The sequence below is a fragment of the Schistocerca americana genome, chromosome 4 (assembly GCF_021461395.2).
Source record: "Schistocerca americana isolate TAMUIC-IGC-003095 chromosome 4, iqSchAmer2.1, whole genome shotgun sequence".
Lineage (NCBI taxonomy): Eukaryota > Metazoa > Arthropoda > Insecta > Orthoptera > Acrididae > Schistocerca > Schistocerca americana.
Window position 1 is genome coordinate 666,299,906 of NC_060122.1, and position 288,358 is coordinate 666,588,263.

At 41.1% G+C, this 288,358-nt stretch overlaps 1 protein-coding gene across 1 annotated transcript; it reads right to left on the minus strand.

Annotated features, from left to right (window-relative positions):
- Positions 1-92,159: 92,159 nt before the first annotated feature.
- LOC124613863 (solute carrier family 25 member 44) lies at positions 92,160-228,417 on the minus strand. The gene is made up of 6 exons (XM_047142589.1): positions 228,185-228,417; positions 227,780-228,064; positions 152,786-153,069; positions 147,642-147,828; positions 127,996-128,123; positions 92,160-92,596 (listed from the first exon to the last, which is right to left on the minus strand). Exons 2-6 carry the CDS (start codon positions 227,973-227,975, stop codon positions 92,405-92,407), a joined length of 987 nt encoding a protein of 328 aa, XP_046998545.1. The 5' UTR covers positions 227,976-228,064; positions 228,185-228,417; the 3' UTR covers positions 92,160-92,404.
- Between the last annotated feature and the right edge of the window lie 59,941 nt (positions 228,418-288,358).

Sequence of the window (288,358 nt, forward strand, 5' to 3'; positions counted from 1 at the left end):
TTTCGCAATCGGAGGAAAGACGGCATTTGAGATATCATACCTACTGAACTGGTCAACTGAGATATTTACTGTTTCAGAGGTGCAAAGAACGAATACTAGAACTTATATCTTTAAGGATAGTAAAGGTGAAGAAATTGCAGGTTGCTGTTGCACCGAGGAGCTGCAGAAAAGCTCAGACCCGGATGTGTTTCTCATGGCGAGAGTCATATCAGGGAAATAGAGCACTAGTCAAATGGTCAGCTTTTCCTGCAGCACAAAACAGTAGAATTGATGCTAACGATTTACTACATAATAGGATGCACAGTTCATAAACACAGCAGTAGCATAACATGCATGCTAGGAGACGCATTTGAGGAGGTGGTGCTATTCTAGGCAAACTGCCAGTGGAATTACAGATTCTACGATTACACAAATGCTTGGCACGAGGTGATAGGGAGGTTAATTTGCTCGACGAAGTGTGTATGGAAGATGACATTGCATGCACTGCAAATAAAGATCTCTCAGATCGTCTCATTGCAGATAGGATTTTAGCTGACAAGGCTAAGGCGATATGCAGAAGAATGGGTATTGGTATACATCAATGCATTGCAGCATTTAAAGTTGATAAAAACACGTGTGGAATAATTAAGTTGGATTTAGGAGTGATGAATTTCTAGCGAGTTATGAATGCTGCATGTTGTGCACTAAACAAGAAGAAGGAGAATGGTGGGAAGCAGAACCATTTGAAGAACTGTATCCTGTTAGTGATGTATGCAGCTGCAGGTGACGGAAGGTTTCTTTGGGAATGGCAGCCCATTCTTCATGGAGTGCTGCACTGAAGAGAGGTATCGATGTCCATCGGTGAGGCCTGGCATGACATCAGCGTTCCAATACATCCCAAGGTATTCTATAGGATTCAGGTGAGGACTCTGTGCAGTCCAGTCCATTACAGGGATGTTATTGTAGTGTAACCACTCTGCCACAGGCCATGCATTGTGAACAGGTGCTCGATTGTGTTGAAAGATGCAATCGCCATCCCCGAATTGCTCTTCAACAGTGGGAAGCAAGAAGGTGGTTAAAACATCAATGTAGGCCTGTGCTGTGATAGTGACACGCAAAACAAGTGGTGCAAGCCCCCTCCATGAAAAATACGACCACACCATAACACCGCCACCTCCGAATGTTACTCTTGGCCTACACACGCTGGCAGTCCACATTCAGCAGGCATTCGCCATTCCCACACCCTGCCATTGGATTGTTGAATTGTGTACCATGATTTGTCACTCCACACAACGTTTATCCACTGTTCAATCGTCCAATGTTTACACTCCTTACACCAAGCAAGGTGTCGTTTGGCATTTACTGGCGTGATATGTGGCTTATGAGCAGCTGCTCGACCATGAAATCCAAGTTTTTCTTAAACCCCCACCCCCAACTGTCATAGCACTTGCAGTGGATCATGATGCAGTTTGGAATTCCTGTATGATGGTGTTGATAGATGTATGCTTATTATACATTACGACCCTCTTCAACTGTCAGCAGTCTCTGTCAGTGGACAGATGAGGTCGGCCTGTATGCTTTTGTAATGTACATGTCCCTTAACGTTTCCACTTCACTATCCCATCGGAAACAGTGGACCTAGGGATGTTTAGGGGTGTGGAAATCTCCTGTACAGACATATGACACAAGTGACACCCAATTACCTTACCATGTTCAAAGTCAGTGAGTTCCGCAGCACACACCATTCTGCTCTCTCACGATGTCTGATGACTAGTGACGTCTCTGATATGGAGTACCTGCCAGTAGGTGGCAGTACAATGCACCTAATATGAAAAAGTATGTTTTTGGGGATGTCTGGATACTTCTGTTCACATAGTGTATGTCAGGAATACTTCTCTCATAAACCTTATGCTTCAACTACATTTAAGGAGAATGACGAAATTAGGATTGTCATCCAGCACCAAAACGCACTGATACTTCCATGCAAGAGTTTCGTATATTTGGAGGGGTCATTCAAGAAAACCGACAGCAATGATACAGTGGGATCCAAACTTACATGTAATGCTTCAGCATTCCTGTGTCGAGAGATTTGGTATGAAAACAATGGGTTTGGGATCGACCATACACGCAATGTCAGCATAACATCAACCATTAAAACATACATCTCTGCATCATCCATGAGTTTGAATGGTTTAGAAAGTGCGGGATAGTTCATAGACGATCTGGAGGCTAGAACAGTTGCAGAGTACAGCCGATTTACTGCATGCACAGCTCTAAAAATGCTTATGGGCTACTTTAAGGACATGAGGCAGATTTTTATGAATGCTAAACAGGAACTCATTCTGGTACAGAGTGCAATGTGTAGTAACTCATACATTTAAGGAGCTCAAGAGGAGAATATGATCACGATCAGCAAATTAATATGGAAAATGCCTCACATCAGAGTATCAGATGAGGAGCATTTGAAGCTTTTAAAAGTCCTGAATTCCGGTATATTTCTGTCACTAACATTTTGCTCACGGGAGGTCTTCGAGTACACAGTGGTACCGACTGCAATCAGACAAATTTAGGCTATTAAAACCTCTTTGCAGTAAGACACACCTAGATTTATCATACTTGTGTTTCAGACTGATAGAAGAGGTAATATATCAAATGATTCTATTGTGTTCGACAACTGCAAGTTAACTAAAGCCAAAATCTACCTGAATTCAGAATTCTACCCATATGACAGTTTACACCTGCAATGGGATGAAAACGGATACAGTCTAGCAAATGACATGTATGCAAGGTTTTGTGCTTACTATGACAGTGCTGCAGAAGAAGGAAAAGGGTGTCTGCTCTGTCCACGGAAGTCCAAGGAGCTATCACTGATCATCGTACTGCTCAAAACAGAACGAGATAATTCTGTCTGGATGTATAGATGTGCAAATTGAATTTGAAAATTCGACAAGTTTCCCAGAACACACTGCCACGCATGCTCTAGTTCTGCATGATCATGCGATCAACTACTGCCTGCTCACTGGTGTTGTGCAACGAGCTGTAGAAATGAATAGGTGCTGCGCTATACCTAGAGCATTCAACAATGGCATCTCAATGTGTGAACATCATTGCAGACGCTCAGGATTTCTATGATGGTGAGCGTAGACAGCTCATATTCAAACATGCTGCATTCATAGTGTACACAGAAGATGCAGGAATAATAGAGATATTTTCAGCAAACATTTCATCATTGCGGTCTTTCGAGTATGAGAAGTGTGCTAAGACACAGAAAAGTGCAAAGTGGTTGACACACTTTTACCATGGAATTCACTGGGATGATCGTGGCTTAGTCTATAAAGATATGGTGACTTCACTTCCATTATTTGACCACACGAATATTATCATTTACATGAACGGGGAGGAGAAGATCTCATGGATGCATCGAATCTTCCAGTTTGGTGCTATTCAAGACCTGGAATTCTATGGGTGTCCTGCTCTCCATTGACTCAAGAAGAACAAGAAGCTGTGTGAAAATAGTGTTGATGTGTCTGCTTATGAAAATGGGTGAGAAATAAATGAATTTTTACGTCACAACCTCTGTGTTCTTTTTCACAGCCCTGTTCCCGCTTTGTCAGTGTCCAGTTTTCACCAGATGCTACCTCTGTGGCATTTTCAAGCACAGGAGATATAACTTTAGGCACGTCTGCTGCCTATCTTTGGAAGAGGACACTGTCACGTGCCTCCTGCTCCCATAACCCAATTTGTGCTGCATGATAAGCGTAATTCCATGCAACCATTCTACATATTTTATTGTCTTCCATCTTAAACTTCACCTTGATAATGGCACTCATCTTCAGCAAAACTAATGTCATTTGTGACCTGTGTGTGTGTGTCTGTGTGCAATAGAGGATAGGTTTTTTTATAAATAACAAGAACTAAGATGTAAGGTGATGCATATTTTTTCTTCGTTTATTCAGTTCACACAAATACAATATAGTTCTTGAGATAAAATACAATTCTTGAAGTACAATGTAGTTTTTGAGGTACAATAAGCCTTATAGGTATATATACACTTAAAAACTACTCTGACTTGGATGGTTAGCAGCAGGTGAAAAACTTAAGAACTATTCTATTTACAAGACGCACATGTTGCATAGATATATATATATTTACAGGCTACACATACATTGCGTATGAACAAATAAATAGATATACAATCTTTTTCTGTTTATGTTTTTTAATATTTTTTGATTGTGCTTTTTAAACCACTTTTTCACATACATGGTGTGCATGTATAGACTTTTTTCTTTTTCTTATCCTGTTTTCCCACACATATTCTTATGTGTATACATATATATATAGTACACACAGATATTTACATGACACACACACACACACACAATTACTTACACTATGATAAAAGAGTCGTACTACTACTCTGCAGACACACTCTCTCTCCCCCTCTCTCTCTCATTCTCTCACTCTCACTCAATCAGAGTCCCCCACCCATTCTGTCCCATCAGTACAAATATCACTTTTATCATTACGAAGCGACAGGCGATTTTAGGCTGCAGCACAGTGTACACCTCGTGTCTTCTCAATTGAATAACCATATGTGGTGGCTGCAGTGCACCACTGCAAACACTGCTGAACAGGCACCACAAATAGTTTTGGATAGAGAGGGCTCTCAATGCCACACAATGCACACCCTTAGGCCGACTCCTCTAGGTGGCACCTTCCAATATGCGATGCACATACATTTTTGGTGGCAGACCTACAAACTCCACAATTAGAAATTCATTCGCCTTATCCGTCGTAAGACCAATAACCTTCTTGTTCTGTGGAACAATACCATAAGGATTATTGGCCGTGTATGAGCATGTGTTGGAGTCATTAATGTGGTACCTCATTACTTCAAACTTTTTGCAAACTCATAATGATAGTGGCACATGTGGAGTTTGGATAGGTCTACTATCCACATCCCCACATAAATAGGTTTCATAAACTCTACTGCAGTCTTAGCCATCTCGACAGCAACAAAGTTCTTATTGAATATGGTGATCAACTTAATAATTGGTCTGGAAATATAGTTTCTTATGCCATAATGCCCATCTGTTGGGTTCTAATCAAAATTTCACGTCCTTTCCTCAAATTCTCCATTGTTTTCCCAAAAATTGAATGATTCAATAATTTGTAAAAATCTTTCACAAAGACACACTTCGTGTAAGCTCTCTGTCTTGTATTCAAATCAATACACTCCTTCAACCAGGGGGACTGCTTGAAGGATATAGCATGGGAGATTCTAACCAGCTCCATACCCAAGCTGAGACACTGCTGGAGATTATGATAATGAGTAATGTATCTCCACTTATTCCCCAGCACTGTCATCAGTTTCAGCATGGAGCCTCCTTGCAGAACTAGTTGCTCTGGACACAGTGGCAAATCGGTGTGCGTATTACACAAACTAATGGGTATGTGAGTTCTGCCTCCACCACATACCCTACATCAGAGTCAACTGCAATGCCCCCCATGATTTTTCCACCTAATCCCTTGCATTCATCTTTGGGCACAATCGAAACTCACCAATTGGAGTGATTGGTGCATGGCATGCCCATATAAGTTATTTACATCCAGGTACGTTATGCAACTCGAATCAAAGGATGCATTGAACCAGTCACCCATCCATGGGTTACTTGCCTTCATGTGTCTGTGGGCACATTGGCAAAGTCCCCCAGGGATCTCTCACTCAAAGGAAAGAAGCATGTCAGTGTCAGTCAATAATTTAATGTTGCACATTGTTTTCTTGGGCGTTGTGTCCCAAGACAACCCAGAAGCCATGTAATAAAAGGTGGGATCCAAAGAATATGTGGCCATGCAAAGACTGGAATTTCTCAAAAACATGCACAAGCAAGTGCACATCTGTGTCCATGTAAAGCCGTGTGAACTCTCCTAAAGTGGAAATGTTGAATTCCCACCAGACATTCAAGGCATGCTTATACTCTGTATCCATTATGGCATCACCTTTAAGATTGCTGGAGAATGCAATTATGTTGGGTAGCCTGGTTTCATTGAGTTTTGCCATACTATCCACATACTCATTTGGGAAAATCCCCTTCCTAGTCACAAATTGAAACTTCTCGTCATCGGGAAATGCAGCTCGAGTGATATGCCTATCCTCCCGAGTTTGTGTTTCAACGAGTTTCTGGAGTGGTGCCTGCATAAAACGTAGAATATCAAGGAAGCAGAATGTAATTCTTGGAGTCATTCGTTTAGAGAATGGAATGTATTTCTCACGCTCTCAGGTAGGACACTGACCTGATCTTTCTTCCAACTGAAATCAGCCAAGTGCTCAACTAGATAGTGAGCACCATACCTACTTAAATTATGAAAGAAAACGGGTATGTGCCTTGGTAGCTGGTACTTCAAATGGCACATATTGTGAGCTGCGCCGTGGACCTTCCTCGTGAGATGACAGTGGTTCCTATGAGGACTTTCTGCTTTGCTGTCTAGTGGCAGCCCACAACTATGTCATTCAACTGTGTTATTGTACAAATCTTCATTCTCCTTTGATTTGGTCCTGGAAATGTTGTCCCTGTAACGCTTATCAACTTTCCATGAAAGTCTTTCGAACTCAATGAGAAGCCAAACCATAGGATTATCCCCAACATAAGATTTCTAGCAGTTAAGACTGTAATCATGGGACAATACAATTTGGTATGCTGTCGCATATGATACATGTTTATCTGTAAAGTTGGTATGTTATGCCACGGGATCACCTTCACAGCGGATCACTGAAGCAAGAAAGTATTCAGGTCGACATACACTACAAACAGACATTGCTCCTGGTGGTGAGCATTCTCAAACTTTATGAATCTGTTTTCCTAAGTAGGCATAATAACACATGCCGGATCATTGGAAGTGCAGTTTTCTAGATGCATCACTAGCAAATTGTCTGAGGAGAAATAACTCCAGCACCTTAAGCAAATATGCTTTACACAATTATTAGTTGATAGTTGGGAGGAAAAGAGTCAGGATATGTCTTTGATCCAAACATAGTGATAATTATCACCCTCAGAGAAGAGCAGCAGGTTTACATGCAACTCACGCTCACCAACAAATTTTGAGAAATGGAAGGTGCTGACGACAATATGCTTGTGTTGCTCATCTGACTTGCTTTTCTTCTCCAGGCTATAAACGTGAACCGATATTCTGGTATGTCCTGGACCTTGATGGGGAGCTCGATGCCATCAAAGTTATAACACCCACGAATATTATCACCTATATGGTATGTACTGGGACGCTCAGGATGATCCCTACGATCGTAATTTCTCTTGCAACCCAAAATTGACCATGCAAAACAAGCTTGATCTATTTTCGACATTAATGCACGCATGCTTTTAGCTATATCTTTAGGGAGCTTGATATAGCTAGACCCTCGATTTACCAGATCATAGACATGTGTATGGATGTCCAGGTCTAGTATTTGGCTGAGTGCTTTAGCTGACCCTCGGACCTGCATCTCAGTAAACAGGGCCACTATAGCACTCAAGGTGGATTTAGGAAACCACTCGGCGATTGACGTGCTCAGTGTTATCACGCCATCTTCCCCCCAAAGACAATGAAGAGATGTCTCTTCAACACCAGAATCAGCTTTGGGGGGTGCAATAGTTCGATGCAGAGCACCACACAACTTTTAATGGCGGGATACCACAGATCATTGACTACTTAGAGAAGCTCCGTTTCAAAGACAGGTAGGTACACCCTTAGAAGACCAACAGGGTTGTGGTACCCTCCTGCTGGGTTCTCGATCCTCATGAACAAGATTCACTCCTCAAAGGCATCTGCAATCACCGAATATTTTAATTGCAGTATGGTATCACTGACCTGGTGTCCTTCACTAAAAGAACAGGAGAGAGAACTGCCACTAGCTGCAGGATCTTCTCCATTACTGTTAATGCTATTCTCCGTCCACCCTGTTGATGATGGTGCAGGGGAGGGGCAAATTGGTATGCACTGAGGCACACATACCTTGCGTTTACGCTGATTCTGATGAGGCTGATATGATGATGATGATGATGATGATTATGACAGAGGAGGATGCTGTGGTGCTACTGGGTCACACCCATGGGAACGGCTAGGCTGCGGTGATGGTTCCTGGTGCTGTTGTTGTTGATGCTGCTGTTGCGTCAGACCTGGCCCAGTAACTTGAGGGGTGGTATCTCATGCCTCGGCCCTTAGAAACCAGAGCAGCAGTGACGGCGGCTGCTGCTTGACACGCAGCGACTAGCAGCGCCCTCAGAGGTGAAGTGTGCCTTACCAAGCACCACTTTGGTAAAGAAAAAGGTTTAGCCACCACTGGTATGCACACTACACTGTGTTGCAGCTCCATTGACGTGAACACTGTAGAAGAAGAGAGATAGTTCAGTACATTGCTTAGCGCAGTTGGCGCAGTGAAAGAAGGAATACTGACGATTACAAGGTTACAAGCAGAGTGAGTAATTACTTTTTTCACTCTGGCTCCAAGGCATTAACACTTCATAGAGCAACTCCATCATATCCTCAAAGAAGTCATCATCATCATCATCATCATCATCATCATCATCATAATCATCAAACAGGGTCAGATCATGGTGACTTTCCTCCTCCGCTCTCTCAATAGCCCTTTGTCTGATCCATGCAGGCATATCATTGTGCTCGTCAGAATCGGCATCTCGCAACTGGTCTGTCTCACCTACAACAACAACAACAAACAAGATACATAAACCGAAAAAAAACAAGTATGAAGTAAGAAAATTTCGAATTGCTACTATACAAGAACCAGCTACAATGAAAATTATACTCACAAGGCAAACCTGGCTGTGAACCCACCACAGAAAGCTGCTCTCTGAGAGTCTACCATGGTCCAGCCCCCTCCCATCTCTCCTCACACTCCAAGATAAGATCCTAGAGTTGTACTATAACAAGGAGACGGAGTTAATAAGGCGAATTTAACATACACACAAAATTTACACTCAAAATACAAATTATTTACTCACTTGGTAATTCTGCCACCAGAACTATATGCCTCTTGCCACTATACTCTGAATCGTTTCTGCTGCTACCTCTCTTCACCTTGGGGAGAAAAACACACACACACAGAGATGAAGATATGCACGACAAGGCGGACAGCAATGGACTGAGAACAATGGAGGCTGGTTGTGGGTTTACATATAGACTGAGGCAACCAATGAGAGCTTCATTTGAATGGACAGCCAATGAAAAGCCTTTATGCAACGTCACTATTTCCTGGAAGGGCTTGATGTGACCATCATCTCTCTTTCCAAATAACAAGAATGCTTCTCTGATTAATGGTGTTTTCGCAAGCATACACATGCATGATGAAGATTTTTAGTGGTAAGGATGTTTACCGTTTCTGAGATGTATGATGAAAGCAGGACTTAAAGATTTCTGGTAAGGGTAACAATTGATGGACTGGATGCCTCGTTAGGACAATCAGGAAGAATGCTTGCCATGTTATTATGGGATATTTTCTCAAAGAGGTCTTGTTAGGACAATAATTTCCATCTAGACAAGATGAGACATCACAAAAGCTTCTACAAAAGCGACCGTTAACTATTTCCATAACACTTTAAGATTTCCAGGAAGGGACTGATACGTAATGGATTGCTGTCTTGTTAGGATCGCTAGGAAGAATGCATCCTATGTTATTCTGGGATATTTTCTACAGTGCATCCAGAAGGAGTCTTGGATGTTATTTACATGGATATGACATATTAGTATAAAACTGACAACATTTTAGCTGTGCCTGCTAGGTTGAGTCACAATGCAAACATCTCATAGCGCCCCATCAGCTACACTGGGCAGGTAAACACGTGCACATGGCACAACACGTCTTGCATTTGCGACAGGCTTTCCCATTAGGACTGCTAGGAAGAATGCATCTTGTCTTATTCTGGGATATTTTCGTAAACAGTTTCCGAAAGCACTGAAACAGATTTCTGCAGTGCATCCAGAGGGAGACTTGGCTGTTATTTACATAGACATGAGGTGTCAGTATAACACTGACAACCTTTTAGCTGCAACTGTGAGGATGGGTCGGTATGCAAACATCTTGCAGCTATGCATCAGCCACACTGGGGAGGTAAACACATGTGTGGCCAGACATGTTTTGCATGTGGGACAGATTGGATCAGCGTACGGACCTTGGGATCTCTGTAGGGAACAGTTTGCTGATACATCAAGGTTGAATTGCTTAACAATAGTTCAAAAGTTTTTTTGTTGCAGTAAGTGTTTGTGCGCTGCATTATTTTCGGCTGTTTAAGCGTTGTGAGTGTGTTCACAGAGCATTGTACATGCATTATTTTTTCTCAGTTTTACATTTAGTGGATGTGTATGTGCATCAGTGTATTGCATTATTTTGTGACCATGTCTGTAGGCAGTGCAATGCATTATTTCGGCAGTTTATAATTAGTGAGCGTGTTTGCAGAGCATTATACATGAATTATTTTGACAAATGACGAGTTGTTTGCGTATCTGTACATCAGTGAACTGCATTATTTCTGTAATTTACGAATGGTCTGCAGGTGTGTAGGCTGTGCAATGCATTATTTCGACATTTTACTATTAGTGAGCGTCTTTGCAGAACGTTATACATGCATCATTTTGCCAATTTACGTTAGTGAACATGTCTGTACATCAGTGTACTGCATTATTTCGGTAATTTACGAGTAGCTTGCAGGTCTGAAGGCTATGTATTGTGACCCCAAGCACGTCAGGGTGAGTGTTTTGTATCAGCGTAATAAATAAACTATGTGAAGTCCATCCATAAATAAATTGTTCCAGCTCCCCACTGGAAATAAATAAAGTACGCTCCTTCCTCTCTTCAGCAGCTGGACACAGACTGAGTCCTTTTCCTGCCATTTTTCCCCAGACCGCCATCTGGGATTATGTCATTGGACTTCAGACCTCATGGTGAACACAATGGATGGAGCTACTGCCCTTGACAACTCAAATTTCTTAAGTAAACAATTCATGCAAAATAAAGTCTTACATCCATCCTATCCAGCAGCCCAGCACAGACTGAATCCTTTTCCCGCCAATCCCAAGGAAGAAGTGGTGGTTGGATGACTTAGGTTAGTGGAGGTAGCCCAATATGACCTATTTTCCTGCCAAAACTTTCCCATCATATTCTTAGGTTAGTGGAGGTAGCCCAAGTAACCTTTTTTCCCCACAAAAATTTTCACGTCATTTTCTTGGGAAGGGAAGAGGGAGGGGAGGGGAGAGGAGAGGAGAGGAGGGGGTATGTTAGTAGAGGTAGAACAATTGACAAATTTTCCCGCCAAAATTTTAACTTCGGGCCATGACGTCATTGCGATGTCGCCACATCTATCGCCGCCATCTTGGATCCGCCATCTTGAACAAATCTGGCAACAATGCAGAGTTGTAGCATATGAACTTTGGATAACATTGACATGTTCTGGTCAAAGGAGTTCTAGCCCCCGAATATCCCAGATGTGAAACATCTCAACTGCTATGTTTGGAGTGTAGTCGAAAGAGCTACCAGTAAGGTGAAACACCCAATTGTCGCATCTCTACACACCGCTATCGAAGCAGCATTCACGAATATGGACAGCACTGTTTTAAAAGAGTGTGCACGATCGTTTCAGGACAAGATTAGAGGTGGTCACTGCGGCTGAAGGATGTTACATTGAGTAATGTTACTCTTGAAAAATACCACTACTTAGATGCAGAAGGATTTTCATTTTAACTGTATTTTGTTTTAATAAATATGCTTTTAAAAAAGTCTCATCTGTCTGGATTTAAGTGCTGCACCCTGTATGTATGTATGTGTTATGTACGTGTGGGTTATAGATTTTTGGTGTTTCTCACTAGCGGTCCTACACTCCTCTCTCATTACCTATTGAGTAAACTTGGCTGGAGCAACTTTTTAGCGCTTCTCAGTAGTAACCATCCCAACACATACCCAATTAAGTAAACTTGGCTGGAGCAACTCTCTGTAGAGCTTCTCAATCTCAGCATTCCTCTCATTCCTACTGCTGTTACTCTTTACCTATCATTTGGGTTAAAGTATAAGTAAGGGATTTCTGTGAGAAACCCCACTAGTCAGAAAATCAGAATTTTGGGTAAATGAAAGAAGAAACGCGTATCTTCGTCCCATAAGTAGCTAATTTGTCTTTATTTTGTCTAAATACTCTGTAGACATAAAGGATCAGAACTAGCTGAGGGATGCCAAATAATATTTTCTGGGTGTGGAGGAGGAAAATGGATTGGACTAGCGGAGTTCTTATGGAAATCAATAAAGATGCCACTAATGTAATGAATAACAACATTATAGTTGTTCACTATATAGATGTTATTGTCTGTATGAAGTAATATCTCACCGTTTTTATATTACTTAAACAATTATTTATTACAAAAAGAGGATGAAAAATGAAATAAACAGCATGTTATGACATCTTAAAACATTAAGTTCACATCCATCACTGCCTGTTTCATAGTCACAACTGGTTGTAGGTGAATCCACTGATGCAGTTGTGCCAAACAGTCTTGAGTAGTACTCTTTGCTTGCTGGATTTTCGAGGTATTTAGCAAGTGTTAGTATGTTCTTAGCCTTCGCACGTCTCTCTCCAGGAGGGGATGTGAAAGCTCCTGATAAGTTGATTGTGACAGGAGTTTTGTACTTCAGAGCTGTGATGATGTGACAGCTTCAAATACTGCGGTATGTATGTTGTAAATATACAGCATTGTTTTTCAAGTCAAACAGCATAGATTGAGGAATGCCTGAATGCTGTCTTTTTGGGGAAAAAAACTGTCGGTTGCTGTTTTTAAATCCTTGAAAACATGGTGGGTAAATATCTCAAAAACAAATAGACATGGACGCTTTCGCGCTTTCAGAATACTTTCATCCCATGTTCTGGGAAGTTCAGCGACGGTAGTCATCCTGTGTTGGGCACAAATAAGTAAAAAGTCCTCGTCATTTGGTAGCTAGGTATGTCCACAAACGGGAACAAAGTATGTGACCCGTTTAAAACTTTTGAGAGTGTACACCACACAGAAGAGGAAAAAACCACTGTTTTAGTTTTGTTTTGCCCAGGACAACTGCCACTTATGAAATCCAGCTCATCCATTAACTTCGAGTGTGGGATGTAGTTCATGAAATGTAGCAGCACTGACATAACCTCATTGGGCCATTTCATTCCCTCATTTTCTAAACATCTGTATATTTTGACATTTCCCTTTCCCAAATCGTGTATCCCATCTATGAGGACTCGTTGGTAAATGAGGAAGAGGTAAATTCTGCATAAAATCGAAATGTAGCTAACTTTTCCGTCTGGCTTTCAGAATTAACACTCTTCTTTCATCCAAGAAAGCCTGCAGGTTTCTGAGGTAAACAGCTTCCTGTATCCCAAAAGCTTTTCTCTCCGTATGTTCTTTAGCTGCATTTATGTTTTGCTGAAGCAAATGGTATCCTTTGCAAATGTTGTGACGAAGCAAGCTGGTAAAATTATACTTCCCCTCTTGTTTTGCCATCTGCCTCCTTAAATTCGTTTTTTTCTCAATTTTAACTAATTACCATTAACATAAGTGAATATAATCTGCATTTTCATAAAAGCGAAAGATTGGCCCTCAGTTTTAAAGAATATAACACCAGATCTAATTTTGTGCGTAGTTTTATGTATGTAATTGATTTTCTAATTTATTTTGACTATTTCTAGTTAGTATCTTTTGTTATAGGGTGAAATCAGTGATTGTTTCGTAACTTTAATTCTATTGTTTACGTATAAACAAATATAAATTCTGTACTAATTTGAGGGAACAACTAATAGTAATCTCAAAGGATCTATTTGGCTCTATTCGAAAACATGTTAGAAAACCCAGCCTTTAATTAATTCCCAGGTAATTAACAGTTTTGTCAAAAGTATTGTTTGCGTAGCTATATATGTTAATTTCATCATTTAAACAAATAATTCGGCCTACAACCTCGTAATAGAAGAAACTGTTAAAAAGACGGAATTTTCGATGTATTCGGTTAATTTAATGGGTTAAGTTTTAACCGTAATTTCTGTAAATTAAACATCGAACAATGTGTAGTTTCAGCAGCTATTATTGTGAGGATATATAAGGGCCCAATTTTCGGGCACGAAACAGTCAGTCCACGGCCGAATTTGAGACGAGGAACCTGTGTTGGTTAGAACAACGATGCATCAACTTAACAGTGTAATAAGTGTTACACCAAAAGGCTGTGTGTTAAAACAGTGACCGTGTCTGCTCCATACGTACCTTTCTATTCTTCAAGAACTGTGAACTTTGTGGTTAGGCCTTTACTCCTCGTAGTTGTTCAACAGTAAACTATTGTCGCAGTGTATGGACGTTCGCCTGCAAGCCAATAATGCGGCTAATCGGAAGTTGAACAGTAGTGCACTGGCCATATATTAAATGTGTATATGGGGGGGGGGGGGGGGGGGTGAAAACTGAAAGTGAAAGGTAACCGTGCATCTGTCGGCTATATCATTTAAAGTAGTCCGTTTTTGGCTCCCACACCCCATTTTTCAGCCAACGTCGACACCGAGGGCAGTCAACAAACAATGAAACACAGTAGGTAAACTGCTACTGTGTCAGGTCTGGGATATCCGAAATGGATGTTGATAGTTTCGGAAATATGCGACTAAAGTTTGTAGGGCACACTTATTCGGCAGGCGTTTAGGAAACCGAAACGTAGTTCCTTGACAGTGAGGTCATCTGGCAAACAGCGCCTATTGGGACTACTTTTGAAAAACGACAGCATCTTCTCCTATTACCCGCATTTTGCAGGTGAATGTCGCGGCCAGAGTTTTCATATCGTCTTCATCATTCGTTCATGGTCAAAAGCACGCGATACCTTGCATGTCTATCAAACTAGTGAGATGCCTATCTTGGGTGTCTTTCGACATCATTTTGTTAAAATTTTCAGTGATATTGCGCCGCGCTTCTTCCCGCACTTTCTCATAACAGTGCAACCTCGAACACTCAGCCGAAAAAAATAGAAAAAACTTATCTTTTACAGATGAACTGATACTGCAGTTCCCTTAGATATGATAGGTATACAACAATCAGAGAAATAAAAGGAAGTAACAATAACAATGATTATAATTAAGGTGACCATTCATACTGATTGTACCAGTACAGTACTGTGGCTTTTCAAAATTAATTTTATAGTATAAATAAAAGAAGTACATTTCATCGCATTCTTTCTTTTAAATTTAAAAGAAAGATGAAGATAAAGAGATAAAACTGACTTTTGAGCTATTTCAAACACGCTAGCTTTAGATTTTTAAAAATTTTCACCTTATGATAATACATGCGATATCAATCAGTAATGACAATACAATAAATACAAAAAAACACGAAACTGCAGTCCTCTTCAGTCATTCAAGCTAGTAGGCCTACCAATTTCCGTTGTGATTAACATGTTCTTCACGACGTACTTTGGCATCACGAATGTTACTCTCTTTTGTCTTTCTTGCTTTCTTTCACTCTAAGCAGTAAAAACTTGGAGAACAGGAGTATAATATAGAAGAAGGCGTTCGGCTTTAAACAAAGTGTAGCATATCAGTGGTTTATTGGAAGTTTAGCAGAGCACTCTCGAGGTAGCTGCCTGAAGCACCAGTGACTAGTGGTGTTCTTGTTAGCAACAGTCCAGATTTGTGGGGGTGTTGCTGAACTGACGTATTTTTACAGGCTTACACAGTACGACTTGAGGTGTTTTTGACAGGAGAAGAACTGTAATCACTTGCGCAATGCTGAGCACTACGTGATGGCGCATCTAGCTCATTTTCCGATTTTTTGGCTAGTGTCGGTTTTGCTGCAACCCTTCGAGTGTTTTCATGGTTCCCATTATTTTAGCTCGGGACCCGCATGGCTTACTCGGCACAGCGAGCCCTGTGGCCCTGTTTTCTGGCTTCAGCAGTGGTGCATGGTGACACGGCTCCTAGTGGCCGTGGGCGGACTTCTCGATCACCAACTTTGCGATCGCGTAAACGGGACTTCTCCCCGGCTTGGCATTTTTTCGTTGCAACAAAGATCTATTGTTACTATCCTACTACCTGCAGTTGTTTTAAAAATAGCACATGCGGGATTGAACTTAGGAGAAGGGGTGTGGCTGCAGTAATCTTACCTACTTCACTTGAGGTAATTGGACCAACACCATGCATTTGGCGTCTCTGTGCACGGAACTGTCATCGGTGCGTCTCCAGGGTGAGTTGAGGAAATGGAATTAGGAGAAGCAGTATGCAAGAATTCTATAAATAACCATATACCTCTGATTGAGAGCCTTTTGTTCCCGGTGTGCTATTAAAGGTCGAAAGAACCAAACTTAAGAGTTGGGAGAGACAGTGACCATACACCTCTGAGGGAAAATATATCAGCAGACAGGCTTGGACCTGCACACAAATTTCTAACATCATACAGCATGTGCCAGTACCCAGAGTATTGGATTTCTTTCCCCAGAATTCCAGGTCGGCCATCTTGCATCACCACCTGTATTCTGACGTCATAACAAGACTGCGGGAATATTCCAAGTTTTGGGTTGTGGCATACTAAGGCTGCATCAGAATTACAGGTTGGCAATATTTCATCCAGGTCGGACATCCTGATTCATCCATATTTTACCCAGATCCGCCATCTTGTATTCTGACGTCATAGCAAGACTGTGCTCATATTCCAAGTCTGGGTCGTTATGTCATACTAAGGCTGAACCAGAATTCCACGTTGGTGGGCCATCTTGTATCAGTCATATTTCATACAGGCCGGCCAGTTTGCATCCCCATTTTGTATCCTGACAGCATAGCGACACTGACCCAGTATTCCATGTCAGCCAGCATGACAATGCACTACTTTGAATTTCCCGTCGATATGTACTTAGGACAACAATAATCCTACTTCCACATTAATGTAAGTGGGCTGTTTTTTTGAAATTTACGCCAAAATTTTGAATACCCCACCAAATTTAAATTCCCACTATTTTATAGACAGGGTGATTGACCTTCGTCAGAGAGATTGTAAAGTGGTGGGAGGAGGGGAAGTCCCATGACTCCTCGATGACGTCAGCACTCTAGAAAATCACGACAGCACATGCCCTGTATACCTGCTACCACACATTATGTGAAGTAACCCAGAGATAAATACTATCAGATTAGCCATTGAAACATAATTTGGTTCAGCTGTTTCATGAATGAATCTCATCAAATGGCTATGCACTTTAGAACAGATATCATCTGAGCAACACCACAATAACTATCACTTTATTCAAAGGACGCCCACAGTGGTCAGCCAGAACATTGGTTCACCACTATAGCATGGGAACTGGAGCACCTAGTTCACGGGAGTGCCTGATGTTACAATTTAAAAGCAAACTGCAAGTATAAGCAATGAGATAAATTATATTATTATCTGGGTGCAAAGGAAGCTAGCTATTTAAGTAGCTTTGGTTTTAGTTTAATGTTGGCATCCTGTCTGGAATGATCGCAGCAAAACTGGTGAGTAGAGGTGGGTGGTCATGTACTGCCATAATTAGTATTTATTGGAAGTGAGCACACGAAGATGAAATCATATATGTGGTTTCTGTTCTTCCAGATATGTCTGAAGAACAGACACCACATATATAATTAAGGCGAGGCTGGCCAATGACCACTTCAGTGCAAATGCACACCACGCTGGAACTCTTACAAGAATCGGTGAAACGTCGCGAGTAATGAGGATAATGGGCAGGGACACTATTTCAGTAGTGTGTGGATAAATTGGGAATTCGGGTCAGATAGGACGCGTGCTAGGGAGTCCGTGTAGCTGCGATGACCACTGTGTCTGGATGGCTTAGTGGTGAGAGCATCTGCCTAGTTAGCAGGAGACCCGCCATTGATGTAAATCAATACCCACTAGCAGCTAAATTTCATTATTTCCTTTGTGTATTGAAGATGAAATCGCTGGTAAACTACAATACCTTGGATGCCATGTTTCATTTGGGAACAATGTCGACAGAGACTCATCTGTTCTTTAACTAAGAACAGGTTACAGTCAGTGGTGCAACAGAGAGCAGATTCGGAAGACACAAGTAATTTGGAGCCACAGTTCAAATTGTTGAAATGGCTCTGAGCACTATGGGACTTAACATCTGAGGTTATCAGTCCCCTAGAACTTAGAATTACTTAAACCTAACTAACCTAAGGACATCACACACATCCATGCCCGAGGCAGGATTCGAACCTGTGACCATAGCAGTCGCGCGATTCCGGACTGAAGCGCCTAGAACCGCTCGTCACCTAGGCCGGCGGAGCCACAGTTCACAGAAAATTTCTGTAAATAGGGCGCCATGTCAATCGCCACGTTAGAATACACAGTGTTCCAAGTACAATGTCTGCGCTACATAAGCGCTATAAAAAAATAAAAACAAAAAACACATTCAGTGGAGATAGTGATATAAAACATGAAAATACACTTAGACCTTCTTAGGGTCTGTGGCTGTTACAGAATGTCCAATAGAAGATGTGAACTATATACTGTTACTACTGAGCACTTGCCTCCATTTCTGATTTGTTCCCCTAACAGACCTGTAATTTTCTAAAGCAACTATGAGAAAATCGTAGTAATGTGGAATAATAACGAATTTCGGTTGATATTGTGGTCATCACATCTGATACATGCAACAATAAAGAACATTTACATGATTTTATTAGCAGCTTAGAGCTCACAGACTATTATTTCACATTACATCGTACGTAGTACGTAAAGGCCGTTAGTCGCACCAAAGTTAGCGTCCAGTCACTCATAGATAAGGCAGTAACAGAAATTGAGAGTACCAAAGCAAAAGCAAAACAGCTTAATTCTGTTTTCAAAAGTTCCTTCACAAAGGAAGACGCAGAGTATTGCCCCAATTCAATCCTCGTACCACTAAAAAGATGAGTAAAATTGATATTAGCGTCAGCGGCGTTGAGAAACAGCTGAATTCGCTAAAATTAAACAAACCCCTACGGTCCATGGAGTCCCTGTCAGATTCTACACCCAATATGCGACTGAGTTAGCCCCTCCGTTAACTGTAATCTAAGCACATCTCTCGAACAAAAAACCGTGCCCAGTAGCTGGAAGAAAACACAGGTTGCACCTGTCTACAAGGAGGGTAGTGGAACTGTTCCACAAAACTAGCATTAAATTTCTTAACATCCATTTGTTGCAGGGTCTTAGCATATATTCTGCGCTCAAACATAATGAGGCATCTCGAACAGAACGACCTCCTCCATGCTAACCAGCATGGATTTCAAAAACAGATCATGGTGGCTAGGACTAGCTGGGGCTATGGAACGTATACAGAGAAGAACAACACGAATCATAACAGGTTTGCTTGATCCACAGTAATGTGTCACACATATGATGAAAGAAGTGAACTGCCAGATTCTTGAAGATGGTTTCCGTCTATGTCGATAAAGGCTACTACCAAGTTTCAACTGAGCGAGGTGGCGCAAAGGTTAGCAGCACATTAGAGTCGCATCCAGGCGGACGATGGTTCAAACACGTGTCCGGAGATCCTGATTCAGGTTTTCCGTGATTTCCCTAAATCGCTTCAGGCAAATGCCGGGATGGTTCCTTTGAAAGGGCACAGCTGACTTCCTTCCCTAATCTGATAGGACCAATGACCTCACTCTTTGGTCCCCTCCCGCAAATAAACCAACAAACCAAAGTTTCAAGAACCGGCTTTAAATGATGACTCCAGGAATGTACTACAACCCGCTACAAATCGCTCCCAAGGGATCGTGAGGCCAAGATTACGTCAGTTACAGCATGCACAGACACATTTAAACAGTCATTGCCCCTGCACTCCATATGTGAAAGGAATGTGAAGAAGCCCTGATAACTGACACAGTGGGTTGCACCCTCTGCAGTGCACTTCACAGCGGTTTTTTTTTTTCTCTTTATTGTGATTTTAACACCTTATACAAAGGCGGGCTGGCAGCAGCACAATACGCCGCTCTTCAGCCTTGAGTGTTACAACAAGTAGTACATAAAGGTGGCACAGAGTAGACAGTAAAAACGGTGGGCAAAAAAATGTAGACACTAAAATTCGAAAAAACATGTAGCCGTTCACGCTGGACGAGAAACATCACTAACACTGGGCGACACGATGCACAGAACATGGATGATGGCGACGGCACGTGAACGGTGGGGGCGTGACGGCGAACAACACTACACACAAACGAAGGCACACACACGAAACACTGACGGCGATGATCTCCGGCGCGCGAATGTTCACTGAGCGTGTACGAGTCCGGGGACCTGCCAAGAGAGGAGGTGGAGGAGGAGGAATGGGAAGGGGAATGGGAGAGGGGGGAGCAGAGATGCCATGGGCAAAGGAGAGAGGGGGAGGGAGGAAGGGGGAGGGGAAGCCCGGTGGAGAGGGGAGGAGGGAGGGCGGAAAGGAAAGAGGAGGGAAGGGAAGGGAGGGAGGGAGGATGCCTAAAGGAGAGGACACAGGAGGTGGGGGGGAGGATCAAAGTTGATAAGAGGGGTAGATGGAGGGGACGAGGACATCATCAGGGAGGGGGAGCTGGCGGAAGCCACCTTGGGAGAGGGTAAGGAGGGTGGAGAGATGGAGACCGGGTGGGACGTGGGAATACAGGCGCGGCAGCGGGCGGGGGTGGGAGAGGATCGGGGACACGAGCGGGTGAGGAGGATCAAGTTTACGGGAGGTGTACAGGATCCGTATCCTTTCAAGGAAAAGGAGGAGGTGGGGGAAGGGGATGAGATCATACAGGATCTGCATGGTGGAGGGGAGACGGATGCGATAGGCAAGGCAGAGAGCATGGCGTTCAAGGATTTGGAGGGATTTATAGAAGGTAGGGGGGGCGGAGATCCAGGCTGGATGGGCGTAACAAAGGATAGGGCGGATGAGGGATTTATAGGTGTGGAGGATTGTGGAGGGGTCCAGACCCCACGTGCGGCCGGAAAGGAGCTTGAGGAGACGGAGTTGGGAACGTGCCTTGGCTTGGATCGTCTGGAGATGGGGAGTCCAGGAGAGGCGACGGTCGAGGGTGACGCCAAGGTACTTAAGGGTGGGAGTGAGGGCGATAGGACGGCCATAGACGGAGAGATAGAAATCAAGGAGGCGGAAGGAAGGGGTGGTTTTGCCTACAATGATCGCCTGGGTTTTGGAGGGATTGACCTTGAGCAACCACTGGTTGCACCAAGGGGTGAACCGGTCAAGATGGGATTGGAGAAGGCGTTGGGAGCGTTGCAGGGTGGGGGCAAGGGCGAGGAACGCGGTGTCATCGGCAAACTGGAGGAGGTGGACGGGGGGCGACGGCGGCGGCATGTCCGCCGTGTACAAAAGGTACAGAAGGGGGGAGAGGACGGAGCCTTGGGGCACACCGGCGGAGGGGAAAAAGGTGTAGGAATCGGTGTTATGGATGGTGACATAGGAAGGACGGCGGGAGAGAAAGGAACCGATCAGACGGACGTAGTTAATGGGAAGGGCACTTCACAGCGGTTCTCAGACTATAGATGTAGATGTAGGTGCAGATGTAGATTTCTAGGAACTGTGTATGGTTGTATGGTACTAGCTACTTTTGGTCACTAACTAAGAACTTAGCATATTGCAATTTTTATCCTTAAAATTGAACAGAACATTATTAGAAATGTGATCTTCGAGATATGGTTGTTCATAATGTAGAGGACAAGGGGTTATTTTAAGGAAATAAGGTGCAAAATTGTGATTTAGTGTGTTTCAGTGGGCGATGCGCCAGCCTCACGGCAGATGGCGGGTGAAGGCTGGCCGGCGCGTTATGCAAGTGACACAGTTTTGCAACGAGCGTTGGTATGTGTGTATGTGCGTGGCAGTCATCAACAGCCAGAATGCAGCATTAGCAGAATTACGAAGGCGCAGGCCGCATGTGGCGCAGTTGCGTTAGCCAACTCATCGAGAACTTTCTAATAAACATGGCGCCGCGTAACCGGCGGATTCAGCAGCGGTCTGCACTATTTAAGGGCATCAGAGGTGGGCATCGTTGCCTGCTGCTGCACTGGCGACTCCCGGCGTCGTCACGAGCTGCTGCGTCTGCAGGATGCGCGCTAGGCCGGGCCTTGTGCTGCTAACCTCCTACCGCCTGCGCAGCCACTGACCGAGCACAGCGTTGCATTCCACGGGCTGCATGCATCAGCACATCTCCACCACGCCACGAGCGGTGGGGCTGAGCTACCGGAAAATGTATTGGAAGAATCAACAATAAAGAGGAAGATTGCTAAAAACAGCCACCTTCTTCTACCCAGCCATGCCCTACAACCCCGACCACGTCACCCACTTCAGTCATTCTATTACAATAAGTTCCTGCCAAATCTATGCATAGCAATTCCTAAAGTTTCATTTAGGGCACAAATCCAACTCACGTACTGTCCCGCTACAGAGACAGACTTATCACCTCGGAATAAGAGATGGATATTGTACCTAGGACAATATGTCGTAACTACTAAAAAACGTTTTGCCCTTTTCTGTATTCTCCAAATGTTTCAAATGGCTCTGAGCACTGTGGGACTTAACATCTGAGGTCATCAGTCCCCTAGAACTTAGAACTACTTAAACCTAACTAACCTAAGGACATCACACACATCCATGCCCGAGGCAGGATTCGAACCTACGACCGTAGCGGTCGCACGTTTCCAGACTGAAGCGCCTAGAACCGCTCTGTCACACCGGCCGGCTTCTGTATTCTGCTTGCAATTGAAAACGCCAAATGCTCTTGTTTCTAAGGGCTTCCATTGCGTCGTACGTTCATTTCGCGATGTTTTTTCTCGTTTCTTGATAATGTCAAAAACTACTGGAACTGTAAATACATAAAATATTCTTATGAAGAGGAATACAGTCTGTCAACAAACTGCATACAACCTATTTCATCTAACTTAAGTAAGGTATGCCAAAGATAATAAGGACCTATTAAGTGGTAGCGATAATATGTTTGGCGGTTAATAAAAATAATTATTCAATAGTTTTGAGTATTGGTTTGTAAGATAATGTGCACAGTTTGCTCCAACCCTTCCACGAAACTAACTATTATGTAAAAGAATATTTGAAAACGCAGTTCGGCATTTCTGGATTTGCTTTGCTTTAAATAGTTTCAGTTCCAGCGTCATTCATGGTGGGACAGTAACTTTGGTACTGATAAGATTCCGCTGGGGTAGCCATTGAAAGCTTCATGCGATGTCCTTTTGACAGCCAAACGGATTTCCATATCCTTAGCCACAACGAATGTTTTACACTTATTGTTCAGCAGTCTTTTTTTTTTTAGAAGTTTTTTTACAGAGATGGTCTCTCCTACCACGAACTGCTCTACTAGGTATTTATCAAGTGCTTCGTCAACTGTTCTAAACTTGAGCCACAGTTCTACTAAATGCTAAAACTCAAGAGTTACACATCTCAGGTTCATCCCGTTTACTGAACATGCAAATCTTTCCACTTGTTAGCCTCCCTATGCACACTGGTAATTGTCATTGCTAGAACCGCCTTATGGTCACTGAAACCAGTTTCAGTGTGAACATCATCTAAGAGGTCAGATCTACTTGTTGTCATTAGATCTAATATATTTCTGTTTATATCTGTTCTAGGTAGTGTCCAAAAAGGCATTTAGTATTATTTTGTAAGATGTCTTGCTACGCTCATAATTTAGAAAACCGAAACAATTCCACTAATCTGTTGGATTGTTAATGTCTCCTTCAACGAAGACAGTTTGATCAGGGAACATAGGTAGCCTAGTTCTAGTGTGATTAACTCCTTGTCCACTCGCTTCAGTCCACACATTTTAATGACAAGACAGTGACAACGATGGTGACAAGGCAACATGTTTCCCGCATATGTAACAATGTGGCAACTGAAACATGGCGTGAAAGCTCATGTTAGTTCGCATGTGTGGACACGCTTCTCTGCAGTCCTAGAGCGTGGTGAAATATTGCGTGTGATCAGCCCCATTAAACAGAAGCGCCAATTCAAACAACCCTGAAAAGAAAAAGAAAATCGATCGCGTGGCTTTGACCTAAAAAACAATTCGATGCAATGAGTGACAGTCCCAGGAACATCAAGCCTGTTTCGTCCAAAAACAAGAGGATCGTAATACACATACTCAGCAGCAGGGGCTGATTCTCACTCTAACATAAACCTTACACGCTCAGCGACAAAAAGTTTGATGTTCTGTCGGAAGAACTAATCGTTGGCTAGACTCTACCTATAAGGCTGAGCTTGTGACAAATTCAGTGAGTGGTAACGCCGTTGTTGCCAACTACCAACGAAATGCTCAGTCCTTCGTTGCACTACGCGACATCAGCGGATCTATATTAATCCTTTAACACATCGTATGATAGACCAAAAAAAGAAGCAAAACGGGATTTAACATTTCGTAGATGTTGAGTTCATTAGAGATCAAGCAGAAGTTTCTATTTGCGAAGGAAACCAGCCACATGCTTTCAAAGAAACTTTCACTTGATGTACCTCCAGCGACTTGAGGAAACCACGGAAAGCGTAAATCTTGATGGTCGAACAAGGATTTAAACCACCTTCCAAATGCGAATTCATTGTCTTAACCAATTAGCCACTTCACTCGACTACACCTGTGGGGCATTGGCACCTCATAGTAAGGGTGTGATATAAATGCTTACTGACTGTTATTGGCCACTACTGAATGGGAAAGCTGTATTCTGCACTGCGGCCCGTGTATCTTACTGGTACATCTACAGTAGTCGACGGCAATACCTGACATAAACGCTTTGTTGTACATGGGCATTGTCTCTGGCGGTTTGCCCCAAATCCAGGTCTCAATGAGAACCCTTGAGAAGGTGGTAGGTATATGAGGAGCCGAGTGCCTACTCAACCCCAGATATGGAGTGTCCTATGTGCAGAACATCCACTATCAAAGGAACTGGTATCGTCCATTTTAGTGCTGCGCTTATCTTTCCCGCCGATGGTCAGTACAAGGTTTGAAGCAATTGTTTGCTGATGATGCCGTTGGGTACGGTAAGGTTTAAATGGTACAAATGGCTCTGAGCACTATGGGACTTAACATCTGTGGTCATCAGTCCCCTCGAACTTAGAGCTACTTAAACCTAACTAACCTAAGGATATCAAACACATCCATGCCCGAGGCAGGATTCGAACCTGCGACCGTAGCGGTCACGCGGTCCCAGACTGATGCGCCAAGAACCGCACGGCCACACCGGCCGGCTGTACGGTAAGGTGTCGAAGTTGAGTGACTGTAGGAAGATAAAAAAAACGACTTAGGAAAAATTTAAGTTAATGTGGATGAGTAGGAAGAACAAACCTGTAACGTTCGTATTCAGTATTACTAGTGTCCAGCTTGACACAGTCGAGTCATTTAGATATCTGGGCATAACAATGCAAAGCGATATGAGGTGGAACGAGCATGTGAAAACTGTGCCGCGTGGTATTAGCCGAGTAGCCTAGGGCGCTGCAGTCATGGACTGTGGGGCTGGTCCCGGAGGAGGTTCGAGTCCTCCCTTGGGCATAGTTGTGTGCGTTTGTCCTTAGGATAATTTAGGTTAAGTAGTGTGTAAGCTTAGGGACTGATGACCATAGCAGTTAAGTCCCATAAGATTTCACACTTTTTTTTAACTGTGGTAGGGAAGGCAAATGGACGACTTCAATTTATTGGGAGAATTTTAGGAAAGAGTGGTTCACCTGTAAAGGAGACCACGTACAGGAAGTTGGGGCGACCTATACTGCTCGAGTATTTGGGATGCGGACCAAGTCGGATTGAAGGAAGACATCGACTAATTCAGAGGGGGGCTGTTAGATTTGTTACCTGTAGGTTCGAACAAAACGTCGTTAGAACTGCATTACATTCTGTATTCGTCAAGAAGTTAAAGGCACAGACTACGTAGCGATAATAGCTGATAAACCAATATGTCGTCATTCTATCAACCATAAACGTATTGAGAGAATATGGAAATTCATCAACGTAGACAGGCATGACAACGAAGCCGTTTTCAAAAACCTAAATTAACAGCAAAAAATACTTTTACTTTATTCATTGTTCAAAGTTATAAGGATGCAGCTTAATTATTCTATTTATTACATAATCATGTGCACCAATAACTGCCACTACTAAGAGGTAACAGGTACAAGTGCACTTACGGTGTCAGTAGTTTTGTGTTGTGTGCTGCAGTTGGTCATTATTTCTGCGGTGAATGATAAGAAGACGGCGGAACCAATGAGAGAGTAATGTTAAATAAAAGTCGCCATGATGTGAAGCGTATGAAATTACGTGCCGGCATAATGGAACACATTGTGCAGAATGTTGTCATATAAAACAGAATACCGATATTCCATAAAATTTAAACTGTAATCCTAGGTTTCTGCGTAACAACGACCTCGGAAATCAAGAAATTTCGAAAATAACTCACGAAGTTTTTTAAATGATGAGTGGGCTACACTACTAATCAGTCCACAACCACAGCCGGTTTTCCTCCAGTCACATTCGCTGTCATTCCGAACTCTCAGCCAAATTATAACACTGGAACACGAAACATAATCCCAAAAAATCCTATCATACTCCGAGAAACATACAACAAATTCATGCGAAAACCAGTAACCAACGTTATAATCCATAAGAGCGTGATCAACAATCGTCAATCTCGCGCTATCAATGTCGACAACAAAAGACGTCAAATCATATTTTCCGCCGAAACAAGTCATGAGATTTAGCGATTCTCATTGGCTGCTCTAAACTATCACCCATATGGACTTGTAGATCACATTTCCCATTTTCTACAAATAAAAAAAATGCAAAATAAGGCTACGGTACCTAAATTAAAGAGCTCACTATTCCTGAACTTACCATTTTCAGCTATTTTGGACAGGTTGTTTCCTTTTTAACCTTGAAGATCCTCAAAAGGAGGCTGTATATTTCACACTATAGTAAAGTGTAGACTCGTCTGCAGTGTTTTGATTGACTGTATACTTCTAAGAGTAAAACACACGGTTTTAAGGGACTTCTTTGACATCACAGTGGCAATAACTGGTACTATTATGTGCTGCAACTGAGGGTTTAAACAGTTTCCCGGAACACACAAAGTATTACACATTTAAAAGTAAACTAATATATTTCTTGGATCAATTATTCGATTTGTAAATTAGTATGAGCGACGGAAAAAAACGTAACCCATTTAAACCTACTGCACCTTCCATGAAAGTTATAATGTTCTCGATGTACCCGTTACCTCTCTTCGAATGCAGCTGAGTCAACGCCACCGTCCCAAAATGATATGGCTTCTTTTATGTCAGCTCTTAGGAAATATTACGTTTGTTGCATACCTTCGTGGCGTTTTGTGTTACTATCATATTACAGCATTGATTACATCTGTGTCACATCATTTGTCGTATAACATATGTTATGCTTGTAAATAAATCCTACGAGTCAGCTAAAAAGATGGAATTACAATAGAAGAAAGAGAAAAAAAATACCGACAGAACATTTTTTCCATAATCTTCTTTTCGACTTATTGGTAGGGCATTGGCAGGAGACGGGATGTAAAACATACCGTTTTGCACCTTCTGAGAGGAGAAGGATATTAGAGAAGCACAGTCTATTCGCAGGGTCATTCCGGCGTGAGAGTCCCAGTGCTGCTGAGAAGAGCTGAACGTGGATGAGCCTCATGCACGCTCTAGTCCACGATTGTCTACGTCGGTCAAGTAGATAAATAAATTAACCGTTACTAGTCACATACTGTGCAACACATACAGCATATAGTGAACTTATATTTTCCGACTGATGGATATATTAAACTTGGTGAATACTAAACATCTCGTGGCAGGTGGCCATTCGTGCATCTATGGTCGCTCATTATATTAGCTAGCGAATAGCAACGAGTATTTCACGTACATGGTGACGTACGCTCGGATATAGCAAGGCAAACTGACATTACGACTTACCTTAGAAAACAAAAAAGCAAACATGTTTATAGCATTTGTGGATTTAGAGGAAGCTTTTGACCATGTTGACAGGACTACATTCTTTGAAAATCTGAAGGCAGCAGGGATAAACTACAGAGAGCGAAAGTTTATCTACTACTTGTAAAGACTACATTTAAAGAAGTTGAAGGACGTGACTGGGTTGTAGTCTGTCCCCAATGACATTCAGTCTGTACGTTGAGCAAGCAGTAAAGGAAATGAAGAAAGAATTTGGAAATTGAATTAAAGTTCCGGGAGAACAAATGAAAACTTTGAGTGTGCTGACAACATTCTAATGCCGTCGAAAGAAGCAAACGACTTGGAGAAGCAGTTAACCGGAATGGAAGTTATAAGACGAACACCAAAAAAAGTAACTGAATCAAACGACGCTGAGCAAATGAGACACTACAAGTAATAGACGAGTTTTGCTATTTGGAAGCGAAATAACTGATGATGGCCGAACTAGAGAGGCTAGAGATCGGAAAGTACAACTAAATAATTTCTGAAAACAGTAATCTGTTAACATCTACATCTACATCCATACTCCGCAAGCCACCTGACGGTCTGTGGCGGAGGGTACCTTGAGTACCTCAATCGGTTCTCCCTTCTATTCCAGTCTCGTATTGTTCGCGGAAAGAAAGACTGTCCGTATGCCTCCGTGTGTGGGCTCTAATCTCGCTAATTTTATCCTCATGGTCTCTTCGCGAGATATACGTAAGAGGGAGCAAATATACTGCTTGACTCCTCGGTGAAAGTATGTTCTCGAAACTTCAACAAAAGCCCGTACCGAGCTACTGAGCGTCTCTCTTGCAGAGTCTTCCACTGAAGTTTATCTATCATCTCCGTAACGCATTCGCGATTAGTAAATGATCCTGTAACGCAGCGCTGCTCTCCGTTGTATCTTCTCTATCTCCTCTATCAACCCCACCTGTCGAATACACGTTTAAGTGTTAGCAACTTTTTTTGAGGTATTTGAAGCGCAGCTTCTTTCGGAAGGAAACAACTCGGACACAAAAACAATAGAAGCACGTGAAATGTCGTGCTGCAAAAAAAATTCTGGAGATTATATGAGTAGACAGGATAACTAATGACGAGGTCGTCTTCCTCTTCACTTTATGGAATAGTCTTACAGTCTGTTCCTGTATCGCCCTACATCTTTTTTTGCATCCTTTCTCTGTTGTTTTTCTTTTCATTTAACAGTACATATTGTGTTGTTCTCTTAGAATGTTGTTTTATGTTTTAAGTCTGAGTGCAGATCCTCTAACATTCCTTAAAAATTTCGTTTCAGTCGACTGAGGTTCTACATCGAATTGGGGAAAAATGATATTTATGGCACAAGCTGACTAAAAGAAGGGATCATTTGATATGACACAACACGAAGCATCAAGCAGTTGTTAATTCGGCAGCGGAGTAAAGTGTGGGGAGAGGGAAAATAGTAGAGTGAGGGGGCCATCACTCGAACACAGTAAGCAAGTTCAAACGACTGTAGCTGCAATAGTTGTTCAGAGATGAAGAGGCTTGAACAGGGCAGACAAGTGTGGAGAGCTGCATCAAACCAGCATTCGGAGTGGAGACCACAACAACAACAGATAACGCTTCTGTGGAATGTAAATTGAATCACTTATTTCTGAAAGAGTCAGTTTTTGGTGAAAATGAGCAGTTGTTGGAAACAGTTTCTATGATTGCAAACACATCGTTTGGTAATGAAGGAACCTAAAACAAGTTCAAGTACCATGTAATGACTGGAGACCACAGGCTGGAAGAGTTTTTTTTTTCAGTTGTACGCTGTGACTTAAAATAGAGCGAGGAGACGACAGACTTTATTATTGGTGGGAAAATCGCCTACGGACAGACGAGGCCAACAAGAAAACAGGACAGTCCAAAGTGGAACAAATTAGAGAGCGCATACGTTCCTTTCCCTCTCAAACACCAGTCACTATGCTTCAAGGGAAATTAAATATCTTCATTCAGCTCTGCGCAGTACAAAGATGTACTGTCTTTTCAAAGAAAAGTTTCCAGGTTCACAGATGAAGTACTCATACTGTTACAAGATGTTAAAAGATTGCTTTCAGTTAGATTTTGGTGAACGACGAGTTGGTACCCAAGTGTTTGTCTGCAGCTTGAGAAGTCGAATTCTACGCTAAATAACACTGCAATACTTGTAGCATCTGCTAAATAAGCATTACACGAAATAAAAACTAACAAGATTTACAGTGTGTATGAGAGAGTGAACAGCTATGTAAAAATAATGACAGCATTATGGCTCTCAATTCTGACTACATACAGAACTTATCCCTCCCATGCATTCCAATGCAAGGGACGTATTAGTACAGGCAGCCTTTTGTTTACCCGTTTGCAATACATAATCTCAGAACTGGAAGTGCCCATTCAATTTTGTACAATGGAGGCCAAGGAATGAAAGACAGAAATGAAACATCAGAGAACTTGCAAAACAATAACCTCTACATGGTAAGATTGTTACTAGGCCACCAGACAATGTGAAATTTGACATAACTTGTTATCGCTTTCCAATGTGCCGTAGTTCACGCTTTTTGTGTCACCACGATTTTGGTATAGTGAAGCGAGTACTCAAAAAAAGAGAGACAGATACTACGATCTGTTAAAAATTTGTGAAAACATCTGCTCTTCTAGAATTCCTGGTAAATTTAATGTTCACATGGTAACACCAGAGGATATACCAAATTTCAAAACAGGATGGCCAAAACTGTACAAGCAAACGTCCTTTTGAGAAGAATCTAAATCCAGTGCAGTTCCACGATCCTTAAAAACAAGATTTCACTATTTCTACTTTCATGCAGTTTGAGTACACGTGCCACTAAAGGCATAGTTACTGCTTCACAATACATGTGCTTTAAATAAATGACGCTTTTGTATTAACCCACAAAGTGCCATGATCTCCATTTGGGGATTTGTTTCTGTAACGGAAATTCTGCAATTATAATAATGCTGGTAGTGCGTGCTACCATTTCCCATTGTTGTCCAGACCTTTGTCGAGCGCATGCATTGAACTTTCGTTAGTTGTTGTTAAACGAGTGAGTTGTACACTTATTTCTGTGAAGAAGCTACGTTTTTCAGCGTTACAAGAGTAACACATTTTCAAAGCAGAGTAAGTGATGTTATTATGTAAATAACTTCCAATATCTGTGTAGAGGCATGTTCTGTAATGGTTTGAGAAGATGTTTATCGCTCATTTATTTCAAAGACCTATTTCCTTTCTGTATGACACCTGCCTCACCTTCGATCCCCATTTGGGGCTCATGGCTGTTTGCACGTAAAACTTAATTTTGCTTTTATTTGCTCCTCAGGCACAATGAAGCGGTGTGAAGCAGGGTCAACCCAAATGAAGTGGTCCAATAAAAATTAAGTTGGTTGCTTGACCGTTTTTAAATATTTTAATTTTTTTAAATATGTGATTACCCTATAATTGAGAGTTCAAAACAGTTTTTAAAAAAAAATTACCTTTCATCTTTACTGAATGGCGGTCATTTTCGTTTGTAAGCGCGCGACGATGATTCAGTTTAGAAACGTTAGCAAAAATATGACCATCTCTGCACTGGGTTAAGTTGCAATTGACATGATTGTTTTTAGAAAAATGTCCTCTATAACATTGTCTATTACACAAAATACCCTAAATTCAAAAATAACCAGTCAAAATGACCTCCAAAGTTTGGTATCCAAATTTTCAAAAATCCACTTTTTAGGCCCAAAAATGACAAACAAGGGGTACTTATGAGAGTCTATTTTTTTCCTGTAGTTAGATATCATACACTACTAGCCTCATATAGAACAAGAACACTTACAAATGTTTCCTTAATTTTTCATGAATTTTTGAAATTTGAAAATATTTTTTGTAAAAATTGGGGTTAGTTGTCTCAGGTGGGACTGAATATAAAAATATGATTTTTGCACAGTTTGTACACCTATATGATAGCAGAAATTTCAGCATTGATATCTGACTCTGAACCAAGATATGAATTTTTGAAAATGAGGAGATGATTCACATAACTCTACAACTGATCTTATGCCTGTTGCCTATTCATGTGTGATATTGGCGGGATATAATCAATTATTACTGAATAAGGTATTGAATTATATACAAAAAGTGGAAACATCACTGAATAAATTAACATTTATATTATTTTGAAAAACTTAAAATAATTTTTTTCAATTAAATCCATTGAGTTGGGACTGTTCCTAAACCTGGTGGTGAATGTTAAGAACACTTATTTCTTCAGACAGCTTCTGTGATATAGAATAAGACCTCCCACTTGCTGTGGTAGGTTCAAGTACAGTTTCCTTAAAACATTATTAATTGGTATCCAAACTTTGTCACTAGTAGATTTCTTGAATGATGTTCTCAGGCCCGCAGGGTGGTAAAAATGCACAAAAACATCATTTTCCAAACTTATTTTTTCAACCTCTGCAAGCCACCACTGTCCATCATACACACATGCCACTATGTCATTCAGTGTTAAAGACAGAGATGTAATTTTACTGACGCAATGATCCTTATAAATTTCGTTTCTGATGTTACATAGCACCGAACTAAGTTATCTGTAATGCCAAGGAATTTGTGGAAATGCCTTGTTCCTTTTATTGCTATACAGTTTTCAAATCTGGTTTGAAGTGTTGTTTTCATATGCAGAACTACTACTTCTTTCTTGATCAGAAAACAGGTAATTCCTTTAATATTATCCTTGCAAAAGACATACATGTCCTGTACTGTGAGAATTTGGTCTGTGGTTGATCTTTAGGCTGGCTTTACTTACTTCACGTTTTGTTGCACCTGCTACTCCATCACATGCATTTTTACCATGGCAAGATGCAAAAAAGTGCCATTCACCCTCCAACGCAAAGTCTGCTTTGTGATTGCACAGATTTGAAAAATTCTTTTTGTTCTTATACTGACTACCACTTCCATCTGAAAAGTATATCAGCTTCTCAACCTCGGGAAAATTTTCTTTTATATAATTTATCACATACTTTTGGAACACATGTACAGCCAAAGTGTTGTGCTCCAAGTAGTCGCTTATAATGCAAATTTAAGAACTGCAAACTTCATCTTTCTCTTCTTTAAAGTAGAGAATAAATGGATGTACTGTTGCTGGTCATTGACCCAGTGGCACCCTTATATTGCATCCTGAATCACAAATGTAAAATTTTCTGCAAATTCAGCTAGAACTATGCATTCAGTTTCATGAAGTTGAACTTTTTCGTCCTTCAAAAACTTACACTGAATTTTAGAAACGTGTGACCGATTCGTAGTATTACATAATTCTCGTACGAAATCGCGCGGAATCGTACTGTCTTTACGAAACGTAGTTGAAAATACAAACTGTTAACGACGTACGTCTTTCCTGCTACTGATTTTGTTTAAATAAATACATTATCAGTGCACATAATAACATTAGTTGTTTGCTGCTGAGTGAAGGTCCTGCGCCAGCTGTCTGCACGAAAGCGAACGCTCTTTGGAAGAGGGTAGCTACCGCCCCTCATCTGACGCCTAGCGGACATTGGCACAAAACATCTTGGGAACGGTGTCTCCGTGGCGCGTTCCGCTGCTTTTCTCAAGCCACAATACAGCCATTCACTCACCCCCGTTAACGTAAACTTTACACTGAAAAATGTTAACTGCAAATATTGTTAATAAACGTTCTATGTTCAACAAAACCTGTGACCGCTGTAACCTAATGGACTTTACACTGCAAGGCGATCATTTAACGTGGGCTACACTGCAAGGCGATCATTTAACGTGGGCTTCTACCCAAAGCACAATGTGGATGAAGGGGCTTGATGCGCAAATTCGGTGGGCACACAGGATTGTACAATGTCTGACTACCTGCTATCAGATCCATCCACACCGCAGTAGCACACCACAGCAGACTCGAAACCTTAGCTTAGTTAGGCCCACTGTAAGAAAAACTATTCCTAAAATTTTATTTTCGGTCGCCAGCTCTGAAGGAGCTATTTTGAAATCGTTAAACGTTTTTCCTTTACTTACTTTTAGTGGTGACAGTGCCTTTCAATGGCTCTAATTTATGTATATATTTATTATTTCGTGAATTTACTTCGAAACAACATGGAAGCAAACTCGGACTAGCCAAGTGGCAGCCACCTTTACTTTTGCAAAACTTGTCATGTAAATAATGAATTAGCAAGCAAAGCAAATTAAATTTGTAGCAAAATTAATGTTATTCAATGGACTGTAGTTTATTTCTTTGAACAAAGCGACCACATTTAAAGATGGTGTTATAAACCAAAGCAATTTCTTAGATTGAAAGTCTCCCTCTCTCTACTATGAAGCAGTTCGTAATAATAATGAATTTACTTATCGTACCTTTTACTCAATTATTAAACAAACAAGAAATTTAACTTTCAAACCGACATTACACAACAAGCATGACCAGGAAACAGGACTGGTGGTGGCTTGGGGCAGACATTTTCAGAGAATAAGTTTGCACATCATCTATTTTTTCGTTTCAAAGTAAGTAGACTGTAACACCTTACATGATCTGAGATCAAACAAACAACTCTATAAAATTAGTGCTTGCCTTGAGTTGCGTGCTGGATGGCTCATAGTACTGTTGGTACAACAATTTTGGTCGGCTCTTCACGTCCCCAGTGATGGACTTCCTTACTGATAGCCACGTCACAAGCAGCTTCCATCTTTACTCGTCGGAGCGGTGGCCGAATTCCATCATAAAATTATTCGGATAATCTTGCTTTCCGAATTGATACATGCTGGAGACGACTTTGGGGCATAAAAGCCGCTGCCGTCCGAATATTTGGTTGCAATTTTTTCACAACTTTACCACCATATAAGCCCCACTTTAGCGGACCTATCACAGCCCGATACACATGCTGTTAAGGCTCCCACGCAACTTACTTTCTTTCCATTGTCTTTTCCCTTGGCGCTCCTCTCGCCAAGGTCACCTCCACAACTGGTCACGTAAAACCCTTTGTACTTCCCATCATCTTATTCTGTACATTTGTTTAACGTATTAAACCTGAAAATTTGCCCTGAGGTGGTTACAGTCATTACAATTTTTTCATTGAATGGCAATAATATTTTCCTTATCGTTAATTAACAATTGGGTATGAAGCAACTCTTTTATGTCAAAGAGCTGTGCATACAAACATAACATCACACATTCATTTGCTGTCTTCTTTTACATCTCTCTGTAACACCTAATATCGATCTTTCAACATACCAATACCCTGAAGCGAAGTTAAAAAAATATTTAAAAAATTTATTTAATTTTTGACAGTGGCATCACAAACATAGTGGTGCCTTCTGAGTTTTTGTCAGTTATCAATTAAAGGTTCCAAGTACTCTTTCTGAGAATAACCACTGTTATCATTTCTGCCCTGTCATTTGTGACCCACTGTTTGAAGGTTATACTGTCTGGCATTTCATCATCATATTCGTGAAACAATTCAATAACGGTTTCCTTACCATGGCATTTATTACACAAACTCATCATGCAGTCTTAACTGTTTGTGTCACAGACCATTAAATCTAGTAACTCTTTGTAGTTACGATCACTGAGTTTTGCACCTGCAACCATCAGTTTGACATTTTGATGATATAAACAAACATACCCGGAGTATGTCCCTGAGTATCCAGCCAAAATACACCATTAGGGTGGAGGTCACAAAATTTTGACCTTCCAATTTTGGATTTAGGATGAGAATTTTTGAAAGCTACATAAAGTTCATTTAAATTTGACAGCACTAGTCGTTTCTGCTTTCTTTCTTTAACTCCATTTATAACAACTCTTTTTCTATCATTGCAACCTGGGCACATTCTACTGTTTTCATCATCTTCAAAAAACTGATGGGTCTTTTTAATTGTTTCTTCACTTATACACACTCCTTTCTTCTTTCCTAAAACTGGAAGAATGCCTTGCTCTTTCACTACTTTTCTGGTTAGTTAACCTAAACGATGAGAAATGTTGAGTTCATGAGCTATTTTTTCTCTTGACCATGAGTCAAGGTGCAAAGTTAAAATTTTAACTTTTTCCTCTTTAGATGTCACTGAACATTTAATTTTTAATTTCTCTATTAACCTTTTAAATGGGCATGACGGATATATCCGTCCATGCTCTGCTATTGCACAGTGGGCTCGACGGATATATTTTCGTCCACTGCATTCTGTGGCTAGTAGCTAGTGGGAATGGACGAGTTATCGGCCAGATGGCAGCTCATGTCACGCAACACAGCGTGTTGTAGGCTAGTTATAACATTGTCCACCCGAGCGCGCATCGAGAAAATGCGTCCCGTGAAGCACCCGCAAAAGCGCGCCTTTTTCGTCTTTGTTTACGGCTGCGTTAGTGAGTGATCTTTTGCAATGGCGAAAAGAAGTCGTTTATCAGATTCGGAGATTGAGAAGCTGCTTTTAGAAAGTGACGATAATTTCAGTGACAGTTCTGAAAGTTTTCAAGATACAGATGTTGAGGCCAGTGAAAGTGACTTCGATTCAGAAACATCTGACAACGAGACACTACTGCAGCAGACGGTACCTAGTGAATTTGTGAGTGCTAATTCAGTTCGTATTCAATATTTGTTCAATGGTAATAGTGGTACAGTTGTGCCTCTAAAACAAAACGATATGATGAGTTGTTTTATGTGTTTTGTGGATGATGCTTTATGCACAATGATAGCTGAACAGACGAACTTACATGCAGAACAGTTTATAGCTTCTCATCCCAATTTAGCAGCACGCTCCACGGTTCACAGTTGGCAGAATACTACACGCGACGAGGTAAAAACACTTATTGGAATGCTTGTACTTCAAGGAATTCTTCACAAACCAGACCACAAAATGTACTTTACAAAGAGGGAATCAGTTGACACACCTTTCTTCAGGAAAGTGATGAGTGAAAAGCGATTTCATCTTCTATTGAAATGCCTCCACTTTGCTGACAATACCTCATATGATCCACTAGGCACTATCAGCAGAAAACTATTCAAAATTCACCCTATTATGGAGCATCTGCGCCGTAAATTCAGATCAGTGTACATGCCAGAAAGGAACATCACTGTTGATGAATTGTTGTTGCTCTGGAAAGGACGGCTTGGATGGAAACAATATATTCCATCAAAGCGAAGCAGATTTGGCATCAAATTGTACGAACTCTGTGAAAGCAGTTCTGGATATGTATGGGACTTTATTGTTTGCACTCGAAAGGACACTAATTATGGTAGCCGCTATCCAGACGAAAAAATAACCTCTCGAATTGTTTTGGAGCTTGCACACGATCTCCTTGGGAAAGGTCACTGCATTTATCTTGACAACTGGTACACCAGTACAGATTTGGTGGACAAACTAATCAGCAATAAAACTGATTTTGTCGGCACAATGCGTCAAGAAAGGAAGGGGTTCCCTGACTTCGTAAAAAAGGAAAAACTGAAGAAAGGGGAGTACATAGCAGGGTACAAAGGCAAGCAGATGGTAATGAAATGGAAAGACAAAAGAGATGTAGTTATGGTCAGCAACTTCCATGACGATACATTTGTAAATGTAAACTCGAAAAAGGGAATCGTTCAAAAGCCACAAGCTGTCGTTGACTACAACAAGAATATGGGGTGCGTGGATAGGTGCGATTCTCAGTTACAAAGCTACCAGATGGCCAGAAGCAGGTAGAAAAAATACTATCAGAAGCTTTTCCGCCACTTGTTGGAAATTGCATGCTACAATGCATACATTCTGTACAAGAAGCATGGTGGTGAACAAAGTAGAATGAGCTTCCTGATTAGTCTTGGTGAACAGTTGACCATATCTTCACCACATCAAGGGACATCAGTAGGACGCCCACCTCGAACACCAAAAGCAACATCCCTTAAAGCCAGGCATTTTCCAGACCTCTGCCACCCACAACGAAGAAAAGACCAACAAGGAGGTGTGTGATGTGTACGAGAAAAGGCCTTCGCAAAGAGACTTCATACTGGTACGCAGAATGCGAAGTTTCCTTGTGTGCAGCACCTTGTTTTAAAATGTTTCACACTGAAAACCATATGTAATATCGTGAAAATACAGTTTTGTTAACTTCTGCAATATATTTTATTCATTTCCACCCAATATCAGTTTAAATTCAACAATGAAAACGCGAAGGAAAACGTGAGAACAGTGCGCAGCGCTACCGCGAACGGGCGCGCTGGCATATATTACCCACTGTGGAAGAGGCGCGCGTGCGCAAACTACCCACTTAACAGGTCTTTAACTCCATTTATAACAACTCTTTTTCTGTCTTTGCAGCATGGGCACATTCTACTGTTTTCATCATCCTCAAAAAACTGCTGGGTCTTTTTGTTTCTTCACTTATACCCACTCCTTTCTTCTTTCCTAAAACTGGAAGAATGCCTTGCTCTTTCACTACTTTTCTGCTTAGTTTAACTAAATGATGAGAAATGTTGAATTCATGAGCTATTTTTTCTCTTGACCATTAGTCAAGGAGCAAACTTAAAAATGTTAACTTTTTCCTCTTTAGATGTCACAGAATGTTTAATTTTTAATTTCTCTATCAAGCTCAAATATTCAGTGTCAGATGAGGCTGGAAAGAAGATTTCTTCTTCTATCGAAATAGTGTTGGTATCTGTATTATTGAAGCATGATTCCAAGTCTTTTCTAATTTTGTCTGAAATTTGTTGTAGCTTATTTTCAATAGCTGGTTTTCCTTTTCTGCTACTTCATCTTATTATTTTCGAAGCAGGAGACACGTTTAACTTAGAACAATCAAAATCCAATATGCTAACAGCTTCCTCATTAGGAATATAAATGTTATTAAAAAGGTTACATGATTCTGGATCTGGATTCACAACAAATATATTTGAGTAACAATTTGGACATAGGGAATTTCCAGGAATCACATTACATTTCGCTTGGGAAGCTTTTTCACTCTCACATAACAAGGACAAATGTTCAATTTTTATTTCCCTCAAACCTTTAGTAATAGGCTTTTTATGAACTTGGATCACACCACTCTCTTCCAAAAATGTGGTAGTACTTCAGAATATATTTCTTCTCGTGATACACACTGATGTTACATGTAGATGAGATGTCTGTCTGTCAACATATCGACGAAAACATATTTGAAAATACTGTTCCATCTGATGTGCTAGGTTCCTTGGAAATTCATGCTAATAGAGAAGAGGAAAATGAGGAAACAAGCCAACAATGAAAGGTACTGTCACTTGTAATTGGACAACAGAAGTTGCGACTTACTCTAGAACCTATCCTGATACAGCAGAAATAGAACAGCGAAAATTCAATTTGGTGACAGCACTAAAAGGAAAATCTGCTGTTGAATACTTTGAAGTTTTTTTATGAACAGGTACTGAAGTTGATTGTCAGTGAAAGTGTCCAATGTGCCACACACAACAATAATCACAGCTATGAGTTATCCAATGGATGCATAAAAAAATTCATAGGTATATTACTCTTCCCTGATAGCATTCTCTTCCACAGTAAAAGCTATACTGGAATGTGGATGAGAACTTTGATGTAATATGTGTACAACAGTGTATGAGTTGCAACAGATATCTGAAAATAAAGTGCCACCTTCATTTCAATGATAACACATGTCTGAACAGAATCCCACCTGGAAAAGGGATAAACTTTTTAAAATTCGTCCTTTGTTGGATATACTGAATAATAATTTCATGAAATTTCAAGTTTTTCAGACTGCCTGAGCACTGATGAGCAAGTGGTTCGATATTATGGACACCATTACCCAAAACAGTTCGTTTGTGGGAAACCAGTCTGATTTGGATTAAAAAAGTGGGCCATGTGCTGTTCTCAAAGCAGTTTTTGTTACTGTATGTCAGTCTATAAAGGAGAATCGAAGAATACAAGTGATGTTTCAGTTCTGGGACTTGGGGGATCAGTTGTGCTGAATGTGATTTCTTTTCTGCAGACTCCTGAACATCACAAAATGTATTTTGATAACTTTTTCTTGAGCTTCTGTTTGATGAAAGAGCTCTCAGAAATGAGAGTAAGGGCAACTGGAACTGCCCGTATGAACTGAATGAATAGCTGTCCAATAGAATCTCAGAACAGCAAGAATAAGAAACGAAGAGGAGCGTATGATCATAGATTTGAGAAGTATACGGAGATAATGGCAGTAATGTGGAAGAATAACAACTGTATTAGGCTCTTGTCAAACCATGAGGCAGTGCATCCAGTAAGCCACGTAAAGAGATGGAGGAAAGCTGAGAACAAAGAAGTGCAAGTTCCACAGCCAAAAATGATTTCATAATATAACAATCATATGGGAGGTGTGGAAAAACTGGACTGGAATATGCAGAAATATCGTGTGAGAATTCGAGGTAAGAAATGGTACTTCCCATTGCTCACCAATGCATCAGACATAGCATTGGTCAACGTGCACGTCACTACTGCCTCTCGAATGAAAATATTCCGCTGCTTCAATTCTGGAGGATGGTGGCAGGGGCATATCTTGTTCAATCATCTGCGGATTCTGATCTGAAAAGGGCAGGACGTCCACCATACTGCACACCCAAAAATCATCCCTTTTACGTGTTCCAATTGCACTCAGGACTTCAGAAACAGACATGTGATTGAATGCACAACACTGGGGAACCGAGAAAATGTGCAATTTGCAAGGAAAATGAGAGGAAACTTTGGTCTGTGTGCAGTGTGGGACTCCATATTGATTGTTTTGTTGTGTGGCACAAAAAATGGTTCAAATGGCTTTGAGCACTATGGGACTTAACATCTATGGTCATCAGTCCCCTAGAACTTAGAACTACTTAAACCTAACTGACCTAAGGACATCACACAACACCCAGTCATCATGAGGCACCACAAAAAATAAAAGAAAATGTAAAAAGAGAGTGTCATGTGCCATGATCCAAATTTGGCGATCGATTAAAATAAATCATTTAATTCAAAGTTATTGCATTTTTTATTTTATATTGCTTTTCCTCATTTTTATGTCAATCAGGCAATGCAGAAAAAAATGCAGATCAAAGAAAAAAATTTGGTACTTACTTAGTTAAGGCACACATTTCATATGAATGCTCATGAGTAATGCTAACTAAAAGGGAATATGATGATGAAAAACTATCAATCATGACGAAATCAAGGATCCGTCTAAACACATGACATAGATATGAGACTTCAAGACTTTCATAGATCTCTCCTCTACTGATCCAAGAACAATTCTTCTCGGAAGTTATGATTTGTACCTCACTGGAATTCGTTAAATGACATTAAGTAAACATGATGCCTTTTGCTTATTCTAGAAGAGGTGAAAATAAAGCATTGCTAATGGGTATCTAATACCATTCAGCACTTTTTTCTATAATATGTCTTTATTTACGTAAAAGCATAAGTCCAGAAAATTTTCAAAACTTTTGTACATATATACACATATCCTACATAAAAGGGCAAATAAATCAATGAACTTAAGTTTGGTTCAGTAAGAGAAGAGTTAGTTTATTAAGTTCATTTTCATTTCCCAAAACTTTATTTCTCTGATTTAGGTTATTTGACAAATAAGCGATTGATTTGTAGCTCTAAAGCAATTGGTGGACCATCCAGACGTTTTGCGATCGCAATCTAAGGATTAAAAGACTGCATTATATGTTGATGTCATACGATAATGTAAGCCTGTACACTTGTAACGCCGGAAATGCACATCCTCCTATTTCCATCTATTGTACTATAATTTTTTTCCTTGTTTTGTTACCTCAAAATTTAACATTTCTGTGTCTTTGTATATTGTAATTGTTTTACTATTTGTATGTATATGCATTTATGTCGATGTATAATTGGTTTGTTTTATGAATATTATTTGTATTTATACGCTGGATCTGGCCTAGGGAAAACTATACTATCGAATGAATACATCGATGGGTCGTGTGGAGAACGAAAGTGTTTAGGATCTTTGGTAGTGTTAACTCTGCCGCGTGGAGCGCAGGCTGAGCAGAGGGAGTCTGGCTGGAGTAGTGCAGTGGAGCAGGTGTGTTGTGTGACACTCCCGCGAGTTGCCGCGCTTTTGGGGTTGGGCAGCATGTAATTGCGCTCGACTTGCTATGATAGTTTCTGACACGGTGTCACGGACGGGAAGCATTAGCTGGCGCACATCAAGAGCCCGTTTTGCCTGGTGACCGTGTCGAGAAGAAGGCGCGCCAACATCCAGCTTCTGCAACAGCGACGGCCGACAATGAGTGACTGTCGCCACCTCCTCGATCGACGGCTTCAAACCTTCAATCAACCAACAAGGAAGACTGGAAGCACGTAAAGTTTTAGAACTGTATGGCAGACCTCAGCTTTTCAAACTGTTCAAATCACAAAATTACAGCAACGCAGCATGAACCTTTGTTGCTCATTGTCCCAATTGCATTACCAAGCAGGGTCCCTTCGTTTTCCGGAATGAACCCGAGTGTCGTTGAAATTCAAACGCCAGCATCATTCGATTTCACTGCTTTAATTTCAAAGTTCAGTTAAGGTATTCATAGCTGGCTACAATATTTAGATTACACAAGCACAAATTAAGAGTGCGAGTTTTGTTACCGTATTTTAGCTTACCTGTGACTGCAGCTCAGCTTGGTATGTACTAAATTTTACTATTGTTAATTGTTCAGAATCATTTAATTCAAGTTCAAAGTTAAATCTCTTATTTCTAAATTGCGTAGATTCAAGTAGCTTTTGAAATGATTGTTGAGGTAGTCCAAGACTAACCGTATTTTACTGAATTTCGATGTGCTTCAGAAAGAAAGCTCACTATTAACTTCAGTCACTAAATTAACTTTCGATTTTCCGGTTTTATTAATTCTTTTGCTAAATTAAGTCAGAGTGTAGCGAAATTTGTTACTTCTGGCAAACTTTCAGTTTTCACACTACACGTGTCAACCTTCAGTTGCCACGCTTCTAGTGCTAATTATATGTGTAATAACCTTTCTTTTTCAGTTACTATAGTAATTGTCCTTAGGACTGGCGACCGTAATTTCCCCCAAATCTCAAATATCTAATTACCGCTAGTTAATTGTTAACGTAACGGCCTCACATTTACTTCCTTTATTAACTTTACCCCTTTTCAAAATTAATTTCCACAAGTTTCATTTGCATTTTTCCTTTCATTTAGATGTAACTCTTTCCTCCCTCTTTACCGACAAATTAACTTCGGTGACGATTACTTTTCCAAAATTTCCATTAGGTACACGCGGTTTAATTTTTCACTGTCATTAAGGTCGATAAGTGAGGGGGAGGTTACACGTGGCGACCTGGTGACAGGACAATCTTCAGATTTGAGGTTGCTCTGGACACGAATTTTGTATGGTGCAAATGTCGTAACAAAGTATTGGTTATGAACAGGTAGTTACGTCAGCGAGATTAAGTAGTGGGAGGAATCCTAATTAGATTTGAGATTTGGCATTTATATTGAAAATTATTAAAATGAGTGAAGGCAACAATTACCAAAATTTGGTAGACTTGGATACGGAACAATCGGTCGAACAGTGGGAAAAGCGCACCGCGGTACCCATTGTTCAGGGGCAGGCGGCTAGCATGAAAGACGCGACCGCCGAAACGCAACAAAGAGCAGAAATGGAATTCCAAACTTTAGAAAATGTTTCGGAATCGAAAGTGAAAATCAAATCTGAACACCTTGATGACGAATACGGGGGGACAATTAAAGAGGAAGCCGCTACGGAAGTAAAACCGGTAGTTTCCGGGAATTTAACTGATTTATTGAATGTTTTGACTAATGAAATCAAGAGTCAGTCGGCAGAAATTAAAGCTCAGGCTGCCAATCAAGAAGCTCAGGCTGAAAAAATTTAACGGATGTTAGACAATCAGAACAAAGCTATTAATGTTGTTAACAACAATGTTGGAGTTGTTAACACAAAAGTTAATAAAATGAAAGAAGATATTGTTGTAATTAATACCGAAATCGGTAATCTTAAACAGGAAATGGTAAGCGTTCAGGCGGAAATTGCGAGCATAAATACTCGTTTTAATTCCGAAATTAACAGAATCGAGAAAAGTGTAGGAGAAGCAGTTGCTCTGATCGTCGAGAATAAGGTGACGGAACAAATTCAATTAGTGAAAAAAGAGGATCAAAAGCAGGTGGAAACTTTAAAGGCTTTAGTATCCGAAGTAGATACCAAAGTGACGAAGCAGAGTAATACCTGCGAAGAAGAAAAAAGGGAAGTAGAAACGCTTGCGACAACCACTTGCCAAGTAATTACGAGAGTGTCGGAATTAGAAAAGAAACTTGACGAAAAACAGAGCTATGTGCCAATCTGTGCACATAGTTCGGAATTGTTGACGAAAGAGGAGCGGTTCGACCCCTTGAAAAAAGACGGTATACACCCGACGGATTTCATTAAAAATTGTGAAAGAGTTTTACCCAGATCATGGACTAATGAGAGAAAAATTAATGCGGTTATTGATGTGCTGGCTGGTGATGCCAAGCGTTGGGGCTTAACCCCTACATTACGAACCTGACTTTTGACGAGTTTGAAAATTTGTTTCTGGCTGAATACTGGTCAGAGCAAAAAGAGCAAAGTGTCTGGCGCGAATTTGACGTATCGAGGCCTTTCGATGCGAATTCGCGCGGTTCGATGAAGGAGTTTTGTGAGGGCTGGATCCGCAAATTGGAATATTTGTGTGATCGCCGCACGGAATCCGAAATAGTCTGGGAACTCTACAACAAGCTTCCAGATGATCCAAAACGCTACGTAGGAAGCAATTACAGGACAATCAATGATTTCCTGGAAAGAGTGGAGGACGAGGACAATTGGCGCAATAATCGCGGCAGTGGTAGAGGCCGTGGTAACAACAACGGGTACCATAGCAACCACAACAACGATAACCATGGGAATAATGCATACCGCAACCATGGCAGCAATAACAATAATGGTTCGGACCGTAATAACAATCGGTACAATGCAAGTAATAACAGGAATGACGGAAACCAGTATCATACTAACGTGATACGGGCTTCACAGAATAGTAATAACGCCAGAGGGTGTGATCAGCCGCCTCAGCAGCATCCGGGGAGCGTATCTGCTGGGGCGAGACAGGGAAACCATTAGCCGCGCCGGTGAGGGGCCGACCGGGCGTGGAGAAATTTTGGCGGCTCAATAACAGGAGAAAACCCAGGTGTCGTCGTTATGAAAATTCCGTGTGGAATAATCAACGGCGGGAGAGTGTGCCAGTGTTAGGAGAAAGGAGTGCGCCCACAAGTAGTAGATCAGCTGTAGACACGGCAGTAGAAAATACATTTTCTGTCAGTGAGAACAATTTAAGTAGTGTTCCGGAAATCGATTATAAAGTGGCAGCTGTAACACCCACAGTGGAAATGGAGATTGAGTTTAAGAATGATTCGCAATTGTTGAGAGAAGATCAGATGTCGGATAATACGTCCGTCATCGAGCGAGGGGATGCAGAGAGGGATGAGGTCTGGTTAAGGCAGTTCGGTCGCTTATACGACGAACTAAGAGATTATAGGGGCCTGTATGGGAGAAGTGTTTATGGGGAGCGCGGGCAGGATTTGCCGCGTCTCGTCCCGCAGGAAGGTCGTGTTTGTGAAGTGATAGAAAGTTCTGTCCCTAACCGGCAGACTTTACCAGAAATAGTTGATGTTAATGGGGAGCACGAGCAAGATTCGTCGTGTTTCATACCGCAAGAGTTGGATGTTGAAGTAGTAACGAAAAGTTCTGGCCCTAACCGGCAGACCTTACCGAAAGCTGTAGTGGTAGAAGTAGCCGACGCATCCGACGCAAACCTCCAGTTTAAACATTGCGAGAGTATTAAGGAGAAAGATTACGAAAATTTTAGTGATAGCCGGACACGATTGGTAGAAAAGCACATAGATTACAGCGTGTATGAGGTTAGAGCTGACGTTATACGGTGTGGGCTGCCCAGATCCAGAGGAAGTAATTGCAGATACTACTGGGTACATTCCTCCAGGTAGATTGGCAGATGAGATCAATCTGACCAAAGAGGAATCAACGAAGGTGACAATTAGTGAATTGATAGCAAAGCAACACTCACTAGTTGACGAGTTACAGGAAAAGGTTTCGGTATTGGAGGCGAAGCTACAGACTAAGCCTGAGGACAAACGTGTTGAAATTAAAACTGTATGTGAACAGAGGCTGAAAAGGCCGCCAGATAAGCAGGATTTAGGATCAAAGCCGGATGGTTTTTTCTGGAATGACCTGGATGTAGACGAGGATTTACTGTGGGAAAATAAAAAAAACAGTCGAGGACAAGTGTAGACAGATAGTAGTGTCTGTTAATATGCACGACCTACAGCTAAACGTGTTGATTGACACCGGTGCAGAATTGAGTGCTGTATCTGGGAAAATATTTGAGTTACTGAAAGACAGACCTGGTATCGTAGTTATGCAAGTAACAGGAGTGAAAATTATCGGTGCTACTGGGAAGGCCAGTAAACCGGTCACAAAACAGATTTTTGTCAACTTCAAGATTTGTGGGGCACGATTTGAACAAGAGTTTGTCGTCGTGCCAGACTTAACTACGGAAGTAATTATCGGGTTAGATTCGCTATTAAAGTACCGTGCAGTGATTAATTGCGAAAGCAAAACTTTGACATGTACGTCACAAGATAAAACAATAGTAGTTAGTTTTGACGAGGCAGGAGACGGTGTGCATAGGCAATATCAGCCTATACACATTGTTAACTGGCCGGATGGTATTGACGTAGGTTCAAATGGCTCTGAGCACTATGGGACTCAACATCTTAGGTCATAAGGCCCATTAGAACTTAGAACTACTTAAACCTAACTAACCTAAGGACATCACACACACCCATGCCCGAGGCAGGATTCGAACCTGCGACCGTAGCAGTCCCGCGGTTCCGGACTGCAGCGGCAGAACCGCACGGCCACCGCGGCCGGCGTATTGACGTAGGTATGAATTCGAACTACTGTAATGTGAGGAATCTCGGCATTGACAATAGTGTAGAAAGTGAATTGGAAAGTATTGTAGACGGTGTGTCGAACGTAACACACGAACAAAGACGAGGCCTGTATGAAGTAATAATGAGGAATAAGAGTGTGTTTTCAGACAAACCGGGACTTGTGGAAGGATACAAATGCAAGTTGCATGTAATTCCGCACGAATCATTCTTCGTGAGACCATATGCTATACCGCTGTCCAAAAAGGAAGCAGTGCAACGGGAGATAGATAAGATGATCGAATGGGGAGTGATTGAAAGAAGTACGAGTCCATACAATAACGGTTTGGTCATTGTAGCAAAACGGGATGGTAGTGTGCGCATTGTGATTGACGCACGCACTTTGAATAGGGTCGTTCGACGCGAAACAGACAGACCAGAGAGTATGGAGGAGATTTTGCAACGTTTTCATGACGTTAAGTTCATGACTAGCCTCGATCTGACGGCTAGTTACTGGCAAATAGAACTCGACGAAGAATCTAAAGCATACACCGCCTTTTTATTTGCGGGCAGGTGTTATCAGTATAGAGTACTGCCGTTTGGACTTAATATATCTGTGTCCGTATTCATCACGGCCCTAGATAAAGTGCTAGGGCCGGCTTTGAGTTCAAGATTAACTGTATATGTTGACGACCTATTGTTGGCGAATGCCATTGTGACCTGTTAGATGAAGTTTTTAGAGCATTGCGCCGTGGCGGAATGACTCTAAAGCTAAAGAAATGCGAATTTGTGAAGCAGGAACTGAAATTTTTAGGGTATGTAATTACCACTGCTGGTATTACGAAAGACCCAGAGAAACTAGAGGCAATAAGGAATTGTCCTCCACCCAAGTCTAGGAAACAGTTAAAAAGTTTTCTAGGGCTCACAGGATTTTACCGTAAATTTGTAAAAGGACAAGTGTTTAATGATGAAAATTTGAATAACCTCTTACGAAAAAATGTTCCGTTTGTGTGGACTGACGGGTGTCAGGCCGCTTTCGAGAGATTAAAAGACGAGTTGTTAAGATCTAACATACTATTTCATCCTGATTTATCGCTACCCTTCCTTCTGGGAACGGATTCGTCGAATTACGGGGTGGGTGTAGAACTGTTCCAAGAAGTTGGTAAAGGAGAGGATAAGGAACACCGGACGATAGCGTTCGCGAGTCGAACTTTATCAAAAAGTGAGCGATGCTACACGATTTCTGAGAAAGAGTGTCTCACTATCGTGTGGGGATTCAAGAAGTTCAAGGGTTACCTATGGGACCGTAAGGTGATTATTCATACGGACCATAAGGCGCTCACTTATCTGAAGGATTGTAAACTACTTCACGAAAGACTGACTAGGTGGTCGCTGTATTTGCAGCAATTTAACTATGACATCTGTTACGTAAAAGGGACCGACAATTGCGTAGCGGATGCGCTGTCGCGGTTGCCCGAGTCTAATCAAGATGTATTGAAAGATGAGTCAGATGGAGTGGTCAAATTATACTATTTTAAAGAAGTTGAGGGACGCAAATTAATAGTGAACATCTGTAAGAATCTACGTCGTCATCAGAACGAGGATGGTTGTTTAAATATGGTGAAAACCCGGTATGACGAAAGGAGTCCAGAAGGAGAGAAATTAAGGAAGTATTACAAGATATACGATCATATCTTGTACATACGTAAGGGTGAAGATAGTAATATTTGGCGGGTACGCTGGCCTACCAAATACGTCACGGAAATAATGGACTACTACCATTTGGCGTATGGTCACTGTGGACCAAAGAAATGTACGGAAAAGCTGAGTGAAGTAGTGCATTTTAACAACATGTTAAAACGCATTACTGACAGAGTGAAAACTTGCGATTTATGTCAGAAGGTGAAGGTTACCAACTGTACGAGTCGTGGTCCTATGCAAAGTATAAGGCCTAACGACACCTTAGAATTACTGTGCGTGGACTTGTACAGACCTTTGCCCAAGTCATCAAGAAACTTTGCCTACATTTTAGTAGTGCTAGAAGCTTTTTCCAAGTTTATCAAGCTATACCCAATTAGGAAAGCTACAGCCAAACCGGTCTACAGCAAGCTTGTGAACGATTATTTTGTTCATATTGGTAAGCCGAAGGCGATTCTATCAGACAATGGGGCACAATTTACTTCTAAGTTGTGGAATGAAGGCATGGAAAGTAATGGGGTCGAGGTGATCCATATTTCAGCTTATTGTCCGGCTGGGAATCCCGCTGGGAGGTATATGCGCGAGCTAGGCCGACTTTGCCGTACCTATTGCCATCACAACCATGGGGCATGGGGCAAATATGTAGCAGTATTTGAGAGAATTATGAACACCTTGAGACATGAATCTACGGGATTTTCTCCAGAGGAAATCCTGTTGGATGACAGAAGTAAAAGTTTAGTGGAAGAGATACTCAAATTCCCTCCACGGATTGACATTAGTATTGGTGTGAAAAAAGATCGTTTGCGAGAAGTAATGAAGCTAAAAGCCGATGCTCGCATACGTCTTCATGACGCTAAAGCGCGTTTTGCTAAGTTTGGAATCTGAGACTTAGTACTTGTAAAATCGAGCGAGATAGACAATGAAATCTCTAAATTTAAGTTTGTTTATAATGGACCATATAAAGTCATTGGTATACCTCACACAAATGCTTATTGCTTAGAGTATCCAAGCTCTGGAAAACTATTAGGTATAGGGAACATTGTAGACTTGAAATTGTACCAACCTAGGATTGATTAATACCACAGAATGGGTAATTTGTACAGTATGTAAATATAGACTGTAAGATTTAAACGATTTGCTAGATTGCCATGCTTTTGCCTGACCAAGAGGACATTAAAGAAGTTGTAATTAATAAGTAATTAATTTTTACTAAATGATTTAAGAGAGAGTCATTATAAATCAATTGAAAAATCCAAACTGCTAGTTTAAGTTTTAGCTGTGTCACAGTAGATTAAGGAGTGTAAATATGATTTTGTAACTAGCTGTAAGATTTAATGAATGTGTAATGTACTAGTCATTTCCGATGTACTTAGACGCTGTTTTGAGTTTCAGGCTAGTACATGCGTGTGATGATGGACAGTGTCGAGTTATCCACTGTGATAGTGTTAATGGACTCCTTGAGATTACTGGGGAGTGAGTTTTTCCGAAAGAAGTCAGTGAAACGGACGTTCTGGAAATGCCGTTAAAAGGGCGAGTGAGATCAAGCGTGCTGCACAGGCGGGCGCAACAATACTGGCGAGGCGGAGCCGCTGTCTGCTCTTGTGGCGCTGTCGGCATTCTTTGTACTTGCGGGTATGGAAGGCGGAGTTGTTTTTCTACCCGGACAGCTGATGTGAATGAATTCTGCTGTCAATATTTATGTTTTTTTCGATCTGCTATGTATTATTTTTTTGTTTAGCGTTAAGTGGACTCTCATCACGAGAAAATTAATTATGAAAAGGTTATATAAAATGTGTATTCTATGTGATTAATTATTAATTTGCGTATTTTGATCTACCTGTTTTTATGACCATGTACTCTGATTAATTCTGTAAGTAGTATTCCATTTCTTGATTGTGTTAAGAATTTTAATGATTTTGGAATAGCTTATCCACTTTCTGTTTTCTATGACTTTTAATATGTTCTTAATCTGTTTTATTTTGTGCAAGATGACAGACTGGAATAAGATTAGGAGTCTCTCCACTCAATTATTATGGTCTAAAAATTGATTTATGTTTAATTAGACGAATGCTAAACTTATTTGATGTTTTGAGCATATGCATTTCCGCTGTTTCTTTTTTAGGACATTTTCTGAGTCTGTTTAGGTTACACGAACATCCTCAGACAATGTGGGGCACGTGTAACGCCGGAAATGCATATCCTCCTATTTCCATCTATTGTACTATAATTTTTTTTCCTTGTTTTGTTACCTCAAGATATAACATTTCTGTGTCTTTGTATATTGTAATTGTTTTACTATTTGTATATATATGCATTTATGTCGATGTATAATTGGTTTGTTTTGTGAATATTATTTGTATTTATACGCTGGGTCTGGCCTAGGGAAAACTATACTATCGAATGAATACATCGATGGGTCGTGTGGAGAACGAAAGTGTTTAGGATCTTTGGTAGCGTTAACTCTGCCGCGTGGAGTGCGGGCTGAGCAGAGGGAGTCTGGCTGGAGTAGTGCAGTGGAGCAGGTGTGTTGTGTGACACTCCCGCGAGTTGCCGTGCTTTTGGGGTTGGGCAGCATGTAATTGCGCTCGACTTGCTATGATAGTTTCTGACACGGTGTCACGGACGGGAAGCATTAGCTGGCGCACATCAAGAGCCCGTTTTGCCTGGTGACCGTGTCGAGAAGAAGGCGCGCCAACATCCAGCTTCTGCAACAGCGACGGCCGACAATGAGTGACTGTCGCCACCTCCTCGATCGACGGCTTCAAACCTTCAATCAACCAACAAGGAAGACTGGAAGCACGTAAAGTTTTAGAACTGTATGGCAGACCTCAGCTTTTCAAACTGTTCAAATCACAAAATTACAGCAACGTAGCATGAGCCTTTGTTGCTCATTGTCCCAATTGCATTACCAAGCAGGGTCCCTTCCTTTTCCGGAATGAACCCGAGTGTCGTTGAAATTCAAATGCCAGCATCATTCGATTTCACTGCTTTAATTTCAAAGTTCAGTTAAGGTATTCATAGCTGGCTACAATATTTAGATTACACAAGCACAAATTAAGAGTGCGAGTTTTGTTACCGTATTTTAGCTTACCTGTGACTGCAGCTCAGCTTGGTATGTACTAAATTTTACTATTGTTAATTGTTCAGAATCATTTAATTCAAGTTCAAAGTTAAATCTCTTATTTCTAAATTGCGTAGATTCAAGTAGCTTTTGAAATGATTGTTGAGGTAGTCCAAGACTAACCGTATTTTACTGAATTTCGATGTGCTTCAGAAAGAAAGCTCACTATTAACTTCAGTCACTAAATTAACTTTCGATTTTCCGGTTTTATTAATTCTTTTGCTAAATTAAGTCAGAGTGTAGCGAAATTTGTTACTTCTGGCAAACTTTCAGTTTTCACACTACACGTGTCAACCTTCAGTTGCCACGCTTCTAGTGCTAATTATATGTGTAATAACCTTTCTTTTTCAGTTACTATAGTAATTGTCCTTAGGACTGGCGACCGTAATTTCCCCCAAATCTCAAATATCTAATTACCGCTAGTTAATTGTTAACGTAATGGCCTCACATTTACTTCCTTTATTAACTTTACCCCTTTTCAAAATTAATTTCCACGAGTTTCATTTGCATTTTTCCTTTCATTTAGATGTAACCCTTTCCTCCCTCTTTACCGACAAATTAACTTCGGTGACGATTGCTTTTCCCAAATTTCCATTAGGTACAAGCGGTTTAATTTTTCACTGTCATTAAGGTCGATAAGTGAGGGGGAGGTTACACACTGTTAGCATGATAAAAATGATTTTTTAAACCTGGATCACATTCCTTCGTCTGCATACCAGGAGTTTTCTTTATATGCAGACTCAAGAAATTATCGAAGACTGGAGGAATATAAAATATATTAATGACGGTTTACTACATGATATAAGCTCCAATAAAACTTATTATAACCACATTTTGTTAAAAACCATAGTGTTAGCCTGCTCTGGGCCAGTTGATGGTCGCGCAGCAGGATGGCTATTTTTGTTTTGATCTTTAAAGCATTTTTTTTTTACTTCCATGTAAAATGTGAAAATATCGTCTTACACAATTTTATTTCACCAATTTAAGCACTAGCCTGCCTTTTATGACTATATATCTCCATCATAACACTGAAATGTTTGGACCACTGCCTACTTAATCCATGGTACAGGGTGGTCAGGAACAGTCTGGAAAGTTTCTAAGGGTGTTCCAGGGAAGGTTGTGCTTGTAATAACTGTGAAGAAAAAAATTCGATATATCACGCCGTTTGAAACTTATTGAGCATTGAAGTCAACCAATCAGGTCGTCGCGCCTAAAATTCAATCAGCCTGCCACATATAGTGTTGCAAACATGTTGTTCGTTTTATTTCTTCACACTGAGCAAACGTAGTTTTCGCTCATCTAGATTAAATTCATCACTTCCCAAACAGGCACATTTTAACTGGTAATGCGCATTTGGAAAAGTGGTAACTCACTGACCCAATGATAAACGTGCATTACCGCATTTTCGCCTGTGCAGGTTCTTGAATTCTCGTGTGCAACGACTTTAATGGCTAACTTCAATGCTAAATGCCTCGGAAACGGCGCAAGGTATCGAATTTTTTTCCTTAATTATTTCTCATAAAAACCTCCCCTTACCTTACAAGCTTTTTTAGACTGTTTCTTACCGTCTTGTATATATTGGTACTGCACCAAGTAAATTGATCGGTGTGTCCAGTTGTCCCCACAGTAAGTGGGGAGAGACGAAGATAGCCGTTTTCCAGGTTTTTACCCCCACTCTAATTACAGTAGGCAGGCCGGAGATTTGCCATCCAGTGCAGGTGCTGACTTGTGCATGAATATTTTTTTGTGAAATGCATTGGAACATGGTAGACAAATCTACTGAAAAGACACAGCTCAGCTTAAAATTGTGACAAAAACGTAAAACATCCCCACAAAAACAGTACTGAGCTACATTGTAGCAAACCGTAATTCAAACAAGTTCAGATTGCCCCGTTGTTTCAGCCTACACCGTCTCTTGCGTGAGTTTACTGACAGACGATTTTTAAGATCTTTGTTAACAATGTTGTACTGTCAACAATATTGTGATGTAAGTTCATAATAATTCTCAGCAGATCAGAAGGGAACAGACCATAAAAAGAATCACTTACACAAACTTTAAAAACGTGCGGCTGCATTTAGACTTTCCTTTCATATACCACTGATGAGACTTTCTCGTGTGTCCAGCTAGGTGGCTGTTAGATTAGATTAATTATTCATTCCATAGACCCATAAAAGAAGGAATCCTCCTGGGTGTGGAACATGTCAGATAAACACATTACAAAAATTTAATTAGGAAAACTTTAGTTTCATTAATTTTAATGATCCTCAGTCAATAAACAGTAAAATTATATACATGAATTAAATTTAAACTTCTAATATTTACAGATTTAATACCTACATATGCTTTCAATAAATCCATCATTCAGACATTTGCTAGTTTCTTGGCTATTACAACCAAGTATTCTTAAAAATTAAAGTAAATTTTTCATTTCAGTGATCCTCAGTTAAGAACAGTCAGATTATGTACAAGATTTAAAATTAAACTTCCACTATTTACAGACTTAAGACTTACATCTGCTTTCCATACATCCATCATTCACACAGTAGGTAGTTACTTGGCTCGTACAACTAAGTATTGTCAAAAATTAAAGTGTAATAAATTTTCATTAAAATGGCCTACTGCACTTGTTGAGAAACTCATGGATGGAATAGAAGGAGTTGACCACCAAAAATTCTTTTAAATTATGTTTAAATTGTGCCTTGTCTGAAACTAAACTCTTAATGTTTGATGGTAACTTACTGAAAATATGCGTTGCTGAATACTGGACTCCTTTGTGGGCAAGAGTAAGTGATTTTAAATCTTTATGTATATTGTTCTTATTCCTAGTATTGATACCGTGTACTAAGCAGATGTTGGAAAAAAGAGATGTATTATTTACAACAAACTTCATTAAGGAATAAATGTACTGAGAAGCTGTGGTTAATATGCCCAGTTCTTTGATTTACACTACTCATTACTCTTATTATACGCTTCTGTACTCTAAAAATTTTTTCTCTCTTTGTTGAATTACTTCAAAATATGATACCATATGACATAATGGAGTGAAAATAAGCAAAATATGCCAGTTTTTTTATATTTATATCTCCTATGTCTGACATCATTCGCATTGCAAACACAGACTTGTTTAGGCGCTTTAGCAGTTCGTTAGTATGTTGCTCCCAACTGAATTTATTATCAAGTTGTAATCCCAAGAATTTTACACTCTCAACTTCTCCTATTTCCATGTCATCATATTTTATGCACACACCAAAAGGAAATCTCTTGGAAGTTCTGAACTGCAAATAGTGGGTCTTTTCAAAGTTTAATGACAGTGAATTGGCTATGAACCACTTATTAATGTCAGTAAAAATTCGATTAGCTGCCCTTTCTAAACTTGTATTTGATTTACTATCTATTGCAATGTTTATATCATCTGCAAATAAGACAAACTTGGGATCTGGTAATTTAACAGATGACAGGTGATTAATATACACAAGAAACAATAGTGGACCTAGTATGGAACCTTGGGGAACACCACATGTGATTTCTTCCCAGTCAGATGATGTCTGATTGCCTACTGCTGAAGTGTTACGTAATGACATCCCTAGTTTTCTGTTAGTAAGATATGACTGAAACCACTTTGCAGCAATACCAGTGACCCCATAATATTTTAATTTACTTAAAAGAATGCTGTGATTCACACAGTCAAACGCCTTTTACAGGTCACAGGATATGCCAGTTGCCTCTAATTTGTTGTCCAATGAATTAAGGACATTTTCGCTGTAAGTGTAAATAGCTTTCTCAATGTCAGAACCCATAAGAAACCCAAACTGTGACTTTCACAGTACGTTATTTTCACAAAGATGCTTAAGTAGACGCTTGAACATAACCTTTTCAAAGATGGTTATATAACTGCTGGAAACCCTGAGAGCTTTTCGTCTTGTAAAATGTAATTTACATATTAAAGCTGGATTACATCAGTATATTCTTCAAACGTTATAAAATACAGTTTCTTTGCCAATGACCAATTATTTACAATGATGCACAATTATCTGCATATAATATGGACCTTGCCATTGGTGGGGAGGCTTGCGTGCCTCAGTGATACAGATGGCCGTACCGTAGGTGCAACAACAACGGAGGGGTATCTGTTGAGAGGCCAGACAAACGTGTGGTTCCTGAAGAGGGGCAGCAGCCTTTTCAGTAGTTGGAGGGGCAACAGTCTGGATGATTGACTGATCTGGCCTTGTAACATTAACCAAAACGGCCTTGCTGTGCTGGTACTGTGAACGGCTGAAAGCAAGGGGAAACTACAGCCGTAATTTTTCACGAGAGCATGCAGCTTTACTGTATGGTTAAATGATGGCGTCTTCTTGGGTAAAATATTCCGGAGGTAAAATAGTCCCTCAGTCGCATCTCCGGGCGGGGACTACTCAGGAGGACTTTGTTATCAGGAGAAAGAAAACTGGTGTTCTATGGATCGGAGCATGGAATGTCAGATCCCTTAATTGGGCAGGTAGGTTAGAAAATTTAAAAAGGGAAATGGATAGGTTAAAGTTAGATATAGTGGGAATTAGTGAAGTTCGGTGGCAGGACAAACAAGACTTTTGGTCAGGAGAATACAGGGTTATAAATACAAAATCAAATAGGGGTAATGCAGGAGTAGGTTTAACCATGAATAAAAAAATAGGAGTGCGGGTAAGCTACTACAAACAACATAGTGAACACATTATTGTGGTGAAGATATACACGAAGCCCATGCCTACTACAGTAGTACAAGTTTAGATGCCAACTAGCTCTGCAGATGAAGAAGAAATTGATGAAATGTACGATGAGATAAAAGAAATTATTTAGGTAGTGAAGGGAGACGAAAATTTAATAGTCCCGGGTGACTGGAATTCGAGAGTAGGAAAAGGGAGAGAAGGAAACATAGCAGGTGAATATGGATTGGGGGTAAGAAATGAAAGAGGAAGCTGCCTGGTAGAATTTTGCACAGAGCATAACTTAATCACAGCTAACACTTGGTTCAAGAATCATGAAAGAAGGTTGTACACATGGAAGAATCCAGGAGATACTAGAAGGTACCAAATAGATTATATAATGGTAAGACAGAGATTTAGAAACCAGATTTTGAATTGTAGGACATTTCCAGGGGCAGATGTGGACTCTGACCACAATATATTGGTTATGAATTGTAGATTAAAACTCAAGAAACTGCAAAAAGGTGGGAATTTAAGGAGATGGGACCTGGATAAATTGACTAATCCAGAGGTTGTACAGAGTTTCAGGGAGAGCATAAGGGAGCAATTGACAGGAATAGGGGAAACAAATACAGTAGAAGAAGAATTGGTAGCTCTGAGGGATGAAGTAGTGAATGCAGCAGAGGATCAAGTAGGTAAAAAGACGAGGGTTAGTAGAAATCCTTGGGTAACAAAATAAATATTGAATTTAATTGATGAAAGGAGAAAATATAAAAACACAGTAAATGAAGCAGGCAAAAAGGAATACAAACGTTTCAAAAATGAGATCGACAGGAAGTGCAAAATGGCTAAGCAGGGATGGCTAGAGGACAAATATAAGGATGTAGAGGCTTATCTCACTAGACCTTTGGAACAAAGAGAGCCACTTGTATGAATATCAAGAGCTCAGATGGATAATCAGTTCTAAGCAAAAAAGGGAAAGCAGAAAGGTGGAAGCAGTATATAGAGGGTCCATACAAGTTATACCACAAACTCCTCTTCTCCCCCATTATATTCAACACCTCCTCATTAGTTATGTGATCAACCCATCTAATCTTCATAGTTTTTCTTGAGGACAATATTATAGAAATGGAAGAGAATGTAGATGAAGAAGAAATAGGAGATACGATACTGCGTGAAGAGTTTGACAGAGCGCTGAAAGACCTAAGTCGAAACAAGGCCCCGGGAGTAGACAACATTCCATTAGAAACCACTGACAGCCTTGGGAGAGCCAGGCCTAACAAAGCTCTACCATCCGGTGAGCAAGATGTATGAGACAGGCGAAATTACCTCAGACTTCAAGAAGAATATAATAATTCCAATCTCAAAGAAAGCAGGTGTTGACAGATGTGAAAATTTCCGAACTATCAGTTTAATAAGTCACAGCTGCAAAATATTAATGCGAATTCTTTACAGACGAGTGGAAAAACTGGTAGAAGCCGACCTCGGGGAAGATCAGTTTGGATTCCGCAGAAATATTGGAACACGTGAGGCAATACTGACCCTACGACTTATCTTAGAAAATAGATTAAGGAAACGCAAACCTCCGTTTCTAGCATTTGTAGACTTAGAGCAAGCAGTAAAGAAAACAAAAGAAAAGTTCGAAGTAGGTATTAAAATCCATGGAGAAGAAATAAAAACTTTGAGGTTCGCCGATGACATTGTAATTCTGTCAGAGACAGCAAAGGACTTGGAAGAGCAGTTGAACGGAATGGACAGTGTCTTGAAAGGAGGGTATAAGATGAACATCAACAAAAGCAAAACGAGGATAATGGAATGTAGTCGAATTAAATCGGATGATGCTGAGGGAATTAGACTAGGAAATGAGACACTTAGAGTAGTAAAGGAATTGGGGAGCAAAATAACTGATGATGGTCGAAGTAGAGAGGATATAAAATGTAGACTGGCAATGACAAAGAAAGCGTTTCTGAAGAAGAGAAATTTGTTAACATCGAGTATAGGTTTAAGTGTCAGGAAGTCGTTTCTGAAAGTATTTGTATGGAGTGTAGCCACGTATGGAAGTTAAACATGGACGATAAATAGTTTGGACAAGAAGAGAATAGAAGCTTTCGAAATGTGGTGCTACAGAAGAATGCTGAAGATTAGATGGGTAGATCACATAACTAATGAGGAGGTGTTGAATATAATTGGGGAGAAGAGGAGTTTGTGGTATAACTTGACAAGAAGAACGGACCGGTTGGTAGGACATGTTCTGAGGCATCAAGGGATCACCAACTTAGCATTGGTGGGCAGTGTGAGGGTAAAAATCGTAGAGGGAGACCAAGAGATGAATACACTAAGCAGATTCAGAAGAATGTAGGTTACAGTAAGTACTGGGAGATAAAGAAGCTTGCACAGGATAGAGTAGCATGGAGAGCTGCATCAAACGAGTCTCAGGACTGAAGACCACAACAGCAACAATACTAAAAAGTATTATTACTTTCAATTCAAAACTGCTAACAGGTAATTTCCGACCGGAAAACTGGCTAACGCTGCTGAAGGACCCTGACCTCTAGCATGTGTTACATGCATAAACCGCCTCTGTGCTTTCCTTTCCCTCAGTAAACAATTCATTGCCGTGATGGCAGGCAGCGTAAAAGTTGAAGGGGCAGCAATATCAGTCACAAAATGACATCTGTGTTGTTTCTGTCTGAGCCTCAGTGAAGCAAAACCTGTGTAGCTGTGCATCGAAACTCAGTTGTCCACTTACTCTCCTTGTATTATCATTGTTGCTTTTGTCCCCGCTGCTTCAGGGATTTTAGTTCTGAAGTACATGAGGACCTCCCGTAGTGTTCCTACACTGCACATGGGTTCTGTATGTGCGAATGTGGAAACCAGTAGATTGGGCCATCTTTTGATAAACGACCTGTGCCATCTGTCTATGTCCCTCCTAGAGGGAAGGCATTGGGCTTATCCTAAATAGCTCTTCAGTTGGTAATTCATAAAGTAAGTGCAGGACAAGTCGGATCACCCTCTTTTGTAAGCTTTAGATATGTTGTCTCTCTGCAGGATTTCCCCCAACCAGTGACTTCATACTCGAAGATGGGCATGTAGAGTCATGTAAATTGTGACTCCTAATTTGCGGTGGGTGTTCTGATTGTGGACTGTGAAAGGGATAGAGCACACACAGTCTTCCTGTCGTTTTCTTGTGCAGGTCATCCACTTGTTCACTCCATATAAGGCGATAGTCGATAGTGATGCCTATGTATTTAGTGGGGCTTCCCCAAGGCACTGCTGTTCCCTAGACATTTACTGGCATAATGTATGCAGGAAATGACCTTCTAGCGAAGACCAAGGTGAGTGTCTTCAAACCATTGAGTTTCAACCCCAACTTTGTTGCCTACTGTGTGGGGACATCACAGGCTCTTTGTAGATGGCTTTGAAGATTGGGGACATTTATACTACTAAAGTAGAGGACTGTATCATCAGTGTATAGGGCCAGCTGGACTTGGGGGATTCTTGGCATGGCCACTGCATACAGCATGTGCAACGGCATTCCAAGGACTGGCCCTTATGATACCCTAGCAAGGATGCGGCACTGTGTAAATGTGCTGTGTCATGTCAAATCATTTTATATGTGGCAGGGACACTCCCATGGTGAGGACTTTACTGAAACAGCCCTTATGTCACATCATATCGATGGGGGACCGATGACTATAGCAGTCTGGTCCCTTCAATCTCACAAACCAGCCACATCGATGGCTCTTAAGACATTGAGCAGTACTGCTCCTAATTATTTCTTCATCTCAATGACATCCACTTCCTCCTGACAGAGTGTACGAGCTAATGGGTCGTTTCATGTCCCTGGCGAAACTAAATTGCTCATGCAACAGCAGTTGTACCAAGGTAATGTGTTACAAACTGATAGACCGATAGCTGCTTGCTATCGTGCATCCAAGAATTAGTGGCTGATGAAAGTGTTTCACTAGCAGAAATAGCTAGTACTAATGTTTCTGCAGAAGAAACCAGTGAAAGACAAGATCTCCAAGACGAAAGAAAATCATCTAAGGATGGTAACAGCTTTCAAATTGTCAGTGATGTTAGTGATCCGGGAAGCTGACCATATATTATAAACTACAGTTTTAGAAGAAGAGCAATGAAGGAAAGTCCACAAGACATTGGTGAAAAACGTCATTTCCTGTGGATAGTGAGACAAGAAGGTGCTTTACTGTTTTTCATGGCGTCTATCATCTTTAAAATGCTGAAAAAGTTAAGCAAACGTAGCTTGTATATTCTCAGACAAAAGATGCTGCATATTACTTTTCTTGCAACTTGTTTTGAGTGATGGTGCTATTACAAGAAATGGTTTCAGAAACTGGCTAAGCTTGTAAAAAGTTCTCTCTAACCATGAACTGTACTGCAGTCATATTAATGAAATGTGCAAATGGAAAGAGCTTTCACAAATAATTAAAAACTCAAAAGTAATGTATCAGGCAACTCAAGATGAAACTGATCAGGAGGAAAAGAGGTGGAGATCAGTTACTTCCCATAACATATTTCCTTGGCGAAAGAAATCTTCCATTAAGAGATGACCACGAAGTGTTGGGAAAACCCAGTAATGGAGATATTTTAGGGCATGTAGAATTAATGGCCAACTTCAGTCCTATATTTAATGATCATATTAATCATGTGGCTCAAACTGGAAGGCTGGTTAATTACTTAAGTAAGGACACACAAAACGAAATCGCTACCATAATTTCTGATGAGATGGTATCTATCACACACAAAAATAAGGACTAGGAAGCTCTCAAGCATCAGTACCCAGTCTCTTGAAGGAAATCTCAAGATGTAAGTCTTATTTGTGTGCTGTCATATGGCATAATGTCCTTTGCCATGTCAAGAGAGTCAATAAAACATTTCAGCAAGAATGTATGCAATCAGACACTACAGTAAAATTAATAAAATCAACACTTAGTGTTATGGAAGAATATAGAGCCAATAGTTTCAAAACTGGTAAGAAAGACGCAGAGGAATTGATTTCATCTTTAGAAAATGTGCCGAGTTAACAGAAGCTCCAGATCATAACATTTAGGCTTTCACAGCCAGTGTCTTCCTTAATTAAGCTTCTGGGCTACACAGCCAAGGTTGAACAGTAGAAGTTCTTCCTCCTGATGATTCGTTGCCAACTGCATGCAACATCTTCCGAGGTAAGTTACCAACTGATTGCTAGGCTGTGGATGTGCCGTTTATATAGAGCACACAGAGAGTGTTACCACTCATCATGTGCTGTAGACAGTAAAACTATCTCTGACTAATGTCATTAGTCTCGATCAAAGGTAATCGATTGTCGAATCGTTGGTAGAAAGTCTATCACCATATCTTATCTAACTTTAATGGCCGAGTGCACCAACCCCGGTCAAAAAGCATGATAACCAAGATCCCACGATCATGGTTAAAAGTAAATCGCGTTTAAAATGTTTCTGCAGTGCACCAACGTCAATCGTTGGTCAGCATACCGTCGTCAGCCAACCGTGCATTTTACCGCGGTAAACTCTCTACATTGCAATGGAAAGTGCCCTGGCGACGCATATAGTAAATATCTCTGGAGTGAGCATTGTGTTCTGCGCATGTTGTCAATATTAAACCAGGATTGTCAAGTGTTTTCGGGACTTCGCTGTGCGTGTGTGCTTTCCTCAGAGTTCGAAGTTTATAACATCAAGAGTTTTTGTTGTGTTTTCACCGTTTGTTGATAGTGTAATAGCGATGGCGAATTACTGTTGTTGCTACGGATGCAAGGAAAAATATGAGAGAGAAGGAATAGTAACTTTTCATGGATACTATGTTCAAAAATTTCGAGACGCATTATAATTAAGGCTTGATTCTGTAGACCTATTTTTCTACGATTTTATGACTATATAATAGATATTACGGCTCGTAGAAAAGCTTACAAACAATCACTTCCTCTCGTAAATTTGCTAGTGAAACAGGGAAGGGAATGGTTAGTTGTTTCAGCAAATACTATCCTCCATGCATTTATCAGTCACTTATAGATTATGTATATAGATTTGAAAGACAGGAGACAGATAAATTCAATGGAGTGGTAGTCTGTAATTGTCTTCATATAATGTGTGTCTGCAAACCTTTTTATTTACTATAAAGTTACAGTAGGAGACCATGTTAAGTGTGTCTAGGGCATGGAGGATGATTATGTGTGTTTTATATTTTAGTTTCCCGAAGAATGAACAACGAGTAAATATTTGGCTCCAGAAAATAAGGAGGAGTAATTTTGTCCCAACACAATATTCCAAAGTATGTTCAGAACACTTTGAAGAGGAATGTTTAGAGACAGAAAAATTTGGACATGTGTGGATGAAGATAGATGTGATACCAATCATTTTTAATTTTCCACAGCACCTACTACCAGTTTCTGCATTCAGCTTAAATACATTTTCTGCACAAATCAAATAAAAAACACAATAGTGTAGCTAATCAAAGTACACATTCACCTTTGGTGTATTTTGTCTCCAATTTATTTTCTTCACCATTTGATTAAGAAGTGTAAAATATTAGTAAACATGTTCCCAAACTCTTTCATTTGTATCACTTTCCATTTCCTTTAATGGTGTTATTATGGGTTGACTGTTACATGATCAACTGTATTTCCTTTACTATACTCCGATCGCCTTTTTTCCCCCTTCTTACTCAGTCTACTATTTATTTAATAAACTGGGAGCAAGTACGTAAAATGCGTTGAATAAACACTTCAAAGTGTCACCAGTAAGAAAAATTGTGCTTTAGGTCGCAAAAACGAGAAAAGAAATACGCAGAAATAGCAGAAAAAAGGACGAATTAGCAGGGATGTGAGGGAGATTCGGTGTTTTTCGGACACTTGAAAAAGTGTTAGCGTACTGCCAAGTCGTTTTGCAAGACTATCACTGCAAAAATGTATGTCAGGCTCTGTAATACTATAAAGTGCCGTATCATACCGAAAACTACCAAAAATCGAGTGCATCTGAACTGTGACACCGATCGCAAAGAAGCAGAATGCCATATCACTTGCCGTTAAAATTTACGTAGCTGGTTTATTCCCGGTATCAAATGGATATTGTTAAAATGTCTGCGCAATATATACAAATAATCAACGACACCTACGAAAAGAATCCGTCTGTACTAGGGATGTAGTGACAGGGCGCTATACGGACAAACACACGATGTCCTGAGAACACGTAACCAGGCCGGCAATGCATGTTGATGGCTCTGAGCACTATGGGACTCAACTGTGGAGGTCATTAGTCCCCTAGAACTTAGAACTAGTTAAACCTAACTAACCTAAGGACATCACAAACATCCATGCCCGAGGCAGGATTCGAACCTGCGACCGTAGCGGTCTTGCGGTTCCAGACTGCAGCGCCTTTAACCGCACGGCCACTTCGGCCGGCGGCAATTCATGTCGACAATACAAAATCTGTTCTGCATATGTGAACAACAACCTATATAAACAACATAGACTGGCTATGGCACCGCCATCTTTGAAACAACTTGCAAACTGAGCCGCCATGTCTTGTAACGTCAAGGTGCAGCCTACACGTCATCTGCTAATACTGAATGCTGTTATTGTTTACTATGGATTGCGTAAAAAAAAGCCAATCTGCACTGACAGTCTGATTTCTCTACTGTAATACATATAGTGATTAAGGCTAAAATAAATGAAACACACTTCTGACATCGATTAATTGAAAAGTTTATTACGAAATGTTGCAGTTCATTTTGCTGCAATGCCATATAGATTAGGTCAAAAACAATTTTAAATAGTTCAGTAGGTCCAAAAACGATCAATTGACAGCGTAGGACCTTTCATTGTCCCTTAAACAATATACGTTGTATATATTTGCCGAATATGTTTCCCTCTTTCTTCCATTGGCCTGGTTTTTGCACAAATGGTGTAACCTACAATTAAAATACTATTTTAACAGCATCCTGACTAGAAAAGAGTAATGTGACTCTTCTCCAAATTCAGCTGGCACCATTAGATGGTCAAAATCGAGTAAATAAATTCGGCCTGTCACCCAACATTCTGAACAATTCCACACACAACTACAGAAGGAAGTTCTTCTTCCATATTAAGGTTTGACAGTCCCTGAAAACCCTTTCTGCCACTGTTAACAATTTTAATACACCCTTTGGAATCAGTATGAAAACTATTTTTGATGCATTTTATTGCAATGAAACCTGTTTTCTATTAGTTTCCTCCAATTTATGGAGGTACTGCTGCAGTAAATTAAGTATCACACTTGCTGTTAAACTATTAAGAAAACAATAGCCAACAGGAATTTTCCAGCTCATATTAATCCCAGTGAAATCCAGGACTGCCATTTACTTTAGTTGCCCACCTGCGGAGTGTTTGAGGATGGGGTAATTTAACAGACTTCCTCAAATAATTATAAGGTTTGAAGGAGTAAAAATTGAGTGTAAGGGCAAACTGTCTTATTTCTTTAGGATATATTGAGGAATTGAACATTTGTTTTGCATTGCAAAAAGTGCTTCAGAATATCACTATTTTTGTCACATTCTATCACTTCAGAAGCACAGTCTTGAAGTCTTTTATTTAGGCCTACAACCACTGTTTTATATGTCACAATTTGTTTCTTCTTTCTTGAAACACTTTGCCTTGCATGTTTCGCTTGCTTCCTCAGCTTCTCGGTCCTTTTCTGTAGTGCCTCATAATTCTGTTTCAATTTTTAGGGCTAGGCAAACAATAAGAATGATCTGTATGATCATTCTGATTCACTCTTTCACCTACAAAAATGAAGTATTATCATTAAGCTTTATTTTTCTTTAAACATACATTGATTAACAGTAAAATTCACACATAACCCATACAGCAAATAAATAACAGGAAAACTATTTTACTTGGTTCATTTGATAATTAAGCTGATTCTTCACTGACAGGCCGTTTCCTTGGTTGTCTCTATACTATAGTTGTTTTCTGCAGACGGTCAGGAAACGTAAATATTGTCGGTACTGCGTTTGCCAGAAGTCGCCTTTTCTCGTTTGTATTATACATGTATTTATCTTCAAAGTGAAAACAGCATATGTAGCTATATTGAGTTGGCTGCCACTTATCTCGCCTCATATTGGCTACCCACCGACTTTCCAGCTCTCTCTTTTTCAGGGGAAATCTAAAAATAAAGAGACGTGTATACAGTAGCTTATTTACATTTTGTATACAGCTTAAACACGAAAATGAAGCACAAGACGCATTTAGACACTCACCTGAAATATGATATTCCAGTTGTTTTATCACTTCTATTAGCGCAATTGTACGCTGCACATACACTGGGCATGATTTGCGATCGATCAATAAGATTTTTAAAACAAATTACAACCGGAAAACAGTGATTTTCTAACGCCAGTACAATACACCAAATGTAAATATACTGGCATGTAGACGTTTCAAAAAATGTCGGCCGCTGTTGATTTTTGCTGCCACTGCGAGCGCTGTTACCTCACAGATAGCTTTTTTTCTTTCTTTATTGTGATTTCACTCTCCTGCCCCATATGGGCAGGGGAGGGCTGTCAGCGGCACAATCCGCAGCTCTTCAGCCGAGTGACACGACAACTAAAATAAGAGTAAAATGATACATACATAAGGAGATAAAAAAGGGGAACATAGAACAGAGTAAGGGGAGAAAATGGAGGTAAAAATACATTGACATGTAGACGTTCATGGGGGACAGTTAAAAAAGTCACCAGAAAGTTAAAAAAACACAGTTGGCGATTCTTGAAACACAGAGAAGACACTGAATGCGCATGCACAGGTTAAAAGTTGGCCACAGTATTAAAAACACTCCGAAACAACACACTTAAAACCCACTTAGAGCACACACGATGAAGAGTAAAACTACCAGGTGGGACCTGCCGAGGGAAAGGTCAGAGAGGATGGAAAAGGAGGGGAGAGCATGGGGCAGCTGCGGAAGCGACGGGATGAAGAGAGGAGGGGCAACCGTGGGTTCACGAAGAGGCAGGAGACACGTGGGGCGGGAGAGGAAAATGGAAGACAGGGCAGGAGGGAGCACAGAGACACTGAAAGGAGGCACAAGAGATGGAGGGGGAGTAGGAGGGAAAGCCGCTCAGAAGGAGGGAGGGGGAGGAGTGGGAGCCCTGAGGAGGAGGCAGGAAGAGGGGGTTAGAGTTGGTAGGAAGGGTAGATGTCAGGGCGAAGCTCATCATCCGGGAGGGGGAGATGGCGGAAGTTGTGTTGGGAAAGGAGATGGAGGGTGTGTAGATGGAGAGATGGAGGGACACAACGGTAAAGGTGCGGCAACGGATTGGGGGTGGAGAGGAAGGGAGACACCAGGGGGTGAGGGGGATCAAGGCGGCGGACAATATATAGTGTGCGGATGTGTTCAAGGAAAAGGAGAAGGTGGGGGAAGGGTATGAGGTCGTAGAGGATGCGCGTGGGGGATGGAAGGCGGATGCGGAAGACGAGGCGGAGTGCATGGCGTTCGAGGATTTGTAGGGCTTTATAGAACTGGGGAGGGGCGGAAATCCAAGGGACGCTGGCATAACAAAGAATGGGGCGGATCATGGATTTGTAGGTGTGGAGGATGGTGGAAGGATGCAGACCCCACGTCTGGCCGGACAGGAGTTTCAGGAGACAGATAGCCACTCTTTGTAGTTTATATACCTCCTTGCATGTGAATGCTCACTCCAGAGATATTTACTCTATGTGGCGACGCAAAGACGTTAGTAAACATGAAATTCCACAGTTAATCGCTGGTGCCACATTCTCTCTTTGCTGCTTTTTCTGTCGACAAGCAGACGTGTGTACACATACCTCGGTACCTAATTCTGATCTGTTCGCTTTTTTGGAGAATAATGGAGAATAAAAGAAGAACATCGAATTTCTTGAAGTACGAGATAGATGTACTTCTTGAACTGATGGGTGCAAATACATCCGTTCTTGAAAATAAGAAAACCGACAGCTGCAACTTAAAAGAAAAACAGGCAATGTGGTCCCATGTGGAGGCGCAATTTAATTCTACTCCTGGTAAGTTTACTGATTGATGAAAAATATTATTTTAAAAGCAAGAAAACATTTTATTAACTTTATAATTACACCCTGGATACGAAAAAAACACATTTACTGAAAAAAACACATAAGTTACACAAAAGCAAAGAATAAAGATATTGACAGCAGAGTCATGGAGCAGCACATAAACATAGACCTCAAGGAATTTTTTCTTTTAACACTTCCTCCAAAAGAAAAAATCATGAAATTATTGCTTTGTCTCTTGCATGCCAACTCCATTGACTGCGACCTTTCGCTGTAGAACCCAGCGGTTTTGCAATTCTTTGGCACTCTTCAGATGGTCAACCAGCACCTAGGTTTTGTTTTTCTTTAGTGATTGAAGTTCTTACTGATAGCTTGCACCCATTCTTCCTTCTCATTTGACTGCAACATTTCTGAAAAACAGTTTGGATCTTTGTATTCAAGTGCATCAACTTTTGTTGCCATACAAAATTCACCACTTTTCATCCAGGTTGGTTTTCTTTGTCTTCTATTCTTCTGTTTCTCTTCATTAGAAGAGTCAGCGGCTTCTGCTTTTAGAAATTCTGTTAATTCTTTATTTTCATAAGATCCACTCGATCTTGACTTTCTCTAGAATCGGGTGTGCCAATTTTTTCTTGAGTTTGACTTCCTCCAGAAGTGTGCAGCCTAGGAGATTTACACTGGTCATCTTTAGATGAATTAGGATCATTAAATTCTTCCTGAGGGACTTCAAATTCAACATGATCACTACGTAAATCACAATTTCTGGCTTAAATTTCACACCGTGACTCAACACCACTTTTCTTTTGGATGGAATCCAAACTCTGAACCCATCCTTGTCATTAACATATCCAACAAGTCGTCCAAAAACTGCCTTATCATCAAACTTAGAACGGAATTGTTTGTTAATGTGAACATAGCAGCCTGTGCCAAATATTCTGAGATGTTCAAGTCGTCCTACTGGTCGATTAAACCTTAGTTCATAAGGGGTTTTATTTTCAACTGAAGATTTTCCAGTACGATTTATTAGGTAGACTGCTGTGTTACATGCCTCTGCCCACAACCCTTTAGATAATTTACTCGGATTTAGCATTGACCAGGCAGCTTCAACAATGGTCCTATTTTCCCGTTCAGCCACACCATTTTGTTCAGGAGTGTAAGGAGGAGGAATCAGAAGCTCTATTCCCTGTCTGCAAGCAGTTCACTGACATTCTTATTGTTAAATTCTTTGCCACCAACAGATCTAAATTGTTTGATAACATGTCCATTAGTTCATGCTTCATTTAAAAACTGCTTAAGCACAGTACACACTTCACTTTTGTGTCTCAAAAAGAAAATTTGACGAAATTTACTAAAATCGTCTTTGAAACATACATAATAATGCTTGCCTCCAAAAGATTTCGTGCTCATTGGTCCATTGACATCTGCTTGGATTAATTCACCAGTACTGGTAGAGCGTATTGTCTGTGTTTCGAATGGCAGCCTATGCATCTTTCCAACCGCACAGCCGTCACAAAATTCACTCTTGGCATCTTCCACATTAATGTTCATTCCCTTTAAAATATACTTCACATGTTGTTTATTTTGATGACCAAACCTTTCATGGTACACTTGCAATGTTTCGTATGAACTCATCAAGTTCACATGATTCATTTTTACATTTCTAACAACACGCATGTTCAACACATAAAGTCCATTTTTCACATAACCTGTCATAACAATATTGCCATTGACTTGTTTTCGAACACAGACATTATTATAACTAAAATTAGTACTGTAGCCTCTGCAGGCAATGGCTCTCATGTGAGAGAACAGATTAACACTTGCATCAGGGACGTACAAAACATTGTCCATTCTAGCATTGTACCATTTATTGTTTCGTCGAATTTGGATGTAACCTGTTCCTTGACCGTACGTACACATTTTGACATCTTGTTTTCCCAATGAAATGATTTGAGGAACATCAAATTCACTATACGAAACAAAATACTGTTTGTTGGGAGTGATATGATTTGTAGCGCCACTGTCGCAATACCATTTATTTGGGTTACTGTGACTACTGGTACACACACCCATAGCGTATGAAGTAAATGCAGCGTGTTCACTTTCTAGCTTCTTCTCTTTTCTTTTCTTTTATTGCTGTCACGACTGTTCTGTGGACACTCTGCTGCCCAGTGACCTAATTGTTTGCATATATTACACGGAAACTTCTGTTTTAATTGTGACTTCGTCATCTTTACTTGCTGGTTACTTGTTTGCCGTTTTCTTGTTTTAGACACGACGAAAGCTGCACTTCCATTAATGTCTTGTTCACGCAGTTCAATAGTACAGAGCTTTTCAATTAATAAATTCAAGCTTTGCTTTTCTGTCGGTATCGTATCCCAGAGATCGTTAAAATTGTCGTAGTCTTTTGCCAGTGTAGACAAAATTCGACCATTTATGATTCTTTCAGATAGCGTATTTTCTTCATGTTTTGCTAATTCATCGTTCAGGTCCACAAATAACTTTTGCAGTTTGGCCACATGTGCACTAATATCTTCCATTTCATCACGTTTAACACGGAAAAATGTTTCAATCAACATATTCAAACGCTGAGTACTGCTACATTCAAACCGGGCGCGTAATTTGTCCCAGATTTCTTTAGCATTCTTGCACGTTAAGACGAGTTCTACAACAGGTTTACTTAGCGCACTTGCTATAAGATTTGCTGCCTTTGCGTCGTCCTTGTGCCATTCCACATACGCTTCTTTTTGTGCACTTGTCGCATCTTGCGGCAACTCTACACGTTCACGCGTACCGTTAATAATATCTTCTAGTCCATATGAACGCAGCACCATAGAAATTTGTCATTTCCATTTCGCCCAGTCCTCAGGTCCTTCAAGCTTATCAATGCTGACCTTATAATCGCCGCTAGCAATCATGTTTCTTTACAGACATAGGCTCATTTCAAATATTGTTTTAATTAAACTATGTTGCTTGCCTTTATGCGTGTACTGGGCCCATAACATGATCAAAAATATTATTTTAAAGGCAAGAGAACATCTTATTAACTTTATAATTACACCCTGGATACGAAAAAAACACATTTACTGAAAAAAACACAGAAGTTAAACAAAAGCGAAGAATAAAGATACTCATAAATTAATAACATTTCCAAGGTTCATCGTAAGCGTAGGATATGGTACACTCTGGCTTTTAGTTTGAAATTTGAAAGTGTTATTGGCGTACCACTGAAACGCATGATAGGACTATGTACTTTGTGGTTGGAATTGTTTTGTTAGTTTTAAATTTAAAATCTAATGCCGTGCTACTGTTAACTAAATATTATGTGACTAACGAAAGCTTTCTTGTTGAAAATTGTGAACATACATTTCTCACTTAGCCCTGTGCCGTATTCTTCATATGTGCCTATACCACCTTCTTTTTAATGAACTGATATGTAAACAACAGCCATATATAGATCTTAGATTTTTATTGCAGTTATAAGTTAAGAGCCTCAGACTACAAAATGGACTTACGAATGTAAATAATATAAGAATTAATTTATGGCACTACAATCTACAACATTTATTTAATTTCAGGTGTGACAAAAATATCATGTGACAGGAAGAACACCTGTTATGAAAACATGAAAAGAAGACTTGGAAAAGACCTTGCAGAAGAAAAGTTGAAAGTGTATAAAACAGGTGGGGGGGAAGCCTACCCAAAAAACCAAGATCCATGATCTAAATTGTTAGAAATTGTTGGTTCCTCAATGAAACCGTTAACAAATACATACGATTCCAATGAACAGTTTAATATGATTGTGGAAGTTGTCAACATGGAGTGCAGTGCAGTGAGAACATGCCACCTGCTTCAGTTGTCGAGTTACCAGAGTGCACAGAACCTAGCACTTCCCACACACCTGACGTAATACAAAGTAAAGAGACATCAAAGAATGTTCTGGTGGATGTCACCCAGCTGCAGTGTGTTTCGCAGTCTCCTTATCCACCCAATGAAAACATTTGCACACCGAAAAATACATGGTATCGTAGCAGGATGCCTGCAAAACCAAGGCCATCGGGCTCGGGAAAAGTAATCGAAAATGTGTGCAAGAGTGGAACTTTTGGAGGCCCAATTCCACATGATGAAGGCAGAACATAAAAAGGAGCTGAGGATTAAAAATTTAAAGATTCTGGCCCTGAAAGAAAAACCAAAATACTGGAAGAAGAAAAATATCAGTAACATGTGATTTTTTTTCCCTGCGACAGTGAATTTCTGTAATTTTTTTATGCTGTGTTGTATTTATCTAATGTATTAAAGTTGTCTCACAGTTCAAATTGTTTCTCTGTGTTTATCCTGTTAGTGATGACTGCTACTATTCTAGTTGTTGTCTGTCTAATATCTGCTTACAGCTTATTTGGTCTGACTAAGTTTCATCCAATCACTTAAAATTAGAATTACTTCATATATAAAAACAGGTTAGCAACACTGCAGTTTACACAAGTAAGCTACATGTCAGTTTCAGACCTGCAGCTGTAACGTCAGGTACCAATTTCTACTTAAATGACTTAACAATGAGGTAGACGGTTAATGAAACAAAATAATAGTAATAAAGCATCCTTGTTACTCTAACTTCGAAATGAACGTATGTGCTGTAACAGTTATACAGGGTGTTACAAAAAGGTATGGCCAAACTTTCAGGAAACATTCCTCACACACAAATAAAGAAAAGATGTTATGTGGACATGTGTCCAGAAACGCTTAATTTCCATGTTAGAGCTCATTTTATCTTCGTCAGTATGTACTGTACTTCCTCGATTCACCGCCAGTTGGCCCAATAGAAGGAAGGTAATGTTGACTTCGGTGCTTGTGTTGACATGCGGCTCATTGCTCTAGAGTACTAGCATCAAGCACATCAGTACGTAGCATCAACAGGTTAGTGTTCATCACGAACGTGGTTTTGCAGTCAGTGCAATGTTTAGAAATGCGGAGTTGGCAGATGCCCATTTGATGTATGGATTAGCACGGGGCAATAGCCGTGGTGCGGTACGTTTGAATCGAGACAGATTTCCAGAACGAAGGTGTCCCGACAGGAAGACGTTCGAAGCAATTGATCGGCGTCTTAGGGAGCACGGAACATTCCAGCCTATGACTCGTGACTGGGGAAGACCTAGAATGACGAGGACACCTGCAATGGACGAGGCAATTCTTCGTACAGTTGACGATAACCCTAATGTCAGCGTCAGAGAGGTTGCTGCTGTACAAGGTAACATTGACCACGTCACTGTATGGAGAGTGCTACGGGAGAACCAGTTGTTTCCGTACCATGTACAGCGTGTGCAGGCACTATCAGCAGCTGATTGACCTCGACGGGTACACTTCTGCGAATGGTTCATCCAACAATGTGTCAATCCTCATTTCAGTGCAAATGTTCTCTTTACAGATGAGGCTTCATTCCAACGTGACCAAATTGTAAATTTTCACAATCAACATGTGTGGGCTGACGAGAATCCGCATCCAATTGTGCAATCACGTCATCAACACAGATTTTCTGTGAACATTTGGGCAGGCATTGTTGGTGATGTCTTGATTGGGCCCCATGTTCTTCCACCTATGCTCAATGGAGCACGTTATCATGATTTCATACGGGATACTCTACCTGCGCTGCTAGAACATGTGCCTTTACAAGTACGACACAACATGTGGTTCATGCACGATGGAGCTCCTGCACATTTCAGTCGAAGTGTTCGTATGCTTCTCAACAACAGATTCGGTGACCAATGGATTGGTAGAGGCGGACCAATTCCATGGCCTCCACTCTCTCCTGACCTCAACCCTCTTGACTTTCATTTATGGGGGCATTTGAAAGCTCTTGTCTACGCAACCCCGGTACCAAATATAGAGACTATTCGTGCTCGTATTGTGGACAGCTGTGATACAATACGCCATTCTCCAGGGCTGCATCAGTGCATCAGGGATTCCATGCGACGGAGGGTGTATGCATGTATCCTCGCTAACGGAGGACATTTCGAACATTTCCTGTAACAAAGTGTTTGAAGTCACACTGGTACGTTCTGTTGCTGTGTGTTTCCATTCCATGATTAATGTGATTTGAAGAGAAGTAATAAAATGAGCTCTAACATGGAAAGTAAGTGTTTCCGGACACATGTCCACGTAACATTTTCTTTCTTTGTGTGTGAGGAATATTTCCTGAAAGTTTGGCCGTACCTTTTTGTAACACCCTGTATACATGAGGCCCAATGTAATCATGTTTTGCATTATTTATACCATAAATATCCTAACATATTAAATTATGAGGGAAAGTGCTCCAAATCATAACTTTATGTGTGCCATTTTCCTAGCAATACTCTGCACCTGGTGATGTTTATAATGGGACCTGCAACTTTTATGACAATACAATTTGAAGTGAGGCATTTTGAGAAATACATTGCTGTGATGGGCTCTCTTTTCTGCAAAAGCAAGCATAGCATATGTGCCTTTCCTAGCCACACCACTTGGTAATGTGTGTGGTGGAAACATGTAACATTTATCACAAGAGTATTTGTAGAGAGACATTATTGAGTAATACATTGCTAATATGGACACTCTTTTCTGCAGCAGTGAGATTAGCATTTGTGGCTTTTCTAGCAATACTCTGCACCTGTTAATGTTTATCATGTCAGCCCTCAACTTTTATCACAAGAGAATTTGTAGCAAGATATTTTCAGTAATGCATTCCTATAATGGGGCAGTGTTTTCTGCTATAGTAATCATAGCATGTGTGGCTTTCTTAGCAACACTCTGCACCTGCTAATATTTATGATGGCAACCCATAACTTCTGCCACAACTTTATTTGTAGTGAGGCATTTTTCAGTGGCACTATGCAATGACAAGGAATTCCCTTCTGAAAAGGTGAGCATTAAATATGTGAAAAAACTGCATAAATACCAGTGACAGAGTGAGGGAGGGAGTTTTCCTCAGTAATAACTAAGAGTATGACACTTCTTACCAACAACCCACAGCATTACGGTTCCGCTTTCATATCTTCCGAAGTAGCACACTCCTTAACTAATTATTGCTCTTGTACTGATCCCAAAAGTATTAGACATTGCTGACAAAATTCCATTGCCTTTTGAACCAATGAGAACTTGTTTTTGGTGGCAATTTCTAAACACAAATTTGTCTTCAATTTCATGAATAAGTGCTGCAGCAGGCATGACTGGCTAGAATTAACAATGTAATTGAATTCTTTGCATAACCTTATAGCCACACACACTTCATGCACTTTGAAGCAAATCATATTGTAAACAAAGAGTAGCGATTAATAAGGAAACAATTTAACAAATAAACTATCCCAAACTGATATTTTATGGTATTACACAAATGATTATTTTGTGCCTATGTGTTTACTGCATATTCACAAGTTTAATCTAATCTAGGTGATAACACTGCATTAATAGTGAGCAGAAGTGCAGTAAAATAATCTGTAATCTGAAAGGTACTAATAACAAACAATGCACTCTTTTGATATTGCAAAACTGTTGGACATTCACATATTTGTTGTTACAGTAGAAAATTTAAGAGATGTTTAGGATCTATAGTGAACATAATTCAGAAGTATCCATTATATTTTATTCCACTTCCTTTTACTCTCACACACTCTAAATGTAATGGAGTCATTTGTTCTCAAATTTAAGTGCATACCCAGAAACTGAACATGTATATAAATAACAGAGTACTGCATTGCTTTCACAAGCAATATGATGAGAAATATATCTTTAATAATGAATTATCAACAGTTCCACACTAAAAAAAATATCTCAGAAAAGCAGCAGCTGGGTAACTGTCAGTGGGCAGCACGTCCGTCTCTGGCACGCCATAACCTCAAATTTCTCATCACACAACCAGTTCAGTGAGTACTTTCATGTTCCCTAGATAGCGGAACAATTAAAAATACGGCAAAATCCTGTAACTATAATCGTAATTTTTCATTCTGAACAATGTCTGAATTTATGTTACCTTATCGGAAATGTATCATCACGATACATCTGCTGTCCAGGTAGCACAGGTTCGTTATCTTCGATGTTGGGGCCTCTCTCATTACGTAACTGATTTAAAAGTCGAGAAATTTCTGGTGGTTCTTCACTGCTTGTACTTCTCGCAATATTATGCAATACAGCCATACCCACAATTATTGACATTGATTTCTGTGGATTACATCTTATTCCTACAGATAATATGGGAAATCTGCTCTTACACATACCATATTTTCTCTCAACAGTGTTTCTAGTTTTAATATGAGACCTGTTATATCGATTCTCTGCTTCATTTTGCGGATTTAAAAGTGGAGTTAACAAGTAGGATCTACAAGCGTAACCACTATCTCCCAATAAGTGACCTTGTGGTATTTCTCCGTTTTCAAATTGAGCTCTGCGAGTGCAGTTGAGAAATATGTTAGTGTCGTGCACAGAGCCTGGCCATTGAGCGACAATATCTCTTATTAACAAATTGTGATCACTAATGGTTTGACAGCTAAAGGAAAAATATGATTTCCTATTGCGGAAAACATCTGCATTATGTCCTGTAGGACACTGAATTCTTATATATGTACAACCCAAAGCGCCAAGAACGCCAGGAAATCGGTCCAATTGACTAAAACCACACATCACAGAGCGCACTTTTTCTCTTGTAGGAAATTTTATAAAGCGAGGAGACATTGATGCTATGATGTCTGATACATCACTGATGATTCGTTGTGCTGTTGTATAATGTACATTACTGTTGTCCCCAATGAGAATGTTGAATGCACCTGTTGCATATGCCCTTAAAGTAATCAAAAGTCTGTTTATCGGCGAAATAGGGTTATTCCGATCAGTAGGAAATTCTAACCTATCATTAACTTGGTTTAATTACCACCACACTGTTTCTTTTGACAGAGGAAATCTCACTTAAAACTTCCTGTCACCACAATCACTCCAACACGGTTTCGGTGACGATTTAAATGGTCAAGGTATAGCAATTCTTCCTCAATGCCGTCCATAACATCAAAACGCGCCGCCATCTTAAAGCGTATGCTTCTAAAACCGCGATTAGATTACATTAGATTTACTTTCATTCCAATTGATCCGTAGTGAGGAGATCCTCCAGGATGTAGAACATGAAAGAAAAACAACAATACATGACAAATATTTACAATTAAAGCAAAGATAATGCACCATTCCACAGGTCCCAAGTGGAATGATCGTCATTTTTTAATGAACACTATATGAAAGAGTCATTTTACAAATACTAATGCACTGAATTTAAAATAAAAAAGTTTTTTTATTAATTTATAAGGTAATAAACGTGTAATACAACTACTATAATATTTACTTACAATGAACACATTACTCCACAGAAATGGTGCAGAAGTTAGATTGTACACACACACACACACATATATATATATATATATATATATATATATATATATATATATATATATATATATATATATAATGAACAAAACATTCCCTATCGAACACCATCCACACAGTGATCACTGAGCTTCAGGCCTCTGTCTCCTGTACGTTCACTCAGCACAGAGTCCCGTCTCTGAATTAACATATTCATCCCCATCATTCGTGTTGAAACATGCCATCCCACCAACAGACAGGTCCTAAACCCGCCTCGATGGCGATACATCATACATAAGCGTGGATAGAAAATTTCTGTCAAATGGTTAGCTCTTCTCAAACCACTGACACTTGATGACTCCATGAGATAATGATCAAAATCCTTCAGTGTACGTACTAGATTAACTTAACCCGAGAAAACCGGGAAAGAGCCCCGGTTAAATATAACCGTGCTCGATTCCCTCGATTAATTTAGATCGATGTTGGTGCATCAGAATTTTTCGTTGAACAGGATTATATATCGACTTAAGCGCGGTTAAGTGTAACTGTTAATCGAGATTGGTGCACTCGCCCATAAGTCTTGTTATTATCTGTTAAAATTATCGTGATGTTTATAAATCTCTTGGCTTCTCTGTACATACATGCATAATAATATGATATCTTAGCTAACACAATTGTCTCACTCAATTTTATTTCATGATCACCGTCTTCAAAACCATGTTTAGCTACAGCCGATCTGTTTGTGTGCAATAGACAATTCCATTTGAGCTCGGTTAGGCGGATATTAACACTTGTCTTTGTTGTTCCAATATAAACCTTGTCACAACTGCACAGTATTTTATTCATCCAAGTGGTTGCAAAAGGGCGTTGTGCGTCTTTCGCCGATCTTAAACATTCACTGATTTTCTTGGTGGGTCTGAAGATTGTTTCTACTCGAAACTTGCCCAGCACTTTCCCAATACGGTCCGTAATATTGTGGATAAATGGAAGAAAAACTTTCCCCACTGATGGGCGTCGTTGTTGCATGGTTTTGGACACTTCCTCTGGAGTGGAGTGCTCGATCTATCTCATTATCAGTGTATGCATTTTCTTAAAAGCTGCTCACAAATGATTTAGTTCCTCGTGCAGATAAACTGGCTCACGGCCAAATGTCAGGAGGAATAATTTCTACTGTTCGACCACAACCTCCTAGCCCGTAAGTTTTAATTAACATTAAAAGGCAGTTTTCTTACGAAAATAAGGATGAACCTGTTACAGGGGAAGAGAATCGCTGACGGTAAACTACCACTATGTTGTGGCAGACACCTCTATTATGTCTTTGATGGAAATGTTTTAGCAGCTGAGTAACTGTTGTAATGTGTTCAGTGTTATTTCTAACATAAAGAACTCGGCAACAAAGAAATAAGTTTTCACCAGAGGATGTAGACACACTAAAATGCATTTAGGAAACATAAATTCGCAGGATCACTAAAACAAAATGGAAATGTTGTTCTCTATGCTTCCACAAACTGCGGACACACTTTTAGAAATACTTCCGTCCATCTTCGAATGAACTTTCAACATGTTTTCCCAAACGTAACAACTGTGTCCCCTCTATATGGTGAGTAGCAATCTACCCATTTCATAAGTTGTTAAAATTGCTTTTTCACAAGATGTTTGAAAAAACAGGAGCAATCTTGAAGAGCTAGTCACCAGGGATCTCAGAGAGGCTATGATCGTACAATGATCTTGTGAGGATGCTCTCTTCCGAAGAATAGGAGCAGTGGCAGTGTCAAAGAATCCTTTCAGAAGTGGTGAATGTAAGGGAACACTTGCGAAAAACCCTAACCATCGATATTATTGAGTTCTTCATTGGAGCAGCTCAGTTCAGGAGTGACTAGAATGCAGATTCAGCTGACTGCTCGATAAGCAAAACTGGTCTGTTAGTCCCCTAACGCCGATCGTTGTGGCCGAGCGGTTCTAGGCGCTTCAGTCCAGAACCGCGCTGCTGCTACGGTCGCAGGTTTGAATCCTGCCTCGGGCATGGATGTATGTGATGTCCTTAGGTTAGTTAGGTTTAAGTAGTTCTAAGTGTAGGGGACTGATGACCTCAGATATTAAGTCCCATAGTGCTTAGAGCCATTTGAACCAAGTCCCCTAACAAGCCTACACATGTATTACTTGTTTGTCAGTCAGCTGATAAATTTAAGCATGTAGGGCCGTTAAGACTACAACAATTTATGTGAGGTAAACTGATATAAAGTGGAGGTTGCTTTGAAGACGATCATGATATAATATCCCTAAAGGTACAATGAGTCCATATGTTTGCAGGTAGTCAAAGTCTCGATATGAATTCCAGCAAACAAATGAACAAAATGAGCATTTAATGTATTAATATGATACTTTTAACTATGGCTAACAATGAAGCCTGACCTGATCAGGTACAGCATGTCACGTTTTTTTTTTTTTCTTTTTTTTTTTTTTTTTTTGAGAAAAAGGGTGAAAATTCATTAATTCTGCATCCACCTGAACAGGAAGAAAGTTTCCTCTTACATTAATTTAATATGGAACATTCTTCACTTCTATTTTTAAATACAAAATGTACATTTCAATGAGCAGAAAATTTTCACTTTCATATCATTGCACAAATTTGAGATGTGCCTTAATATGTTTAAGGTGTGCTCAGTCTAAATCTGCAAATGGTTTCCTTGTGGCACAACAGATATTTTGCACAACAGAAATTAGTTTAACACTCAATATGCATATGCAGTGGTTTTAAGACAAACTTCTTTTATGATTTTTTAAGCAAAATAATAATGCATTCACTGTTAGAAATGAGTAAATATTGCACTGTTGTCAATTTTAGGTATCTCTTACAAGTTGCATGTTTATAATGAAAATTAACATGATAATTAATTGAAACCCTCAGCTGCCAAGACGTGTGGTTGATATACCTTGATGGGGACAGCTGAAAATGTGTGCCCCGACCGGGACTCGAACCCGGGATCTCGTGCTTACATGGCAGAGGCTCTATCCATCTGAACCACCAAGGACACAGACGACATTCGTCTGTGCAAAAGTGCACAGGTTGCCCGAACTCTTACGGGAATCGTCACATTAGTGTGCATAAGTAATGAGTGGATGGGCAAATATCTATTAGGAGCATTATGTATGTAGATTGTGGACAGTTGGGAACGTGGGTATCGCGGGAAGCGTGCAAGTGATAAGTCCCTGCAGTCACACTATTTGTCTGTGTCCTCGATGGCTCAGATGGATAGAGCGTCTGCCATGTAAGCAGGAGATCCCAGGTTCGAGTCCCGGTCGCGGCACACATTTTCAGCTGTCCCCATCAAGGTATATCAACAACATCTGTCGGTAGCTGAGGGTTTCAATTAATTATCATTTATTCTAGAAAAGCTGCACGGTCATCAATGGTATCTGTTCTTTTGAGAACAGTTACTGTCTTCATATATGAAAATTAACATGTTGTAAATTATAAAATTGTGCACCATGCCATCACAGCATACTTGTCACAGTACATACATTTAGTTAAATCAAAAAATATGACTAGCGTTCACTTTGTTTAACCCATCCAGTACCTCAAAGAGAAAAGAGAATATAGCATTTTCAGTTGTTAAATGACTTCTAAGGCTGACCTGTACATGTGATAGCAAATCGTGTGATACAAAATGATCAATTATCCTTACAAACACAGCCTTTTCAATAACTTTAGCAAACACTGATGGCATAGAAATAGGTCTAAAACTACCTACATTATCCCTTTCTATAAAGCGGCTTTACTACTGAGTACTTTAATCATTCAGAAAACTAACCATACCTAAAGGAAAAATTACAAATATGGCTAAATACAGGGCTAACATGTGCAGCACAGTACTTCAGTATTCTGCTAGGTACTCTTATCATATCCAAGAGAGTCCTTAGTCTTCAGTGATTTAATAATTGACTCAGTCTTCAGTGATTTAATAATTGACTCAGTCTTCAGTGATTTAATAATTGACTCAGTCTTCAGTGATTTAATAATTGACTCAGTCTTCAGTGATTTAATAATTGACTCAGTCTTCAGTGCTTTAATAATTGACTCAGTCTTCAGTGATTTAATAATTGACTCAGTCTTCAGTGATTTAATAATTGACTCAGTCTTCAGTGATTTAATAGTTGACTCAGTCTTCAGTGATTTAATAATTGACTCACTCTCCTACTTGTCTGTATCACAGAGAAGTATTTCAGACATCAATCTCAGAAGGGCATTTGCCAATAGAGTTATAAGATTCCCTGCAAAAACTAAATTTTTATTTAATTGTTACTCCGATATACCAGTAATTTCAGAGTCAACATCTATAAGCAGTTCACTAACTTTATCTCTAATACCTCTTATATTTTGATGAAATATGCTAATTCCTTCCCTACTAGCAAACATGACACCCTCTGAAGGTGAGCCCTTAGTTAGAGGAACTTCCTTTAAGCAGGTATACCTATCAGTCGACCTCAATCTATAAAAATTTCAACTCTAACACCAACTACTACAGGAATTTTTCCATGCGTGTTCCCACCACCACCCACTACACTGTCACCTACAAGCTTTGCCGGCCTCCCCTTCCCCTTCCCTTGAGGTGCAGGCATGCCTAGTGAAACCCGACCTACTGATAGACTCAACTGGCACCACTGAAATGTGGCTCATGCCCTCTGCCATCAGTGCCTTCTCCAGCTTCATGTTAATGCACCTAACAGCCGCATTAAGATGAGGCCGATCACGACACTGAAACAGTTGCACAAAATGCACACTAGTGCCACCAGTTTGAGCAGCTATCTTTACCAGGTCACCACCTACATCATATTCCCTGCCCATATCAAGACTGTTCCCTGCTCCACTCACTATCACTACCTCATCTTACTTCGTAAAATTCCTACTAAGTCCCCTATGCTGTAAGTCATCTGAACCAACCCTGCACTAGGCTTCACAATGCTGGTGACCTGGTACTCACTCCCCAACACTTCCTGCAACTGCTGGCCAACATCTCTACTGTGCAAACTACCTAACAGCAGAACCTTCTTCTTTCTGTTAGACTTCACAACTGGCTTGGCCTCCTAACTGCTGAGGGCTGCTCAACACTGACAGTTGATCAAATCTATAGCAGATACACAAAGTATAACTGTCTGAATACCACCTCCTCCTAGCTGCCTTCTTGCCAGCTGCCAGTTCCCATTCCCCAGCACCCTTCACCCTCCTCAACCTATCTAGTTCCTCGTTTGCATGTTGTGACTGCACCTGAAGGGCACAGATCTTACGCTCCTGCTCCCCTATCAATTTATTTCGACTACAGATTCTGCATTCCCAGGAGAGGATCTTGCTAGAATGCCCACCGACTTCCCCACTGCATCCCCCCTCCTCACCCAATGAAAATACTTTGAAAAATCGCTCACCATAACCCACTACTCACAAATCTACGACAGAGCCCACACTTCTTACTCATGGTAAAATTTTACAGTTACTGAAAAAAAAAAAAACTATACGTCTACGTTACCTAATTTCAGTTACACCAGTAGAACTATTTATAGAACTAACAATAGCAGTCTTGAAATTCTCTCTCTACTTAAAAGCAACTACTTTTATTAATACTACTAAACCACAACTAATACCAACAAAACTTCACAAAATTACTAGCTAAAACCAAAATTCAAGTGGCCACTGGAACACTCAATGAAGTTAAAACACTAAATGAAAATTTTACTGAAATATTTCACTAGAAACAATTAGAAACGTCAGTTGAAAACTAAAGCACAAAATTTACTAAATGACTTCAACGCACGCAAAACTCAAACACAATGAGAAAATGTTTCCAAAAGTTTATTAAATCGTTATTTCGTCACAAACAGCACAAAACACCACTGAAAGCTACTAAATTTAATATCTGTATAACAGTGCACAAATAACTTTGTCATTACTTAGCTTTATAACCGCTACAACTGCAACTGCCCCATCTGCCTTGGTATCTTGTCTCTAATTCCTTGAGATCTTGGTGGAATCTCTCCCAATGTTCTTCACTGTAGTCCCCAAGATTCTCAGGAAAGTAGTCCAAGTGAGAATGTAGTACGATGACCGTGAATGCACTCAGCATTTGGTTTACCAAGATTTTGTATTCTGGGTCCTTCGTATTACCTAGAAATTTTGTAACAGCATCTCGGAATGATTGCCAATGCTAACAACTCTTTTGAATTCATTTTATTTTCAAAGGTATCACCACCAAGCAGCTAGCAGCTTCGTGATATCTGTGCCTGTAAATATACCATCTTTCACTTCCGCATTGCTCAAACCTCGGACCAGAGGCAATGCCCTTCCTTGTCCAATGCCTTGACGAATTGTTTGGTGAGCCTTAGTCAACTTAGTATGGAGAGGTGGCAAGAGAACATCAGATGCTGCAATAAGATTCACTTTCTCAATTTTGTTTTTTTTAAACCAAAATTCCACTGTCTCCCAGATCATTCCTTCTTAATTCAACGCAGTGCCATTACCCAACTGTCCCACTCGCAGATGAAACAGTGATATATAACCTGGCTGTTGACTCAATATGAGTGAAATAACTTTGAAATAATCAAACAGTTGCCATTTATGTTCTTCATATTTCATCTTAGTCAACAGTAATTCCAAATTTTCATAAGACTCTCTGTGAATCACTGAGTAACCAACTTGAAGTGGGACACACAAATTTCCATTATGTATGAGGGCACTTCGAACTGAGTTTTGATGGATCAATAAAAAGTCTCCATTCGATAGGGTCATAATTAGGTAGTCTCATCTTAAGCATCACTAGCTGGATGTTGTTACATAATACTGGTTTATTTTCTTTTGAATAACATGGAGCGAAGTTTAGCTCTCGTTCTCTGTCCAAGTGTATGAAATCTCTGTGTTGAGCAAATTTTCTTCATTAAGCCTGGAGCACAGTATTTCTGCAGATTACTTTGAGAGCCCAGGGTCAGGAACTAGATCATTCAATTTTGCTTGAGTTAAAGATTCAGGAATGCGTGAAGCATCATCTTGTTCGTAGTCACTACCTACTTCACCACTGCAGATTTCTGATTTCAGATGTTGATGCAGGATACTTGTCTGATCACTTTGGGACAGGGCCATCTAGACCATTGAGCGTGGGCAAAACAACAGACAGAATGTTTAGGTATGTTATGTTGTGCCTGTTTCTTACATTACACCCTGTCAGATTTCAGGAGTACAAATAATTCTGTTCCATGGTTACTTTGTTCACGTCACATTATGGGCACCCCAAAAGTCAATGCTTTTGTTGTTCTGCCGATCTGGTGTTGAAATAGTACAAGAACAAAGCCTTTTGTAATGGTACTGTCATATAAAACATTGTCAGACTTCTTGCTGCGTCAATTCACGGTAAAACCTTGAGCTTTCGGTGATTTTCACCATTGTCATCATCAGGAGCAACTGACTGTCAAAATCACTGCTTTGGTGGCCTCATAGAGCCCACAGATGGGTTCTGATTGGTCAGTAGTTACATCATGCTGTCACAGGCGGTGTCAAAGTCTGCGCTGGTGGTGCCACCACTACCGCCGTAGTGTAAACATTGTGACAAACATCTGTGGCTCTTCTCTGCATCGAGCTCACTTCCATGCATTGCTAAGATTGTATCCGCTGTCACAGTTGAAGATTTTCTCACACATTCTTGTTTCTACAGCCTCTTTATAATTATAGAGTCCCAATATGTAGGAGCTTCGGACAAAATTTTGTTTCATCAAGCAGTGTTTTATGTTTGTTTGTGAGCTGCAAATTTACCCAGCTCACAATTTTTAATATGTGGTTGATGTTCTGCACAGCAGTCAGAAACAGTGCAGATGGACTGACCAAAGTTGTTTGGTACACGTCCTGCATACTTTATTTTGGTACCACGATTTGTCTTGGTTGCGAAGCTGTACGCCAAAATAAGCACAATATGCTTTCTTCAAAATGTAGTTATGTTCTGTACCTGCTTCATAGAAATAAACTGTCTCCACACATAACAGAAAATGTCAGTACTGTTCTTGCGCCCTTGATGTAACATTTTGAATTAATCACTGGAACTCACTACCCAAGGTCAAAAACTGTATCGAATTTTCTGTTCATATTTTAATTTTGACCATGTGAGGATCATGTTATTTCACATCAACTTCAGTTTTTTGGTGTTTATCATTGTTAAACATTTGTTATTCTTTGCCACTTTCTATGCTCTCATGTTCATGATGATTTTGCACTGAGTCTAATTCTGTTCTGGGAATCCATGACAGCCTGAATTTTTTATTTAAAAGTCACACTGTTGTAAATTTCTGCTTCCTGTATGTAGTTTTCTTCCAGGTCCCTTTCCCTTTGATCAAGTGCATTTTGGTTCTCTTGTTCAGAAGCAATTGCATCATCTAATGTGTCAGTCTGTCTGGTCTGAAGAACATGGCTCTTCTCCTGATGGGGACTGAGATTCTTTCTGTCTGGGTACAGAGTTCTTCGTTTACTCATCTTCTACATTGACCATCTCATGTTCTTCAAGGTCTTCTGAGACTCCTTCATTTAACAAATTCCATACACTGACCATAAATACCTGCTGCTAACAACAAATCTGTTATGTTTGTGAGTCCAAAGAAGTTGACTAAAGCAAATCAGAAAGGCAAAGACCTTCCACAAATAAATAAATAACAGAATGACTGACACCTTGCCATAACATGGATGGAAAAGATCGAAACAAACCACATTTACCCCATTTATAACCTTGTATAGCCACAGTCTGCAGATTTGTATTCACAATTACAATTGTAAGAGAAATACAATTAGTGGCACTCCTTGATGTTTGATCATATAAATTAAGACTGTCACAATTTTAAATTTTTTTTGCTATTATACTTTTAAATTAACTGTGTAACACATTTCAAGCATCCAGCATTGGGAAGACAAGTCCAAAAAGATAGGTGGTCAGTTAATCGCTGGCAGTTCAAATGTACAGTAAATAACAGTACGCCTCACGGAAATGGCAGAAAGAGATGGGTAGTATCACATTGTTCACTTAGTGTGGGTGCCTGGAGGTTTCACTCAACATGCTGAAGAGGTATTCCACCTACTGAAGGAACAAGCTGCAACCAACTGCAAATTACGGCGCTTGTCGGAACAAACAATGCTATTATATGGGCTCCGAAGTCTTACTAGGGTCATTCCAATGATAGGTAGAGAAAGTTGAGAAGACCAGCGACACTCATGGAATTTCAACAAAGTTCACAATTTGCTGCACTGTCTGAACTGATTATGACCCCCTGGTTCCAAGTTGAGATCATTAAAAATCTTACTGATCAGCTGCAAAGGCATTCACAACAAAGTGCTATAGTTTGAAGCCTCCCAAAAAGAAGTGGAGCTCACACAATACTAGGTAAAAAAAAAAAGCTAGCTAAAACCTAAAATTGATAGCTTTGTGAGTTTTGGGGTAATCTAACTATACAGAAAAGATAAGCTAGTCGAAAATAGAGGTGATGCATTTGTTGCAGTGGACAGATATTCAAATCTGCTGGTATAGAAACTGAAGCCGCATGAGCAATTGTTTGAATAAAAATTAGTATCAAGTGTGGGCATAAACTTATAATTGGATCTTTCTATTGACCAACGAACTCACTGTCACAAATAAAATGAGAACTTCCATGAAAACTAGCCACGCACAGTGCTTGTTTCAGCCCACCCAGCCCATATTTCGTGGGTCAGTCCACCTGGCTGGTGAGCTGAGCACAGACCGCCAGGCTGGAGCAAATGAGCTGATGGGCCAGCCTGTTGACTTGCTACTCTGCCGCGCCGTGCACCCTGCTCACGGCATTGTTGCACCCCCCTGCCGGTGCTGTGGCGTGTCCTACATCTGTCTGAACCATCTTAAGATATATGGGGAAAGAATGACTCATTCACATTTCAGGCTATGTGATTACTATTAAGAGTCAACTCATTACAATAACTATGGTTATCAGGGACTCTTCTCTATGAGAATGCAATGCCTTTAATTCTGCCAACATATGTTTTATTTGCACTGTTTGAAAAATTAAGACACATTAACACGAACATACCCACAGCAAAAGAATTCTCTAGTTGCTACTAGTGTGAAAAAACTTTCTTATAACATGTATAGTTACTGCAACAGACTGAAATTAAATAAAAGCTGGGATTACAAGGAAATATGGTGTTCTCCATGCTTTCACATTTTTTTCATCGTAGGTAGGCCTTGTAGTCAAAGCTATTTCTTTCATGATTTTCTCTCATAAAATGAATATATAAAATGCTGTAATCCAAGATGTCAGTTGATTAAATACACAACATTGAAAATCCAGTACTGGTATTCAGTACTGTAGTACGAACTAGAAATGTAGAACTATATTTTAATGTTCAGCTAGTCAGATTCTTCTTTCTCATGAAACTAAGGACATGTTTTAGCACAGATCATTAGACAAATAAATTTCTGTCTTGATCGCATATGTTATAAAACTCTCACCACTGGCTTGGGCTTATGGCAATCATCAGATAATTAAAACAGATACACATATCATCATTGAATAACATGTACACAACTTAATGAAAGTAGTAAAGACTGGTTTTAATCAGTGGAATGAATGCTCAGTCAAATAAAACAGTTTCAGTTGAAAGAACAGAAACAAGTTCCAAATGACAGAAAAACTAATAAAGACTGGTTTCACTCGAGAAGAAGGAATGAATAATTCAGTGAATATTAGAAACTATAATGGACAGCATTGATGGTTTCATTGACTTGCTCCAACATTCAAAAGAATAAAGGATTTAATTCAACCTATGAACCTACAAGTGAATGGGTCCATTGTTTTCCAACAACCGACAGAATTGATTTTCATTTGTTTATTCCCATTACTAAAAGAGTCACGTCGCTTATCACTCCACGTCAGTGGGTATGCTGTCTAAGAGTGTAGCACAGCAGAGTTATTAAGAAACAGGCTGCGCCTTGAGTAACCAAAAAGCACAGGCCTGTGGGCTGGGGGAAGTGGCTGGCTGCTGGGCCATGTCAGCTTGCTGGTTCTGGCCCGGCAGTCTGCACCCAGTTCATGGGCCATGTGGGCTGGCCCACGGCCTGTACAGGCCAGGCCACGAAACGTGGGCTGGTCGGGCTGAAACCAGCACCATGCAAACTCTAATAAAAAAACCCAGTTCATTAGTATATATCATCCTCAATCACAACATCAGCATTGTACAAGACATTTATCATCCAACGACCAACTGAGTGGGAGTAAGTGATGGGCATGACAGACATCCTGACAGGACATGCTGTGAAACAATATTTAATGCCTTCTCTGAAAAATACCTAGAACATATAATTCAGAAGTCCTATTGTGATGGTAATTTTTTAGATCTAATGGCAACAAAAAGACCAGGCCTCTTTTGACGATGTCCACACAAACTGGAACTGATGACCAAGAGGTGTCTGTAGCAGCAAATACTAACAAAGTGCAAAGGGCAACTACAACAAGCAGAAAAACTTACACATTCAATGCAGTAGATAAATAAGCAGAACCATCACATCAAGGCTGAATCTTAACTCCAGACACAATCAAGTAGACATACTGTGGTTGAAGTTTAGATGAACAGTGGACCAGCCACAGGGTGCATATGTACCTATAAGAACAGATTGTGATGGCAGGGTATCCTCCATGGGAAACAATCTCTGTAAAAAAAAATCTATACAAACAGTAACTACTGCACAATAGATAAGCATAGGGTTTTAGATCGATATGTGCTAAATAAAACACATTTGACCGTCAAAAGAGCAAAGTGTGAAGCCTTCAATGACTTCCTTAGCAGTATTTTATTGAAAGACTATCACAAACGCCAAAGAAATTCCCAGTCATCTCTAAAGGCTGTAAGCACATCAAAATTAGCGCCAGACACTCATTTATGGCACAGGAACTGAGTTTGAATGTAACAAAGCAAAAGCAGACGAGCTGAACTCCATTTTCAGATACTCTTTAAAAAACAAGATACAGGAGTATCGTCCCAATTTAATTCTTGCACCACTGTTAAAATGAGAGGAGTAGATACTATCACAGGTGTTGAGAAACAACTGAAACTGCTAAAATTTAACAATGCTCCAGGGCCCAAGTGGATCCTGTCAGATTCCACACCGATCTTCCGGCTGAGTTGGCTGCTCTTTTAACCATAATGCAACATAGATCCCTCGAACAAAAAACTGTTAAGTGGATGGAAGAAAGTCACGTTTACATCCAATTGTAAGAATTGCAATTCAATATTCTTGATATCTACTTGTTGGAATAGCTCAGAAGATTTTCTGAGCTCAAACATAGTGACGTCTCTTGAACATAATGACCTCTTCCATGCCAACCAGAGTGGATTTTGGAAACACCAGTAAGTGAAACACAACTCATGCTTTTTTCACTTGACATCCTGAAAGCCATAACATCAAGGCTGTCGTGTAGAAGTAGTATTTTTGACCTCTGAAAAGCATTTGACGCTACACCAATGTTTATTAGCGAAACTATACCATATGACATATCAAGTGGAAGTTATCACTGGATTGAGGATTTCTTGATAGGGAGCTTGCAGCATTTTATACCTGCTGGAGAATCATCAAAAAAATACAGAAATAACTTAAGGTGTGCAACATGTAAGTTTAATTGTTCATGTTGCATATTAAGAACCTGGCACACAACATTAACAGTAACCTGGAAGTTTTGCCATTGCTGCAGTTATCTGTAATGAAGTACTATCTGGAGAGAGAAAAAAGAAGCTGCACAAATCTCCAGTCACATCTTAATAAGATTTCAAAAGGATGTAAAGACTGGCAATTTGCTTTACAGGTTCAGAAATGGAAAATTATGCTCTTCACAAAATGAAAAAATAAAAAATAATAGATTGCAAAGACGATACAACAAAAAGACTTACACACTGAGCTTTCAGTCAAAGCTTTCTTCAGAAAAGACAAACACACACACACGGTTTTCTTTTCTGTTGAAGGCTTTGTCCAAAACCTCAATGTGTAAAGTCCTTTTGTTGTGTTGTGCCTGTCTGCAAATCAACATGTCATCTTCATAGTGAGTAGCAATCTATCCTTTTCATAGTAATGCTGACATTCCAACATGGACTTTCCACTGTTTAATTTTACAGTATCAGTAAGTTACAACAGCAGTCAGTTAACTCATTCAAATATCTGGATTTAACAATTTGTAGAGATACAAAATGGAATGATTACATAGGCTCAGTTGTAAGTAAAGCATGTGGTAGACTTCAGTTCATTGGCAGAATACTAGGGAAACGCAGTCAGTCAATAAAAGAGATTCGTTACGAAACATACATGCAACGTATCCTAGAACACTGCTTACGTGTATGAGATCCTAACCAAACAGAAGTAACATGGGATATAGAACATATACAAATGGGGGCAACAAGAATGGTCACAGGTTTGTTTGAACCACAGGATTTAAATTACCAATCACTCCACACACTGTGACAACATGAATCACGTTCACTTAAATATAATAAATAGTTACATATGTTGTGAGGGATATGTTTTACATTGCATTTGCATAATGAATGCACCCTCTGTAGCTGACAGATGTTATGTCAGACAATTGGTATGGTACAGAGCTTAGATCATAGAGAAGGCACTCAAAGGCAAGTGGATAAAACAAAGGAGCCCAAATTTTGCGTATAAATTAGTGCTCACCTACCCTAACAGTTCTTAAACTTTGCCTGACAGAGCTTGGCAGCAACTCAGTGAGAGAATACATTGCTGAAGGCATACAACCTCTAACTACAGTGGCATCTGCATTCTTTTCAATAACTTTAGTCCAGTAATTAGGCCAAAGTCCAGTGCGATGGTCCCCATTAAAATAGCTTACTTAAAATGTCAACTAAGGAGATTGCAAAAAAAGCTGTACAATTTGAGGAACACTCATTTAGTTATGGCAAATAAATGAGTCTACAATACTAGCTTCCTTCCGTTTCTCAACTCTCCCTCATCTTCCTTTGGCTAGACTCAAAATATTAGGAGACATGACAGCAGTTATGAACTTCAGCTGATGCCTGATAAATTCAGATGTGTAAGCTGAAAGTGGTGCCAACATGCAATAAAGATAATATTGTACATCTTATAGCTTTTCAGTGATGCAGTATCCAAGCTTACCAGAGGTCAATAAGAAGCAAGTAAGTCACACTATGAAGAATTTTCACTATGTTATGTGCCAAAAGCACATACCAGCAAGAACCATGATATCAAACGGCAGTAAAAACTTTAAATCTCCCCCATTTCATACATCTTCAGACCTTAAATGCCATTGCACTTGTCTTTTTAACACAGACAGATCCCTGGTGAACTAGCCAACTACTGGATTTCTGCACATCTCTGTAATGAGCACTGATTGACCACAAACATTTCAAAATATATACCAGTGTTTCTCGTCATTTTCAGTCTTGTTAATATATGCTGGTAATTTATTTGGTACAACCTTGGTAATTAAAGTGGTAAAGTACCCACTTTCTATATAGCTGAGGCACTGAGCAGTTGACAAGCGTATGAACAAGATTGAAAACTTGACTGAGCTGTAACATTTTCTCCTTGTCAGAGTACGCTCGCTCGCTCGCTGATGCCTGATAAATTCAGATGTGTAAGCTTTAACACCAATGGAAAATGTACGATAGGCAATAATGTCTCTATCATAATAAGACTCCAATCTTGGTAAGGGCTTATCACTCCCTCACACTATAGCAATTGTTAACCAGGAATTACCAGTCACAACCTCCATAGTAGTACAAGAGAAATTAACCTTGCATCCCACAAATGCCATAGGACCACTCAGGAGCTCTTCTTGAACAACCTCATTTGGTACAAAACTAAAGCTGTCAACAGTTTTATATACTGGCATTCTTGGCCTTCTGCTGTATCTTCTCTTCCTATAAGGCATGGCTGTGTGTATCGTGCGGCTGCCTCGAGTCGAATGAACATGCTGTTGCCTCACGAGCGAGGCAGGGCCCCCTGGAGCGGATGTGGCTACTGATAAGAGCACCCCAGCCAATCAGTGCGCAGCAGAAGGGCGTCGCCGCAACCGGAAGCGATCAATAACTGCGGAGCGCTCTCTGTTAAAACTTGAGCGCGATCCCCCGAGCTCTGGTGGCAGCGAGTGGAACTCGTTTCAAGGTCACCCGCCTAGTGCGGCGTTATGCAACAGCTCTCTCTCTCTCTCTCTCTCTCTCTCTCTCTCTCTCACACACACACACACACACACACACACACACACACACACAGAGTCCTCTCAACCACACTGTCCTTGCCCATATTACACAATAGGAGATTTCGTGGGTGTTTTGTATTGCTTATAATTTACAACGCAGATTTTTTTCTCAAAATAATTTAATTATACTGTTCTCTTTTACATACTTTTCAAACTCAACAAATGACTACAACTTAAGGGAACTGATGACATAGTCAATCTTTAACTAACAGTATACACACAGTTTAAAAATTGTGTGTGCCAACCCATTATGATGAATAATGAGTTGAAGCAAACATATAAAGTAATAATGAAATAACAGTCAATAAATTAAAACAAAAAGTGTTCAACAGTCATAAACTGAAACTAATTCCCACATTTATCTACCATCTAATATGTTTTTTGTATTCTTCATTAATGCTCATCCTCTTAATACTTTCGTATCCCAGGATGATGGCAAAACTAAAACAGGCAGACTGTACAAGACGTGCCGATAATCCTTTTGTAAATATTCTCAGTCGTTCTTCTGCCCATAATATACTGAAAGTTTGTTGAATAGAGTCTATTCTCTGGACCTGTAACAGAAAAGCAGTGAAAAACATTTATTCTGTGCGCACCAGTTTCTGATACCTTTATATAAAGGTTTTCATATATTTTTCTTTATATAAAGAAAACTGAACAAACTTGAACAAAGAGGGATACTGGAATACTAGATGAAGGTGACTTTAACCTACCTACTATAGATTGGCACATCTATGGATTCACTACAGGTGATACGAGCAGATAGTCTAGTGTTGTAAACCTGAAAACTTTTTCAAAAATTGTCTTGGGCAGTTAAAAACTGAGTGGAGATATTTTACACTTTGTACCTACAAACAGACCTGACATTATGAGTGTCAGTGTAGAGACAGGGATGAGTGCCCACAATGTCATCACAGCGACAACGGTTACTGAAGTTAATAAATCCATCAATAAGAGTGTCATGCAGATACGAAAGGTAAGCAGGTGTTAGCATCCTACTTACACAATGAATGAGCATCAATTAGTTTCAATGTGATGGACTTAGAGGAATTATGAGCAATCTATAAAAAGATTGATGCAAGAAGCATGCAATTTCCATTGTCGTACCTAAGTGAAAGATCTTGCAGAGTTGCTGCTGATGTTTGTTTTATGGGTGTTAGGCCGGGGTCCAAGGCATAATTCTGTGCCTAACATTTCATCTTCCAATACTGGTGGCATCATCAGAAGCTTTAACATTTCATAAAACAGTTAGTCTCAAACAAGCTCATCAACCCAAACTGTATATGTATTCACACAACAGTCGGTTCATAATGTCATCAGACCATTGCCTAAGATTGCAGAGTCTCATCAACATATGTTATGGAATTTTTGGTAGGGATGAGTTGATGCTGTTTGTTTTATTTAGCACTAGGGTCCACAACTTGTCTAGTTTCAGTCCTCCTCCTCTTCAGTTACAGTTGTTTTTGTGCTTTCGAATTTCTATGGCCTCTCTGTACATTCTAGCACATTAATGAAAATATCCTGCTAAAACCAGTGTCTCAGAAATGAATTTGGTGCTTCCCTGGTCACAATGCATCATCTGATATGAAGGTCACTCCAAAAGAAATGCACACTAGTTTTGTAAAAATACAGTTTTCATTCTGCATGTGTGAAAGTGTTACAGTGTGTAGATACATCCTTCCCACTTGTTTTTAAACTTAGTTCAACCTGTTCCCGTGAGTGGCGCCATCACAGCATGTCTTCAAGATGGCTGTTACACTTGACGTTCATCAGAAGCAACGTTCTGTCATAGAATTCCTGTGCTGTGAAAATGAGACAGCGGGAAACATCCACAAGAGGTTGAAAAGTGTATGGAGATGCTGCTGTCGATTGCAGTACAGTTAGTCGGTGGGCAAGCAGGTTACGTGATGAAAGCGGGCATGGCAACATTGAGGATTGTCCTCGCAGCGGCAGGCCTCGTACTGCACACACTCCAGACAATGTGCAGAGAGTTAACGGACTGGTGACTGCTGACAGACGCATCAACGAATTGTCACGCTACGTTGGGACAGGGGAAGGAAGTGTTCGCAGAATACTGAAAGTGTTGGCGTTAAAAAAGGTTTGTGCCAGGTGGGTTCCCAGGATGTTGACAGTGGCTCACAAAGAAACAAGAAAAACGGTATGCAGCAAACTTTTGGAACAGTACAAGAATGGTGGAGAATAATTCCTTGAAAGAATTGTGACAGGTGATGAAACATGGCTCCACATTTTTCACCAGAGACAAAGAGGCAACCAATGGAGTGGCATCATGCAAATTCACACAAGGAAAAAAAAAATCAAAACCACACCTTCTGCTGTAAAAGTTATGGCTACGGTGTTTTTTGATTACGAAGGACTCTTGCTTGTGGACATCATGCCAAGTGGAACCACCATAAATTCTGATGCATAAGTGATGACACTGAAGAAACTTCAAGCTCGACTGAGTTGTGTTCGACCACATTGGCAAAAGTAGGATGTTTTGTTGTTGTACAACAATGCACGGCCACATGTCAGTCAAAAAACCATGGAAACAATCACAAAACTCGGATGGACAACACAAACACCCAGCTTACAGTCCTGACCTGGCTGTATGTGACTATCATCTCTTTGGGAAACTGAAAGACTCTCTTCGTGGAACAAGGTTTGGAGATGATGACTCCCTTGTGCACGCTGCCAAACAGTGGCTCCAACAGGTTGGTCCAGAATTTTACCATGTGGGTATACAGGCGCTGGTTCCAAGATGGTGTAAGGCAGTTGAGAGGGATGGAAATTATGTGGAGAAATGAAAATATTATTCCTAAAGGATGTATCTACACACTGTAAAACTTTCAAACATGTAGAATAAAAGATGGATTTAAAAAAAAAAAAATTGTGTGCATTTCTTTTGGAGAGACCCTCGTACTTTTTATTTATCTGCCTTGCCCAGGCGACAACTGTTCATGTTCCTTAAGCTGGGTGTTAAAGCTTCTTTTTGTAGTTCCTCTGTAAACATGACGTCAAGTGCAAGGCACTGGGTGTAGGTTCTTTGCAGTGTTAAAACATGCATGCATCTTTCTTGTTTGTTTATTCACTGTCTCAATACCATGTTTTCTGAGAAATCTGCTACTGCTACCTGTGACAATTTTTACAAATGGTAGGAAAACTTCCTCTTTAGCTGGTTCTTTCTCATCAGAAGCTCTAAACCTAATACACTCTAGGGCCCTATCTTTGTTGGAGCAGTCCTTTCTGCTGAAGGCAGTTCTTAAATGACTGAACTCGTCCACCAAGTGCTGTGGTTCACAGATTCTTTTAGCTCAGTCCACCAATGTTTCGATAACTCCTCTGTTCTCTGTGGTATGATGATGGGAATTTCTGTGAGGGTACCTATCTTCACACATGGTCTTTCTGTAGAATTTATGCCCTAGTTATGTCAGGTTTTCTAAGTATCTGTACATCCAAAAATGAAATACGACCTCCTTTCTCTTTTTCCATTTTTCCATAGTGAACTTTACATTATAATTTATATTATCCAAAAAATTTACACATTTTTAGAGTTCTTTTTCTCCATGGGTCTATATAATGAAAGTATCATCTACGTACCACAGCCAACACGAGGGCTGCTTCTTTGCCAACCACAGGGTTGCTCGTTCAAATTTTTCCATATAAAAATTTCCTAATGACATCACGAACAGACTGTTACATGGATACATGTAAATAGATTGGCTTGCTGGGCTTGTTTGAGACCAACTGCTTTCTAAGTCATTGAAACCTCCGATGGTGTCCCCAGCATTGGAATATGAAATGTTACACAGAGAATTATGCCTTGAACTGCAGCCTAATGCACATAAAATAAATATAAACAATAACACAAATACTGACCGTGCAAGCCTCCTTTCTACGACCTTGCTGAGAATCTGAGAAAATTCTGGTCCTACAAAAATCAGTAAGCAAGCAGCTTCTATCCACTATCTCACTGACCAGTCTGGAGTAGCAATAGAACACAGCAAAAGGAAAACTGAACTTTTAAATTTCACATTTAAGAAATCAGTTACATTGGAGGTTCATACAGGCATACCACCATTTGACTGTGACACAGACTTCCATATCAAGGACATAAAAATAGGTATTCCTAGTATATAGAAACAGTGGAAAAAATTGAAAACAAATAAGTCACCTGGTCTAGATGGAGTGCCAATTTGGTTTTACAGACAGTATGAAACTGGTTCCTTATTTAGCTTGCCTTTATTGTGAACCTCTCAACCACTATGACATCCCAAGTGATTGGAAATAAGCACAGGTAATTCCTGAATACAAGGATAAAAGAATAGATCCGCAAAATTAAAGACCAACAGACCAATATCTTTAATTTCAGATTTCTGCAGAATTTCTGAGCATATTCTAAGTTCATATATAATGAATTTCTTGAGGCAGAAAAGCTTCTGTCCACAAATCACCACTGATTTAGAAAGCATTGCTCTTGTGAAACTGAGCTTGCCTTTTCTCACATGATCTCCTACAAACCATGGATGACAGGCAACAGGCAGAGTCCATATTCCTAGACTTCCAGAAACCATTTTATATGTTGCCCCACTGCAGACTACTGATGGAGGTCCGTGCATATGGATTAGATTCCCACATATGTGAGAGACTCCAGGACTTCTTAAATAATAGAACTCAGAATGCTGTCCTGGATGGTGAGTGTTCATCAGAGACAAGGTTGTTTTCAGCAACGCTCCAGGAAAATCTAATAGAACTGCTCTTGTTTTCTATAGGGTGTGCCATCTAAAACTTGCACCGTAAATATTGCAGAAAAGAAAAGTGCTATTAATTGCAGTTTTCAATGAGTGGATTGGTAGTCAGGGTCTCATACTGTCATTCAATCTGTGTAGTTGCTAGGTATAATGTTGTTGTGTTTGCTTACAGTGTGCTTGTGTGTTCTCTGAGCGCATTGCGACCTGATAGCAAGTGTGTGACAGCCCAAACAGTAAATCGTGAATGGACAATGGGCTTTCCCAATTCAGGAAAAGCCAACATGCTCATGGTGTACGGAGAGTATAGGAAAAAGTAGTTCGTTCTTGTGTGGTGTATGAAGCAAAATATCCCAATAGATGTCAATCATCTCAGCAATTATTTATTAACTTCTTCAAACACTTATGTGAAAGTTGTAGTGCAAGACGTAGACAACAAAAAAGAAGGAAACAACTTACAACAGAAGAGGAGAAAATTGAGGCTCTTGTTGCTGTTGCAGCTGATCAGCACATTAACTCCCATGTGTTTGCATGAGGAAGTGGCACGAGTCATGTTTATTGATGAAGCCATATTTACCAATCATGGCCAGGTAAACCAATGAAACATCCACTACTGGTCTGTTGATAATGCCCGTTGGCTCCTTCAGGTGGAACTTCAGCATCCACGAAATGTAAACATGTGGTGTGGGATAGTGAACAATCAGCTCATAGGCCCATTTTTCATAGACAGAACACTGAACATGCACAAGAGCCTCCTAAAAGATCATCTTCCACAGATGATAGAAGATGCTTCTCTGCAGTCTAGGAGAAACCAACATGATGGCTGTCCATCCCACAGTGCATGAAGAACTAAAGAATGTCTTCATGAATTGTTTCCAAATCACTGAATTGGATGCAGAGGGCCTGTACCTCGGCTGGCCCATTCCCCAGATTTGATGTCCTATAGACTTTTTTTCTCCGGGAAAAGCTGAAAGATGCTGTCTACAAGAACATACCAACACTCGATGATATGCAGCAACATATTACAGCAGCCTGCTCGGACATCTCCACTGAAATGTGTGCAGCAGTTGTTCCACACCAGACTGGAAACATGTATTGCTGCTGTCAGTGGTCATTTTGAACACTACCTGTGATGGTCAATTGTCTCGTTACTGGTCAGAACCCACATAATTAGTGTATACATTTGTGTTGCGTTTTAGTGTGTGCTACCAAGGGTATTGCACAAGTGTCGGTGTGGAAACTTTTCAAAATATGATATCTCGTAAACAACTCTCACTAGAACCCTGCAACAAACACCACTGATACTCTAACTTACCTACTTTTTGTTCGTTAATATCAACAGGCACTGTTCCATTTAAAAGTGTGTGTGTTTGCATAAAAATACACTTTTTAAGTATTTTTACAACCTGTCGATTGATTGCAAAATACAAGCCCCTGACTACCAATCCATTCCGTGGAAACCACAGATCAATAGCACTTCCGGTTTCCACAGTATTTGCAATGCTGGTTTTAGGTCATTCACATTCTATATACATAAATTATCTGACTGACAGGAAGAGCAGCAATCTGCAACTGTTTGTTTGCTGATAATGTTGTAGTGTCCGGCAAATTATCATCATCATCATTGAGTGATTGTACAAGAAAACAGGATAATTTAAAAACAATTTCTATTTGACTTGATGAATGGCAGCTTCTTCTACAGATAGAAAAATTGTAGTTAAAGTAGAAGAGTAGGAGAAAAAGACCCTGTAATGTTCAATATAGTATTAGTGGTGTGCAGCTTGACACAGTGATTTTGATTAAATTCTAGACTTACCACTGTGAAGTGGTATGAAGTTGAACAAGCATGTAAGGTCGGTAGTTGGGAGTACCTCATCTATAAAGGAGACCACGTATAAAACGCTAGTTCGACCGTTTTTCAGTCCTGCTCAAGTGTGTTGGATCCCCACCAGATCAGATTACCTGGCAGACATCAAAAGCAATTCAGAGGCGTGCTGCTGGATTTCTTACCAATAAGTTTCATCACCATGCATGAATTACAGATATGCTTTGTGAATTCAATTGGGAATCCCTGGATGGAAGACAACATTCTTTTCATGAAACACTATTGAGAAAATTTAGAAATTTGCAGTTGACTGCAGAACAATTCTACCATTGTCAATGTACAGAGAAATTAGGGTGTTACATGGAGGCGTGTAGACTGTCACTTTTCACTTTCTTCATTTGCAGGAGGAACAGGAAAGGGAACGACGACTAGAAATGGTACAAGGCACCCTCCACCATGCACTACATGGTGGCTTGTGGATTGAGTATGTAGATGTAGAAATTGATTAAACTTTCACTACCTAAGGGTTCACTGTGAAAGAAAAGAGGAATGTGACAATTCAATGATTATGCATTAAAGTCTTGCAAGTTCAAAGGCTACACAGGGTCAAATTAGGAGGAAATCAACAATAAAATGGTGGGGACATACGAGTGCTGAAAACATAAGTAGTTAGAACTTGGCACAGACTGTAATGCAGCAGAGAAAAGGGAAAAACAGATTAAGAAGAGCATGGACAAGAAAAACAGACTGTGGCAGAAAATATTATACAAAGTTTGGCAAAGAAAAGCAACAGGAAATGAGAAGTGATTCATGGAAAATAAGGAACCAGATGAAAGAAAATTATAAATGGCAGAAAAACGTAGGATAATAGCAGCTGCAGAAAAGGAGGAGGCAAAACGAAAAGGATGGCGTAAAAAAAGGACTGTTTAAGAATATGCAAAGTGGACGATGGGAACCAGTGATAAGCTCCTCAGTTTCCTTCTGCAATTATGAGGTACTGGCACACCAAAGAAGAATTCGTATTATATGCCCCAACCTCACAACAACAAACTTTGTGATTGTTGTTTCAAGAACACACTGTCTTGACGGCTCATCTTCAGGAACACTGAAAACATGTTAGGCATGGCAACAATGCTGTCAACAACATACAAAATTGAACTAATGCTATGTTGCAGTATAAGGTTTGTGCTGGGGCTACTTTGAATTGCCAACAGAGACAGTGTTCACTCATTCTAAATGACATTTGGTGTCCTCACATGGTCCTCTTCATTTGATAAAGAATGTTACAAATAAAAGGGAGCATTCAAAAAGTTTTACAGCAGGTGCAGGCACTAGAGGAATAATTATAAGGGATGGAGGAAATAATTTGACCCAAGACATTAGGTACAACCAGACTACCAAAGAGACTGACAGGTAATGAATGATTACTATGGGTTTGCGTAGGATGAGCTTAATTTTTTGGACGCGACTCAAAGATCTAAATCCTAGTGTGGAAGTTTGTTGATACACTCCAGATAAAGATAACAATGTGCAACAAGAGGTACATAAAACTTGTATTTGGTTCTTATTTTTAACAAATCTGTGCTCTTATGGCTGAGGATGGTGTTTTGCCGTTCACCGTGAAGGCAGCTATGGATCTGCCTGTGTATTTATGTAGCAATCAGTGCCTAGACACAAAAATTAGAAGATCTGCACATTTTGAACTCTCTTTCCCTCCACATTTGCGGCACTTTGCCAAACAGAGAGATTTCTTTTTTATTTACTCCATTTTACATATCCTCTCCTTAATTATATTCTTCAAGTTACACAGTTCTATGAACAATAAAACTGGTTAGAAGTGAATGGATACTGACAGACGCAGTCATCCAAGTAAGATTTCGCAAGCACACTTTTACTGTTCTAATTCGGCCCCACAACGCAGCCATACCATGTGCAAATAAGTATTAACTTAAACTATCTTCTAATAAAAAAAAAAAAAACAACAACGTAGTTAGTACTCCCAACTAGACAATGTGAAACATATAAATACTAAAATAAAAAATGAGGCAATTCCAAAGAATCAGTACATAGCTTTTAGAAACTAACATGGAAATGCTTTTGACAAGGACCACAGATACAGTATTTAATGGGATATACTCAAACAGCATCTTGACCTGCAACACAGCAAAGACTGATGATGAATAAGTTTGAGCTGTGTCACACTACAGACACAATGTTTTTGTGCTGCCTTCACTTACCGATTCAGCATCTGGAAATATGATTCGCACATAAGGGGAAGGTGTGGAAGGGGGGGAGGGGCAGATCGTGTAAAAGTTTTCTTATCTGAGTGTCCTACTTGTTCTGCAGATGCCATAAATTTCAGAATCAGTACACCAAGATCAGAGCATTGCCACAGTGCTCTACAACCAGTCACCACGAGGTCCAGAGAATTTGTCTACCACAGAAGATTGCCACTGACCACGCACCTGACAGCCTTCAACAATAATATGAAGATTGTTAAGAAGTACATCAGCCTGAAATAATGGTTCCAATCTTTTTTTCCTTTGTCCAGATGGGCAGCACCATTTTAACCAAGCTGGTGATTGGTATGGGTCTTCAAGCGAAATATTCTTGGTTAAGATCGTTATCAGGAGTAAGCTATCGGGTTCAATACCAACGATATTTATAGTGTCACACATCCTCCCAAGATAAGTGGTGAGGAACAGATTAACAGAGACAGGATCCACCTATTTAATAATTCATGTGGTAAATGAAGATCTTATGCAGTGAATTATGTTTAATGGGCCTGAGTAATTATTTCTTGTTGTAACAGTTTGTTTATGGGGCTGTCCAGAGCAAGTATTAATGACTGCAACTGTGATTTGCTGATTGGTGATAGGACGACTGGTATTTTTTTTTTTTTTTTTTTTCCCATGGAATATTGGTAGAGGTACAGCTAGCACACTAAGACAATCGAGTTGTGGCTATTTTGTGGTTACGTAAAGGTGGGATTTTGACCTTGAGTGAGTAAGTGTCTCAAATGCACCTCTTTTCTTCTTCTTTTTTCTTTTTTTTTTTGCACAAAAACAACTACCAATCAACGGAAGGAAAGACAGCTAAAAACAGGGACTCGGAGAAAGGTCCTTAAAATATGCCGTAGTCCTGAACTAAAGATTAAATGTCTTTCACCATATTGCTATGAAGGATAAAAAATAAAATGCGGTCGACAGCCCACATGTCGTTCGTTAAAACAGCCAATAGCTCAGACGGCAAACATGAATGAGAACGTAAGCGGTTTTTAAAAAAAAAAAAAAAAAAAAAAAAAAAAAAAAAAAAAAAAAAAAAAAAAAAAAAAAAAAAAAGAGCATTCCTTCAGGAAATGGCAAACCGTCAAAGGTTGAGGGCAATGAGCACAAAGTGGTGGGAGAGCACCACTTAACAAGTGGTGATGGCTAAAACGGCAGTACCCAATACACAACCTACCTAAAATGATCTCCTCATGGTGACAGGGCCAAAGAGGTGGTCGTCCAAGCTGCTGGGAGAGGTTTAATTCCATGGAGTTTGTTCCCATCAAGGGAAGACCAGTGGTGATGCCAAAGTCACACCACGTACTGACAATGGCAACACACAGATCATTGGAGGGAATGGAAAACCTAGCGGGCCAAGGTATGAGAACTGCAGCCTTGGCAGCAGCCTTGTTTCCCATCAGACCGAAGTGACCAGGAACCCACAAAACATCACAGTGGCTCCATCAAGAGTGAGCAAGTGACAGCTTTCCTGGACCCGTTGCACTAAGGGATGGACTGTGTACAACACACAGAAGATCTGAAGGGCATTGACGGAGTCAGAGCAGACGACACAATTGGAAAGCCTGTGTCACCAGATGGCCTGATACAGGGCGAAGAGCTCTGCTGTAAATACTAAGTAGTGTTCTAAAAACAAAGATGATGTGACTTACCAAATGAAAGTGCTGGCAGGTCGACAGACACACAAACAAACACAAACACACACACAAAATTCAAGCTTTCACAACAAACTGTTGCCTCATCAGGAAAGAGGGAAGGAGAGGGAAAGACGAAAGGACGTGGGTTTTAAGGGAGAGGGTAAGGAGTCATTCCAATCCCGGGAGCGGAAAGACTTACCTTAGGGGGAAAAAAGGACGGGTATACACTCGCACACACACACATATCCATCCACACATATACAGACACAAGCAGACATATTGGTCTTTAAATATGTCTGCTTGTGTCTGTATATGTGTGGATGGATATGTGTGTGTGTGTGTGTGTGCGCGAGTGGAGATTATGAGTTGCACAGCAAAAAGACCTCTAAAAAGAAAGCTTTTGGCCAATAGGCATTCTTTTGAATTAGACTACCTACACATTCAAACAAACGGAGCTCTCTCTCTCTCTCTCTCTCTCTCTCTCTCTCTCTCTCTCTCTCCCCCCCCCCCCCTCCCCCCTCCCTCTCCACCCTCTCTCCCTCCACACACACACCACTGTCTCTGGCTGCTGAGGCCAAATATATCCCTTTACACATGTTAATAATCTTTATCTTCCTTTAAATAACCTTTCAAACTGTTATTTCTTCTTCATTGTAACTCTTGGGATGATAAAAGTCAATGCAGGACAGTTTATTGCAATTATAAGTCAGGATGCAGATAAACAATCACATACTGAAGCATTATTTATTTACTTATTGTCTTGTTATACACTCCAAGACAAGAAACCATCACCAACCACGAAAGAATTATCTGAACGTGATGGAAGCTGGTAGATGTGATATACATGTATACATATACAAATAAATAATTGAGATTTCAGAAAAAATGGATGGTTTATTCAAGAGGAAGCGCTTCACAAATTGAATTGACCAAGTCACCTTGGTCCACCTCTGGTGATTATACAAGCACTTATTTGGCTTGGCATTGATTAATAGTTGTTGGATCCCCTCCTGAGGGATATCAAATCAAATTCTTTCTATTTGGCACATTAGATCATAAAAATCCTGAGCTGGTTGGAGAGCCTTTCCCATAGTGCTCCAAACATACTCACTTGGGGGGAAAGATCCGGTGACCTTGCTGGGTAAGGTAGGGTTTGGAAAGCGTGAAGGTAAGTGATAGGAACTTTTGCCATGTGCGGGCAAGTGTTATCTTGCTGCATATTAAACCCTGAATTGCATGATATGAAGGGCAACAAAATGGGCCATATAATATTGTCAACGTACATTGTGCTGTAAGAGTGTCATGGATGACCAGAAAAGGAATCCTGTTGCGAAAAGAAATGGCACCTCTGACTGTCGCTCCTTATTGTCGGGCCGTATGGAGGGGGCAGTCAGGTTGGTGTTCCACCACTGTCTGTGGCTTCACCAGAACACCTTCCCTGCTCATCGGGGCGTAGTTTGAATAGAGGTTCTAGTCCAGTCATTGATATTCCAGGCCAAAGGTATGTATAGATATGCCCTGGACCATCATGGGATACCAACCTGACCGTCGTCTGCCGTAAGGCCCAACAGCCAGGAGTGATGGCCTGGTGTGCCATTTCCTTTCTTAACATGGCCCATTTGGTTGTCATCCACAGTACCCTTACAGCACAGTGGTACCTCAATGATATTATGTATCCTGTTTTGATGCCCCTCTTGGCAAGCTATCCTGGGCTCACATTTCTGTAACATAGTGCCTGCCTGCACACAGCGAGAGTTTCTACTGGTTGCCTTCATGCTTGCCAAACCCTGCTTTGGCTAGCAGGGTGGCTGGATCTCTCTCCAATTGCGAACATCCATAGCACTAAGGGCAGGTGCTTCAAGCCAGCTTGAGATTTTGCCAATCTAATGCGCCAATCGGACAGAATTTGGCGTTATATCCCTCATCAGGAGGACATCGAACAACTCTATCAATCAATGCCAAGCTAAATAACTCCTTCCATAAGGTCTAGAGGTGGAAACAAGTTACTGACTTGCTCAATGTGTGAAGCTCCTCTCAAATAAATCATCCAATTTTTTCTGAACTTGTAATCATTTGTTTGTACATGCACATCACACCTATCGATTTCCATCTGATTTGGATAATTCATTTGTGAACATGGGACAACCGATAGGTTGCAAGTGTACAGGTGCCAGCAAATCAGCAAAAATAAACATCTACATGCCACCACCACTTTGATCTACACAATTAAACAATTTAACTGAAGTTAAACCCTCTTCAGGTGTTGGTGACGCATGCCCCACTATTAACCTCTAATTGAAAATGTTGCTCAATACTGGTAAACTAGAAATAATAGTTGCTGTACGAGTGCCTTCAATTACAGTTCCCTGAAAATGGTGGTCTTTTTTTAACTATTTCAGAGCAGATATTCATAAACTCATGAGCAAATTTACACGGTAAGTACAAGATAAGTTTTTGCTGTCCAATGCTAGGATCTGTCATCTTATGGATTCGTGCTTCGCTACCTCGGGACCCCAGCGTTTGCAGCATCTCTGCCCTTTCGTGCTGCATGTCTATCCACTTGCTATTCTTTTCCTGCTCCCTTGGGAAACATGTCTGGGATGTCTTTGGGAATGTGGTACCCATTTTCAGTAGTCGATATCAGAACAGTCTCTCCTACGTTTTTGTTTCTTTTTTCTTTCTTCATTCCCCTTTCCCTTCCCTCCTCTGCTTTGGTGTTTGAGGTTGCTTTTTTCTTCTTCCTCCCTTTGCACTCCTGAAGGCTGGTCCACATATCTGACGCATAACAGGTGAGTGGGTAATTCATAATTCCAAGCCTCAGGTCAGTAGGTAGGGTTTGCACGTATCGGACTGGGCCCAGGTGATTGCCTCAGCTACTACCTTCCCAAATTGCTGATTGGTCCCTCTGTCAGATGTTAGAGAGGTGTGAACAATCACCGCAGGCAGGTTAGAAGTAGTGCGCCATAGGAGACGCTGGCAGTCATGGGGGATTTCCTTGCAATGAGCCAACCATCTTCTCCACAGTCAACATCTACTAAACATAAATGGAATGAGGCTAACAATTCAAAGACCTTCTCAGCTGCACCACGTTCCTCATAGTTTCACATACGGAATACAGTCAGTCCTTTGCTGCAGCAAATCCATTTATTATTCAGAAAGGTGTTGATGCAATTGCTAGCCCTGTAAAATCCTGCTCTCGTTTACACTATGACCCTTCATGTTTGGAGACAACTTCTGATTCTCAAGCGCAACAACTGCTTTCAGCTTCGCTCCTCCATAGGTATCCTGTTTGTGTTTAAGCCTATCGAATACTGAGTCCTTCCCGCCGTGTTATTTATACTAGGCTGCTCAATGGTCTGTCTGAGGCAGAAATTCAAACATACCTCTCTGATTGGGGTTTCATTGTGGTCCATTGGGTGGTGATAAAAGATAGATGCATCCTTAGTGCCCACATGTACTATTTTTCTCACGTTTGATAGAGTGGTGCTTCTGTCATTATTCCATCCTGGATTTTCCATTTTTTGATGTAAGAAAATTGCTTGAAGACCAAGGATATATCGATATGAGGGTATACACTGAGATGACAAAGGTTATAGGACACCTCCTAATGTGTCGGACCTATTGCCCCACAGAGTGCAGCAGCTCAAAGTGGTATCGTCTCAAGTTGTTGGAAGCCCCCTGCAGGGACACTGAGCCACACTGCTTCTACAGCCATCCTTAATTGTGAAAGTGTTGCCAGAACAGGATTTTGTGCATGAATTGGCTTCTCCCTTATGCCCCATAAATGTTTGATGGGATTCATATGATCTGGGTGGCCAAACAATTTGCTTGAATTATCCAGAATGTTCTTCAAACCAATTGGGAACAATTGTGGCCTGGTGACATGGCACATTGTCTCCATAAAAATTCCATCACTTCTTGATAACAGGAAGTCCATAATGGGCTGCAAATAGCCTCCAAGTTGCCGAACATAACCATTTCCAGTCAATGATCAGTTCGGTTGGATCAGAGAACCCAGTCTATTTTGTGTAAAAACAGCCCACACCATTAACGAACAAACAGCTTCTACAGTGCTTTGTTGACAACTTGGCTCCAAGGCTTCAAAGGGCCTGTGCCACACTAAACCATATCATCAGTTCTTACCAACTAAAATTGGGACTCATCTGACCAGGTCATGGTTTTCCAGTTGTTTGAAGTCTTAATTTCCGTCATTTCACCATAATCATGATGGAAACCTTTTCACATGAATCACTTGAGTACAACTAACAGCTCAACTAACTCGCAGCCCTTTTATACCTTGCGTACATGTTACTATTGCCTCTGTATATTTGTATATTGCTTTCCCATGATTTTTGTAACCTCAGTATAAATATTACAAAATTAAATGTTTTTCAAAACAGATAAGAAGCAAAAAGAAATCACATTTTTTTCATAAAAGAAAAATTAAAAAATCCACTGCGGATAGGAAAATATAGCGCTCATTTGGCTCATAGCTTAATCTCTGTGAGGTGGTCATAAATTTTACTGAGCAAAAGGAGGTTATTTTCGCTTGATGGAAATAATATTTATAAATAAGTTTACATAAGTAGTTTTTGCTGCTGATATTGATTTAATACACCTGAGGAGGAGATGTTACAGCAGGATTCCCCCTTCTCTCTAATTTTGAATGATTGCAGTCAGAACAGGTTTTTCTACAAAAACTATTACAAGTCCGCAATATATAGTTTATGATGCACGCTAAGTTTAACTATTAACAGTAAAAGAAACCTAGCTAGACTTGTGTACAAATTTACAATCAAATAGTCTCACTGAAATATATTTAAGTATCTATCAATGAATACAGTCATTACATTCCAAGTATTCACTAATACTTATAAGCTATCAATTAAGAACTGAGGAATCTCTGTGAATGTATGAAGTTAAGTCAATTATTATCCACAATTTAGTTATATTTTTGTTTATTTTGGTACTACTGTCGTTTTATGTTGATGATGCATGCTTTGTTTATTTGTTGTTATATCTTTGCAATTTTCAAGCTGCTAGGTTAGCTTCATTATCGCTGCCATGCTGTTAATCATAGCTACTCCGCTGTGTATTTGTACCAAAGAAGAGCAATGTTCAGTGATCCATTTTTTGTGGTTGAAAGGCGTATCAGGAGCCAAAATTCGTCAAAGACTTTCGGTACAGTGCAGGAACAGTGTTTTGCCACAACGGAGTGTCAATGAATGGATTCAAAAATTCTAAAATGGTCGCACAAGTGTTATTAACGATGAAGGAGCCATATGACCATTTACTGCCACAACAGAAGAAACCATTGAGCATTCACATTAAATGATTATCTTAGACAGACAATTAACTATTGATGAAGTGGCACATCAACTGCAAATTAGTCACAGTTCTGCCTACGAAATCATCCACAACAGACTTGGGTTTCATAAAGTTTGTACATGATAGGTCCCAAAACAACTCACACAGTTGCATAAACAAACACGCTTGGACATCTGCAAAAAACATTTGGATCACTATGGTAACGAAGGGGACAACTTCTTAGACAGGATCATTACTGGTGACGAAACACGGATCCATCATTACGAGCCGGAGAGTAAACAGCATAGTATGGAACGGAAACATCCAAATTCGCCGTGCGAGAAAAAGTTCAAGACCCAACCATCTGCAGGAAAACTGATGCTTGCGGGTTTTTGGAACGCACAAGGTCCAGTACTGGAACATTATGGGGAAAGGAGGCACAGCAATAAACAGTGTATGTTACAGTGAGAATCTTACTGCCAGGCTAAAGCCTGCAATTCAAAGCAAATGCCGAGGATTGCTGTCAAAAGGTGTTGTGTTGTTGCGCGACAATGCCCGTCTGCATGCTGCAGCATAAAGCTTGTCGATAAATGATGTTCTTGTAAGTTTCCTACTCGATTACAATAAAATTTTATAATTACTTTGGAGATAATAACTGACTTACCCTTGTATAGTAAGTCAGATGTATGGAAACTCTAATTGCTTTTAATTGCTTGTATGTGTACTACTGAATTTGTACTGGAAAATCCAAGTTCAGGTGTGATCGCAACAGAGATCAATTTCACTATACTGTAATGCTAATGGACACAAAGTGTTGACCCAATACTAATGTTCAGTCTATTCACACCTGCTTCTATGGTGGCACAGCGCAAAATTAATTTTTGATCATGACTGTCCAGGATATGTTATGTTACCGAGCACACAATTTTTTGACTCTGTAGTTCCATGATGTGTTTGGGTAAAACCACATTCTGAGAAATTAACTTCGAGTATTAAGTGATAGATATTGAATGAAGTTAAATGATAGTTTATAAGTAGTTAAATTGTGGTTAGTTGTACTGTGTAAGTCTATCCATGTTACTGTCAGTCAAACAGTAGTGGACTTGCTGAACAGGCAAATCTATGCCCTGATTGATCTGAGCTATAAGATTAGCGCATGCTAAAGCTAAGGTCGAGAATTGCAACAGTCGAGACAACAAGCAGTGGCAGCTGCTGAAAGACTCACGAGTATGAAGTATCATTTTACGTTAAGCGATGTGGCAGAATTTTAATTGTATGAGGTACTACTGGATTCTAGTGATTAGTTGGTAATTAAATTTCTTAGGTTGTGAAATTAAGTTTATCATGATTACTGAAAGTTGGTCTTACGACTAATTAAGACACTTAGTACTGAGATCCTTGATTTTATTACAATTTTAAACATGGATGAGGAACTCAAAGCTTACTTAGAACAGATCATTAAAAAGGGGCAGTACCATGTGAAGAAGGATAGAGAAAAGGTGATAAAGATAGGGAGGAACTTAAAAAAAATTGACTGTAAGCAGTAAAGAAAGAAAAATAAGAAAGTGGGCTGCAATCTGTAAAAAAGGAAATAACAGAATTGAGACAAAATGTGATGAAGTTAATAAGAAAGTAACAGGTGCAGAGAAATCTTTATGTGAACTGTCAACACTTTCTGAGAAACTAGGAAAGCTACAGAGTCCCAGGAAATGTCAATCAGCCTACTACTGCTGGCTGTTACAGACCAGATAAGCGGAAATAATATCAAATTGAGAGAGAGAGAGAGAGAGAGAGAGAGAGAGAGAGAGAGAGAGAGAGAGAGAGAGAGAGAGAGAGAGATAGTATTTAAGTAAATCTGTAGATAGTAAAACAGGTAAACCACAGCTAAGGTAGTGGAAAAGATAAGGCAGGTGCATACACTTTTGTCAGAAGTTAGTTGTTCAGAAAGAGGAAGTAGAGCATGTGAGCATACAAACCAGAAATGAGCATGTCAAACTGAGCTACCAAACTGGATCAAAAAGTGGAACAGACAGATTCCGAAGGGATAACAGGAATTATCCTAGTGATCATGGGAATTATAATAACTGCAGTGATATAAATATGGGAAGAGAGATAGAAGGAACCATTGTGGATGGCATGGCCTGAAATAGGAATAATACCCATCTGCAGAATAGTACTAATTGCATTCATAATGGTGAACAGTCTACTTCAAGAAAAGAAGGTAGAATCAATAGTAATTTTGTCCAAACTAGCAATGGTATGACTAATCAAAACCATGACGGAGTTGTGATACAGGAAGTCACAGACAATAATCAAGTCATTTCCATGTCTAGCAGCTAATACCATAATAGTCATGAATATAAAAATGCTTTTTTGAGGTATCCTGACCAGCAACATCTGAATGAAGAGTTATTATTAGAAAAAGGGGGAACATAAGAGAAGTGTGTCACCTTTGATAGCGCAGGGAGTAGTTGAAAATCAGGTATTCAATTTTATGTTAGATAGAGGATGTCAGGTATGTCTATCATCCAAAGACATTTGGGAAAGACACAAATATAGAAGAAAATGTCCATCCTTCCCTGTGATCAATGTTCAAGTAGTCGGTTTAACTGGTACCAAAGGTAAAAAAAAGGTGGAATAGAAAGTGTTGTTAACACTTATTCTTTCACACATAATATTACAACAGTCTTTGCTGGTAGTAGCTGACAATTTACCAGTGCTTTTGGATATGGATTGGCTGGTTACACGGAGAGTATTGTTAGATTTACCAATGAAAGAATGAGAATAAATGTTGGAAGTAATAATCTGTGGGTTAAATTCAACAACAGTAATTTAACAAATGATCATGAGAGGAACTTTAATAATTATAATATTAAATTTGATAAAGGGATAGGAACAAAGGAAGAGAGGGAGAGAGGGGGAGAGAGAGAGAGAGAGAGAGAGAGAGAGAGAGAGAGAGATTTAACAGCAGATAACAGTAGCAATGTCGATATAGATTGGGAAAATCAAGTCGAGGGAAAAGTGCTTAGAGACATCCAGCCCAACAATGGAGGAAAAGCATGAACTAGAAAAGATGTTGGTAAGGAATACGCTAGTGTTCAATTATAAACCAGGAATTATTCAGGGAGATGGGTGCAACCTGATGATAAAATGGCATGTACCATTTTTCAAATCACACTATCCCATTGCCTAAAGCAGGGGTGGGCAAATAGCAGCCCACGGGCCACATGTGGTCCGTGGAGGGGTTTTGTGTGGCCCGCCAAGATATTTACAAAAATCATAGGAAAAACAAAATTTCCCTTTCCCGCGCGACTAAAAAAATCCGTGAGCATCTGCGCTACTTGGTAGTGCGTAGTACCGACAGATGTCTCTACAGTCACGCAACCAACCTAACTGCATGTGGGCGCGGTGGGCTATGGGAGCACTACCATCAGCCAACACGGGCACGGAAAAAAGGACTGTGCATCCTGCTATTGGCGCAAATTTATGCTCCACGCGGTGGCTGATGGGAGCGCTGTATTTCTCCAGCGCTGAGTGAATAGTGCGACGTTCAGAGCAATTTTCTTCTTTCTCAGGTGGTTTACGCAATCATGACTCCTAAGAAGAAGCATAAAGTCTGTGATAAGTGCCGTCTGTTTAATTAAGACTGGATGACCAAATATTTCTTTATTGATGCAGGAAATAAAGCCGCATGCTTACTATGCCATGATACAGTTGCCGTATTCAAGGAGTACAATCTGAAACGACATCACGAAACAAAACACAGTGACTTTGGCTGCAAACTTTCAGATGAAGAACGAAAAATAAAACCAGCAGAGTTTGTGAAATGCTTGAAGCAGTAACAAGCGTTATTTACGAAGCAAACACCACTTCAAAATAGTGCTACAGAAGCAAGTTTCATGGTCGCCTATAACCTTGCTAAACGAAACAAACCTTTTTCGGATGGTGAGTTTATTAAACAGTGCATGGTACAGTGTGCAAGTGTAATGTGTCCTGAGGTTAAACCCAAATTTGAGAGCATTTCGTTGTCAAGGAGGACTATAGCGTGACGCATTGATTTAATTAGTGACAAACTTGCAGACCAGCTAACGACTGTGCGGACGGATATGTGCATGTGTGCGAGTGTATACCTGTCCCTTTTCCCCCCTAAGGTAAGTCTTTCCGCTCTCCGGATTGGAATGACTCCTTACCCTCTCCCTTAAAACCCACATCCTTTCGTCTTTCCCTCTCCTTTCCTCTTTCCTGATGAAGCAACCGTAAGTTGTGAAAGCTTGATATTTGTGTGTGTGTTTGAGTGTTTTTTATTGTGTGTATCTACCAGCGCTTTCCTGTTTGGTAAGTCACAGCATCCTTTTTTTAATATATTTTTCCCATGTGGAATGTTTCTTTCTATTATATTTATAAGAAGTATACTTATACTCCTTTGCTTCTGACTCATTTATATCTAATGATTTTTATAATACCTTTTATGAAATGTAAAGCTAACTAATCAATGCATTTTACGCTTTCACTGCTACACCCGAAATTGCAACTCTGTGTGTGATATGTGATTAGAAATTAAAAAAAAACCTTGCATTTTCATAAAAATTTTGGGAATACTACACACACACACACACACACACACACACACACACACACAGATATGCCGCCAGTATATATACAGCATTAGAAGTGAAAGGTTTATAAGGTGCAGCCCTCCGCAAACCTCTGTGTCTATAATGTGGCCCCCGAGCCAAACAATTGCCCACCCCTGGCCTAAAGTATACATGAAGCGGTTAGAAGTGAAAGAAACAGGATGGTCAGCTGGGGTATAATAGGAAAAACTAGTAACCCATATAACCACCCAACTGATGCTGTTAACATATCTAAAGGCGATATTCAATTGGTCTTGGATGCTAGAACAGTGAATAAAATAATGGAAATTGAGAGAGAGGCCACTTGCTATGGAAGAAATGTTAGTTCAGTTCTGTAGTGTGACATTCTTAAGTTCAACTGATTTAATTATAGGTTATTGGCAGATTCCCCTCACAGAAGAATCTAAATTATACTGCTCTTCTGCTTAGTGGTAGGTCTTACTAATTCAAAGTACTGCCATTTGGCTTGAACATTTCTGTGGCTGAATTTACCCAAGCCTAGATCTAGGACACAATCTATTAAATAAGGTTTTCATATATATGTGGACAATGTGCCAATGGTTCCCAAAACTTGGGAAGAACATATTACATTGATAGATGAAGTTTTATGAAGATTAACTAAGAGAGGAGTAGCTGTTAAGTTTGCCAAGGCTCATTTTGGATGTAGTGAGATCAAATTCTTGGGGCAACTTGTAAGCCAACAGGGTGTTGGACCTGATCAAGAAAAAAATTAGAGGCTATAAAAGGTTGTCCTCCACCCAGAAACAAACAGTTTAGGTCTTTCCTTGGTCGTGTGGAATTCTACTGGGTGTATAATATATGTCAAATAATGAATTGTGTTAATTTAAATGTCCCCCTGAAACTAAAATCCCAGTGGTTGTTGAGTGATAAATGCCAAGCTGAATGCAAAGCTTCAAAAAGGAACTGTGTAATTCCCAGGTACTAGGGTATCCTGGTCTTAGTAGAGTTGTGTGTAGCAGTAGTCATACCTTATAAAAGCCTTGCATATGTAGGATTTATCAGCTATAGGTACTATTGGCCTTTGTCCTGACGAACTGGTGGTATAGTATATGGTATACGCAGTGGGGATTTTGGAAGTGTGTTCTAAATTTGTAAAATTGTACCCAATTAAGATGGCAAGTTACAATAAGGATATTGGACAAGGAGTATTTCCCTAAGGTGGGGAAACTCAAAAGATTAATTTCCGATACTGGTGTTCAATTTGTTGCACAAGATTCTAAAGAGTTTTTGAAAGCACAAAGTGTACAGCACTTACTAGTTGCAAAGTTCCACCTGCAAGTGAATCTGGTGGTGAGAGTAATGAAAGAACTAGGTCAGCTGGTTAGGACAATGTGGTAAAAAGCATACCAGATGGCCGATGTTCTTATTCAAATTTGAGAGGATATTGAATGAGCTACCCTTTGGTAGTACGGGAGTGGCACCCTGAGAGATTATAGAAGGCAAAATTATAGGGGATAGATTACTGTACAGAACTGAATACCCTCCCAATGAGGAAAGGAGGATTTCAGAAATCATAAACAAGAACATATATAAAATTGTTGAGGGAATATCTGATCGGTTAAATAAGGGCATTAAAAATTCTAATTCTAAAGCTGGTGATCAAGTTTTAGACTGGACATAGGAAAAGAAGGAGTGACAAGCATTTTAAGAAATTATTTTATCTTTATTGTGGTCCATATGAAATTAAATCCATTCCTAACCCTACAACAGTTATGCTTAAAGAGACTGACTTTGATAGAGAGGTAGGGAAATACACACATCAAGAAAAGTTTTCAATCACCTCGGCTCCGAGAATTCCAGAACCTGTACAGAAAATTGGAATAGAGAGAAACATAAATATCATTTCCGGCCTTTTTATTGCTCATGAAAACCACACAATGCATGTTGTACCACCATGCGAGACCTTCAGAGATGGTGGTCCAGATTGCTGTGCACACCGGTACCTCTAATACCCAGTGGCACGTCCTCTTGCATTTGTGCAAGCCTGTATTCGTTGTGGTATACTATCCACTAGTTCATCAAGTCACTGTTGATCCAGATTGTCCCACTTCCCACTCCTCAATGGTGATTCGGCGTAGATCCCTCAGAGTGATTGGTGGGTCATGTCGTTTATAAACAGCCCTTTACAATCTATCCCAGGCATGTTCAACAGGGTGTGGAGAGAACATGCGGGCCACTCTATTCAAGCAGTGTCGTTATCCTGACAGAAATCATTCACAAGATGTGCATGGCGGAGGCGAAAACCTCGCCAACATGCTGCCGATATGGTTGCACTATTGATCGGAGGATGGCATTCACATATCGTACAGCCGTTACGGTGCCTTTCATTTTCATGACCGACAGCGGCAAATGTTGGCCCCACGTAATGCACATGGACATCAACTGTATCTCCAATGCTTGTGACTCCTCCACCAATCACTCTGGCTACAAGTCAACACAGGTGCTGCAGTGACATTATTGAATTCTCCAACCTATGTGAGTTTAGGCTCGCTGCCATTGCAACCGGTCATTTGGAAGCTGGTCAATTACAACAAACAGAACATTGCGCTGTTGGAACAATTTAAGTCAGTGGTTCATTCAATTACATGTTTGGTGTTTGCCGATACTCATGTTGCAAACTTGTTTGGGATGGATGCATTTCAGGTATTTCAATTTGCTATCACCAAAGCAGTTCACCTTGTGTCCGATCAGGTACCATATTTGTAATTTGGAAACACTGTGTGAGGAGATTTTGGATTTGAATTTGGAAGGTATAGGGTGAGCTACGAATTTTTATGCTCATATTTCTTTGAAATCCTAGGCTATGCCTTGTTTTTATCATGTGAGTCCTATTCCTGTAGCCCTGAAAGGTCAGATGAAAGCAGAATTGGACATACTTCAATCTCTATGGGTGGTGCAATCTGTTATGGCTAGCAAATGGTCATCTCCACTGGTTGCAGTTCAGAAGCCATTTGGAAATTTCGCCTCTGCAGACACATCAGTACTAATCAACACGCAGTCGATAGTGGATATGTATCCTCTCCCATGCCAGGAAGAACAGTTGGCAAAAATATCGGATGAGTAGTACTTTTCTAAAACTGATTTGTCTGAAACCTACCTGCAGGTTCCTGCAGACTAAGAGTCTTGGCCAGTTCTGGATTTGAGTAATCATTTTGGTCTCTATCAATATTTGCACCTTCCATTTAGTGTGGCTAATGCTCCTGCTATCTTCAAATGATTTTTTAGAGCAACTGACTGTCCAGGTTTGCATTAATTGTCTGGATGATATTGTCATGGACTCCTCCATCACTGCTCACTTGAAAAACTTGCACACTTCGTCTTCTGTCTCTCAGTCCTCACGAAATCTCAGATGTTGTGACCATCTATTGTTTATTTGGGGTTCGAGGTCTCATGGGATGGGATTTGTCCTCTGCTAGATCACATCTCTGCTGTTACACCTATGCCTTGCCCCTCGTCCACAAAAAGAGCTTCAGACCCCCCCTAGCGAAGATAGCCCACTACCATAAATTCCTGCTGGGGGGAGCCATAATGGTTCGTCCACTGCATGCCCTGTTTAGCAAGAATGTGCCTTTTCTGCTGGAGTCTGGACTGCGAATGTGTTTTGGCAACTGATGCCTCACAGTACAGCCTCGGTACAGTCCAAGCGCCCGGATATGCTGATGGCTCTGAACTACTTGTTCCTTTCGCCTCTAAATATCTCACTCCAGCCCAGCAGCATTACTCTCGGGTGGAAAAAGAGGCTCTTGCCATAGTCTACATCTCCAGAAATTTCATGTTTCTTTTTATGGCTCAAACTTTCACCTTACTACTGACCATAAGCAATTGGTCTCCTTGTTTAACCCTCACACTTCCTTGCCTGACAAGGCAGCAGACCGACTACAACACTGGGCATTGTTCTTGTCTCGCAACTATTACAAAATCCATTTTTGACCACATCTAAACATGGAAACAAAGACACCCTGTTCTGCCTTCCTGTGGGTCCTGATCCTGACTTTGGATCGTGAAGAATTGCTTTGCTTCCATCTTGATACTGAAATGCAGGTTACAGTTGAGGGTTTCCCAATTATGAGCTTGTGCATAGCAGTTGCTGTTGCTGCCGACTCGGTTTTCTGCCCGGTGTTTCAGTTTGTTCAATGGGACTGGCCAGATAAACTGCTGGGTCAGGCTTTGGACCCCTGCGCAACTATTTTCATTATGGTATCGCCCTGGAGATACTAAAAGGTTTCAGATAGATTATATAATGGTAAGACAGAGATTTAGGAATCAGATTTTAAATTGTAACACATTTCCAGGGGCAGATGTGGACTCTGACCACAATCTATTGGTTATGAACTTTAGATTAAAACTGAAGAAACTGCAAAAAGGTGGGAATTTAAGGAGATGGGACCTGGATAAACTGAAAGAACCAGAGGTTGTACAGAGTTTCATGGAGAGCATAAGGGAACAATTGACAGGAATGGGGGCTAGTAGAAATCCTTGGGCAACAGAAGAGATACTGAATTTAATTGATGAAAGGAGAAAGTACAAAAATGCAGTAAGTGAAGCAGGCAAAAAGGAATACAAACGTCTCAAAAATGAGATTGACAGGAAGTACAAAATGGCTAAGCAGGGATGGCTAGAGGACAAATGTAAGGATGTAGAGGCTTATCTCATGAGGGGTAAGATAGGTACTACCTACAGGAAAAAAGAGAGCTTTGGAGAAAAGAGAACCACTAGTATGAATATCCCCAGTTCTAAGCAAAGAAGGGAAAGCAGAAAGGTGGAAGGAGTATATAGAGGGGCTGTACAGGGGCGATGTTCTTGAGGACTATATTATGGAATTGGAAGAGGAGGTAGATGAAGATGAAATGGGAGATACGATACTGCGTGAAGAGTTTGACAGAGCACTGAAAGACCTGAGTCGAAACAAGGCCCCAGGAGTAGACAACATTCCATTAGAACTACTGACAGCCTTGGGAGAGCCAGGCCTAACAAAACTCTACCATCTGGTGAGCAAGATGTATGAGACAGGCGAAATTCCCTCAGACTTCAAGAAGAATATAATAATTCCAATCCCAAAGAAAGCAGGTGTTGACAGATGTGAAAATTACCGAACTATCAGTTTAATAAGTCACAGCTGCAAAATACTAATGCGAATTCTTTACAGACGAATGGAAAATCTGGTAGAAGCTGACCTCGGGGAAGATCAGTTTGGATTCCGTAGAAATGTTGTAACACGTGAGGCAACACTGACCCTACGACTTATCTTAGAAAATAGATTAAGGAAAGGCAAACCTACGTTTCTAGCATTTGTAGACTTAGAGAAAGCTTTTGTCAATGTTGACTGGAATACTCTCTTTCAAATTCAGAAGGTGGCAGGGGTGAAATACAGGGAGCAAAAGGCTATTTACAATTTATACAGAAAGCAGATGGCAGTTATAAGAGTCGAGGGACATCAAAGGGAAGCAGTGCTTGGGAAGGGAGTGAGACAGGGTTGTAGCCTATCCCCGATGCTATTAATCTGCATATTGAGCAAGGAGTAATGGAAACAAAAGAAAAGTTCGGAGTAGGTATTAAAATCCATGGAGAAGAAATAAAAACTTTGAGGTTTGCCGATGACATTGTAATTCTGTCAGAGACAGCAAAGGACTTGGAAGAGCAGTTGAACAGAATGGACAGTGTCTTGAAAGGAGGGTATAAATCAACATCAACAAAAGCAAAATGAGGATAATGGAATGTAGTCGAATTAAATCGGGTGATGCTGAGGGAATTAGATTAGGAAATGAGGCACTTAGAGTAGTAAAGGAGTTTTGCTATTTGGGGAGCAAAATAACTGATGATGGTCAAAGTAGAGATGATATAAAATGTAGACTGGCAATGGCAAGGAAAGCGTTTCTGAAGAAGAGAAATTTGTTAACATCGAGTATAGATTTAAGTGTCAGGAAGTCATTTCTGAAAGTATTTGTATGGAGTGTAGCCATGTATGGAAGTGAAACATGGACGATAAATAGTTTAGACAAGAAGAGAATAGAAGCTTTCGAAATGTGGTGCTACAGAAGAATGCTGAAGATTAGATGGGTAGATCACATAACTAATGAGGAAGTATTGAATAGGATTGGGGAGAAGAGAAGTTTGTGGCACAACTTGACCAGAAGAAGGGATCGGTTGGTAGGACATGTTCTGAGGCATCAAGGGATCACCAATTTGGTACTGGAGGGCAGCGTGGAGGGTAAAAATCATAGAGGGAGACCAAGAGATGAATACACTAAGCAGATTCAGAAGGATGTAGGCTTCAGTAGGTACTGGGAGATGAAGAAGCTTGCACAGGATAGAGCAGCATGGAGAGCTGCATCAAACCAGTCTGATGACTGAAGAACACAACAACATCGCCTCTTTGTTTTTGACAGTGTTTTGTTGTTATCCATGCAAGCCCTCTCTCCCAGAGTAGTCACTACTGCTGCATTAAAGCGTGAGGTACTATGCCTCTCCATCAGGGTCACTGCGGATTTTCACGCACTGAACTGTTAACTAGGAATCATATTTTTAGGCCGCAGATTGATGGCAAAATTGCCCATTTTGTCACAGTTTGTGACCAGTGTACCTACCAACACATAGCTTCCAGGGCACTCCTGTCCCCCCTGGCCAGTTCTCCGTCAGCCGTGGGAGTGCATTGACATCAACTTTGCGGATCCCTTCTTGTATTCCTGCTGGCACTCGGTTGTGTTTGTATTTTCGCAGTTCTCTTACATTCACTTGTGTGCATCAACGTTGGCTGAAGTCACAATTCATACGCTTTTAAGGATCTTTTCTACTGAAGGGTTGCCTTGAACTTCAATTTCCTGTAATGGGACTCAGTGAGAAATCACACCTTTCAATTGTTTTGTTCCCGTAACGGCATCTACCATGTTATGGCTACGCCATTCCACCCTCAATCAAATCGCAAGTCAGAATGACTAGTGTGTACGTTCAAGTACCAAACAAAAATGTGTGCCGTGGATTCTTCACCAGATGATGTCCTTCTCCATTTTATGTACACCTACGGCTTCATTCCTTTGGGGGAGCGGAGCGCAGCTGAGTTGCTACGTGGTCAGCAGCAATGCATGCTCCTACACCTTCTGCAGCCAGCACCGCACCTGCCATGGTCGAGTTCAACCAGCTGCTTCGCACCATGATTGCCAGTGTGGGCACGAGGACTTAAGTCACAAGCCCAAGTGAATACTGGCCCCTCTTGTCTGCCAGCAGGGGCACCATCTTAGTGACGTCCATATAGCCACTGGGCTGGTGGCACGCCAGTTGCATCTCGCTCGACATCAGAAGCTAGCAGTTTTGTGGGTGCCGCCCCAATCACCGCAACCCATCCTGCCGCCTCGAGCCCATCATTGCATGCTGTGAGGGTGACCTGGTCCCATTGGCTGCCTCCTCCATGTGCGGTACCCTGGAGTTCCAGTTTTCTGGCCCCAGGCGCTAGTCCATCTCTGGCCTCAGGTTTGCTGCTGCAACCTGCTATTCTGATCAGGCCACCCCCACTGGCCCCCCAGCCACCTCCACTGGCCCCTCACCATCATCACTGCAGCCATCACCACCGGTGGGTCCAGCCTTGCTCCTCCATTTTGAGACCTACTGCTGATTACAGCGCAGAGATGGCGATAACACCCTTCTCTTTAGTGCTGTCAGATGTGCTCATGTCCCCAAGTTTTCTCGTCCTATGCTCTCATGCCTGCCCAGCCCATTGTCTCACTCCTCTACTGGCAGAGGCTACTACCACTCCAGATCTAATGGATGTCTCATTGGGTTGCCGGTGTCTTCTCTGTCGCCTGGCCATCCACTTCACACATGGGAGAGTTGTGCTGTATCCTGCTACTAGTGCATGTGAGTGTGAGTGCGCTGAGTGTGGTGCCACCACGAGTGTGCGTTTGAATTGGCCGCCAACTATATTAGTGTGGTCAAGACGTTGGAGGCTGCGTGTGGTAGGCATGTGCACAGCACAGTCTCCGTTGGGCCATCTGCCAGCAACATGCACATATATATGCTTGAAGCAGCCCTGGCTGACCCTCTCTAAGTTATTCTAGTTTGTATCATGTGCATCAGTTGCTCTACATCTTGTGGAGTCCCGAGAGACTATTTCTGTTATTGTTCAGAGGTTGTGCACAAATCTATACTTATTTGATTTGGTCCGATTTATTGTATTATTTCGTTACTACAAGCCCGAGTTAACTTCTCTCGAGATTGCCTTTTGCTTGTATATGACAAGAATCTCATAAAAAGCAGTAGCCATCTTCTCTTGCCTGCTGTTGCTACCTTCTTTTTTGCTAGTTTTCATCTGCATTATGCCACCAAGGTATCTGAAACTCTCCATTTTCTGTTTTACTGTACTCTGTTGTTAGGTTACGAGATGCTGTTTGTATATTGGTTACATACTTTGTTTTCGCAAAGAAAATCTGGTGACCAGCTTTTCCTGCCTATTCCTTCAGCACGTTTATTTGTTCCATAGCCGTCTCAAAGTTTCTTGATGGGATTGCAGTGTCACTGGTGAAGGCAAGGAAATGAACTAACACGATTCTTTCCTCCTTCACTGTGAACTGTGTTCAGTAGCCCTTTCCTGGCAAATTGCTTTTCAAAATCTCAGACAGCCTTCTCTAACATGTATTTAAAGAGAAAGGGGGATAGTCCATCACCCTGTGCAGACTCCAGTTTTAATTAAAAACTCTCCAAGAAGTTCTCCATGAATTTTACGAGGGCAGTTCAATAAGTAATGCAACACATTTTTTTTCTGAAACAGGGGTTGTATTATTCAGCATTGAAATACACCAAGTTATCCCCCAATCTTTTAGCTACACAACACTATTTTTCAACGTAATCTCCATTCAATGCTACGGCCTTACACCACCTTGAAATGAGGGCCTGTATGCCTGCACGTTACCATTCCACTGGTCGATGTCGGAGCCAACATCGTACTGCATCAATAACTTCTTCATCATCCGCGTAGTGCCTCCCACGGATTGCGTCCTTCATTGGGCCAAACATATGGAAATCCGACGGTGCGAGATCGGGGCTGTAGGGTGCATGAGGAAGAACAGTCCACTGAAGTTTTGTGAGGTGCTCTCGGGTGCGAAGACTTGTGTGAGGTCTTGTGTTGTCATGAAAAAGGATAAGTTCGTTCAGATTTTTGTGCCTACGAACACGCTGAAGTCGTTTCTTCAATTTCTGAAGAGTAGCACAATGCACATCAGAGTTATTCGTTTGACCATGGGGAAGGACATCGAACAGAATAACCCCTTCAGCGTCCCAGAAGACTGTAACCATGACTTTACCGGCTGAGGGTATGGCTTTAAACTTTTTCTTGGTAGGGGAGTGGGTGTGGCGCCACTCCATTGATTGCCGTTTTGTTTCAGGTTCGAAGTGATGAACCCATGTTTCATCGCCTGTAACAATCTTTGACAAGAAATTGTCACCCTCAGCCACATGACGAGCAAGCAATTCCGCACAGATGGTTCTCCTTTGCTCTTTATGGTGTTCGGTTAGACAACGAGGGACCCAGCGGGAACAAACCTTTGAATATCCCAACTGGTGAACAATTGTGACAGCACTACCAACAGAGATGTCAAGTTGAGCACTGAGTTGTTTGATGGTGATCCGTCGATCATCTCGAACGAGTGTGTTCGCACGCTCCGCCATTGCAGGAGTCACAGCTGTGCACGGCCGGCCCGCACGCGGGAGATCAGACAGTCTTGCTTGACCTTGCGGCGATGATGACACACGCTTTGCCCAACGACTCACCGTGCTTTTGTCCACTGCCAGATCACCGTAGACATTCTGCAAGCGCCTATGAATATCTGAGATGCCCTGGTTTTCCGCCAAAAGAAACTCGATCACTGCCCGTTGTTTGCAACGCACATCCGTTACAGACGCCATTTTAACAGCTCCGTACAGCGCTGCCACCTGTCGGAAGTCAATGAAACTATACGAGACGAAGCGGGAATGTTTGAAAATATTCCACAAGAAATTTCCGGTTTTTTCAACCAAAATTGGCCAAGAAAAAAAATGTGTTGCATTACTTATTGAACTGCCCTCGTACTTTTGAATGCGGTTGTGGCATCGTTTGCTTGATAATTTGCAACTTTTTTAAGATCCACTTCATTCTATCAAGATCTCAAACAATACTTTCAGACTGACGTATCATATGCTTTCTTGAAGTTGATGGAGACAATTACCAGATCCTGAGAGATGTAATTTTCTAATACTTTTTCAGCCACCTAACATGCTGAATAAATGACCTCCCTCCCATAATTCACCTTGATATTCATCAAATTGCTCATCTACTTGCTCAACCAGCCTGCAGTGCTTTGGTGAGCACCTTTAAAGCTTAAGGTAAAACAGAAATACTGTGAGACTTGTTGATTCCAGCTCTGCCACCCTCTTCATAGAGGGGAATCAGTTCAGTCTTCCATTCACTAAGTATTATTCCAGTTTCCTAGATCCTTTCCATCTCCTGACTTATGGCATTAATGGTGATTTCTCCTCCACTTTTCAACATTTCTGCTGTTTTGGAGTCTTCTCTGGTGGCTCTGTTGTTCTTCAGTTCTGCAACAATGTTCCCAAGTTCATCAGGAACAAGAAGAACTGAAATTTTGTTTCTTTGCTCTAGGATTATTTTAGACTATTTTTCGCTGGGTTCTTCACAGTTAATCAGAGTTACAAGTTGAATGGCTAGAATCACACAGTTTTCTTTATTGTTCACTGCTAGATTCCCATCGTCTTGCTTGAAATTCGAACTAGGCATATTATAGCCATCCATCCACTGCTTAAAGCTCCTGTGAAAGTTCCTGCTGTTAAGTTCAATCCTTATGATTTTATTCTGAGGAAGTTTCTTTCTTATTTAATGGAAGGAGTCTAACCTTTATGCAGGGCAGGAAGCAATCTGAGTCAAGATTGGCTCCTTTCCTTGCCTCTACATTAATAATTTCCCTAATGTTTCATTTCGATATTACAATATTATTATTATTATTGTCATTGTTGTTGTCGTCACTGTCAACACAGCAAATGAATTCACTATGCTGGATTTCATATTTTATCACTAGTCCAACATTTCCGTAGCATCTAGGATTGCTGCTGTTTTGGCAGGTAATTCATGCAGATCCCAGTGAAGCGTTATTTTGTCGTTAGGAGAGGCATATTTTTACCAGTTCCAATGGCTTCCAAGTGTCCACTAAGATCTTTTGGGACTGCCGAGAACTATTGGATCCCTTTTCACTTGTTTATACCAAAGTAGCTATAGTATGATTTTCATGTCACTGTTTCTCATTAAATCTGCTGTCACCTGTGATGGCAATGTCAGAGATCCATACTTTTGTTTCGTACACAGTCATGATGCCCGGTGTATTGTGGTCCAGCATTCCATTTTGTTTGAAATCTAAAATACCACAGTAATTCTGCACATCTGTATTCAACAAGTTTTTCTGACTTGTGGTCCCACCAGTTCCTCGTCAAAGGCAGATCATAATTTTGGCATAACTTCCAGTCGATAGTTTGTGTCACATCATTGTGCTTTTGCTTGTAATCAATGTGAGAAATCTTTTAGCAAGAGCTCAAGATGTGGTCAACTGTTGTGTCAGCACCTTTGCACAGTCTGCACTTCTGGGGCTCCTACTAATTTCTCAATCCTGGCTTCGATGGCATTAGCTCAGATGCAGCATGTGCCTGTACAGCAAAAACCAGTCTTTCAGTTTCCTTCTTTAGGGTTCCACTGGTATGTCAAGACCAGTCTTTTCTTTATTTACTTTGTCTTCAATCTTTTCCAAAAATTGCCCATGCAATGCTTTATTGCACAGGCTGTCAGTAAGGCATTGGAGTACAGCTTTCCAGTACTGGTTCTTGGTTTGCTGTACCTTGAGAAGCTTTCTGTTTTTGAATTCAATTGGGCTGATTCGTTGCTATCTTTCACACAGTCTGTCAATGTATGTTACTCTTCTTCCTCTATCTGCCTCACTTGCACGAGTCCTCTACTGCTTGCTTTTATGGACAAGTACAGTCCATGGATGTCAAAGCAAGGGTGGAGAGTGCAGTAAATCATCGTAAGTTTTATTGTTCTCCTGTTCAGATTATCAAACTCTGTTTAGGTCCAGTTCACAAATTGAGTGTCTTAGTGGTGTTGCTGCCATTCAGTTCGTTTTATTTATTTATTTATTTATTCTGAGTATAATCTAAGGTGCCCACATTTTTTTACCTGTCTGTGTTTGATGATGACCAGCAGCAAAATGCCTATGTATTTGTACATTTCTGGCAGATGGGAATTAATGGTTTGTCCATTTAGCATTTCAGTGCCTTCATTTTCTGATCTTTTGTCCTCCATTGCTGCCTGTATGCTGTACTTTTCTTACCCAAATTCCATGCTGATATCTTTCAGAAAATTCAGACTGTATTCATCAGAGATTGTAATTCAGTTCCATATTTTCCATAAAGTTCCAAGTCATCAATGTGGGAATACGTTCTGAGGATTTCTCACTGACAGCCCAAGTTTGTTGTCTGTAAGATGGTTGGCTGTGGAATAAGGGTAATGGTGAGCAGCAGCAGAGAACAGGTTCCCTCAGAAAATGCCTTTCTTGATGCTAACTAGTCCACAGCTTTCTTTTCCAACATATAGTTCCGATTTACAGTGTTCCATCATATTTTCTGTGAATTTCTTGATGTTTCTGCCGAGCCTGATGGTTTCCAGGCACTTTATAATCCAACTATGTGGCAGTCAAAGGCTTCTTGTTGTCTATCGAAGTCATGTATCGATTTGTTTTCAGGTTTTTGCAGTTTTCCAGAATTATTCTGTCAATCAGGAGCTGGACTTTTATGCTACTATTTATAACCTTGTTATCTTCTTGTTCTAACTGGTATGATGTGTTACTATACCAGAAGGTTCTGAATTCTGTCTACTATAACACCTGCAGCAACTTTAACATGCTAGGTAAACATGTTATTGGCCTGTAATTTTGAGTTATTGCCCCTTCTGTTGGGTTCTTCTCTATTAAATGTGTTTTTTCACTTGGTCACCATTACTGATTTTTCCTATCTGCAGCATCAAATCAATAAATTTGGCAATTTTCACACAAAAACTGATCAGGTATTTATTGTTGTTATTAATATCACAATTAGTATTGTCGTCTCTGGTCTGATGAATGGTTTGTGCAAATCTCCATGCTACTCTATGCTGTGCCAGTCTCTTCATCTGTAACTATTGCGAACTACATCCACATGAACCTGCTGACTGTAGTCAAGTTCTGGTTTCCTTTATAATGTCTATCTCCATCACTTTCCTCCATTAATTAACTATTCTTGGCTACTTCAGGATGTATCTTATCAACCTATCACTTCATTTAGACAAGTTTTGCTGCAATGCTCTTTTCCGTCCTACTGGAAAAGGTTCATGGGTTCATTAGTATCTAATCTCTAGCATTCTTTTGTAGTAGCACATTTCAAAAACTTCTATTTCCTTCATGTCTGAACTGTTTATTGGCCACGTTTCTCTTCCACACAAAGCTATACTCCAGACAAATACCTTCAGAAAATACTTCCTCTCATTTAAGTTTATATTTGATGTTAAGAATTTTTTCTTTTTCCCTTTCTTTTCAGAAATGTTTTTCTTGTTACTGTAAGTCTGCATTTTGTATTTTCCACTTTAGCCATCATCAGCTATTTTAATGCACAAATAGCAAACATCATCCACTAATTTATTGTCATTTTCTAATCTAATTGCAAATCATTGCCTGATTTAATTCAATTACATTCCATTATCTCTGTGTTATTTTCACTTTGTTCGTATTATAACATGTTTGCTTAACACTGCTCTTGCTGTTGAACTAATTTTCCATCTCAGATGGAATTAAAATGTGACTGGTAAACCACAAGATTTTTTAGTCTTCTCCTTTTCTAAAGTTCCTCTTGGTTTCCTTTACTCTTGTTGTATGAACGGGTTGAACAACATAGGCAATATGTTGCAAACTTGTCTAACTCCCTCCTGAAGTATTACCTTCCTTTTATGTCATCTGACTCATTACTGCAGGCTGGTATCTGTACTAAGTGTAGGTAGCTTTTCACTACCTGTATTTCTTGCCCGGTAACTTTACAATTTCCAAGAGTGCACAGCCCATACTACCACATTTTACAGCTGCTGTTAAGTCCGCCTCCAAAGCATAGCGGTAACATTACCGCCTACCACGCAAGGGGGCCCGGTTTCAATTCCCGGCAGGGGACTGGGTGTTGTGTGTCCATCATTTTCATCATCATTGACATGCAAGTCGCCGAAGTATTGTCAACTAAAAAGACTTGCAATACGGCGGCCGAGCCCCGAAGGGGATATCCCGGCCAATAAATGCCATATGATCATATCATTTCATTTCATTTCATTTCTACTGTTAAAACAGATTGAGCTCTTACACTTTTAAAACTGTGATAACTAATTTTTATCTGGTGAGCTTATTTTCAGCAGAATGGATCTAGAGCTGCAAAAATGTCCTCTGTATTGAAACGAATGTGACTGATCATATAGTGAAAATCAAGACTGAGCTACAACAAAGGAGTTGCAAAATAGAAGTGATCTGCAATATTTTTATTGGAAGTACTCAAAAACATTGCTCATGGGTAAATTTTTATAAAATATTAAGTTAATGTGTACAATTAATGGATTTAATCTATAATGAAAGTTTGTTACAAGAATAAAGGTTTTTCAGTTCAACTATATCTTCCCTGCTGAAAACACCGATAAATTACAGAACTGCATTCTAATTTCTAGTTCACATTTCCTAATCATTATATCATTTTCACTATGACATACAAAAAGTTAATTGTTTTCTCCAAGTTCAGAGCAACCACTCTGCATCACTGAGATGGTAGCAAAGATGCAAAAGAACAATTTTAATTGCGATACCAGTTTCACGATCTGTTTCAATATGTGCTGTTTAATGCTACATTTTTCTAGAAAGCACACTGAAGGGATGACAACTGTGAGTAACAGAAAATCTCTTGTGGAGGTTGGAAAAGTTCTGGTCTCATACTTTTTTTTAATTATTTAAACACAGATGCATGTAAAGTAAAAAAAAAAAAAAAAAAAAAAAAAAAAAAAAATGTCATTGCTACGTAATTAGGACTGGCACTTGAGGAACACACACACACACACACACACACACACACACACACACACTACTGTCTCTGGCCACAGCTGCCAGAGACAGTGCTCATGTGTGAGTAGTCAACATCTCCACTATATGGTGAGTAGCAATCTATCCTATTCATAATATTGCCATTGTTCAAACCTGGATTTTCCATTGTTTGATTTTTATCATTTATCATAGATAAATATAACTGTTGTAATAATTGAATAAGATAGTTACTCTTTTAGACATGCCAGCACTATGTCTTTTGCTGCCTCAATAATAATAGTAATAATAATGATAATATTAGTAGTAGTAATAATAATAATACACACTAATTACTTATCACATGAAATACATGAATAGACTGTAGTTTGGTGGTGTACCTGGAGACGAGCTCTAACTATGTCAAGAGGATTTGTTAACAAAGTAGTTGTAAAGCCTCCAAGAGTTCCAGACACACACTGTATAAACAAGTGTGAAACCCAAGCAGGAAACACAGAATGTAATTTATCTGAAACAGAACAGTTAGAATTGGACTGTTAATGATTAATTCACTGACATGCAATATGTTTACATGATTTTAACCAACATAGTAAGGAGGTAACAGCAATCTGTTCTTGATGATCAATTGGGGAAATAGTCAAGATGGCAAAATATTTCATATTTCAGATTATGAGCACTGTCTGGCTGGAGCGAGCAGCCGTTGTGTCCACAAGCAGCCATTTACCACGCTGCCAACTCCAGCCACACGGTGCTCATAATCTGAAGGTGGCTGTTAAAACTTGCCGAAACTGATCATTCTAATAAAGAGATATTCTATGGTCTTGACAGTTTTTCTAATTGGCAATGTTTTCAATCAATATTTTTCTAATGTATCTTATGAGAAAGGAAGTGTAACTCATTGAATAGCAAAAAAAGGTCTTATGCCTACTTAAGAAGTGTGGTCACTGCATATCAGTTTCACCGAGATCACACAGGCTCAGTACAAAGACGAAACCACTATAACTTGGCAAAAACTGCATTTTGATATACACTACTGGCCATTAAAATCTCTACACCAAGAAGAAATGCAGATGATAAATGGGTATTCATTGGACAAATATATTATACTGGAACTGACATGTGATTACATTTTCACACAATTTGGGTGCATAGATCCTGAGAAATCAGTACCCAGAACAACCACCTCTGGCCGTAATAACAGCCTTGATGAGCCTGGGCATTGAGTCAAACAGAGCTTGGATGGCATGTACAGGTACAGCTGCCCATGCGGCTTTAACACGATGCCACAGTTCATCAAGAGTAGTGACTGGCATATTGTGATGAGCCAGTTGCTCATCCACCATTGACCAGACATTTTCAATTGATGAGAGATCTGGAGAATGTGCTGGCTAGGACAGCAGTCGAACATTTTCTGTATCCAGAAAGGCCCGTACAGGACCTGCAACATGTGGTCATGCATTATCCTGCTGAAATGTAGGGTTTCGCAGAGATCGAATGAAAGGTAGAGCCATGGATCGTAACGCATCTGAAATGTAATGTCCACTGTTCAAAGTGCCATCAATGCGAACAAGAGCTGACCGAGACGTGTAACCAATGGCACCCCATACCATCACACTGGGTGATATGCCAGTATGGCGATGACGAATACACGCTTCCAATTTACGTTCACCGCGATGTTGCCAAACACGGATGCGACCGTCATGATGCTGTAAACAGAATCTGGATTCATCCGAAAAAATGGCGTTTTGCCATTCGTGCACCCAGGTTCATCGTTGAGTACAACATCGCAGGCGGTCCTGTCTGTGATGCAGCGTCACGGGTAACCGCAGCCATGGTCTCTGAGCTGATAGTCCATGCTGATGCAAACGTCGTTGAACTGTTCGTGCAGATGGTTGTTGTCTTGCAAACGTCCCCATCTGTTGACTCAGGGATCGAGACGTGGCTGCACGATCCGTTACAGCCTTGCGGATAAGACGCCTGTCATCTCGACTGCTAGTGATACAAGGCCGTTGGGATCCAGCACAGCGTTCCGTATTACTCTCCTGAACCCACCGATTCCATATTCTGCCAACAGTCATTGGATCTCGACCAACGGGAGAGCAATGACGCGATACAATAAACCACAACCACGATAGGCTACAATTCGACCCTTATCAAAGTCGGAAATGTGATGGTATGCATTTCTCCTCCTTACATGAGCATCACAACAACGTTTAACCAGGCAACACCGGTCAACTGCTGTTTGTGTATGAGAAATCGGTTGGAAACTTTCCTCATGTCAGCATGTTGTAGGTGTTGCCACTGGCATCAACCTTGTGTAAATGCTCTGAAAAGCTGATCATTTGAATATCACAGCATCTTCTTCCTGTCGGTTAAATTTCGTGTCTGTAGCACGTCATCTTTGTGGTGTAGCCATTTTAATGGCCAGTAGTGTATTTATTTATTTTGGATATGAAACTTCCTGGCAGATTAAAACTGTGTGCCCGACCAAGACTCGAAGTCGGGACTTTTGCCTTTCGCAGGCAAGTGCTCTACCATCTGAGCTACCGAAGCACGACTCACGCCCGGTACTCACAGCTTTAGTTCTGCCAGTATCTCGTCTCCTACCTTCCAAACTTTACAGAAACTCTCCTGCGAACCTTGCAGAACTAGCACTCCTGAAAGAAAGGAGCACTTGCCCGCGAAAGGCAAAGGTCCCGAGTTCGAGTCTCGGTCGGGCACACAGTTTTAATCTGCCAGGAAGTTTCATATCAGCGCACAATCCGCTGCAGAGTGAAAATCTCATTCTGGAAACATCCCCCAGGCTGTGGCTAAGCCATGTCTCCGCATATCCTTTCTTTCAGGAGTGCTAGTTCTGCAAGGTTCGCAGGAGAGCTTCTGTAAAGTTTGGAAGGTAGGAGACGAGGTACTGGCAGAAGTAAAGCTGTGAGTACCAGGCGTGAGTCGTGCTTCGGTAGCTCAGATGGTAGAGCACTTGCCCGCAAAAGGCAAAGGTCCCGAGTTCGAGTCTCGGTCGGGCACACAGTTTTAATCTGCCAGGAAGTTTCATATCAGCGCACACTCCGCTGCAGAGTGAAAATCTCATTCTGGTATTTTGGATATATTTGGTGTGGGTTGTCTTAGCTACATAAGGCTGCATGTGAATTTTTTTTCTTTACTTTTTAACAGAGGCATCACTTGCAAAATTCTAGTCAACAATTCTTTTAAAAATATCTTCTGCTGCTTTATGTCTACTGGAATTTATTATAGTACTTGTGTGTCCACTCCAAAGAGAAATCAAAGTTCATTTGTGACTTACACAGTAAAATGACCAGTGGTCACAAAAAATTACCATGTTATATTTTTTGTTATATAATTATGATTAAAAGTTAAATTTGTGATTTACTAAGAATTTTATTATTAACAAGTTAAAATACTACTCTACAGAACATAACTTTCTGAAAAAAAAAATTTAAAATATTAGTAATGGAACTGCGGATAATGACTTACAGCTCTAATTCACTTTTCACCTTTTTTATAGAGAGATTTAATAACTGAAAAAATGGCCCCTGCTAGTGATGCACTGCATATTTCAAAAAAGGCTACCCTTGGAAATACAACACACTATATGAGCTTGTGTTTTCGAAAGAATTAACAATTTTTGTAATTTCAAAACACTAATTTTTTTGGAAGTTGTTGTTACAATTTCCTGCCTTGACTGTTTTGCTGAAACGTTTTGCCTGCCTGTGACTCATTTCCTCTATATAGTGAGTCGCAATCTAACCTTTCCAAGATTTTGTCATTATTCCATCCTAAATTTTCCATTATTTCATGTTAAATTTGACTTGATGAAGAATTTTCACAAAAAAACAGTTGAAAATCAAAGTGAAGCTTTCAATTGTCTGAAAGAAGTTTTTCTGAAGATCAGTGAGAGTAGGTTGAATGAAGGTGTGTTCATCAAACCACAAATCATAAAATTGATTGATTGATAAAACTACTGAAGCTGATATCACAAAATGTCAAGTTTCATGCTTAAACGTCTTTCAGAGCCATTGTTCATCATTTTTGGGGCACTAGAAGATAAGAGAATTACGTTTCTATAGCGACTGAACAACTGGATAATTACAAAGAAATGGGAAAAACACACACACACACACACACACACACACACACACACACACACACACACACACACACACACACACCAGTGCAGCTAAATTGTGTCAGCTGAACACACAATACTGGGACTGCAGTTCCAGCAGGTCGATTGGGATTGGGGGGGTTTATGTGTATGGGGAAAAGGAGATGGGAAGCTGCAGGAGCACTTTGGGAGGTTTAACTAAGGGCTCTGAGGCAGGCAGCAGACAGCAGGGAAGGAATATAGGAGAGAGAGGCAGTGGATTCACAGGCACCATGGCCATTTTGTGTGGCATGTGATGATAATGACAAGGAGGCGTGGTCTGGGAAAAGATGACAGGAAAGAGGAAATGAAGCCTGTTGGATACAGGTTGGAGTGAAATGGACCAGGAGAGGTTGATGCCATGAGGATTACAAAAGCTAAGAATGTGGTACAAGGATAACTTCCATCCACATAGTTCAGAAAAGTTGGTGCTGGGCACAAGTATACAGATGGAGGCCCTCGAACTCGAGTATGTTGTACACTCAGCTGTGTATTCCACCACTAGGTGATCAACCCTACTTTTTGCTACAGCTGAGCATGATAATTTCTCCTGATCAACTTCTGGTTGGTGGTCGCACCTCATAAAATGCTGTGCAGAAATTGCAGCATATGTTATGTCTGCTTTCTAAGGTGGCTCTGTCTCTGATGTGACAGGTTAAGTCTGTGAGAGGACTAGAGTACGATGAGCTGGGCGAGTGATTTGGGCAGGCTTTGCACCTGCATCTTCCACACAGTTATGACCCCGGAGGTAAGACGTTATGAGTGGGAGTGGCATGAGGATAGACCAGGGTGTTGTGTAGGTTGAGTGGGCAGCAGAATACCACTTTACAAGTGGTGGGAAGAATGAGGGGTAGGATGTCCCTCATTTCTGGGCATCATCATAGAGTCATTTCACGTCAAGTCAACACTGATTTTACTCCCCATCTCAGATTTTGATTAAACTTGCCACACAGACAACTTAATATAGATTAAGAAAAATACTCAGTTTTATTACAATACATTGACTCACTCTGAAAATACAGAAATGTGAAGTCATAAAAAAACAGCGAAAAACACCCAATTGCCGTAATTACAAATTGCTGTAGCAACTCTCCTAATTAAGATAAAATGATGGACGAAGTGTCATTCTGCAGCATTTTCCATAAAATTTCTTATGATACACAATTTAATATGGGTTTGCAATGAAAAATGCTTTTCAAAGTTAAATTAAAATTTAAATATTTATTTTACCAAAAAGCACAGCTTCAATATTTTTTTCAAAAAATCATATACAACACTTCACAATATTATTAACTAATTCCCCAGGTATGAAAGTGGGGTGATCATGGGTTCAAACCTTTATAAAATTTCAAAAATACGTATTTCACTGAAAAATGACATTTTTGTAAAACTTACAGATTCAAGTGGAAATCTACATACCTTTATTCTTGATATATCTACGTATACATCCAAATTTACTGTTAACACATACATTGCAAATATCACTTATGACACCTGATACAAACAGTATGTGTTTTATGATCTCACATTTTTTTAAACTCTTCATTTGTTTTTTTCTATTATAGTCTTCATGTTGGTGTTACTGGGTTTACTTTACAAATAACATCATGTACAGATACCCGTTGAGTATAAGTTTAAGTAGGATATGCATGAAATTAACTTTAACTTCAAGACCTTCATATTTTGTTAAAACATAAGCTGAACACTATTTCTGTTCGCAGTTGGCAGTATCATATCCACAAGTCTCAATGCCAGCTTTTTCTCAATTGTGGATTTGCTATTCTCTTCACAGTGCCATCGACACCATCACAAGGTCTGTTTCCATGAGTACAGGCAAAAAATATCATTCTGTTTCTACGCCAAAATATTCTTTGTGGAAACATAAATTTACAAGCTATTTAATTCTTGTACTAAGATTCATTGCCATCTGAAAAGTAGTAATCTTCTGTATATCAGTTTGAAATTTGGTTTTTGACAAAATAACTGAATTAGCTTTATATATACTTCCCCTCTCCTTCCCTCTTTCCTGATGAGGCAACAGTTTGTTGCGAAAGCTTGAATTTTGTGTGTATGTTTGTGTTTGTTTGTGTGTCTATCGACCTGCCAGCGCTTTCGTTCGGTAAGTCACCTCAGTAGACTGCAGTGGCATTATGTTCCAGAAAGGTAAAAATTAAAGTTCCTGGTCATATTATCACGTAGAGGAAGGTGTAAGAAGATGAATGACAAACACCAACTTCTCTTAATGAAGGTTTATTCAGCACTTGCACATACAAGAGTGCAGAGCAAACTGCCTCCAGCCAGAACACGTACGGTGTATATACAGCTACAGAACATTCCAGTACAATGATTCTTGCCATATGTGGATACCTCTAGAACGTACTCGAACCAAAGACAGAAATTAAAATGTTTCAGATCAGGTGAGTTTTGAACTCTCAACCGTCCATGCAGCAATCTACTATCATAACCACTACACTACGGTGACTGCTCTACGCAGCTTCTTCTGCGACATTGCTCCCTCCTTAAGAGAACAGTGTCTCGGTGCTACGTTCTCCTAGTCCGGGAACGAGTCATCGGCCCTGCATACTCTGACTCCCGATGACAGATGTTCGCCCTAGCAGTGATCTTCTTAGAATTTCCCTTGCCGCTACATTCTTCATTACCTTTCCGCTTGCTGCCTGTCGCTTGAGCTTTGAATTTACCCTGTGTTGCAGGATCCTTATAGAGCTTCATTCGAAGGATTTGGACCATATCTCTGATCTTTCGTCATCTTGTGTCGGGATCGAAATCTTCAACTTCATAAGTAACATCAGACAACTGTCTCACAACCTCATAAGGTCCAAAGTGGCGCCTGAGGAGCTTCTCAGAGAGACCAACCTTCCGAACAAGAGTGGAGATCCAGACGAGGTCACCAGGCTGGTAGACAACAGGATGGTGTCTCGTGTCATACCTTCGGCGATCGTCAAGCTAACTGCTGAGCTTCCTCAGCTCTGGCTAACACCTGGCCAATGTAGTCGTCGTCCATGTCATCAGGATGTAACGGAAACACAGTGTCCATCGTCGTCGTCGCCTCACGCCCATGCACCATGAAAAATGGCGTAAATCCTGTGGTGTCTTGTTTGGCGGTGTTGTAGGCAAACATCACGAAAGGTAGCACCTCATCCCAGTTGCTCTGCACAACACTGATGAACATTGACAGCATGTCAGCCAAGGTCTTATTACTGTGTTCAGTAAGCCTGTTAGTTTGCGGATGGTATGCAGTCGTCATGTGATGAGTAATGTTGCACCGACGGTTTATCACTTTTACAAGATTCGATTGAAAAACTTTCCCTCGATCTGTAATTAATGACCTTGCGGCACCATGTTTTAATACAATGTCTTCTACGATGAATTTGGCTGCCTTGAATGCTTCGGCTGGTTTCACAGCTTTTGTAATGGCATAGCGCATCAGATAATCAGTGCAAACAACAATCCATCTACTGCCACTAGCAGAGGTTTGAAATTGTTCGAGGAGGTCAATCCAAACACGCTGGAAAGGTGTTTTGGCTGGTGGAATTGGTATGAGTCAACCAGGTGGTTTCTGAGGAACTGCCTTTCTCCTCTGGCACTTTCGACAGTGAAACACATAGTGAAGGGCACTCCTAAATAAACCTCGCCACAAAAATCTCTTGTGGATCTTGTTATATGTCTTAATAAACCCTAAATGTCCAACTTCAGATGTGTCATGGAATTTCTATGGAACATCTAAGCGCATGTGTTCAGGAATCACTGGCAGCCACCTCTTTCCAAACGGATCAAAGTTTTTCTTGCAAAGTAATTCATTAACTACCTTAAATTGTCTTTTCACATCCTCTGACCGATTTAAGGCAAGCATAATTTGAGATATCTTGGCATCCTTCTTCTGCTCAGCAGAGAGATCCTGGAGTGCAGCAGGACAGTCACTATCTTCATCAAAGTCTTGATGGTCTTTCACAGGGTTTCTTGAGAGACAGTCGGCAACTTGGTGTTGTCTTCCACTTTTGTACACTATGGTAATGTCATACTCTTGAAGACATAGTGCCCACAAGGCGAGTTGTCCTGTTGGATCCTGAAGACCTGTCAACCATCAAAGTGAATGATGGTCTGTAACAACTGTGAATGGCCTTCCACAGAGATACTGTCGAAATTTGCACATGGCCCAGATCACAGCAAGACATTCTCTTTTGGTAGTTGAGTAGTTTCTCTCAGCTTTTGTACGTGTCCTAGAAGCACAGGCTATAACCTTCTCTTTTCCATCCAAAATCAGCACCAGAACAGCACCGATCCCATACCCACTGGCATCTGTGTGTAGTTCTGTAAGTGCTCTCTCATCATACAGACAAAGAACAGGGCCAGTCGTCAGAGCTTTTCGCAGCACATCGAAAGAATCTTGTTGAGCACCACCCAAGACAAATTTAGCATCGACTCTTAACAACTCTTGGAGAGGCCTACCTTTGAAACAAAAGTCTTTGATAAAATGGCGGTAATATGAACACACTCCGAGGAAGCTTCTCACATCTCTGATACTTTTAGGAATAAGAAATTTCGTTATAGCTCTCACCTTTTCTGGGTCTGGCTGCACACCTTCGTTTGACACAAGGTGCCCAGTATTTTGATTTCTTTTGCTCCAAAGAGACATTTTCTTGGATTAAGTTCCAGTCTGATTTGTTGGAGACACTTAAGAATGGTCTTCAGTCTTTTTATGTGTTCATCAAATGTCTCTGAGAACACTATAATGTCATGTAAATAACAAAGACACATAGTCCACTTCAGGTGCCTTAGAAGATATCAATCATTCGTTCAAAAGTTGCTGGCGCATTACACAAACCAAACGGCATTACATTAAACTCATACAGGCCCTCAGGGGTGAAGAATGCAGTTTTCTCAAAATCAGTCTCATCTACTTCAATTTGCCAGTATCCCAAGTATATGTCCATTGTTGCGAAAATCTTAGCCCCCTTCAGACAATCTAGTGTATCACCAATTCGTGGAAGAGGGTAAATGTCCTTTTTAGTTATCTTATTAAGCTTTCTGTAATCAACACAAAAGCGCCAACTGCCATCCTCCATCCTGACGAGAACCACGGGTGATGACCGTGGGCTCTGCAAAGGCTGAATGATGTCATTCTTCTTCATCATGTTCTCTACCTTGTCATAAATTATTCGACGTTCCATTGCTGAAAGTATGCTCTCTGGCTTATTGGTTGATGATCTCCAGTGCTAAACCGGTGCTTCACAATTGATATGTCTAATTTGCTCTTCACCTGTGAATTGAAGCATTCAGAGAACTCTTGAAGAATGGCAAGTAGCTTTTTCTGTTGTTCCTTAGTGAGATGTGGTGATAATCGAGCTGGAAGATCTTGTCTCGTAGTGGTAGCGCTAATTTCGCCCACAGACTCGGCACGGGAGGTTTCTCTGACGTTCAGCTGTTCTGCAATTAACAGCTCACCGCTTGCTACATACATGTGTCTTGGAAGGATCTGCGGTTCTCGGCGACAAATAACTATCCACAATTCACTGAATCCATTCTTAAACGAGATGACAGAGGCTGGGATGACCAAGTTATTCTTCAGTGGTATGCTTCTCTTACATTCTGCTACAAGACCCATGGGTTGATGCATGGCATGACACATGACAGCTACCTTTCTAGCACTGACCGCAGGAATGATCACTTCATCCAGCACACACAGTCTCCACACACTCGGATGCGAATCTTCCTGTCCACAGTATCTCATCTCGTCTAGCATAATCTTCGAGCGAACACAATCTATAATTGCTTGAGAAGCTTTTTCCGAGAATGACGTCATGACTAAACTCTTGTAAGATGATGAATTCTTAGGGCTGTGTATGGCCACTTACACCCACATGAATGAGGCATCTTCCTGTAGGTTTCACGTTTTTCCCATTAGCCACCTTCAGCAGAAATGTTTTGTTGTCGACGAATACAGTTTTCTGCAACTGGCGACGATACATCTCCGAAATGACTGAATATGATACTCCAGAGTCCACAAGAGCTTGGGCTGGTCGGCCATCCATGAGGATATCGACGTAGCTTCGTATCGTTTTTGTAGTGATCGACGGCAGAGGATTTTTCTCTTTGGCGGCCTCACCTCCAAGGAAGGTTGCACCCTTTAGTTTTCCAGGTTGCGGCGGCTAGATGATCGGCTGGAGCTTCTAAACGGCGATGGTGACCTTGGCTGGCGTGTTGGAGAGCATCTTCTCCAGCGGCTAGCTTGTGGCAATGGTGACCTACTTCGTCCAGCACCCACCTCTCCTTGTTCATCTTCATTGTCCTGGAGTTGGCATCAGCTAAGATCGGTCTGCTGTCTTCTGGTGCAGGCGTCATCAAATATCCACCACCTTTCTCGACAATAGTGCATCACACGAGCTGATTGTCTGCAGTGGAAACATACTGGTTGGTTATCCTGGGTTCTCCAGATATCAGTCTTTCTTGGTGCCCAAACAGGTTCCTCATGCAGCAGTGTAGGAACATAACCTCGCCTGGGTCTCGACTTTTTCACTGTTTTAATGGGAAATGAAGGACGAGAGATTGGGTTCGATGTCTGTTCCACTTCCTCCCTTATGACCTCTCACTTTTTTGCTCAGCGTGCAATCCAAGTGCCTTCTGAACTTCCCCTCTCACTATCTGACGAAGAACACTTGTTAAATCAGTTTCTTCCTCCATCACAGACATCGATACGACATCTGGAAGCATTCAAACTTCTTGCGTGTAATTCTTTTTTGATGCATTGTCTCGATATACTGGCACAATTTTATGAAGCCTGCTGTCAAAACCTCCTTCAGGAGTAGGGCTTGATACGAGGGTCACTCCAAAAGGAATGTACACTTTTTTTTTTTTTAACTCCATCTTTTATTCTATATGTTTGAAAGTTTTACAGCGTGTAGATACACCCTTTAGGAACAATATTTTCATTTCTCCACATAATTTCTATCCCTCCAAGTTTGAAAACAAGTGGGAAGGATGTATCTACACACTGTAAAACTTTCACACATGCAGAATGAAAACTGTATTTTTACAAAAATAGTGTGCATTTGTTTTGGAGTGACCCTCGTACATGTCCTCAGCAAAGATGTGCAACCTTATCTTCCTCCTTCATTCGATGATCCACTAATTTACACAGCTCCAAGATGTCTTGAATGTAGGATGCTGTTGTTTCTCCTGGATGCTGTACCCTGCACTTTAATTTATCTTCAGCCTTGCACTTCTGTCGTGTGTTGCCGAAATACTGCAGTTCCACTTGGAATACTTCCTAGCTTGTGAACTTCTCCTCATTGTTCTCATACCATTGCTTGGCAGTGCCCTCCAAGTAGAAAAATATGTTAGCCAAACACATGGTGTCATCTCTTTTGTTAAATTTGGCTATATGCTCATATACCTTCAGCCACTTGTTTGTATCTTGGCCATCGTCACCAGAGAACCCGGAAGGATGTCTCATGTGGTGGCACACAGCTGCTGTCAGCGTGACGTCCTCCTCTTCTTCTGTCTCCGGTGGATTGCAATCTATTGAATATGGCTCGAACTTGGGTTTCTTGCCACGTAAATGGCGGCTCCTTCGTGGCCTGATGGGAGCCACTGTGTTGTCGATAATGTGCAGTATCAGAAGTTCCAATACTGAGTGTCTCCACCAGAATAATGTTGTGTAGAGGAAGGTGTAAGTAGATGAATGACTAACACAAACTTTACTTAACGAAGGTTTATACGGCACTTGCACATACAAGAGCGCAGAGCTAACTGCCTCCGGCCAGAACACGTATGGTATATATACAGCTACAGAATATTCCTGTACAATGATTCTTGCCATTTGTGGATACTTCTAGAATGTAATCGAACCAAAGACAGAAATTAAAATGTTTCAGTTCAGGTGAGTTTTGAACCATCACCCTCCGTGCAAAATCTAGTATCATAACCACTACACTATAGTGACTGCTCTACTTGGCTTCTTCTGCATCAATATTATTACATGCATCCAATTATTTTTACAATTCATTTCTTTCTGGGACTTGATTCTGTAAACAGGCTCACCTATCTTTGTTTAATAGGTTGAATTTTATTAAAGAATGAAATGAGCTCATTTGTTGGCTGCACTATTCTTGAGAGAGCTGCTTCTTGATGAACAATTGCCAGTTACAGTTGTGATAACAGCATGGTCTGATGTGTTTGAAGTGTGAACGCATTATTAACATTTAGTATTGTTGGTTTCCTGATGTATTTATCAGCTGTGGCCTCTAACGTTAAAGTTCATTGATTACAGAGTGATTTGAGATACCCTAAGATTCAAAAACATTGGTAAAGTCAATGATTTGACATTCCAAAAGATTATAGAGGTAAAAGCACTGACTGGTACCAATGTGTACTCAAATTGGGAGATTTCTCGAAGACTAGGCATGTCATAATCATTTGTAAGTGTGTAAAGAAGAAAAATTATTTTGGAGAAGACATAGTCCCTCAAAGGAAGAATTGGTGTGGCAGAAGACCAGTATTTTCACCAAGATCTGAACGCTCCTTGGAAAAGATACACAGTGAGAACCAATTTGCTTGCCAAAAGAAATTAAAATGAAACTAGAACACAGTGGCACTACTTCATCTGAAAGAACTGTAGGACACAAACTTTCACAAATGAACTACAAGGCTCACAGTACCTGCCCAAAAGCCTAAATTAACTGCTATGATGTCAAAACGTCCTGCATGGGCAAAGGAGGGCAAACCTAGAGATTTGGACTTCTGGAAATCGGGAAGTATCATTACATTGGGCAGTACTTGCCTTCATACAGTAGTGATGCATAAATTTTTGAGTTCGAGGCTAATCCTAAAGCAAATCTTTATAGTTTTTTCTTTTCGTTTCAGGTTTGGTTTAGTGACGAGTCAAAATTTGTAATTTTGGTAAATAAATCTCGGTATGCATAAAAAAGCCCTGGTGAAAAGTACTATCCCAACATATTGTGCAGATTGTAAAACATATCACTGAAGTCATTACATAGTCTGTCATCAGTGCCATAGGCACAAGACATCTGTACTTGGCTGAGGGAACAATGCAGAGGTTAAAGGGGCACCAAACCAGAAGACCATCCGTTACTTAATCCTTTGTGTGTCAATACAAGACTAGTCCCCAGAAGGGGAAGTATACAAAAGAGAAATCCCAACAGACTCGAATGTATCAATGAATTAAGAAAGCCAACAGACAGAATCAAGCAGAAACAAGACGGATAAAAGGGTGAAGGTGGGTAAGTTAACCCATTTAGAAAGCAGCTGGAGGCCCCCATGACACATTATGCAACCAGAGACATGCTCTCTCCATGTGACCAGTGCTTCCACATTCTCTATTACCACAAGAAAACTAGCTACACAAACAAGATAAAATCTCAGGAAAGAGAATAAAGACTATGAGTCTGTCAACTAATGACAGATGTAAAAGAATAACAAGAATTAGAAAGGTTGGTAGAGCAGGAGCCAGACTGGACCATCAAGCAACGCCTCTCGGGGTCAGAGCAGGTGATGGGGCACCCCACCAATCCCTTAATCGGCCAACAAGGATAATGTATCATGCATCACAGAGAGGAATAAAAACCACTTTCACAGGTAAAATGTAAAACCAAACCAGTCACTTTGGCGTCAGCAGTTAGCACCGGAGGTAGCATGTCAGCAAGTTTAAGGTTTCGTCGTAAGGTGGCCAAATTAGAGCAATCCAAATGGACGAAGGCCACTGTGAGACACACATCACACTGACAGTACGGTGAATCCTCACACTGGAGGATGTGACCTTAGGTCACCAAAGTGTGGCCAATGTGAAGCTGACAGAGAACAGTAGATTCCCATCAAGAACCCTGGAGGAAAGACTGCCACAAGATCGTGGCCTCCTTTACACTTGGAGGAACAGAGGTACATCAATCTACATTCCGAGCCTCCAACAAATGTCAGCTTAGAGTTGATAGAAGGTCAGATTTAAGTACCTCCATCTCCAAAGTTGGCATCCTAGTAGCTAACTTGGCTCACTGATCAGCATGTTCATTCCCTGGGACCGCAATGTGACCAGGAGTCCATACAAAGATGGTCCAGTGTTAGCGGAGGTCACACAGGATATCCCAGATAATCACAACGACCATGTGTCAAGAGTAGCACTGGTTACAGCCTGAAGACTACTCTAGGAATCACTGTCAATTAAGAACAACTTGCCAGTGCAAGAAAGAAAGGTAGCTGAGTACTCTAACAATGGTCACCAATTCTGCAGTGAATACACTGCATCCGTTCAGCAGGAAGTGTAGTTCATTGTATCTTGCAAACGTGTAGGCAAAACTGGGTTCATCCGTTGATCACACAACCATTAGCATGTACTATGTCTGAGCCAGGAAATGCATCAAGGACGTTCAGGAAAAGACTGCGAGAAACCATAGGGTCTCTGAGTCTTTTGGTCCAAACAAGAAGTCAAGGTAGATCCAAGGACGGGGCACACATCATTGCGGCGCACATGGTTTCTCCCTGATAAATGGGGAAAAATGTAATTCAGTTCACAGACACTATGCAAACTGTGATCACGATGTCAGACCTTGGCCTCTGTTGTGGGAGATGGATCTCCCTACCAGGAAAAAGGGTACAGTACATCAGATGCTGAGGGGAGCTGCAAACAAGTACAGCACAATTGAGTAACTGTTGTTGGCATCCGATCTGTAGTGGTGGGACCCCAGCCTCTGGGAATAGGCTGTTCACAGAGCTAGCTCAAAAGCCTCTTGTGGAAAGTCAGACCACACAGTGTTGTATCGGGTCCAGTGATCGCAATGCTGAGGGCAGAGCTGAACCATATGCCCGACCTCCATAATCAAGAAAAGACAGGATCAGGGCTTTGTAAAGCTGTAGAAGGGTAGAGCGGTTTGAACTCCAGCTGGTGTTACTGAGGCAGCACAGTGTGTCCAGCACCTTTGCTTAAAGTGGCAAAGATGGGGAAGCCACAACAACTGGGCATAGAGGACCAGTCCCAAAAAGCAGTTAAGTCTCCACCCCATTAAGTAATTGGTCATTGAAGTAAAGTTATTGTTGTGGATTAACAGTACAATGTCTACATAAGTGCAAGAAACAAGTCCTGGGGGCTGAAGACTGAAAGCTGTGGGTGAGAGCCTTTCGAATGGCACCCTGCAGTCAGTGCTACCAAGAACCCCACTAGAGAAGCACCAACAACCCCACTAGAGAAGCACTAGTGAAAGCAAAAATTGTCGGCATACAAGAATGGTGATACTGAAGACCCCACAGCTGCTGCAATATCACTTATGGCCACTAGAAAGAGAGGGACACTCTTGGATATTGGGGAGTACTATGGGAAGCATCAACTTGAACCCAGAAAGTATGGCACAACAAGAAGTTCTGAACAAAAATCTGAAGAAGCCTCAGAGTCATCACTCATGAAAGGTGGCGAAGATGTGGTGTCTTAAGCCTCCTGCGCGTCGAAGTAGACAGCAATAACATGTTGATGTTGGACAAAAGCTGTATGGATGGCAGACTCCAAGCAAACCAACTTATCAGCAGTGAAATGGCTTTGGCAAATACAACCCTGGGATGGAACCAGAAGGCCCTGAAGCTCAAAGAGCCAACACAACTGCCAGCTCACCATGGATTTGAGTAACTTACAGAGAACGTTGGTCAGATTAACTGGTCGATAGCTGCTCACCTGTAGAGTGTGCTTACAAAGTTTCAGTACCAGGAAGATGATGCTGTCTCACCATTGAAATGTATCTCACTCTTGCTCTAGATAGTACTGAAGGTGGTAAAGAGATGATGCTGGCAATCCACTGATAGGTGTTTAAGCATTTAGTTGTGGATGCGGTGTGGTTCTGGAGCTGTATCAGCCTAAAGGGCTGGTGTACTGAAAAATTCCCACTCAATGAATGGAGTATTGTATGGCTCCAGGTGGCATTTAGTGAAAGACAAGTGCAATCGCTCATCACTCCACCCACTGTTGAGGACATGAGAGGCAGGATGACAGTTCTCAGATGAGTGGCTTGAGCGTAATGCAGAGTGAAATGTTCTGCAGCAGTATCTGGACCAGTGAAGACAACACCATCAAGCAAATACCAGGTACACCTGCAGGGGATTGGTATCTGTACATGCATCTGATCTTTATCCAAATCTGCCAACGAGGAGTACGTGGTCCAATAATTGAAACATACCATCCCACCATTCTTGCTTCCATCATTTTATTATGTGGCAGACCTGGCCACGGAGCCATTTAAAGGCAATGAGGTGCTCCACTGATTGATGTTGCTTATGGTGTTGGAAAGGCCGCCTGTGACATCTAACGGCCTCGATGGCTTCTGACGTCCACCAAGGTACTGTCTTCTGATGAGGGAATCCCAAAGAATAGGGGATCACTAAGTCGGCTGCCGATAAAATGGCTGCTGTTCCACTCTGGACATCCAGCGGCATTACCTCCATGTAGCGTGGACATTGTCAGGCAACGCATTGCCCTCAAAGATCAAGATGAAGGCCGCAGCAGCAATGCTGTAGTCCTTTGGCCCCTATGGACACGACGGACAAAACATACACCCTGTTGCTCCAAGTTGGCACGATGCTCGTCATCAGACTGTAGGAGAAGATCACAATGGAAAACAATGCCTTGAACCCTACTTAAGACTATTATTATGAACATTAGTCACAGGAATGTCACCCAGCTTATCACAAGTGAGCAACGCCCTTGTCTGGGCAGGGAATGCTGTTTTAATCAGAACTGAGCCTATCTTCATTTTGGAGATGGCTGCAACTTCCCCATACTTGTCCTCTATAATCTCTAGAAAAATAAAGGCTTTGTGGCAAAAAGAATCCCCATCTGTCCTTGAACAAACCAGGTATTGGGGGAAGTATTTCTCGGCTTGTCGCTTAGCCCTACATTCCTCCCACAGTGTAGCCCAGGAAGGGAACATTCTGGGGTCATCTCTCTCTTTGTTTAATGCATTATTCCCTTCTGAAAAGAATTTTGGGGCCATATGAAAACTAGTGGGAGAAAGCTTCATCTGCTTCATTCCAAGCCATCCACTATTGTGCCACTCACTCCTAATGGGGGCTCTCCCCATGGGTGCCACCCAGCCTCAGCAACTGCTACGAGGCCAGTAAACTGTTGTTCGGAGTCCCCATGATTCAGTCACAATGGGCACATACTCTTTGGCATCCAGGGGGAGTTTGCAATTCAGAGGAGGGCATTAAACAGCCATGGGAGATGGGCAAATGGAAGCATTAGGTGGTTGTTCAGGGAACTAAGGATAACACGGTGAACATTTGGGGAATAAAAAGACTGGAAGAAATAATGGTGAGGGATGTAGGATAGTACTGCACAGTGAGAAAAATCTATCACACATTATATCATTGTGCAAGGGAGAAAGAAAAAAGAACAGATGTAAGGTTATGATGGGAGCAATGTGTGTGGTGAGGTGGGTTGATCTGAAGAAGAAATGTAGTAATTTGTTGCTTGGATAATGTTTAACTGCAATCTGGCCTTCAGGTGGTTTGTAGGGCAGAATTCACTACAGTCAAAGCAACCGCAGCTGGTGCTGTGAAAGTCACACATGACCACACTGGACATTGATCTCCACTAATCTGATAGCTCCATCCATATCTCTGGCCATAGCAAGCCCACTAACCACAATTACTTGCATTTTGACAGCTGTCAACCTTTCCACACCAAAAAAATAGCTCCCCATCAGCTTGGTCAACCTTGGACTGCATACTTGCAGTGATGAATTGACTTTCCCAGTAGGCTGAACATCTCACAAAGGGCTTCATGGAAAAGATACTTTCCCCAAAATGTAGCCTGAAAACAAACTTCCCACACCATATCTTCAATATCCTAAATCCTTGCACCACCCACAAGAACCAACTACAAAAGAGAGGCCCCTCATGATATAGTATCTCAGACCTAAGCAACTGAACCACGTCCTCTGCCAGGGCTACGACTATCTATGATAATGCCCAGAAATGAGGGAGATCCTACCCATTGTTCTTCCCACCCCTCCTAAAATGGTATTTTGCTACCCACCCAACCGACACACCATCTTGGTCGATCCCTATGCCACTCAGGAGTCATACCCTGTGGAAGACCCAGATGCAAGGGCACCCCATTTACCCACCCAGCACATCCTATCATCATCCTGTTACGGGCTTATCCTATCCCATCACATGCAGGGCCACCTGTGAAAGCAGACATGTCATGTACCAGCCGTGCTGCAATTTCTGCACAGTATTTTATGTAAGCATGTTCACAGACCAGCTGCCATCCAGAATGAATGGCCACTATCAAATTTTGGCCAAAAACTGACTACCCAGTGGCAGAGCACAAGATCGAGTTCAACGGCTGCTTCACAATCCATGCCATCTGGATCCTTCCCCACAGCACCAGCTTTTCTGAACTATGCAGATGGGAATTATCCTTCCAATATATCCTTCACTTCCATAATCCTCCTGACCTTAACCTCTGCTAAACTCATTGGAAACTGCTACTACCTGCTACCTACATTACATCTGAAAGCAGTCTCAGTCTTCCCATCAACTCATACAGTTACTGTTCTCTCTTGAACCTGAAGGCTGTAAATGATCATTTTTTTTTTACAATGTACCACGGTGGTGTGGAGACACTCAAAACAATGAGTTTTATATGGGACACTTGTTGTACTAAGTCAGTGAAGTACCGCAACTTGGCCTATAAAAACCACCTAAGCTACAGTATGTATCACCCTTTATGCAAGGTTTTCAATATTCTCTTGGCAGTCTACTCGTATGTTCAAATTAGTCACAGAGAAAAAAAGAAAACTCAATTTTTGTAGGAAATTTAATTTATTTTAATCTTGTACTGGAATTCATTTCACTAGAGGCTGTGGTTTTTGAATATTCAAGAAATAGTACAAAAGCGAACTTCAAACACACTCTCACCCCACATTTAGCCCCGAAACAGGTCGAATACTGAAAATAATTCATGTAGTTGCAACGTTTTGTACAGTGGTTTGAGGGAGTGCCATGAGCAACATACCAAAAATCCTGACCAGTGGGTCATTAAGCATGGGATGAGAGGGCATTTGACGGCCACATGTGTGTTTCTTTTGAATAACTGAAAAACAATGGCTTCTAGCAAAAACAGATCTTAGAGCAAAATTAAACTAAAATAAATTTCCTACAAAGGAGTTCCTATTCATTTTGCTCTAGAAATAATAGTTTGTGCATAGAGAAATGAGAATAGCAAAATTTGTTACTAAACATATGCGCCACAACTTCGTGGTTTTTGTAGGCTGATTTGAGGTACTTTACTGACTTGATATAACACAAGTGTCCTGAACAATTTGTTCATCTTGACTTCATCTACACCACTATGGTACGACGTAAACTGCTATTGTTTACACCTTGTATATACCCTTCAATCAAATTTACCTTCCTGACTGATAAACATCTTCAGCTGACAGCTTCACTCTACCAGTTACACTGCAGCATTGGCAGTACAATTACCAGTAAGCACAAACATCCTCTCTGGAGAGTAGTGGAAGTTGAAAAGACCAGTTAATATTTCTTGTCCTATTTATGTTTACCACTCAGCACAGCATACTGAAAAACTAAGTACAGGTTTTTTCTCTGAACATGCAGAATACATATACACGGTTCCTCCTTCTGATGGAATTCATTATAAAAAGATCAACATAATAATAATCCTTTGACTGCCACTTATTTTCTGTACACTGACGCACATTTCAAAGGGCTTGATGACAATGAAAGCCATTTCTGTCACATGAGGTCAGTTCACCTTACAATGAAGACATTTACTACTGGGTGATCTAGCAGAGTCTTAGATAATTTTGTAATCATATAACTTACCTTGATAGAAATGGTAGAATCCCCACCACATAGCACTATTTGGCACATAAGTAAATAGTGATGCAACATAGCCTCTATAGAATCCCTTGAAACCATCCTGTATGTACACTTGTCGTACTATATCAATGGTTACTTCAAGACGAGATCGGCCAGGTTTTAAAGAAATGCCCAATGGATTCAGAAGCATCTAGAGAAACAAATTTCATAATACATTAGTTTCAAAGTAGCTATACAAATAAATAAGAGTGACACAAGTAGGAAATATTTGCTATCTGCTGTAGTTCCTGGTAACCTACCAGCTACTGATCTAACTGAATGGTGTTATCTGAATGTGAAAACCAAATAGATTTTAGAGTCACAGGAGAAAACAACTTTAAAAAATATGATATGCACAGCCAGCTGAACTAAAGAAAACAAACATGATGGAACCTACAGTAAAAAACATAACAATAAGAATATAAATAACTCCTTACTAAATCAAATGGTTGGTTGGCTGACGTGGGGTAAGGGCTCAAACAGCGAGGTCATCGGTCCCAATATATATTAGGGAAGGATGGGGAAGGAAGTCAGTTGTGCCCTTTCAAAGGAACCGGCCCGACATTTGCCTAAAGTGATTTAGGAAAATCATAGGAAACCTAAATCGGGGTGGCTGGACACAGGTTTGAACCGTTGTCATCCTGAATGCGAGTCCAGTGTGCTAACCACTGCACCACCTAGCTTGGTACTAAATATTTGCATTTCAAAGAATGAAGAGCAAATGGACAACGCTGTAGGAAAAGATACATAGCAGATGATGACACATTACATTGCAGACAGGTACAATTATTAGACACTTACACAAACCTTTGTCACAGGTTTCTTCAGAAAAAGAGAGAGAAAAACCACTCATTCACAGAAGCAAGCACACCTCACATACACAACCACCAACTCCAGCAACTTGGGCCAGAATCATTCGGGCCAAAGCTGCTGGAGTTGGTGGTAATGTGTGTGTGAGGTGTGAGTGCTTGTGTGAATGAATAGTATGTGTTTCTCTTTTTCTGATGAAGGCTGTGGCTGAAAGCTTTATGTAAGCATCTTAATTGTGCCTGTCTGCAACATAATGTCTTATCTTTACAATAAGTAGCAGTCTATCTTTTCCTACATTGTTGAAAATAAATCTGGACTGTTACATGATGGACACACTAAAAATTGCACACAAAATGAATAGTGCATCATCTAGTGACTGTGATAGTGGCAAGCAATAGCTCCTCACAACACATAAATTCATGTGGTAACAGACAAAAACATGTTGTCTGGTAGATTTTGGGGGGTGGGTCCAAACAGCGAGGTCATCCGTCCCACAATCCAAGGTGCCAGAAACTAAGTGAGGAATGACACCCAAGAGCACAGTCCAGTTGATGGGAGACGAAAATGGGCAATCAAAGAGGCAGAAAGAACGTCAGGCCAGCAGGAAGAGCAAAAAACAGGAAAAGGGGGTGGGGAGGGGGGACAGGGGGGGGGGGGGGGGGAAGGCAGGGTGCATCCTGCAGGTGCTATGAGCAACAGCACCTCCATGGACCCATACAGATTCCCACACCATTCCATGATTGTGTCAGGATGGAGATAACACCAGGGAAGAAGACAAGAAAAGGGGGGAACAAAAGTGCACAGAAGATCAGACAAAATGTAGTGAAAGGGGGTGGGGGAACCTGGCCAACATGGAGGCAATACCGAAAGGCCTTCAAAACCAATGCTAACCAAGGAAGTCCAATTCTGAAGGAAATTCAGATACTTAAATCTGGGAGATCAAACCACTTCTGCAAAGAAAACCCAGCACACATGTAACCATGAGAGAGCCATCCACTAACACACATGACAAGGAGACGGGGAGGGTAAATTTAGTGTGAAGGCCAAAATGTAGGAAAAAATCTAACAGAATATGGATCACTGTGAGGTGGCCCCACAACTACAAAGAGACGTGGCTCATTATGGAGTAAAAAGTCAAGGGTCAACCTGGTATGGCTGATACAAAGATGGCAGAGGATGGCAGATTCCCGCCGCAAGACACAGAAGGAAGAATGTGGTTGGAGCCCCTTAATTGCGTGAAGTTTATTAGGCACGGGGGCCCAAGATTCAAGGACCCAACAGAGCTGACGAGCCACTATCCTTTCAAACAACTTGCTGGGAATGTTGGTCAGACTGATAAATCAATAACTATCGAGGGAAAACAGATCCTTTCCAGGCTTAAGGACAGGAACCACAATACTGCCCCTCAATTGAGAGGGGAAACGCCATGGAGCCAAATACCGTTAAACACCCAGAGGAGATATGTCATGTAGGATCAACGTTTTGAAGCACTTTGTTGTGGATGGAATTAGGGGCCAAGGGCTGAATTGTGGGAAAAGGAGATGGCCAGAAGCAGTTCCCACTCAGTAAAAGGTTAATTGTAGGGTTCCAACTGATGAGGGGTAAAACATAAGAGAGCAGTTTTGGCCCCTGTTCCTGGAGGAGGAAGGTGGCTGGATAGGAGGCTGATGCCAGTATGTCAAGTATGAATGTTTGGGGCAGAAAAGAATGTGTCACAGACTCTTAGTCCACGGTGTAAGCACTTTTTGCATTGCATCTCATCAGTTGGAAGCTTAGTCTGTGAGGCATGTTTCTAGAATTCCATTGAAATACTACTGCTGCTGCTGCTGCTGCTGCTGCAACAGCAGCAGACTGTGTTCAAAATTTTGTTCTAGGAAACAGTTTTAACTTTTGATGCTCATCCATTGCACCAAATAATCTGTTACGAGTAATATGTTTTATAGTTATGTAGAAAACGTCTTTTTACACACTGGACTCATTTTAGGATCATTACAAATAAAAATCTTCACATACATATTTTAGAGCATAGACCAGCAAGAAAAAAGAAGATGCACCAATTTTTGCAGTGAATTCTATGATGAAAACGTCAGATCCATTCATCTTTCTGAATAAATAAAACGTGTGGCTATCCTTTTTTGCAACAATGTTTTATTGGCAGCTTATATGAAGTAATATGCATTCAAACTGCTCCATCAATCTAAAGAATGTCCTACAATTATTGATCAATATTTTTAGACAAATTACAATTGCCAAAGTAACCTAAAGTAAATTTTGATCTAAACAAATATTTTTGAATATTCTAACAATTTTGTTACTCTAGTGTTTCTTTTGCAAAACTGATGTTTGGTACCAAATGAATTTTTTTTTTTGTTAACTTGCTCAGTGTCTGTTAGGAAGCAGTCTTCTACAACAGCTAACCCACTGGAGGTATAACCTTCATTTTCAAGATTTCAACAGAAATAATTATCAGCATCACATGTATCCCAGTTGTGTCTACCAGCAGACAATATGCTTTTTCATTCCTCTTTTGGTATTTCTAAGTGATAATACATTCAATTACGAACAACCAAAAATAAGTCACACAAGGGTGGAAACAAAGTTCACTACACATTATTTAAAAAATGATTCAGAGACTGACATTAAAGTAATAAGTGTGAATAAGTAACTTTGAAACACTGACTTACTAATATCAGTTTCACAACATACTTCAACACAGTTCAGAAAGCAGAAACAAATTTTTTATCCTTGGAATGAACATTAACAATGCTACAACAAAATGGAATTCTATCATTGAAATTATTACGAGATGTTTTACTTATAAGCTAAAGATGCAAAATATACAAAATGTAATTAAGAGTCTGCCAGAAAAATGTATACACTCTTTGTCAGTCTCTGTCAAGATATCAATATTGTTGTTCGATTTGAGCTACGAGTGTGTTGTAGTATGGTCTTTGACTAAACAGATGTTAGTACTTTCATCTCGGTATTGAGAAAACAAGATGGCTGCAGCATGCTTGACATTCAAATAACTAAAATGTACTGTGAAGTGGTTTTACAAGTTTGATAATCCCGTTGAAGTGCAACATCAGTGGAGGCGGGAATTTGAAACAGAACCACCAACCCACATAACAATTAAACACATCATTGACAAGTTTGAATTGTATAGAACAATTTGTGATAGTCAAAAATGAAGATCAGGAAGACAGTGTACAGCTGTAAGTCCTGCTTCGTCATCTCTCATGTTGGAAATGTTTGTTAATTCTCCACAGAAGTCTGCTATGCAATGTGCATGTGAAGTAGGGTTTAGCAGTACAAGTGAACGAAGAATTCTGAAAGCTGGAAAGTGGAAAGTTTACATTCCACAATTGCTGCACATGATTAATGATGACGATCCTGATCACTGAATGCAATTTTGCAAATGATATCAATTTGTGACAAAGGTAGTGTGGTGCGACGAGGGACAATTTAAAATTAATGGAACCGTGAATCGGCATAGCAGTGTCTACTGGGCACCTGAAAATCCGCATGTTTATGTGGATAAAGTGCTCAATCTACCAGGGGTTCATGTGTGTTGTGGACTATCATCCAGGGGCTTAGTAGAACCATTTTTCTTTGATGCTACTGTCACTGGAGAATTGTGCCTGGAAATGTTACTCTCATCAATTTTGCCAGGTATACATGCACTTTATGGAGATGATGAAGAGGTCTTCTACCAACAGCACAAGGCGCCACCACACTACCACCTAGCCGTACGAGCTTTCCTGGATGATAATTTTCGGGGGCACTGGATTGGACGAAGAGGGCCCACTGAGTTCTCTCCACGGTCGCCAGATCTAACAGCTATGGACTTTTACTTGTGGGGAACTGAGAAAGATAATGTCAATCGACATAAGCCACACACACTGGAGGAACTTCGCCAGGAGATTACAGTGACATGTGCAGCAATCTCCACCGTAACATTGACTGATGTAGATGCTGTGACCGCTCATTGTTCTGTTATGTGTATAGCCGCCAATGGTGAACACTTTGAACATTTAAAGTAACCATATGCTAAACTGAAGGTTTTACAACATGTGTGATCAATTATTAAATGTAAAATAAACACATAAGTGATACTTTTCATTCCTTAAAGTGTGTACACATTTCTTTTTCTGGCAGACTCTGTATAGCCAAAAAGTAAAACACTTAGAGGGGTACTGTGAAGTTAACAATGTTGATTATCTTTTCTCCCTACTGCTGCCCTAGAAACAGATGCAAATGCTACTCCAAAATTCTGAGAGAAGAAAGACTGTAGTTACCTCTTTCTTTGTGTTTCCACTCACAATACCCAGTACCATCAAGTGTTGACTAAGAACATCAAATGGAACTATGATTGTCTGCCCAACTAGTGATGCACAACCTCCCGCAACCAGGGCTTTAACACGAGAGTCCACTTCACAGCGGCTCAGAAAATGTCGCATTCCTTCATATGTTGATATGTAAAAAACACCAGACACAATCTGAAAGGAACTAACCCAGAAGCCCCTATACAGGCCTGCTATTCCTTCATGGCGATATATTTTAGTCCAAGCATCAAACAAACCTGAAAATAAGAGTACACACTATATATTTATTTATGTAAATATTATCCATTATTCTGAGACCCCATAATGTGTCATCAGTTCTACAAAGGATTTACACTTAAGCTCCTTGCAATATTTCATTACATTCCTGCAGAGAGGTGACACATACAATTTTTCAGTTGATGAAAGTATAAACACTGTATTTTTACACTATTGCAAGTACTGATTTTAGTCATAAAGTTCTTATGTGTAATACATGCATAAGGAAGCTTAGGGCTGCATGTAATGGATATCTTGTATTCTGTTGTCAAATGGAATCCATCAATTTATTATGAGAGTCTGACATATGGCCTATACAAACTGTTACATTAATTTGTGTAATTCAAAAATTTTTATGAGGCAAAGGCACATTCTGCATTCCTAGGGGTAATAAGAAATTTCAAATGTAGTTACAGTTATTTTGGAAAAGGAAGTTAATTTAAATCAAAAATAATGATATGCAAAGTTTTAGTGTATTTATTGTCACTCATCCCTGAGAGACTGTGGCACCAATTGACTCATAATTCTGGGACAGCTAATCTCTTCTAGATTACCGGGACAGCAGCAAATACTTGAGTGTGCTAGTAAGACTCAGTTTCTTCAGAGCTGTGAAAGTTCAAATGGTTCAAATGGCTCTGAGCACTATGGGACTCAACTGCTGAGGTCATTAGTCCCCTAGAACTTAGAACTAGTTAAACCTAACTAACCTAAGGACATCACAAACATCCATGCCCGAGGCAGGATTCGAACCTGCGACCGTAGCGGTCTTGCGGTTCCAGACTGCAGCGCCTTTAGCCGCACGGCCACTTCGGCCGGCAGCTGTGAAAGTGTTGTGAGCCAACTGTTCTGCTGGTTTACAACCTTAAATCCTGAATAGTGGAGCCTGCACTCCCCCACTGAGTGGAGGTCTTGAGATAGAGGATAGAAAAAGTTTTAATTAGCCTCTCAAAAAAAAAAAAAAAAAAAAAAAAAAAACCGTTGAATAATTTTTTGTTAAATTCTGGGACATAACTGATGATTAAAACTTAACTTCAGGAGTAAAATGTTTAAAATTACCAACAAAAATATAAAAATAAAGGTGACAAGCTACCCTAGCTTTCCAAACATTAGTTCCTTCCTTGAGGAGAAAAGGGGAGTAGGTCTGGGAGGGTTAAAAAGGAAAGACAGGTCATTCAGATCCCGGGATATGAGAGAATCATTTGCACTGACGACAAAGTTAGGTATAGGTGGGTCCCTTTCATACTGGTGTCAGAGGGACGGGACCTGTTGCACCTTTTTAACCTCATCCAACATATCTTCCTCTCTTCTTCCCCCCCCCCCCCCCCAAAGGAAGGAGCTAATAGTTTTCCATAAGCTAGAATTAGTTTGTCACTTTTATATTTCTGTTGGGAATACTATGCATTTGACTGAGTGAAGCACTGGCCAACTATCCTGGCTCATAATTTAGTTTTGACTAAATTTTCCTCTGATGGACATAATTTGTTTGTCGTTATATGTCTACAGTCCCAATACACATTGAAATCCCAATGCCGCTGTAGAGCAGCATCTTGCTAGAGGACCCAAAACAAAATTGTAAAGCCCATCTCCACTCTACCACTGGGCTGTGCTATTCTGTTTCACCTTCTTTAGTGACATGCTACATCACTGGCGCACAGGAATTTCAGTTTATACCAGGACTACATAAATATACCTAAAAACAAACAAAAAATTAAGTACGCAATTTTTTCACTTTATAATTAAAACTTTTGACTACCCTTCATAGGAAAACATTAATTAAATTCCATATCTAGCTTAACTGACAACTATTGTGTAAGAAACTTATTTCACAGCTGTGACACCCGCAATAGATATTGAGATATCACAGCAGCTTAAATTGTTTCGATGTTGATCTGTAACAATCTCTCTCAGTTAAGAATCATTCACCAATCTGAAAAGTCTTCATCACATTTGAGGAATTTAATCCGACATCAGCTATAAAGCAAATGTTGCAACAAATCTGGGATTCACAAAGCAACTATTGTAAGCTGGATTATCTGACATCTGTACTAATCATGTGTTTCATGTTCAGCAGTCAACGCTGCTATTTTCTCCTTCCACCTCAAGTGCTTCCACCGAAAGTACTATGATCAATATTACAGGAGACGGCTAAGAATAGAAATGTGTGGTTTGAAAATAAGCGTGAAGATTACCACATACTATCCTATAACCTGGGAGACATTTGACAAGATTCTCATGGGGGGGAGGGGTGACGGGGGAGAGGGGGGGGGGGGGGGAGAGGGGAGGGGGAGAGCGAGAGAGAGGGGGGGGAGTGTATCAGATAATGTTCAGCCTTCTGAACTCTGACACATTCCAGACCATCCTGAACATGTCATTCATGAATCCATTTGGAATAATAAGTTCAAATGATACTTGCTTCAATTTCCAGTGCCAATATGTAGTTACTCCATATATTGTTGCAAATTGTAATTGCACTACAAGCAAAAATACTGCTTTACAGAGTAAATTGTGACAGTTCAGCCACTAATTTATTATTTCTCCCTTAAGCTAAGAGTTAAACAGTTCCCAAAAGAAAACAACATACCAACCTGTCAGTATGCTGCAGTCACGAGAATATGAAGTTTCCTGTAGCGATAGACAGCTGCCTGTTGGATTAGTATTAGGATGATTTGTAAATTCACCCCGAGTTTCCCTACCATACTTTAAAACATGTGTGTTATCACTATTTTAATTCACATTTATCAAATTTCATATGACAACTTGTAAAGATGCAGAAAGTCCAAAATGTTTCATAAGCTTATTATACAGCAGCACCAGAAAACTATCCTTGGACATGAAACCATTACTCAGTGCAGGTTGCCTATCTAATGGCTCCCAGGGGCAACAAAAATTTGATTCTCAGTATGTCATATAACCTTTTCAGACTCATTTTGAAAAATTATCATCTTGGCTTGTTTTCCTTCTCTGGCTCATACCAACCTGCATCAGTCATGTGGGTCTCATCCTGCTGGCACTACTGCATCTCAGGTTCCAATGATGCAGTATGCCCTACAAACAAAATGGGATGGCAAGTATTGTCCCTACAGCAAGGCAAGATATTTCTTTAATTTCCATTATATTATTTAAATGAATGACTATATGAATGTCTTCTTATCAAAAGAGGTGTAATAATCGTAACTGTACACTGTTTTTATATTTCTTTCCAAATTGTGATTTTTATTGCAGAACAAATAACAACTGTCACCATTGTGCAGATTCGTATTTCGTTTAAATTTCACTTGCACATTAAAAAGTATTTATTGCATATGGGATTTAACGCTTTTGCTTCTCAGATGGCAGCTGGTTGGTTGGTTGGTTGGATTAAAAGAGGGGGTAGGGACCAGATGATAGGGTCATCAGTCCCTTGTTCCAAATAAAACAATTCCACAAGGGTGAGAATAAAAACAAACAAGACTGACAGCACAAAACGGAATGGAAGGAAAACTCACAAGAACAATGAAGGGCAAAAAACATGTAAATGGACAAAAGGGGGACAAGAAAACCAAAGAAACGCAAGAAATGGGATGAAAAGAGTAAAACAAAGCAGATGACCACAGCTGGCTGACCATGAGAATAAAAAGGAGAAGCCAGCCACTCTGCAACACATTAAAACCTCCATCCTAAAAGCACTAGGGTGGAGGACACAGAGGGACAAAGGACATGTGCTAAAACTTAGATCAAATGATAAAACCTACCCTCACGAATAAAATGTAAAACTAAATCAGCCAATGAGACAGTGTCAGATAAAATTAGTGGCAATGAGTCCAGTAACCCAAGATTCCATCGCTGGGCAGTCAAGGTGCGACAGTGCACCAGAATATGGGTCATTGTCAACTGGGCACCGCATCGACACTGAGGTGGGTCTTCACGGCGCAGGAGGTAGCCGTGGGTCGCCCAAGAGTGGCCAATGTAGAGCTGGCAGAGGACAACTGATTCCCTGCAAGAGGTTCGCATGAAAGACTTCCACACATTCGTAGTCTCCTCAATGACATGCAGTTTGTTGTGCGTATTGAGACTATGCCATTCCATCTCCCAAAGCCGAAAAACCTGGTGACGTAAAAATGAACGCAGGTCAGTTACTGGAATGCCGAGCTCCATAAGCAGTTTCCATGTAGTCTGTTTAGCCAGCCTGTCAGCAAGTTCGTTGCCTGGGATTCCGACGTGTCCTGGGGTCCACACAAACACCACTGAACGACCGGACCATTCCAGGGCATAGATGGACTCCTGGATGGTCGCTAGCAAAGGATGACAAGGGTAGCACTGGTCGATGGCTTGTAGGCTGCTCAAGGAGTCAGTACACAGCACAAACGATTCCTTGGGGCATGAACAGATATACTGAAATGTACGAGATATGGCCACCAGCTATGTAGTGAATACACTGCAGCCATCGGGCAAGGAATGCTGTTCAATATGGCCTCTGTGGGCAAAGGCAAAGCCAACATTACCATCAGCCATCCAGTCGTCAGTGTAAACTACTTCAGAGGCCCGGAACACTTCAAGAATCGAAAGGAAGTGACAGCAGAGAGCCGCAGGGTTAACGGAGTCCTTAGGGCCACGGTCCAGGTGAAGCATCGGACTACAGCTTCACCACGGAGGTGTATGTGAATGGACCTCGAGGAGAGGTAGTGAAGGGAGGACTCCAGACAGAAAATATCGCACGCAAACTGCAATCATTAGCCCTGACCTGGGCCGCCTAGGCGGGAGGTGAACCGCTGTGTTTGGGAAAGAAGACAGTCATTAGGACATTCAGGAGAGCTATGAATGTCTGCAACGTAACTGGTGAGCAGTTGTGCAAGTCTGATCTTCAATAGAGGGACTCCAGCCTCCACCAGCATGCTTGTCACCGGACTCGTCCTAAAAGCTCCTGACGGTAGTTGAACTCCACAATGGTACAATGTGTCGAGCAAACGCAATGTTGAGGGCGCCACCCAACCATAAACCACTCTCCCATAGTCAAGGCGGGATTGAACAAGGGCTCTGTAGAGCTGCAGCAGTGTAGAGAGATCTGCACCCAAGTTGTGTTGCTCAGGCAGTGGAGGGAATTGAGGTGCTGCCAGCATTTCCGGTTAAGCTGACGAAGGTGAGGTAGCCAAGTCAATCGGGCATTGAAAACCAGTCCTAAGAATCACTATGCCTCCACTACAGTGAGTAGATCGTCAGTAAGAAAGCTCTGGTTCTGGATGAACGGTACGATGCCAACAGAAGTGCAGGACACACGACGTCGCGGCTGAAAACTGGAAGCCGTGGGCTAGAGCCCAAGACTCCACCTTGTGAATGGCTCCCTGTAGGTGCTGTTCAGCAACACCAGTACTGGAGGAGCAGTAAGAAATGCAGAAGTCATCTGCATACAGAGAAGGCGAGACAGATGGCCCTATAGCTGCTGACAGACTGTTAATGGCCACTACAAATAGTGATACACTCAATACGGAGCCCTGCGGGACTCCATTCTCCCGGATATGGATGGAACTATATCCGGTTGGAACTATGGGAGGCACCAACGTGGACATGGAAAGTACGAAGCGACAGGAAATTTTGGATAAAAATCTGAAGCAGGACTCTGAGACCCCACTTGTATAATGTGGCAAGGATATGATGCCGCCAGGTCGTGTCATACGCCTTTTGTAAATCAAAAAAGAGGGCAACCAAGTGTTGGCATCTGGAAAAGGCTGTGTGGATGGCAGACTCTAGGGACACAAGATCATCAGTGGTAGAGCGTATCTCTCCCAACACTCCTGCTTCCATCATTTGCTAAGATGGCAAACTCGGGCACGGAGCCGTTTAAAGGCTATGAGATGCTCCAGAGAAGGGTGACGCTTATGCCACTGTAGAGCTTGCCGACGGTCCTCAATTGCCTCAGCAACTTCCAGCGACCACCAAGGGACTGCCTTTCACCGCGGGCACCCTACAGAGCGAGGGATCACGTTTTCTGCTGCAGAAACAATAGTTGTAGTCACCTGCTCAACTATCACATCAATGTTACCATGGGAGGGAGATTCAACGGTGACAGCAGAGGTGAAAGTTTCCCAGTCCACCTTGTTTAAAGCCCGTTTGGGCAGGTGTCCGTGGGCCTGATGCTGGGGCAGTGACAGGAAGATGGGGAAGTGGTCACTACCAAACAAGTCATCATGTGCTCTCCAGTGGATAGATGGGAGAAGGCCAAAACTGCTAAACGAGAGATCAATGGCCAAATATGTGCAATGTGCCACACTGAAATATGTAGGGGCACCTGTATTTAAGAGGCAGAGGTCGAGTTGTGTGAATAAATTTTCGACATCTGTGCCTCGCCCACAAAGCACGGTGCCACCCCACAAGGGGTTACGAGCGTTAAAATCTCCCAGAAGTAGGAAAGGTTTAGGGAGTTGATCAATCAGTGCAGCAAATGCGTTCAGGGGTACCGCCCCATCTGGAGGAAGATATACATTGCAGACAGTTATTTCCTGTGTCGTCCTTATCCTGATAGCCACAGCTTCAAGAAAGGATTGAAGGGGCACACGTTCACTGAATACCGAGTTCAGGACATAGATGCAAACTCCACCTGACACTCGATTATAGTCACTATGGTTCCTGTAATATCCCTTATAGCTGCAGAGGGCAGGGTTCCGCAATGTCAGGAACCAGGTTTTTTTGGAGGGCAATGCGGAAAGCAGGTGTAAAGCTTGACAGTTGCTGTAGCTCAGCCAGGCAGCAGAAAAAACCGCCACAATTCCACTGGAGGATGACATGATCATGAGGCTGGGAAGGTATGGAACATTCAATGAGGCAGTTTATGCTTCAGGGTCACCTGCTGCCACCGATTTATTTCCTGAGCAGTCTGCATCCATGGTGTCTGAGGATCCGGCGAGATCTAGGTCCTCAACAGATGCCAGAATCTCCACCTCATCCTCAGAAGCTCCTTGGGTTTCTCTCGTTGGAAGGGCTTGACTAATTCAGTCTACGGGACTGAGGATTATCGTGAAGCCCTATGACAGACTACTTTTGGGCACTTCAGCCACTGGCGGGTGTCATCTTTCCTACTAGTAGAAACCTGGGAAGGGAGTGACCCAAGGGACCCCTTCCCAGTGAGAGGTGCCGAAGAAGACTTACACTTCTCCGGCTGAGAAGTGGGGTCTGGTGTCCCCGATGCTTGGGGCACGTGTCATCTTCTGGCTCAGAGAGCCGACCGGAATTCGCGGAACGGATGGGGCTACAACCGTTCTCGTAGCGGCGGTCTAAGAGATGGTCATAGCCACAGGATGTACACACTCAAATTTCATCTTAGCCTCAGTGTAGTTCAGTTGGTCCAGGGTCTTGTATTCCAAGATTTTCCTTTCGCACTAAAATCCTGCAGTCTGGCTAGCAAGGGGCATGTTGCTCTCCACAGTTGACAAAGGTGGGAGGCGGGGTACATGGAGTATTGGGATGTGATGGATGTCCATAATTTTGACATGTGAACGCTGGAAGAACAGTGGGAAGACATATGGCCAAACTTCCAGCACTTAAATCACTGCATAGGAGGAGGTTGGTTGGTTGGTTTGGGGGATTAAAGGGACCAGACTGCCATGGTCATCGGTCCCTTTTTCCAAAGACAAAGAACACCCACAGAGAATAAAAACGAGGAACAGAAGAGATCACAGACGATACAGAACAAGAGAAACTGAGACAAAGACAAGACAAAACGAACTAAAACCACACAGAGTGTGACGGTGGTTGGCCGACCATAGAAATAAAAAAGGAAAAGCCAACCACTTAGAAACACATTAAAAAAAAAAAAAAATCAGTTGAAAATCATAGGCCAAAGGCCAGAATCAACACAAAACAATAAAATAAAACTGAAACACTCAGATTAAATGATAAAATCCCCCTGCCCGAATAAAACGTAAAACTAAGTCAGCCATAGTGGAGTCGTCTGTTAAAAGGGCAGGGAGCGTATCAGGCAGCACAAATGTCTGCCTGACCACAGCTAAAAGGGGGCAGGCCAACAGAATGTGGGCCACCGTCAAAGCCGCCCCGCAGCGACATACAGGAGGGTCCTCCCGGCGCAGTAAATAACTGTGTGTTAGCCGGGAGTGGCCAATGCGGAGCCGACAAAGGACGACGGAGTCCCTGCGGTTGGCTCGCATGGATGACCGCCACACAGTCGTCGTCTCCTTAATGGCACGGAGTTTATTGGGTGTAATCCGATCGTGCCATTCAGCGTCCCAAAGCGCAAAAACTTTTCGGCGGAGGACTGCCCGCAAATCAGTCTCTGGGAGGCCAACATCCAGAGATGGTTCACACGTGGCCTCTTTCGCCAGGCGGTCAACATGTTCATTGCCCGGGATACCGACATGACCGGGGGTCCACACAAAGACCACAGAGCGGCCGCAACGCGCAAGAGTATGCAGGGACTCATGGATAGCCATCACCAGACGAGAACGAGGAAAACACTGGTCGAGAGCTCGTAAACCGCTCAGGGAATCGCTACAGATCACGAAGGACTCACCTGAGCAGGAGCGGATATACTCTAGGGCTCGAAAGATGGCGACTAGCTCAGCAGTGTAAACGCTGCAGCCAGCCGCCAAGGACCGTTGTTCGGAATGGTCCCCTAGAGTTAGCGCATACCCGACACGACCAGCAACCATCGAACCGTCGGTGTAAACAATTCCAGAGCCCTGATACGTGGCAAGGATGGAATAAAAGCGGCGGCAGAAGGCCTCTGGAGGGACCGAGGCCTTCGAGCCCTGTGCCAAGTCGAGCCGAAGGCAAGGGCGAGGAACACACCACGGGAGTGTACGCAGAGGCGCCTGGAAAGGAGGCGGAACAGGGAAAAACCCAAGCCCGCAGAGAAGCTCCTTGACGCGTACGGCGATCGGACAACCCCACTGGGGCCGACAGTCCGGCAGATGGACGACCAACTGCGGGAACAGGACACGGTAATTTGGATGCGCGGGTAAACTAAAAACATGGGCAGCATAAGCAGCCAGTAATTGTTGGCGTCGTACCCGCAGTGGAGGTACACCTGCCTCCACTAGTACGCTGTCCACAGGGCTGGTGCGGAAAGCACCAGTGGCAAGGCGTATCCCGCTGTGGAGAATTGGGTCCAGCACCCGTAACGCAGATGGGGATACTGAGCCATAAGCCAGGCTCCCATAATCCAGACGGGACTGGATTAACGCCTGGTAGAGACGCAACAGGGTAGAGCGGTCGGCGCCCCAGCGGGTGTGGCTCAAGCATCTCAGAGCGTTTAGATGCCGCCAACACGTCTGTTTCAGCTGCCGGATATGAGGCAGCCAAATCAACCGGGCATCGAAAACCACCCCCAAAAACCTGTGGGCCTCCACCACAGCAAGGAGTTCGTCGGCAAGATAAAGCCGCAGCTCAGGATGGACTGTTCGGCGCCGGCAGAAATGCATAACGCGGGTCTTGGCTGCCGAAAACTGAAACCCATGCGCTACAGCCCAAGACTGCGCCTTACGGATAGCGCCCTGTAGCTGACATTCAACAGCTGCAATGCCAGTAGAGCTGTAATAAAGGCAGAAGTCGTCAGCATACAGGGAAGCGGAGACAGAATTTCCCACGGCCGCAGCAAGCCCGTTAATGGCTATTAAAAACAGACAGACACTTAAAACAGAGCCCTGTGGCACACCGTTCTCCTGGACGTGGGAGGAACTATACGAGGCCGCGACTTGCACGCGGAAGGTACGACACGACAGAAAATTGCGGATAAAAATCGGCAGAGGACCCCGAAGACCCCATCCATGAAGCGTAGAAAGAATGTGATGACGCCATGTCGTATCGTACGCCTTCCGCATGTCGAAAAAGACAGCGACCAGGTGCTGACGGCGGGCAAAAGCAGTATGGATGGCCGACTCCAGGCTCACCAGATTGTCGGTGGCGGAGCGGCCTTTACGGAACCCACCCTGAGACGGAGCCAGAAGGCCCCGAGACTCCAGTACCCAATGCAAGCGCCGGCTCACCATCCGTTCAAGCAACTTACAAAGAACGTTGGTGAGGCTAATGGGACGGTAGCTGCCCACCTCCAGAGGGGTCTGTCCAGGTTTCAAAACGGGGATGACAATGCCTTCCCGCCATTGCGACGGAAACTCCCCCTCGACCCAAAGACGGTTGTAAAGATCGAGAAGGCGCCGCTGGCAGTCCACTGAAAGGTGTTTCAGCATCTGACAGTGGATGCCATCTGGCCCAGGAGCGGTATCAGGGCAAGCAGCTAGGGCACTGCGAAATTCCCACTCACTGAATGGAGCATTGTAAGATTCCGGGTGGTTGGTGCGAAACGAAAGGCTCCGACGTTCCAGCCGCTCTTTAATGGAGCGGAACGCCTGGGGGTAATTCGCAGAAGCGGAACTCATAGCAAAATGCTCTGCTAAGCGATTTGCAATGACGTCGGAGTCAGTACAAACGGCTCCATTCAGTGAGAGCGCAGGGACGCTGGCAGGGGTCCGATAGCCGTAGACGCGTCGAATCTTGGCCCAGACCTGCGAGGGAGTGACATGGAGGCCAATGGTGGACACATACCGCTCCCAGCACTCCTTCTTGCCTTGGCGGATAAGGAGGCGGGCCCGCGCACGCAGCCGTTTGAAGGCGATAAGGTGGGCTAAGGAGGGATGTCGCTTGTGACGCTGGAGCGCCCGCCGGCGATCTTTAATCGCTTCAGCGATCTCAGGCGACCACCAAGGCACAGCCTTCCGCCGAGGGGACCCAGAAGAACGGGGAATGGCAGATTCGGCGGCAGTAACGATTCTGGTGGTGACCGATTGAACCACCGCATCAATGTCATCAGTAGAGAGAGGCTCAAAAGAGGCAGTGGAGGAGAACAAATCCCAGTCAGCCTTATTCATAGCCCATCTGCTAGGGCTATGAGAAGAGTGACGCTGTGGTAGTGACAAAAAGAGCGGAAAGTGGTCACTACCACACAGGTCGTCATGCACACTCCATTGGACAGACGGTAAGAGGCTATGGCTACAGATGGAAAGGTCAATGGCGGAGTAGGTGCCATGCGCCACACTGAAGTGTGTGAAGGCACCATCATTTAACAGCGAGAGATCGAGCTGCGACAATAAATGCTCAACGATGGCGCCTCGACCTGTGGCCACTGACCCACCCCACAGAGGGTTATGGGCGTTGAAGTCGCCCAATAGCAAGAAAGGTGGAGGCAATTGGGCGACCAGTGCAGCCAGGGCATGCTGCGAGACATCACCATCCGGTGGAATGTAAAGACTGCAGACGGTAACAGCCTGTGGCGTCCACACGCGTACAGCGACAGCCTCTAAAGGCGTCTGGAGAGGGACAGACTCGCTGTGCAGAGTGTGAAGGACGTATTTGCAGACGCCACCAGACACCCTTTCATAAGCAGCCCGGTTCTTAAAATAACCCCGATAGCCATGGAGGGCGGGGGTTCGTATTGCTGGAAACCAAGTTTCCTGGAGAGCAATGCAGAAGAAAGGGCGAAGGCTGATAAGTTGGCGGAGCTCAGCTAGATGGTGGAAAAAACCGCCGCAGTTCCACTGGAGGATGATATTGTCCATGGCTGAGAAAGGCGTGAAAGGACTGGGAAGGCAATTTACGCCGCTTGTTCACTCACTGCCACCGATTCAGTACCCGTACGAGAGGCATCCATGGCGTCTGAGGGACCAGCGAGATCAAGGTCCTCAGCGGACGCTAGAATCTCGACTTCATCCTCAGACGCAGAGCGCGGAAAGGTGCTGTGGGGTTGGTGCCACCGCAAGTTCTTTGGCCTTAGAGGTCTTTTTCTTGGACTTCTCTCGCTGAACCTTGGGTTTCACCGGCTGGGAAGGCTTCACCGATTCAGTCTCCGGGACAGAGGAGGATCGTGAAGCCCTACGCCCGGCCGCTGGTGAGGACTTATGCCACTGGCGGCCGTCATCCTTCCCGCTGGTGGAACCCTGGCAAGGGAGGGTCCCAAGGGAGTAGCTGAAGAAGTTAGACGCTTCTCCGGATGAGAAGCGGGGACGGACGTCCCCGACGGGTGGGAGGAGGTTGCTCCTGAGGTAGGTGGTGCAGGAGCAACCAGTTGGGTAGAGCCCCCCACGGGCAAGGGGGCAGGAGGAGTCTTACTGCTTATCGAGCTGGCTGGAAGTCTCGAAACTGATGGGGCTAGCACAGGTGTTGTAGCAGCTGCATAAGAAGATGTCATTCTCACAGGATGGAGTCTGTCATATTTCCTTTTGGCCTCAGTATAGGTCAGCCGGTCCAGGGTCTTATATTCCATGATTTTGCGCTCATTCTGAAAGACTTTGCAGTCAGGCGAGCAAGGTGAATGGTGCTCCCCGCAGTTGACGCAGATGGGAGGCGGGGCACATGGAGTATCGGGATGAGACGGGCGTCCGCAATCTCGACATGTGAGGCTGGAAGTGCAGCGGGAAGACATATGGCCAAACTTCCAGCACTTGAAACACCGCATCGGGGGAGGGATATAGGGTCTGACGTCACATCGGTAGACCATCACCTTGACCTTTTCCGGTAACGTATCACCCTCGAAGGCCAAGATGAAGGCGCCGGTAGCAACCTGATTGTCCCTCGGACCCCGATGAACGCGCCGGACGAAATGAACACCTCTACGTTCTAAGTTGGCGCGCAGCTCGTCATCAGACTGCAAAAGGAGGTCCCTATGGAAAATAACACCCTGGACCATATTTAAACTCTTATGTGGTGTAATAGTAACGTTAACATCCCCCAACTTGTCACAAGCAAGTAACCTGCGTGACTGGGCGGAGGATGCCGTTTGTATCAGTACTGACCCAGAGCGCATTTTAGACAAGCCCTCCACCTCCCCAAACTTGTCCTCTAAATGCTCGACGAAGAACTGAGGCTTTGTGGAGAGAAAAGACTCCCCATCAGCTCTCGTACAAACTAAGAATCGGGGCGAATAACTGTTACCTCCATACTGAGACTTACGCTCTTCCCACGGCGTGGCCAGGGAGGGGAACGTTTTCGGATCGTACTTCTGAGCATTAAATTGAGTCCGAGAACGCTTAGAGACTGCTGGCGGCTGGCCGTCAGCGAGAAATGATGTACCACGCTTCATTGCGGGTCATCTGCCCTGATGCCACCTACTCCGACCAAGGGCCTTCCCCACGGGCGCCACCCAGCCACAGCAAAGGCCACCTGGCAGGATGGCCGTTGCCGGGAGTCCCGATACCCCAGGAGGATAGGCATCTACTCCTTGGCATACGTGGGGAGTTAACGGCGCAGGCATCAGTAGAGCGATCCCTGTGTTGTCAGGGGGCTACAACCAAGAGGGTACATGGCGGCCCCACCACAACGGACTGACTACCGTGCTGGATCTTAGGTGCAAAAAATGTCCAAGGTCGTCGTCGCAGTTAAAAGAAACACTGCAGAGGGCAGCGTGGTAATCGCACTCAGGGACGTATTCTCGCCCAAGAGATCGAAAACAAGCGGGACGCCATTGCAACGACGAGCAATCCGGCTAAAGGTCTAATTGCACGACGGATACAGTGTACCATGTAAGGCGCCCTTCCCCAATTGGCTCGCTCTTCGGATAAATTTAGAAAGATGGAGGTCAAACCCGAGAGGGGACCATCACATAAGGCCGAAACATGTGAGACTCCTTTTAGTCGCCTCTTACGACAGGCAGGAATACCGCGGGCCTATTCTTACCCCCGAACCCGCAGGGGGGGTAGGAGGAGGGATATATGGCTTGTCATCACAGCGGTAGACCATCACCTTGACCTTCTCGGATAATGTATCACCCTCGAAGGCCAAGGTGAAGGCACCAGTTGCAACCTGATTATCCCTTGGACCCCGATGGATGTGCCGGACAAAATTAATGCCTGATCGCTCTAAGTTGGCATGCAGCTTGTCATCAGAATGCAAAAGAAGGTCCCTGTGGAATATAATACCCTGGACCATATTTAAGCTCTTATGGGGCGTGATGGTAACGGAAACATCCCTCAGTTTGTCACAAGTGAGTTATGCCCGTGACTGGGCAGAGGATGCTGTTTTTATCAAGACTGACCCTGACCACATTTTGGACAAGCCCTCCACCTCCCCAAACTTGTCCTCTAAATGGTCTACAAAAAACTGTGGCTTCATCGAGACAAAGGAGTTCCCATCAGTTCTCATAAATACGAGGTACCGGGGTGAATAAAGTTCACTGCCATCCTTAGTCTGGCGTTCCTCCCATTGTGTGGCCTGGGAGGGGAATGATTAGGGCCATACTTTCTTGCATTGTACTGAGACTTAGAACGCTTAGAGACTGTTGGCGTTTGATCACCAGCAAAAGATGATGTGGTACGCTTCATCGTGCATCATCCGCCCCGATGCCACCCCCTCTGACCAGGGGCCCTCCCCACAGGTGCCACCCAGCCGCAGCAGAAAAGGCCACCTGGCAAGATGGCCATCGCCAGGAGTCTCGATGCCCCAGGGTGACAGGCACCTACTCCTTGGCATACATAGGGAGTTAACGGCACAGGCATCAGCAGAGCAATCCCTGTGTTGTCAGGGGGCTACAACCAACAGGGTACATGACAGCCCCACCACAACAGACTGGCTACCGTGCTGGATATCACGTGCAAACAAGTCCATGGTCATAGTCGGCACAGAAATCGACACTGCATAGTGCATGGTGGAAAATGCACCCAGGAAGGTGTCCTCGCCCAAGAGATGGAGAATGAGCAGGACTGCAATGCAATGATGAGAAAGAGGGCTACAGATCTCAAGGCATAATGGACACAGTGCACCATGTAAGGCGCCCTTCCCCAATTGGCTCGCTCTTCGGAAAAATTTTGAAGAATGGAATTCAAACCCTACAGGGAGGCCATCACATACAGGCCGAAACGTGAGAGAGTCCTTTTAGTCACCTCTTATGACAGGCAGAAATACCTCGGGCCTACTCTTATCCCCAGACCCGCAGGGTGGGGTGGGGGATGGGGGGGGGGGGGGGGGGGGGGGGGGGGTGCCAGCTGGTAAACATATATTGCGCAGAAGTGAAATGGCTCTCTCTGAGCACTAGGCGACTTAACTTCTGAGGTCAACAGTCAGAAGTGAAATACATAGTGTCTAGGCCAAAACATCACATGAGTGATTTGCCTGAAGACAACACTAATGTTGATTGTCTATTACAATTGTCACTACATGATATAAAAGAAACATTTTCAGAAGAAAGTAGTCCTGAAAAATGTTATTTGAAAGGCATTAATGAATTTGAATGGTTTCTTCATATGGCAAAATCACTGTCAGTGAGCAAATCTTTGGGTGAATGTTCACAACAATCCACATTACCAAAAGAAACCCATGAAGTGAAACCTCTACCTTCAAAAATGATGATTACACAGGAGGTGGTTGTGTACAGAGAAGGATTTTGTTGAGAAGAGTACTTTTTTGCAGATGCTCCAAATACAGAGTTGAAGTACATCTTAGTTTATTCTATAATGTTTTAAAATATTTTAGCATATATCAGATATTGGAAATATGGTATTTTTCTTCCATGTTCCAGTGATATTGAAAAGCACTTTGCAGTACCAGTCTCAGTATTTCTCTGAAGATTTCTTCACTTTTGCACCAGAATTCACAAATATGCATTCAATAGCAGAATGCATTCAATAGCAGAAAGATGTAAATCATTATTTATAAATCATTTCGAGCTTGTCACAAGTCTTGCCAATCTTGAGGCTTCCTGCTTAATTTCCTGCTCTTATGGTGTAACAATTGCATTCATGTGGCTCCAACATTCAATGCACTTTAGTTCCATAATTCCACATTACAGGAATCACAAGAAACGTGGAAACAGAATTAACAACACTGGAAGAAACAAGTCGTGGACATATGCTAAAAGCGTGAGTCTCAGTAAGTAATTAACAATGGAATAATCTGAAGTATAGCATTTGAAAACCATCAAAAGTCCACACAACATGGCAAGAAGTAACCATAGGTCAGCACTCCTAGAGGACATCCCATGAGACATGTAGCAAGTCATTAGCTGACAGCAAAGTATGTCTTCATTAGTTTCCTCAGGCACCGTTCTCACATCTTGACAAGAAGTGCAACCGGCACCCGGGATTGTGCCTGACTTTGCATCTGTGTTGCTGGAGCTGTGGGAAGTGACTGTCTGCTGTCAAACAATGGCGTTAATCGATGTAGGGGAAGTGATTATCTAAAGATTCCTTCAAGATAAACACTGGTTTAGCTCGATCAATAGATACAGTGTTTCTCTTTCCACCGTCTGGTCTTGTATTGTACTATGCAGTGTGGTCCAATGTATGGCAGTGAGGGCAGGCTTGACACCGTCTTTATGTAGCATGACATGGGTGTAACACTTCAACCAACATCTGCTGCATGTCATGTTGTGAAGCTGTTTGTATTCACATGTGCGAGATCCAATCTCTCAAATGTGCTACTAACTATGGTGACTGATAAGTCCCACATTAAGGCACCCGGATTGACAAACTCGCCTGGCAGCCATAGCGTTTCTCCAGAGACAAATTCAGCAGGGGATGCACCGATTCCAGCTTGCTTATGGTGCAGAGGCTGAGCAGAACTAATGGTAGTGCCGTCATCCACTTTGATTCAAGACACACGAAAGCAGCTTTTGGGGACTGGTGTCACCACCTGACCATATCATTGCTGGCTGGATGATAACCCGTTATGTGATGTGACGCACCACAAAAATTGCTCAATTGTGTAAACAAATCAGGCTCGAACTGGCATCCTCTGTCAGTTGTTATATGCATTGCACATTCAAAGAGAGTGACCCACTGGACATAACACGACACCTAGCATCTCAGCAGAGATGTTATTTGTATGAGTAGCTTCCGGCCAGCTTGTGAATCTATCAATGGTTGGGAAATATTATTGACCTCCTGATGGTGGTCTAATGGCGGAATTTGCCTACTGACAGGTGAACATGACTTGAAACTTTGCTGCGTTGACAATTTGCGCATATGAGACCATTGCTGGCATTCCTTTGCATCTAGGCCACACACAACAATTAGGTAATAGCTTTGTCGAAGGTGTTATCCAGGATGACATAATTCGTGGAGTCTACGAAATACTTGTTTGTGCAGTTCTGCCAGAACAAATGGGCGAGCTTTTCCACGGGAGGTGTCGCAATACACCTTAATGTTTGCCTCCAGTACATCAATGAGCTTGCCACAGTGTCATTTAGGCAGTCTTTGAGTTCTTGGTCGGACTGCTGTGCTTGAGCCAATGGGCGAGATTGATTGTCTCCATGATAGCATTGACACACAACAAACACTCTGCCACTACATTGATCAATCCTGAGATAGATTTCATGTCGGTGGAAAACTGAGCAATAAGCTCCAGTTGATTAAACTGTCTCAGAGAGCATTTGTCATTGTTCTGGCAGAAGGCAAAGGTCAGGGGATTGTGGTCCATGTATATTGAGAATATTCCTGCCTCCAGCTGTTGACATAAATATTTCACAGAAGCATAGACTGCCAACAATTCCCACTCATGTGTGTTCCATTGTTGCTGAGCAGGAGACAATTGCAAAGGAAAAAAGTGAGGGGCTGCCAGGCCTCATTAACATACTGTAGGTAATGCTGTGCTGATGGTTACCTGGCTAGTACGACCCACCAGTGGGAGGGGTCCGTCTACAACAGGATTAGTAAGAAGCGTAGGTGCCCTGCCTTTTGCTTTCGGACCGGCCAAAGCTACTGAGCTACTGTGAGTGGTTCTTGAAGTTCTGCTGCATGTGGCAGAAGGCAGCAGTAAAAACTGAGCACTCCAAGAAACCTGCATAATTCTTTGGCCATTTCTGGGCAAGGAATATTTAAAATAGCTTCAACTTTCTCCAGCAGAGGGCATTATCTCGCTGACAAAATAAGGTGGCCCAAAAATGTTATTTCCAGCTGCCCAAACAAGCACTTAGAGACAATCAAAACAATGCCCTCAGTCAGCATTGTTTCAAACTGAGTTAGCTATTGTGTACCAGCTTGGAGCTGATCATCTGGGCCAGCATGAAATCGGGGGGCGGGGGGTCTGCTGACACATTAATGTAGTGCATGATACCATGATGTACCTATTGAGGAGGCCCTGGTGGTCTTATGAGAGCAGGTAACTGGTTGAGCAGCATGGCGTATCCCTTTCCTGTGCCCAGGGTCACCTTTGCATCAACTGCAACAGCGTGACAATGGAACCCAGTGGTGGACAGCCCGGTGATGGCGTCCAGTAGCCCAGCATTGATGATGTCATGAATCAGGCAGTAATGCACCAAGGAGTCAGCTGATGTAGGCTCCATCACATCTGCAATTACGAAGTTCCATACCAAAGCTTGCGTCAGTCCCATTTCCAATTCCAAGTGCTACATTCCATTAGCAGAGCTGTTAGCAGGCAATAACAGTCATAACGTGGAGGCCAGATGGTACCCGTTTAACTTGTCTCGCAGCAAAATGCTGTGACCACATCCTGTGTCTATCAAAAACTTTCGCCCTGACTTGCAGTCTGTTTTGAATAGGTGTACAAAAGGACAACCTTGTGCATCTACCTCTATCCAACATTTATGTCCGATGCAGATAACATTTGTGCCAAGTGGAATACAAACTGTGTATGATACAGCTCGCAAATCCATTATTCGTGCATCTGACAAGCTGGAACAAGCACCAGACACTCATAATGCTCTTTTTTATTGTGCCATTTTCTTGAGATACTGTATCCTGAGCATGTTTGAATTTTTGCCACCACCCATTGCTTGCCTAAAATTCCCTCAGTACCATTTTCTTGCTCTAAAAAATCAATTATTTGATTTTCATTTTAAACCAATGTGTAGAGTTTTTCTCAACAGAATGATTTTTAAAGGAATTATGTAAGCTGTCAGGAAGTTCTTCAGAAATTGATTAGAAGATCTCTTGGCTTACAGCCCCACACATTTTTCTGCTCTGTTGTGCATGAAAAATTTGTCACCAAATTTATGTTTGGGAAAAACGTATGAAACTGTTTTTGGAGTTCCCAACTCTGTGTTAGATGACACATCTCAAGATGCCATTACATTATTGTTCATAGAAGCTACATTTTGTCATCTCATAAGCGATCACAAGTTTTGTTAATTGTTTGGTTTTTTTTTTGGTGTTGTTTTAGGGCACTAGGGTCATATGCGCTCATCACGACAGAAATGTAGACCACATAGAGAGAGGAGTTAAAAGTGACTACACATTAATCTCAATGGATGGAAGAGAAGACAGCTACAAACAGGGATGTGGAGAAATGTCTACGAAATATGCCATAGAGAAACAGAGGTCAGGAACTAAAAATTAAATGGTCTTTGCCATATTGCTACGATGGATAAAAAGTACAATGCAGTCAACAGCCCATGCATCATTTGCTAAAATGGCAGATAATTCAGATGGCAAACACAAATGAAAACACAAGAGGCATTTCATCAGAAAATGGCGGCCCATCAAAGGTTGGGTGCAACAAGTACAAAGTGACATGGAAGCACCACTTAACAAATGGCAGTGGCTAAAAAGACAGTGCCCGATATGCAACCTAGCTAAAATGATCTCTTCATGATGAGAATGCCGAAAGGAGGTCATCCAAGCTGCTGGGAGAGGCCTAATAACCCAGAGTTTGTTCCCTTGAAGGAAGGACCAGTGGTGATACCAAACTGACACTACCTACTGACAGACAGCATCACAGAGATCATCGGAGGGAAAGGAAAAACTAGCAGTAAGGGATGAGGAGTGCAGCCTTGGCAGCAGCGTTAGTGGCCTCATTTCCTGTCTGACCAACATAACCAGGAACCCACATAAACATCACAGTGGCTCCGTCAAGAGTGAGCAAGTGACAGTTTTCCTGGACCAGCTGCACTATGGGATGGACACACAGAGGCTTTGAAGGGCACCGAGAAAGTTAGAGCAGATGATGCAATTGAAAAGCCTATGTAACCGGATATACTGTGTAACCTGACACAGGGTGAAGAGCTCTGCTGTAAATACTGAGCAGTGTTCCAGAAGCCAATACAAAAAAACATCGGCATCAATAACAAAGGCACACCCGACACCACAGTCAGTCCGAGAGCCATCAGTGTACACAAAGGTACTTTCGCAAAGTTCCATGTGAAGGTCGTGTAACTGAAAGCGATAGAGCGAAGCGGGAGTAGTGTCCTTAGAGACAAATGAAGGCAAAGGTGAACACAGGCCGCTGACCAAAGCAGAGGTGATGAGTTCACACCCACCGAGAAAGTTGCAGGTAGCTTGTAGTTAAGCTGCTGGAGCAAGAACTGAAAGTGAACTCCAAAAGGTAACAGAGAAGAGGGATGCGCCCCATACTGGCTATCAAAGGAGTCATCGAAGAAGGACAGATTCCCAACCGGGCTAGTGTATAAGGCCCCAGTGGAGAAATGGATGCCATGATGGTCGATAGTATTGAGACGGCATAAGAGGGACAGAAGCGCAGATGCATAAACGAAACATCTGTAGTTGAGATTCAAACAGACAAGGGACGAATAAAAATGGAGGAGAGTGGTCCGATCTGCTCCCCAGGAAGTACCACTGAGGACACGTACGACACTGAGGAGCCATGTGCAGTGGGCTACCAAGTAAGACATATGGGAAGACCAAGAAAGTTCCCTACCAAGCATGAGCCTCAGGAATTTTGTAGTTTCAACAAATCAAAGAGCAACAGGCCCGAGATGTAAGGACAGTGGAAGAAACCAATTGCACCACCAGAAATGCACACACATGGTTCTCTCAGTGGAAAAACGAAAGCCATTGTTGATGCTCCATGAGTACAGACAATCGAGACATTGCTGAAGATGCCACTCAATGAGACAAGTCTGTGGATAATTGCAGTAGGTGGCAAAATCACCAACGAAAAGGGAGCCGGAGATGCCCAATGGGAGAAAGACCATTATAGGGTTAATGGTGATAGCAAACAGGATGACACTCTGGACAGAACCCTGAGCCACGCCGTTTTTCTGAATAATGATGTCCGACAAGCCAGAACACACATGTACCTTGAAAACCCAGTCCTTTAAAAATTCCTGAAGGAAACACGGCAGGTGGCCATGGAAGCCCCACATTAGAGAATACAGAGGATACCAGTCCTCCAGCAGGTGTTATAGGCTTTCTCCAAATAGCAAAACAAGACCACATTTGAGATTTTCACAGAAAACCATTCCTGACATGGGTGGAAAAAAAGGTGAGATGGTAAACTGCAGAATGATGTGCTCAATATCCACTGTGCAGTGTGTCAGTAAATTACAAGACTTGAGCCACCATACTAGCTGGGCATGAACCGTATGTTCCATCACCTTGCAAACACAGCTGTGAGAGAAATGGGTGGTAGCTAGAAGGAAGGTGTTTGTTCTTACTGGGCTTAGGTGTGGGTATGACAGTGGATTCATGCTAGCGTCTGGGAAATGTGCGCTCTGTCCAGATGCGGTTGTATGTATGAAGGAGAAAGTGCTTGCCCACAAGAGAAAGGTGCTTCAACATCTGAATGTGAACATTGTTGGCCCTGGGGTAGAGGATCAGGATGAAGTGAGAGCATGATATAGCTCCATCAGAGTAAAGGCGGCATTGTAGCACTCACAATTCTGGGAAGATAATGGTATCGCCCAAGCCTTCTCCACTCATTTCCAATGGAGAAATGCAAGGTGATACTGGGTGGAGCTCAAAATCTCCGGAAAGTAGGAGCCCAAGGTGTTGGAGATACCACTATGACACCATCTGCTACTGCCAGACCAGAAAACGGGGAATGGACTTTGGTCCCAGAGAGAACTTTTCAACTTTTTCTTGTATTTTCCTGTAACCTTTTTTCAAACAAAATAGTTTTCTTTGTCTAAATTTTGAAATATTATTATATATTTATGAATTTCATCTCCATCCTGCTGAAAATTTATCATTCTCCATAATAATGGGCAGAAGAACACTTTTTTGGTAAATTTAAAGTTTTTTTCCACTAATTTACCTTCACAACATTGTGTGCTCATTCTGTATCAATAACAGAGTGCTTTTCCGTACAGATTATCACTAGACATTGATTTCATAAGCTGAAACTGGTTGTGGAAAAAAAGAAAGATTAAATAGCAGCCCAAATAGAAAAAAACGCACATTCATTCAATAAATATTTGGCTTTGGTGTCCCCTATGAACAGGATGAAAGCTCAGTTTTTCAGTGCTAGTACGAGGGTGAATCAAATGAAAAACCTAAATATTTTTTAAAATATTATTTATTGTGCAGAAGTGGTACAAAGCTGTATCACTTTTCAACATAATCTCCCCCATGCTCAATGCAAGTCCTCCAGCACTACAAAGTGCATAAATTCCTTTAGAAAAAAATTCTTTAGGTAGTCCGCGCAACCACTCATGCACCACATGGCATACCTCTTCATCAGAACAGAACTTCTTTCCTCCCACTGTGCCTTTGAGTGGTCCAAACATATGGAAGTCACTTGGGGCAAGGTCTGGTGAGTATGGTGGATGAGGAAGACACTCAAAATGCAGGTCTGTGATAGTTTCAACTGTTGTACGGGCAGTGTGGGGCCTTGCATTGTCATGTTGCAAAAGGACACCTGCTGACAGCAATCCACATCACTTTGATTTGATTGCAGGCCACAGATGATTTTTTAGGAGATCTGTGTATGATGCACTGGTGACAGTGGTCCCTCTAGGCATGTAATGCTCCAAACTGACGCCTTTTTTGTCCCAAAGGAGAGTCAGCATAACCTTCCCTGCTGATGGTGCTGTTCGAAACTTCTTTGGTTTCGGTGATGACGAATGGCGCCATTCCTTGCTCACTCTCTTCGTTTCCGGTCGGTGGAAGTGAACCGAGGTTTCACCCTCAGTAACAATTCTTGCAAGGAAGCCATCACCTTCTCATTCAAAGTGCCGAAGATGTTCTTCACAAGCATCAACACATAGTTCTCTCATTTCAGGAGTCAGCTGTCATGGCACCCATCTTGCAGACACTTTGTGAAACTGGAGCACATCATGCACAATGTGGTGTGCTGACCCAAGACTAATATTTAAACATGCTGCAATGTCATTCAGTGTCACTCGGCAGTTTTCCTTCACTATGGCTGCAACTGCTGCAATGCTCTGTGGTGTCATAACTCATTGTGCCTGACCTGGATGAGGAGCATCTTCTACTGAAGTCACACCATTTGCGATCTTCCTATTCCATTCGTAGACTTGCTGCTGTGACAAACATGCATCACCATACTGAACCTTCATTCGTCGATGAATTTCAATAGGTTTCGCACCTTCACTACGCAAAAACCGAATAACGGAACGCTGTTCTTCCCTGGTGCAAGTCACAAGTGGGGCGGCCATCTTTATACTGATACTGCGATGGTATGTGTGCAATCTGTACTACACTGCCACCTACAGGCCATTCTGCACACTGTTTGTGGCACACTTATGCACACCGTTTGTGGCACACTTACCAACTTACAGGATAACGGCGCGAAATTTCGATTTGTTATTACAAATTTAAGGTTTTCATTTGACTCACCCTCTTATTCATATAAGAACTTAAAACACTTTTAGAGGCCTGTGAAGATACTCTTCAATGAACCAGGAGGAGTCGAAAACGACCGAGTCAAATGACAAACTCCACTACACTACCTAAAAGACATCAAAATGTTCTGTCATGTCATTTAATACATGTGTACCCATATGTCTGATTCTTTTCCATTCTTTTCCCTTTTCTCTTGCAGCCTTTAAAAATGTTGATTTTTGTGTTACGCATGTGGTGCCAACAACACTAATGCCAACACAGCCTTGTCTTAGGTTGGGTGGAGGGACGGGGCGTGGGCATTTCACAGTATTCCCTAATATTACTGAACAGCTAATATTGTAGGAAGAGTGATATTATAAATGTATAAGTACGCAAAGCTATCCTCAGTCGATTAGTATATTCTCACCTTCCTCTGACCTTTTGACTGACTTACCTAGTCAGTTATAGGAAGAACTACAGTTTAAAGTGGACACTATACTGTGGAGCAGATTGACCTTTCCGGACGGACAAATCATTTCCAGAGGTGTCAGAAGTAACACGTGATGCTGATAAAAGAATTAGGACCAATTATGTACCAAAACCCAGATTTTTAAACTTTTAGTATGACACTGTCTTTTTGTTATAACAAGAACAATTTAACTGGGACTTATCAGGAAAATGAATAATAATGAGATAATAGCAATTGGAACATGTGTGATCAGTTCAAATGGAATATATGAAAAAGTGAGACCCTTCATTATGTAAAACTGGGAAAAGTGACCACTCATCTATAGCAGTCTGATGAGTGGAGCATAGAAACACACAACAGTATTCACATTAGTTTTTGAGCTCTTGCTCTTTTTATAGTAAAACACCACATATTCAAACATATAACTACACAGACACACAAATGTACACTGTTGTAACGAGACTGATTATTGATTATAAATTACTGAAAGAAGTTGCCAATGCTCTAGGAGGCGAGGAGAGGGGTAAGGAAAGACACACTAGGCAAGGAGGGGGTAACAGGACACAGTGAGACAGGTCTTTTGACAGATAACTCAGTTGCTGCACAAGAAGATTAAAGGAGTTAGACGGCAGAGCATAAATGATGTATAGAGGGAGAGGGGGGTGGGGGGAAGGTAAGGTGGGGGAAAAGGTAAGAAGGGGGGAAAAGGTAAGAAGGGGGGAAAAGGTACGGAGGGGGGAAAAGGTACGGAGGGGGGAAAAGGTACGGAGGGGGGAAAAGGTACGGAGGGGGGAAAAGGTACGGAGGGGGGAAAAGGTACGGAGGGGGGAAAAGGTACGGAGGGGGGAAAAGGTACGGAGGGGGGAAAAGGTACGGAGGGGGGAAAAGGTACGGAGGGGGGAAAAGGTACGGAGGGGGGAAAAGGTACGGAGGGGGGAAAAGGTACGGAGGGGGGAAAAGGTACGGAGGGGGGAAAAGGTACGGAGGGGGGAAAAGGTACGGAGGGGGGAAAAGGTACGGAGGGGGGAAAAGGTACGGAGGGGGGAAAAGGTACGGAGGGGGGAAAAGGTACGGAGGGGGGAAAAGGTACGGAGGGGGAAAAGGTACGGAGGGGGAAAAGGTACGGAGGGGGAAAAGGTACGGAGGGGGAAAAGGTACGGAGGGGGAAAAGGTACGGAGGGGGAAAAGGTACGGAGGGGGAAAAGGTACGGAGGGGGAAAAGGTACGGAGGGGGAAAAGGTACGGAGGGGGAAAAGGTACGGAGGGGGAAAAGGTACGGAGGGGGAAAAGGTACGGAGGGGGAAAAGGTACGGAGGGGGAAAAGGTACGGAGGGGGAAAAGGTACGGAGGGGGAAAAGGTACGGAGGGGGAAAAGGTACGGAGGGGGAAAAGGTACGGAGGGGGAAAAGGGAAGGAGGGGGAAAAGGGAAGGAGGGGGAAAAGGGAAGGAGGGGGAAAAGGGAAGGAGGGGGAAAAGGGAAGGAGGGGGAAAAGGGAAGGAGGGGGAAAAGGGAAGGAGGGGGAAAAGGGAAGGAGGGGGAAAAGGGAAGGAGGGGGAAAAAGGAGAAGAAGGTGGATATGAGCAGGGAGACAGAGAGGGGACAGAGAAAGGAAAAAGGATGGACAAGAAAGGTTGGGGGGGGGGGGGTTGGAAGAGAGAGAGGAGGGGGCAGAGGAAGAGTAGTGGGAGAAGGCAGTACACAAGCTGGACAGGGCCATGACCTTTCCCAACACCATTCTGATACCAGACCCACCACCTCTTTCCAAATAATCATAGCCAACCACATCCTGACCCACACTTATTTCACTTTCACAGGTCAAATCTGTAAACAAATCTGGAAATCTGGGGTACTGTGATGGTACTCACATGACCCCACTATACGCCACTTTTTCATCGGTCATCTGGGGAAATGTTTCTTATCCAGTCAACACCTAAAACCCTAAAATCACTGGTCTGTTTCAGAATCACTGATGACATTTTCATGATCTGGACTAATTGCAAGGACATTCTTTGTTCCTTCCTCCATAACCTCTACACCTACTCCCAGATCCATTTCGCTGTAAACATTGTATCTGCTGCTGAAAGCAGGTGTTGTCAAAATATACCAACAACCTCACTAGAGTCTCTACTGATGGGCAATATCCTATCCAACTCATCCATAAATGTAACTCCCATGCCATCCTCTCCTGTAACACTGATACACCAGTTAATTGATCAGCACTTCACTATCACCCAGTGTCACACTACCCAAATCACCTGAAGTAGTGCTCCACCGCCTACCAGATCTACAGAATATCCTTGTTCATACCTATTCCAATACCGATGTAACATGATGTACTATAAGTGACTATGGGTGATTGATTTTGGTCATAAGCGGTGTTTGGTTTGTGCACATTCTGTGGTGCAGACTTCAAGTGTGGCCGGTGCTATTGGATATGCCAGTCCCTGACAGCGTGGTTAAGCAGAGCAGCAGCAGGGCACTCACACAAGTTCCTGTCACAATTCAAATGCGGTGGACGTGATGTCAGTTCTTCCGTCAGCATTCACAAAGATGAGATTTATATTGTTTGAGCTGACACACTCGCAGCACAAACTATTATACATGTAGAGAAGCACAATACATCACGTTAATGAGGAAGTGAAGACAATTCTGCTGATGTACAGATATGATCTGCAATCAATGTGTGAGGGAGATTACAGTGCTGAGATATGTACTTAACTGAAATTTAGTAAATAATTAATAACTTTCATAATTTTTATGGTACCCAGGAGATTGCCCTATCAAATTGTAGCACTTTCCAATGTGCATCAACTGAACCATTCATGTATATTGTAACATAATTAACTAACCTGTAAGACACTTCTTAATTGAACATTTTATTAAAACTTGCATATCATTTAATCCAAGACACCTACTTGACTAGCAAGGCAGTCACATAAAACACTTAGTTTGTAAGATTTGTATTTTTAATTATCTTTTTATTAATTCAACAATATTTATTAATTCACACATTTTTCCCATAGTTCAAAAACTAATACAGCTGTCTCCATTCTGATTGCAGTACTGGACAGAATACAAAAATTCCAGTAAGGAAGTGGTGCCATATTCATTTGTATTACAATAATTGATCGCAAAGAAATCAAACTATTTTCAGTACTGTTGCTAATGTTCAAAAATTGTTTGATATTAATTTTTGGGGAAGCTACTATTTTCTTTATTGGTTTAAAGATTTTATTTATTTCATTTATTTAGTGAAATTTTTTGAGAAAATTTAATAGAAGAGTTAAACTTCTGGTTTTAGTTTTCATACTGCATGTAGAACAAAGTGTAATATAGCAGTTTTGTTTAGATTTTTAGCAAGCATATGATAGCACACTAACATTTTTAATAACATTTATTACATATAAAAAGTTGTAACAGAGGCTGGCGATTGTATCAGGTCACTGAGTGACGTGTACACGTTTCTGTGGAGGGGTGAGCCAAGGTTCAAAAGTACGGCACGGCCATCCTGCTCATTCATGCTGTTCAAGTCAAAGTTGGAGAGGCTTGATCTATGCTTGTCAGGGCTGTGTCAATGTCTACAAAACTCCCGGAGTAAACTGGCCTACTCCTCCTCCTCTACCGTCTCAGCAGCATCCATCTCTATTCCTGGGCGACTTCAACAGCCATCATAATCTATGGGGATATTGTGAAAAAGACAGTAATGGTGAAGCTCTTTGTGAATGGATGGAAGTCGAAAACTAGGAAGTAGTTTTTGATGCCAAGTATCCACCTACCTTTCATTCAGGACATTGGAACAGAGGATTTACACCTGATTTGTGCTTCACAACTCAGCTCCACAGCACCCATACCCAGATACGCCGCTCAATACTTAAAAGAGTTCCCCCACGGTCAGCACAGACCTATTATTCGAGAGAATGGATGCAGTTGCATCCGAAACTAAGGTGGAATTTCAAGAAAGCTAACTGGACTGAATTCAGAAAACAAACAGATAACAATATCAGATAGATCAAGCCAATACACAGTACATACAGTCGGTTTATAGGCATAATTAAAGGAGCAGCCAGACGATTTATCCCTAGAGGCTATCTTAAGAATATACACCTGGCTGGAATGAGGACACTTAAAAAATTGCTTGAAGAATACGAAGCAAATTCAACTGTTAGCAAAGCTATGGATTTTCTGCATTCACTTGATGAGAATAGGAAGAAGATCTGGTATGAAACTGTAGAATCATTTGACCACACGCATTTAAGTCATAAAGCTTGGTCTGCTATCAGAAAACTGGATGCAACAAACTCAGCACCGGTGAGACCTGAAACTGCCATCAAGCTGAGTGATTTTGCCAAACACCTAATCTCAAATTCCAAGAGCCCAAAGGATAAGCAGACAAGAAGGGAAGTCAACACCCAGCTCAACACCATGAAAAGAGCAGCCCCAAATTCCTCTAAATTTTCCAATCCATTCAATGAAGAGGAAGTAAGAGATGCCATCACAAATACGGAAGTTGGGAAGGCAGCTGGATGCGATGGGATGTACTCTGAATTTCTCACACACTGTGGACCAGCAACTATCAAATGGCTTTCTAACTTCTTCTCAGACATTCTCTCCACTGGAATTCTCCCACCATTAATCAAGAAAACCAAGCTAATAGCAACCCTTAAACCGAACAAAGACCAAACAAAAGTAAAAAGTTACCACCCAATAGCCCTGTTAAGCGTTACTTACAAACTACTTGAATGACTCATCTACAACAGGATCTATGAAACAATTAATAAACAAATACCCATAGAGCAAGCTGGATTCAGGCCTGGTAGAAGCTGTAATGACCAAGTATTTGTAGTGACAACCCATATTGAAAATGGATATGAGAAGAAATGCGTAAGCATAGCTGCTTTCTTGGATCTATCTGCCGCCTACGACACCGTATGGTGAGTAGGCCTTCTCTTAAAATTTGTGAGCATCAGTCAGTGTCGGAAACTCACAAACCTACTTAGCAACATCCTAAGCAACAGACTTTTCCAGATTTACTCTGATAATGACAGAAGCAAAGTCTTCAAAGTAAGTGACGGACTACCTCAAGGCTCTGTATTGGCCCCTCTCCTTTTCAACTTATACATTTATGACCTGCTAGCCACAACCTCAAGTAAATTCATATATGCTGATGACATCTGTTTGGGAACCCAGAGCTCCAGTTTCACCACTGCCGAAAGCACATTAACTGTCAACATGGAAATCCTGGACACATACTTCAGGAAATGGTGCCTCCACCTAAGCCCTCAGAAAACTGTTACTTCTGCATTCCACCTATGGAACAGACACTCTGACTATAAACCAGAAGTTAAACTCCAAGGACAAACCTTGAAGTACTGCAGCACACCAAATTACCTCGGAATAACACTCGGCGGGTCCCTACCTTTCCGACAACATCTCTTCAACATGGCCGCGTGAAGACCCATAATAATATTCAGAAGATTGCTGGTACCTCCTGGGGTTGCAGTGCTCAAACCCTAAGATCAACTGCTTTGGCACTATCATGCTCTGTCGCTGAATACTGTTGTCAAACTTGGATGAACAGTGCTCACTGCAGCAGGATAGATGTGCAACTCAACCAGACAATGCAACTTATCACAGGCTGCATATGTAGCACTCAAACTGCATGGCTACCAGTTTTAAGTAACATCCAACCTCCTGCTCTACGAAGATCAGATGCTCTCCTGAAGACCTGGAGAAACATTCAGAAGAACCCCCCGAACTGCACAACATCTTGAAGCCTCCGACTTTAACATCAACGAAGTATGGAGAAGTCAATGGGAAGAATCGTCAGTGTTCCAACAGTTATCTGGTTGAAAAGCCTTCCACGCGAGTTCCAGGTTTCACACTCCCCAGATGCCAGTGGAGAACCATCAACTGCATCCAAACAGGACAAGGGAACTGCAGATATCTAAAGCACAAATGGAGCTGGGCAGCATATCCAGATTGTGACTGTGGAGATGCCCTGCAAACAATAAATCACATTGTTGGTGAATGCCTGAAACAAGCCTTCACGGGATCAATAAACGACATCCACCATGCATCACCTGAAGGGCTCAACTGGATCAACAGATTGGACTTAGAAATCTAAGAACTTGTGTAATGTGTAGATAATTTGGCATAATACTTTGAACATTTGATTCTGTACGTGTATTTTGCTTGTCATTTCTTACACTGTATACTCTTAAAATTATGTATTTGATCCCCTCTGTATCATCATACGATAAATAAATAATAAGGGCTGTGATCTAGCTGCACACTTTTTGGTGATAGAAATTTTCACATCACTAGTCACAGCACACTGAAATATTTCACATGAGTTCAGTGGTGACAGAGGTTCTGCAGTGGTCCAGACTCTGCTTTATTTCTGGCAGTTGTTCAGTAAAAATTTTATTTTTGAGTGTGAAGCTGATTTGGTACTTGAATTAGTGGCGCCAAGTCTGAATTGTAACTCTGTTTGCCAGTGGGGAATTTCATTACTTTTTGTTACTGGGCAGCATTTAGGATTAATATATTATGTATCAATCAGATTCCTATCTGAGTTATTATGGATTTTAGTTTAAATTAATTTTTAGGTGTAAACACCGCCTGTGTTTTCCAGCTATTTGTTTTATTTTATTTTTTATGAACTAACCACTGTATCGGAGGCTTGAGCTAATTTCAAATCACAATTACCAGTCCAGTCAACTAGACTAAAAAATGTCAACTGGAGAAAAAAAATTCATGCAGTCACACATTTTTGTACTGTGGTAGAGGATAGAATTACAAACAACTAATGGTGGTGTGTGTGTATGGCAGTGAGAGGGGGGAGAGTGTAGAGGTTCTATGTCATTCTAGTGTACCTCAGAAAGCACAACATCTATTGAAAATGTTTCCCAGTACAAAATTAAACTACATAAAAATTCTTACAAGAAAGGTACTATGCATTTTTTTTCTGTAGGGGTAATAGTTTCAGTGTTGCAGGGGACGGAAAAATCAAATATTAAAAGTAGTGTTTTAATGCTATAAATTTGATCATTATTGTTACATGAAGTGAGTTAAGAAGAAAATATTAAATGTGTTCACCACATCAAACTGTAGTGGAGCTATATTAAGGAATAAATTGTGTTCTGGAGATGTAAATAGGCAGAAAGGCAGGGCTGGAGGTTAGAAGCATTAGGGAAAATAGGTCACCAGATTGTGACCATGCACTTTCCTCCTTCATAGGTATGCAAAATTAAGAACTAGCAGGTGATTCCTCATTCTTCCTAGCCCATTATGACACAAGAAGCAACTGAAGTTAGTTTCATAAAGATGTACTGACTCTTCTGCAGTTCATCTTATAAATCATTGGCAACACTGTGCACAGACTCCTGGTGGGGAAACACTACAACGAATACAGATGTGAAATGCTAGCAACAAAAATGCAAGAAAAGAATATGGACAAATTCTCATTAAATCTCTGCTATAGGGGAAATTGATTCTTAGTGATCCTGAACAGTAATTGCAGCTTTCTTCCAGGAAAGGCAACTTTCTCCACCACAAGCACTACTCGCTTTTCAGTTTACAGAAAGAATTTATCTCCCCAACACTTACTGTCCCATTCTCTTATGCAAATGGACAAAATAAAATAACTGAGCTCACATTTATAAACTGGAGTTATTTTCAGTTTATTATGTGAGTACTTATCTGTACTTATTTGCAGTTGTTAAGCATGCTTTTATGTACAAGATGTTCTTATAAAGAACAGTTGAGAAAGTCTTAATTTGTAAGTGTGATGTGTGATGTTGTCTGTGAACTATGTAGTGCTGGCAGGAAAGTGCTGGATCGGTAAACATAGTATTTTGCTGCTGTCTGTCATTCACAGCATACTGTAAGGCCATGTAACTGTTTTGTAATCACTTGGTAGTGAATTAATGAATAATCAGGAGGATTCTGCACTTCTCTCACCATTAATTTTGTTATTGGTAATGCATAAATTTCTTCCATTCAGGAACCGCTGGCACTTTTAGAGGTGGCTACATTGAGTGGAACCGTTTACCACACATACACAGCATGTCTTGCAAGATGGGAGTCAGTATGTAAGGTGGAACAAGGCTGATCATATTGAAATCTACAACAGTGATCCACTGTAATGCATAATGCACTGCTCGACTTGTGTTGAAATATCTGAAATTCCATAGCATCTATGTTGCAGAGGGAGCCAATTTAAGCCTCTGGGCCTCCTCAGATGTTGAGAGGTGGGGTAATGCATTTGAGACTCCTCATGCCATGGAAAGTATTCCAGGCAGAGCTAGCAGAGAAAATGAGATGGGCATTCTCTATAATGCATACTGACAGCATGTTACACTTGGGGCAGGCTCTTGAGTATGGTAGACAGTTCACAATTTCACCTTTTGAGATTTTTTACATAACAACTCATTTAACAATTGCAAATAAATATTCACTTAATAAACTTAACCAAGTTTACTATATAAAAACGAGCTCAGTGAAGCTATTTTATCTACTCACATGAGAGAGTTAAACAGGAAATGCTAGGGAGGTATGGTCTGTAACCTGACATGTGGCCAGTTTTCATGGTGGGGAAGTTGCCTTTCGTGGAAGAACACTATAGCTAGCATTGTATTACAATGTGCAGAGATGTACACAGATTGTGTCCATGTGTGTTTTTACATTAATATTATTACTAATTCATATCTGTATTCCATGCAGCATTCACACAGTTTGTGGAAAATAAACAGCCCCAGATATACCTGCACATTGTGTTGCCAGTGACTGACAGGGCAAGACCAGGAAGAGTCAGTATAGCTTTGTGAAATACTCTATAGCTGCTTTTTGCAATGTATTGAAGTAGAGAGAATGGGGAATTGCCTGCTTGCTCTTGATTTTGCAGACCTATGAAGGAAGGAAGCAGGTGGGCACAATCTGGTGACCTAACTTCCCTCACACTTCTAAGTTCGAGCCCTGCCTTTCCATCCTGTTACACCCTCAAAACACAATGTATCCCTTAATACAATTCTACTGCACTTTGATGTGGTACACGCATTTAATACTTGTTCTTCACTCATGTTCTTTAACGATAAACATCAATTTTATACCATTAAAGCATTATTTTTAATAACGTGTGATTTTTCCATCCCCTGCAAAGTGGAAACTATTGGTCCTAGAGAGAAAAAGAAGGAAATGATGTAGTTTACTCATGTACTTTGAAACACTTTTGCTAGAAGCCTTGGTTTACAGAACTGACAAGAAAAATATAAAAAAGTGATGTAACCACCCCATCCCCTCCTCCCCAGCTCACACATCCCAACAGTCAGGACTTTTAGTATGTTACTCATTACACTCCTCTTACCTCGCCACCCGTCCACCACCACCACCACCACCACCACCACCACCACCACCACCATAAAAAATTTGTGATCACACTAATATTTTCCCCTGTCTTACTTCACTAGCTGGACTATATGCAGCAGCTTATCACCAGCCTATAAATAATTATGCGATTTACAAACAGTGAACTTTATTTGCTTAGCTCATCGAACTGTTGTTAGGTACGTTATTTTGATTGCATGTACCTATGACCAATCTAACAATTTGTTTTCAGATTAATACATTGTTGAAAATTTTATAATGTTTATTTTTATTTTAACACCAACCAGAACTGAGAGAGAACCACTCATACTCTACATAGACAACAAGAAGCTACTTAAGCACAGTCTTTTAGTGTTACAACTGTGGGTTCAGTTTTTGGAATTAGTCTGCTAGGCAACTAGATCCAAAGGTTAGGTTGAGTAAGCGAAAATATCAAGTGAGGAGGTAACACCACAAGTTCATCCAGTTTTACTGTGAATGCATGTCTGTTACCAGCATAGCAGCAATGTTATCTCCACAGCAACCCATGGGTACACGGTCTGTGGTAGACCAGTTTCATATAACCACCCACCACCTCCCACTGCAGTCCAGTCACATGCATTTCCTATCCATGAGGATGCAGGGTCAAGTGTGAAAGCAGCCATGTACACTGCCCAGTAATTTTAAAGTGACCACATATTGGTACCAAAAGCCTGAATAACACCTTTTGTAGCACGAGACATGCAGGAAGGGAGTCAATGAGGTTCTGGAAGGTATTGGCAGGGATATTGAGGCATGCCAACTATGGTGATATGGCCGGCTGCGGTATGTTCCTTGGTTGATGATCCACGACACGAACAACCCGACTGAGGTGGTCCCAGATTCTTGACTGGGTTTTAATCCGGGAGTTTGGTGGCCAGGGGAGTATGGTGAACTCATTCTGATGCTATTCGAATGTTGCATGTACACTGTGAGCTGTGTGACATCATTGCATTTTCCTGCTGGTAGATGTCATCGTGCCACAGAGAAACAAACTGCATGTAGGGGTGGACACGTTCCCCAAGAATAGCGGCATACTTAATGTTGAACGACAGTGCCTTCCAGAATGGTGAGATCACCCAGGGAATCCAGGGAATCCCAAAAAATCATTCCCCTGACCATAATGCTTCCTCTTAGTTGCAGGATGTTTGCTTTCATACGTTTCATGACGTACACACCAACAGCCACCTGCCTGATAGAGCATAAAACTTCATTCATCTGAAATAATCACCTGTCAGCAGTTGCAGTATTTGCATTCAAATTCCAGCATTCATCATCAATAAACAGCAATCAGCATGGATGCATGAATGAGACACCTACTGCGGAGACCCTGATGTACCATTGTGACTGGAGGGTCATTGAGAAAACACTGTTGGTAGCACCTTGGTTCTGTTGGGTGGTTAGTTACTCAACAGTTGCAGGGTGCAGAGGAACAGTTGCACAGCCATAGACAATATTTTTATTCATTCTTCATTACTAGATGGGCATTCTGTTAGTAAAAGTGCGAATGGCCTTTCAGACCATTATGCACAATTTTTTTTACACTAAAAGGTTTTAGTACTCAAACAAATGTCACATTTAATTACAAACTATGTAGGGAAGCTAATCCAAAAGCAATAGAGTTTTTTAAATCTTGTCAAGGAAAAAGAGTGGCAGGATGTTTATAGTGCCGATAACCTAGATGATAAATATACTGCTTTCCTTAACACATTTCTCATGCTCTCTGAGAGTCGCTTTCCATTAGAACGTTCTAAATGGGGTACTAGCAGTAATAGGCAGCCCGGGTGGCTGACAAGTGGGATAAGGACATCATGTAGAACAAAGCGGGAATTGTATCAAAATGATAGAAGTAGTCACAATCAAGCTACCATGTCCCATTACAAACAGTATGTTAATGCGCTTAAAAATGTTATTAGAAGGCAAAGAGTATGTGGTATGCAAATATAATAGCTAATTCACAGGAGACAATTAAAACCATATGGTCAATTGTGAAGGAAGTGTCTGGTCAGCAGCACAAGGTCGACGACATGAAGTCAGTTCCCAGTAAAAATATTTCTGTTACTGATAAATCAGATACATGTTCAGTATTTAACAATCATTTTCTGAGCTTTGCTGGTGATTTAATAAAAATTTAGTTTCTACAGGGAATCATATAACTTTTTTGGCAAATGCCTTTCCGTGATTGTTGTCTGAAATACTCCTCTGTGATACAGAGAAGAGGGAGACAGAGTCAATAATTAAATCACTGAAGACTAAGGACTGTCATGGTTATGATGGAGTGCCTAGCACAATATTAAAGTACTGTGCTGTACTTGTTAGCCCTGTATTTAGCCATATTTGTAAATTTTCCTTTACGAATGGTCAGTTTCCTGAATGATAAAAGTATTCAGTAGTAAAGCCCCTTTATAAAAAGGGAGAAAAGGATAATGTAGACAATTTTAGACATTTCTAAGCCATCAGTGTTTGCTAAAGTTATTCAAAAGGCTGTGTATGTAAGAATAATTGATCATTTTATACCACAAGATTTGCTATCAAATGTACAGTTTGGCTTTAGAAGTGGTTTAACAGATGAAAATGCAATATTTTCTTTTCTCTGTGAGGTACTGGATAGGTTAAACAAAAGGTTTTGAATGCTAGACATGTTCTTTGATTTAACTAAAGCATTTGATTGTGTTGATCACAAAATATTGCTCCAGAGGTTGGACCATTACGGAATATGGGGTGTAGCTCACAATTGGTTCACCTCTTACTTTAGCAACAGACAGCTAAAGGTCATTATTCACAATGTTGAGAATGGCTGTGATGTGGGGTCTGACTGGGGTATGGTCAAGTGCTTGGTGCCCCAGGGATCAGTGTTGGGGCCACTCCTGTTCCTTATTTTTACACACACACACACACACACACACACACACACCTATAGTATTAGGGGTAACTCTAAAATATTTCTGTTTGCTGATGACACAAGCTTGGTAGCAAAGGATGTTGTATGCAACATTGGCTCTGTTTCAAATAGTGCAGTTCGTGACCTAAGCTCATGGCTTGTAGAAAATAAACCAACGCTAAAACACAGTAAGACTCAGTTTTTACAGTTTCTAACACACAATTCAACAAAACCTGATGTTTTAGTTTCACAGAATGGGCATATGATTAGTGAAACTGAACAGTTCAAATTTGTAGTGTTCAGATAGATAGTAAGCTGTCGTGGAAAGCCCACATTCAGGATCTTGTTCAAAGACTTAAGGGGAGCCGGAACGAACCATCTCCTCCATGTTAATTTTAGAAAATACAAGGAAAATTTTTTCTAAAACCATTAAACATATTGCTTTGAAATTTGGACTACATGTTCAGTGAATATTTCTCTACAAAGTTATGATGCCATGTTAAGAAATATTTATTGGTTTTTGTTTTACAATTTTTTTAAACAGATGCTTATTTTTTTTCTCTAAAATTTTCCACTTTTTCTTCTATAACTCTTGAATTATACAATACTGTTTACAATTTGTTATAAAAATGAAGGAAAAAAGTAAACAATATTGTGTATAAATTTCATTGATTAGTAGTTAGCAGTTTTTGAGAAAATGTTCCCCAAAGATGAAAATTATTAAGTTACAGGAAATGGCTTCCAAGGTTTTTTAATATATTCCTGCCACATATGATGGATTATCAGTATACTCTTCTTTTTCCAGTGTTAGTTTCCTTTTCACTGGTCTTTTCTTCCCTTTTGCTGCATGTTGTAGGCTTTTGTCTCTTCTTCCTGCACCTCTTAGTCTTTCTTCATCAATTTGGCGCACTGAGGAAATGGTGTTAAGTCTGGTTGGAAACGTAAACATTTCAGCACATCACATTTGATAATGTTTCCTTCATTGTATGTTGCCACTGCATCATAGCCCCAGAATGTAATGTTTTTATCTGTACAAATACTCATTTGGGAATCCGAATCCAAATTAAATTATTTACACTTTCATTTGGATTTTGTGTTTTCCCATGTAAACACTTTTCCAATAAACTTGGCTGTGATAAATCTCTGAATATGGGCCTAATTACATCAATTACAGCATTTGGCAAACTGTTTTTATGGGCATATTCCTTTCCTGATTGGTTCTTACACCATGAGTCATCACCTGTGAGGCACAGTGCATGTTGTGGGTGCTCAGCTGTTGATGCAGTATGAAAAAATAATGCCCATACTGCTCTCCTCATATGCTCATGCTTCTTGTATTTTGCCTAATTGCACACCGGTAATACCTCCGCAATCTGTCAATTGCTTCATCTGTCAATCTTCCTCTTCCTCCAGGGGTCTTACCATCACTAAGCTTCTGGGATCCTAGTGTCTAAGCTTTAGTTTGCGCAAGCGAGCCCCCATGCACTTCTGCACATGTCCAATGCACTCCTGTTTTTTAACCCTTAACTGCCCAAATTTTTCAAAATTGAATATTTAAATTTATTTTCAATTTGTTGACTTCTTGTGCATCTAAGTAGTGCATATAAGCTATTATTTGACTCTTCTCTGTCTTAGTTTGTCTGTAACATAACGTGTCCATATGGACACGCTGGGCACTCAGATGCATATTTGAAATATTTTCTGTGATATTGAAATACATTTGAAAAAATGTTTTATTAATCAGATTTTTAATACAAGTAAGGCAAAATTTGAACAAAATAATTCTTACAAACCAATTTATAGCACCATTCACAGAATAATTCACAATCATTTGTTTTACTGACTTTCATGGTACTCTTCAAAGCATTATAGACACAGTCCTACATCACATTTCCCACATTTTAGGTGAACAGCTGATGATTTTTGTTTGCAGTACAAACCTACACATCTTATCTTCTTCTCAGTTTTCTTGATACAGTGCTTTATACCATCATATCTGATATCACTTGGAACACGCGATTTGTATCCACACATAGGACTGATAGATGGCCTGCCTGCTCCTTTTACGGGATTCATATATCTTTTTAGGTAAACTTGTACAATTTCTCTTCTGAATTCATGTTGAGTAGTCCTAGCTACCATTCCTTTCTTCAGCTGCCACACCTTATGTACAGATACTTTCCACTACTACCACTACGAGGAATACTGTTAGAATTAGAAAACGAAACTTCTACAGCACATTTGTTAGACTTCAATAACATTTTAAATGCCAAACTAATGTGTGAAGTTATTTTCAGTTTTAGTCCTCTTTCTTTGAAAACTTGGCATAATACGTTATGTTTCAAAACATTAGAGAGCAAGGAAATGTTAATTATTTCATTCAAATCATTACTGTCACTTTTTCAAATTTTTTATTTGCTGTCACAAAGTTTCTTGCTGGTAGAAGTTCTATCACATTCATTTGGAGTAGTCGGTGAAGCAGTCTGAGCAGCATCTCCCTTCAAAACAAAAGATTTCTTCTTCCACCCATTGTGCCTTTTCTTAAACACTCAACTGCTGAAACGGGGTGTATTGACATCCACAAACCAAATACATAAAACAGGTACGAGCAAAATTTGTCAAATACGCAAAACTGAACAGCTAAACAACACAAAGCAAACTCCACACATCAACACACACGGAATAGCGTTTATGTTTACCGATATGAACAGTCACTTGTCACAGAGATAAAGCCATACAACATTGGAAAACAAAACACTGTCTAATTCTGCAAAGATACCCTGCTTGCAGCCAGCGAGCGGTGCCATCAGAGGTGACACACCAAGTCGCTTCAACCGTTTACGTGGCGCGTCAACTTTGCAGCGATAAACAACACACTTAGAATTCACTTAGAAGTGTGAAACTTGATGTGTTTTATTCAGAAAACTCTAAATAATTTTATAATGAAAAAACCAAAAAACATTAATTTTATCATTTTCATCATTCCAGCTCCCCTTAATGCTGCCATTTTTACTATTTGAACGGTATCTGAAGTGAGTGAGTGTTCAACATGAAAATTAGTCTACTCTGCTTATTTTCATTCGCTTATGTTGTATGGTATTATATTTTGGGGTAACTCTTCCTATTCTAAAAGAATATTTTTGGCTCAGAAATGGATGGTTCAGGCAATAAGTGGTGTAAGTTTACGAACCTCTTGTCGACCCCTGTTCACGAGTCTGGGCATTTTTACAAGGGCCTCTCAATATAGATATTCCTTACTGTCATTTCTTGTTAAGAATATTAGCTTATTCCCAAGAATAAGCAGCTTTCACTCAGTTAATACTCGGCAGAAATCAAACCAGCATTTGGTTTGGACTTCCTTAAGTCTTGTGCAGAAAGGTGTGCAGTATACTGCTGCATCCATTTTCAATAAGCTACCACTCGAATTCAAAAATCTTAGCAGTAATCCATGTGCTTACAAATTGAAACTGAAGAGTTTCCTCATGGGTCACTCCTTCTATACTGTTGAGGAGTTCCTTGAAAAATTAAGCTGATTCTTGTTGTACTGTTGACTGCATTTACTTAAACTTATGGACTGACTTTTTTCGGGTTCATAAACATTTATTATTATCTGTTATTCCTTTTATGTTTTAATTTCATGTACTGACATGTTCCATGACCTTGGAGTTTGCTCCTCAATTTGGTACTATGGAACTTGACGTGTAAATAAAAAACAAACGAAATCTATTCACCAGTACATATCTCCACAGGCATCTTTCGCCTGTGTCATATATGGCCTGTGGTGCACTACAACTGCCTCTGCACCAGTTTTGCATAGCACTGTTTTGCCATGCACGATATCTTCTAATCACGCTGACACACAAACAGTTTGCAAACTTAGATGTTTCAGAAATGTTTCCTTCCTTGGCCCGAAAGCCAATGATCATGCCAATTTGGGCATCATGTAAACTGCTTTGTTCCTGCATTACGAAAACCAATGCACTGTTTTCATGTTTCCTCAACATGCACTTAATATATCCTTCAATGCTAGTGCTGCTAACTGCCATCTGCGAATGGCTATTGCATGTTGACATCGATAATAGGCATTGGTAACATTAAAGTGACAGGGTCGAGTGTATAAGCTATGCTGCAATTACTGTACAACATTCTACACTCCTGGAAATTGAAATAAGAACACCGTGAATTCATTGTCCCAGGAAGGGGAAACTTTATTGACACATTCCTGGGGTCAGATACATCACATGATCACACTGACAGAACCACAAGCACATAGACACAGGCAACAGAGCATGCACAATGTCGGCACTAGTACAGTGTATATCCACCTTTCGCAGCAATGCAGGCTGCTATTCTCCCATGGAGACGATCGTAGAGATGCTGGATGTAGTCCTGTGGAACGGCTTGCCATGCCATTTCCACCTGGCGCCTCAGTTGGACCAGCGTTCGTGCTGGACGTGCAGACCGCGTGAGACGACGCTTCATCCAGTCCCAAACATGCTCAATGGGGGACAGATCCGGAGATCTTGCTGGCCAGGGTAGTTGACTTACACCTTCTAGAGCACGTTGGGTGGCACGGGATACATGCGGACGTGCATTGTCCTGTTGGAACAGCAAGTTCCCTTGCCGGTCTAGGAATGGTAGAACGATGGGTTCGATGACGGTTTGGATGTACCGTGCACTATTCAGTGTCCCCTCAACGATCACCAGTGGTGTACGGCCAGTGTAGGAGATCGCTCCCCACACCATGATGCCGGGTATTGGCCCTGTGTGCCTCGGTCGTATGCAGTCCTGATTGTGGCGCTCACCTGCACGGCGCCAAACACGCACACGGCCATCATTGGCACCAAGGCAGAAGCGACTCTCATCGCTGAAGACGACACGTCTCCATTCGTCCCTCCATTCACGCCTGTCGCGACACCACTGGAGGCGGGCTGCACGATGTTGGGGCGTGAGCGGAAGACGGCCTAACGGTGTGCGGGATCGTAGCCCAGCTTCATGGAGACGGTTGCGAATGGTCCTCGCCGATACCCCAGGAGCAACAGTGTCCCTAATTTGCTGGGAAGTGGCGGTGCGGTCCCCTACGGCACTGCGTAGGATCCTACGGTCTTGGCGTGCATCCGTGCGTCGCTGCGGTCCGGTCCCAGGTCGACGGGCACATGCACCTTCCGCCGACCACTGGCGACAACATCGATGTACTGTGGAGATCTCACGCCCCACGTGTTGAGCAATTCGGCGGTACGTCCACCCGGCCTCCCGCATGCCCACTATACGCCCTCGTTCAAAGTCCGTAAACTGCACATACGGTTCACGTCCACGCTGTCGCGGCATGCTACCAGTGTTAAAGACTGCGATGGAGCTCCGTATGCCACGACAAACTGGCTGACACTGACGGCGGCGGTGCACAAATGCTGCGCAGCTAGCGCCATTCGGCGGCCAACACCGCGGTTCCTGGTGTGTCCGCTGTGCCGTGCGTGTGATCATTGCTTGTACAGCCCTCTCGCAGTGTCCGGAGCAAGTATGGTGGGTCTGACACACCGGTGTCAATGTGTTCTTTTTTCCATTTCCAGGAGTGTATGTACATCTGACAAGTAACCAACTGTCTGTTCACATGTATGGCCACCACCAAAATGTGAAAAACCTCCAGCATGACAATATAGTTGCTCAACATGCTGCACAACAAAAATCACTTCAACAGCTGGACACAGATGAGGCTATTTGTATATTCCCTTCCAACGCAGGTTCTCTACACTATGCTTTTGGAAATCGTCCTGCCAGCATGTCCTGCAGTCTCACAATCCCCATGACCTGTTTTGCACTGCTTCACCTTACCTTTCCCCTTATCTCTTCTGTCTACATTATTTCTCTCCCATCCAGATAATGTACCACCTTCTCCCACCAGTCTTCCGCCCCCCCCCCCCTCCAAAGCAGGCATATTATCTCTCTTCTCCCCCTCCCCCTTTCTCTCTCCCTATTCATCTCCACCTTCCTCACTTCCCCCCCCCCCCTCCCCCACTCTATATCTCTTATAAGCTCTACCCTCTTAACTCCTTTCATCTTGTTGTACAGTCACCTAGTCATCCATCAGGAGACCAACCTCACTATCCCAATATCCCCTCCTTGCCTTGTGCATCCTTACCTGCAGCCTCCCCACCTCCATCAGCCCAGGCAAGAGCAAGACCTAAAGCTGTTGTTGTTGGTTGGTGCTTTAGGGCACAAAGCTGCTAAGATCATAAGCACCCATATCATAACGTAAGAAAAAACAAATACTAAATAAAAACCTGAGGCGAAAAATGCAAAACCCAATCATGCAACTTTAACAAAAGAGCAGCTAAAGACAAGGACGTACATAGGGAAAATCTCTAAAATATCGTTGAGATGGCAGAGGTCCTTGGGATGGAAAGGGGGGGGGGGGTGAGGAGCTGATCAAGTTTGCTTCAACTTGCTGCTGCAGCGAATAAAATATAAGACATGATCAACAGAACAAGTATCATCTGCTAAAACGTCTGACACAGTAGACAGCAAACACAGATGTAAACATAAACATTTAAAAAAATGGGCAACAAATCAGTAAGTGGTGCACTGTCAAGGTTTGAGAGCAGTAGGTACAGAATGGGGCAGATTCGCCAGTTAATAAATAGTGGTGACCAAAATGACAGTGTCCTAAACACAGTTGGGTTAAAACGACCTCCCCATGAGGAAGTCAACCACACTATTGGGAGACATTTAATGTCCCAGAGTTTGCTCCCCTGGAGAGAACACCATTGTGTACTCCTAAGTGATATTACATGCTGACAGACAGCAACATGAAGCTCATCCAAGGGAACAGAATGACTAGCAGGCCAAGGGTGTACAGCTGCAGCCACTGCAGCAGCATCAGCAGCCTTGTTCCCTGACATGTTGATGTGAATGGGAACCCACAGGAACACTACATTGGCTCCCCCCAACAGTAAGCGAGTGGAGGCATTCTTGGACCTACTGTACTAAATTGTCGACTCAGTACAGCACGCAAATGCTCTGAGGAGCACTGAGAGGATCTGAGTAGATGACAATTTGGAAGCTCTTGTAGCCGGATGTACTGGCTGGCTTGATAAAGGGTGTAGAACTCCGCAGTAAAAATTGAGCACTGGTCGAGGAGCCGATATTGGGAAGGATCATCACCAGGTACAAAAGCACACCTGACAACATGGTCGGTCTTGGATGGAACCATCAGTGTAGACAAAGGCACAGTCCCCAAGCCGTGAGTAAAGTGCGAGAAACCTGATGCAATATACCAGGCCAGTAATACTGTCCTTAGGCAGCAAATTGAGTCCAAAAGTAACATTTACCTCAGCATGAAGCCAGGGCGGTGTAGAGCTAACACCCATGGGGAACATTGCACAGAGCCATGAAGCAGCATACACAAGCAAACTCTGGGAGGCAACAGAGAAGATGGGCGCAGCCTATACTGGTGGTCAAGGGAACTGTCAAAAAAGGTAGCATAGGATGGGTGACCCGGTAGAGAAGATACACTCCTGGAAATGGAAAAAAGAACACATTGACACCGGTGTGTCAGACCCACCATACTTGCTCCGGACACTGCGAGAGGGCTGTACGAGCAATGATCACACGCACGGCACAGCGGACACACCAGGAACCGCGGTGTTGGCCGCCGAATGGCGCTAGCTGCGCAGCATTTGTGCACCGCCGCCGTCAGTGTCAGCCAGTTTGCCGTGGCATACAGAGCTCCATCGCAGTCTTTAACACTGGTAGCATGCCGCGACAGCGTGGACGTGAACCTTATGTGCAGTTGACGGACTTTGAGCGAGGGCGTATAGTGGGCATGCGGGAGGCCCGGTGGACGTACCGCCGAATTGCTCAACACGTGGAGCGTGAGGTCTCCACAGTACATCGATGTTGTCGCCAGTGGTCGGCGGAAGGTGCATGTGCCCGTCGACCTGGGACCGGACCGCAGCGACGCACGGATGCACGCCCAGACCGTAGGATCCTACGCAGTGCCGTAGGGGACCGCACCGCCACTTCCCAGCAAATTAGGGACACTGTTGCTCCTGGGGTATCGGCGAGGACCATTCGCAACCGTCTCCATGAAGCTGGGCTACGGTCCCGCACACCGTTAGGCCGTCTTCCGCTCACGCCCCAACATCGTGCAGCCCGCCTCCAGTGGTGTCGCGACAGGCGTGAATGGAGGGACGAATGGAGACGTGTCGTCTTCAGCGATGAGAGTCGCTTCTGCCTTGGTGCCAATGATGGTCGTATGCGTGTTTGGCGCCGTGCAGGTGAGCGCCACAATCAGGACTGCATACGACCGAGGCACACAGGGCCAACACCCGGCATCATGGTGTGGGGAGCGATCTCCTACACTGGCCGTACACCACTGGTGATCGTTGAGGGGACACTGAATAGTGCACGGTACATCCAAACCGTCATCGAACCCATCGTTCTACCATTCCTAGACCGGCAAGGGAACTTGCTGTTCCAACAGGACAATGCACGTCCGCATGTATCCCGTGCCACCCAACGTGCTCTAGAAGGTGTAAGTCAACTACCCTGGCCAGCAAGATCTCCGGATCTGTCCCCCATTGAGCATGTTTGGGACTGGATGAAGCGTCGTCTCACGCGGTCTGCACGTCCAGCACGAACGCTGGTCCAACTGAGGCGCCAGGTGGAAATGGAATGGCAAGCCGATCCACAGGACTACATCCAGCATCTCTACGATCGTCTCCATGGGAGAATAGCAGCCTGCATTGCTGCGAAAGGTGGATATACACTGTACTAGTGCCGACATTGTGCATGCTCTGTTGCCTGTGTCTATGTGCCTGTGGTTCTGTCAGTGTGATCATGTGATGTATCTGACCCCAGGAATGTGTCAATAAAGTTTCCCCTTCCTGGGACAATGAATTCACGGTGTTCTTATTTCAATTTCCAGGAGTGTAGATGGCTTGTGCAACGACTGAGGAGAACATCAAGCCCACAGGACAACAACAAGTCAGCAGCCTCAGCATTAAGACTCTCAATGGGACTAGAATAGAAGGCACCCATGGCTACACGTATCCCGCAATGGTGGATGCTGTTAAGATGGTGCAAGATACACAGACGTGTGGATGAATATATGATACATCCATAATCCAGTTTCGAGTGGACAAGGGACCGGTATAAACAGAGGAGGAAGGTCCGATCCACTCCCCACGAGATTCTGAATGAAACACGTTGAACACTGGAGACAGAAAACAATTGGACAGTATGATTACAAGAGGAGCTGCAATTCAAACCCATTGGCTCTGATGCTGCAAATGTTCCACTGAAGATTACGATATCTGATGATAGACAGAAGATGGGACAAATAAGGGAGCAGTCACCGTGGTCTCACACACAACAATCACGTTCAGAGGCTGGAGGATCCTGGTCCCATTAGTTCGCCAGAGGTGTCGGTATTCGCCTTCGATTGGCCAGCGGACAGTTTACTGGCAGCGCATCCTGGTGAAACAGAGGTTGGCCGGGTGAGAGTATTCGATGGTGACATCGTTGAACAAGAACAGCGAAGTATAGAAGGGAAAGATTGTTTGCCTGCATAGAAACTCAGCATCTGTCAGGTGCAGACCCCAACAATGGCTAGCTAGATGTGCACAGACAGTCATCGTGGGATTACTCGTTTTTGGATTTCCATGCTTCTGTCTATCACGCCTGTGATGTTGCTGCCACAGGTAAAGGTCTGTTGGCATCGTGTGTACACACAGCAGGTGAAGATGAAGGTGTGACCTAGGAGCTTGACGATTTCACAACTGTGGCACTAAACTGAAAGTTGCAAGTCTGTGTAGCCATGTCCTTCATAGGTCGGGATGTAGCAAGAACTGTACTATAACTGCCAGAGGGTGGTGTACAATGTTTGTGGCTAGCCAACATTTTCCAAGCAATGCGACCAGGAACCTGTTCCTTAACCCGGATCTCCTGAATGGCTCTCTCATTGAGGTAGACTGGACAGTCATGGGACGAAGCAGCATGATCACCCTTGCAGTTGACACAGTGAGGGGAAGGAGGTAGACACTCAATCTCATGAGTATCACTGCCACAGGTTACACATGTGGCTGCATTTTCACAGGATTCATGGATGTGGTTGTAGCAGTGACATTTATAGCAACAAATAGGATCCGAGATATATGGTATGACAGTAATAGCTTTGTAGCCAGCCTTAATTTTTGATGGAAGTACCACATGGTCAAATGTGAGGAACAGAGTGCGGGTTGGCACTAATTCTTTATCAACCCCTTTCATGATATGGTGAACTACAATCACTCCCTGGTCAGTGGGATAGGCTGTTATTTCAGCCTCGGTCAGGCCATCAAGCAGCCAAGTGTACATGACACCACGGGAGGAATCCAGAATGCGGTGGGCCTCCACTTTAACAAGATAGCAGTGGAGAAGTGCTGTATTTAGCAGTTTCTGTGCCTGAAAAGCACTATACACCTCCAAAAGCAAGTTCTCATTACGCATCCGAGAACAGGTCTTCACAGGACCAGCAATGGCATCTACACCCTTCTGTATAACAAATGGAGCAACTGTCACAAAATTGTGACCATCTTCCATGTGAGACACCACAAGGTGCAGCTGGGAGAGGCATTGATACTTTCATCTCAACGCATTTAAGTGTTTGAGATGAGGAACTCATTGTGGAGAAACATCCATAACTGCCAGCATCTCCAATGGTGTGCTCCTTGCTGCTGGGGGCCCTCCCTCGGGGGTGGAGGGGTGGGGGGGTGGGGGGGGGGAAGGGGGGGAGACACCTTAGGTGACTGTCTACACCTCTGGTCACATCACCCAGACTCCTGACTGAGGGACCAATTGGCATAGACGACAGTACCAGCTCAGGCAATCACCCTCCCCTGGGCCTGGCCTTTACCAGTGGGTATGTATTAACCTTATCTGTTGACCCAGGATGGGAATTACATATTACACAGTTACCTTTTACACATCAAATGCATACACCAGCCTTCAGGAACACATGGGGAAGAGGAAGAGGAGGAAGAAGAAGAAGAAGAAGAAGAAGAAAAAGAAAGACCTCAAACACCACAGCGGAAATGGAAGGACAGGCTGAATTAACACACATTTTACCAAGAACTTCCATTTCTCGAAGAAGGCATATGACAAGGTCCTCAAGGGAGGGGAAAAGAGTAGCTGGAGGATAGATAAGCAGCACTGATAGGGAAGTAGTGCTACAGAGGCTGGGGCCCCATGGTAGCCAAGTACTTACCAAAGAGTGGTGAGCCCCCTGGGGGTCACAAGTTATTTTGAATACTGTTTTCTATTATGTGTTTCTATGGACATCACATCAATCACCTATAGATGAGTGGTTGCCTTTTGCTTACTTTACATATTGAGTCTGCTCACTATATTTTCAGAAAATATGAATACTCAAATTCTGACATTGGAAACCACTGACCAAAATTAATAAGAGAACATGCTTAATAACATAATACTTAACATATTTTTACCATTGTTATAAAAGAAGGTAGTTATTTCACTTTCTGATTAGTGCACCAACAAACAATGTTACTAGCTTACATTGAGAATTATACTGAGTGAGTGAAACTGATATCCATAAAAGGTTGCCATTTAAATAATTAATCAGTATATCAACACAAAGAATAAAAGCTAATAACCTCTTCCTCACAATGAAATAAAATTACTATAGTCTTACACAAAATATTGCTTCTTGAAAGGAAGACTGGCTGGATAAAAACAAACGTTTCCCTCTGGCTGACCAATAATAATAATAATAGAGAAAGGAGTCAGCCACCCAATCTGAGTCTGCTCACAAACCACTAATGAGGGAGTCCTGACTCATCAAAAAAATTTTAAAATTCAAGATACAATATTCGAAGGCAAGGTATGTCTCCAGCCAACCAAACCATTCAGTACCCTTTTATAAGGATACAAACAACATTTACATAACACACAGAGAGCTACTGTAGTGAAGACCCATGCCTCTCAATATGGAGGCTCTTCAAGACAGTGCGACTGACACCTGTATGTACTGCATCCAACATCTTCGGTTACTTAAAATCCAGTGAACCATGAATGATACACCAGTAACCTTTATGTGACTTGATAAATGCATTATGAAACTGGTGTTGACAGTTCCTGGCTTAAAATGAGTGTGCACCTTTATCTGTTGAAAATTTAAAATTGTCTTTCTCTCAATCCTCCAGTCTATGAAGTGTCAACTGTAACAGCTGTGGATGCAAGGCACAAGGAGAAGTAGTAAATAAAAAATCATACACTGTTCATCAAATTACTTATAGTAAAGACAAAGGGGAGTGACATTTAAAATGCTCCCTTGAATAAAATTGCTTAGGAGAATGACTTATTTGGAGACCAATCTGCAAGAAAGAATTTTAATAAAACTGGCAACATCCCATAGAAGCAGCAATTATGAAGCTGGGTGAGTATGTAGTAGCTTCACATTAGGGCAGCTCTTATCTCTTCTATGTCACTTTTCAAAGTGTGAACTTTTTTGGGCTATGGTTGGGTCATATGAAATTTTAGATAAGTAGCATAACTGGAAAGGGCATCCCTGAGAAATCAAAATCAGAAGATCCAGAAAAAATATCAAATTTGTAAAAATATTTCTTGTGCATGATAAATTCATTGATTATCTAACATGAATAGGTTGTTTTCTATGATTCTGTTAACAGAATCAATTCCAATTTCATAAATCACATTGACTGGGTGACATGTTGGATCAGTGACACCAAGCCAGGGCAGAGCCAGCTTATTACAACCCAGCACAGACCTTCATGGTAGTCTCAGTTTTGAGACAAGATATTGTAGTAGTAGTAGTAGTAGTAGTAGTAGTATTAATTGTTGTTGCTGTTGTTGCTGCACAGACTGTCTTGGTCTTCAGTTTTTTTATGGAAGAAAATGTATTTGCATTTGCATGATATAACAGGAAGTAAAATGCCATCTGTAAACATATACTATGTGATCAAAAGTCTCTTAACACCCCCAAAAGCGTATGTTTTTCATATCAGGTGTGTTGTGCTGCCAGGTACTCCATATCAGCGACCTCAGTAGTCATTAGACATCATGAGAGAGCAGAATGGGGCACTCTGTCGAACTCGTACACTTCAAACGTGGTCAGGTGATTGGGTGTCACTTGTGTCATACATCTGCACGCGAGATTGCCACACTCCTAAACATCCCTATGTCCACAGTTTCCAATGTGATAGTGAAGTGGAAACATGAAGGGACACATACAGCACAAAAGCGTACAGGCCGACTGCATCTGTTGACTGACAGAGACCACCAACAGTTGAAGAGGGTCGTAATGTATAATAGGCAGGCATCTATCCAGACCATCACACAGGAATTCCAAACTGCACCAGGATGCACTGCAAGTACTATGACAGCTAGGCGTGAGGTAAGAAAACTTGGATTTTGTGGTCGAGCGGCTGATCATAAGACGCACATCACACCAGTAAACGCCAAACAACGTCTTGCTTGGTGTAAGTAGCGTAAACATTGGGAAAAGGTTGTGTGGAGTGACGAATCATGGTACACGATGTGGCGATCCAATGGCAGGGCGAGGGTATGGCGAATGCCTGGTGAACATCAACTGCCAGCGTGTATAGTGCGAACAGTAAAATTCAGAGGAGGCATGGTGTTATGGTGTGGTCGTAATTTTTCATGTGTGTGTGGTTTGAGATTTTTGGGCACTGTTGAAGAGCAATTTGTGGATGGTGATTGCATCTTTCAACACAATCGGGCACCTGCTCATAATGCACAGCCTGTGGTGGAGTGGTTACATGACAGTAACATCCCTGTAATGGACTGCCCTGCACAGAGTCCTGACCTGAACCCTATAGAACACCTTTGGGGTGTTTTGGAATGCCGACTTCATGCCAGGCCTCACCGACTGACATCAATACCTCTCCTCAGTGCAGCACTCCGTGAAGAATGGGCTGCTATTACCCAAGAAACTTTCCAGCACCTGATTGAACATATGCCTGTGAGAGTGGAAGCTGTCATCAAGGCTAAGGGTGGGCCAACACTATACTGACTTCCAGCATTACTGATGGAGGGTGCCACGAACTTTAAAGTCATTTTCAGCCAGGTGTCTGGATACTTTTGATCACATAGTGTATGTCAATGGTTTTCATTTACAATTTTCAATTGTGAAAATTAACTGTGTATCAGAGAGCCACATTAGCTATGCGAGAAGTGAGTTTTTATTGGGAACAGAGTCAATTACAAAAGTACATCAGAAGATCTTCAGAGGTTCTTAAGTGAAAAGAAACAAGACTTTTTTTCTTTACCTCCCTCCCACTCACCTCCTCCCCCCCCCCCCTCCCAAAAGAAGAAGAAAAAGAAAAAAAGAGAGGCAATGATGACCTGGCTTATGTCAGTGCGTCATGCCCCTTGGAACAGTGTGTTCTCAGTTGTGACAGCCATTTTCCCTCTAAGCTCAAACCTCACCCACATCTTGCTGAAATCAGTAAATAAAATATATATAAAACAGTATGCCATATAAAATGATGATGATGATGATGATGATGATGATGATGATGATGATGATGATTTGAGGTGAGGGGTGCTCAACATCATGGTCATCACCGTCCTAACAAAATGTAAGCATGCCAATCTCTTGGGTGGAGACAAAGGCTGCCCCACATGCGGAGCAGTGTATAATGCATTGAAGTCCCTCCCATCCCCACCAATTTAGGGATGAGGTTTGACAGTTTACAAAATTTCACCATTCTTTTAACTCTGGAATAAATATCAGTGAAGATGGTGAGCAGCTGTCCAACACTGAGGACTGCCCTAATATCAGTATATACGACACATATTGCCGAAATATTCTGAACAGAAAGTAGCACAGCACAAACTTCCCAGAATGGTGGATCCTCCTGCCAGAGGAGGAAGCCATGCGTTAAGGGGCTATGTCCGATGCACAGCCTGGTAAGCAGAAACTCCTCCCAGCAATGAGGCTGACATTCAAGTCCACCATGCCTGTGTGGTCGATTTGAGCAACTGCAGTTTGTTTTCTGTCACCTGCAACCATGCAGTCTCCCACTGACACATGGTGCGTCTATCAGAAAATGAGATTATGGCATGCAACACGATGGGACATTGATGGACCACACCATCTCGATATGCTTCCTTGGTTGCTTTGCAAGCCATGTCGTTTCCCTGTGTCCCGATGTGCCAGGTACCCAGCAAAAGATCACCTCCTCGCCACAGTGTTGGAGCCGCTGTAAGGAACCATGGATGAGCTGAATCAACTGGTCTACTGGATACATTTGGTAAAGTGCTTGATGTGCACTACGAGAGTCTGAACAGAGAAGAAACCTTGTACAGTGATGTCTGTGAATCCTCTCCACTGGCAGAATAATGCAATATAACTGTGCATCATAGTCTGTAAATTGTTCTGGAAGACGCACTATAAAAACCTATCAGGAAAAACAGTGGAACAACCAAGAACATTCTCTTGCTGGGATCCATCAGTACAGACAGCAATAAAACTGTGGTATGTACTTAAAATGGAAGAAAACACAGCTGTAAAAACATAATCTGGAGTACAGGTTTTCTTGTACCTTATCAAACTTAAAATCACTTTGAGCCTCTGAAGACACCAAGGTGGCAACACATTCCATCCCTAGCTGTGTATTTGGAGGTCTGATTGATTCAGATCCCTGAAACAGTCAGTAGCACGTATCCCAAATGGCGTGATCACATGGGGCCGATTCCTGAACAGCCGCTCAAAGTTGGGTTGGACCACTTCAATAAATGCCAATGACTGAGGTGATGCTGTGATTTTCAGAGCCTGTCGAGCCAAAAAAGGCTATGTCGCCGAATCGAGAGTGGTGATTCACCAGCCTCTGCAAACAAACTTTGAACTGGATTGGTCCAGGCTCCAGTCGAAATGCTCTCATGGTGGACAGTGTCTAACATCTTGAGGCAGGAAATATGGCCGATCCATAGACCATGCTGCCATGATACAAATTTGAGCGAACAAATACCCTATAAAACAGTAGGAAGCAGGACCTGTCAGCTCCCAATGCTTTTACACTAAGGCATTTCAAAATATTCAATGACTCAAACCCCTTCATTGATAAGTCTTTCAGGTGTGGGAACCAAGTTAATTTTGAGCTAAATAATAAACCCAAAAAGTGCACAGTTTCCTGAAAACATAAAACATTGTCCCCCATTGTGAGCACTGGTTGGTTAATACTTCAACAAGCAGGGTTAAAATTGACACAGTGTAGTCTTCTGTGGTGAGAACTGAAAGCCACTTGTCCTGGCCCAGGTTTACAGCCTCCCTAAAAGTCAGCTGCAGCTGCCTTGTTGTCATTGTAAGCTTGGAGGAATAGTAGAAGATTGTGAAGTCATTCATAAACAAAAAGCATTTGACAGGGCTCCTGACTGCGGAGGAAATTCCATTGCTATCAATGTGAAAATGCCTACTGCCTTGGAGGCCTCCACTCTCTTGAACATAGCAGTCAGACAAGGCATCGCCAATGTGATATCGAAAACACCAGTACTCAATAAAGGATTGGATAAGAAATGCCAGATTCCACGTAAACCCCAATCAAGAAGTTGCTGAAGAATGTTGTACCTCCACGCGGAGCTGTATGCTTTTTCAAGGTCAAAAGGCACACAAACCAAATGGTTTTGGTGTAAGTATCACTGTCTCCGTCATGGATGGGACAGTAGCCCCTGAAACAGCACTGGGAGTGGCTCAGGTGGCCTCAAGATTAAAGTAGCCAAATGAGGCGGCAGCTGACCATGTGTCCAAGAGTCTTGCCATACTACTGGTAAGGGCTACACTCTGGTAACTGTTAGGGGTGCTACAGCCCTTGTCTGATTTCCAGAATGGAACGAATATTTCCTCCGTCCAGATCATGGAGTACTGTCCATCAAACCAGATCTGACTGAAACAAGAGAGAAGCTGTCCTTTCGTTTAAGGGCACAGATGACGAATCATGGCATAATGGATCTCATTAGGTCCGCAAGCAGTGTCTGGTCATGGACAGAGCTGATTCCTGTTCCCACATGGAGAACAGAAGGTTGTTGACTTTCTCGTTACTTAAGAAGAAATGGAGCTTCCTTGTCTCCACAGTCCTACAGAACACATGAAAAGCAAAAGCAGGAGATTGTCTAGATGAGGCAGTGACAGCAAACAAGGGTTCGGCTAAAACCTGAGCCATATCTTCAGGTGTGTCTGCCAAGACCCCATTTCTTGCATTTCTTGAAAAGGCTGTAAAAGGCAATGTAACTGCCCTTGCCTGAAATCTGTCTTATTGATTCCCAAACTTGCAGAGTGGAAGTGGACCAATTAATAGAAGTCATGAATTCATTCCAGGAAGCCGTCTTTTATTCTTTTGTCACTCGACTCGCATGTGCTCTCGCAGATCTGAAGGCATGAACGTTTTTTGTAGTTGGATGGTGTTTGCATCTCTACAGAGCTGTTCATGTGGCTCCGATTGCCACACGATGGTTGTCTTTCCACCACGGTACAGGTGGTCATCTGAGGTAGTTACTTGACTGGGGGATGAACTCTGCAGCAACCCATTCAATCTCATAAGTGGTATGGGCTACCATCTCCTGTGCACAATCCTTTTGTTCAAAAATAGCCTCTCAACCGTACTGCAACCAATTTGCCCTTTGAATCATCCATCTTCATGGTCTCCTGTCTGCCACCGTCCAAGTCGGCAGAGGATCCACACTGGGAAGTGGTCACTAGAGTGTAAATCTGTAGCCACTTCCCAGTAAACTAAGTCTGCAACAGATGGAGAACAAAAACAAAGGTCAATGGCTGAAAAAGACCCTGTAGTTGTAGACAAACTTGTCAGCTGACTCGAGTTCAGAAGGCAGATATTCTCAGAATGGACAATTCGCTCAATCATTCCTCCGTTCAGTTAGTGTGGCTGCATTCACAGCATCATGAGTTCAGAAGGCAGATATTCTCAGAATGGACAATTCGCTCAATCATTCCTCCGTTCAGTTAGTGTGGCTGCATTCACAGCATCATGAGGTGGAAGATATAAAGAACACACTGTGCTGTTAAATGGTGCTAGAACTTTCAGGGTAGTTGTTTGTATGGGTGTAGTAAGAGGGACAGGAGAGGAGTGACATATGTCATCAATGAAGCCAGCCACTCCATCTTGAGCTCTGTCTCCAGTAACATCGTCTTCCTTGTAGGGGTGGTAACCCAATAATGCAGGTGTGTCGGTGACTTTAAAATGAGTTTCTTGAAAGCAGATGCAGAACAGTTTCTCCTGGACCAGGAGCTGTAATTCTTCAAGATGTGATAGGTATCCATTTAAATTTCACTGCAACACAGAAGACCATGTGGAAGCCATTGATTAGCAATGGTCGGTCTTGTCTTTCTCTCTTGGAGGCAGTGATTTACCAGGGAAGTCAGGGGGAATGTTAGCTGGTTCCCAGCTCTCCGGTTCCTCCAATTGGAAGTCCATGTCCTCAAGAGCATAGTCCCGATCAGAGAGGGAGAGAGCTCACCAATCCGAAGGTTTAACTACCACTTTCTTGGACTTGGAACTACTTTTTGAAGAACATTTATCCTTACTTATGGGAGGGTTGGTTGCTTGGGTTGAGGGGACAGCTTAGTAGGATTCTGATGGTGGGCAGTGGGATGTGGCTTATGTGGTAAGCGCATCATCGGGAGCTTCCGAATGATTTCTGGTTCCAGGGTAGTGATTCCCTCCACAGGTACACGGCCAAGTGCATGTGCTCATACTTGAATCTGTTGTCTGAGTTTGTATGGAGGCATCACACTTGGTAATTGGCTTCTTAAGGACCAATGCAAAAGAAGTAGCGAAAGGCATAATCCGTATCACTTCAGGCAGGGGGAGGGGGGGATTACCTTCATAGTCTCTGATATTGAATTTAGCAAATGTTAGAATTCAGGAGTAAGTAAGAAACACGTAATTTTTTTTTTCCTCCAAAAGATTCCTGCTCTGAGATACAGGTCTCCAAACATGACACTGTGATCACCACTTTGAAGATAAGAATTTCGGAAAAATTTTTTAAATGCTGTATCTCTGTAACAGTTCTAGATTTTTGTTAGAGTTTTTTTTTTTTTATTTGAAAGATATTTGCTTTATGATTACAATAGTACCCTTCGTTTGGACATATCTGTCAAACTTCTTTTACTGTCGCCTTTTGAATTTTTTTTATAATTTTCAGAAAATTTATTTTTTTCAAAAATGCCAATCCAGAAAAGTTAGATTTTTCTGTTGATTAGTGTCATGTAGTACTACATTCTCTGTAAAGGAGAGCTTCCACTTTCAAGTTGGACTGGTTTCATTACAAAATTTTTTTTTTAATTTTCAAGGGTAATGTATGTCTTCACTGAAGTTGTTTCTTACTAGTTTCTTTGTTACAAAGTTTATTTCTACTGTCTTTGTTGCAGTTATTTATCACCTTCTTTGTTGCAAGCATTTCTTTTCACTTTCATTGTTGCAGACATTTCTTACACTTTGTTGTAGTTTCTTGTCAGTTTCTTTGTCATGGTTAATCATTGCAGATTTCTGTACTGTAGTTGTTCAGTGCTAATTTGTTTACTAAAGAGGCGTCTATGAAATCTGAGACCATCCAGTGAGTTCTGTGTTTTTGTGAATAATTTGCCAGTTGACATAGTTGCAGTGTGTTTTGAAAAAAGGACTGTTGGAAATGTCTTCTGACTGGGACTACAGGAGAGTGAAGTGTGCTGACTATTTGCATATCCATAAAAGAGTGATATATAAGACAAACAAAAAAACAGACCCCGTGCAGGTTGGGAATAAGTGTTCTCATTTGAAGACATTGTTTCAAAGTGAAGATGTTTCCAGTGCGGACTTTTTGTGTTTTCAATGTTTTGACAGAATAACAACGATGATAGTATCTGAGCAAGGTGAAGCCTCCCATGGTGTAGATGCTGCAGATTTTCATCAACAGAGGAAGAATTAAATACCCTGAACCAGTCAATTACAGAGGTAGGAGTTCGTCCTGTTAAGAAACCGCGGTCAGTGAAGTCAAGTCATAAGCTCTATGCATCAAGAAAGCACAGGGAAGCTACTAAGACTATGGATGAATACACTACAGCAAAACTGACCACACTCTTCAAAGTAGAAATTCCATCTTCAGAAGAAAATGAACCAAAGCACTCTTGCACCTCTTCCCAGGAATTTTTCACAAATATCAATTCAGCTGTTGAATACTGTGCTCCCTATAGCAAAAAGATGCTAGTTTCAACTATTATTCCAGAGACACTTACAAAGAAAACAATTTTGAACCACGTTCTATCAGCATCAAACTACATGGTAGACACATCAAGAAGTGCGAGGTCTGTAAAAGGAGTCTTTGGAAGACCAGATCCCTATTATGGTCATCCTGTAGAAGCAGCTCAAATTCAAATAGTGCAGCCATTTTATCTGGAAGATAAATGGGACTGTTCTCAACAGAGTGCCCCCCCCCCCCCAAAAAAAGTATAACTGTAACAGTTGAAGGTCAAAAAGTTGTGAAAGTGAAGAGGTACGTGACTCGCAGTATTAAAGAAACTTTCGCAATTTATAAGAGCAACTATACAACTCCACATACTGGAAGATCAGAATTTTATGCACTACGACCTAAGTGGGTAGTTCCTCACCCACCTAGAGATGTCTGTTTATATGTGTGTACAGCACGAATTTTCAACTTTTTGAGGTAACTTTGAAGAACTTACTGGAGAATGTGACATATGACACCTTGGTTGGGCATGTGAAGACATTAGTTGTCTGTGACGTAAAGCGAGTGACTTGTTTGTTCAAGAATGTGGTGACTGCCCTGGAAAGGGAGGACTGTCTTTACAAACACTTGGCCTGGAAGACATAGCAGATAACTCTGAAGAAATTACATACAGGACATGAGAGGAAAATAAACTAATTAAGAGTACTGTTGCCTTTGACAGTTTCATTGATGAACTTGGCAAAAGGTCAGTAAAAGCAGTAACACCCCAGCATCTGAAGAAATTGCAATAACAACACATTGTAGAAGTGAAAGGGTGTGTACAGGCTGAATAACTACATTTAGTGCTTCACTGTGATTTTGCTGAGAACTTGTCTGTAATTCTCCCACAAGAACTATAAGGGTACCATTGGAGTAATGACCAGGTTTCAATTTTCACAGGAGTGACCTTTTTTCAAAGCAAGACCACAAGTGTTGCAGTCATAAGTAATGACACAGGATATGACTCAGCACATGTCTTGCTGGCAATGCACAAAATTCTTCAACTGCAAACAGAGGCAGAGAAGACGATCATTATTTCTGATGGCGTTCCTCGTCATTTTAAAAATCATTACCAGCTGTTTGAATTGAGTAAGTCGCTCGTGCCAACTGACTGGGTATACAGTGCTACTGGTGACAAGAAGGGGTCCTGTGATGGTGTAGGAGGCCTACTGAAGCACCATGCTACAAAACATAATCTTTCCAGACCAAATACAGCTGCAATTCAGAATGCTGAGGACTTTACAAGAGTCGTGAAATCTTACACACCCACAGCCCTCATTCTTTTGTCCAAAGAGTAAATCAAAGAATTCTGTGAGCAGAAAAAAGAACAATGGTCAAAGCAAACTACTCCTGTGAAAGGAATTCAAAAGACACATTTTTGGACTCAAAGCGATGGGCAAATTTATACTGCACGTACTTTAAAGAGCAAGAAAGAAGAAATTTCGATCGTTTGGCCAACACCTCAGAAACAGTAGGATAATATTCAGATTCACAACCTGAGAAGGGGGATGATCGTGGCATGTGTGTATGATTGTGACTGGAGGATTGCAAAGATTATAGACACCACTTATGAGTTAAACGAAATTGTAATAAAATATATGCTACCAACATATGGACCAGCTGCTGTATATATGCTTCCAGCTGAAAGACAGTAACAATGGCATCAGTACTAACTTCCTGTTAACAATGTTTTGAAGATTGTAAGTGCTCTAGTTCCTATGTTCAACAGGAAGGCATCACTTTATATCAAAGAAAGATTCTGAAGCAGTGGAACACATTTTTAGTTCACTGACTGGCTAATTTCAGTAAAAAAAACATAGTGCACAGAAGTTGTATAAACTGAAACCTTTAAGTCTTTTGACCTTTCACATACATCATGAACCATTTAAAATGCTTGAAAAATGAGGTTTTATGTATGGTAAAAATTTCAACTGTTTATAAAACCTGTTCAACCTAAAAGTGGAAGCTCTTCTTTTCAGGGAATGTAGAACTGTAAGGTACTAATCAACAGAAAAAAAAATCAAAATTTTATGGTTTGGCATTTTTGAAAAAAAAAAATCCAGAAATTATAAAAAGTTCAGAATGCTCTAATAAAAGAACAAGGAAAAAACACCAGTGCTGGAATGACAAATGTGATAAGACAGTGTAAGATAGCCTGGTTAAGGTATCAGAGTCAAAAAACAGAAGAATCTTACTTGGAACTCACAAAACAAAGAAAGATGACCAAAAAAGATATGATCCCCAACACTAATTCTGAAAGATAAAAACAATAAGATGGCCCATAGTGATAAAAGAAATTCAGAAATTTTATCAGAAACGTTTAACGAACTACTAAATTCCAAGGATTCTCCTGAGCTTCTTGAATAAACACAGAAACTCCAATAAAAAAAAAAAACACCAGAAAATATAAACCTACCAACAATTCTGGAAGTTTACAAAGCTTTGAGTGAGCTCCAGAACTACAAAGCAAGTGGAGAAGATCAAACATTTGCAGAACTCTGGAAATATGCAGCAGAAACTGTGAAGATATCATTACATCAATGCATAGTTGAAATCTGGATCGGAAAAGAGCTACCAGAACATTGGACTACAGCTATCATATACCCATTACACAAAAAAGGAGAAAAATCAAATCTGGACAACTACAGAGGGATTTCCCTATTGGATTGCAAGTATAAAATATTTTCAAGAATTCTCTACAATTATTGTAAAGATCAACTTGAAAAGGAGCTAGGAGAATATCAAGGAGGATTTAGACCCTAGAGAAGCTGCCCAGAACAGATCATCAAATGAAAATTAATAATGGATGCCTACAAAAGGAGACAGAAGCAACTAGTCATAACCTTTGTAGATTTCAAAAAGTTTATGATTGCATCCACAAATCTTCTATGCAAGACACAATTAAGAAATTTTGAACTTCATCCCAAATCAATAAAAATGATAAAATTAACCCTTACAAACAGCAAGTCCTAAGTAAAATTTAGAAAAGAACTATCTGAGCCATTTATGATTAAAACAGGGTTAAGACAAGGAGATGATTCATCACCACTGCTTTTCAACTGTGCTCTTGAATAATTGATGAGAGAATGGTACAAAGAGAATCCTAAAAACATAACAATTGGAACCAAGAAAGATGATATAAACCTAAATTGTTTGGGATTCGCAGATAACTTAGCATTACTGGCTAATAATGACAACAGAAAAATTAAGCAATTTAAATATCTTAGAGAGATTATAACATATAACTTGGAAGAAAAACATGCTTGGCAAGAAAGAACCAATAAAACGATAAAAGCTCAAAAACTAACATGGTCTCCATACAATAAGAAATGTCTATCAATTCAAACAAAATTAAAACACTACAAGACGGTGGTTCAGCCAGAGGTAACATATGCAAGCGAGACTCTTTTTTAAAGTCACTCAGAGAAACAGAGTAGAGTCAACAAAATACTAAAAGTAGACAGAAGTATCGCTAGAACATGCATAAATAAAAAATACCATAAGGAAGGACAATGGCGGATAGTGCCAAATGAAGTACTGTACAGGGAACCGGAGCCCATCACAGATACCATACGTAAAAAGAGGATTTCTTTCTTTGGACACATAATGAGGACAACAGAAACCAGATTAGCAAGAAAAATTAAGCAGAAACTGTGGAATCTGAAGCAACAAGTAGGACAGATCAAGGAAATTAAAGAGGATATGGGAGAACTAGATATAACCTTGGATGATCTGCAAAATAAGACAGAAAATCTCAAGAAACTGAAAGACAAGAAAATAAGATTTAAAGCAAAGTAGACAAACAACACACAATGAAAAGGGTATTTACAGATGAGGAAAGACCGGAAAGATCAGAACGAATAAAAAAATACTGGGCAGTTAAGAAAGAATGAAACATGCACTTACTGAAGAAGAGGATCAGGAAATGATTGACTAAAATGGTCGAATGAGGCCTTAAAAGCTAATAATAATAATAATGATAATAATAATAATAGAAGAAGAAGAAGAAGAACTTTGACATAAGTCCAAATGGAGGATTTCCTTGTAATTATAAAGCAATTATCTTTCAAATATAAAAAGAACCAACAAAATATCTAAAATTTAAAATTTTTTCCAAAATTCGCATCTTCAAAATGGTATGCACAGTGTCATTTTTGGAGGGCTGTATCTTGGAGTAGAATTTTTTTTTTAATTGAGAAAACAAAAATATGTATGTTCCTTCCTTAGTCCTTCATGTTACCATATACTAAATTCAATAACATCCGATACTATGAAGGTAAGATTTTTCCTAGCCTGCCTGAATTGATATGGACTATGCCAAAAACAGGAGACTGCATAGCTTTGAAAGCTTTATGGAGGGTACACATCTCTTGACTTTCAACTCGCTGAATTTTCCTTTCCTCATTGTAAACCTCTCACTTTCTGCTCCACACTAGGTGATACCCGCCACGATTTACACATTTCAGAGGAAGTGTACAAGAACTGCCTGATTCGTGAGCTGAGCCTCCACAATTTCCACCTCCGCCCCACTACAGCCCATAGTGGTATGGCCAAATCTTTGACATCTGAAGCATCACATTGGGTTAGGAACAAATGGAGGAACCTTGGAACAGATGCTGCCTGCGAGGGTGTGTTCAGGTAAGTCTGGAGTACTAAACATTAGAATAAATGTTGCAGATTTTTCCATTGTGCCTCTGACTCTCCTCATATAGTTCTACACTTCCATGATACCAACATTTTTCCATTCTTCACATTGCTCCTCGGGGTCCCTCTCCATTATATTGAAGCAGGTAACCAAGCCTTTACTAAAGTTAAGCATGTTATGCAACACAGCCTCAACTGGGTAGTCACTTAAGGCCATTCACCTCATCAGTACATAGCACACTTTGAGGTTGAAGTTTTCTTTTACAGAGGTGCATATCTTCCTCGTGGTCCAGGTGGTGAAGCCAAGGCCCCCATTCTCCGAAACACACAACATTCCACTGCTGCGCCACACAGTGGTCACTGAAAAGTGCTTACAATAACAAAGGACTAGTGGCACTTACCAGTCCCCAGCTCAGGAATGCGGGGTCACCAAGCCCATACCCAGCAAGCAAATGCCAAGCCCCTGTGAGGGTCGTATAAAAGGGAAAGGAATACATGTGCGGGGTCAAGGAGTAAAACGTAGTAGTACACATCAGTTCAGCGACAGAATTAAATTAAGGATCTATCAGAACTAGGGTACCAGCAAATGGTACCACCTCTGTGCTTGCTCCCCAACCTAGGGCAATGAGTACTGGCTTCAGATTTCACTGTAGGATCCACACTCTTAAAACATACAATGTGCTCACAGCTGTTGCATTGTTGGCTAGCATCTGAGATAGGGGTATGCCCAATTTCATTTTACTTTTTAGGTCAGTTAGGATTCCTTGATCATCACAGCTTGCTGATGTATGCAGCATTTTGTCACTCCGTGTCCCAGGTCCTCAAACCATGATGTCCGAGATGCTATTGAACGTAAGTGCCTGGTGCTTTCATGTTACAATGTTTCTATTTGCAGTTGTGTCCTTGGCCAGTTTGTAAACCAGTTCAAAGTTTGAAATATCTTTATCATATAGTGTCCAAAGAAAGGTTATGAGACTACTACTCTACAGAGATCATGAATTCTGAAGGCCAGCATGATTCATGGAAGCATTTGACTAATGCTTCCAATCCGCTCAATTCCAGTATGTTGGAGAGCTGGAAATAATAGCTGTCAGCTGCACATATTCATTAGCGTGTGCTGTCTCAAACTTTCAATTTCAAATGGGAAAACCTCATTTTTATTGCAGATTCTAATTCTACCCCCAAAAAATACCTAGGATTTAACTAAATAATTTTTTTCCATTCATGATAAATGACACTGTAATCAATAAAATTCAGTTTTTCCAGGCACTCCAATCAAGAATAGACACATTTGAGTTTACATTACATCTGCAATAAAAATTTGAAGTTTTATGTTCCAAACATTGCACATATTTTAAAAATTTAATTTAGTTTTGCAAATTTGATTGTACAGTAAAACTTTCACAGTTACACATTAATTGTCTGGTTAATAAACTACACTGGTGTCCTAAATTAAAGCAACAAACAGAAATTTTGCAATGTTGTGTTTACTTTGCCACAAAACCGTGTAAACAGGTGATGGTAAAGTAGAAACAATGTAAGGAATACACAACATAAACAACTGCAATGTGCATAATGGTAGACAAAAATGTTCTCCATTTTTTCCACCTTAACAGACTTGCACACACATTCCAACAACCGGTTAATGTGCTCAGTACGTGATGTGATGACCTCTGGCAGCAATAGAGGCCTGACAACGATGAGCATGCTGTGAATGATATCATCAATCTCATGTTGAGGCAATAGTGCCCATTCTTCCTGGAGAGCTGCTCACAAGTCTTGGAGAGTGGTTGATGGACACTGAAGTGATGCAATCCATCTTCCTGGTGCACCCCAGACATGCTCTATGGGATTCAAATCTGAAGAGCGAGCAGGCCAGACCAGGCCAGGCCATGCATGCACTATCTTCCATTTCCAACAAAACATCAACTGTTCTTGCTCTATGAGGTCAATCATTATTGTCCATCAATACAAAGTCTGGGTCCGCCCCAGAATGGCACCACCTCGATGCTGTTTTGTTGAATGGTTCACACGGTGACACTTGTTGACGGCCCACCATTGAAATCTGCAGCAATTAGCAGAAGGGCTGCCCTTATGCTTCGAATGATTCTACTATTCTCTTCAGCGATCGTTGGTCCTGTTCTTGCATGATCTTTTTCTGGTCGCAACGATGTCAGAATTGATGTTTTACTGGATTCCTGATATTCACTATACACTCATACCATTACTCGTATCGCTACCTCGGATATGCTGTGCCCCATCGCTCACGCACCGACTGTAAAACAACACTCGAGACTCGCTAAAAACTTTATAACCTGCCATTGTAGCAGCAGTAACCGAGCTAACAACTGTGCCAGACACTTGTCGTCTTAAATAGGCATCACCGACCACAGCGTCGTATTCTGTCTGTGTACATATCTCTGTATTTGAATATGCTTGCCTATACCAGTTTCTTTGGCATTTCAGTGTATTTGAAGTTGTGAATATGGACAACCATAAGCTGTATAATGGAGTGATGACAATCAATAAATGTGCTGGACTGAGACTCTAACCCGGATTTCCCACTTCTTGTGAGCAATCACCTTACCAGTAGGCTATCCAAGCACACTTCATGGTCAGATCCAAACTTCCAAATGCCATCAGCCCTATATGTACAATCTGCATTTGTACATCCATTATCTAAGAGGGTGTACCCAAAAGAAACCAAACTAAGTTTTTGGTGGGCAGAGCTTTTATTGCCATGTTCTGCCATTAGGAGCGCATAAAGTGAACATTCCAGAGTCAGTAAAAGGAGTGACATCACTGAAGAAGAAGGTCAGAACTAGTTTCAGCAGTGTTTATAGTGACAACCCGTTTCTGTAACTGCCATTTTTGCAATGGCCGATTTTTGTGAACAGCGTGCAGCAGTGGAATTCTGCTTTTCGCCTGGAAAAATTGGAACAGAAACTCTTGAAATTTTAAAAACGGCGTACAAGGACAATGCTAGGAGAAATTAAAGTGTGTGAGTGGTTTTCCCATTTCAAAACTGGTGAAATGTCAGTTGATAACAACCCTCATTCGGTCTTCCTTCCACTGGCCGAACACATGAAAATGCTGAAAACATTCATACAATCATCAATGAAGATAGACAACGGACCACTGAAGAAATTGTGGAGCTGTCAAGGGTGACTTGGAGTAGTCCACTCAAGAGTTTGTTCCACAGGGTCTGAAAGTTAACCAGGCTTTCTACTCAGAAGTTTTGAAAAGATTCAACAACAATGTGCAATAGAAGTGGCCTGATTTGTGGCAGTTAGGCGACTGGTTTTTTCGTCATGACAACGCCCCTGCTCAAATAGCCTCGTCCAAAAATTGTTTGACCCCTGTTTCCTTACCCTCCTACTCACCCAACTTTGCCCTGTATGACTTTTGTTTTCTTGAGCGAAAAGAGACATAAAAGGAAAGTGTTTTGCTGATGTTGCTAAGGTGAAGGAGGTGCTGTCAAGAATCACAAAAGATGAATTTTAACGGTGTTCTCAAAATGGAATTAAAGATTAGACAAGTGTATTAGTGCAAGTGGAGACAATTTTAAAGGGGACTGAAAACTTGTGCTTAAAATGTGAATAGGCTAAGAAAGTTTAAAAAAATTCTGTTTCTTCTGAGTAACCCTCACCTTCCTGTACAGGAGGTACATGCAATGTTTCTTTAGAGAAGTATTCATGTCTGAAGGAACATTGCATCATAATTCTGAACAACACACTATCTTAATTATCTATTTAGAACAAAAAAGTTCACATTTTTATCACAAATGTCATGTGAAATCAAAGGGGCTGGTTCTTGATCGGAATAACCAGAAAAATTGAATTTTGTCTATTACAGTGCCATCTATCACAAACGGAAAAGAATGTTTCAGATAAAATTTAAATATTTTTGGGCTTCGAAGCCGAATCTGCAATAAAAATTTGGGGTGGAGCGCCCAATTGAAAATAAAAAGTCGAAATCCCATGGGGCACAGAAGGAAAGGGGGAGGGGGGGTGGGGGTGGGGGGTTAGGAGGTGGCCAGTTTTAGCATAAACATGTCTCCTTTGACAATATTAACTTCTCATCTGGAACACTGTTTTTGTGTTATGCACATTTTTGGAGATATTTAATTGCTCTAAGTTAAAGCAAATGCCCTGCATGTATGTACATAGTCCACGCGAGACAAAGTAAGCATTTTATAAAATCTTAATAAAACCGCTCAATTCCTTAAGAGGCATTGCTGAGGAAACTGAGAACATTTCGTTTTCTAATTCTGTTATCCTTTAGTTGCCATCTGTGTGGTGTCCATGTTAATTTACTGTTAAATAATAAACCTTAAAATTTGTATTGGTTAACCACTTCTAGCAGCTCATCTCCTAAGTAAACACCAGAGTGGGAATACCACATTCTGAAAAAATGCACAACACAAGATTTCATAGAAAAAAAAACAGTACCAATTTCCATGCCACGGTGTGGAGTGATGATAATATATACAGAAGTCATCTGCATGTAATGTTTATGAGATCACAAACACATAATGTTACAATATTGATTTCAACATCAACGAGGGTAGCACTCAGCAATGATCCATGTGGGACTTTGTTCTCCTGGAGGTAATTGGTGCTAGGAGTTGTGCCAAGTCATACCCAAAACAAATCAGTGATAAAGTTCCATAGACAAATGGGTAGGTAGGCCCAAAAAATGCCACTCATGCAATGTAGACAAAATGTGACAGCACTATAAAATGCTTTTTGTAAATCAAAGTGTATGGTAATTAGGTATCATCAGTATGCAAAGGCATCTCTGCCTGTATACTAGTCTCAGAAGATTGTCAGCTGGATATCAAGATTCTCTTAAGCTGTATCAGAATTGAGAAAGTAGTCATAGGATTCCTAGCACCACCACAATCACCTATTAACTAATCTTCCTAACAAATTAGGTAAAATAGTCTGGTTGAGTTTTTTGTCAAAAATTGGGGATGCACTCTTTGGAATCCATGTTAAACCATGTACATCCCCCGATAACTGGCTGGGTAAGTCAGTTCAAATGTCGGAGGAAAGCAACAGCATACCACGTCCATCAGGACCATGCACAGCAATGCACTGTGCTGTACAAAACAATCTACAGACTGATCATGCTTTGCTTTACTAATGTGCACATACTGTTGTTAACATTGCTTTTCAAATTTTTTTAAATTAAAAACTGTCCTTTGTTCCAAGTTGTTTAGATTGAGACATAGCATGCTGGAAACTCTCGATCTGTTAGGTCTTCCACTTCCGTCAATAACCGCATCCTTGCCCAATTTGTCATTCTATTTTCAATACAACTGCACACAAAATATTTAATATATACTTGAATATTTCAAACTGTTATTTAGGCAAAGTTCCCTTTAAATTTATTACTCAGTTGTTATATTGAACATGGTGATTTCAGTGATGCAATTAGTCTTAGTAGAAGCTTGATTAATTAAAAGTTCTGCCTATTTGAAAGTTCTACTACAATATATGATATAAAAAAATTTTGAGCCAATTGGCAGAATCTGAAGATGTTACCATTCATTCGAGAGCATTCATCCCAATCTTTCTGAGGTCATACTTTGAATTACCTGAAGCTCATTAACTTACGGGATAACTGACCCTGAAAGTTCACACATTAAAAATTTTCAATTGCTAGTTTTGCTCTTGTGTTTGTTAGATTCTGCACTTTTGACAACATTTTTGTTGCTATATTTTTCTGAATCATGTAATGTCCCTCACTAATTAATTAAGCCACGAATTAAGATTTTGCATAATTTAGTGCAATGTAAAACCAATTTCAAGTTAGATTCCATATTCCTAAGTATAATACTCCCAACTTGGAAGCAGAAGATAGTTCCGTGTACTTCTTTAATTTACTAACATTTAGTACTTTCCACAAACCGAACAACTGTTGAAGTTTATAGTTTATTCAAAACAGCTAAATCTAACTTACCCAGTAGAGGATGTACTTCCTGAGATTAATAAATATCTGTACACCAGTCTCTAAATAGCCCAAAATAGCCAGTCTGCATGAGACAGCCATAATGTTATCATCTCACGTTAAAGTTCAGGGTGTGCTATCCAACACAACACCTTTATGTCAGATAGATTAAAGAGCCTGTACACGGATAGCAACTGCTTAACATTTTTGTTTAACACACTAATAAAAGTCTGCAAATGCCAAGTAACCATGTAACATCTATGTACCTCCAAATCACTGCAGTGAAAGTAATCACGCAATATTGAAGCGTGATTGTTCCATAAAACCTACTTATTGGATGTTTCAATTATGTTATCGAATATCTACATGACAATAACATGTGCACTGTGTTTACTTCGATGATGAGGATGATGACTGGTTTGTGGGGCACTCAATGTGCGGTCATCGGCATCCGTCCCAATTTTTACACAGCCCAATTTTTTACATAGGCGAATCTAGCCAACATCACAAATAATGATGATGATGATGACGGCTACGATGGTGACAACACAAATACCCAGTCCCCGGGCAGAGAAAATCCCCAACCTGGCTGGGAATCGAACCCAGGACCCCATGATCCATGTGTTTACTACAATGATATACTACCACTGTGTGAATTATCGTGTGGATAAGATCATAAAAGAATAAGTGCAATTCTCTTTACTTGTATAAACTGTACTGAACAACAGGACCTAGCCATCAATATCTTCAAAGTTCAGATGAAGTGGAAAGGAGCCACTGTAATTTAACTACTGTGCAGCATGTGTCATTTGACATTAAACTTTCTACATTCAGTTTTCAGCATATTTCACAATGTTCAGATGAGAGATTTCAAAATAAATAACTGAGTGCTGTACAAGTACTGGGAACATTACAAGATTACCGAGCGAGGTGGCGCAGTGGTTAGCACACTGGACTCGCATTCGGGAGGACGACGGTTCAATCCCATCTCCGGCCATCCTGATTTAGGTTTTCCATGATTTCCCTAAATCGCTTCAGGCAAATGCCGGGGTGGCTCCTTTGAAAGGGCACGGCCGATTTCCTTCACTCACCCAAGCTTGCGCTCCGTCTCTAATGACCTCATTGTCGACGGGACGTTAAACACTAATATCCTCCTCCATTACAAGATTTAATTAGCTGCTCATAGAGGAAGGGTGCCTGTGGCATTGTAGCACTCTTCAATGTTCTCTAATGGCTACTGCTATTTCATCAGAACAGCAACGTACAGGTTGCCACTTAGGGTGACCAGTAGAAAATCTACTATTGCTTCTGCACACCTGTAATTGCAGGAGACAAATCCTGCACCATCTTGTCGGTGTCTTTTCTGGGTGATTTGAAGGCATAGGCAGGCCAGCAAACTCTTCAAAGGGACGAGCACAATAAAAATTCATTGATATTCAATTCCATATGGACAATATGATACAAAAGTGAAACTACCACACAAGTCTCGAAATTCCACTAGATCACAGTGGAGAGTCTCATTCAGCATACTGAGAGGACTACCGAGGAGAAGGTACCACAGGTGGCACTAAAATGTGCTTGTACACCTGTGGTGGTGATGGCGATTACAGATTTAAAAGGACTAAAATACTTGGTTGTCAGCCTCTCAATTCACAGAAAAGTGACATAAAGAAGCTATGAAATGAGACAAGATTTGTCAGCTCTAGGATTTATGAGCTTATCATTGTTGTTGAACATGTACCTGACAGTAACTTTAGCCAGATAAAAGTGATAAAAAATCCAGGCAGCTAAAAACTGTTGCTAGTCACTGAAGAATACATCAAGAAGGATCATCATATCCAGTAAAACTAAAATGGTACGAGAAACTAAAATAGGGTTAGAAAATGCAGACTGTATAAGCTAGACAGCTAGTTAGCTTAAACAATTAGATAAATAAAATACTAACACATACGTTTTAAAATGCATTATAGTGGGAAAGGGAGAAAGTAGCCTGAGACTATACATGACACACGCCACAGCGAGGCATATTGCCTACAAAACCACCACTGACACTGAACATGGAGGTGAATTAAGTTTTGTTATAAATTCACTCTCTCTTGGTATACTTACCACTATGATACCTCTTAAGCCATTGTCCGGAAGTATCTGAGATGGTAAGGTTGATTGCTCATCTCAGATGAGCCAGCAGGGCACACACAATGTGAGAATATGGGCAATCGTGAGATGAGTACCACAATGGCATTCAGGTGGGGCCTCGACACAAAGGAACCCATGGGTAAGCTTCGTGTGCCCAATTATCAGTCAGCACAGTACAATGGCATTTTTCCAAGAGGCTGCGAGAGAAGTATGCCATACCTTTGTTTCTTCTCGATAGCTCTGAGCTTGTTGAAGGTCATGGTAGCCTGCCATTCCATATTCCAGGTTTTCAAAATTTGATGTCACAGTTGTAATCATAAGTCTGTTCCTGGCACTCCAAATTAAAGTTTGTCTCCTGTGGATATTTTCTTAACAGTTTGACAGTAAGTTCATTTCCCACAGTATCCACATGACTTGGGTAAATGTTACTACCGTTCTGGACTGCAGAGGTCAATTAATAGGTCTAGGATGTTAATGATCACAAAGTTTTGAGGTAGCACTGAGATATGTCTTGTAAGCAACTCAAGGAGTGCTATGAAACAGGAAGTCCTTTGTGGTGAGAATTTTAATGCACTGCAGAGCCTGTGAGATGGCTAACAACTCTGCAGTTTATACACTTCATGCACTCTGCAGAGAATACTTCTCGTGCCCGCTTGAGTGTGTAAAAACAACACTGACCCTATCATTGACTTTCGTCCGTCCGTGTAAATGCTTGTTGAATTTGGGTAGTCAGGCAGAACAAGACAAAAGAGCTGCCTGAGACTGGTGGGATCAGCATTTTTCTTAGGATGACAAAACAGGTCTGTTCAAATCTTAGGACTGGGCATATACCATGAGGGATGCTGAGAGGGATCTCCATGAATACAGAGAAGAGGGAGCAGTTGGAAGTCCTTGCATAGAGCTGTCAATCATATCAAAGTTGGTCTGCCTATTTTTGGGTGATTCGTAAACAGTCTGAACTATTGGTGTGAAACAGATTTGAGTAGCACAGATGTGTAGACACCTTACAAACTGACCACATACTTCACCAAGAGTTGCTGGTGTCTGCCCCTAAGCAGTGCAACACCAGCTTCCAGCAGGAGGCTACCTACAAGGCCTGTACAGAAGGCTCCAGCTGCCAAACACACACTAGTGTGGTGGAACAGGCCTAACAAGCTCAGTACTGATGGTGGTGCAACCTGTAAGCAGCACATACATACTCTGGCCAGTATAAAATCAAAGCTTCGTAACATAGAAGAACTGTGTGGTCTGAGCCCGAGGAGGTGCTGCTGAGAACCCCGAGGGTACTAAGTTTCCTTTCACAATTTGCCTTGAGCTGACAGGTATGATGGTAACCATGTTAATTTACAGTAAAAAATAAGTCTTAAAAATCTGAAGGATTCAATGACTTCTAATAACCAAGATAAAGTTCTAGCAGCTGACGCACAGTCCCGAGTTGACAAACATGCAGAACATGAATTTTCGGAGGAGAAAACCGATACCTGTGCTTCAGGGCCCAATTAAATATTTTCTGTAAGGCCCCTTGAATTTGGTACCATGCAGTCCTCAATAATGGAAAGCTGTAATGCAGGCAAAGGTTGTCCACATACAGTGACACCATACGTCCTTCTGCATTCACAATACTGCTGACTGCAGAGACGATCACTGAGGGACCCCAATTTCCTGTATATATTGGTTGCTGAGGGTCGAGTCTATCCAGATTCGAAATCATTGGAGGGATAGAAAATTCTGGAGAAAAATGTATAAACAGCACTGAAAGCCCCACTCCCGTAGCTCAGACAGCACATTTTGAGGCCAGGTCATAATGTGCGCCTTCTGTAGGTCAAAGAACACAGCAGTCAGTTGTTGGCAATGTGGGAAAGCACTGCACATTGCAGATTCCAGATGAATCGGTTGGTCTCTGGTGTACCGGAATGCCCAAAAGCCACTTGAAATTGCAATGTATATCCTCTGGCACATCATGCGCCAACACAGTTGTTGGTTGACCATTCTTTCAAACAATTTACGCAGCTCATCCATTATTGAGATTGACCAATAATTAGTCAAAACTTGAGGGTCTTTTCTCAATTTCAGGATAGGAATAACAACACCCTGCTACCACTGAGAGGAAATACCCCCTCCTGCTAAATACGATTGTAAAACCTGAAGATGCAGTTCACACTCTCATTGCTAATGTGTTTAAGCACTTTATTATGGATTTTATCAGGTACATGAGCCATGTCTCGACCCTCTGCTAAAGAGCTGCAGAACTTGCTTTCGCTAAAATGGAACATTGTACAATTTAAAGCGTTGTGCATGGCCAGGTAAAAAGTCCTGCTCTGCCAGGCATTTCCAGGTCAGGAAATTAGGATGGTAGGTCCTGCGTGCAGACACTATGGCGAAGTGTGCCATGGAACATTCAGCAATGACTGAGGGATCAGTACAGTTGTCGTCAGAGAGAGAGATGCCAGGAACTACAGTGGCTGTGAATGTTTGGAGCTTAGCCCATAATTGTGATGATAAGATGTGTGGACCCAACACTTCTGTTCTTGTGCACTCTTGACTGGTTTCAAAAGTAGCTTTGGATGTAAAGGCTTGCCAGTAAACTCTCTGAAGTGGCCAGCATGGTGCAGGTTGTATTGGTCTATGGGTTACATTTATATCTATGATCAAAACCCCTTATTCTCCCATTGCAGTCTGATACTGTCAAGTTTTTAATATGTTTGAAGGCTTTATTATCAAGAATATTCCCAGTCCAAAAAACCCTGTTCCCAGTGAGTGCCATTTGTTTAGCAAATTTTTCTAATGTTTTCAGGTTAGTGATGTCACATTAATGACATCAGTCTACAGGTGTGGTATCGCAATGTTAACTTATCCCTTTCTTCAATCTAAAACCACCATGCTGATACAAACCTACAATCAAGGCAATATTTATTTGCCTTCACCCGAAATTGATGCAGATTGCTTGACAACATTGAAAGAAGCAGAGATGACGTTGCTACCATTTGTTCTGCTTGTTAAAAGGGCCAACTAAAGGGTCTGATTCCACCTGTCTGCTTGGACCTGTGAGACAAATATGTTGTGTGACATCACTGAGGCATGGCATGTACGAAACGCGTTGTGTCTGCAGAGTGTGTGTTGGAATAGGTGGTGGTGCACTCTAGTGTGGGACGTTTATGATTCTAAACTGATTGTGGGTGGTGTTAGTACAGCATTGGAGTTAGTGCTGTGTGTTACTCAATGTTTCGGGAGTTTGTTTTTGCTGCCTTGACAGTGAGTTATTTTAATGTCATTAGTTATTGGCTACTGATTTGTTTCCTGCTTTGAAATTGTTAATTTGTAGTCTCGTTAGTAACCTGGATTTTTTTTTTTTTTTTTTTTTTTTTTTTTTTTTAGACGTACTTTAATTTTTAAGTGCAATTTCTTTAGAAAAATAACATTTTTGCAATTTTTATTATTAGACTGCAAAGTCAGACTTAAAAAGATCCTTATTTTATTAACCAAACTAACCTTTAAAATCGCTGAAAATCGCCATCTGAACTCTCTTTTTCTTCTTCTTCTTCCTCCCTCTTTGTCATCATCATTGCCCTCTTCACAGATGCTACTACTTTCAATTTATAGTCCACATCATATGAGTACCTTTTATTTTTTTTCCATTACGAAACTACCTGCTAACAACAGTGTTTTACTTTTACCAATAACCCAAATCACCTTCAGTTCACGTTCAGTGGCACAGCAGACTGCAGTGATGCATCATAGTCTAGACAGTGTTCTGGATTTGTGATGGTAGGGTGACAGGGAGACAGTGTTAGCAAGCTTGTGAATCCCTGCAAATTCATGTTTGTGGCATTGGTGCACTGCTGCTCCCAGTTGAATCTATTGTTGCCAGATAGAAATAGGTTTCCCATCCCGCAGCATCAAATATACGGCCATTTCTAAGACTGGTGGGAATTTTGAATCAAACACTGGATATTTTCATAGTAATTTTGAGTATAAGATGCACTTGAATTTTGGAGGCAATGTTTCAAAGAAAAAGGTATGTTTTATAGTCTGTAAAATACAGTGTAAATTTCACTAGTTGTTCATGATCGGGTGGAGGGGAGGGTCACTGAACGCGCATTTAGAGTGCGGATAAAGTGTCTGGTATTGCAGTTTTTGTTTGAGCTACATAGGTCAAATGAAATATTCAATTCCCATTGTGGTTTTTTTTATTTTTTTTGTTAAGTTTCTTTTAGAGGATTTTCTTTATTTTTTTTTATGGTGACATTCTTATTGTTGTATATTTATGCTGTCCCTGGCCAAAACCTCCTACTTCCCATGGTCATACCTTTAGTTTCATTTTATTGCTGGAGCGAAATCTTTCGCATCATTTGTAAATTTGTTAGCGGGTGTATTTACTGATGTCGTTCCCATACTGTCACATTGATTGGCTTCCTCATAGTAAAAGCTATCTGGAAAGGATCAACAATACATAAAAGAAGTAATTAAGCCATACACTGCTGAACTGTCATGGTCCAAACATGAAGAAACCTGTAAAAATGATAGTAGAAGCCAGGAGGTCGACTGACAACATGACGTAAAAAAAAAAAAAATTCCAAGATTTTCAGAATAGTACAGACAGTTAACTGCAAAGTGATACAACAGCTGATGCAAGGGAATTTATGGCAGCTGATAAGCCTCTAAATTACACTACACAATGCTGTACTCTGAAAGACTACTTTAAAGATTTTCTTTTAAATCAAGCTTGAACTCTTTTACAAAGAAACTCTATACTTTTAAGATTCTTAGAACATGCACCGGAAACCGCTAGAGGACAAGATCCATGTTTGATGCAAAGATTTTGTTCCCGTAACAACCATACATTGCTCATACAACTTACCTACAAAATAGCAGAAATCTTAGTAACTTCAAAATGAAAAATCATGGAACACAACAGAATTCTTTAGAAGAACCAACCATAGATTAACACTAATAGCACACATTTTATAAAACATTCTTCAGCCTAATGACCTACTAATTCCATTACATTACAGATGCAATATTCACAGAAACTTAAAAAGTAACACAGAAGCTATACATTGTTAGCCTCTCACAAAGAGCGCAAAAGAGATGCACTTTAACTTCATGAAAATATATATCACAATCAACACAGATTGTAACTAGCATTTATTGTACCAAACATTTTATGTAATTATTTCAAGCTGATGAAAGATTTAGTAGCAAAACATCTACTCTATATGTTTCCTACTTCACTTATAACAATGTTGCAAATGATGACAGTACCAGTTCAGACTGCATATGCCAGGCAGAAATATTTCTTGGGCCAAGACAGAAACTCTGTACTAAGAAACTCATAACATACATACAACATGTAACATAACAGTGATGCTTTGTAAGGATTACTGAGTTATAGAATAGTAAAGGGATTACCCAGTAGTACCAATAATTGTGATAGCATTGAAACAGCATACATGGAAATTTCTCTCCAGTGTTGTAGACCAAAAACGTTGTTGCTCTCACCTGTGTACATCTGATCGTGTCGTTGTACCTGAAGTCTAGTTTTGATTACTGTTAGTGGGTACAGGAAGCATCTAATGGAGAATGAACTCAACATACTCAAAGGGACAAACTTCTTTTTGTCCATCATTTCCCACTCAATCGTCCTTATGAATTGCTGTGACTCCATCGATACCATTTTACGCCTATCCGTTTTCATATTCTCCTAACATGACAGTATCACAACAGTGTTTCACCGTTCTTCACACTCGCTAGTCAATACACCACGAAGTGCCGGTTCCATCTCATCTGAAATATTAACAACGAAAAATTTTCACTAGACATTTCTCCACATATGTTCAAATTTAAACACCACTTCCAATAATGTCTGACAATCCTTAACTTTTATGAGGTACGTATAGAACTTACGTTCTACAATTTAAAGGTCACGAGAGTATTGTTTATCAGAGTCTTTTTCTTAAACGCGGCATCAGTCACAAATTTTTTATCATGGTCTTAATTTCACGTCATAAATCGCACATTTTGACTGCTCATAGCCGGACCGCCACAAATTATTATCACCTGTCAAGGCCAACAATACACTTGCACTTGCTCCTGAAATTCCATGTTTTGACTTGCGACCAGATGATCGGCAAGTCAAAGATGGCATATATTTCAGCAAAGAAAAACTTTTTCAATGGAGTAGACAGGGATATCTGAACTTTAAGGTGGACCACCTCATCCAATAAAAACTTGCACATGCAGCCTCATCTTTTTTTTCCAGCAAATGACATCATATCGCAAGTCGAAACAGCTGAAGATTCTGTTGTCAACATTCATAACTGTCCTATAAAGTGCGAATGATGTAAGGATTTGTTAGATTATACGAACGTGTCTAAAAGATACAGAAGTCAATATTTTATTACATTCGACTCGAATGGTTATCACTAAATATACGTCTATCGTATCGTATTAATATTTACTTTCAGGACTTGATCTTATTTGGTTTGATTTGTATTTGGACCTGTAAAATTACAATTTTTGCAAAGAATGTACTGTAATGTAGGATAAGTCTATGAATACAATACTACATGAGTAAAAAGGGAAGAAAAACAAATAATAGTATAAACAAAATAAATACAAGACATAAAATATTACATTCAAAGCTTCAAAGAAAATAAAAAAACAATAGCACTGCAGACAATAGACATACAATATGTACAATATTACACACATTTCTTCTCGGATACATGAGGGCTGTCAATGTCCTTTTTAATACATATTTTAAAGACTACAAGACGCTATGGACTGTAACCATTTTCTTAAAATAACATTTTTACGATTTTTATTATTAGACTACAAAGCCAGACTAAAAAATTCGAGGTTTATAAAACCGAACTTACCTTTAAAATCCCTGAAAATCATCATCAGAACTTTCTTCTTTTTCTTCTTCTTCCACTTCGTCGTCATCGTTGTCCTCTTCGTATATAATATGTTCTTCACTGCCATCAGGAGCGTTACTTATGCCACACTCCTTGAAAGATTTAACAATAATTTATCTTCCCCCTCTAGACCACAACTGTTTTATCCCCTGACACACTTGTTTGATTGTAAGCCGTTTTAAAGTTACCTTCGGCTGAAATCATGGTGGGTTTCATCCATCATCCATTTCTTCCATTCCTCTCTCATATACACAATAAATGGTTTATTTATCGAGATATCAAGAGGTTTCAATTGTGAAGTAACTCCTCCTGGAATAACATCAAATTCTGTATTTCCCTGTCTCAATTTCTCTTTCATATGATTTTTCAAATGACTGCTAAACTGAGCTTGCGCAAGAAGAGAACTCTTCTGCAATAAAACATTTTTCCTTCTCTCCCACACTTTGTTAATTCATAATTTCGTACCAGGCTCATCCATCTAACCTTTGTCATGTACGTGAACAACAACACCTGGCGGTATTTCAGAAGGTTTTGGCATTTTTTGTTGAATGATAATGGTGGAGGACATGAAGATGGGACATTGAGCAGTATGTGAAGAATTGTTTGTCATCTGCACAATGTACCAATTAGAACCACAAACATGTACCGCTTTAATGATTACCAGAGACATCCAAGCCATTTGGAACGGTGGAAATAAACATTTGGATCAGTTTAACGAAACACCAGTGGATAACCACTATATGATAACCATTTTACTTTGTTACATTTTGATAGCTGCCATCCTGAATGAGCAAGTGGTTACAATAACACAAACAATCATAATAACTGTATACTGAAGTTCAGTGTCCCCAACACAATAATAATGGATCAGGGCACCAAATTCATATTCAAACTAAAATTAAGCAACTTTGTCACCTGTTATGAATCTGGAATTCCCTGCACTGCAAAAACAAAAAATAAAAAAATAGAAGGCCTGAGTTCATTCACAATACCATTGCAAAAAATTTAAGCTATTATTTAAATAGACGCAACAATAACGCAGACACATAGCTATCCTATTTTGTGGCTAAGTACAATGCATAAGTTCGTGATACCATTGGGCTCTTGCCATACAAAGTGGCGTATTGTAGGAAGACGTTATCTCCTTTTGAAGTTATTAAACCTAATATTGGGGAAAATGGAGAGCTGGTACGAAATGTTGCAAAAACGTTGAGGGACTTGTGGAAGCGAGGAGAAACAGGAAATACTAAGGCACTCAAGCGACAAGAGAATATTGGACGATTACTGCCAATTTTCCAGATTACAGGGTTAACCAATGTGTAATGTTAGGAAGCCCCTATCAACCAGAGGGAACAGCAAAAAATTTCTTATGCATTATCAAGGTCCATACCAAGTCATAGAGATGATATCATCTGTAAATGTCAAATTACAGTGCCAACGTGAGTCTCTGTTGTCCACTTGAGGTGCATCAAACCTTTTATAGGTGCTCTGGATATTTTACCACAGGTTTCATTGCTGCTACCTGCAAAGAAGGTAAAGAGCAAAACAGATAGGAAGGAAGCAGAAATTCATGCACAGGATATGCACAAGGTGTCTTATGCATTCAGGTTGTGCCAATAAGGGACAAGGCTTGCAGAATATCTATAGGAACGCTTTAGTAAGTTGTATCATGTTTGTATCTTTGTCTTATTTTTACAAAGTTATTACATTGTGTTAGTAGCAAAATTTGTGTTTTCATTTCATAATATGTTTTTGGTGTTGGGAATGGTGGATAGTATAGTGTTCATAGAGGGAGGGAGGGAGAGTGGCAAGGATTCCTTTCTCTCAGGTGGCATAACCACCGAGGCAAAAATGGGAAGCTCTGCATAAATATGTGCAATTAAAGATGTGGGAAGTAATTTTGGGGGGGGGGGGGGGGAGAAAGTTATTTTCCCCCAAACGTTACCAATAAGGTAAAAATCAGAAGTTCTGGATAAATACATACAAATAAAAATTTGAGAAATAGAGTTGGCCTCTGAGGATAGGGGAAGCCATGGATTGATGTCGGTGGATGACCTCCAACAATGTCAAGTAGAAAGACTCACTATTTACGAAGCAGGATGGTCCAGATTGACATGAAGCATATGGGACACAGTTATTCTTCAATGAAATGGATGCTGAATGATTTACAGGCATGTCCTGATGCCAAAGGGTCAATATGCATTGGTTTTATCCCGTGTTCACAGTAGAAGTAGTAATTAAAACAGGTCGACTCAAGGGAATTGCAAGGTAGTATTTTATTGCTTAATGGTACTACCTGTGGCATAGCAAGAACTCCGTTTCATCTCCCAGCTATTGTCACTGGGATCCTTTAATGAATTTGACACAGCCCTCATATTAGCCAGAAAACCCATTGCCAACGTGTTGCCAACTCAGAACCTTATCTACCTAAGCAACACCTTAAAACCTGACATTTTCCATTCGCTAGATGGTCTTATACAAATGATGAAAGTTCGCATTACCGTTCAGCAGGTGATCTAGCTTGTATGACATTGTCGTGATAAACACTGTGATAAAATCCTAACCATGAGTGTCCCAGTTTCTGGTGCAATTGTGCTTCTAACTCTCTTTTGTGCAAATTTTATCTACTTTAAATGGAAAACTGACTTCCTGTTGAGTTCCCATTGCACGGGCTCCCAACAGACTAGTTTAATTTTAGGCAAAATCCTTTTGTTTAATAGAACCCCAATGAACCACATAGTTTATATTAAATTAGAGTAAGGAAAACTCGAGAACATTGTATTTTTTATGTCAACTTGTGAAACACTGTTAAGATTCTTTTATCCAAGAATGTAAACAGGTGACAATCTGGTACTGGATTTCTCAAAGGAGGGAGAAATATTGCACCATGGGCAGTAAGCTATTCCTGCAACAACACACCATCATAGAGAGGGAAGTCCTCCAGAAGACCAAATGCCATTGAGCAAGAGAGTATATTCAGGGAAAAAGAATACTGATTCAGTAGGCTGATGCCATGAACTATGCTAGCCAGCATTCCTGAAAACCAAACTTACGCCATCTTGTGCGTCCACTAGCGCTTCTGGAGGACCTGACTAAACAAGAAATATGGAACAGATTAAGCCACCACTACCTGGTGACAATGCTCAGCAGCTCCAACTTCTGTGTTGAGAGTGCTGCTGTTAGAGAAATGCTAACCAGCTGATTCACATATATAACCACCTGCCCCCCAAATAAGACCCTCATTCACATTTGTTTATTACATCTAGCAGTACTTTGACTTTGACGTTTCACACCCTCACATCCCATTCCTTTGACGGCCTGTGTGAAAAGTATCATTTAAAATGTATTGTGGGACGTTTTGATGTTCTGTCCCATTCCATTCCACCAAGTGCGAATCGACCTTAATGCGAGCTTCCATGTCATCTCACATTTGCTTATGTAACTTTTACATGAAGGGCTTATTTCGATAGTGGTTCAAGTCCATTACTTCCACTTCTCTGTTTATAATGTTTCTGAAATTAATGGTCGAAACAACAGAAAGAAAGGTTCATCTCTAGCAAGACGCCATATGTTTGAATATTTCTGTTATCTCAACTGCAGATTTTCAGCGCTCATTTAACTTTAGGACTCTGTATCTCAGAATGAACAACAATGGACTTGTACCACTACTGAAATAAGCCCTTCACATGTGGGGAGACATAAGTTGAAAGGACTTTAAAATTATTTTTAATAATTGTACAATGATTTTAGAATTACTCTCTGTCTTCTTGCAGGCGATTTCGTTTAATTAACATCGCTGTTAGCTCCTGAGCTAACACCTGCATAGCTACATACACCAACATGAATCACATCAGTTGATGCCAACATGAAAACTATACCAGCAGAAATTCTGACTGAGCGTATGCAAGTGCTTTCTGGCCTACAAACCTGAGGCTGCTAACTATTAATGGTTTTAGACAGTTTCCATCTATCAACGAATCACTTCTGTTTATACGTAAGATGCACTTTTAAGATTTACAGGTTACATATTCTGTTATAATCATCTATAAAAAGTTAAACAAATGTTTCACAGGAAATAGTATATCGTGAAACCTCTCAAAAACAAATTTAACGCAAATAACAAGCTTCAAGTCCTTGAAATACAAATGTTGCCGTGAAAGCAAAATTGTGAAGGCTTTTTTGGCCACTTGTTGACACACTGCCTATTGGCTTCTGCCTCGGGTTCTTCGGCCGACGTTCATCTAATGATTTTACTGACGTTTCGCCAGCACGAGTGGCTGGCATTGTCAAAGCTTCACCTTCCATTGCCAGTGGTGAACTGGAGCGGAGCTCGCGGCCGCAGACTATATATACCCTGCGCGCCAACGTCCGAGGGGTTCTCCTCGGTCATTTCCGGTGTGGTTCTCCTCTTGCTTCCAAAGAGTAAATATCTCTGGAGTGAGCGTTCAAAGCGCAGAACAGATTTTGTGCTGTCAACATACATTGCCGGCCTGGTCACGTGTTCTCGGGACGTCGTGTGTTTGTCCGTACAGCGCCCTGTATATTTAGAATGTCACTACATCCCTAGTACAGACGAATTCTTTTCGTACATGTCGTGGATTATTTATATATGTTGCGCAGACATTTTAACAGTATCCATTTGATAGCGGGAATAAACCAGCTACGTAACTTTTAAGGGCAAGTGATATTACATCCTGATCCTTGCGATAGGTGTCACAGTTCAGATGCACTCGATTTTTGGTTGTCTTCGGCATGAAACGGTACTTTATAGTATTACAGAGCCAGACGTACATTTTTGCAGTGATTGTCTTGAAAAACGACTTGACAGTACGCTAGTAATTTTGTAAGTGTCCGAAACACACCGAATTTTCCACAGTTAGCGATTATATCCTTGCTAATTCGTCCTTTTCTTTCGCTATTTCTGCGTATTTATTTTCTCGTTTTTGCGACCTAAATTACAATTTTTCTTACTGGCAACACGTTGAAGTATTTATTTAACACATTTTACGTGCTTGCTCCCAGTTTATTAAATAAATAGTAGTAGACTGAGTAATCTATATTCATAATCGACAAGTCACTGATAAATGCATGAAGGATAGTATTTGCTGAAACAACTAACAATTCCCTTTCACTAGCAAATTTACAAGAGGAAGCGATTGTTTGTAAGCTTTTGTACGAGCCATAATATCTATAATATAGTCATAAAATCATAGAAAAATAGGCCTACAGAATCAAGCCTTAATTATAATGCATCTTGAAATTTTTAAACATATACAGTGTCTCTTACTAATATGATAACTATAATTAGAGCTACATGGTATGTACCCATAAAGGTTACTATCCCTCCTTTCACATATTTTTCTTTGCATCCGTAGCAACAACAGTAATTCACCATCGCTATTATACTACCAACAAACGGTGAAACACAACAAAAACTCTTGATATTATAAACTTCAAGCACTGGAGAAAGCACACACGCACAGTGAAATCCCGAAAACGCGTGACAACCCTGGTTTAATGTTGACAAAATGCGCAGAACGCAATGCTCACTCCAGAGATATTTGCTCCATAGTTGCCACCTGCGACGGTCGTTCGCTGCAGTACGGGAAGCCAGGATCCGTTTACCTTAAGGCTTTCCTCTTTCTTGTTGAAACTGTTCGCGTGTTTTTGTATTTCTACAGCTTCTCTGAACAAGCGCGTGTCATAGTGCTTCTTTACAGCCAGAACTTCTGTGTCAGCGAATTTTATTACTCAGTGCGTGCTCTGCCACGGCCGATTTCTCCACCTTCCCCAACCTGCAATGTCACTTATGTTCTTTGATCCTGGTGTTGATTGATCGTCCAGTCATTCCAATATAAACTTTTCCGCATGTGCATGGTATACGGAATATTTCCGACATTGCAAGTGGGTCCCTTTTCTCCTTTGCCGATCTAAGACACTCTTTGATCTTCCCTGTCGGTTTGAAAATCGTCTTTACGCCGTGTTTACGCAATATACGAAGGATTCTGTCCATCACTCTGGGAATTTAGGGCAGAAAGGCCGTACCCCACATTTCTTTTTCTGATTCCTTACTTCGCCGAGTGTTTGGCTCTGTTACACTTCTAATGAAACTTGTGGAGTACCCATTGCTCCTCAGAACACTTGCCAGGTGTTGCATTTCGCGTCTGAGGTGCTGCGGCTCACATATTCGTTCTGCCCGCATTACGAGCGTATTAATCATGCCTCTTTTCTGGCTCGGGTGGTGGTTTGATAGTTTGTGCAGGTATCGGTCCGTGTGTGTCGGTTTTCGATGTACGCTGTGTCCCAGGATTTCACCATCCCTGTAACCAGCACATCTAGAAATGGCAGTTTTTTGTTCTTCTCTACTTCCATGGTAAATTTTATGTTGACATGGAGGCTGTTCAAGTGTCTTAGGAAGTCAGTGAGCTGCTCTTCACCATGGCTCCACACAACGAAGGTATCATTGACGTACCTGTACCACACCTTAGGTTTGCAAGCCACCAAGAATTGTTCCATGAAGGAGTTGGCAACCACTGGACTAAGAGGACTACCCATGGCGACGCCTTCCAGCTGTTCGTAGAAATCGCCATCCCGCGTGAAATAGATCGTGGTGAGACATGCATGGAAGAGCTTTGTGATGTCTTGCGGGAAAATGGAACCGATGTGCTCCAGAGCGTCACTGAGTGGCATTTTCGTAAACAAAGAAACAACATCGAAGTTGACCAGGATGTCGTTTGGTGCAAGTTTCAGATTCTTCAGCTTCTCAATGAAATGTCCTGAGTCCTTTATGTATGTGTCGGTCTTCCCCACGTGTGGCTGGAGCAGAGAGGCCAAGTGTTTTGCCAGTTTATATTTCGGTGAGCCAGGAGCGCTAACAATCGATCTTAGTGGAACGTTGTTCTCATGTATCTTGGGTAATCCATACAGCCGAGGTGGTAGGGCTTCTGTGTTGCGCAGGTTTCTCTGTATGTCCGCCGGCAGAGAAGATGCCTTGATTAATCGATTCGTATTCCGTGTGATACGCTGCGTCGGATCTGCGCTTAGTTTTCGGTACGTCGTCGGATCTAACACGTCTCGGATCTTTTTCTCATAATCTTCGGTCTTCACTGCGACGGGCGCATTCCGCTTATCGGCAGGCAGTACCAATATACTCTTGTCGGCGTTGAGATTCTTAATGGCTTGTAGCTCTTCGTTTTTCAGGTCGCAAGCTGGTGGTTTTGCTCGGCGCAGTATCCTGGCTGTTTCAGTGCGTATTTCCTCTGCCCTTTCACAAGGAAGGGTCCGAATGGCCGCTTCGGTGTTGGCAATGATGTCCTCCACAGGTATAGTTCTCGGGATGATAGCGAAATTCCCTCCTTTTTGAAGAACAGACACTTCCTCTTCGATCTATTGTCGTTCAGTGAGGCTGACCACAGTGTGTGACATATCGGGAATCGCCTTGTCGGTCTGCTTCCGGCATCTTTCAAACTTTTTCTTCTGTCGCTCAGTGCAGCGCTCGAGTTCGTTCTGCATGCTCCTGTTGAGTGATGCTGTCGATCTTGTCCCAGTCGTCTCGATGCATTCTGCTACTTAGTTGATAGAAAATGTCCAAAAGTTCCTGATCCGTTCTCGCCAAGTCTCTCCATGTTGTATGAATTCGCTCACGAAGAAAAGCTCGTTCCATTCTGTCGTAGAGGCGATGTGCGTGGGCGGTCCTGAATAGGCGCTTACATTTCAAGAACTTCGGTGTAGCACCTTCATCCCGGCACCACGACGGAAAGGCGATAGAGGACATCAACCGCGCTTTCTTCTTCCGTCGTTGTTCAAGGCGTCGGTACAATCTGCAAATCTCCTCCCCGTAGAGGCGTAATACAAAATTGTTAAGGCTTTCGTGGCCACTTGTTGACACACTGCCTGCTGGCTTCTGTCTCGGGTTCTTCGACCGACGTTCATCTAATGATTTTACTGACGTTACGCCAGCACGAGTGGCTGACAGTGTCAAAACTTCACCCTCCATTGCCGGTGGTGAACTGGAGCGGAGCTCGCGGCCGCAAACTATATGTACCTTGCGCGCCAACGTTCGAGGGCTTCTCCTCGGTCATTTCAGGTGCGGTTCTCCTCTTGCCACCTGCGACGGTCGTTCGCTGCAGTACGGGAAGCCTTAAGGCTTTCCTCTTTCTTGTTGAAACACCTGGAAAGTGTTCTGAGGAGCAATGGGTACTCCACAAGTTATATTAGAAGTGTAACAGAGCTCTGTTACAATTGTCGATTGTAAGTATGAATTTGCTACCATATAGGTAACACCAAAAAGTAAGTGAATTCATCTGTTAAGCTCAACATATCCTTCTCTATGGTTGAGTAATCGTCCTCAGCTTCATTTAACTGTCTTGGTGCATGTGCTATTTGATATTCTTTCCCATTTACTGCCTGACTTAAAACGGATCTGACTGCCTGGTTGCTCACATCGCAGGACAGGATAAGTCCTTCTCCACAATTTGGAAGAATTATTACATGGCTAGTTAATAGTGCCTTCTTTAATTTCTTGAATACAGCTTGACACTCAGCAATTCACAGGATCTTTAAACCTTTTTTAACAAACAATAACGACCACGTGGAAAAAAGGGGCAAGTCCATTTAATTTGGGGATGAATTTATAGTACTTCTCATGCCCAGCCATCTGAGTTACAAAGTAGTTAAAATGACTTTCGAATAACCTGCCAAGTCAGTGTAATGCAAAGGTTTTCACTGTTAGTAACGGAAATAATGTTTTAAGCTTATCTTCTCACAGAAAGAATGGGACAAGACCAAAGATTGCTTCCACCAATTACATTGCACCTGTTAGGTTAGTTAGGTGCGACTGCAAACGTGATCAGTTGAGTTTCTTACTCTGTGTGGTTTCCTTATAGTGATAGTGTATAGTATGAACTGTGATAGTAATGTGATACGCTTAGCATCATGTTTGAGGGACAGATAATGCTCTTACTAATTCATCCAGATCTGCTCTCACTATCAGTAACGTACCTGGGGGAAGGTACATGACTTGTAGGAGATAAGAGGTCCCTCTGTGATTTCTATTTGGTGACAAGCTACCCTAATTGCTGTAGTGGCTTAAAGGCTGTGTCATACTAAATGCACACAAGAGGGAGTCAGTGACATTGACTGCACTGTCACAAATTCCAATGTCACTAATGTATATGCGATATGTCGTCACAGAAAGGAGACAGTCGTGGTGGGAAGCAGAGTTGACTGCGATGATTCTAACATTTTCATGCAGTGCTGAATGGTGTTCACAGCATCTCTCTGGAAGTAGTAAGTTTTCACACTCTTAGAAGTGTCTATCAAGTCCCAATTCAGTAAAGTCTGGGCCAGTAACTCATAAAGGGAATCATATTTGCTGTTATCCCCAGGATTAAGAATAAAGTACTGTACTTCGATTTGCAAGTCTTCTACGTTACGTTATACGTTTGTGAGGTTTGAATTCCTGTGAAATTAGGCTATCCAGGTTGGCGGCATGTTAAGATAACAATGACAGGAGTTCGCTTTTGGCATCTGCTAGTTAAGTGTATCACTCGTGTGGTGATGCCTTTAATGATGAATTCTGTTCTTGTAACACAATACACTCAACTCTGGCAGCGCAGCACAATTTATTGGTTGTCTCTAGTTGCTCACTGAGTGAAGAACGTAACTGCTGAACAGATAAAAGTAGCAAAAAAAAATACAACTGTGGTGCACTCACGTCCATCTGAATGAAGGTCCACTTGAACATCTGTCCATTGCCAAAATCAATGTTATGTTCAGTAGTACTATGTGTTGTATGGATCAATCCGTTCGCCACCTTGAAGTGAAATAAAATATCAGGGTAGGTTGAATAGTAAGAGGGGGACCAGAGTAGTGTTGAGTACAGAGCCAGAGTCTACCAGGAAATGGTGGCTGGCAGCCGGTCAAGTAAACAGATTCAATCACTGTCATTGATGGCCAGTGGAACCAAACTCGTTTGTTTCACACTGGTGGTTCTATGGTGTGATTTAAGAGCGTCACATTCTCCTATGCCTAGTGAAGGTCATGGGTCGCATGGCGGAAAACATTTACTCACAATTTCGCTGAACTGTGACTGGAATAAACAGCTGTGCGTGATCTGTTGACCACTGTCTGTACTCTGAGAGGTGGGTGGTGTCCTGCAGCTTGTTGTCAGCTGGGTACAGTGTATCATAGGCCCCAGAGGGTAACGACCTGCATTGGTAGTGTCAGGTATTTTTGGGCATGCCTGGGTAGGACCTGCTGCAGGGAAGGGTAAGATGGCTGCTGCTGCTCCATGTATGGTGTATTGGTAAGCATTGGAAGTTATCATGTGTGTTCAGTAGTCGTCAGTGACATCGACAAACCAGACGGTTGCCAAGCGGAAGTACTGTTTGTGGATGCCGGGTGCTGTGTGTGGCCATCTTACAACAGGAAAACACGATCTGCTAACTGCAACTTAACTTCTTGCGGGAGTCCTTCGCCACTATCAAAAATGTTTGAATTTCATAAGGTAGTTTTCATGTCTATGTTGTCCATAGTGTGAGGTCAGGTATTAATATAGGTTTCACAAATGTTCGAAAGAGGCACCAAAACCTTGAGGGCGTCCTACCATTCACCTGTTCATAGCAGATAGCTTTTTGGATCTGCTGCTCATGTGATTAACCAGGTCTTTGAAGCAATACAGCCTTGACAGCTTCAAACTTGTTGAAGGATAGTAGTGAGAAAATAACAAAACTAATGGTATTTGCATATTCACCCACGTGAAACACTAAGTTGTGCCCCTGCAGCATCGTCGAAAATAAGTTAGTAGTGAGCACTTGTTCGGCAATCGCAAACCAAGTATGTGGTTGACTTGATAAGAACCATGGAAGCCTTAGAGGAGATCAGTGTACAGTGTAACTACTAGGAAAGTTTGTGTAAGGCACGATGATTGTTAATCTGGGGGTACTGGCGAGCAGAATCCTCTCGATTGACCACTTTTGTAAGATAAATCAAGACTGCTTTGCAAATAACTAATCATATGGGTATATATTCAGAGCCCCTGCCAATATCTTATAAAATATGCAGACATTCAAGAACTTAAATAGTTGTGTGGTGAACATGTAAGGAATTTATATTCCAATTTACTACATAATGAACCAACATCCAAGACAAAAAGAATGAAGAAACCTCCATAGCTAAACATGACGAGGAAGGGACAGAAACCTACCAAAAAGTGATGGACTTACCATGTACTTTCCATGGTAAAGATGTACGAGGTGCACTCAAGTTCTAAGGCCTCCGATTTTTTTTCTCCGGACTGGAAAGAGATAGAAACATGCACATTGTTTTAAAATGAGGGCGTGTTCATTGTCAATACGTCCCAGAGATGGCAGCACTGTACGGCAGATGGAATTTTACCGCCAGCGGCGAGAATGAGAACTGTTTTAAATACTTAAAATGGCGTCATTTTCCTTACTTGAACAGCGTGCAATCATTCGTTTTCTGAATTTGTGTGGTGTGAAACCAATTGAAATTCATCGACAGTTGAAGAAGACATGTGATGATGGAGTTATGGATGTGTCGAAAGTGCGTTCGTGGGTGCGACAGTTTAATGAAGGCAGAACATCATTTGACAACAAACCGAAACAACCTCAGGCTCGCACAAGCTGGTCTGACGACATGATCGAGAAAGTGGAGAGAATTGTTTTGGGGGATCGCCGAATGGCTGTTGAACAGATCGCCTCCAGAGTTGGCATTTCTGTGGGTTCTGTGCACACAATCCTGCATGACGACCTGAAAATGCGAAAAGTGTCATCCAGGTGGGTGCCACGAATGCTGACGGACGAGCACATGGCTGCCCATGTGGCATGTTGCCAAGCAATGTTGAAGCGCAACGACAGGATGAATGGGACTTTCTTTTCGTCGGTTGTGACAATGGATGAGATGTGGATGCCATTTTTCAATCCAGAAACAAAGCGCCAGTCAGCTCAATGGAAGCACACAGATTCACCGCCACCCAAAAAATTTCGGGTAACCGCCAGGGCTGAAAAAATGATGGTGTTCATGTTCTGGAGCAGCGAGGGCGTAATCCTTACCCATTGCGTTCCAAAGGCCATACGGTAACAGGTGCATCCTACGAAAATGTTTTGAAGAACAAATTCCTTCCTGCACTGCAACAAAAACGTCCGGGAAGGGCTGCGCGTGTGCTGTTTCACCAAGACAACGCACCCGCACATCGAGCTAACGTTACGCAACAGTTTCTTCGTGATAACAACTTTGAAGTGATTCATCATGCTCCCTACTCACCTGACCTGACTCCTAGTGACTTTTGGCTTTTTCCAACAATGAAAGACACTGTCCGTGGCCGCGCATTCACCAGCCATGCTGCTATTGCCTCAGCGATTTTCCAGTGGTCAAAACAAACTCCTAAAGAAGCCTTCGCCGCTGCCATGGAATCATGGCGTCAGTGTTGTGAAAAATGTGTACGTCTGCAGGGCGATTACGTCGAGAAGTAACGCCAGTTTCATCGATTTCGGGTGAGTAGTTAATTAGAAAAAAAATCGGAGGCCTTATACCTTGAATGCACCTCGTACTTTCTTTGCATGATCTGTCATTTCACCATATAATTTTCAGTCGTTATTTTCTTCTACCATACTTCCTAACAATCATTAAATTTGGCATCATTGCTGTATGGGTCACACTCGTTTTGAGGCTTTGAAGTATTTCTTGTAGTATTGAAAGTTTAAATTTCCTTACCTTAAAAATGAAGGGGTCAGAGAGATCTACTCATAAGACACATTCAACTAGTTTTGTGTTACAGCGACTCTAAAGTAGTCATGGAAATATTGTAATATCCATGCCATAATTTTATTCAGAATAATATTCATGACAGCATTGAGTGTGGAATGTGAATCAACATTCTCAAGCTATTAATAAAAAGAACTTCATTGTTAGCAAAATATTAAATAGTTATTGTCAATGACATCGTTTAATATTTTGTAAAACTTTTTATCTCAGACAATACACAATGAAAAAGGTAATGAAATTCTCAATCTTTTGTTCTCTATGATTCTTCTAGATTAATCCTTCTTCTTGTTCGAACTGTTGTACTGATGGGATGTCATTGATGTCTCATAACACAGAGATCTGTAAAAAACTGTATTATGTTACTAATGTAATATTTGAAAAATAGTGTTTATGTGTCATTAAAATGAATCTTCTTTGTTTGGACTTTTATTTAATTATGATTCCTGACCTATATAAATGTTAAGTTTTCTGATCAGCTACAAAGGAGTGCAGCCATTAGCACTATGTGGTTTATTGGTAAATGCTGAATAATAATAAGTGATTGACATTGAGAAATATTTACAAGTGTTAATGCATATAGTAAAGGTACATAAAGATTCAATATATATTATTTGTTAGTAGTAAAATAGGGGTTGAAGCAGAATCAATAAATGATTGCCTCATGTTAGCTGCCATCTTAGTGAAATATTGCAGCGGCAGTTTTAAATTGATTTACTACACAGTCATAAATGTTGTTGGTCGTAATTGCGATAATAATTGTGTATTGGTGGTCCAGAACCCAATCAGAGGTAATAAATTCCCTCCGTTGTGGTTGCACCTACGCTACGGCTATCTGTATCGCTGAGGCATGCAAGCCTCCCCACCAACGGCAAGGTCTATGGTTCATGGGGGGAGGAAATATAGATGATAATGATTTATTACCTGATATTCCGAGCAGAAATGAAACTGAGGAGTTGTCAACACAGATGGACATTACTGTAGTTAAACATTTAGAAGTGAACGACAATATTTCTATCGGACAAGGGGCAGAAATCAGCAATACTGAAGCTATGCCGCTATGGGATATTATTATTTGAAAAGTTTAATATAATGGAACAGGAAAAGGAAAAGCATAGGCAAGAACAGGCCATAAAAAAAAACAGCAACGTGAGCTTAATCAGCAGCAAGAAGGCTATAGAAGAACAGCAATGTGACCTCAGGGAGTAGGAGCGTGATAGGAAATTAATGAAACAAACAAACAATATTTTTATAGAAGTAGATAAGGAAATTGTCGAGAGAATTAGTCAGCTTTTAGTCGACCGCGATACAGTAATTACGACTCATTTCAACAAATAAATCATTGCAATAAAGACTGGTATTAAGCAGTTGGCAAATATACCAACTCAAGTGAATAATCTTCAAACTAAAGTAGATAAGTTAGAAGCGCCGTTCAAAGTTTTGACTACTACTGTGGAGTCAATACAGAGTGATACCATAGAAGTACAAAATCAGGTCCGAACAGAGGTAGCCAAGGCATTGAACATTGAAAAGCACAATATAGAAACAATGTCAGCACACAGCAATGTGGATGATGGTACTAAATGGCAAAAGATCATTGAAAATTTGCCAACAAATTCAATTGCAGTGCACAATAGACCAAGTTTCTGTAATCAATCTGTATTACCTCAGCAATTTGTTTCACCAAGAACCCAAATTATGAAATTGAGTGTACTTGCAATAAAGTCAGTAACCACCTGCTAATGACAACAACTCTATGCACTTATGTACCTTAAGAGAGCTTGATTAAACACCGCCAATTCCAAGTATTCAACAAGGAGAGTGAAAAGAATATTCATCCCATAATTTTTATTAGAAACTTTAGAAGAGTTCTTCCAAACTCTTGGATGGAGGAACAGAAAATCCAGTTTGTGGTTTCACACATTTCAGGTGATGGATTGCTATGGGCATTGAATGCAGCAGAAACATGGAAAACATTTAACGAATTTGAAAAGGCGTTTTTCGGCCAGTTCTGGTCAGCGTCGACTCAACAACGACTAAGAAAGATTGTATACAATACAGCAATATATAACCTGAAGACAGGCTCTTTGAGAAAATACTTTGAGAAATATATTAATATGACAAGGTACTGTGATGAACCAGTAACCACACGGGACCCGTCACGAGTATTTAAAGCTAGATTGCCAATAGATATTAGACAGAAACTGTTTAACGTCACAGATACTGATCTTAAGGAATTTTTATCTGTGATAGACTCGTTAGACTTAATACAAGAAGACACCACAAAGAATTCTGACAATAAATAGTGCCAACTGTTCTAACAGAAAACGTTCTTGGAATGGAAGCAATGGAAATAGTGGCGAAGGCAGTCCCAAGAAAAACAAAAATAAAACCTTTGGCAATGGAAAGTATAGTAATAGTAAAAGTCGTTACAACCAAAAATCTGATTACTACTGTAATAATAATACTTACCAGGAAACCAATGACTACCAGCATCTGAATCGTAATCAAAGGCAATACAGTAATGAAAATGCCAACAATAATAATAATCCTAATCGTAAAAGACGAATGAAAATAAATTAGACAGTCTGTACAAGGATAAACCAAAAAACAGGCGTGGTGACACCAAATATTGGCAACAACCACAGCCAAGTCATTGGCAGCCGAAACAAAATTTTATGAATCCGGATCAGCCAGTGAATTACGTATAGGCTATACCCATGCCGAATAACCAGTATCCGCAACGCTGGAACCTGAGTAGCCCACCTCTGACTGTAAAACCACAAAATGCGAAAATAGTGGAGGTATACTCAGAGCTGAAACAGAATATATCAAAGTCAACAAACCAATTTCGGTCTCTGTAGGCCTTCGCCACTAGATCGAGACTAAGAATTGAGTCAATAGTTCGAGAGGATGGACTCTAGCAAGAATCTACCGTCACTGATAAAGAAAAAAAGGAAAGTATTCAGGCAAATATCAGTGGAACTATTAATGGGTTAGCTACCATTATTCTCCTCGACACCGTTGCGAGTGTATCAGTGATGAACGCACAATTTTTCAGGAAGGTAACGCAAATAAAAAAGACTGCCGATTTTGCCTGCTCAGAATTGCAAAGTTGTAGGAGCACTGGGAAATAAGGCACAAATTATGAAGTACCAGACACAGGTTGAGGTTTCCTTTGGAAATGATAGCGTTATATGCACGTTCCTATTAACAGAAAAGTTACAATGTCAGTGTTACTCGGTCTTGAGTTTCACAGGACAGAGAGGCTATAATAGATCTCACCTGTGGAACCTTGTGTACTTAAGTACTGGCTGCGACCAGTAACGCTGAAGCTGAATTGTGAGTTCGGTGCAAGCCTTCTATTGACAAGATTAGATGTATCTGTCAGCAAATAAAAATTGTTGGTGTTAGAGTATGAACACTCACAAAAGTGTCATACTAACCGAAACAATGATGCACCCAGTACTGTGAGTGACATCGACGCAACAATAGAGAAGAAGGTGAAAGAGGCAACTTGTTTTGACGTTTCACAGGCTGGACAATTTATAAAATTGCTATCCAGATACCATGAAGTATTTATAGATCGACCAGGTATCATAAAATATTGTGTTTATGATATGAAAGTCTATCCCCATAAGACCTATTGTAGAGCTTCATACTCGGTCCCCTGGACAAAGAAGAATGAGGTAATAAATGGGCTAATCCTATACCAAAGATACAAGAAGAAAAAAAATAACACATCAGGAGAAAATGGATTTGGAATATAAGTCTCCAAGCAGAGCTCCTCAAGGTGAAATTTGATGAAAAACTTACTAACAAACAGGAATACTGTGTCGATGAAATGGTATTGCTAAGAATGCATCCCAAGGCATCGCTAATCAAGAGGAAGAATAGAAAATGGCAATTATTGTACGAAGGACCATTTAAAATAATCTCAGTCCCACATGATGGATGATATGTATTAGGAGATGTCAGTACAGTGAACCTAAAAGGGCTGTATTGTCATAGAGACATTAAGAAATATTTGCAGTATGAAACCACTTTTGTGACTCTGTAAAGATAATATTATGTCCAGTGCAAATGCGCAACAGGACGAATGTAAATATGTAAATAGTAGTTACAGTGAAAAATTTATCATAAATTAGGTGTGAGTTTGCTTGTTTGTCTGTATCTGCATTCGCTCTTTATGGAACATTTTCCTGTTGTGTACCATTTTGGGTACGTTTTTCCTTACATGGTTATCTTTGCTGTTTGCTCTTATTACCTTTTCTCTTGTTAGGTGAACTGAAGATGGACATCTATCCCATAATCTGGTAATAATTCTAACAAGAATATGAATGAATGAGTATAAATGAACACAAATAAAATGTGTCATCAAATATGAACATGCACTGGTATCTACACAGTTTCAATGATGATCCTATTGTCAGAACAATGTAGAGGATTCTAACAGTCATCTTGTCATATTATCTTTTTTGACAGTATATGGCCTTTGTTATCATGTTATTACAATATGGAACAATGTGAACATGAACAAAAATCATTACTTTGTAAAGTGTCAATTGCATAGAAGTGTGTCTGTTTTTTTTTGTTTATGAAACACTAGCAGCAATCAGGACAGCGAAGCGAGTCTAACAAGAACTATGAAAGTCTAGTCGTTGCGTGAAAAAATGTGTTTTCTTTTAAGAAAAGTGATGAACAGTGGTTATAGCTGCGTTCATTGAACGTATGAATGCTCATAGAGTGTTAATGTTAGTGGCAACGACATGGAAGTTGAAAAACTGTTAACATTATAAACGTTGATATAAAATTTCAGACCTCAAATAAAGCAGTTACGAGTCACCTTCATGTGTCAAATGTTATGAGACAACTGTACAGCCAGCCGTGCGGCAACAATATAATGCATTGCTGGCTACGTAGCGCCTCAAGGAACTGTTTGCTTACTGCAGAAAATAAACAGAGCACACAATGGACACCAGAATGAAAAACGGTGCAGTGTCATACATGTGCATAGCTATTTAAACTTAACAGTTATTCACTACGTTCAAATGAACAATGTTAAGTTGCGGGACATCATATGAAAACAAACTGTATGAATCCGTCTGAATGAAACCGAATTTTAAACTAACACTTCTTCCACAGCATGAATATAAAAATTACCTTGTCACTGATATCACTTTTCGACATATCATCTACCCACCTTGTTCGAGAGGGACGTGGAGCGTAACAGGACTTGCTGCAGTAATACTTCCAGACAGAGTAGATACTGACCAGAGTGTGGCCGACGGCAGCCCACGCTACATCTACGCGGTCATGAGAGTTCCAGCAACGGTCTTCACCTGACTTCGATCCAGCGGCTCGACGCGGGGCACCTACACGACGTCGTCGGGGAACCATTATATGAACTTTTGTTATTCTGAACTACATGAACTTTAAATTTTCATGTTAAACCTCCATAAAACACTCTCTTGACCTCTGTTACAATTAAACAGAAACATAAATACTCGTGTTCAAAATATTGTCTGTTATAATCATGTCAAGCCTTACACATATGGGTGGGTTCCTGTATTCTCTTGAAGCTCCTTGGGCGGTTTTGTTCCCAGTTTTCCGGATCCAGTGACCCCAGATGGGAGGAGGGGAAAGAAGTCAATCCGGGAAGTCTCCACCGCATTTTACAGTTACTGAAGCCATTTACACAATCACATCACCACTAATTGTGTCATGAGTTACTCAATGTTATACCTGAACATTTGCATGATGAGAGCAGTGTGTTAATGAAATGAAAGTGAACAAGAAGCAATGTGGAAATGGTGGTCTGATAAAAAAAATACAATACATAAACTACTTTTTTTCTCAGCCCAAGGGGCAATGTAATATCCAAGCCATTATTTTATTCAGGATAATATTCACGACAGCATTGTGTGTGGAATGTGAATGAACATTTTCGTGATATTAATAAAAATAACTTAATCGTTAATAAAATAATAAATAATTATTGTCAATGACATAATTTAATATTTTGTAAAAATTTATATCTTAGGCAATACTCATGGAATTCTCAATCTTTTGTTATCTATGAATATTTTAGAATAATCCTTCATCTTGTTCGAACTGTTGTACTGATAGGATGTGATTGATGTCTTGTAACACAGAGGTCTGTAAAAAAACTGTATTATGTTGCTAATTTAATATTTGAAAAATAGAGGTTATGTGTCACTAAACTGAATCTTCTTTGTTTGGACTTTTATTTCATTACGATTCCCATCCTATATAAAAATTAAGTTTTCAGATGAGCCACAATGGAGTGCAGCCATTAGCACTGTTGATCTAGAGGGTGGTTTATTGATAAATACTGAATAATAATAAGTGATTGACACTGAGAAACATTTACAAATGTTAATGCATATAATGAAGGTACATAAAGATTCAATATGTATTATTTGTTAGTAATAAAATAGGGGTTGGAGCAGAATCGATAAATGATTGCCTTATGTTAGCTGCTATCTTAGTGAAATATTGCAGCTCCAGTTTTAAATTGATTTTCTACACAGACATAAATGTTGTTGGTCGTAATTGCGATAATAATTGTGTATTGGTGGTCCAGAACCCAATCTGAGGTAATAAAGTTCAGTTAGACTGTGAATAATCTCTAAATATAGTGAACTTATATAAATGCAAAAAGCATTTTTACGCTGTAAATATGAAATCACATTTTTTCCAGAACGTGACCAAAAAAAGCTTTGATATGATGCAGGTATGTATTGCATAAGGGACAGTATGTCACCAATCTTTTTCTGATTAATTTGAAGCGGTTTTCTATATTTTATTGGCAGCTGAAATAGATGTGGTTCAGCAGGTCTTCCTTTACTTGTGCTATGTGGATCCATTGACATGGAGGTTCCTATATCTGAGTAGTAACGCTTTATACTTAGCATGAAGGGATCTGTATACTCAAACTTAAATTGAGTGGCTTCACTAAAACGAATGGGATCTCCAGATCTGAATTAGTGTGGGTATCGAGATTAATGACTTCAGGTCGCCCAAGCATCAGAAGTCTTGTCTGTGCATTTTCGTCACAATGAAATACTTTGGACTGTTTCTCACATAAATTTCAATGCAACTGAAATCTTGATTGCAAGGAAGTCTAGTATGACTACCGTGGGGAAATAATGTTGCACAGGTACAAATCTTTTGGTGGCAACAAAAGTCCTTTCCAGGGCAATAAGAGATGAATTATTTGCCTGTCCCTTACAGTTATATGTGATTACGTGGAAATTTTTGCCTTGAGTGTTAGTTATCTCCAAGTATTTTAATAAACAGCTCCCAACTTCATCTGAACCCCTTCCTCCGTCCTTCTCACTCCACAGGAACATGTATCCCTTATTTGACCCACAATCTTGGATACTGTAGTTATATGTCCATGTTTTTCTCTTGTAGAATTCTGGGCCAACTGTTAGTTTTGGCGTGGGAAACGCTTATTGCACGTCCATTGCTATTACGTGGTGCTTTCTCACATTCTCTTTAACCAGAAAAGTTAAAGACACGATTATATTTTGCCTGCTATCAGCCTTTCTTAGATGAAGCTCATGTTGTTTTTTTTCCTGTGTGTAATTTCTTCTGCACATAATTCTGGGTTACTCGTTGCTGTTAGAAAGACATCAAATGTCGTACAGGTGACGCTTTTCGGCAGTTTGAAGCCTATGTTAAATTCGGACACAAAAATTGCCCTGAATTTGCTTTGTAATAGAGTAGGGACAACTTTTTCCTTGCAGTATTCAGAGTATCTGTCGCGAAATAAGGATGCAATTGTGAGATCACATCCAAAATATACTTCGTTGCGGTTCTGCTGCCTGCTATAGTGTTTGTAATATTTTGGTATAGAATTGAGGAAGTCTCTGACACCTTGCACAGCTTTGTCTTTATATTTATGTGAATGATTGCCATGTTTGCATGAAAGAAAAGAGCACGTGAGTTGACACATTACATCGTGCTGTTATTATACTTCAACATTATTTTCTTTACTTAAAATGGATACATTACAGTAAAATCTAATATACAAACCTCTTCCATCTTCTTTTCGAACTGCGCGACCCAACTTCATTTACTGTTGCAAATTCCTCACTCTGGTTGTGTGGTTCTGTAAGCCATGAATCCTGAGGAAGGCTTACTTCCAAATCATGAGTTCCATTGCATTTACTTTCACACTGTATGAAACTGTCACAGCTCTGGATGAAATTTGCTTTGTAGTCTTTTTTGGATAGCTGTGAAAGAAAAAATATGTGAAACAGAACAAGGTAAAGTAAATTTGTGATAATTGGCCCATTTGTGTTTAAAATTTTTTTTAATAAAGCTTTGCTTTTTTGGTACCATTTTCATACAACACATTAGGTAAGTATTCTGGGCATTAAAGTTCCCTATGTCCCAAACCGAGTGGAAAATATTTTCTTCTTCTTGAGGTAGTTTCGTAGAGCACTTATCTTGAACGACCACAGGGACTCCCCAAAGATGCTGCCTGAACAGTCTTGTTGCTTTAAGAAGACACATACTGCTGACCTGCTTTACGTCGACGTTTGCCCTTAATTTTTTCCACTGATCAGTATTACGCTTTCTTTTTCTTGAAGAGCTTGGTTTCTGGGATGATACTTCATTTGGTCTACTTATTTAAAGCTGTAATATGAATAGAAAAGTAGTCACAGAACTTCCACGGGATATTAGCCACACAAATCATTACATGCCGTTGAAATGGCAGTGATAATAAAAATATTCTTACAAGTTTGTAGCCATGAAAACTATATTAGTACCGCAATCAGTGGTCATTAAAATTGGGCTCTACAGGTTTCTCATTCACACAAAAGTCGATGATCAACCGGGAGAACAATGTTATGAGAAGCAAAGTCACAAGCCATTAAAAAATGATCACCAGTAAAAAATATTTTTGTAAACTTACCAAAACATCTTCTGAGCTAGTACTGTTGCTTGATGGACCCAAGACTCATCACCATCACCGTGAAAAGTATCAGAATCCTCATTTACACTACTGTCACTGGCATTTATGCCTAGAATGTGCGAAGCACCTTCAGATGTACATGAGCATTCAGCTATTTTGATGTGGCTTGTGACAATGTATATTCTGAAAAAGACACCAGGTGGCAACCATAGATGCTTCATACTTTTTGGTGATAGAAAATCACGCACTGCAGATTGTAATCTTTAGTCTGTCTTGACACTGTCTTGGCTAATCAAATAGTATAATCTGTCCTTCTGTCAATGCAAAGTGACACTTTTTGGTACAGAACATTAAATGCACCACAGGTGGCGTTTCAAATACTTGTCCTAGCTGCTGCATCTGCTCCTTCAGATCCTTGGAAAAACAACGCCCTCAACACCCAATTTAACAATCGTTGAAATGTGGCCAGGGCATTCAGTACCCCAAATACCATAAGATAGTGATGATAGTGGCCACAGGGAATGGTAAATGTGATCTTTGGCCGTTCCTATGGTATTGTCTCCAACTGGTAGGAACTACTTTTAGAATCATTGTTAAAAAATGCGTGAACTATCCCAAGTTATCTAACATTTCAGCTATATTCGGTATAGTATATACATCCAGAACTGTCCTAGCATTTCAGTAATGAGAGTCCAATGATTTCTTAAGCATAATGACACCTGCTGCTCCCCAGGGATTATGATTCTATTCACTAACACCATCATTTAATTGTTGATTGATAAACTGCTCCATTATTTGTTGCAAATCGTGAGGGATTCTACATGATTTCTTATAAACCGGGTATTCGTGTCCTTGAAAGGTCATTGTCAGTCAGATTAATGTTCTTATTTTAGGCCATGATCTTGGTGTTCCCCAGTATTGCATTTGGTAGGTGTGGTTGCATGTGTAAACTGTGGATAACTTGTACCCAAGGGGGCATAGTGGAGGGGACAGAGAAAAGGGAGAGAGATGAATTGGGTGGGGGGGGGGGGGGGTGCAGCAACCTGGAACCTGGCTGTGTGAATGACTCTGAAAAGCAGCGCTCAGTGCATTGTACCTGCAGACGAAATTCTGGCCGAAGCTCTCTTCTGCTTAGGCTTAGAGTGAGACAGGAGGGCACTGGTTCACAAAACATTTTACCTGGAAAATGTGGCAGTCCATCGAAAATACAATATGAACAGAGCAGCTGTTTAGGCGTTTAGTAGAGGCAAGACTGGAACACCTGCGATGTCAGGAAGTCGCCAGGCTCTTTTAATGAGGGGCAGAAATTTATATTTCATGGGCACGACTGTCGGAAAAGGTTAACAGACTTCTTTCAGAAATTGGAAATGGTTGGCCTGGAAAAATTTGATATCTCTGTAAATGAGGGACTGTGGTCCCATCAAGGTAGATGTTTTTTGCCAAAACATGGCCATGGTTACCGTGGGAAACGCCTCTATAGTCTAAAACCTTCTTTTTTTAGACAAGAAGTTTTGGGGTCGCTAATTGGCTCCTCTCGGGATATGCAAAGTGGAGGCTTGCTCACCCAGCATGGCAACCCCAGTGCTGTGTCTGGATTGGCTACCAGGCCAACAGCACAGTCAAAAGGGGAGATTCAATGAGTAAAGGTAGTTCGATTGCTGTGTGTGGTGTGGGGGTGGTTTCGTTTTTTGCTAATTCGGCTCCCGTAGCGGGGCTTGGTGAAAAGTGGTTGTGTTTCTATGCTTTCTTTGTCTTCTGGTTCTCTCCTGGTGGAGAACTTCAGGTCTTTCCCTAGTGGGTGAGACTTGTGGTCTGTATCTTGTGGTGGACTAAGAGCCAGTGGCAGTTTGCAACAGAAGTGACAGTGGAATTGCTTATGATCTGAAGACATATCGTGTGTCAGGAGAATGAACATATTCGTCTCGAGTCGGCCGTCTGATGTCAGACAATTCCAGCATGCACTGTCGTGCCTGTGAGTCAAATTAGTTTGGCCAGACCAGCGAATGGGTGCACCTCACACCGACATCTGCCGGGATATCAGGACTGATGGGGAAGTTTCTCGCTTTCAGATAATCGGAACGCCAGACCGCGTAGTTTTCATATTTTCGTGATTGCGCCAGAACATTACAGCTGCCACAGTGCACCGCTCCATGCTTACAAAGCGCCGTAAAACCACGTCAGATTGTGCCATGAGTAAATTCAATAATTCATATATAAAATTAAGAGTGTAGCTCACGATTTGAAATTATTGAGAAGATAATATTTTTCTTCATGTAAAAATAGTAGCATTTAGCATCGCTCAGATATATATTTATGATTACAGCAAACGATGGCTTCCAACCTGCCTGGATTCTGTGTTGTGTAATGGTTGTTCCCTGAAATGGTACAGTAGGACTGAACAAATCCATGAACTTTGCCAACAGTTTCTTCGTAGCCACCCAATATTCAGATGTGAGCTGAGTTGGTGATCCTTCGCTCACACCTCCTATATGGTGTTGGCTTCAGTCATGCACTTTGATGTTCTTGTCAATGGACGTCACTGTGGTGGGCCAGACAGGGTGATCCAAGGGACATCCAGCACAGCCCACATGTCCTCCCGATCAGTCCACTACTGTGACTGCCCCAGGTACAGACCGCACTGAGGTTGATCCCTCACCCAAGGTCGAGTGGCAGATCGTTTCAAGGCGTGACTGACAGAGAAAGACTTTCTGAGGGCCCAGTCAGAATGCCTACCAGGTTCGTCTGACAACAGGTTTCAGGCGCTATTTGTGGCTGACGAAGTTCCCAGTCACCCTGTTCTAGAGGAATCCTCTTGGACTGCAAGCTCTGGGCATTCACAGATGGTGGGATTACTGATATTGGGTGTTCCAACGTTAGGCGCATAATTGGGGCCCTTACGAATATAGCTGTGAAAAAGGGGAGTGAATCCAATGTGCACTCCTTGTGCATACTGGGAGGAGTCATTTCAAATGTGGAATGGATGGTTCAGGATGCCATAATGATCACATGTTGCAGCCAACTGCAGGTGGTGGCTAACGTTGGTACTAACGATGTGTGTCGCTTTGGATTCGAAGCGATTCTCTCTGGTTTCGGCTAGCTAGCTGAAGCAGTGAAGAGTGTCAGTCCTGCTTGCGAAATGATGGCGAAGCTCACTATCAGTAGCATCGTTGACAGAACGAACTGTGGTCCTTTGGTACAGAAAGAAGTGAAGGGTCTGAATCAGAGGCTCAGACGGTTCTGCAATAGTGTAGGTTGCAGATTCCTCGGCTTGAGGCATAGGGTGGTGGATTTCCGGGTTCCACTAAATGCAGAAAGCAGCTACAAAGGCAGTGGCGACTTCGTGGAGGGAAATGGGTGGTTTATGTAGGTTAAAGGGTCTCCAGAAAGTGCGGAAAGAGCTTCAGTTTCGAAGAGTGCAGGACGAACACACGAAGAGAGTAGACATAGGAATAATCGATATTGTTGTTGTTAACCAGTGTTGCCAATTTAGCGACTTTGTCGCTAGAAATGGCGACTTTTGCCTTCGTCTTAGCGACAAAAGAAAACTTTTTAGCGACAAAAATTATTTAGCGACTAATCTGGCGACTTTTGGAGTACTGACGACTTTTGAAGCACAAATCAAAACTGTTTTGGGCCAGTATTTTCATTAACAAAACTAAGATTTTAACGATAGAATGGGTACTACACTGACTTTGTTCTAGATTTACTAAGTTAAATTAAGTTCTTAGCAGATCATGTAGCACTGTTCAGCATTTAGTAAACCTGAATGTGGGAATTGCCTAAAGAGTAAGAAAACCTTGACTATAGAACAATTCATTATTCATTACCCACTAGCCTGTTATCGTCGATAGCGTATCGATCTATAATTCTTCAACTTTTGAACTCCCTTTATTTTTCGAATTGACAAAAAACATACGTAATATTTGGTACAATAAAATACATTTCTGTCCAGCAACCTCTAATTTTTCGAAATGTTAACTCGCAGTCAAATTATTACCACATGCACAGTGGTAACGCAAGAATAATTCGGTGGGGGTATCTGAGACATTATTACGTTTTAAACAATGAACAATAGGACTGATATCGAGTTACTGAGTGAGAACATTGTTTCTTGACCTCTAGTTCGCCTGAGTTTTAATGTATGTTCAGTGATTATAAATTGGTGAAACTTATGTTGTGGTGGCTTACATAATGGATTTACCGCAGAAGAAGAAGCAGTACGCTCAAAAATTCAATGGATGGCTGAAACCAGTCGTTGGAGACTTATCCAAGGCAAGATGTCAAGTATGTGCAACAGCGTTTTACGCTAAATTGTGTGACATTAGAAAGCATTCGAAAACTATTAAGCATAAACAAAAAATTGATTTAAAAAGAAACACAAACCACCTTACCTGTGAAAATTGTTCTGAAAACTACAGTTAGAATAGCAAGCAGAGCGGAAGGCGCCCTTTCTTTATTTATTGCTGAAAATTGTTCTATTTTAGCTGTAGATCATTTAGGAATACTGTGCAAGAAGGTGTTTTCCGGTGATGAGGGCGCTAAAAACATGCAATTACATCGTACAAAGTGCACTAACAGTATAACTTAAGTTTTGGCTCCATTGAAGATATTGGCAACCAAAAATACAGTGTACTAATAGATGAATCCACAGATGTATCAATATCTAAAATTCTAGGTATCGTTATACGGTACTATAGTGTAAACAACCAAACCATTAGATCAGCATTTCTCAAACTCGCTGTAGTAGAAACTGCAGATGCAAGAAATCTGGTTGCTGTTCTTGTGAATTCTTTGAAAGATCTCAAACTTTCAATCGCTAATATGATAGGAATTGGCACAGATAATGCTTCTGCAATGGTTGGAATAAACAATGGGCTTTTCGAACATCTCAAGAGAGAATATGGTTTCAAGCATTTGGTATTGATCCGTTGCATTTGTCACTCTTCAGCTTGCAGTTTCGAACGCCTCAGTGAATACCATACCTATAAACATAGTTTCTTGTACGAGAAACCTACAATTGGTTCTCCATTTCACCCAAAAGACAAGAGGAATATAAAAAGGTTTATGAGACAATAAATTGTGAAAACAGTCACTAAAAATTTTGAAGGTCTGCACAACATGTTGGTTTTCAATTGAACCAGCAATACCAAGAATTCTGGAGCAGTGGGAAGAACTAAAGCTACATTTATCACTTGCCATGGTTCAAGACAATTGTTACACTGCCGATCTTTTGTACAAGATGTATTGTGACGACTCAAATCATCTTTACATGATTTACCTTAAACATGCTTTAAAAGACGCACAAATAGCATAAAAGAAATTCAACAAAGACTGCCAAGTAACGTTACGATCCTGGAAAAAATGTCAATGCTGAATGTTGAAGAAACACTAAAAGTGAATAAAAATAATGCTATAGCGGATGAAGCCAAAGAATTGGGTTTTAGTGGCGATTTCGTAGACGGTATGCTGCAAGAATTGCATAATATCAACTTCATTAGGTGGAAAAACACTACTAACACTGTTCGGTTTTGGAGTGAGGTTGTGCAATATAAAAATGCCACAGAGGAGAATCCTTTTTCTTTGATTTCACAGCTAGAAATGACTGTTCTATGCCTAATGCATTCAAATGCAGAAGTGGAAAGAATATTCAGTTCTATGAACATTATAAAAACTAAACATAACAGATTATCGTTAAAGACAATTAATGCTTTGATCATATTGAGAGACCAGCTGAAGAAACAAAATAAAGATCGTGCATCTTCTGACATACCGTCAGACGTATTGGAGCTTATTGGAACGAACAAAAGTTATTCTTTTGCGACAAAACCGGTCGAACTGCAACATCATCTTTTGATCGACGTTCAACCCTCTACATGAACTACAGTTCTGTCAGAGCATGAAACGGAAGAGTCATTCGAGCTTCTGAGTGGCGACGATAAATAGCACACATACCGGTATGTATATATTTTGTAACCTAATTTGAGTTCTTGCTTTCTTTTGTTACAAATATAGTTGTATATTTCTAGTATATTTGACTAATGTTATTGAAACAACAATTTAGGTGTTGTGTCAATTATGATAACATGTTTAATTAAACGTTAGCGTATTTTGCATGTATTTTGTTGCAAGAGATGCGTCATTTAATTAAGACAATATAGCAGTTACGTATGAGAATTTTTATTAATATTTTATTACACCCCTCCCCCCCCCCCCCCCCCCCCCCCCCACTGGCTTATTGCACCATTCACAGCACGAAATTTTCAGCACACCCCTAGTAAAACCAGTTTTAGCGACTTTCTAGCGACTTTTGATATTGAATCTAGCGACATGGGTTTTTTAGAGTTGGTAACACTGTTGTTAACTGTCATATAGTGATGGGCTAAACTGCGATTTTCCGATATCAGTGATTTCTGTGAATGCTACTTTTCAGTATCTGTTATTCTTAACTGTGATTTGTCGCAGTTAAGAAACCTAAGTCGCGTATCCCTCCGCCACTGCTATTTCTGCTACTTCCGCGATTTCTGCGCCTTCTGCGACTTCTGCTACTTCTGCGATTTCTGTGACTCCTGCGATTTCTGCGACATACCACCGTATGAAAAAGTTACATCTGTCCACACAGAAAATTGCATCTCAACAAATCTGTCATTGGTAAGTATGTTTTACGTTTATTCTTCCGTTGGCCTTAATTTTGTATTAAAGAAACAACTGTGAAAATATTAATAGTGTAATTAATATGTAAGTAGCCGCACAGTACCGTAATAGTTCGTGTTTAGAAAATGAATTCTAACATATTGTTATGTTCATAGGTACCTGAACTACTTTTCAGTCACTCAGTAAAGTGATAATTCAAAATATCATGTCAACAGATCAGAAGAAATTGCCAGTCTTTAGACCGTTTTCGTCAGACGAGAGGTTAGTTTCTAAGCGTTTTGATGGACTTAATTACTTCAGTGAGATCGTTCTTGCGAAGGTGATATAGCAAATGTGATATAGCAAATATTAGCAATCTACTCTGTCAATTATATTGCTAGTAATTAGTGACAGCAAAAATTGTTTAATAATCCTTGTGTTTTTGCAGACGCAGTTCTGACTGATTACTTGTTGCTGTACATTTCTATCCACATCAAGGCTGTTGAGACAGACTCGTGAAGATTCAAGACAGCTCTTAGAGGATTTGAAGTTTAAAAGTGAAATAATTAAGAAATAAGTGTGTGACTGATTAAAGTGTTTTATTGAAGTTGTTGTGCGATTTTAAAGGAATAATAAATGTTAAATACATTGAGTGAATAATAAAAATCTCGTTTTCCACATGTTAAGCCGTCCTATACCCGCAATTTTCCGCCACTTATTTGTTGGTAAACACTTGTTGGATACCGACGTGCCACCTCCCCTTTCCCACAATCTTGGTGTGACACTGACCTGTAACATATCCCGAAGTCTACAATATGCATTTTGAGGCTGTTGATATGAAGGTGGGAAGTACAGATCTTCCAGTTAAATCAGGAATAGCCTAAGTGCATTACTTGAAAGTGACACAGGAAAAGCTTACTTATGTAGGTGGTAGTAGTGTCGGCAAAAAGTTCTTGTGTGTGAAGTTGCCATGTAGAACACCAGGTGTAAAACTTTTCTCCCGAGTCTTGAACTGTGTCGGAACAAAAGTGAGGCATTCATATGACTGTTTTCATTTCTCTACACTTATACAAATGTCTGAGTTCTGCTGTGTTAACATTGCAAAGTCCTGTAGGCATGTGGAGTATTAACCAAAACTGTCATATTGGAAGCAGAATCAAACACATGTTACGTTACTTGACATTTTCAGGAGAAAAAGGCAATGTTGCTTCTTATTAATATAATACATTCAGAGTCACAGCAGTATTTGACCAACCATAACTGATGCTGAATGTGCATGTCGTCATATAATATGAAGGGCTTATTTCAATAGTGGTACAAGTCCATTACCTACACTTTTCTGTCTATAATGCTTCTGAAATTAGTGATCCAAACAAACATAAATAAAGGTTCATCTCTAGCAAGAAGCCATATGCTTGAATATTTATGGTGTCTCAACTGCAGATTTTTCAGCACTCATTTAACTTTACGACTCTATATCTCAAAATTAACAAAAATGGACTTGTACCACTATTGAAATAAGCCCTTCATATGCACACACAGCACATCGATCTCGTGAGGCACAAGGCTCTCATAACGAAGTACGTACGTCGGTCAACAGATGACACTAGGAAAAGTATGTTATCTGCGCTTTTTAGTTGCTACTTGCGACTCTTAGTTGCGATTTGTCACAGAAATCGCAGTTTGACTCGGTAGCGAGTAGCGTAGTATGAACTTTGCTCAACAGATGGCAGTGCTAACTGCGCTTTTTAGTTGCTACTTGCGACTCTTGGTTGCGACATGTCACGGAAATCGCAGTTAGACTCCATAGCGTACCGCAGAGATGGACGTTGTACGAACTTTGGCCAACAGATGCCACTGTTAACCGCGCTTTTTAGTTGCTACTTGCGACTCTTAGTTGCGGCTTGTCACTGAAATCTCAGAAAGCAGTGCTAAATTCGACCAATAGATGGCTCACGTCTTTGAATGTGAAATACTACTTGCGACTGCTAACTGTGACTGAAATCGCAGTTAGATTCTGTAAAGGCCCGTCCACACGCAACGATCTGTCTGCGCACATCACATCTGCGCAGACAGATCGTTGCGTGTGAACAGAAGATTTGCACCAACCTGAGGTGTGTGCAAACCTGGAAGTTGGAGTTGGAGGTTTGAGCGAAACCTCTCAAATCTGTCGGTTCAAACCACATCTGCGCAGACAAGTTGGAGCGTGTGGACAGGAGATCGTCGCAAATCTGGCGCGAAACAGCTGTTTGCTCAGTCTAGTGTTTGTATTTGTGTGCACAGGGCATTAAAATGGCTGATACTCGTCAGTGTTCTCGAGAGTTTGTAAGTGAATTCATTGAAATATACAGAAACCACCCATGTTTGTGGAAGATTAAAAGTAAAGAATATAGTGACCGAGACAAAAAGATAGCTGTATACAATGCTCTAATTGAAAAATTGCGGGCAGTTGGCGCCTCGGCAAACAGAGAAACGGTAATAAAAAAATAATTTCGTTGCGAACTGGCGAAATTATTTGCGGATGGATGTCGAAACTTATAATTATCTCTTAAAGCTTGTAACCCCTCATATTATGAGAAAAATACTTGTATGAGAAGGGAAATTTCTCCTCATGAACGCCTGGCAGTAACATTAAGATTCCTAGCAACAGGAAGGAGCTACAATGATTTGGAATTTTCATCTGCAATATCGAAACAAGCATTGAGTGAAATAATACCCAACACATGTGAAGCTATTTACGCTTTCCTGAAAGATGAGTTCATGAAGGCAAGTCAAGTAAATTAGTCTGTCAGCGAACTGTTTACCGAAAAGAGTTATCCAAAGTTCAGAAATCTGGAAGATCTGGTGTAGGAGTAGATCAAGTATACCAGCCAACGTTATGGTATTTTGATCTACTTGGCTTTCTTAGTGATCAAGAAACGCCAAGACCAAGCAGGAGTACAATTGAAGATGAAATTGGAGTGCCAATGTGCGAGGAAATGGAACACGAGGTTATGTAAAACAAAACAGGTTCGCCCTGCAACTCTCGCAGTAAATTTACGTGACAAAACTGCTTTCGCTTTAGCAGCTACTGTCTGCACCATTTTGACCGCTTTCTCTGTTTCCTGCGGTTGGTCTGAATGTTTTTTGCAACACAAGTTGCGAACACAGAGCACAACAGAACTTCCTCCATTTCTATTTTTCAAAATAACTAAATTAAATTTTGACGTTTTCGGGGAGCGTAGTCGCTTGCCACTGATATTTCTTTTCTACACCGACAGATGTCGGGCGAGTAGTAGATTGGGGTTTGTGTCGTGTGAACACACCACATTTGCAGCGATCTTTTGCATGTACAGACATCTGCGCCGATGTCTGCGCAGACAGATCGTTGCGTGTGGACCGGGCTTAAAGTTGCTACTGTGATATCCGTGACTTCTCAGTCACTGCGATTTCTAACAGATACGCGATTTCCTGCCCGCCACTACTGTCATAGCTTTGTTGGAAAAGAACCAGATCTGCAAGCGTTAATAGAAAGCACCGAATCTCAAATTGTTATAGGTGCAGAAAGCTAGCTAAAGCCACAAATAAGTTCAGCGGAAATTTTTACAAACGATATAATTGTGTTCATAAAAGGGGAGACTAAATACAATTGGCAGTAGAGTCTTTGTTGCTGTCAGAAGTAGTTTACCTTGTAGTGAAACTGAAGTAGATAGTTCCTGTTAGTTAGTATGGGTAGAGGTTATACTGAACAACCAGAATAAATTAGTAACTGATTACTTTTACTGACCCTCTGAATCAGACGATACAGTTGCTGAACAGTTCAAAGAAAACTTGAGTGTCATTTCAAAGCAGGCACCCCACTCAGGCAACTATAGACGATGGTGACCTCAATCTTCCCTCGATGTGTTGGCGAAAATATATGTTTGACGTCGCTGGTAGTCATTAAACGTCGTACGAAATCGCACTGAATATCTTCTCAGAAAATTATTTTCAACAAATAGTTCAGGGGCCCACTCAAAGTGTAAATGGTTGCGAAAAAACACTTTATCTCCTAGCAACAAATAATCTTGGCAAAATAAGAAGCATCATCTCAGGTAAGGTATTAGTGACCACAACTACACTGAATACCATAACATCCAAACCCACTAAAAACAAACACAAAATAGATCTATTTAAAAAAAGCTGAAAAAAATTCACTTGACAGTCTCCACTCCTTCCACACTGACTCTTTAAGCACAGACCAGATGTGATTCAAATTCAAAGAAATAGTATAGACAGCAATTGATAGGGGCATAACAGATAAATTAACAAGATATGGCACAGTACTGATCCCCCTTGGTACATAAAACGGGTCAGAACACTATTGCAGAGGCAATGAAAAAAGCATGCAAAATTTAAAAGAACGCAGAATCCTCAAGTTGACGAAATTTTACAGAAGCTCGAAATTTAGCGCGAATTTCAATGCGTGATGATTTAATAGTTTACATAACGAAACTCTGTCTAGAAATGTGGCATAAAACCCTAAGAAATTCTGTCATATGTATAGCACACCAGTGGCAAGAGGCAATCAATACCTTCACAGCGCAGTAACAATGGTGATGTTACTGATGACAGTGCTACTAAAGCAGAGTTACCCAAACACAGTTTTCCGAAATTCCTTTACAGAAGAAGACAAGTAAATATTTCACTGCTCAACATCTGTGTCTTTTAGCTACCTTGGGACAACGTTTTTTAAGTGTAGCAGAAAATAAAGTACCATACATAATAAATTTACTAAAAGCATCATCAATATTTAGACAGAGAGTATTGCAGTTTGGTCCTATTATCAGCAACATTTATGTCATTAATTGTCCTGATTTGTTCAGTCAGGTTACAACGAGATTTAATATTATTAACCATAAGTTTTAGTAAGATGCCTTTATCAAAGAACTTTATCTCAAAATTGTATTTATCTCTATCAGTCATGACATTATCGAGACAGGAGTGCTGTCTTGTTACATTATATTATCACAGAACATGTCATGTAACCTTAACATATTAAGGAAGTTGAGATGTGTTGATGCCCTGGTTCTGATATCAGTGTTGAAATCCCCTAAGATAAAAATTTTATGTGTAAATTTTTTCTAAAATTATGGTAGGTTTTTCTAGTCTTTCAATGAATAATTCACTACTACTATCTGGGTTGTAATACAATGATAAGTTTTAGAGATGGTAGTATTATAGCAGCCTCTTCAAAAAATTTCTTTCACAAATATCATTAATATCAAGTACATTACATTGTACATCTAAGCTATAACATAAATTATAACATAAATTGAAGCATCACCAAAATTCTGGTCTTGTCTGCAACAGCCAACAAGTAGACCGAAACCAGGTGGAAAGTACAACTGTTGTTGCTCCCCACTTAGTCAGTGTTCATTGATATCTAACACGTATTTCTTTCCTTCCAAGAGAACAGAAAGGTCATCAACTTTGTTTTTAAAGACCTAATGTTTATACGAAAGATTAATATAGAATTTGCAACAGATACTGAAGTATTAACATTAGCTACATTTTGTATTACTTCCAATTGTATTCTTGCTTGTCAGAAATATTTGGCTGTTTCTTCCAAATAACCCTCGAAAATCACAATGTATTCATTGAACTGTTGCCTGTAAACACGTGCCACGTCAGTGCTCTTGGGAAAGAGCTGTGGCGGTGGCGTGGTCTGTTGTTGTTCCCACATAGTGATTAGCAAAGAAGGAAAAAAATCAAGGTTCGATACTTTGTAAAGAAAGGTATGAAAGCAAAGGACATTCATGTTGCTAGGTGGACAAATGAATTTAAATTTGGTAGGAAGAGCTTAGATGATGATCCGCGCTGTGGTCGGCCAAGATATGTCATTACTTCAGAAATCATTGCAAAAGTGCACAAAATGGTCATGGAGGATCGCCAATTGAAAGTGTGTGAAACTGTTCACGCTTGCCAGATGTCATCTGAAACGGTGTATCACGTTTTAACTGAAGAATTAAAAATGAAAAAAATTATTTGCAAGTTGGGTGCCGCGACTCTTAACGCTGGATCAAAAACGCACGGGAATGGACATATCGGAACAATATTTGGCCCGTTTTAGGAGACACAAACAAGATTTTTTGTGCTGGTTTGTGACCACAGATGAAACTTGGGTGCACTGCTATACCCCAGAGACAAAACAACAGTCAAAGCTGTGGAAACATGCTGATTCTCTGCCAACAAAGGAAGCAAAGGCAGTTCCTTCGGCAGGAAAGGTCATGACATCAGTGTCATGGGATGCAAAGGGGATTCTGTTTGTAGATTATATCCCCCCTGGGCAAACAATTACTGGAGAATACTTTACTAAATTGCAACAGAAGACACACAAAAAATGCCAGTTTTAGGAAGGAAGAAAGTCACTTTCCATGAACACAATGCGTGCCCGCAGACACGTGCTGTTGCCATGGCAAAATTACACAAACTAAGGTATGAATTGTTGCCACACCTGCCTTATTCACCTGATATGGCACTGTCAGACCTCCATCTCTTCCCAAAATTGAAAGTTTTTCTTGGTGGGCGAAGATTCACTTCAAACAAAGAATTGATAGCCGAAGTTGACAACTACTTTGCAGGCCTGGAGGAAATTCATTTTCGAGATGGGATCAAGGCACTCGAACATTGTTTGACCACATGCATTAATCTACAAGGAGACTACTTTGAAAAATAAAAAAAAGTAAGTACTTTTTTTCCCATTCTTTTACGAGAACTTTTCAAACCACCCTCATATTTGGAAGATCTGTATACCTTTCTGGACATACCAATCTAGATTTAAATGTGATTTCTCAGAACATTTTAAGTTAAATGCTGGAATAGTTCCTTCAATAAGACTGCACCTGAACACACAAATACGGTCTGAATTGCTACAAGTGAAACTAGCAGCAATGTCATTTATATTCTTGTTTGTCACAAATATTTAGCAGTGTATTGCTGAATATGTCATAATTTCCGAAGGTGTGGTAAGGTAGGGACCTAAGATCACAGCTGGTGCTTACACTCACAGCTTACTGGGTCAATTACTATCGAGTTTCATTGTCACATTGAGTCACATCAATCTGATGCCACCTCTAAAAAACTGAGTGCGAATCTAACTTTTCCCCTAAGTGAGCACCTCATGGAAAACTCAGTCAGCTGCTGGTTCTTGCATTGCTAATCGCCAAGATCATATTCTCCAGGTGTAGCCATCTATCAGGACAGATCCAAATGAAACATAAAATCCCTGCCTCATTAAAATCTGGTGTAAATAATAGGTCCTCCAAACAATGGCCCCTCCAGGCTGAGAATGATATGTCACACAAACTGTATACTTTAGGATACTGCAGTATCACTTTAGTTTAAGGTAAGCAAATAATGGTGTGATTACTGGGGCTCTAAAGAATGAATTTCATGAGCATGAGTAAGAATTGATTATTCATTGTACAGGAGAGTCCCGTTAATCCGAACTAATTGGGACCAGACCTTGTTCGGATTACCGATTTGTCGGGATTAACCGGAATTATGATGACGAGTTTCTAGAATGAAGTATACCAAGCAGATAAGTAGGTACACCATGGTAACAAATGGAACAAGTGTGGGAACAATGGCTCACTCTCACTCCCTGCCCTTGTTGTTGTGCATTGTTGAGACCTTTGTAGTGGCTAGGGTCAGTGCACTGCCAGTTGGCTCGCAAAGCAATTGGTTATGTTAGTTATCGATTGCTGGCACGCGTAACAGTTGTATTGTATTAGTTCAGGTGTAGTGGTGTACGTATTTTCGTCATGAGTAAACGGAAACATACAATGTTATCTCTCAAAGAAAAGCTGAATGCTTTGAAGTGGATAGACAGTGGTAAGAATGTATCTAAACTGGCAACAGAACTGGGTATTGGTAAAGCAATCATGTGTGATTGGAAGAAGAACCGAGTGAAACTTGAACAGTCCTGTGCAACGTCTTCGGGAAAAACACTTGAAATTTGGCAGACTTTGAAACAATCCCAGTACGATAAAGTGGATGAAGCTCTTTTCCTTTGGTTTGCACAGGAAATAGAAAGGGGAACTCCTTTGTGTAGAGCACTGGTTCAGCAGAAGGCTGTTTAGCTGAACAAATTAATGAATTTTGATGAGTCTTTTAGTATGAGTACGGGTTGGTTGGACAGATTAAAAAAAAGTCATGGAATCCGTCAGCTAAGAATTACTGGAGAAAAGCTTTCTTCTGACCATGATGCAGCGAAGGAATACTTGGTGTTTGAAAAAATGATGAGAGGGAAAGTGTTCTCCCCAACAAATTTATAACGCTGACAAGACTGGCATTAATTTTAAGGCATTGCCAACAAAAAGCCTGGCATCAAAAGCAGAAGCCTATGCTCCTGGTTTTAAAATGTGCAAAGAGAGTGCCACTTTATTAGCATGCAGCAACGCTGCAGCTAATCATAAGCTGCCTTTAATGCTGATTGGCAAATCTGCTAAGCCCAGAGCTTTTAAAAACTGCAGTATGAAGTTCCTGCCCAGATATTATCGCAACCAGAAAAAAGCATGGTTGGATGCGATGGTAAGCTGTTCGAAGAATGGTTTCACGGTCAGTTTGTTCCCTCTGTTCAATGATTTTCTAAGGAAAATCATTTGTCTCCCTGTGCAATCCTTTTGACTGATAACGCACTGTCTCAGCCCAGCACTGAGGAATTATGCGATGCAGAAATTGTGTCTAAGTTTTTGCCGCCGAATGTTATACCATTTCTACAGCTGATGGACCAGGGCGTACTGCAAACATTAAAACTGATTTACAGAATTTTTTATTTTATTTTAAGAATGCTGATCCAAGATTCCTTTAGTGGACCGAATAAAAAAGACCAATGTGAAGGATGTTGTTTATTGGGCCGCTGAGGCATGGCAGAATATTTCAGGAAATACTCTGAGAAAATCGTGGAGAAAACTGTGAACATCTCTTGAATTTCAGGACAACCTAGTTGAAAATGAAGAGGAAAATCTACTACAAATGATACAAACAATCCCTGGATGTGGAGAAGCTAGTGAAGGAGACGTAGATGAGTGGATGACAGTGTATGGAGCATGTGTGGAGAACCTTACTGATGATAATTTAGTTGCTGCTGTGACTCAAGACCAAGAAAAAGTGGACTGCTGTGATGGAAGTGATAATGAGCCCGAAAGCGACAAATGAGAGCTGGTACCTCACAGTGAAGCAGCAGAAGCCCTTGACCTCGCACTACGTTATTTGGAGCAACAGCCCACTGCTACACCTGCTGATTTGATGTTTATGAGATGATGGCGTAACTATGCGTCATATAACAGGCTGTCTTCATTACGCCAAAAAACAGTGACTGACTTTTTGTCATCTAAAAAGTAGGCATAAAATGTCCGCTGTATTTTAGTAAGTTTGACAGCTTTTCTTTCATTGTTTTACATTGTTTAAACCTAATGTTTTCTTGCCAATTTTTCTAATACATGTTTACTGCACTATGTAAATTAAAATAGTGAGTATGTACTGCAGTTTACCACACATTTTCCATACTTAGACTCACAATTTTCATGTTCGGATTATCCGAACATTACAATTACCAGGGTTTGGATTAGCGGGACTCTGATTTATTTTTCTAAGGAAGTGATAATATTATAAGATATGCAGCTGGCTTACCAGACCTCCTCATGGATAGTCCACTTGTATAAAAATAGAGACAACATAAAAATGACATTTTATGACAGAAACCATAGTCAAAAATTTCAGTTCATATTGAGTCAGTCACTATTTTGTGAAGCTGTTCGTGTAACCTTGAAATACTTTGAGATCAAGTACATTACAAAGATCATCAGTTATCAGTTCTATGTGGGAAATCCACACTTAATATTTAAAAAAACCTTTGTACCATATAATGATTAAGGATATCTTAAAATGGAATAATACTTACCAGAAGAACCATACATTAATAGTTTCCACAAAAAGGTGATTATATCAAAGAGACGAACTGTCGCTGTTTTAGTTTGGTGAATGTCGAAACTTTATTCATGATTATGAATATTCTTTGTTTACTTTTGTAGTAAGAGTGGTGACATCATTCATCTAAGAGGGGAAATATGTGGTAAAACACATCACTTTGGGGAAAGTGAAGTGTTATCCAGCTTCTGCCTACCCAATGAATGATGGTTGTGACATTTGAAAGTATTTGCTTTATTATAATTCGTCTTGAATCACAATGTTTGTGTTCTAACCCAAGAACACTGTAATTTATTGCTCGAACAGTACACACGCATGGAAGACAAGGTACAATACAATTAGCAATACACAGGTGGCTATCAGAGCCTTGCACTCCAGCCCATAAAGTCTTTAGTTCCAACAGGGGTGCAGCTGGCAGGATGCTCATGAAACTGCTGTTGTGTTAGCAGGTTACGTGGCTGAATCATTGTCAAACTTCATGTGTGAACTATGAAACAACACCCACACTAAATTGGTAGTTACAGCACTCCTCTTCCTTTGTGAAGAAGTGAGCACTGTGCTAACATCCATTTCTTCTGTGGTTGACATACTTCGTTGAATCATGCAATGCGTTGCCACTGGTGCGTAGAGTTGGAAGCGGTGTGAGTGCGGATAGGTGTGGCGCCCACTTCCTGTGAGATGCCATTTGTGAGGACAGGCAATGCTGGCGCAGCTTCCATTTCCACGTCCTAGTCCAACCCAAGGGGAGGAGGTTCCCACAAAGGCTATGGAACAGGCAACACCAGCTGTTATGGAGGCAGCAGCGGTGGAGGTCGGCTGCGACAGTGGCAGAGTCAGGGTCCTGCCATGTCCCCTGACAGCTGAAGGGGCACCCACAGTAGAGGAGACAGTTGTGAAAACATCAGGAGCAGTGAAAGAGAAGGCTAGGGCAGTAGCTACGATGTAGGAGATGGCTGGGCAGATTGAGGACAGAGGGGGCCACAGAGGCAAACTCAGTATACAGCAGCCCACGCAATGTCATAGGTGGTCGATGTGCCCTGATGCCCTCCTCTGAGCTGGGTAGAAAATGCAGAGGCATTGACCAATTCTCAATTACTGCTGGCACCCATTTTGTCTGGCAGCCAAAACTATGAGCTCAAACAGCTGTTGTAAGCTGGAAGTGTTTCGGCACCAGTGCCGGTGGATGGCCTGGTTTCAGCTGATGCAGATATAACAAAGTCTGGGGCTGATGACCCTGCAACAACTCTGTCGGGCTCTTATCACCAACAGGGGTAAACTTATAAGAACTGAGGAATGGGTCCAAGTTATTTCCAGTGACACATCTGAAACAATTTTCATCTGAGTCTTAAATCCTTGTACTAATCATTCTGCTTCCCTGTTCAATTGAAGGTGCAAAGCAGGAGCCATGACATGACATACACCACTTTTTTTACATAAAAATCTTCAGATCCCTGACAAGTAGAACTTCTCCTTTTTTTATATCGGTTTTCCGGACACCCATATATTTTCTGAAAGCTTATGTAACAAGTAGAAAAACTGTGAAATCTCAGGGGCGGAGGGAGGGCTTTCAGGTTTGGGGGCTACAGGACCCACAAAGTATCAGTAAAGTGTGTATAGATGGACACATTCCTGTCATGATGGCACTATTCCTTGTATGGTTCCCATATGTTGCTGTCAAATACTAATGTATTGTACATCATCATCTAACATTGCAGATGGATCCAAAAGTCGTTATGGCTGGCTTGGTCTCTTGATTCGGAACAAGCAATCAGTCCCCAAACATCCAGGAATATGAGTTGATAAAACACACAACAACTCTCCTGGAAAATGGTACTGAGGTTGTGAAAGAGATACAGACATTAGGATTTGCTGGAAGTGATAGGCAAGAATGACATGAGAAAATGGACTTTGCAGATGATGGTGTTGATAAGGAACAGCAATGCTTGTCGCAACAGTCACCTCCCCCTACTTTGAGATCATTGGCATCTGAGTATGTGCCTTTGCCCAAAAGGCGATAGCTTGATGGTCCTGTAGATATGACAAAAGAGGACTAGAGTACCTACAAGCAGCACGCTTTAGTGCACTTAACCTTGGACAAAACATTTATCACCTGCGTCAGTAATGAATCAGATGGAGAAAACATTCTATACAATTTGGAGAAAAAATTGAATACTCTATTGATTCAAAAAATCAGTCAGGCTGTCCTGCAGAAATTCAAAGAGAAGGAAACAGAAGGAGCAATTATTCATGACTGGACATTATGACCGTGGGCCACGCAACTTAAGATAGCGATGGATCTGCAAAACACAATCAATTTTAAAGCTTCTGATTCCTGGGTATATCACTTCAAGAAGCATAATAACATTGTTGACAGAGCAATAACCCACACAGTCATCAGGAATTGGTGAGGGGGGGGGGGGGGGGGGTGTAAGAAGGCAAATTTGTAATAGACGTGCCTTGATTTTGTTGTGCAGATTTGCTACCTCATTGTTACAGAAAACTTTCTACCAACACATGCCTTCTGTGCTACCCAGAGCAGATTTGACAAGAAGTTACATGGCCGTTGAACCCTGTGAACAGAGGAAGAACAGTTATTCCCACTGTTATTCGATCAGTCTCTGGAACACAGCAAAGTTTAATGATGGAAGGCGAAATACTGCGGCCAACATATGTGCTTGTATCCAAGCCATCTGGAACCTTCCCACAGTCAAAGCCCACAGATTCTCTGAATATAAGATCACATGTTGAAAAAACAGTGAACATGTCGAAATCAGAGCTGAAACGGTTCTATCATGACATACTTTGGCCAAGTATGCCTGATGATAGGAAGAAAATTCTACTTTTAGTGGATTCATGGTGTTCTAACGAACATCATACATTGTCTGCTTCCGAAGTACCTGATGGTAAAGTGTTACAAAAGGAACTGGTATCTGAAGGATGTACAGGAAAGATCCAGCCTCTGAATATTCATTTTTTCAGACACTACAAATATTTTTTTGTTGTTGTTACATAATGGACACAATTATTATCGAGACACACGAGCACATTTGGCATCATGATAGTTTTCTGGCCCGGCAGGCCTTTTCCCTATATCAGTTCAGCGCTCCTCATTACAAAAACTTGATTAAGTATGCTTTTTATCAGGGCAGATACTTGGATGATCTAGAATGTGGATGGCGCCAATGGATTACTGCTTTGATTCATTGACAAATGATGGCTGAGCAGGGTGTGAGGCTATCGCTTGTGAAAAATGTGCCCACTGCGAACTGTCTTTCTGCTCATCTCACTGTTTATCTGATGAACTGCACACTGATTGTCTCTTGTAATAGATTTTGTTTGAAGTCGATAACAATTCACATTTTCAACATCCCAACATATATAATTTCTTCTAAATGAGTTGTTTCCCCCTTTATACTGACATCTCCAACTTCTTACCATCTCATTAGTTCATATAAATATGTGAAACAAGCATTTAAGCAATTTTTGGTGTCATGTTTCCAACATTCACTGATACGTTGTGGGTCTTATAGCTCTTATAAAAGCTTGTCCCTCTGCCCCGAAGATTTCACACTTTTTCTACTTGTGACATAAGCTTTCAGAAAATATATGGGTTCTGGCAAATCGGTATCAAAGGAGAGAAGGTTAACATGTGAGATATGGACTGGGGGTCACTGTCTGTTAACTACTGTATACAGAAGATCTTCCATGACAAATATTTTTGACAAAGCTGATATAGTTGCTGCTGCAGAGGCTGACAGACAACACACCACATATAGAAATTTAGAAAAAGCATCAGTTACAACAAACCAGCAGAAATTCAAATAAGATCCTGCAAAATCTACATGAATTTATTCGCAAGGCTGCTGTGGACCTGGCAACGGTGGAAAAGAAGCAAGGGGAGCTGCCTGATGGGTAGCACACTGTGGGCAGCATGCAACAACTTATACTATTTTCTCAACAATGCCTGGCCAAAAAACATGTCTTTGTGCTATTGCTTTTGAACGTGACACATGCTAGTGGTCTAAATGTAATAAACACATAACCTCACCCAAAGGGAGGACAGGACGACAAGCTGGGAAGCGGTGTCCTCTGTAGCTAACAGCAGCACTCCATCCCGAACAGAAAGAGGATTTTTTAATTTAAAATAATTTCTCAAAGGATCAGAAGCAAGTCCCACAGGTTTGTCCGGCCAGCTGTATTGCCCAAAAGAAACAACTTTACTTAAAACAGGATCTGCAGCTGCAATTTTAGTGCTAGTGGTAGGAAAACCATCAACAACATTCTGAGCTTCCACGTCTAAATGAAGACAAAGTAATTCATGTCTAGAATGAAATTTTCAATCTACAGCAGAGTGTGCACTGATATGAAACTTCCTGGCAGATTAAAACTGTGTGCCGGACCGAAACTCGAACTCGGGACCTTTGACTTTTGCGGGCAAGTGCTCTACCAACTGAGCTACCCAAGCACGACTCACGCCCCATCCTCACACCTTTAATTCCGCCAGTACCTTGTCTCCTACCTTCCCAACTTCACAGAAGCTCTCCTGCGAACCCTGCAGAGCTGCTGTGAGGACGGGGCGTGAGTCGTGCTTGGGTAGCTCAGTTGGTAGAGCACTTGCCCGCGAAAGGCAAAGGTCCCGCTGTAGAGTGAAAATTTCATTCTAGAAACATCCCCCAGGCTGTGGCTAAGCCATGTCTCTGCAATATCCTTTCTTCCAGGAGTGCTAGTTCTGCTGATAACAGCTTGTCAGGACGCAGCAGAGGCATCTGTGGGTGACTGTGCATTAATATATTTTTTTGAAATCACTGCATAATTGTAATTTACTGGTAAGTTTTTTCACTATCACCAGTGGTGTGGACCATTAACTGGAAGAAATATGTCAAGTGACATCAAGGGATTGACGACAATCTAATTCTGCTTTTAGTGAATCGCATAAAGTTCACTAGGCAGGCCCAAGAAAAATGAGTGCAGCATACTTTTTCAGTGTAATATGAACCAGAGCATCTAACTGTTAATATGGAGCTTGACTGGAAACTAAACACACTTTACCACTGATGGAGAATCCAAATAGTCTAAAAGTGACTAAACCAAAATTTTCAGTTGAAGCATTGCCCACAGATAGGAATGTTAATGGACAAACCACAGCCTTAAAGTCACAAGTGCAGAGAACTGTCCAAGAATGGGAATCTTTTTGTTTGTTATAGCTCATCAGCCTCCATGACACCATGACACTTGAGTCAGAGTGGAAGAACCCAAATCCACATAAGCCTGAGAAATCATCAATGCTGCTGCTGCACATGTGTCTACCTACATTCTCAATGGTGTGTTAAACACAAGCACTTCACTGCACAACTTGCTTTGAGCACTGTCACTGCTGACACACTGTTCACATCCATGTTCATTTCATCCTCACTCACATTTGGAAAGAAGTTACATATAGAACCAATGTGTTCTTTCCTATGGCACCCATTACACATTGTCCAGAACTTAGGATGCACAGTCTGCTCATGTTGAACAAATTGGTATGAGCATGAAGGTAGCAGAGTATGAGGTTATCACTATTGTGATGTGGACTGTTGTTGTTGCAAATGACAATTACCTATACAATGCTGAGACATCTGCTGGGCTGCTGAAATAGCATCTGTGTTCCCGTATGAGCTGACTGAAGGCTGGGAAGTATGAGAGGAACTGATTTCTGAAACTTTGTACCATGCTTCTGTCTGACTACCTGCAGCCTGTGAAGCTTCAAATGACTGAGCTATGTTCAATACTCCTATAAGCATAGGATTTTCACACTGTAGAGCTCACTCTCTAACTTGCCAGTCAGGAGCAAAATGAATCATTGCAACACAAACCATTTGATCTTCATAGGATTAATTATGACAATGGCTAAGTCCATACCCTGTATGACTGTCTTGGCCACTTTTGGCAGTGGTAATATTTCAAGCAAGCTGCAATAACTTGAGTATGTTTCCAGTGATAGATCAAAAGTAACCTGCACACCTGATCGAAAGAAAGACTAAGATTCTTGTAAGGGAGCAAGTCCAATCTCATATAATGCATGGAAATATGTCAGCAACACATGCCTTTGCTTTATCGGCATGAGAAATGTTTTGCACTACTACTTCCAGAGTTGCAACCAATGAACATAGTTGCAAATGGGCATTGTAAATGAAATTGGCAACATGCAAGAATATTGTTTATGACTGAGGGCTTGCACATTTGAAGGTACAAAATCCGCATGTGTTTGATGAGCACTTGTGTGCTGTAAAAGTTCTAGTGTTGCTACTACTCTTGTGTACTACAATACTTCTGTGAATAGCAATATTTTTTCTCTATTTTTTATTGTCATCTGTCTTGTCAGAAACTTCAAATATGTTGGATAGATTTACAAACAAAAAATTGGAACTCTTTTACTGACTGTAGATTTTTCCTTTAATACAGCCTGTAAATTAATTTCAGTGCTTGATTCCCTAGTTTTGAATTTGTAGAAGTCAAAATATTTTGGCTACCATATGCATGGAGTATTAGTAGTAGTAGCTGCTATTGATCTAAATCTCTCCACCAGAGGCTTCCAGTAACTATTGTTGTACATACTGCACACACTCTGGAACACACTCCACCTGTTGGTTAAACCTGATAATGAGACTACGCCTGGTTTGGTGTGCATAGCAGTAAGTGTGGTCCTTCATTCTGTGTCCAAAAGACTGAGGCAGGTACCATCAGACAGACATTCTCAGATTTCAAGTCGAGTCATACTTTAATTTATTGTCATGATCTTAAAAATGACTTGCAGCCAGTTCCTCAGTTTTATGAGGTGTCAACTACTGATTATTTGATTGTAATACTAAATAATAATAATAATAATAATAATAATAATAATAATAATAATAATAATAATAATGCTATTCATATTGGTCTCCAATCCGTTAGTCTCTCATTTCTTAAGGGAACTACTCCAATGTTACATTGATATTGTTGCAATCAGTGAGCCTCATATAGCAGATAGTGGAGGACTGTGTGAGGACATAGGTTTTAGTTAACAACTAGATTGTAAATCTCTACACCCGGGAGATCATCGAGTGACATTGGATTTCCTGTTAAAAATAAGCTTGTAAAATCACTCTTAAGAGCCTTCCAAGGAAATTAATGAAAAGCTGACGACGTTCGTTTTCCAAACAATATCGAGAATTTGTGGCCACTCGTCAGTGTTGTAGGTCATGTGTCTCATACTAAATAGTGAGTCACAGTTGTTTATTGTGTAAACTTTGGCACCAGAGAATTTTCAGAAAATTGTTTCCATCTTATTGCAGTGCATGTACTTATATGATTAGTGTAATCTTCCACTTTTTTCCACTCACTGACTGGTTTCTTCTATGTCAGTGTTTGAAATTTTATGATCACAGCATGAACTTAGGTCTTAAAAATTCAACTGCTGCAGTGTAATATTGTTTGTTGAGCTTATTACAACTTTCATATTATGTTCCATTAAATTTCCCCCTTCAACAGTAGTGTCTCTAGTCAACATTTTCTATACATTAGCGCTGTTTTCAACATTGTTACACAATATCTGTCTGTAAGCAGATCTTCAACAAAATATTGAGAGACAAAGTTATCTTCAAGGTGTAACACTATTAGCCAGCTCTTGCTTGTATGTCACGTCTTTATGACTGCATAACTGCCATGGATTAGTGCAAGCAACTGTTTCAGTATTATTCCATGTATTTTCATGCCCCAGTTACGCCACATCAACAATCAGTAGCATTACTGACATCTGAGACATGAATTCATCTTTACAGCAGGGTGACTATGTGATATCTGGGCCATCTACACGAGAGCACATTGAGTCTCGGCACATACAAAAAGTTTCTACTCAGCTGGCAAAAGGCATTGAGTCAGTAGCCCCTATGATGTCAAGAAAAAAGTGGGTTACTGCTGCCTGGTACAGAGAAGCAGCATCACTCAACCACTGTCCATTGTGGACATCAACACTGGTCAGCACTATTCAATGGGACTGCTTGCCACACAGTCTTGCATCTGGCACTTATGGTCTTAAGTCTAACTAGGATGCTACTAGCCACCACCCATTTAGTGACTGCCATTGCCAGTTGCCACCAGCCAGACGTTGAGGGGCCGGACTTTGTTCCCTAGATGACAGTCTTTGGCATAAGCTGCAACTGAGCATCTTTACGCAACACATCAGTTTCCACAACAGATGGAAAATGTGGTGAGAGCGTTGCAAGTACTTTGGAACAGTGCTTAAAGGTTTGCAGGACATTTAGATGGCAGTTTTCTCAATTCTTCAGGATTAATTTTGTCAGCTGCGAGTTGCATCTATAGCAAAGCCACTGAAAGAACATTCCTAGCACTTCATGCAGATTGTGAGGAGGGGACACTAGGGCCAGTCTCAGCTCTGCAATCAGTAAATGTTGTCATGGTGATGGTGTCACATTGCCACCCTTACATCATCTGTTGCAGATTGTATTGTCCCCCCCTCAAGCTACAACAAAGTAGGCGGGGGGCTACCTTTAACAGCCAATCTCATGAGCTCTTATATTATGCACAATGCTATTTTGAGGAAGAAAAGAATCATAGTGTTCTTGTATGCCTCGTTGAAATTTGTCTAAACGAGAAGCTGCAGCTCTGAAAATTGGAACAGCCTCTCTGAAGAAAACAGTGAGGAAGAAGTGTGCTGAAGAGCTACAGGAAACAACTGCTGATCTTTTGACACTCTGAAAAAACCAGTGTGCATGCTGCTAAAACTATGGAAGTGGATAACTTTCAAGAGGTGACAGTTTGGTGACATGTATATATATTTTACATGCAGGAAGGATATTCTACTCAGAAGAAACCACTTCTCTCACAATGAGATTGAGTTGTTTTTCTGAGGAAAAAATCAGCCTTTCAGTGATACTAAAGAAGACAGGATTCTGACGGAACACACATTCTGGAAGAAGGGTTCTGCTTGAACGGGAGGTTACTATTGTTTGTAGACTCCATGTTCTGAGATAAAGTCTAAGTATAAACATCACTAAATTCTTCGGTTGGACAAAATGTGGGTACCTGCTGGTCATTCCAGGCTGAATGTGTGAAATGATGACATTGCATGAGGAACAATGAAAGCTCCAGTTGGAAAAGGCTATCAACTCCTCCTTTTACATGCCGGAACAATCAGTGGGTTTGTTTCAAATTATTTGTTGTAGTTTACATCAAAGATATGTGGGGATTACCACAAGGAAAGGACGGCAATGAATTTTTAAGATTTGTTTGTATACGCTTTTCTTACAATTGTAGAAAAGGACTCGGTTATAATATTCGATAATGCACCATATCATGCTGTTCAGTTAAAACGGTTCTATATGCAACAGCAGTAAGTGTGTGTGAGGGTTCAGTCAGTTTACAAATTACCTCATTGCTGGTCTTCAGCTCCGAGAACTTGTGAACCCCTGACTCCTTGTTAATTCTTCTTATGTCTGTAGTAGAGCTCAGCTTATACCAAAACCAGGACTCATCAACTCTCGTATATGGAAAGCTTTCATTGTGCCTTTAATTACAAAATGTGATCTAAAGTTAATCATATAGGTACAACTCATTTTCAACAACTTCCAAACCTCCCAAAGAAACACAAGATTATCAGTATTCATATTATTGCTATAATCTTCTGGGCATTGGTATTCCTTGACCTAAGGGTTCACACAGAAGATTCTTTGCCACATCCGATTACTTTTCACGGCATGAAGCCAAGTACAGCTTTAATGCTCTTCGGATGGCATGGAGCAGATGCAGAATACCTCAGACAGCTAATAAACCATAAGAAACAAGACTTGCTCCACAATAAATCCCCTTACATAATAACTAAACTTTTAAGTTGTCAGTGATTTTTCTGGATAAACAAACAGATCTTCTGCTAATAAAGTTTGTTCATTTGTATCCAAACCTGGTACAAGATTTCACCCTCAATCAATGAAATGATTTATTTCCAAAAACTTTGGCTACAAAACATCTGGAAAACCTTGTATCCTCACAAGCGACAGTGTACTGACGAAAGGTGGCTGCCATGGATTCATTTTATAAGCATATGAAAAGGACAAACTGTAGGAAATTGTGAAACACGTTATCAAAAATGCAGGAGGAAATGATCAGAGTGTTGCACATTCCACTGCACCATTGTCATTTCAGAGCATTAAAACTCACATGCGCGCAGGTGAAATCATATGTTGCAGGCAGAAGTAAAAGTTTTAATTCAAAAGTCATTTAACTTTTAGTGAATGAGGCATTGAGCAGTATTACTCCCACAAAATGAAATAATAGTGTCACACATACATGGCACATCCAAGAAGCAGCATGCCAATGAGAAAGTGCAGTGGAACAAAGAATGGAATAGTTTGTAATAAGATTAGGGGATGATAGCAATAGCAGCAGTGAAGACGGTGTCACTGACTGTAAAATAGGAGATTTGGATGATGACAACAGTCTCTTTGAGGATTGTGGAGTCTACCCTCATCCACAGGATGCAAGTAAGAGATGCACCTATGCATTAGAGTACTGAAACATCATAATCTTTACTTTACCTCAAAATATATTTTTCTTTATATTTTATTTTTAATTATGAAGAGAATGTGTTTTGGTACCATGCAGTTATCGGTGCTTTTTCATGCTTTAGTAATACAGCATTGCAAAGGTTCTTAAGTTTACAAGTGTGATATTTGAAGATGGGTGACCTACAAGGTGTAACAACAAACAATCACATAATATATTTGGTAACATAGCTGCCAAATGTCAGCGATGTTTCTTTCAGTGACCCGACTATACACATCACTGCAGCAGTCATCAAGACATTTTACACACACCTTGGCCAACTAGGTTACTGGCCTACAAACATGAAGTGGACAGATCTGCTGTGTGACTAACAAATCACGCTCCAACAGAAAGATAATACCAAACAAATCAACCTTTCTTGTTTCCAGAATCTGGGAATTTGTCATGAGCGCAGAACAATACAGAAGGCTGGGCAGTGCAGTGTGCTAGGTCAGTGTCATGCAGACAATCGGCCTTGGTGAACATTTCAAATGTGTGGAAGTTACAAAGTTGTTTTTCAGTCAGTAGTGTGTCAATGACACGGTTATTCTAATCTCTCACCACTAATGATGATGAGTACTGTAGCATAGGAATGAGTACCACTTACATTATCTCATGTCAATTTGATTATGGCATAGCATTCAAAAGACAATGACAAACATTCAAAGTCACAACACATCTACTGTTTGTGAGAACTAACAGACAGCAACATTGTTCCATTTTCTGTCACTCAAAGACATACAACTGGTTTGTTCTGGAAGATGAATGTTTTGAGAACTTATTGAGGATAGATGCTATTTAGATTGTAAAACTGTAAAGAGCATTGTTTGTGAATCAAACAATGGGAAGGCCAGGCTGAAATATGAACATTGTTAGAAAAAGGATACACTGCAACTCACTGTAAAGATGGAATGTTGAGTTGCACACAGGCACAATGAAAAGACTGTTACACATTTAGCATTTGGGCAAAGCCTTCTTCAGGAAAGGAAACACACATATTCATACAAGCAAGCCGAGCCATCTCATGTGCACACAACTGCTACCTCCAGCAGCACAGACTGGAATGCATTCCCGTCCGAGCTGCTATAGGTAGCAGTCGTCTGTTCATGAGGTGTACTTGCTTGTGAGAATGTGTGTGAATTTTCTTTCCTGAAGAAGGCTTTGGCCAAAACATAATGAGTAACAATCTTTTCATAGTGCCCATCTGCAACTCATTTTGTCCTTATGGTGAGTAGCAAATCTATCCTATTCCTAGTATTATTAGTGAAACAAGCATTTTCAGGATATAGTGAGTGATCCTTAAACTAATAATTCTTCCGTAAGTAGCTAGCTGCCTAATTCCTCTGATTAATCTTTCCAGAGTTATTGAATTTTTTCAGACATATTTGTGGAAATGCAGACAGTTAGGAAGACAGAATGGCCTGATGGTTTTTCCAGTGATTTTCAGATTGAAACAAATGTTTTTGAGCTGCCCCCTCGTGATGGGCTGCATAAGGAGGTCAAGAGTTGGTTAAATGAAATACTACGGATACGGTATGATACGTGACCAAACCTTCAGTGAAAATGTATAATTTGGTGCGCCCCCCTATAATATAATAAAATAATGGAATAGATGATGATAAAATGTTGAAATGCGTGGCTTTTTAAAATGTATTGAATTAATGAAATTAATTTTTCGGCATGAATGACAAGCACAATAAGCTGAGCTATGCCTGGAAATAAGTTCGTATTAGTTCATATTATTTTGCAGGGCGAAGTAGTTTCTTTCTCCGCTGTAGATTTGTGCTTACCATTCTTTATAATGCTACATTTGGTCGCCGTGTTCACCTTTGAAGTCTTGAAGCTTATCGGATCTTCGTAATTTTCCAAAGTACACAGGCGGGCCTCAGTTCTTGTAATTATTGTACTATTTGAAATAACAACTCACACGACCTTTCTGTTAATAAAACAATACTGTATTTTTCTAAACAGTGCACATATGAAATACATACTCCTCACTTATTCATAGCGACCCCAAAATGGCGGTCTACAATTATTCGCTAAAAATGGCGTGCTTCTCACTCGTTCACTAGTTGAGCGTGAATCCTTCCTTCCTCCTACTGGTACCAGAAAAAATCCTCTGTTTTTTAACAACTAAAAGTCAAAAAATACATGATGGTAGGCATAGGCTCTATGATGGGCTACCGCTTCATCTTCTCTCTTTGCCTTTAAAGAAGACGAAAACATAAAGGAAATGCAAAAGGTTTATCACACCCCTCACCCCCTGCATACACACACTTTAACTAAGGCTTTATGATGAAATATTAATACAGAGGGAAACCAAATGAAAATATTTTGGGACATAACAAAATATCAGCTATATCTAAAGCTTCAGAAAAATGCTCCTATTTAAGCACAAAAAAGGCTAATATGTTCCTCATTATTAAAAGACTGACTAAAAAATGGGGTACCAGCTGCCTCATTCTACCTTCCTCAACATCTTTAAAAATTTTCACACAAATATTGGCTTGCAGACATAGCTACGCTCTTTTTAACATCCACCTTAACTCTCCCTGCCACAAGCTGCCCTAACTGTAACTTGCCCACACCCTTTAGGCCATCACTGTAAGTATCTCATGCCCATCCACTCCCAATCGCCGTTTCTCACTCATTCATTCAGCTCAACTCACTGTTGCTCAGCAACTGTCACTGTCTCCTGGATCACAGCCACATTGCCTTCATTCTGTACTACTACTACTACTACTACTACTACTACTACTACTTTTACTGTCTCTTCTCTTTGTCACTGTCTCTCTCTTGTTCTCTCTTACTGCTATCTCATTCATTCCTTCCTACTGCTGCCATCTCTTTTCATTGTCACTATCTCTCTCTTCTTTATTGTCATTGTCATGGACTCTGTCTCTCATTATCATTGGCTCTCACCCACTTCCCCTTTTTCCTTCTCTTTACTCCTCTCTCATTGTCACTTTCTCCTTCACTTTTCCATGCACCGTCTACCGTGTTGCACTGTCACTATGTCCCTCTCTTTCTCCCACACTGCCATTGTCTCCTTTGTTCTTTCTCTATCACAATCACTGTCTACTCACTTCCAGTATTTATTACTTCTCCATCTCTTTCCTAGTGCTGAGGAAGTTAGAATGAGGCGCCTGGTACTCTACTTCTCAGTCAGAGTATTTTAAGAAAGAGGACTGGTTTTTTTTGTGGTTTGATAGGAGCATTTTTCAGTTGGCCTCCTCCTTTTGCATGCCACAACAGGGCATGTTACTCATGTGAAAAGAACTTGAGTAAAATTTTGATAGTTTAATTATCTGAAATTGGAATAACACAAAACCAATTTCACACCTCAGACCCGATTTTACGGGCACAAAAAGTTTCATTTGCTTCAGTACTACAACATTGATTTCCCAGAATCATTCTGATGATAATGTAGACACTTTGTCATATTTCTCCATGCTACATCACTTTATAAACCATGTTTTTACCCAACATTGCATTTTATGTGCACAACTAGGGTAACTTTGAACCTTGGTATCTCGGAGACGGGTAATGATATCTACAAAATTTAGGTCATTTGAGACCAGAATTTTGGGATACAGCCATTTGCTGTGTATAGCGTCTTGGAATCTACAACTGGGGTTTGGTCTGCTGCTGCTGATGGCGAAAAAATGGTGAAAATGCTTTTTTTGGGTTTTCATCAGGAACCACCCACAAATTTATGCAAATGTATCATTCATCCATGGGCATACCTGTCACTTTAATTAATCATGGATTTATCATGTGTGTACCCATCATCTATAAATTTATTTCGTTTTTTTACATGCATATTTTACGTGTACAAGTGCAGGAAGTTTGAACCTCCGTATCTGGGAATGGGGTAAAGATATCAAGAAAATTTTCAAGGCTGTTCGAGAAAGAAATATATCATAAAAATTTGAGCCATGTGCTGTGCATAGTCATCTTGGAATCCTGGGTTGGGTTTTGGTCCACTGGTGATGGGGAAAAAATATAGTACAAAACCCCCTTTTTTGGGGAATCTCCCATTAGTCCAAGCCCACCACAGACCACATCAAATGCAAAAAGAACCAATTAATTTGCTCCATTTGCCTAAGCAATATTCCTATTTTGACCATGTACTGTAGAATAGTAATGCTAAGATGATCTATCTGTTGGGTATACGATGGTCCCTAGCACAAGGGCTGTATAGAACAGTTGATCCTAGCTTTTATCACCAATAGAACCCAAGGTAGAGCCCTGAAAAAATCCTGTTTCTATGTGTGGCATTTTGGAACACATTGGTAAGCCTGCTGTTGCATGCATACTGATTAGCATATACATTCTCCAAGCATGGTAGGTTTGTCTACCTTCCAGTTGCATGATGTAATTCAATATGTCACAGGCTGCAGACCACTACTTAAGAAAGAGGATTATCTCAAACGAACACAAAATTCATGACATCAGCTTTAGTGTCTCAAGAATTTTGGTGTAAATTCTAGAAACACTCTGCCTTCAACCATCTCTAACACCTGATATTTTAGGTACGAGAGTAGGAGAGAGAGAACATTTCTACCGATCCACCTGTTTCTGTGTGCAGGTCAGAAGTTTGTTATTAGAAGACTGTAAGAGGTGCGAGTCACTGACAACGACAACTGTTTGCTGCCAGTGCCACAGAAGACATGAGGAGAACTCAACTAATAATTATGTCATATTTTTTGATGTGTTAGTGTCTGTGGTGATTGTAAAAAAGACTAATGAACAATTGAATATAGATTGCTATGCACATTCATGTATTGGACTCGCTTGAGACATGAGACTTTTGAATTACTTCATGTCTTGGCTATGAATGAAACAAGACATGAGTCTAATGTTTAAGGACTAAGTTAACTTGCAGAAATTATTGTCTGTGAAAGTTGAAAATATATAGTGATTGAACTGAAAAATATTTTATGAGTACCAAAATTATTTCAAGGATACAGAAGTATTTTAATAAATTCCTTTAACCAGTTATAGTCTTCGGAGAAGAAGTTTTTGGGAGATCGACATAGCTGATTACCTAGAGAAGAGGATCGGCTACACACAACGTGCAAGTTAACTGAACTGAGAGACGTGTGTGCCTTGCAACCCAATACCACACTGTCTCGTGTCGTCCGAGAAACATTAGAATGTGGCGACCTAAGTGACAGGACCTCGAAGAAAATGGGAATTTAAAGACAGAAACGGAAAGAAGATATTAGGTGTAGCCATAGCAACCAGGCCTAACAAGATATGAGAATTGTTTCCAGTAATCGTATTGAGTCCAATAAATAAATGGAAGAAAGTTGCAAGTGCAACGCAATAAAAAACGTGAGTAAGTAATAGTGGAGAAAACTGGAGACAAGACCTCAACTTTTTGCCGAAGAAGATCAGGTGTGGAGAGTAAGCAGTCTTCACACATGTACATCGCACTGACGCTGACACAGTAACTAGCCATTGACGCCGACTGCACCAGCTGCTGCTCACCGGTGCTGACTCTGCATCCGCTTGCCAACGACGACGCTGAAACCAACATTCAACGCCACCGGCGCTGATTATACATTTGCTCACCAATGCTGCTTAGAACTCTATGCTGGGTGAGCAAAAACCAATAATTATTTGGTAAAAGTTGAGGGGACGGGTGAAGGATAAACTGTTATTACAGTTATTGTACTCGGGGGCGAATTTTCTTTAGATGATTACTAGGTCTAAGATCGATAGAAATATGGATCAAGAACAACAACTAGCAGAACCAGTCACAGCAATTAGAGTGACCAGGGAAATGCTAGACTTGTCTGAATTAGTGAATTTAATTAAAGCCCAGCGAGCAGATTCAGCAGCTGTAAATGCTCAAACTGCGAATTTAAGTGAAAAACTAGAAGCACAAAGTGTAACTTTAAGTGCAAAATTAAATGCTCAGAATGTAGCTCTAAAATGAGAAATAGGTTAGATTAGATGCTAAGTTAGATGACCAGAGAACAGAGTCAAATGCTCAAAATGCTTCATTTGGAGATGAACTGAGTGCGAATTTAAGTCTTAAGTCAGATTCAGTGAATACCCAATTAAATAGTAAATTAGATGCTCAGAGTGAAATTTTAAGTAATCAAAGCGAAACCTTGAACAGTCAAGCAGCAAATATAGTTTTGTTAATGACTGAATTTGCCTCTTTAAATAATAAGGTAGAAAATCTGAAGTTAGATTTAAAGAGTAAACTCACTAATACTTTGAATACACTTGTAAATCAACTGTCCACTGACTTTAATCAGAGACAGAATGAAACTTTAAATATTCAAATGACAAATATAGGTTTGTTGCCCATCAAAATAGACACCAAAGCAAAGAATCTAGTAATCAAGCTGAAAGCATAGTTACTTCGGAGACTGAATGCGATATCAAATATAATAATAATGTAGAATCTGAATTTAGTGAAAAATTGAAATTTTGTAAAAATGTATGTAATTTTAAATTTAATTCCGTAAGACAGGAAATGAATACTTTGAAAGAGAACACAGAGCAACCTAGGGAAGTTATCTTGATTAGTCAGTCAAAAATTCCAAGTGTTAGTATACGAGCTGTTACTACATGAGCTGTCAGTTCGCAAGTAAATAATGTAGAACAGAATGTCAGGGAAAAACTAGCCAACTTTAACATGATAAATGTAAGTAATCTGGCGGAACCTTTTGAGCTAATTATAGATTGAGAAATTACTGAGAGTATAATCTCAGGAAATGTTGCGCCTGTTGTTTTTTCCAAACCTAATGATACAAACAAGGTTATAGACTACTTGTGCAAAGAATTCAAACTTGTCCATGACAAAGTAGAAAGTAAAATAATTTTACCTAATGTTGTGTTACCTAGTAAAGTGGAGATTTGTTTTGTTGTGGGGAGACTTTCACACAAAATTTAATGAGAAGTATGGGTCTAGCAGTAATCAAGTGAGGTAAATATCAGATCCATGGAATCCAGGCGGAGTCACATCTGTTTCTCCCAGGGACGTTAACGTTCTGTGTTAATGGGTGGAGTGGCGAATTGGATCCCTAGTGGTTTTCGGCGTTTCTTCAAACTCAGTTCTCATGCAACGAATTGCCTTCAGTTCTTAAACTATTCTGTAATCTATTCTTGAATTCTTAAACTATCCTATAATTTTAGTATCTAGGAAACCGGATATGACTACAAGATTAGGACCAATTTCAGAGACACACAGATGAACAGTGATCTCTAGACATGAAATGAAACGAATATAGTACTAGTATAAAGATAATATCATGACGCTATTCAAACAAAGTGATATCATAAAGTGAACAGAGTACTTTATATGTGTATGAAATATAGTGTAAAGTGAATAACTAAACAACTGTGTTATCATAGCGTATAATTTTCTATTTTTATAGAGTAATTTTATACCTTTTGTGAGATGTAATGTAAATAGGAGGGTTTGTATCACTTTTGGAAGGGGTGGGTAGTGTAAGTACAAGCATGAGTAACACTAATCACACACCCCACTTTTCAGACAACCCTCACAGACAAGTGTAACTGATTCTTCACCATCTGCCGTTCCATAGGCATTGCTAAGATTTTGCTTTGGGGGCTTCAAAGGTGAAGGTGAGAATGTCCATTCTGTAGGAGATGTTTATCATCATATCTCCTCCGGCTTCTCACTCAAGTATCGGTGAAGTAGGGATCCTGGGGAAGGGTTTTCCTGTCTTTGGGGCTATCTTCTTTCTCTTCTTCGATCTTAGTAACCAGTTCTACTATTTCCTTTCTTATTTCTCATTTGAGTACTGGTCTATCTTTCCCTCTTTCCATATGCATATGCTTCTATTACTGAAGTCCCTCTTATTTTCTGTGGTTTCCAATAATCTTCAACTTATTTCATAGAAGTAGGCCGAAGAATCAGAATACACAAACACACATCTACATTCACACAAAGATACACTTAAACACAAACAGGAGAATTATGAATTAGAAACCTGAAGTGATGTCAGAACTGCCAAGGGATTTGGGGAATAAAGATACATGTACATCTGAGTCGATGCACATATTAACATTGTTGATATGTGATGGTTCTGCATCATTATTTTTTGTCACTCTCAAATATATATTTACATGTGCCATGCTAGTCCTTTGAGAAAAGGTATAGTATCTACTGGGAGTTGGTAAATACAGGTCGACATAGTATCTACTATGTGTGGGCATGGTATCTGTTTATACGGTAAAAGTGAGGAGTAAAATAGGACTCTAGGGTATTAGATGAATTATTAGAAAGTGGAATAGAAGTGTAAAGTAGATTTGTAATTTTACCAGAGAATATTTAAGAATAGTATACATAAAGGTTGGCAGCCCTGCAGCGAGGTGACTAGCGCGAGTTTTGGTGTTCTCGTAAAGATAAGTTATTTTAGATTATAAAACATATAGATTAGTACTGATTACGTGGTGAATAGGTGTATTAGTGTGCCTTTTAAGTGCATCATTAAAGGTTTCACTTTTCTTTACATAATATAGCAGAAAACGCGAAAAGACCGTACAGTCGTATTTTCTGTTTACGTTCTGCTGCAGCAAATCTATAGAATTTCGTTTAGTTGTTCCTTGCTCTCTCCAGCAATTTAACTTAGCGTACCTCTTCATTATTTAACTAGCATTTCCAGAAAGTAGCGTAAAGTTTAAGTTGTTGTTTCAGAAACTTTGCACTTTTGTTTTTGTCTACACACAGTTGCGTATAGGCCAAATTTGTGTAACCATATTTTCATATTTATCTGTAATTTAACTGACTTATTCTTAATAAACTATTACGTTTATCATGAGTGAAAAGTGCTTGACTTGCCATAGATTTGTTAGGTCGGGGCTTTGGTGTGATGGGTGCTGTAGTTTTTTCCATGCGGGTGACTGTAGTGGCATGGGAATAGGGGAAGTAAATGAGACTCATCAGTGGTTTTGTAGGATTTGTAGTAGAGAGAGGAAGATACTAGAACAGGAGGGGAAAATTGCCGCCCTTCAGGCTGAGTTAGACAAGGCCAGGGGAGATCTTGACAGGTTAAGGAGGGAGAAGGGTAAAGAGAGGTGGGAAGTGGCAACAGGCAACAGGAGGAACAGGTCTAGAACTTTGACAGCTTCATGGTGAATGTGGAAAATAGATTTGACCTGTTGCTTCAGTTAGAAGCTGGTGAGCCTCAAGCAGTTGCACGTGTAGACAGGGCACAACAAACTTTCAGCAGCAAATTGAAAAGTAAGAATGTAGGGAAATCAGTAAAGAGAAAGAAAGTGTTGTTGTTAGGTAGTTCCCATGGAAGATGTGTTGGCCAACTTTTGCAGGATGAACTAGGATCAGAATACCAGGTCACCAATTTTTTTAAACCTAGTGCTGGTCTGGAGCAGGTAACAAGAGGATTTAGGATCAATTTGCAAAGATTTCACTAAGGAAGACACCGTGGTTATAGTGGGTGGGGCAGGTAACAGTATTGACAGAGATCCCGGGTACAGTATAGAGTGTGACCTGGCGAAGATTGTATCGGCATCGAAGCATACTAGTGTTGAGTTTGTATCTGTTCTTGGGCGCCATGACCGACCTCATTTGAACTCTTCTGTCAAGAGAGTTATTTTGGAGCGGGAACGGCTGCTCATGTCGGGTACGGGGTCACACATTGGTGTGGTTCCTGTTGATTCTCTCAGTAGGTGGGATTATACTAGGCATGGCCTTGACCTCAACAGGAAGGGGAAGGGTAAATTGGCTGGGGAAATAGCAGGAAAGTTAAAGGGGGGAGGCACTGTCATGAGTGATAAAATACCAGTGGTTATAGGGTTCAGAAAAGACCCTTTTTTAGGGGAGGACAGAAAGAAAGCAAATTTTAAGAGAGGTTAGGACTGAGACAAACCTTCAGTTTGAGAAAGAAATCAAAAAACATAATTCCAGCTTATTGCATCAGCATAAATAGCCATTGGTTAAGAATTTTCAACAGTCAGCAGATGTTTTAACTCTACCCAATTTTAATTCAGTCAATGTGAAATGTCAGCTATCTTTATTGCATCAAAATATTCGAGGACTGAGAAATAAAATTAATGAATTAACTATCCGCATAGATGAATTAGAGTCTTCAAACCCAGCTGATATAATCTGCCTCTCTGAACATCATGTGACCACTGGTATAGAACTTTTAAGTGTTACAGGGTTTAGGTTAGCATCTCACTTTTGTAGATCAGAAATGGAGAAAGGAGGAGTCGCCACATTCATCAGGAACTGTCATAAATTTAAGAACATACACATTC

Bases quoted from the DNA above. Each gene is read 5' to 3' on its own strand.
- LOC124613863 (XM_047142589.1), bottom strand. From the start codon at position 227,975: ATGAAAACGGATAGGCGTAAAATGGTATCGATGGAGTCACAGCAATTC. The intron at 128,124-147,641 runs GTAAGTTATATG...GTTCTGTTTCAG, and splicing joins ATTCTACCATTTCTATCAAG to ATAAATTACATTCTGTGTTT. The intron at 92,597-127,995 runs GTACACCACCAA...TTTCTGTTACAG, and splicing joins TAGTTAGAGCTCGTCTCCAG to GTCCAGAGAATAGACTCTAT.